The 288358-nt window shown below is 46.1% G+C and overlaps 3 protein-coding genes and 1 pseudogene across 23 annotated transcripts; 1 reads left to right on the top strand and 3 right to left on the bottom strand.

The window, feature by feature from the left end:
* Positions 1–30334: 30334 nt before the first annotated feature.
* On the bottom strand, positions 30335–52210 carry E2F6 (E2F transcription factor 6). 8 transcript variants are annotated; one of them, XM_087437141.1, is made up of 8 exons: positions 51854–52210; positions 43339–43393; positions 42604–42672; positions 39304–39520; positions 37176–37331; positions 35701–35815; positions 33127–33274; positions 30335–32347 (listed from the first exon to the last, which is right to left on the bottom strand). In XM_087437141.1, exons 1-8 carry the CDS (start codon positions 51959–51961, stop codon positions 32298–32300), a joined length of 918 nt encoding a protein of 305 aa, XP_087293267.1. In that variant the 5' UTR covers positions 51962–52210; the 3' UTR covers positions 30335–32297. The 8 variants fall into 8 exon arrangements, with proteins under 8 accessions (XP_087293267.1, XP_087293268.1, XP_087293271.1 ...); XM_087437142.1 differs by having other exon boundaries at positions 39304–39517; XM_087437145.1 differs by lacking the exon at positions 42604–42672 and adding an exon at positions 41929–42143 and having other exon boundaries at positions 51854–51884.
* A 13032-nt stretch (positions 52211–65242) lies between these two features.
* GREB1 (growth regulating estrogen receptor binding 1) lies at positions 65243–207987 on the top strand. Of its 14 annotated transcripts, none has more exons than XM_087437134.1 (34): positions 65243–65455; positions 112455–112559; positions 128663–128843; positions 133588–133707; positions 136068–136244; positions 146416–146598; positions 147782–147925; positions 149740–149868; positions 154253–154366; positions 154842–154985; positions 157434–157619; positions 159623–159973; positions 163331–163459; positions 164145–164273; positions 164905–165102; positions 165855–166035; positions 167490–167685; positions 169321–169457; positions 177334–177673; positions 178573–178688; positions 180622–180821; positions 182444–182533; positions 185539–186167; positions 188770–188872; positions 191443–191601; positions 192830–192972; positions 196721–196882; positions 198385–198589; positions 199016–199190; positions 200636–200857; positions 201828–201963; positions 204106–204306; positions 204722–204860; positions 206293–207987. In XM_087437134.1, the coding sequence occupies exons 3-34, from the start codon at positions 128687–128689 to the stop codon at positions 206454–206456; spliced, it is 5859 nt and encodes a 1952-aa protein (XP_087293260.1). In that variant the 5' UTR covers positions 65243–65455; positions 112455–112559; positions 128663–128686; the 3' UTR covers positions 206457–207987. The 14 variants fall into 14 exon arrangements, with proteins under 14 accessions (XP_087293260.1, XP_087293258.1, XP_087293259.1 ...); XM_087437133.1 differs by having other exon boundaries at positions 65244–65455; positions 128687–128843; XM_087437132.1 differs by lacking the exon at positions 112455–112559.
* A 7935-nt stretch (positions 207988–215922) lies between these two features.
* On the bottom strand, positions 215923–223364 carry NTSR2 (neurotensin receptor 2). Its single transcript, XM_004436501.3, has 4 exons — positions 222741–223364; positions 219156–219405; positions 217450–217540; positions 215923–216450 (listed from the first exon to the last, which is right to left on the bottom strand). Exons 1-4 carry the CDS (start codon positions 223362–223364, stop codon positions 216189–216191), a joined length of 1227 nt encoding a protein of 408 aa, XP_004436558.3. The 3' UTR covers positions 215923–216188.
* LOC147916029 (cyclin-dependent kinase 8 pseudogene) lies at positions 221807–222577 on the bottom strand (annotated as a pseudogene).
* Positions 223365–288358: the final 64994 nt, after the last annotated feature.

The raw sequence follows: 288358 nt of genomic DNA, 5'->3' as shown, positions 1-288358 counted from the left end.
ACCTCCGTCCTCACATGGCCCTCTCTGTCTCTCTGTGTCCTCTCCTCTTCTAAGGACACCAGTCATTGGATTTAGGGCCCGCCCTAAATCCAGGATAATTTCATCTCGAGATACTTAACTAATTACATCTGCAAAGACCCTATGTCCAAATAAGGTCACATTCGGAGGGTCCAGTTTGCATGAAATTTGGAGTGACATTGTTCAACCCACTACACTGACCAAAACCCAAAGCCAACTTACGCTCCATAGTTTATGCCAGGTAAACCATGAGTCCCTCCTGATGGCTGTGCTGGGGCCTTTGGTGGACATTGCTGGACTCTCAGTCCTCCTGTGAGCCCACCCAGCTGTGCCCCCTTAATAATTAGAATCATTTATTGAGAACTTACCATGTAAGAAATACTTTGCTAGAAGCTTCCTCTTCAAGTGCAGGCTCTCCTCTTGGCTTCTGACAGGACAAGGTTGCACCTGACAAGTACAAGTGAGGATAATAACAAGAACAAAGGAGGGACACGGTGGGGAGGCCTTAACCACACTGCATAGACTTGGCCCAGAGAAGCAAAGTAACTTGCTCAGAGGGAAAGGGACAGTGCTGGGATGCAAGGACACTGTCTCTAACTCCACACTTGTGTTTTTTTACCTCGCTCTTACTGCTTTCTTGTCTCAGAAGGACAAAAAGAAAAGAAAAAGATAGTCCAAAAGTTTAGTCAACTGCTTTGATGCTTGATGGCCAAGTTAAGGGAGAAAACAAGAAATTCACTGTGCAGTATATATGAAACCCTAAGCTCTACCTCTGAATTTACAATTTTTATTTTCAAATACCTTTAATGGCATAGTATGGGGGAGGAGTAAGCCGACAGGAGACTAATCTTGTGCTGTCAGGATACTTTGTTTTCAGGCTGAGCAGTGGCCCAACAGTGGTGGGGGCAAGCGAAAAGGAAAGTCTTTTAGGGCGGCATCATCCAATTTATAAGTATAAAAAAGTTAGTGACTCAACTTTTGACAGGGACCCAGGAGAGGGATTTGGATTGAGTTATTATAGATTATTCTCTGAATCCAACAGGCCAATGTGGTTTTATGGCCCAAAAGTCTAAACCAAATGGGACACGATTTCTTAGGGTTTTGGAAATAAACCAGAATATATTCTCCTTCTCTTGTGCAAAATCACAGTGCATTTGTGCCTGGCCTTCTGTGTGCATTTCTGGTGTTTTGATTTCAAGAAAACTACTGTAATTTGTCATTGGTTTCACTGATGGGGATAAGAGCTCCATATAAGTGAGTTTTCCAGGTCATTGAAGATTATCCAATTGAGAACTAAAACACTTGAACTTTGACTATTTGAGGAGGACCCTTTCCAAATGGCAGTACATACACATCTTTGTACCTTCTGAGACTAGGAAATGGAATGATGACTCAGGGTCACTAGTAGGAACATCACTTATCATACTGGATTGTACACGGTGAAGCTGCCAGAAGCAAGACAGCATAGTGCACAGTCTGGGCTTTTGAGTCAGGCTGGCCCAGCTTTGCATTCCAGCTGTGCCACCTACCAGCTGTGCGATCTTGTAGATGTGACCTGACCTCTCAGCCTCAGTTTCCTCACACGTAAAATGGAGAAAATAACTCTTACCTCCTGGGGTTGTGGTGAGGATTAAATGAGATTCTATATGTCCATAATATACATAGAGCTTTTCGTAGCATACTTGACACATCGAATGTGTTCCTATCATCATTATCAAAGATGCACATAGTCAGCCATTATTATCGCCCCTACGCTAACTACCCCCAGACTGTTATTTTCTTTGGAAGGTCACTGAGTCCATTGAGTTTTCTCTCTGTTTTGTGTTTTTTATGTTTTCTTTTTGAAGGCAGGTGGTGGTCTGATTACTTCCTTGCTGCCAGACCTCTTCCTGCTGGAGGTGCTTGTCACAAGTTGCCTTCCTCATATTTTCTCGTTCCATTCATTCATTTAACATCGATTGGTGACAGAATACAAAGTAGAAAATAAATGCCAAAAAAGAGCTCCAGATTTGGTGTTTTGAGAACTGAAGGTGAGGGGGATAGCATGAGTGGAACGTCTGGAAGAATCTCAGAGGTCCACAAGGCCATACCCTTCAAGACGCAGTTATGTAAACTTTGGTGCCTCGAACTCAGCAGATCAGAAATACTGAGTGTATCACATTCACAGCCAAAATGGCCTCTCCTCCTTCCACGCCTATTGCCTCTGCCGACAATCCAGCCAGGAACACTGCTGACAATCTAGAGGATGTTGGGAATCTACCCCCTTGCTTGCCTCCCATCTCCAATAACCCTAAAGAGATTCTTCTCTAGGATATCTCCTCTGCCCCTTTCTGTCTCCATTCCTCACCTTTGGTCAGGTTCCTTTGATCCCTTACATAAAACTTTGCTTGTGCCTTCTAGTGAATGCAATGCCACAGATGTCTTTAGGGAGGAGGAAGCACAAAGGTGGGACCACAGCATCAAAGCTGCAGAACAGGGAGAGAATGAGGTCGGGGAAAGGTTGATACACTTGGTGGTAAGAGGCCACTTTTTCTGGTTGTGATCCATCTTGGTGGTTTTTGTCCAAAGTGCAATTCCAATCAGCATCATACAGAAATGTCCACGTACACAACAACAGAGACTTGCCATTAGCGTGAGTGTCAGATCTGAAAAGACTGAATGATCCCCCAGCCCAGAACCTTTATGTTACAGATATGGAAATTGGGCCCAAAGGACTAAGTGTCTTACCCAAGTGAGTGACAGAGCAGAGCCCAGAAACTAGGGGTCCCCCAGCCCCTAGGTTCAGAGCCTAATGTTTTTTCCACTAAATCGGTGGTTGTCAGCCTGGATTCATATTAGAATCACTTGGAGAGGTTTTTAAAAAAATACCTATGTCTGGGCTTTCCCCCGGAGACCCTGATGTAACTGGCCTGGGATAGAGCTCAAATCTATTTCTCCCTCTGAACCTCAGTTGAGAACCGCTGGACAAGAGCCAGCTTCATTCCATTCCTAGTGGAGCCTTTTACCCCTCTCTGACTCAGGCCCTTAATACGAAGTAAAGAAAAGAATGACTACTGCAATTCCAATGAAAAGCATCGTGTCGTTAGCGAATCAGAACACATTTGAACCAAATGACATCAGAGAGAAATTAGTCCAGTGGTTTTTTAAAAATTTAGCTGTGGATCCCTTTCTCCAAAGGAATTCTTAAGAGGTGGCCCACTACTTAAAAGTTAAGGTTAGAGCTCATTGTGTTGCTATGGGCATGGCACTGGACTGGGCAGTGGGGGCAGCAGGAAGGGGCCAGAAAGCCCCCCGGGCACAGCGGCGAGTGGGGTGTGGGTTGGTGGAGCTCTTCAGCATCAGCACCTGAGTGTCCCTGCTCATCTGTCTGAGGAACAGGAGAGCCTCGGGGAGGAGGGCGACTGATTCAGTGGACCAGCGAAAGCACCTGTGAGGGGCCTGGGAATACGTTTCTTCCATTCTAAGATGTCAGAGTTGTAAAATGTACTGTTGATTTAATAACAGCTTTGTGGGAATAAAAGAACCACTATATGCTAATGTCCACAATTTAAGAAAAGTTAACAGAGAGTAGCATACATTTATCCGTACAGTTGATTACATGTCACTTTCTCTTTTAGTGTACAGTTAAAAAATTTTTTAAAGCACATTCCAACTCCAAATATTCTTATGAATTCCCTTCTGCCATTGGCAGGGATGCACAGCACCCGGGTAACATGTGACCTTCATAACCTTGGTCTCATGAGTACCTTCAGAATTGACCAGAATATTGGGATTATATATCTGTATTTCCTATTTAGTTAAACTCCTAGTTTCATTTTTTCTCCCCTCAACCAAATCACCTTTTACTGGAATCAAACCAGTTTTCTTGTCAATCAGTCAAGAGCTGTTGATAGACGGTTGTTCTGGAGCCCAAGGAAAAGTTACTTTTTAGTCAAGAACTGACTACACTAACCTTGCTTAACTCAAAAAAATCTAAGATATGTTCTGAGAGATTTAGTGATTTCAATTGCATTTTATTGTATTGGTGTGTGAGAGGCGGTCTTTGGCATATAAATAATTCTTTGTCTCAATGCTGTGGTACAGTATAACACTATGAAGACGTTTCAGATGAGAGATGGAGATCCACATTTAAGTTAAGATTCGGCAATGTGTGATGGCACCAATGCAAAGAACTCAGCTGCAGGGACGACAGGATGCACGACCACATCCTCTGAGGGACTAAACCTGCACGTGGGCAGGCGATGACCATCAGACCACTAGCAACTACCTGGACCAGCAGATATCCAAGGGATGTGTTTTAATTTTTGATGTTACTTGTAAGATGCATCCTCTTAGAGCTGTTAATTACGTAAGGAGAGATTAGGTAATCATGGAACTTGAAGAGGGGAGTCAAGGGAAGGAGCTTGGGTTCTCTGTGTTGTGGGCAGGTGGGGGCACAGAATCATTACAATTTACATATGTCCTTAGTTTGTAGCCACAGCTTGCTGGGATCCAAGGACATATCAGATACAGGGACGTATACGTGCAGTTGTGTAGCGGGAATGAGGGATGAACAATCTTTAAAAATGCATTTTTCTATGGACTGTGTTTTTGCTTTTAAGACCTTGAGCAGGAAGTTCAGGAATTCACAAAATTAAAAAGGAAATGATGAAGCCACACTGTGAAGCCTCAAAGACTCGCCTTTGCAGGAAGGCACAACCCCATCTCTCCCGAGCAAAAATCTCCTCCTGCCCTTTCACGTGGCGGGGAGAGAACACCGTCTCCCAGACCCAAGCCTGAACTCCAGACCAAGACGAACCGCCCCTCCCTTCTTTCTGGCTGTAATTGTGCCTGTTAGGGTAGAGGTGGGATGGGGGATGTGACATATTTCCACTTTCAAGGGTTGCCCTGAAGGATCGGAGTCTGAGAGTAAGCGAAGCCTTTACAATCCACAAAAAGGACCAGCTTAATGAAAGCGGGGCTGCTGTTTTGAAATTAGAAGCAAGATTTGAGAATTAATTCTGACCTAGCGATAGTGTCATAGATAAATTATTGATAGAATGATTTCCATTTTGTTTAGTAATTTTAGATCACTGAAAAGGAAGGTCACGTTGTTTTGCTCTCCAATTGCGTGAAGCAAAGTTCTGGAGTTCTCTCAATAAACCTGTGCGGGTTTCTGTGTGATGTTGAGAGCTGCGTTTTTGTGCTTTTCCAGGCAGAATTTCAATAGTGAGTTTCTTGGGCATTCTTAACCATTGTTTGGAGCCACCACCTTGCCATGTTTGTGGACAAGGTAGCAAGGAACATCCAAATCTATAGATGAAGAGGAAGTGGTCCCAGAGTTTGGATAAAATCCTGTGTTACGTGGGCTGCATGAACCCAATTTGACCACTCGACATTTGAGTCTAAAGAATCTTTCAATTTCTTGGATTCTGGCAGGAGTAAGAGAACATCTTGGATGTTTATAAAATTTGATGACCTTTTTAGTCTGTTCCACTTGAAGGAATAGTTCAATTTCTGGACCCCAGTTTTCTAAGACTTTCCACAATGGATGTGTGCCATCAGCTCCCCCTGCAGGTCTGAGTCTCTCCAGCCAGGGAATTCCTGGAGGTCCACCGTGAAAATGGATTCTGGAGAGACCCAATCGTGTCTCACAGATGGAACACTTCAACTGCTTAGAATTGATCCACCTTTCTGCGAGGAGCTGCATGTTCTGGGAAAGCACCTAGGTCTGAGCCTATAAGTACATAACGTGCCACAGGAGAATGCAGAGCCACCAGGAACTCCAGGGCTCGTTAGTGCGTTCCTTGCACAAAATACATTTTCTAATATTCTATTGTCTCTCTCCTTTGTGCACCATGGCCCTTTGGTTGATTCATTACAGACGAAATTGCCTCTGTGAGAATGATGTGCTAAGAAATGACATGTATGTCCGTGGTGTGTTAAGTCCTCAAGTTGTTTCTCAAAAAGCTTCAGATCATCCCAAATTTCATACACTAGTTTGCTGATTCATTCATTCATTCAATAAATATTGTGATAGACATTGTGATATGTGATTGATATGTGGTAGGTCTTGTTTTAGGCATCTGGATAAAGCAAGGACCAGGACAGAATAAGGTCCTATCCTCATGGAGCTTAAGTACCAGTGTGGAAGACACACTATAAACAAGTACATGAACAAATGTATAACATAATTTCATGTGGAGGTAGTTCTATAAAAAAAATAAAGCAGGATGAAGGATTGGAGTGACAAGGTCAGTTCAATCAGAAAGCCAGATAAAGTGAGATAACGATCATGCCAAGATGTGGGTAAAAAGCATTTCAGTAGAGCAAACAGCAAGTGCAAATGCCCTGGGCAAAAATGAACTTGGTGTGTTCCAGGAACAGCATGAAAGCCAATGTGACTAGAATAGAGAGAGTTAAGGAGACAGTAATAGAAGATGGGGTCCAAGAAGTAGGCAGGGTCCATTATGTAGGATCTTACCGAATATGGCAAGGAGTTTAGATTTCATTATGAGATGAGCAGCCACTGGAGCCCTTTGAGTAGTGGAGTGATGTAATCTGATTTATGGTCTTAAAACTTCACTCTGGCTACCGTGTGGAGAAAAGACTCAAAGAGATCAAGTGTGGAGCCAGAGAATCTAGTTGGTGTCTATTGTAGAAGCCCATGTGAGAGATGATGGTGGCTTGGTGGTAGTCATCGAGGTGGTAAGAAGTAGACAAATTCTGGATATATTTTGAGGGTAGAACCGTAGGACTTGCGGGTGAATTAGATGTGGGAAGTGAGAGAAAGAAAGAAATTAAGTAAGACTTCTGAATTTTTGGCCTGGGCAACTGGGCAATTAACTGAAATTGGGTAGACTGGGGAGGAACTAGTTCGAGTGGGTGGCCGAATCAGGAGTTCTGCTTGGACAGGTTGAGCTGAAGGAACTTCGTCACCCATCTGGAGATGTCAAGCAGGCAGCTGGATATGCGAGGCTGGAACACGTGCTCCATGCAGGAATGACTGCAGTAACTATTTATAAGAAGAGGAGCTCCGTGCTGTAAGATGTCATGACACCGGCTCAGGAGCCTGCTCCTCTCCTGGGTCTCGGTTTTCTCATTTGTAAGATGATGGGGTTGGCCGGTGTCTAAGGGTCTTTTCGGCTAGCAAGTATAAAATAGCACATTAGCATCTAAGTTCACGGGGCAGCAGGAGTGGGCTGGGCTTGCCGCAGTTGGGACAGAAAACCAAAAAGAGCTATAAGAACCACAGGGGCCTTGCAGCTTATCTTAGGAATCGGAATTGGAGATGAGTCTTTGCAAAGCACCCATAGCTGCCGCTGGTTTTGAAAATGAGGGTGTTGGGGAAGGAAACACTGCAGCAGCCACAGAAGAACTTGCTCAAAGCAAAGCAGCATCACGCTCGTATAAACAGGATCTGCAGGGAGGGGCAGAGAAGTACACTGCTGTCAGTGCCCCGTCCCTTTGTCACCATGACCAATAAATACGGACACCTCTGTCTGCTAGGAGCATCACAATTCAAGAAGGAAAACGTCCATAGAGGACTTTTTGTTTTGTTTTTTGCTTTACTTTTTTCCATAGTGTCCTAAATTGTCTAGATAAATTTTCAGCTTATTTCGTTTTTCTCTCGTTTTTCTGAAGCAGTCCTTAGTGGAAAGAGACAACTGTTTGTATTTTGTCTTGCAGCTTTACAAAGCGCTTTCACATCTCTTACCACACCGTTTGATCAGCAAAACAGCCCTGTAGGCTAGGAAGGTTATTATCTAATCCTGTTTTAGAGAAGAAGAAACTGAAGCTCAGAGAGGTTAAGTAACATGTTCAAGACCACACAGACAATATATGGATGAACTAATTTTTGAACTCAGGCTTGATGGATCCCTAATTCTTTCCTCTTGCCATTATTCCATTAGACTTTCCAAACTGAGAAGCTTGATAAAGATTACTTGGCCAAATTCTTGGACACTGCTATGGCACAATTGATTATTTCATGCTTTCCTTTTTAGATTGTAATGTAATTTAAATGACCTTGGTTTAGTTTTTCATGTTGCTTTATTAAGGCTTCCTTATATTGCTAAAGCAATGAGAACTATGACACACATCTGAAATAGTTTTTTGAAGTACTTCAAATAGAACCATTAGGCAGTGTCACAAATTTAGAACTAATGGGCTTTCTCTTCTAAAATGATATTCAGAAGAAGGGAAGGAAGATCACAGCAATATCACTATTAGAGGGAAGATTTAAATGAAAGTTGGTGCATTTCAGTGTGTTTGCGCTAGAGAGTGAGAGGGCCGGGTGATTCTGGTCCAGAGGAGCTTCACAATTTGTTGCTGTTACTATTTCTGCACAACAAATTATGCCCTAAATGAGATGAAAATAACCATTTAATTACTTTCACAGATCCTGTGGTCAGGCAGTGGGGTGATGGCTCTGGAACCTCATGAAGTCCAGGAAGATTTAATGGCTGGGGGTGACCCAGCAGCTGGGGCTGGAAGCCCTGGAGACATCCTCACTCACATGTCTGGTGGTGGATCTGGCTGTTGAATGGAGCTTCAGCTGAGGCTGTGGATTGGAGAATCCACGTGTGGCCTTTCCGTGTGGCTTAGGCTTTCTCACAGCATGGAGACGTCTCACACGGAGACTCAGGGCTCCAACCGTGAGTGTCCCAGAGCACAAGGAAGCAGCTGCATGGCCTTCTTAAATCAGCCTCGGAAGTCACGTGTCAGCACTGTTACACATTCTGTTGCTTATAAGCCAGTCACAAGGCTGCCTAGATTCAAGGGCAAGGGACACAGAAAAAGGGCAGCAAGGTCACATTGCAGGAGAACATGCAGGATGGAAGATATTGTTGCAGCCATCTTTGGAAAACATTATCTGCCATTCTAGTGAGGATATGTCACCTTTGGTTTCACCAACAATAGTGAAGGGACATGCTCATCAACCCAACACCATTAAAGTATGGTTGGGGATAAGGCTTACGGCCAGTTACAGCTGATTGGATTTGAATCAGATTTCCCAACCAACCCAAGAACTAATGTGTCTCACGTAACACAGATACCGGGTAAGTGGCAGATACTGGGCTAAGAGCCAAGGATACAACAGCATATCAAAAAGGTCTCTATCCTTGAGTGGAATGATATATTAAAAATTATGAAAGACAAAAACTTTCAGCCAAGAATACTCTATCCAGCAAAAATATCCTTCAGATAAGATGGAGAAATAAAAACTTTCCCAGATAAATAAAAGTTGAGGGAGTTGATTGCCACAAGACCCCTCACCCCCCAAGAAATGATGAAGAAGGCTCTCATACCTAAAAAAAAAGACAGGGTTTACAAAGCCTTGAGCAAGCAGATAAATAGGCAGACAAAATCAGAAAATTGCAGCTCTCTATCAGGACAGGTTAGCAAACACTTAATTATAACATTAAAGATAAAGGGAAGGAAAACATAAAAAATAATCTTGTCATTTTAACCACAAACTCACAACACAAAATGGAATAAGTTGTGACAACAATAACTTAGAAGGGCAAGAGGAGAGGGGTGGAAACTGCTTAGACTGAGGAAATAAGAGGATATCAGAAAATGGACTATCTCATCTACAAGATTTTTTATGCAAACCTCATGATAACCACTAAGCAAATAATCAGAACAGAGATACAAATTATAAATAAAGAGAAAAGGGAGAAAACCATCATAGAGAACTACCAAACTGAATTGGCAGTCTGAAATACATGGGACAAGACAAAGGAAATACAGAACAATGGGAAAACAAGAGATAAAATGGCAGCGTTAAGCCCTCATATATCAATAATCACTCTAAACGTAAAAGGATTGAATTCTCCAATCAAAAGACACAGAGTGGCAGGATGGATTAAAAAACAAGACCCAACGTTATGCTGCCTCTAGGAAACAAATCTCAGCTCTAAAGACAACCACAGGCTCAGAGTGAAGGGATGGAAGACAATACTCCAAGCTAATGGCAAACAAAAGAAAGCAAGGGGCTAGCCCCGTGGCTTAGTGGTTAAGTGCACGTGCTCTGCTACTGGTGGCCCAGGTTCGGATCCCAGGCACACACCGATGCACCGCTTCTCCGGCCATGCTGAGGCCGTGTCCCACATACAGCAACTAGAAAGATGTGCAACTATGACATGCAGCTATCTGCTGGGGCCTTGGGGAAAAAAGGAGGAGGATTGGCAATAGATGTTAGCTCAGAGCCGCTCTTCCTCAGCAAAAAGAGGAGGATTAGCATGGATTTTAGCTCAGGGCTGAGCTTCCTCACAAAAAAAAAAAAAAGAAAGAAAGCAGGTATTGCCATACTTATATCAGACAAAGTAGACTTCAAGATAAAAAAGGAAATGAGAGACAAAGGGGGCAGTATATAATGATAAAAGGGACACTCCACCAAGAGGACATAACACTTACAAATATATATGCACCCAACACAGGAGCACCAAAGTACATAAAGCAACTATTAACAAACTTAAAAGGAGATATTAACAGCAACACAATAATAGTAGGGGACCTCAACACCCCACTTACAACAATGGATAGATCATTCAGACAGAAAGTCAATAAGGAAATAGTGGACTTAAGTGAAAAACTAGACAAGATGGACTTAATAGATATATAGAGAACACTCCATCCAAACACAGCAGAATACACATCTCAAGTGCACATGGAACATTATCAAAGATAGATCATATGTTGGGAAACAAGGCAAGCCTCAATAAATTTAAGAAGAGTGAAATCATATCAAGCATCTTTTCTGACCATAATGCTATGAAACTAGAAATCAACTACCAAAAAAAAAGCTGGGAAAGTGACAAATATTTGAAGACTAAACAACATGCTATTCACAATCAATGGATCATTGAAGAAATTAAAGGAGAAATCAAAAAATATATGGAGACAAATGAAAATGAAAATACATCATACCAACTCATATGGGATGCAGCAAAAACAATACTAAGAGGGAAATAAATAGCAATACAGGCCCATCTTAACAAACAAGAAAAATCTCAAATAAGCAATCTTAAACTACACCTAACAGAACTGGAAAAAGAAGAAAAAACAAAGCCCAAAGTCAGCAGAAGGAGAGAAATAACAAATATTAAAGCAGAAATAGGGCCGGCCCCATGGCTTAGCGGTTAAGTGCGCGCGCTCCGCTGCTGGCGGCCCGGGTTCGGATCCCGGGCGCGCACCGACGCACCGCTTCTCCAGCTATGCTGAGGCCACGTCCCACATACAGCAACTAGAAGGATGTGCAGCTATGACATATAACTATCTACTGGGGCTTTGGGGGAAAAATAAATAAATAAATAAAAATTAAAAAAAAAAAAAAGCAGAAATAAGTGAAATTGAAACCAAAAAAAACAGTAGAAAGGATCAATGAAACTAAGAGCTGGTCTTTGAGAAGATAAACAAAATTGACAAACTCTTAGCCAGACTCACTAAGAAAAATAGAGACAAAGCACAAATAAATAAAATTAGATACGAAAGAGGAGAAATTACAACGGATACCACAAAGGATTATAAAAGAATACTATGAAAAACTATATGCTAACAAATTGGACACTCTAGAAGAAATGGATAAATTCTTAGACTCACACAACCTCCCAAAACTGAATCAAGAAGAAATAGAGAGGGCCGGCCCTGTGGCTTGGCGGTTAAGTGCGCGTGCTCCACTGCTGGCGGCCTGGGTTTGGATCCCAGGAGCGCGCCAATGCGCTGCTTCTCTGGCCATGCTGGGGCTGCGTCCCATGTGCAGCAGCTAGAGGGATGTGCAACTATGACATGCAACTATCTACTGGGGCTTTGGGGGAAAAATAAATAAATAAAATTATTAAAAAAAAAAAAAAGAAGAAGAAATAGAGAATCTGAATAGACCAATTGCAAGTAAAGAGATTGAAACAGTAATCAAAAACCTCCCCAAAAATAAAAGTCCAGGACCAGATGGCTTCTCTGGAGAATTCTACCAAACATTCAAAGAAGATTTAATATCTAGCCTTCTCAAACTATTCCAAAAAATTGAAGAAGACTGAACACTTTCTAACACATTTTATGAGGCCAACATCACCCTGATCCCAAAGCCAGATAAAGACAACACAAAGAAAGAAAATTACAGGCCAATATCAGTGATGAACATAAATGCAAAAATCCTCAACAAAATATTGGCAAATTGAATACAGCAATATATTAAAATGATCATACATCCTGATCAAGTGGGATTTATACCAGGGATGCAGGGATGATACAGCATCCACAAAACAGTCAATGTGATGCATCACATTAACAAAATGAGGAATAAAAACCACATGATCGTCTCAATATATGCAGAGAAAGCAGTTGACAAGACCCAACATTGATTTATGATAAAAACTCTCAATGAAATGGGTATAGAAGGAAGGTACCTCAACATGACAAAGGCCATATATGACAAACCCACAGCCGACATCATACTCAATGAGGAAAAACTGAAAGCCACCCTCCTGAGAACAGGAGCAAGACAAAGGTACTCACTCTCACCACTCCTATTCAACATAGTACTGGAGGTTTTGGCCAGAGCAATTAGGCAAGAAAAAGAAAAAAATGGTATCCAAATTGGCAATGAAGAAGTGAAACTCTCGCTGTTTGCAGACAACATGATTTTATATATAGAAAACCCTAAAGAATCCATCAGAAAACTATCAGAAATAATCAACAACTACAGCAAAGTTGCAGGGTGCAAAATCAACTTACAAAAATCAGCAGCATTTCTATACTCTAATAATGAACTAACAGAAAGAGAACTCAAGGATACATTCCCATTTACAACTGTGGCAAAAAGAATAAAATACCTAGGAATAAATTTAACCAAGGAAGTAAAAGACATATACAATGAAAACTATAAGACATTATTGAAAGAAATTGATGATGACATAAAGAAATGGAATGATATTCCATGCACATGGATTGGAAGAATAAACATAGTTAAAATATCCATACTACCTAAAGCAATCTACACATTCAGTGCAATCTCAATCAGAATCCCAAGGACATTCTTCATGGAACTAGAACAAAGAATCCTAAAATTCATATGGGGCAACAAAAGACCCAGAATAGCTAAAGCAAGACTGAGAAAAAAGAACAAAGCTGGAGGCATCACAATCCCTGACTTCAAAATATACTGCAAAGCTATAGCAATCAAAACTACATGGTACTGGTACAAAAACAGACACACAGATCGATGGAACAGAACTGAAAGTCCAGAAATAAAACCACACATCTATGGACAGCTAATCTTCAACAAAGGAGCTAAGAACATACAATGGAGAAAGGAATGTCTCTTCAATAAATGGTGTTGGGAAAACTGGACAGCCACATGCAAAAGAATGAAAGTAGACCATTATCTTTTGCCATACACAAAAATTAACTCAAAATGGATTAAAGACCTGAAGGTAAGACATGAAACCATAAAACTCCTAGAAGAAAGTATAGGCAGTACACTCTTTGACATCAGTCTTAGAGGGATCTTTTCCAATACCATGTCTACTGGGGCAAGAGAAACAGAAGAAAAAATAAACAAATGGGACTTCATCAGACTAAAGAGCTTCTGCAAGGCAAAGAAAACAGGGAACAAAATGAAAAGACAACCCATCAACTGGGAGAAAATATTTGCAAATCATGTATGCAACAAGGGATTAATCTCCAAAATATATAAAGAACTCACACAACTGAACAACAGAAAAACAAGCAACCTGATCAAAAAATGGGCAGAGGATCTGAACAGACATTTTCCAAAGAAGATATACAGATGGCCAACAGGCACATGAAAAGATGTTCAACATTACTAATCATCAAGGAAATGAAAATCAAAACTACACTGAGAGATCACCTTACACCAGTCAGAATGGCTATAATCAACAAGACAAAAAATAACAAATGCTGGAGAGGATGTGGAGAAAAGGGCACCCTCATACGCTGCTGGTGGGAATCCAAACTGGTGCAGCCGCTATGGAAAACAGCATGGGGATTTCTCAAAAAATTAAAAATAGAAATACCAGATGACCCAGCTATCCCTCTACTGGGTATTTATCCAGAAACTTGAAATCAATAATTCAAAGAGACTTATGCACCCTTGTGTTCACTGCAGCATTATCCACAATAGCCAAGATGTGGAAGCAACCTAGTGCCTATCAACTGATGAATGAGTAAGGAAGATGTGGTGTATATATATATACGATGGAATACTACTCAGCCGTAAAAAAGACAAAATTGTCCCATTTGCAACAACATAGATGGGCCTTGAGGGTATGATGTTAAGTGAAATAAGCCAGACAGAGAAAGACAAACACCGTATGATTTCACTGGTATGTGGAAGATAGACTAACACACGGACAGAGAGAACAGTTTGGTGGTTACCAGAAGGGAAGGGGGCTGGGGGGTGGGCATAAGGGGTAAAGGGGCACGTATATATGGTGACTGACAAATAATAATGCACAACTGAAATTTCACAATGTTATAAACTATTATGACCTCAATAAAATAAAAATTAAAAGAAAATCTCCTCAAGGGGCTCCTGGATCTTAAACTTTAGTGTACACGAAGCTAGTCAGGTAGAAGTTTAAAATACAGATTCCTGTCTTCCTTCTCCCCATCCTAATTCAGTTTGCCAGCTCCCATTGGAGCCAAGGAATCTGCATGGTAACAACCCCTTGGGTGGTTCTGGTACAACCGATCTGAGGAGGGCACTTTGAGACTCATTGGTCTAGCAGAACAAGTGGTTTCGTCCACAGAGTGAGCTCAGATGCTTTTAACAGATAATTAGCTTTCAGTTTGCTAGGCTCCCCTCCTTTGAGTCTTACTGTCTGTGGGAGGTTAGATTATTGTGCTGATTATTGATTTATGGCCTTTCGGCTTCAAAGTCACCCTTTTGGCCAGCTTGGTGAAAACACATCTGGGCCCTTTAAATGTTTTTTTCCTTGCCAGCAGGCACAATATTAAGCTTTGTCAGTAGAGGGTACCAGAGAGACATTGTAGGAGGAGAAAGCTTTTGCCTTCTGGTTCCAGAGTGCGTGCTGGGCAGGCTCCTGCGGCTTGCAGCTTCCCCAGTGTCCAACTCCTGCAGCACTGCAGCTTCTCCAAAGCCTGGCTCCTACAAGGCACAGTGGCCCGCAGCACCCAGTGGCCAGCAGCATTCCCTGGCGACCCCTCTTGGGCAGTTTTGTAGCAGAAAGCCGCCAGTGAGACACCTCCCCATGAACAGCTTTCCCTGTAGCCAAGAGGGTGATTTCTGGCAAGTTCCAGAGTGCAGATTTCCAGCAAGTTCCACAGATACAGCACCCCAATGACTTCTGTGCTATCCAGTGAGCCACGGCTGGCCCTGCCTCTCCATGACCTTGATCTCAGCCCTGAGGGTGGGTGGGGTCTCTACCTGGGACTCTATCTCAGTCCTAGGTGTAATGACTGCTCCTTATATCCACCATTCCTGTATTCTTTAGAGTTTTATTTAATTCTTTTTAGCCAATGCTTTGTTACTCCAATCTCCTGTTATCGTCAATAATTCTTTATAGTAAGCTTTGCCTTTTCAGATTACTATGTGGTTCCTCATTCAATTGTCCAACAGATATTCACTCCCTTTCCCTCAATCTCTTTGGGAGAAATATGTTTTCCCGCCCCACAGATGTTGAGCGTGGCCATGTATGGGAGCACTAGCCTACTTGCCCCATCTTAACCACGTGTTCTTCTGTCCCTGTTCAGGGCAGAATGCCAACCATCCGGTATTGTAACTGTTTGTCTCAAAGAACGTCACAATCTGAGGGAACACAGAGGCCTTCTACATGAGCTACTGGTCCTTGGAATGCTGGCCATACAAGGACAGTCCCTCTTGGCAAGCTCGTAGCATTTTGTCCCTCCGCCTATACGAGCAACCCAGTAGTAGGTGCAGGTGCACAACTCCGTCCAGTCGGCTGCTCCTGGATGTCCCCCATAAGTAAGACTCAACAAACCTTTATGTCCTGTACACTCCAGGTCTTTTCTTCAGTCTTTCCGAAAACTCTCCCATCCCGCTCATGCAACTGGGCTTGCGGCCGGACACCACGTGACTTGCTTTGGCCAATGGGACATGGGCAGAAGGGGCAGTATACCAGTTCCCAGCCTAGGCCTTGAGATATCACATTCTACTTGCCCCAGGTAGCCACCACCATTCCTCCAGCCTGGTCCCCCAAACAAGACTATCCAACCAATCCACCTGTGAGCTTTAGGATAAATTATTAACAGTTTAAGCCACTGAACTGGGGCGAGGGGTATAGGGGAATTGGTACATAATATTTGACCCACATACTATTTCAGGAGTAGCTGCTGCAAACAGAAGATTGGAGATGTGGCTGAGGGAAAAGGTAGATGGGCCTCCAGACTGAGGTGGGTCTCCATGAGACTGTTACCTGTCCTAGGGGTGGCCACCAGTACTGTGAACATTCCTGTACTAGAATCAATTTCTTTTCCTTCCTGACATCATAAAATGTTCAGCAAACTTTTCAACAAATAGTGCTAGACTAGCTGCAGTTCCACACACAAAAAAATGAATACAGATGCAAACCTTACACCTTTCACAAAAATTAACTCAAAACAGATCATAGACTTGAATATAAAATGCAAAACTATAAACCTTCTAGAAAATACATAGGAGAAAATCTAGATGACCTTGGGTACGTGATGACTTTTTAGATACGACACCAAAAGCATAACTCATGAAAGAGAAAATTGATAAATTGGACTTCATTGAAATGTAAAACTTCTGCTCTGCAAAAGACAATGTTGAGAGAATGAAAAGACAAGTCACAGACTGGGAGACTGTGATACACACTGACGACACCAAATGCTGGTGAGGATGTGGAGAAACAGGAACTCTCATTCATTGCTGGTGGGAATGCAGAATGGTCCAGCCACTTTGGAAGAGAGTTTGGCAGTTTCTTACAAAGCTAAATACAGGCTTAATGTGAAATCCAGTAATCATGCTCCTTGGTATTTACCCAAAGGAGTTGAAAACTTATGTCCACACAAAAACCTGCACATGAATGTTTATAGCAGTTTTATTCGTCATACCAAAACTTGGAAGCAACTAAGATGCCCTTCAATAGGTGAATGGTTACACAAATTGTAGTACATCTGTACAATGGAATATTATTCAGCAATAAAAAGAAATAAGCTATCAAGCCACGAAAAGATATGGAAGAAGCTTAAATGCAATATGAGCTTATATTGCTATGTTATAGAGGCCAGTCTGAAAAGGCTACATACTGTATGATTTCAAGTATATGCCATTCTGGAAAAGGCAAAACTATAGAGACAATAAAAAGATCAGTGTTTGCTGGGAGTGGGGGAGGGGGAGGATAGAGAAGGAGGGATGAAAATGTAGAGCACAGGGGGTTTTCAGGGTGATGAGACTATTCTGTATGATACTGTAATGATGGGTACAAGAATTATGCATTTGTCAAAACCCACAGAACTGTACAACACAAAGTGAATCCCAATGTAAACTTTGGACTCAAGTTAATAATAATGTACCAATATTGGTTCATTCATTGTAACAGATATACCACTAATGCAAGAAGTTGATAATAGGAGAACCTATGTGTGCAGGAGGAGAAGGGGAGATATGAGAACTTTTTATATTTTCTGTGTAAATTTTCTGTAAACCTAAAACTGCTCTAAAAAATAAAGTCTATTTTTTACAAAAGTCATTGAAAGTCAAAAAAAAGTTCAGCAATGATTTTAGAAATTTATGCCCCCACTATTCTGCCTAGTGTATTTGATTATTTCTTTTCATGTTTATAATGACACAAAGTGAAAATAATGGACATTTCACATTTTATCTAAAACATTTTGCAGTTCTATATGGAGGTATTTATATTTCACTTTATCAGAGTCAACACATCATATTTAAAATGTTGATGTAAAGAATGCTATCAATGTTTCCACTTTGCAAGTCGTGGTTTTATGTAGGGTATATTCCATAATCTTCAAGGGAAAGGGAGAGTCGGTGGAAAAATTAAATTCTCCCCTTCAGATCTGTCCACTATGTGTAGCGGTAACAGCAATTTCTAGAAGAGAGGTCTTGATACCACTGCCAAATTGTAGCTTAATAAACATATGCCAAATGAGCTATTTTCCATGGAGACGACTCATCCAGCTGGCGTCACCATGCATAGTGAGCTGCTAAAGATACCATGGCTCTCGGTGCTGACGTCAAGCGGATATAAGAACTCTACAGGGCTGATTGCTTGCTCTGAGTCCCGATTTGGAAACACGAGCTTGCCCACGTAAGAAGTTCCAACCACCTTGACAAATGAATCCTCAAATGCTCCTCGTGATCACCTGTTGAAAAAAGCTCAAGTGATTTTTCATTGTCTCAGACGGCCGTGGAAGGTTGCCCGTCAAGAAAAAAAATGGACAAAAATCAAGTGGAATATTTCCTAAGGCAGAGTAGAAAGAACAAAGTATAAAAAAGGACAAGAAGTTCCACTGCTGAAAAAAAAGAGACGGAGAGTTCTGATCAAGAAGCCACATTTTTAGGAAAGTGGGCTGTGCTGTTTTATTTTTAAAACGAGATGCCATGGATGACACACACAGCATGCATTCTGTGCACTAACCTCTCCCCTGGTTTCATTTTATTTTTTCTACCCTTGCTTGCCCTTTGCCCCAATTTCCTTAGCTCTTTTTCTAAAAAAAAACACTGTATTGCATATTTTCATAAAATGTTAGAAATATTATTTGATACATTGTGAAGTGTAAATAAGTAAAAAATGCCATATTTCAAAGCATTGATAACTTTCTGAATTTGCTGTGGCAGATAAAAATATCTTAAAATATCTGCTTAATTTTAAGCAGATCAAATTAAATTCCCTACTTAAATATAAAAATAAATATTCCAGATTTTGGAAATCGAGATCCAAACAGCGACCCCAGAACATATACATATATATATATATACACATGTGTAAATACATATATATATATTTGGTGAGACATATAATACAAACTTCTAACTACAGTTCCAGGGGTTCGCTGCCCAGCTAAAATAGCCTTATGAGTGAATTACAAAACCAAACTCAGAAACCAACCCTACTGGTCAAGAGAAGAAAGACTTGATCAGTGGTAGAAGAAATGGAACTAGGTAGTATGATTGTCGCCGTTTGACAGCTAATATTTGCCCCAACTTCTGAAGAGTTGTCCAAAAATTGACATTTTCTCATGGCTACAGCATGAGATGAAAGAATTCTAGAACTTCAAATCACATAGCCTAGCAAGGGGATCACCTTTTTTCCTAAAGGGAGTCTGGGACTGTGAATCATACTGTCTTGTGTCCAAATCCCAGCTCTCCTGTTGATCCTGTTGACCAGCTGTGTAGCCCTGGGCAGGCATGTCACTCACCCTCCCTCTGTAGCCTCAGCCTTCTCCTTTCTAAAGTAAGGATAAGGGCCCGCCCGGTGGCGCAACCGCCCGGTTCTGATCCTGGGCGCGCACCCATGCACCGCTTGTTAAGCCGTGCTGTTGAGGCGTCCCGTATAAAGTAGAGGAAGATGGGCAGGGATGTTAGCCCAGGGCCAGTCTTCCTCAGCAAAAAGAGGAGGATTGGCATCGGATGTTAGCTCAGGGCTGGTATTCCTCACCAAATAAATAAATAAATAAATAAATAAATAAATAAATAAATAAATAAAATGAGGATAATGATGCCTATCTGACAAAGGTAATGTGGAAATGAAACTATTTATATGTCTCTTACTCCAGTGACTGGCATGTGATAAGGACACAATAAAAGTAGTCATGGGGCCAGCCCGGTGGCTTTGTGGTTAAGGTCTAGTGCTCCGCTTTGGCCGCCCGGGGTTTGCAGGTTCGGATCCTGGGCGCCGACCTATGCACTGCTTATCAAGCCGTGCTGTGGAGGCGTCCCACGTATAAAATAGAGGGAGATGGACACAGCTTTTAGCTCAGGGCCAATCTTGCTCAGCAAAAAGAGGAGGACTGGTAACGGATGTTAGCTCAGGGCTAATCCTTTTTTACCAAAAAAAAAAAAAAAAAAAGTAGTCATTACTATGAGTAGATAATAATTATAACAGTAATAAAATGTAGTACAATTCATAAAAGCACCACAGATATAGGTGTAGCTGGACACTGTCCAAACGTGATTTAACGTTTACCTACAACCCAATTTTCCTTTTGCACCAAATTAAATCCAGCAGTGCAACTGAGAAGAATGATTCTTTGAAAGGCTTGAAAATGTATTTTCAAAGTTAAATATAAAATGAGAGTCTGCCTACAGACAGCCAAGTTGGCTTGTGATGACATTTTCTACTGCAGTTATCATCAGAGGATCTGAAAGAATTTTGCAAAGTACTGGACATGATGTTCAGGCTCTTCGGAAAGCTAAGTACTCAGCAATATATTGCCTCGTTATAAATAGCAAGTCACGTCATGATCTTTGCTCCCTCTCGCCAGATTATATGATTGAATAAGTAACCATGTGTTAAATGGAAACAAATTTTAAAAGGCTTTTAACTAAGCAACATTTTAATATTTCTTTTATCTGATTTTTTTCCACCACTAACACATTTTTGTTTATCCCAATGTTACCACCTAGGTCAACCAGAGGTTGTTTAAGGAATAGCCAATGTAAAAATATTTTACAAAACAGGAAATCAGTTTAAAGTATGGATTCTTGATATGGGCTGTGACACAATCCTGGGAAAAGACAAAAGATGTCATTACAGATAAGTGAAATTATTAACCATGGCTGTTTTATTTCCAGGAACAGGTGAAGTTCTGTTTTGCAAGGTTTTAATCTATGCTCTTTCCATCTCATAATACATAATGCTCATATAATTCCTTTTCCCCCTTTTTTATGAGGAAAAATGAGTAGAAATTTAGAAAAACAATGTCAGTTTAGCAAAACGGTCATGACCCACGAGTTTTGACAGATTTACTCAAAACTCGGACTCAACGCTGCTCATCAATCACACTTCAGTGAAACAGTGAGCTAGTGGCTGAGTTTATATTTCATTGACATGCATTCCATGTCTGTCAATATTATAAAATTAATTGCTAAAATCCCTTATTGATAACTCTGCTGCCAGACAAATGAGCTTAGCTACTTTAATAGCTTAACTTCTGCTTAGAATCATTGTAATTAATCTTTGATAATGAAACATTTCTTGATTAGATGCTTTAAATAATGAAACAGTTGGTAAAGCTTAGTTACAATGTCTTAACTTTTTGGGGGGGGAGAGCTATAATAAAAGTTTATGGCAGCATTGTTTAATAGAACTTTCTGTGTGACAGAAATGTTCTCCATCTGTGCTGACCAATGCGGAGCTGCTAGCCACGTGTGGCTATTGAGCACTTGAAATGTGGCTGGTGTGACTCAGGAATTAAATTTTACATTTTATTTAATTTTAAATTAATTACGATTGAGATTTAAATTGCCACTTATGGCTAGTGGCTACCATATTGGATGGTGAAGGTTGGTAGAGCAAGGTTTAAAGCCAAAAGAAAAGTTTGCTCCCACTACACACAAAGTTTTTTGTCCTGTCTGAATTGGAAATTCAGTCTCTATTACTGAAATTCATAACTTTGTGAGAAACAAGAGGCCTGCTGAGACCAAAGTACCCAAACGACGCTTAACTTGTCTTCATCTTAATGTGATTTACGGACACATCAGGCCAACCAAGAATGTATTCCTTTTCTGCTACAAAAGGAAAGGATCAACGCAGTATAATTCGTGTTGCTTTAACTCCCATGTCATTGGTAAGTTATTAGCCTAGGACGGCCTGAACATGATTACTAGGATGAGTATTTATGTGTTTCGGTGTCAGAGGTTCATTTCTTTGTAATTATTTTGAAAACTTGAAGTACGATTTCTCCTCACATTATTGAGAAAGGGACATTTTCCTCTTGAGAATTACACCGAGCCAACAGTCGCACCTTCCATTCTTAATGGAAAGTCTACTTTCTTCATGAAATTTCACCACTCCTTCCCACGTTTTCTGTCTATTCTCCATTCCAGGCATGGAAACAGTCTTTTGGGAAGGCCCACTTTGTGTCATTATCAAGATGACAATGCTATCAGCCCCAGGTAGAAGTTAGCAGTTGGAAATGAGCCCCACCCCCTCTTGCCCCTGTTGCTTTGCGCTCAGCCTGTTAGACCCGAACCACATCCACAAGACCATTGCTCCGCCTGCTCCACACCTCTGCCATCTTTCAACAGAGTGACTTGCAGTGAGATGAAGAGTGACAGTCTCAAATCCTCATTTGTCATTCCACGTATGAGCTCCCCATTTAGACATAAGAACGCATGCGTTCAGCTCACCTTCTTGGTGATAGGTCTAGGTCTGCTTTGAGTGGTTCTCCTTCCCCAGAAGGGGCGCATTTTTCTGTGGAGATTTCTAACGGCAGTCAACTGCAGACTTCACATCCCACTAGGTCTGCCAAGTCCTCCAGGTCTTGTGGATCAAGACAGCTGAACCAGTGGGCTCCCCTCGAGGGCTTTCCCTGCTCCTGAGACTGGAGGGCCCGTGTGCACACACTGTAAGCGGGGCTGAGAAAGCCCTGGGCATGTTCAGGAGCCTCCACACAGTGTAGCTGCTGCCACTGCCTGGCAGGAGAACAAGTGTAGCCACGGGAGGCTCAGCGCACAGAGTGAAGACATGCCCTCAGGGACAGAACAGTCACAGCAAGTGTACTAATTAACCACAAAACTGGCTCCAACCTATCCGCCTCTTGGGCATAATGTTATTATAAAATGGGCTTAGCAGAGCTGATGCAGACAAGGACAGCTCGTTAGGCTCTTCTGACACTTAGTCCTGAAGACAACAGCACCATGGCTACATTAGGAAATGAACAGCAGATCTGTTAACATTTCTCACTTTCTTAAGGGCAACTGAGAACCTGTGAAGCACGGTCTACTTCTCTGGGCGTTGGAGCTCATTGGGCTTCAGCTGGAGCTTTCTTTGCAACAACAATCTGTTCAAGGAAGGCCTGCATGCTATAGGTAGCTTGATTGTCACCTGGGCCAGCACACAGGTCAGTCAAGGCCCTTTAAAAGAAGCAATGTGCCCCTACCATGTAGGAGACCCTCTGATGGATTGACAAAGATTCAAAGTATAAACATCTACTCAATTACAGCCTCAGCTGAAACAGAATTCAACAGAATGAGAAACAGCTTCATTTCTATTACATTTTTTAACTTATCCAATGCTTATAAAGTGCTTACTATGTGCCAGGCCCTGTACATTAAAAATACTTTAAAAATAAGTATTTAAAAATATTAACTCTGGGGCCAGCCTGGTGGCATAGTGGTTAAGCTCACGCACTCTGCCTCAGTGGCCCAAGGTTCGCAGGTTCGAATCCCAGGCACAAAGCGATGTGCCGTTCATCAAGCCATGTTGTGGCAGCATCCCACATGCAAAGTGGAGGAAGATGGGCATGGATGTTATCTCAGAGCCGATCTTCCTCAGCAAAAAGAGAAGGATTGCCAACAGGTGTTAGCTCAGGGCCAATCTTCCTCACCAAAAAGAAAAAAAATTTAACTCGTTTAATCTTCATATAACAACTCAATGCCTTTGATTGTTTTTTTGGACACATCGTAGATATATCTTCTTTTTATCTTACCTTTCCAGTTCCTACAGATACTAGAGTCAGACCATGAACTCAAACTAAAACAAGCCACATGTGTGTTCCTAAGCAACGCCAAACCACTTTTTGAAATGTAATCAAAGTTTTTAAAAGCAAAACATCCTAGTCAATAACTTCGATATAATCCATACATTTTCTAAAATGGCTGAACCAGAAAATAAAAATAATCTTGTTTCGCTGTCCCTGGTTACTTCTCTCTTCAGGCCCCCACCATACTAGATGGGAGACAACTGACAGTTACCAACCAGACGTTTCTTTTAAGCCACGTACCACGTTCCTGCCTCACACTGAACTTGAATGAGTGATAAACCTGGGCTCAGAGAGGTTACGGAAAGGATTTACAGGTTTATGGTCATAAGTGGAGAATCCAGGATGCGAGCCCTATTCGTCCGCCCTTTTGACCTTACTAATTTGTCTTTGCATATTTAGCACTTACAGAATGTGCAACATATATTCATTTGTTGAATAAATGAAGGAATGAATGAACAGATTCCAATCTTCCCACCTGAATTCAACACTTTTTCACCAGATTACTCTGCACACATCTTTCCACAATGCAAATCTGACCATACCACTGACTGATAAATAACAGCAACGCTTTATCTTATGGGAATGGAGAGTCCTGGGAGCTCTATCACAATGTTTTTCAAACTGCAGCTTGTGACCGATTAGGTCTTTACACTGTTAAAAAAAAAAGTGAAATGGAATAATAGAAGAGTGTATCTCTAGGTAGTGAGGTAGGTACTGTTTCGAGAAATATGTGTGTGCACTGGACAACACTTAACGTGTCTTCCTCACTGTAGGTCGTAGTCAAAACTTTGAAAGCACTGCTTCTGCATACTGAGTCCCTCCCGGGCACTTGGACTTCTCTCGGCTTTTGCATATATTGCTTCCTCATCTGGAACATTCTTTCCCTTTCTCTGCCTGGGGATTTCTAGCTATCCTTCAAGTCCTACTTGAAATGCATTAGTCATTCCATTCTCACTCGTTTAATCCTCAGACCCGCCTCTGCTGGGCCCTGGGTCCTATTGTGTGGAGGTTGTCTGTGTTCCCTGGTCTCCTCTGGTGCTGTGGCTAAAGGCAGGAATATGCCTTTTATTTTTATTTATTTATTTTTGTCTTTCAAATGCCTGTAACACAGTTTGGTCTACAGAAAGCACTCTGAAATGTTCACTGTTTTATGGACCCCTGCCTGCAGTTAATCTTGACTGAAGCTAGATTTATTACTTAATATGTCTTATAATTTCCAATTATTGTCATAGTCAGCTTTTAAAAAGCAACATAATTCCTATATGACTAAAGCCTAAAAATGATGGGACGTTTGAAGACAACTCACATCCACTAAGTGTGATTCTTAGATGTGTTTTGAGGTGAAGACCACCTAGCACATCTGTGATCTCACATGCTCTTCGTTTTTCCCTGCCGCCAATATGGATGTGACCTTACTGAAATCAAGAATGCCAAGATCAAGCAGGTTTCAGAAGATCCATATACTTTTTAGTGTAAAGAAACCATGATGTATTGAAAAGAGGCTTATCAACCCCTGGGAGAACAAAGCAGAACAAAAGATTAGTAAAATTTAAACTTTTGGACTCAAAGGGAATTTCTCTCTTTATAAATAAATGCCTTCTGGGCAACAATGGGCGCTTAAAGGAAACAAGCCCCATACCACTTTGGTTAAATCTGAAAATAATTTTCCCCATCAATTTTACTTATGTTCTTTATTTTTCCATTACAACAGCTGCCTTTGAAGACACCTAGAATAAATTCTAGAAGAAATGTGCAAAGTAACTCAGTTACCAATCTGATGTCGAGTGGATGGTTTTCTTTTCTTTCCACCTACACGGCACCTATGCTTCATGACTGAAACGCTACAGAAATGCTGGGAGCGCTTCCCAGCCCTGATGCATAACCACCCCATTTACGAGCATAGTGGTTCTGTGCCAGAACACGTTCAGCTTAAAGACCGGTGGGTTTGATTCTTGGCCCCAAATTTCAGGGCAATGTAAACGGTTGAAGTTGCCACCTTTGTAGATACCACTCCCAGGTTTTAAAAAGACTGTCAGGTTTTACCTCGTCTCACCATAGTTTCAGGCTATAAATAGAAGGGAACTAGGTAAGCGCTTTCTCCTCAGCATGCACACTGACAAAAAGCACAGAGAGAATGTGAGGTAACCTTGGGGAGAAGGAGCCAGAAATCACTGCAGCAAATTCTTGTCCTAATCACAGTAAAGGAGAGCGAAGACAAGGGAGATGAGGGAGCTGAGAGCTCTCAGCGAGGCTGGTTTTATTTATGCAGTTAACCCATGTTACAGAACATACCATCAGAATGCAAATCTCTAAGAAAAAACTCATATCCTAGTCATCAGCTTCGATTTAGGGTCATCTTGGACTCAGGGATCCACTAAGGATCGTAGCCCATGGGGACTACAAAGGAATTTTACAATTAACCTACAGATGAGAAAACAGGGTAATTTATCTAAAATCATATCGAGCCAGGGGCAGAGCAGGGACTGCCACACCATGGGGCCACTATGGGACGGAAGGGGGTGCTAGGTGTTTATTTTCTCCCATATCCAAGCCCACCCTCCTGTTCTCTGCTCTGTCGCGCTGGCGCTGGGCTCTGCAATCTGCATTGCCTGTGCTCCGCCCAGCTGGTTGGGTTCTGGTGAAGAGGCAGTGGTAGGAGGATGGAAGGCAGGAGGGAAAGAGGAAACTTTCTCCCTTTTGCTAGCTCCTGTCTGTGTCCCTACAGCAACAGAGGACAGCGATGGCTCCAGTTTCCAGATTCTTTTGGTAGCCCCAACACCAGCCATGGTGTGTCCCCTCAGAAGTCCCAGCACTAGTGGCTATAACCCCCACACCAGTACGTCATACCCCAATCAGAGGTTTGAGCACCAGCCATTTGGTGGGTGTCTCCTTCCCTAGCAGAAGTCCAAGCCCTAGTGTGGCATCTCCCTCAGAGATGTGGGGCCCTCTCCTCTGAGCTCCTAGATTATGGTAACCCTACTGTATTCTAGGGGTGGTAGCTGTTTCCTAAATTATTAATATATATCTACTACCTCAATATCCCCTTTTTGCTACTTCAGCCTTCTCTTATTAACTCATCTCTGCTGTAATATCCACCATAGTTTTCTTACTGGACCCTGACTGACACAGTACCTGGTATCAAAAATGGGTTTGTCTGCCACACTTGGCACACATATTTCTCACTAAAACATCTAAGGTATTTGCTACTTCCTGCTCAACAGGTCCGATGTCATGGACCAATGAGATGTTCTGAGGGGCATCAAGACCATCAAGATCTCTGCAGACTAGATTACGGCAAGAACAGAAAAATTGACATAGCCGGGATGTTATGCTGATTTCTTAACAGCTGTAACTTCTTTTTTCCCAGGTATCCCATCTAGATTTTAATACGTAAAAATTAGTGTGAATTCACGTTGTCAACAAGAATGGGATCTGAAAATTTATTTTTAATGTCGTTATTCTCTAGCAGCATCTGCTTAATTGAAAGCAAGTGAAGAAATCTAAATAACTGTTAATTCTCCACTAGATGGCAATCATTACACAAATTTGTGTTAGACTCCCATTACACTAGTAACCAACAAAAATGGATTCACAGAGTCAATTTTATTGATCGTGAGCAACTGACAACAGTTGGGAGTGTGCCAGAGGTATTATGACACTGCTTTGGTGTGAGGCTGTTTTGACAGCATTGTTCTTTCACTCACTGACCTGTGGTGGAGACTGCTAGTTGTCCCCACACACGCCAGATAGGACAGGCTTGGTTATGTTGCAGTAACAAAATAACTCCAAATAAATCGCAATGATCTGACACATTTCGTGTTGCATGCAGATTGGCAGAGCTCTATCCCACAGTCTCGGGGATCCAGGCTGAGGCAAGCGCCAGTATCGTGTAGGTGCCTCATCCGGAATCTTGGCTTTCCTGGTGGGTGTGGCAGGGGAGAGCTACTGGAGAACTGCATGTGGTCTTTTCACCACGTCACTTCCTCTCCTAGCCAACTGGCTAGAACCAGTCACGTGGTCTCAGTAGGAGGTCTAGCCATCCCGTGTCCAGAGGGGAGGAGAACCCCAGATCTTGGCAAACACTAGGATTGTCTACTACACCCTATATCTATTCTTCTCTTCTTCGACAGCAATAGAACTCCTCCTGGTTGTTAGCTGGGCACATGGCAGTCCCTCCCCCTCCCTCAGTAAAGATTACCTTTCTAAATCTAAGTGGCTAAGTTGTGGCCAATGGCTGTAAGTTAGAGTGAGGTGCACATCTCGTAGGAAGTGTCCTTAAGGAGAGGAAGCACACCCTTCTCTTCCTCCTCCTGCCTCCTGGCTGGAATGTAGGCATGACGGCTGGGGCTCACTCTAGCAGCTCTCTTGGATTTTCAAGTGACCTTGGGAATGGAAGCCCATCATGAAGGAAGAACTACCTGGAAAGAGCCGTGGTCCCTGACCCACTGGAGAGCCATACCAACTCGAGACCATCTGCGGACTTCCTAATTGTGAGATGTACATTTATATCCTTTTAAAGTCACGGTTTTGGGTTTTTTCTGTTACTTGCAGCTGAATTTAATCCTTACTAATACAGTGCCCCAAGGTAAAGTCTGTTATTGCTTCTCTTCCCAGTAAGTAACATCTCTTTTCCCCTTCCATGTTCAGAATTCCTGATAGACATAGAAGTTTGACAGGGGTCAAAATCTCTCTACTACTATTAATAAAGCTGATTGGAGGCATGGCTTTAGACTGGTGGACAAAGGGACTTGTTAACACTTCACCCCTGAACCGGACAGATTATGTGCCTGTTACTGACATAACTTGGGTTCCTCAACCTCGACACTAACGACATTTGGACCCGATAATTCCGTTGGGTGGGGCTGTCCCATGCACCGCAGGATGTTTCCAGCATCCCTGGCCTCCACCCACTAGATGCCAGTAGCACTTCCAGTCGTGACAAACAAAAACGTCTCCAGACATTGCCGAATGTCCCCCAGTGGAGAACCACTGGCGTAAGTGAACAACTGCAGGGCCCCACCTTGGGCAGATCAAAATGCCTACTTCCACAGGCAGGAAAGCGGGGCCCAAAGAGAGGAAACCCAAAAGGGGCAGAGCCTTTAACGCTCAGTTCCTTTTTCCCAGCTCAGTATCAGGGAAACCACCTCTTTTCTTCTGAAGAGGTGATTGAGGGGGTAGGAGAGGCTGAGAGCATTACTGTGATCCAAGTTCCAACCTAATGCTAGCTGAGTTCTCCTGAAGTCTTCATTCCTTCTTAATTTTCACTCCTTTCTCCATCTTCTCTCAGCAGATCTCCTCTTCCTCCTCTGAGCCCCCACCTCCTGTCCCCTGAAGGCTAAAAGCCCCAACCTCGCCCCCTCCCCACCTGACTGCACCTGACAATGAGCCTAAGACCAACAAGCCTCCAGGTCTGTCCTCAGTGGTCAGAACTGTCAGAGCAAGTGCCAGCCAGCCGAAGGCACTGCCTTAATCCTCAGCACTGACACCTGGCATGGCCGGGCAGCTCGTGGGATGGGGGTAAGCCAACCGCTGGTAGAATTAGAGCCACTTTAGCAGATGAACTGCTTTTAATGACCTAGGTGGTTCTATTCTGATTTTCATTTTTAATTTTGGTAGATAATCAAGTGGCAGACTCCTGAGATTTTGAGACACAACTTCTCTAACCCTCATGTACACAAGAGCAATGCTGGTTCTGTCCTCAGCCCCTCAAGCCTCCAGTGACACCATCATTCACTTGTGTAACGTCGGGCATCCAACCAGACACCAGTCAAAACATGCGTCCCTGGCACCAAAACGGGTCAAAAGTGAGGGACAAAGGGGTCCTGTCTCGAGTTGAAAGCTTCCCTCTGGACGACAATGCACTCATAGAGCAAAGGTGCCCATCTTTTGCTGAGGTGAGGGGCAATTAGGCAGATGTGCTGTAACTTTTAACAAAATGCACAATCGTACAGAGTAGTCATTTTTTTTCCAGTGCAAATCCAGTTTGTTTGTTGATTTGTTTTTGAAAAGTCAAGGTTTTTGCTTTTAAATTCTTGGGAACTGGGGTGAATGTAGTCAAGGTCACTTATCAACCAGCAAAAATGTATTGAACGCTACATAAATATGGGAAACACAAACATGTGAGATATGGTCCCTGCATGCTGAGAGCATGTAATGCCAGTTGGGAAAATCTAACAGCAATTTAAGAAAATAAACGACGGCTATCAAGTGCTCCGTATGACTAGGCACAATGGCAGTCAAGTGGAAGGAGGAGTTTAAGCCAGGTCCAGAAGGGGCATGTAGTTTTGAAAACAGAGAACAAAATTCCAGGCAGGATGAGAGCAAAGGCATAGAGGCGGGAAAGTGTAATGTGTGTTTCAAGCACAGTAACTAGACCGATTTGGTTTGGGTCGAGGGCCTACAAGGCAAGTAACAAGACTGGAAAGCTGGGTTGGGGCCAGCCTAGGGCCTCATACAGTAGAGAGTCTGGACTTCAGCCTGAAGGAAATACAGAAACTCTCAAGGTTTCTGAAAGGGGTTAAGTGACGTGAAAGTAATTAGTAGCGTATGTTCAGGATGCAGTGGGAGGGGGAGCCTGGAAGCTAGTTCCCAGGACGCTTGCTTTAGCAGCTGTAAAAAGAAGAGACCAAACACCAGAAAATGGAGTGATGAGAGAGAAACATTCATTTATACAACACATCTACAGTTCACAAAGGACTTTCACTTACATGATCTCATTTTACCCTCAGAAGAGTTTGTAAAGTAGAACACTGATCACATTTCACAAGTAAGGAACTGCTCTCAGCACCGACGCCCTCACCTTTGCGATGCCATGCTTCCGTGGTTGGTTTTGGGGCACTATCTTCTTTAGTTGTTTTTTTCCCCTCTTCTCATTATTCCTTCTCAGGGAAGGCTTTTTCTTCTCTATTTCCCCTTAAATATATATAGATGTTCATGGGCCTCTCCTCTGCTCCTGCTATATCCTCTCATTAGATGACCTCATCCACTCTGATGGTTTTAGCTACCACATATAAACTGACATCTGCCAAATCTATTATGCAGAGCTCAGATCTCTCCACTGAGCACCGGAGCTACACATACACAACTCCTGCCTAAACTTGCACGTTCATGCAGCATGTCCAACACGAGGAGCACGGAGAGCAGTCCCAAGCCTACAGAAAGCAGCCAGCAGGGACTGTAGGAGGAAGGGGTCTGGTGTTCAGCAGAGGGACAGGACTAGCAAAAGCTGCTGGAGCTCAGAGGTATGTGAATCCTAAACACTCAGTGTTATTTTTCACTGTTTTGATTTTTGATTCCTATGTTAAATCTTTTTATACATGGTCTTAATTTCAAGTTGCTTCCAGTCTTTCTTTGAAAGCAAGAGGTTTAAAGTATAAATTTGAATGATGCTCGCAAGCCAAGTATTATTGGTCTAATTTCACAATTCACTCCTTCAGTCACTGATTGGTTCAAACATTTATCGAGCACTTTTTATGTGCCAGGCAAGCGGTGGGTATAACAATGATTAAGACAAAGTCCCTCAAGGAGCTCACAGTCTAATGGTAAACTACTGAGTCAACGGAGGCACAGAGTGGTAAACGACTTACCCAATGAGGTAGAAACAGCCAGGTACTTGGAAATGTGGGATTAGAGCTGGAGAGAGGGCAGGGTACAACTAACTCATCATAAGTAAACCCTTCTGATTAAGGAGCAAGGCTACATACAGAAACATATTACAAAGTCTGCTTGCAAAAAGGTTAAAATAGTTTCCAATTTTCACCATGATTCAATTCATGCCTTGCAATGAATTAAGCCATTACCTGATGGCATTTCTATACTTGCCCCTAGAGCCTTGGGGCATGCCACTAGTCTGCCGGGACACAATGACTCTGCAGGGAGCTTGAAATCCAATTTTAGCACTGGGAACCATATTGAAAGACTATAATTAAATCCATGAACTTTAAATGTATAGCACATTTATGATACTTCTACATGTAGAAGTTAGGAAAAAACTCTCCTCTAACCCTCATTCAGAGGATTCTAATAAGTTATAGATACCACAGAAATTAGAGAATTTGTCTGTTACTTTCCATATATACACTCTTTTGGCTGTACAAGGGTGAAAAGTTTCACTCAGACATATTTCATAAGTAATCTAAACATTATACAAATATATACAAAGACATCACATTTAGATGGGTGTGAGCACCCATCCAGTGTACAACAGCTAACTGCAGACGTGAACCCGTGTAAGGCAACTTCTTCTGTGATGATGACACATGATCCTTGAGGAAAGGGCAGAGTCCACGAAGAACTGTCCATTTCAGGCCTGACCACCTGTTTCAGTGATACTCTTTGTGATGAAGTTATTTCAGTAGGCAAGAGGTCTATTTCACTGACAAAAGCAGTGAATAATTATAAAAAGAGTTGTTTCTGAAAGCGGAAACCATAATTACCCAGTAATCTAAGTGGCGAACTACTCAAACATACAGCGGGCCATAACGCTGCTACTAACTGAGAAGGGAAAACTTCATGATGATTATTGCTGGGAATCAAATCTGATGCATAATTCACCCACATACGATGTTCCAAAGAAAACTCAACACACGAAGTCTCCAATGCTGTCAGTTGCTTACTTCAAGCAACTCTTCGCTTTGTGGTGGAGGATTTTCTTCTGAAAAATAACAAACATGAGAGAAATTCTCCTAAGTGAGGGATTGAAGGGCAGACAGGTAACAGAACACACAATTCAAGTGCTTAAAAAAAAAACTGGAAGATCCCTGGTCAAGAACAATATTCTTACGTTAATGGCATAAGGCTAATGTTTTCAGTCTCACGAGAACAAACTGGAACTCAAACATGTACCTGAAAGCACCTGTCAGAGAAGGCAGGTGGCACCACCATGGGACCAACGACAACCAAGTTTTCTCTGGTATCAAAACTACATGGAATTTAACCATACAATTGTTAGAAATAGCCTCAATTATAGTAAGAATTACCTTGTAATTTTTAAACTCATGTTATTGTGGCTAGGAAGAGTAAACATATCTGTAAGGCCATAATGTGCATTTATAAAACTATATATTTAAAATCACTAGAGGGCCGGCCCCGTGGCTTAGCAGTTAAGTGCGCGAGCTCCACTACTGGCAGCCTGGGTTTGGATCCCGGGCGCGCACTGACGCATCGCTTCTCTGGCCACGCTGAGGCCACGTCCCACATACAGCAACTAGAAGGATGTGCAACTATGACATACAACTGTCTACTGGGGCTTTGGGGGGAAAAATAAAGGAGGAGGATTGGCAATAGATGTTAGCTCAGAGCCGGTCTTCCTCAGCAAAAAGAGGAGAATTAGCATGGATGTTAGCTCAGGGCTGATCTTCCTCACAAAAAAAAGAAAAAAAGAAAAATCACTAGAATCTTAAATTTTGAGAATCACAAAATTGGTATGTTTACCTTTATCAGGGCGTTCTGGATGTTTGCCCTTAGAGGAAGAGGTCCCTACACCTTCAGACGTCTTACTACTTGAGTGATTCTGTTCCACTTCACATAGGTAAACATCAATAGGTCCTTTGGTGCTCCGTATGTGGACTGTGATAGAGTCCTAGCAAAACACACACAAAACAAGACAAATGAGAGAATTCATTCATTTTTTTTCCCCCACTTACTAGACTATAGAAGAGTCAACGCAAATTTCTGAAAATTTAAATTCAGGTAGTTTCCTATCATACATTTGAGAAAATCGTACTTGACTTAGTCACATTAAGCAGTGGCCAACAGCAACCAGACCACACAGTAATGGTTTCAGAGCCATAAAGTGAACACTTCAGGACTCAACAGCCCACCCTTCTCTACTCAAGGAGTTGACCCCTTCAAGGAATCTGTACTTGAATCAAATTGGTGTTTTGATAACAAAAAATCTAAAACACCCTGTCGTCTCAAATGATGAGGGTGTGTTTGGAGTTCCAGACCACTGAAGAGGTACTGCACTAACTGAAGGGACCACTCTTTCATCCACTTGAAAAAAAAAAAGAGGATGAAATGAAGATGAAATATAGCTCACGTAATTTAAAATATTAAAATCCAAAAGATTTCAGGAAACTGGGGGCTTCTACTGAGAATTATGCTAAATTCTTAGGGAACAGTTCCAGTTATAAATGAGTCCTCTGTTGTTTTGACTGGGAGTGGGCTCAACTGAAACATTACATCTATTTCCTTCCCTTTCATGCAGTCAAGGCCTGGGCTAAGCTTTGCAGACATCACCACTCCCCTCCTGCTCCCAGCTCACTGTGATCTCCTGACAGAGGAGTTCAGGGAGATGCAGCGTATCAGAGGGTCTCAAAACTGCATGTGTCATCCCTCCTAGAGCTTCCTGGTACCAGACGGGTAGGCTGGAGAACATCTATGCTCAGCTTCTAGACTGCCAGGTCAGGTCTGGTTTGAATGGTACACCTCGTACAAGTCAACAGACAGTTCTAAACAATAAAAGAAACTCATACGTCGCTCAGAACTGGCAGCCAGCTGAGGACTTCATATTTCATGAAATCGGGGGCTGGCAAACATCTTCTTTAAAGGGTGAGGTGGTAAATATTTTTGGCTCTGTGGGCCATACCATCCCTTCATAACTACACAACTCTGGCATTAGAGAGCAAAAACAGCCAGAGACAATATCTAAACAAATGGGCACGTGGCTGTGTCCCAATAAAATTATTTACAAAAAAATCAGCAGGCCGGATATGACCCGAAGGCCAGTCCATCCACCCAGCACTATCCACCCGGATATCTGTGGAGTCTGACTCCGCTGAACACAGCGAGCTCTCTCCAGTGCTCCCACTTAACTTCCCTATCGCTGGGAACGACTGCCCAGAGGGCCCATGTGCATCAGCTTTTAAATGGGACTCTGAGAGATGTGACGAGCATGATCAAAAGGATCAGCAAGATTTAGCAATTACAGTCTAAAGCAGCTCATAGCATAGGGAAAAAAACCAAAAACCTACCAGTCACTGCAGAATGGACTATCATGTCCCAAAGAAAGGAAGTCTGAAAGATTAGTTAATTATTTTTTAAAAAAAGAGTTCCAACATCTGTGAAATGACTCATATTAAATATAAATGTTACTTAGGAGACCTGGATATATCTAAATCCATATAAAACTAGGAAACATCACCAAGACGCCACAATTTGATTGTGACCGGAGTAAAAGAAAGCTGTTCCTTAATCGACTGATAGTACACTGTGAAGTGAAACATGGGCTCTCCCTGGGACGGGGGTCTGCTGGAGATAAAAGGAAAGGCGGGTGGTGAGAGTACTCTGCATTACGAGGGAGGTAAATCCCTCTAGCAGCGGTGAGGACATCCCCACGGGCACTGATGGGTCTATCAGGCTGTCAGAATTGATGCTCTGTCCCAAGAACAGCCACTTTTCTTGGTTCTGATTTCATCCTTACCAAGCAACCTTCTGACGACAATTATCTTTTAACACAAACTTCCCTGTAAGGGAAAGACTGTGGTAAGCAGATGGCAGCTGATAATATTTTCACTTACACAGCAATTTTACTTTTCATGTTAAATGTATAACTTAGTGTTGTAGCTTATTCATCAGTCTTTTATGAGTTTGGTTAGTCAGCCTAGAGCCTTGGCTGACACAGGTCTGCCCTCTGGAACTTTAAAACTGAGGCCACTTCTTGGTCATTCCTCTACAAGGCATTATAGTACCACGGTTTAGAACAAACTCGGAAGCCAAACTATCTGGGCTTGAATTCTGGTTCTGTCACTTACTGTGTGACCGTGAGAAAGTTAGTTAATCTCTCTGTGCTTCAGGTTCCTTTATCTTGAGAGGATAATAATCATGACTACTTCATTCACTGTGTTATCAAAACAAGTTCAAGTGCATACAGTACCTGAGCAGTACCAGGTATGCAGCTAACATGCAAGGAATGCTCATAAAGTTGCTGTGACTGCAATAAACTACAGCGTAAGCAGTTGGCCCACCTTCCTCTTTAAATCTTCTTAAAAATGCAGGGCTACCTACTTCTCTGGGAGCTGGAACATCCAATCTGGTTTCTGCTGGAGCTTTAACCGCAATAACAATTTGTTCATGGAAGGCTTGGATGCTATGAATATCTTGATATGTCACATATGCTAGTGTGAAAATCAGTCAAGGATCTCTAAGCAGCATGCTACTTATTTGGAAATAATTTATCTCTTATGATACATGAATGCAAGTGTCAGGCTTGAATATCTTTAAATTTTTATGGGATATAAACTCACAATTAAGGAAAGCAGTCTGTAAAAAAGAATTTCTTATATAATTCTTAGTATTTCACGAACAATTCTTAAGATTTTAGTGTTTTATAATATTTATAATTCAACTTAAAGAGTTGCTTTAAATTGTACCATTGTGATTATGATGACAATTTCTGGAGAAAAATATTAATAAACTGTGCATTCGTAACACAAACACAACTCATGAAGGTATTCAAATCTCCCCTCCCCCACCTCCACTCTCTATTCATTGCTAGATCTTACTATGAGAACCTTTGGGAAAAAATATTCAGAGTTTTGGTGAGAACCTCCTAAAATGCAAGGTAGAAAAAAATCTATAAAAAGTAGAAGCACCTTAGAGAATAAGTTCAGGACTATCACATACTCATGGGATTGCCTTCTCCAAAATTATTTTCCAACTCACTACCTGAATTTTTTTCATCTTGTTTTACTATTACCTGAAATTTTACCAATTATGTGATTTATTGGGTTGCCCCAGCTTTCTTTTTTACTCCGCAGACATTGTGATTGAATGTAGTAATGTCAGCATTTACTTTTTTTCTAACAACTGTACTATGGAAATAGGTAGCAGTTTTGACTGATATAGACTTTAAGTAAATTTTAAGCATGGAACAGCTCAGAACCAGTGACACCTCAAAAAGGTACAGCAAGGGGAACAGGTCTCTCCAGAAGACCCAGGAGAACATCAGGAGAAGTACCAAAGACAAGTCCCCCCGTCTGGTCCCAGACACTGAGCTTAAGAGCAGTACTGACATTCAGCTCTGTTAGGCTTTGTGGACTAGAATGGCAGTTTCAGTACCATTACAACAGCAATTCATTGTTTCAGAAATAAAGTTTAGTTAACAAATTAGGGAAAACACGAATTTCAAAAAAGCCAACAAACATTTTACCATCTTTATAGTATTCAGGCTACAAAAACAAACAAGAATGCTCCACTATTTTAATTGTAAATGCAAATGTTAACTTTGGTGCCTTCCTGCACTACTTAGGTCATGGTGCAGCATTTAATCTGAGCAAATGTCACACCAAGCAGCTAAAGGCAATGATGTGTTATCTGTGTATGTTTGAGCCTATACTAATAAATCTTTACTTCCTTTCACTTCTAAGGGTCTAATTTTGTATCTTAAATAAATTAATTAAATCCCCAAGCTGATCCTACTATTTAAAGTAACCTGCTTTGGAAGGAGAAATTTTTTAAAAAGGTACAGAGTTAAAGGATATCTTTCATTTTCTTTGTCATCTGTTAACTCGAACAATTGCTGAGCACAATCCTTAATTAACTCATCCAGAGCATCTTCCATCGCTGATAAGTCAGAAAGTTCCTCCTGTAGCTTCTTCTGTTGGGGCACTGCTCCAAAATTGCTAAGATCAGATCCTCTTTAAAAGAAAAGTATTAAAGAAAAAGACCATCATCAAAAGCATCTAGGAGATTACAGAATCACACAAGTTAGGTTACTGGACTTTCTCCAAGTGTTTACATAAGGTGTCTCCCACAGCGACAGATAAAAACTAGGTACTTCAACTTCACTCCTGCCCTCCCATCATTCTAGATACCCATTATTCTTCCTGCACATTAACTGGTTTCTGTCCCCATTTCTAGTCCCTTACACAGGAGCTTTAAAAAATATATCATAACTCTATAGAAATTAATAGTAGGAGGAAAAGCTAAATGAAGTTTAATGAGCTGAAGAGTCAATAATACCCAGTTTAAGCCCCAGCTCTACGATTTAACAGCATAACTTTTGACAAGTTATAATCTTTTAGTCCCTTAGTTTCTACATATGAAAAACAGAAAATTTGCTAAATGATAGTTCCTCTGCTAAATTCCTTAAGTGTGTATTTTTCTCTACTGTGCATATTCTATCTGGTTCTATCTGAATATAATGATTAATTTTTCTCAAAAGATACATTTTTTTTAGTTATCACTGTCTACCACAATATGATATAACCTGAGCAACAACCGATATTCATTTTTTTCCTTCACTCTTTATGGAAAATAAAGAGGGAAAAGGTTGTTATCACTTTATCTTTTGCTTGCTAGTTTTCAAACCTGATTCCAATTAGTGATTCAGAATGCAATCGGATATTAACCCCTAAAGTGTTGCTTCAAGTTATTTAGTAAACATGTTCAAATAATAACTCAGGGGCCGGCCCTATGGCTTAGCAGTTAAGTGTGCGCGTTCCACTACTGGCGGCCTGGGTTCAGATCCTGGGTGCGCACTGATGCACTGCTGGTCTGGCCATGCTGAGGCGGCATGCCACATACAGCAACTAGAAGGATGTGCAATTATGACATACAACTATCTACTGGGGCTTTGGGGAGAAAAAGGGTAGAAAGGAGGAGGATTGGCAATAGATGTTAGCTCAGGGCTGGTATTCCTCAGCAAAAAGAGGAGGATTGGCATGGATGTTAGCTCAGGGCTGATCTTCCTCAAAAAAATAATAATAATAATTCAATCTGCACTTCCATACTATTGAAGAAACAACCTCCTCTCTGAACTACTTTTCTCTCTGAACTACTTTTCTCTAATAACTAAGTTAATTACTTAAAGTCATTTTATGATCTTTGTTGGTAGATTTTTCATTTGCCTGAAAGGTCTCCATATTCTCACGTGCTGGAACTGTTTCTCACTGATCCAAAATACACACCTATGGTAAGTATAACAGCTTTCTTCTTATGTGCATGCACACACACCCCTGTATCTACATCATAACCTCCTTCCATGGATCCTAATCCTAATCACGTGTTAAGTCTTTAGCAATTGCCTTTTAGACAGTAAGTCTGATTTTTTCCCCAGTGAGGGCAGTTTCAGAGTGTGATCACAGCCTATCCGCATCACAATCACGTGGGGTCCTTGTTAAGCAAGTAGATTCCTGCCTTCTCCCAGAAAAACTGAATTACAACCTCTGGGCTCGAGGCCTCTAAGTGTTTACCACAGGACCATGCAAGAACCACTGTTCTACACCCTTACCTGATTTCCCCCCATATCAATAATCAATTGGAACTGAGGAAATACTTTTTAAAAAATCTCCTATACAATCAGATGTCCCCTTCTTATGATCTTGAAAAGTGAAATCTTAAAACTAATCATTATTCCATTTAACTTTTCCATAACGTTGGAATGATATTCTATGTCTACGGCTCTTATTTAGTCCTAAGTAGAAAAAAATATCTATGTACCTTGTGGGATAATGTAAAAATCTTTATAAAATCCTTTTCTAACAAGAAGTCACATCTTACTTTGTTTTATATTTTCAAAACACTACTAATATCTAGTTTATTTTAAGCATGGTATTGTCACTTAATGAGAAGGAAAAAAAAGCCATAAAAAGTTGGGAACCAACTCACATCCACCGAATATGGTTCTTGGACTTTTTCTCGACCAGGTCGATACCGTCTAAGACGTTGGTGATGTCGTACACTCGTCGTTTCCGTACTCCCAGTTTTGTTGCAACCTTGTTTAAGTCAAGAATACCCCCAGGAGCAGATCTGACAAGATCCATAAATTTTCGAGTTAAATAAACCAGTGATACATCAAAACGAGGTCTCTTCACTTTTAGAGCTTCTGGGAAACAAAACAAACACATTTGTAAAATTCTAAATAGCATTTTTTTCTCAACTCATGAAAAAAAATCATTTATTTCCTTCTGATCAGTAAGCACAGACATTAACAAATTCTACACACTGACCAAATCATAGCTCATTTTTATGAAACAGATTTCTCAAACTGGATAAAAATTCATTAGCCTATCCCAGGTAAACAAGGGCTTTAGACTTAGAGGAGTATATGAAATATGCGACCAATTTCCACCGAACATGTGAATTTTTAGAAGTTTACTGCATTTTATCAGACAAACGTGGTGAGTCTGCATTTGTATCCACACCACTCTCAGGAACAGGCTTAGAAATGATTTTTAAAATTAAATTTCTCTTTTAGTCTTCAAGTTAAGAAATTCTTTATAAAGCAAAAGCAAAGACTTGGCTTTTTTTTTTTTTTTTTCAAGGTTTCTATACATGTAGTGTAACCCTGTCTGATGAAGTTTTTGAAAGAGCTCAAATTAGTCATCTATTAGGACAATTATGACAGACCTTGAGGAAAAGTGGCATATCTATTTTTAAAAACATTCACTACCCTATATTAACTTAACAAATAAGCAAATGAAGGGGTAAAAAAATCGCTTTAATTCCCTTATTCACTCACCTACACTGATGATTTTGGTTTTTCATACACACTAACCCCTCCACACACATACACACACGTGTCAATATATACATATAGTTTCTAAAAACAAAATAGGAACATACTATTTTTAACATGCTATTTTTAACTCAACACTGTGAACATCCTGACTTGTCAACAAATGTATTTCTCCTAAGGATGTAATGTATAACACAATGACTATAGTTAACACTGCTGTATGACATATAGGAAAGTTGTTAAGAGCAGATCCTAAGAGTTCTCATCTCAAGTAGAAATTTTTTTTCTTTTCTTTTTATTGTATTTATATGAGATGATGTATGTTAACCAAACCTATTGTGGTAATCATTTCACGATATATGTAAATCAAACATGTATATAACATATGTATGTAACATAAATCAAACATATATGTAAATCATACTGTACACCTTACAGTGATGTTGTCTATTATTTCTCAATAAAACTGGAAAAAAATGTACTTCAACATTATTCTTAATGGCTGCATAATTTATTTAACTGCATGAAATATTTGCTAACTTATCCCAATACTGAAAATTCAGATTGTCTCCAACTTTCTGATCTTGCACAATACTTCAGTGAATCTCCTTGTAGCTAAACTTTTGTATGCATCTTTAAATGTTTCCTATAGATAAGTTCCAAGGTGTGGAATTGCCGAGTAAAAGGGTATTTCTAAGGAATTTTGATATGTACTGCTAAATCTGCTATCCGGTTGTGGATTCCATCCATTTATGCAGAGTATGAGGGCCTCATCAGATGCCTTGCCAGAACTGAGTATTATCATTCTTTTTCATCTTTCCCAATTTGATACTTAAAAAAAAGTTCTTATAGTTTGGTGTGCAGAGGAAACAACTGTACAAATAACTTAGCTGTCCTTCGGGTGTGGAGTATACAATTTCTCTTTTTCTTTATTTCCACAGCATACCACAGTTAGTAAGCTTCAAAAGAAATATTCAGCGGCCGGCTCGGTGGCGTAGTGGTTAAGTGTGTGCACTTCGCTGCTGGCGGCCCGGGGTTCGGATCCCGGGCGCGCACCGACACACTGCTTGTCAGGCCATGCTGTGGCGGCGTCCCATATAAAGTGGAGGAAGATGGGCACAGATGTTAGCTCAGGGCCAGTCTTCCTCAGCAAAAAGAGGAGGATTGGCATGGATGTTAGCTCAGGGCTGATCTTCCTCTCACACACACACTAAATAAATAAATAAAATAAAAAAAAAAAAGAAATATTCATCCTATCTTCAATCAGAAATGCCCTTATCCAGAACCTCTACAATGTCATATTCAGTTTAAAAACCACTGGTGGTTACTCCAAGAACAAAAGTACATATTTTATAACATAAACGTCTTCTCTGTAGAGACTACTCCTATACTTAAGATTAAACAGGGTTAAATAGGAATTAAATTTTTTTTTTTAATTGGAAGTAGAACGTCACAATTCTACAATAAACCTTGGAAGATTACAAATGAGAAATTCTAACTTTAAAAAGCATACATTTACTTATACTAAATTACTAACAAGACATGGTCTTATAAGCTCAGGATAAGTATATTCCTACCATGTTAGTCATTTTATAAAGAACATTTTATAATTGAACACCTCTAACATGACAGTTGCTGAAGGGATATAAATGTGACTGAAAAGGTCTTCAAACTGAAGGCATTCCAGAGTCTAGTGAGGAGCTCTACTACAGTATTTGAGATAAGAGCTAAGGGAGGTATTCAAAGTTACACGAGAGATGAAATAAAACCGTAACTGGAGTGGGAAGCGGGGAAGGCCTCGAATAGGAACGGCATACAGCAAGGCGAATAGGAAGGTGTTCTCCCACTCTAACGGAGAGCCAGGCGCTTCAGTGAGGCAGAGGACACACGTCGAAAGACAAAGCAGCATTTGAGAACGCGGTGTATTTAGGGAATCCACAGCTGGTATAGCTTTAGCAATCGGTGAGGGCAGAAGGGCTGGAAGAGGAGGCTGCAAAGTGAAGCAAGGAACACCTTTCTAGGACCTTGTCTGTCTATCCATCTCCACTGCCTTCTTTTAAGGTTATGAGACGGCTTTTAAATTTAACACAAATAAGTAAAACCAAATAAATGAGGAGTCAGGGTTTTCTCTAGATGTAATAGAGCACCACTGAAGAATTTTAGGTTGAGTGATATCATAACCCATTTCTGTATTAGAAAAACCCCACTGGCAGCAGAAGGAAAGCGGTAGGGTGTGGAAGAGCCTGGAAGTGAACAACCTACATAGGAGGCTGTCCCCCTACTTTAGTTTGGGGGAGTGGGAACCTCCCCGAGAAGCAGCAGTCTCACACAGCGGTTAAGACTGTGGCCTCAAGTCAGAGAGGCGTGGGGCGGAATCCTCACTGTGCAAGTTCCTTCACCTCTGTGGGCCTCAGTGTACTCGTGTATGAAATACGAATCATCATCCATACCTGTATCGTGAAGGGTTGCTGTGATTAATCCACACAAAGAGCTCAGCATGGGGCCAGGCACTGTACGAGCTCAATAAACATTAGACAACACTGTAAGTCGGTGGGTGGGACAGGCGAAGGAAACACTTCCAAGGTAAAACTGACCAAACTTGGGGACCAGCTGTGGGTGAGACTGTGGCCGGGGCCAACGAGCAATTAAGGGTTGACAGCAAGATTTATACATGGGCATCTATGCACTATCTATCCACTGAGATTAGGACCAAATTAAGGGTGGGGCAATCTATCATAACAACTTCCAGAAGGACAGGGAAGTGGAGCACTGAGATGCCATCTCCTTTGACTGACTGAACACTGACCCACAGCAGGGGTGGGAGGGAAGAGCAAAGGGAGTGAAAGGAAGCCAGGAGGGCAGGCTGCCCTCAGCTTGTCCCAAACCGCCTTCCGTCCCGCTGAGAGGAACAAGTACTGCTCTCACAGAACCCTGTGGGAATATCCCCAAACACAGACCGTTCTATTTTAAAAATGATGTTTCCAAAGCAGCAGAGAATAAACTGGCATTTGTGCACATTATTCAGCCCAGAACCTCAGTTTTCGCTGAAATTCCAAGCTTTACATTTCAGTGTACAAATAAAACATGTTAAGTTTTTCATCAACTCACATGCATTTAAAATAAATCATTTAAATCATATGAAGTTCAAACTACAAAACCTAAAACCTATTCGGGAATCAACTTACTTCTCATGGACACATATTGCACATTATCTTCTAAATTAATCCTTATTTTTGATGGCTGCAAAAAGAAGATACAGAAATTTAACTTAATAATTTAAAAACAACGATGTAAATGAACAGCATTTTACTGGATAATATAAAGGTTTTTTTTTTTTTACCCTGGGGTAATAATTTGGGTGTGACAAAGGCAGAGCTTCTTCCAAACTATATCTACTCTTTAACTGTAATCACATCTGACAATGTTCATAGATTTGAATTTCTAAAACTGCACGGTCTTCCACAAGTATGGAAGAAGCAGATAAAGAGAGAAAGGGGCAGAGGGAGAAAGGAATGGTGAGGGAGGGAGGAAATATGAATATGAGAATTTATTACTGAACAGACATTAATTTATTGACTACATCAGGTACTGAGGATAAAAAGGAATACAAAGATGATTAGGCACCAACCCTGACTCTGGAAAGCTCAGAAGAGGTATAAGATATGTCTGAATTAACAAATGCTCACCTCTTGCTATTCAAGTGTAAGTGGCTCCAAAACATTTGCTCACAAACTTTCACAGGCAGCCATGCACTCCCCAAACCTTTAGATACAGCCGTGTAAACAGAAACCCACATTAGCCACATGCTTAGAATGAAGTACAAAACTGGCTGCAGAGTATATCCAACAGGAGTACTATGGATGTACCCAGAGAGGGAAATCACAGACGGATTCACAGGGAAGGTGATCCCCAGCTGAGCCTTGAAGGACAAGCCAGATTTTGCCTAAATCTGTAGGAGCTTTGGGAGGGAGGGAGAGAAAAGATAGGATTCCTGGTGCAGGAAATGAAATGAACAAAGGTATGAAAATATAAATTGCATGGCCCCTTTTGAGAAACCATCTGTGTGGCCAGAGTGAAACTAACTTGATACTGAAGCTGGAAGGGCAGGCTAGCACCGTGTTCAACCTGGAGGACATGAAAGTCACACTAAGGAGTTTGGACTTCATGTTATAACCAGCGCAGAACCACCAGATTTCTAAACAAGAACATGACATACTCAAGCTCCTGATCTAGGAATATAAGGATGGTAGCAATGCGGCAAAGAGAGTGTGGCATGGGGAAGCCTGAAGGCAAGGGGAAAGCTAAGAAGCTCTTTGTTTATCTCTGTGTCACAAATTCTTGGCACAATGATTTCCGTTCATCTATGACAAGATGATACCATCTATTAGCAAGTCAACTTGATGTGGAATAATTCCACTGAAATAGAATTCTGCTGTAAAATTACTTTAGTTGTTAGAATTTAAAGGAAAATGAAGACCTGCTGGGGTGGCAAAACCAGAGTTGGGAATGCCTGCCTTGGGGGCAGGAACGAGGCCTGGCTAGCTCTCTTAAACAGTGCTGACAACAGTGACTTACAAACACGGCATCTAACAGCGAAGCACTGAAGGGCAATCCTACTCAAGTCAAACATCAGACGAATATGACAACTGTCATTGCTATTTTTACATTTAACCCTCCTGCTAATACAGTATGAGACAGTCTAACTATTGTAGCAAAATTCTTAAATTAATAAAATCTATCCTTATCACACTAATTTGAAACATACATAAACAAATATTCTAAATTGCTATATATACTAAGGTCTGTTTATGAGTTTTCTATTCCACCCATGATCTTTTACTTACGTATCTGTAGCATACTGCTTTAATTACTATAATGTTAGAATAAATTTTACTATCGTTAGTGCAGTCCTGAGAATGCATGCAGAAAGGGTTAACACAGCAGAGCTCTTAGGTGCCTTGCTGCAAAAAGGCTTCTGCTCTTAATTTAGAGTAGTAGGGCCCGTCCCACTTAATGGTTTCCACATAGGCTGCCTCACTGTCTGCTCTCCACCTACTCCAGAAGGGCACCTTTTCTACTCCATGCCCCCTCCCTCTTGTCTCCTCATCTAGACCATTGCATTCACAGGCTGGCACAGGAATAATATCTCAATTAGGCATAACAACGTGAGAAAGTATGACTTTCTTTTCCTCACACTCTTTGCTGTAAATGCAGTTGCACTACATATCGACTACATTGAGATCTGCGGGAAAACAGACTCCGACAGCATCTATTCATTGTTTTCGCCTTTGAATGTGAAAACACTCTCGCTTTACCTTGGAGAAATCGCAATAGTATCATGGCCTCTCAGGGACAGACATCTCAATATGCACAAATCCTACACGTCTGACAATTCTGGAGATTTCCAAAGTGCCCAGAGCAATGACACATTCATCTCCTTTATATTCAAAATAGTTCTGGCTTAAGACTGGGTTCAGGACTACCAATCATGTGACCAATTAGATGCTGGGAGATCCTGACCACTATGTAACACAGTGTAGTGATATAACTTTACTGCCCATTTTCCAAGCTATTGCAAAGATTAAATGAGAAATTTTGTAAGCAAGCACAGAAGACTACCCTTCTTCTTTTCCTTTTTGAAGCAGAACAGTGCCTGGCACATTCAGGCACCTGGTTAATATTTGTTACACTAACGAATGGAGGCTGAAATAGTACCTTGTCACAGATGACTTCAAAAGATAAATAACTTAGAACTACAAAACGACAAGTATTTACAGACACAAGGACACAGGGTAAAGACTCCCTCTCTGGTACACCATTAATAAGAATCACTGAAAGAATAAGAAGCCTCATTTTCTGTTTTTTAACACAACATCTATCATCTGGATAGATTCCGCCTGCCAATCCCAGCAAACCTTTCCAGCTACTCTAACTTTGGTGAACTGCACTCCACAGATAGGCTAGGAGCTTTTAGTGGCTTTAAAATCAGAATAAATGTTTCCTCACACAAAAGTTCCTGAACTATTAAAAAACATTGGCCTGAGTCATTTAGGTCCCTCAGATGACCGCAGTGCACCCTGCCCCTGGAGGGACACTGATGAGGCCCTTGTATAGAGGAGGAAACGGAGACAGGAGATGGAATGGAGAGGGGCTCCCACTCAGGAAGAGGAACAAGTGAGGCTCCTCCTAACAGGAGACTGATCATATGAGCTCCTTTCAGGGATAAACCCCCCCCCTTTTTTTGAGGAAGACTGGCCCTGAGCTAACATCTGTTGCCAATCTTCCTCTTTTTTTTTTCTTTTTTCTCCCCAAAGCCCCAGTATATAGTTGTATATCCTACTTGTAGGTCCTTCTAGTTCTTCTATGTGGGATGCCGCCTCAGCATGGTTTGATGAGCAGTGAGGAGGTCTGCCCCCAGGATCCTAGCTGGTGAACCCTGAGCTGCGGAAGCGGAACACGCGAACTTAACCACTACGCCACCAGGCCGGACCCCCATTTTCTTGTTCCCTTTAAATAATCTCAGCCTTCACAAAAGGTGCAGAAATAGTACTAAGAATTGCCACATACCCTTCACTCAAATCCCCCAAATGTTAATGTTTTACTACATTTGATTGATCAGTTTTTCTCTATACACACAAATGCAATTTTTTTCCTGAATCATTTGAAGTAAACTGCAGACCCCTACATAATTTAGTGTGTATCTCAAGTACATTCTCTTATACAACCACAGTATAATTACCAAAAAGTCTGTCCAAGACCAAGCAGTCTTGAAAAAGACTGTCAGTAGAAATCTGGACTTTGAGGACATTGCCAGTGAGGGTTCAAAAGGGAGGGAGGAACGTGTTAGAAACTGGAAGAAGGGGGATCTTCGTCATGCTAAGACAGAGCACTCGGCAACACTGGCAAGTGCGGTTATGTGGAAAGTAGAAGGTGTTAACGACTTGGGTGATCTAATGAAGATTTCCACTCACGTGTTGATGGTGGCACCTGGTTTCCTCTTGCAGCTCACAGTAAAACATAAGAGAAACTGAGGAAAGGACTTAATGGCTTTAAAAGTTCTAAGCCTCTCTAGAAGCTAAAAATTAAGAAATGACTTCTGAGAAAGACCAAATCAAAAGCACTGCCACAAGAACACAATCAACACGATCTAGAGATGAAGGTGAGGGTGTGACCATACAACTTTTGGTTAAGGTACCTCAGAGTACTATTCAGTCACACCAAAAGCCCTAGAAAGAGATTAAGGATGAGCCTCACGGATTCTCCCAATCTAATGACAGGGCCTCTAGGAAGCTTCTGGGCACTGTGTTTCAGCCATCAGCAGGAGCCCAAGGTAGAGAAGGGTTTATTTTGAAGAAATCTGTGGGCAGGACTCTTGTCTACTGAGTGAACCACAAGAGGTCCACACAGCTTTTGAGAGAATTATACCAGCAAAAACACTGCCAGCTTGGACTAAAAGGGACAGAGACAGTTCAACCTGAAAAGAGGCCACTGGATACCCAAAATTCTCCTGACAGGCAGCAGGCTGAAAAAATTACTCAGCGACAACTAGGTATTACCTTTCACGAAAAAGAGACTCAGACGGTGGAACCAAGAGCCCAGAGGGTAGAGCTGAGAGCGTAGAGAATTATTCTCAGGTCGGAGCCCTAATAAAGAAATTTCCAACATTTACCAGGCTGGATGTCAGAACTGGACCAGGTACTCCTCAGTGACTCCCATCTTCCTTTATGAACAGGAATGTCTAGTGCAGTTATCTTACGTCTGCACCACTAGTGTATGCTGTAAGCTGGGTGTGTGGGGGTCAGATAACCCGTCTTTTTACTTTCGCAGGCCTACAGATCTGGAGTAACTGTACTTGAGGAGCTGTACTTAAAGAACTACACCTGAGGAGCCTGGATTCTTTATTCTAAGAGTACAAAATCTGCTGAGGCTCAGATTAGGCCAATAGGTGCCTTTTCAAAGAGGTTCCTATGCAGGACACTTATTTTTTACCTTTTCAGCATCTTTATGATGGCAGTCCTCAGAGGAATGCTCTCTCAAATTTCTACGGAACTAACCTGCCCAGGTGCCAGCACAGATGCTGCTGCTTCTAGTTCTGGCAACCCACCACTGTGGGGGGCACTGTCCAAGTTCCTATTCCTTCAAGGCAGTCTCACTGAGAGGTTACTCTCAGATAATTTCCCCGAGGGGATGCCAAGGGAGAGTCTAGCTGCAGTCAAACCTCAAAAGACTGGACTACCTGGACTACCAGAAACTGGAAAGTTTCTTACCTAAGAAACTTTCCCTTCCAATCCTCGAACTGTTTGTGTCTTGGCTGGGAAATGAATGGAGAAGGCAGAGGCCTCCAAACTGAAAATCACCAAGGATGATCTCAGTGTACACGGCTTTCCAGGAACCAGCAGCAGATGGGCAAGTCAGCACATTACAAGTTATCTTACTACTGCTCCAACTGCCACATCTGAAGACTTATACTTTTAAATTTGAGCTCTCAAGGAGTAAGAAAAGAATAAAAGGTGAGTTCTAGGGACTAAAATCTTAAGCAATGCCTCTAAATTGGTTAAAAATTCTTCTACACAGAATCTTCTTTGTACCAACTGCCTATTTGGGGGAGTAATATCCCTTTAAGAGCTCTTTGGAAATACACCTTTCTCCAGGGTGAATGCATTCTCCTCACTCGTTCAAATTTTATTTTTAAATATGCAAAGTTCCACCTCCAACCAATACTATTTTCTCCCTTCTCAAAATTCCAGACAGTTTTCAAGCCATTTACCCAGAGAATATCACTCAGTCAGATACATAACTAATCTCTGCATAGCAATACACAGTTTATTAAAAACTTTCAGTTATTAGCCAATTAAAAAACACTGAGATAGGTGTCAAATCACCATTTTACAGGAAGGAAAATAAACACTCATACACTCAAACATTTACAGAGCACCTACTTCATTCATTCAATAACTATTTACCAAATCTTTTTGTGAGAGCCACCAAACGTGCTGTGGATTAAAAAATCAAATGAACAGAGTCACTGCACTCAGGGACTTAAGAGCCACACATTGCAAAGAGCAAGTAAGTAAGCACAGGGCGCTTTGGGAGCACAAAAGGAGTGCCTAACCCAGTCTTGACAGGCCAGAAGTCTCCAGACCACTGACCCATAAATCTAGACCTGAAGAACCATGGGAGGTAACAGGAAAAAGTGTGTTAAAAAAAAAAAAAAAAAAAAAAAAAGGCTCTTTTGATAGGGGGAGTGTGGATATGTAGGGGTACAAAAGAATAGGGAAATATGGAAAATTCAGCAACCATAAGCAGTTCAGGAAAGATAAACCCAGGGGCTGGATTATATTAAGAAGTTTCTACTCCATCCTGAGAGCACTGGGAACCATGATAGATTCTTTAAGCCAAATGACATGATCAGAAATATGCTTTAAAAAGACCATTATGGTTAGTTACTATGTGGAGAATATACAGAAAAGTTGGGGGCAAGGCCAGAAGCAGCAAAACTGGTTAGGAAGACATTGCAACAACGCAAAAGACAGATGATGTTTACAAGTGGCAAGTATTGGTGATTAATTTTAATCCGATTGGGAAGCGGGAGGGGGTCAGTTTGAAAAAAGGAAAAGGCAAGGATGATGCTTAGGATACTAGCTTGGGCAATATGGTGGGTGTGGTACCATTTATTAAGAAAGGTGACAGCAAAGTTGTTGCTTGCTTAGGCAAAACGAAAACGAACTCAATTTTGGATATACGAGTTTGAAATCTAAGTAGAGATGTCTGGCAGACAGCTGGAAAGCTCTGAGCTGGATTTACAGATTTGGGAATTATCATGACATGGTAACTGAACATACCACAGTGGATAAGAATATCTAAGACTTCAAGGGATGTGTGTATCTTCTGATATTAAATACAAAATTAAGTGTTTTTTCCATAGTGAGAATTCAGAGCTTTTATCAAATTCTCAAAGATTAACAACACCAATACAGATGGCACCAATATATGTAAAGGGTAACAGAAGTCATGAGAGTGGTGAACGGCATCCCACATGAAGAATGGGTAGAGGTTAGAAGAGACCCCAGGATGACATCAACAGGTAAGGAATGGAAAGAGTTTGCAAAAGAGCACAGGAGAGGCCAGACCAGTAGACGGCGCATCAAGAGTATGTGGTGTCAGAGAAGCCATTCAAGGGCAAGGGTTTCCAAAAAGAGTGAGCAGTCAATCATGTCAAAACTACAGAGATAAGGAGTGAAACATCTGCTAGAATGGACAAGGTTCTGGGGACCTTGGTTAGAACACTCTTACAGCTGTGCTGAGGGCAGAGGTCCCCTGGCAGTGGGTCATGGTCATAAGGAGAGGTGAGCAAGTGGACACAGTGAGTGCAAACAATTTTTTCAAAGGTTGGCTGTGAAGGGGTGGAGATAGAGATACAGTAGGAAGAGATACAGTAGACTGAAGGGCATCAGGAACTAAGGGAGAGATCTTTTAAGACGGGGATGGATTTAGGATGCAGTTTAAGTAGTCAAGAATTTATCATTTGGAGCCACACTAACTAAATCCAGGCTTTTCTGCATACTATCTAACCACAGGCAAGCCACTTAAGATCTCCAAGTCTATTCTGGCAACTGTCAAACAACAATCATCATCTCTTAGGACTGCAGCTGAGGAGTTAAATTAGATAAGGCTCAAACTATTTTTGAGCACTGAGTTCCCATGAAGACTGGCCATACTGACTTCGGTAAAAGTTTAGTTACTAGCTATGGGGGAAAAACCAGCAAAGAAGTTGAAAATATGGGGAGAAATGGAAAATGACGGCTTCATCAAGAGCCCTACAAGCCAAGGAGAATCTACTGCATCTGTCTAGAGCAAGAATAGGGGAAATTACCGGGCCGGCCCGGTGCCGTCGCGGTTAGATTCGCCGCTCAGCTTTGGCGGCCCCGGGTGCGCTGGTTCGGATCCTGAGCGCGGACCTACTCACCCCGCATCAAACCGTGCTGAGGCGGCATCCCATACAGAGCAACTAGAAGGACAACTATGATGTGCAACTATCTACTGGAGCTTTGGGGAGAAAAAAGGAAAAAAAAAAAAGGAGGAAGACTGGCAACAGATGTTAGCTCAGGGCCAATCTTCCTCCAAACAAAAAAAAAGAATTGGAGAAATTAACCTTTTGCAGAAGGGAGCCCACTCTCCCTTCCATATTCTCTGTCAGACAGGACTGAAGACAATCTGCTGAACCGGGAGCTGTGGGGCGGGAAACGCGAGGTGTGGACAAGGTTTTAAATGGCTGCAATCAAGTAGGAGAATAGGAGAGGAGGTCGCAGGGAAGAAGACACGATAGCTTGCAGAGACACACTGAGGGGCCAGGGGAAGTAGGAACACACGCTCTTCTAACGCAAAGCTGGGCAATTTTCTCCAGCAGGGCTCTGCAGCCCCGAGAGAAAAGCCAAGGAGGCTGACAGCACATTTGCGAACAGGTGTGGAAAGTAGGAGGCGAGAGTCGAGCGAACGGCCAGTCGGGCTCACAGCACAGGCTGGGCAGCGCGGGAGCCGGGAGCCCGAGGAGCAGCCAGGGGCCCGGCGCAGGGGGAGCTCACGACGCGGACGACGTCAGCGCGGCTGCCCCGCGGAGAAGAGGCGGCGGCCGGGCTCAGACGCACCCCGCGCCGCGCCAGGGCCCGGGCGCTCCGGACTCGGGCCGTCCCCGGGGCTTACCAGCAGGCCCTCCACGTTGATGGGGTCTCGGCAGCGGCGGCGCACCGTCTCCTCCGCCGGGTCCACGAGCAGGCTGGGCAGCTTCCGCGCCGGCCGCTGCTGACTCATGCTGCCCAGCCGGCCGCCCCGGCCCTCGCACCCTGCGCGCTCTCCCGCCTTCTCCCGCTCCGGTCGGGCGCCGCCCCCAACACGCCGGTTCCCAGGGGCCAAGCGCGAACGGGGCCCGTGGCCTGCTCAGAGGCGCCGCCTGGCCAGGCCGGCCCGCGGACGAACCCGCCACTGCCCCACGACCCCGGGAGCTCCAACACAGGCGGGAGAGGAGCAGGGTGACCCAGGGCCCTCAGGACGCCAGGCCCGCCATCTTCCCGCATGCGCAGTGCGCCGCCCCCAATGCGCATGCCTGCTGCTGCCGGGACGCTCCCACGCATTGGTGCTCTCCCGGCGGCCGGAGCCCAGGAAACCCCGGACGGCGGAATCCGCGGAGAGGATGGCGACCGAGAAGGAAGAGGTGGAGCAGGCATTCCTGCGGAAGGGAACGGCGCGAGAGAAAAGAGGCAGCCGGGAAAACGCCCTTGTCCCCTCGGGATTCGCTGCACTGATGACACTAATTACTGAAAGTTCTGAGTGCGCGTGGATGTTAACTTATTCTTGAACTCCCCCCGCACATCTCGGGCGCTCGCCCAGTGTTGATGCTTAGTAAATGTCCGTACCCAAACCGTTGTGGAATTGTTTTCTCCTATGCTGCTTTTTTTTTCTTCCTTTCTTTTTCGTTTGATAAATGAATTATTGATTACCTGCCATGTCAGATATTGTGGTGGGCACAGGAGATACTCATTTGAATTTGGCACAGACTCCATCTCAAATTCCAGTGGAAGAGACGGATGAATCGAACATTTTAAGCTGGAGCCAGAAGGTGTGTTTTCAAATCCTGGCTCCCTCTACTTATAAGTTACAAGACCTTAAGTAAGTTACTTAATCACTCTGTGCCTCAGTTTCCTCATCTGTTAGATAGGACTAATGACAATCCTTACCTCATAAGGTTGTTGTGAGGATTAAATGAATTAATGAATATAGATTACTTAGAACAGGGACCAGCTCATGTTTGGAATAAAAAAACAGAATGTGGTAAGTACAGGGTGGAGGGCAGCAACTGAGCCAGGTGGTTAGACTAGGGGCTTCTCCCCAGCTTGAGGTGGACCAGGGAAGGTTTCCGGAGGAAGTTGACTCCCTATTAGACTACATATAAACTTCTTGAGGTCAGAGCCTTTGTCTAATCTTTGTATCTCCGGCATCTAGCACAGTGCCTGGGGGTGAGAGCTCAGTAAATGTTTGTAAATGAATGACTTGAAATAAAGGATAACCTAGGGGAAGTCTCCAGAAGGCTGAATTTTGTTGCACAATGGAGAATTTCCCAAAGCGGTTAAAAGACATCTTTACCAACCGGAGTCCCTGAAGCTCTGGAGAGCAGAAATGGCTGTTTTTAATAAATAAGACATAGTCCAGCATTTGCTATAGGTTTGGCATTCTGCTAAATGATCTGCATACATTTTCTCATGTAAATCTTGTAACTGAAAGAAAGGTGTTTTTCTGCCTAATTTACAGATCAGGAAAATGAAGATTAGCAAGATTACAAAAATTATCTGAGGTCCTGAGGGGGCAGTGGGAGAGGCAGGATTTGACTCCACAGCTGATTAATTTGGTATGCTGATCCTTGAGAAGATTCTTGAAGGGTGACTAAGAGTTTCCTCAGCCAGAGATGGGGTGGAGTGAGTGAGAGTGGGCTGCGGGTCAGGGTGAGAGGCACTCTAGGCTCAAGACAGAGCATGAGCCAGCTGTGGAGAGTCAGGGCGATGACACAGCCTTCCAGACTGTTATAATACCTGTGACTTGGCTTTACCCTGAGACGTAATCATTTGCACATTTTTGGAGCGTGTGCCTGGCAGTAGAGTCGGTGATGAGGGGAAAACTAAATCCGATGGGGACCTTACCTTGTCCTCCAGCATCCCCCAGCCCGGTGGAGACACATAACCAGGCGCATAAGTACTAATTTAGAATGTGTATAACATGCTATGGGAGCACAGAGGAGGAAGAAAATAAATAACTGAATTTTGCATAAATCACAGGTGCTTTTTCCCATATCTCCCTGTGAGGTAGATATTTCTAGAATACAGATGAGGATACAGAGGCTCAGAGAGGCTCAAGGCCACCTGGGGACTCAAATGCAGGACTTCAGCCACCAAATCCTTTGCTTTGTCCTCCATGCTCTACAGTGGTACAGACACAGTTCCCAGCACAGAAAATCTAGTATTTCCCATTTCCCAGTCCTGTTTTTATGTGTGCCTCCTGGGGCAAAATGGCGCTAGGGCAGAATGAGGTATGGCTCTTGGGACTTGAAAATTAGGGCCGAAATATAGGCCAAGTGCACACGTGTGCCTGCGGAATGCAGAGAGGCCTTACCAGTCACAGGATGTTTTACCTTCCTCCTATGGTAAAATTTCCTCCCCAGAAGTCTGTGAGGAAATGACCATGTCCAATAGGACTTCCTGCAATAATGGAAACATTCTGTGCTGTCCAGTATGGTAGCCACTAGCCCCATGTGGCTGTTGAGCACTTGAAATGTGGCTAGTGAGTCTGAGGAACTGAATTTTAATTTAATTTAATATTAATTTAAATAGCTGTGTAACTAGTGGCTACCATATTGAATAGTGCAGGAGAAGAAACTAAAATTATGGATATCATCTGGTCCAGGGCTATTCCAAGGGTGGTCGGTGGCCCTCAGCATTGCTATCACCTGGGAGCTTGTTAGGAATGCAAATTTTCTGGCCCTACCCCAGACCCACAGAATCAGAAACTCCGAAGATTTGGGTATACTCCGCAAGGCACTGGTCTAATCCAAGCTCTTCTTTTACAGATAAGGAAACTGATCCCCACCCCACCCCCAAGGGCCTGATACTCCAGCTAAATTGAAGCCAAGTTAACTTTTCTAATGCAGTATTTCAGGACTGGGGATTTAGAACAATCCAATGGCACTGTGGTAACCTAATATTTCCTAGATGTTCCGACTTTCTACATATGCCTCGCCCTCCAGCGTGGCCCTTCTTAGATCTTAAACAACAGGAGGAGCAGTCAAATCGGAGGCCAGGAGAGTGGTGAGGAGGCTGTCATGGTCACTGAAAGGGCAGCTGATTATGGCCCGACTGTGCCGGTGTAGTGAAAATGGAGAGAAAAGGACAGACTCGGGAGATACAAGACAGCAGCAGAAGCAACAGAGCTCGGGGGTTGGTTAGGTTTGAGGGAAGGCTGGCACTGAAGATGGCAATTTGGGTACTTGAAGTCCAGGAACAGACAAGATTGTTCACTGAGCGTGAGTACGAGCGAAGTGGGGCAAGGCCAGGGGGCGGAACCGGAGAACAGCCCGCTGAAGGGGCCGGCAGAGGCTGTCTTAACCGTTTACAACAGGCATGATGTGTTCTGTTTTTAAACTAAACAATGACAACAAAGGGAATTAAGAGGGAGTAGCCAGGGAGACAGAAGGTGAATCTGGACTCTGAGTGCCTCAGAGATTAAAAGAAGGAAGGTTTTCTCTTTGCTTTTTTTTTTGTGTGTGAGGAAGATCGGCCCTGAGCTAACATCTGTTGCCAATCCTCCTCTTTTTTGCTGAGGAAGACTGGCCCTGGGCTAACATCCGTGCCCATCTTCCTCTACTTTATATGGTACACCGCCACAGCATGGCCTAACAAGCGGTGCATAGCTGCACGCCGGGGATCCGAACCCTGGGCCACGGAAGCGGAGTGTGCGCACTTAACCACTACACGACCGGGCCAGCCCCTCTTTCCTTCCTTCCTTCCTTCCTTCCTTCCTTCCTCCCTCCCTCCTTCCTTCCTCCTTCCTTCCTTCCTTCATCCTTTCTTCCTTCCTTCTTTTTCATCCTTCCTTCCTTCCTCCTTCCTTCCTTTCTTCCTTCCTCCTTCCTTCCTCCTTCTTTCCTCCTTCCTTCCTCCTTCCTTCCTTTCTTCCTTCCTCCTTCCTTCCTTCTTTCCTCCTTCCTTCCTCCTTCCTTCCTTTCTTCCTTCCTTCCTCCCTCCCTCCCTTCCTTCCTTCTTCTTTCTTCTCTCTCTCTTTCTTTCTTATTTCCTTCCTTCCTTTTTTTTTTTTGAAGATGGAAGAGACTTGTGTTTTTCAATGTTGATGAGGAGGTGCTCATAGAAAGGGAAAGGCTGAAGACGCAATAGAGAAAGGGGATGACCTGAGAATGCTGACAGGATGAGACACGGAGCACAAATGGAGGACGCACTTGGAGACCAGAGGAGGACACCACTTACGCAGTGGCAGGAGGACAGTATAGGGACAGAGGCAGGACAGCTTGTAAAGTGATTTTGGCAGGAAGTTGAGGGAGTTCATGCTCTGCAAAGCCAAGGTCATCCGCTGAGAGGAAGAGGAGGTGGTGGAACTGGAGATGTAGGCGACACAGCAGGCACTCCGTGAGTATTTACAGAAAGAGGAATTGATGGATGGATGGTAGGATGGGTGGATGGGTGGGGCACAATAGAGAAGACTGACTTGGAAAATATAATAGGATTGCGGGGTCACGCTGGAGATTACCTCTGTGGTCTGTGGCTATCTATCTCACAGTGTCTCCAACGTACACATCCTCCTGTGAGAGTTGGAGGAGGGAGAGGTGTGGTAAAAGATGGCAGAGGAGAAATGGTGGCTGCGAGGACTGTTCCTGTTAGTTTTCTGTATGTAGTAGTCTGGGTCATAGAACCTTAAGAGCAAGAAGAGGTCTTGGGCATGATTTAGTAAAATCTTCTCATTTTACAGGGGAGGGAACCAATAACAGAAAAGTTAAATGACCTGCCTACCGTCAAAAAGATGGTCTCTAGCAGAGCTGCAACTCAAACGCTGGTCTTCTACTTTCCAGATCAGTACACGTTTTAGGAAAGTGAGATGAGAAAGTGAGATGCCACGACAAATACTTGGCGGGAGAGGAGGATCAAAGAGATGGGAGGATGCTGAAAAGAGGAGAGGTGGCACGGAAGAAGGAGCAGACAAAGCTGCCCTGGAGCGAGCCCTGCATCAACACTTATTAGCCCTCACGGGCAAGTGTCCTAACCTTTAGACCCTCAGTTTCTATGTTTGTAAACTGAGGGTAAACACACCTGCAATTCTGTTATATTAGAGACAATGGACCCAAGTCCATCTTCAGTGGTAACACGAACTTCACGACTTCACAGCGGCTGTTTCTAATCAGGTCTCAAATCCTAATCCAGTACTAAAAATGGCTCTAAAATGGCATCAAATGGAACAAAGAGTGGTGCAGTTCACTCTTTGTTCTGAGGTTTTGTTCAGAACTTGACGAGCTTTACAGAGAGCTCCCAAGAAGATGCTAGCCCACAAAAGTTTTCATTGGTCCAGGCACATGGATTCAGTCTCCCCACGGAGCAACAGTATTTGCCTCCTGCTTCAGAAAGGAAACAAAAAAGCAAGCCCACCATCAAATACACCCACAAGGGCAGATCTCCATGAAAGCCTGTCAACAAAGAGCTATGGGAGAGAGGAGCTGTGGCTGCACGCTCCAGTGAACTCCATTGAGAAAGCCACAAAGAGAAGAGCAGTGGGCACCGAGGCTCGCCAGCTCTATCTCCAGAAGGGTTTCCAGCCCTTCTCTCCTTCTGATTCCCACTGCCCCACCACTGCCCTCCTCGCCACTGTTCCTGGACTCTTCTAACTGCTTCCTGATTCATTTCCCTGTCTCTCGTCTCTCCACCTACAAGGGACTCTACACTGTCACTGTCAAATTAAACCACTACATTTTTTTTGGTAACTGTTGACCTCACATTGCCAGAGAAATCTTTCTAAAGCACAGATCTGATCTCATCACTCCTCTGTTCAAAATGTGCCAGTGCTCTTTGTTCATATTGTGTTTGATGCTAGCACATTCCCCTGTACACTGCTCATTTGCCTTCCTGGCTGTCTCCCTCATTATGCTTTAGGAGGGCAGGAGCTGTGTCCTGGGCATTCAGGAGCCCCCACCACTTTATCGTGGGCCAGTCTTTGCATCGCTGTCTCTGGTGCAGTCACATTAATTTTCATTCATTTCCTCAAAAGCTTCCCCTCACTGCTGAGACTTCTCACGTGTTGTTTTCTTTGCCTAGAACATTATCCCTTTGATCCTTCCTCTAGCAAACGCCTCATCCTCATTTTAGACATTATCCTCTCAGAAAGCCTTCCCTGAACCCCCAGATGAAGCTAGCACCCCAGCCTCCTCCCCGTATGTTGTCTCATGAGCCCCACAACCTGGACTGATGCTCCCAATAACATTTCACTATTAATAGGTACATTACATTATACATAACCAAACAGCATTTAAAGTAATCAAGTCTTTACTATGCTGACTTTGAAACAAAATCTAAAGCAAAACACGACAATACAAAATCTGAAGAGTATATTTTGTCTTAAATCTTCTCAGCATGCCTTTCAGTGGATTTTGTTTTGACTCAGCACTATCAAATTATTGGTAAGTTTAGCAACTTCTATTTTTCCTCTTGCTTGAATTTTATGCTGAATGATCCTAATTTTCTTAGTATTTCCTAAATATTATAGGTTTAAATTAATTTTATTTTGGAGAAAGAATGCTATATAGTCAGCATTGAGAATTCTCAGAAATTTAATTCATAAGGAACACATTTCAGGAATATGTGCACTCAGGTTTTCATATTTTTGATAATTCGTCTTGCACAAACCTGCAGGGTTCAAAGTTAATTTGTTAAAGACTTTATCAAAGCAAAGTTTCATTAGTAATAATTCAGATGAATCTTTTGAGTTTTTCTTTTTCATTTTCTGTAGGTAGGGGTATGTATTCTAAAAATCCATTTGAATTAATTGTGTTGAAAGAAGAAATACAATCAGCAAACTTGAAATCTTTTGTTGGGTAGTTACATATCACTTACATAATGAAAAAGATATACTATAATACCTTCCCCTAAAAGAAAAGAAAGTTGCTAGATATTAGAGAATAATCACATTGGTTTCAGACTTATGAAACCAACAATTAAAAAATATCATTAGACCTTTGAGAAATTTTGGTCAAGGAAAATTAAAACAAACAAAAAAATTTTTAATTAATTTTTGGAAGAGGTACATTTATATGGCTCAAAATTCAGAAGGTAGGAAAGAGTCGACAGTGAAAAATCCCCCTCCCGCTCCTGTCTCTTGGCAGCAAAGCCCTCTCTTTGGAGGCTGCCCTTGTGGTGGTTTCTTATGATTCTGGCAGAGATGTTTTACGCACAAATATTCATCTATGTTATTCCCCCACCCCTGTTGCACACTAATAACCACACTATTTCTTGTTTTTTTTTAACCTAGCAAAATATCTTGCAGATTGTTCTCTAACAGTGCAATAGAAGTTTTTCTCCCTCTTTTTTATGTCTACACAGTATTGCGTGTATGTACCATGAATCACCCATGCTGTCCCCCGAGGCTGGACACTTAGGTTATTCCCAACATTTGCTACCATGAACAACACCAAATATAGAACAATCTTGTGCAGACTTCTTTTCACACAGGTTGAGTATGTTTAAAAGATAAGTGGCTAGGAGTGAATCACTGGGCCAGAGGTGCATTGGTGACTTTGATAGATACTGTCCTTCACAGAAGTTGAATCAATATATCTTCCCTCTAGCAAGAGCTAAGGATGTGAAAAATATGATAAAGCAAAAAAATTTTCACTTGGCCTGTAAGAAACAGCATTGTTTGCTCTGTATTAATACATTTCTTCAACAAAAGCATCCCTATTCTTCTGGATAGAAAGAAGCTACACATCAAGAGGTTACCAACTGCCAGGACAGTAATTTTTGTTTGCTGATGCTATCAAAGGCTTTCCAGTCATTTTGGCTAAAAGTCTGACATGTCAGTGAGATATACATATGAATTTTGGGACACACTACAATAATCCAGGTATGTTATACATGTTCATAATGTACATAGTGCGCATCACACTATTACATTCCTGGAGGAATAAACTCCCAAGAGGTATTCTTTACAGAAGAAGAGAATGGTGAGGTTAAGTGTGATAGGTATCGACATCTACAGTGATATTGTTTACATCCTTTGCATTGTCTTCAGTCGTGTGTAATTTTGTTCTATAAATACCATTAGAGATTAGGAAGATGGTCCTTAAATGTTGCTGCACAACTGGCAGAGTGATTTATTTCTGTACACATTATTGGAACAGAGCATATTCTCACTCAAATTTTTATATAATTTCACCTTTTCTGGTTGTGAAGGGCCAGAGTTAAACTGCTAGTGTGCGCCTACATTGCAACCAGATTTATAATGAAATTCCCATCAAAGTTGAACTATTACATTCTATTCCACTCGAGTTCTATATAAGCACAATTTAGTTTGCTAATGTCTTATTGATTGTTAAATGTGTTCTATTTAAATATTCACTTCCCATGCACCACCCCCATGAAATATATCAGTTGCACCAAATTTGTTTTGCCCTTCTGACTCTTTCTCTTGTTCATTTATCTGTCTAATATTTGATACCAACCAAGGCGACGCTAGCAGTGCAGTTACAAGGGAGTCTCATTTGCTGAAGTGTAGTGCCTTGCGTCTCCACCAGGTGGAGCAGCTTCACTTTAGGGAGTCTGGAATAGGACCTCTGAATTTTCAGTGGTCCGTGTCCCCGGTAAAATGGGTAAAATGGAGGCGAAGAGGAGTAGAGTGGGGTGCAGTCAGATTTGAGTCTAAGGTTTCAGATGAGGAACTGCCACATCTAGGTCTCAGCATTATTAATCAAGGTAGAGTTTAGTATCTCTGGTCTAAACCACATGCAGAAATAAGCCAAATCCTACTGTTACCAGTCGAAGTGTGTTCCCCATCCCTGCCCCTTCCAAATTCATATGTTGAAGTCCTGACCCCCAGTACCTCAAAATGTGACCTGATTGGAAGATGGGGTCTTTACAGAGGTCATCAAACTGAGATCATTAAAGTGGGCCCTAATTCAATATACCTGGTGTCCTTAAAAGAAAGGAAATTTGGACACAGATATGCATAGAGAGAAGATGATGTAAAGAGACAGGAAGAAGACGACCATCTACAAGTCAAGGAGAGAAGCCTGGAACAGATTCTCCCTCACAGGCCTCAGAAGGAACCAACCCTGCTGACAGCTTGACTTTGGGCTTCCAGCCTCCAGAAGTGTGAGATGATAAATTTCTGTTGTTTAAGCCAGCCAGTTTGTGGTATTTGTTATGGCAGCCCCAAGAACCTGACACACCTACCCATTCACATTTTGGGATAATCTAAGCAAGCTGAGTTTAAGCAATTACTATGCTAGAGAAACATTTTCTCCACAGAAAGCGATAGTTAACAACATAAACCAGGTTATGGTTTAGAGATATTTATTGTAAGAGAATAAACTTTACCCTTAAGCCATTTAGAAGCCCCCTTTACATAGAAACAAGTGGCATGATGATAACAAACGATTCTAAACTGCTTGACGTACACAAATGGGGGCTTCTAGAGGCTTCATCCTGTTCCACCCTGCAGCATTTTCACTGGGCACTTGTGATGACTGTGACCGCAAGAGGAAGCTGTGTGCCAAGGCAGGAAAGGAAGGAGAACATATATATATTTGTACGTGTGTGATGAGATAAGCAAATAGATATACATACTAAAATATGTGAGAGAATGATTTTGTATGTGGCTGCAGTGGTGTGAAAATATGTGTACATTAGAAATAAGAAGGTATGAGAAGAGTTGGGTCTGCATGGGTATAAGGAGAATGTATGCACCAAGGGGAGAAATGTTTGTGTGACAAGGCATGTGTGAGGGTGTGCGTGGTGTGTTGACAGAGAGGGAGAAAAAAATATTTGGTGTCTTTGGAAAGAAGCACATGCATGAGAGACATGGCTCATGTCTCTCATGTATGTATGTGAAAAAGATACACATACATACACGCACATCTCACATACATAACACTCGCATTTCACATACATACACTCTCATGTATGGATCTGGAAAAGAGCCATAAGTATGTTTGAAGCATGTGTGCTGGGATGTGTGAAGCACATGTGTGAAGCACATCCATAGACAAGGAAGGGGAAATGTGTGTGCGGAGATGCACATGTGTGAGGGAGAGAAGAATGTGCGCGTGTGTGTAGGTGTGTGAGGAGAAGCATATGTGTGTGATTCTTTAGGATAATGCTGGCAAAGAAACAAATGTGCCCAGCAGCCATGTCTAATTGCCTTCCTGATCCCCTGGCCTCTTGTAGGACCCTGGGCTCACTGAATGGGCTTGGAGATTGACAGCTCCTTTGTCGGTTTCAGCTTGGCCACCAAAGTTTTTTAGTTTGGTCTCATTCTTGTCAACTGCATTTTAAACCAGGTTGATTCCCCTCTCTTAAGAAAATATCTTGAAATTACTTTTTCAAGTTTGGTTCCACTTCAGTAAAGACATAGAAAACAAGTGGGTCAGGTTCAGTTCAGGAGAAGCAAATCTAGTCATTTGTGTTTGTGTGCTGGTGTTTAAATCAATGAACGAAGAGCAGAGAGATGATTCATTAAGCAGGAAAACAATACACAACTTTTTCGTTGAATCTTATTTCTGGTCTAATTAATTCCTAACTGGTAGGAGTCTATGCATTTCTAAACTTTATTATAGATTTTCAAAAATAGGATTAAATGGTTTCACCCAAGTCATTGTATTAACTAGCTAAGGTATAGGACAGCTTCCTAATTTTTCCCTAGCAGTAACATTATATTCACTTTGATTCTTCTGTTGAGCCAAATTATATTTTTGCCCTTATTAAAAGTGACTCTTTTATAATGTTGGGTTTCAAGGAAAGAAACTAAATTTTGGAATGACTTTCTTATACCAGCAGGTAGGCTAACTATGGCTCATGGGTCAAATCTGCTCAGCTGCTTGGTGTTTTGGTCTTTTTTTTTTTTTTTTAATGGTTCATGAGGTAAGATGGTTTTTACATTTTTTTTTTTAAAGATTTTATTTATTTTATTTTTTCCCCCCAAAGCCCCAGTACATAGTTGTATGTCATAGCTGCACATCCTTCTAGTTGCTGTATGTGGGACTCGGCCTCAGAATGGAGGGAGAAGTGGTGCCTCGATGCACACCCGGGATCCGAACCCAGGCCACCAGCATTGCAGCGCACGCACTTAACCACCAAGCCACAGGGCCAGCCCGGTTTTTACATTTTTAAGAGGTCTTATTTTAAATGGTTATAAAAGTAGTTACATAATAGAATAGCATTGATTTCGCCTCTTGGCCGGCAAAGCCTAAAATATTTACTTCTGGGCCTTTAAGAAAAAGTTTGCTGACCCCTGTTCTGCAGGATTTTATTTTCTTCATAAAATATAAGCTGTCAAAATATAAGGGGGAAAAAAAGTAAGGGCATTTCTTACCGTGATTATTGGTTGAGCAATTGCAGGAGCTAACTTAAACCATAGAGCAAACCTATTGGTTAATGTTAATTCAACATAGTTGTTCGGTGCATGTGTTTACAGGAGTGGTGGAAAAATGGGCTATACCCTAGAAACACAAAGGGAGTTTCACGAATGTTCATTGCAGTCATGTTTATAATCATGACAAACTGGATCAACTCAGATGTCCATCAACAGAAGAATGTCTGTATAAATTGCACCATAGTCACACAATTGGAATACTATTTCACAGTTAAAATGAACAAAGGAGAGCTATGTGTGTGATTAGATGAATCTTACAAGCATAGAATTGAGCAAAACAGCATAAAAGAAACTGACCAGGTTACAGAACGAAATGTACAGTATGATAACACACAGAAAGCTGTAAAACTGGTAAAAATGCTATACCATGTTCATGAACACATGCATATGTGGAAACAGTATAAAAACACGGGTGGGATGTTTCAGAAGAGGGGGTGGGGTGGGGAGAGGAGGGCTGTCCAGGGCCTTTAACTGCATTGTGACATTCATTTCTTACGGGAACATCTGATGCCAGCATGGCAAGATGTTAAGACTGGCTGGTCCTGGGGCACACAGGGCTCATGACGATACTTTCCCAGTTTGGCGTCTGTTTGAAATATTTCAAAATAAGAAAAAGAAAATGATGGCGCTGCCAATCATGGTTCAGGAGATCTGCAGAGTGTCACTCGAGCAACACCTTTACCGAGGGCCTGTTGCGTGCTGCACTTGCTGGGGGCTGTGCACTCCTCTCCTCATTTAAGGCCCAGCTCAGTGAACTTGACTGTCTCCCCGTCCTCAAGGGCACTGACTGTCAGGGCCAAGGCCTCACTGGGGGTCCTGGGGGTGAGTGGCAGTGAGGGTACAGGGCTGGTCGCCTGATTCTGGTTCTGCGCCTCGCAGGTTCCTGAAATGACAGGAGCCTGTCTTTCGCTTAAAAAAAGAGAGAAAGAAATCTTGAGTTTTATGCCTCCTGTCCCGTGCTCCTGGCTCCGGGCTACCCCTGCACCAGCCGCCAGTGAGGTCTGCAAAGACTTCTTTGAGGTTCGCTCCTTTGTTCCTTCCTTCATTCAGTCACTCATTCTTGTTACCGGGGCCAAGGAATTGGCCGGCTTCCAACCGCAGGTGCTCATCCTTCCAGAATCTTCCTCCTCCTCTGCTGGCCTCGGGCAGGCCCCTCACCGACCTCTACTGTTGGGCACCCGGGTGCTCCCAGCCGGTGCTGTCTGAGCCAGTGGGCTGCGGGGTGGGAGAAAGGCGTGGGGAGCCGGGTCCTGCGAGGCGCCCAGGACAGCGCCTCGGTCACCGGGCGACCGGGGTGGGGGTCCTGGACCGGGTGGTTGGGAGACCTGGGGTCTGCTCCTGCTGCCTCACAGACCTGCCGTGTCCCCTCTGGGCGCCTGGGTCCCAGGAGGCAAAATGACCTCTATTCTCCAACTTCTCTCCAGACTCCCTCCCCCGCTAAGGCCCCTGTGGCTGGAGGGGCTCCAGTGTGGCCCCGCGGGCAGGTTGGGGGTGTGTGTCCGAGGGCGGGACGGGGGCCGCTGCGGAGAGGAAGTCCTCGCGGGGAACCGAGAAGAAAGCCACCGTTCCCGAGCGCAGGCGGCGCACGTCGCCGAGTGCGGGGCACTCGGGTGGGGAGTCCGTTCCGCCTTCGGAATTTCATCAGGAGCGACCCGGGCAGGCGAGGGGCTGGCGGCGGAGCCGCAACCGGCCTGCCTGGGGCGCGGGGACCGGGCAGGGGTGAGGGCATTGCGTCCTCGGCCGAGACGAGGCGGGCCAGGGGAGAAGTGGGGCGCGAACCCGGACGGGAGGGCGCGGGGCTCGGCTGCGGCCCGCCTCGCCCCCGCGTCCGGGCGCCGCAGCGCCCTCCCCTGACCCTTCCCCAGCCCGGGTCCCGGGCGGCCGGGCCCACCGCCCGGCCCTCCTCCGCGGTCGGCCCGAAGACCCGGAGAGGTGGACTCCGGGGGGCGGCCGGTGTCAGGGGTCGAGTCCTCGCTCCGCAGATCCGGGCTTTGCCGCGCGCCCCCCGCCCAGCCGGAGCCCGGGAGCCGGGGGTGTGACCCGGCCCGAGGCTGGGCTGGCCCTCCGACGGCGGCGGGCGCACCGGAGCGGGCAGCGTCGGCGCGAGGACAAAGGGCCGAGGTAAGAGCGGCCCCGCGGACGGCCGCCGGGGGCGGAGGGCGCGGGGCTGCGCCGGGCGGGGCTCGGCTGGGCGGGCGGCCGGGCTCCGGAGCGGGGCCGGGGTGGGATCCGCCGGGAAGGGCAGCCGGAGGGAAGGGCGCGCGGGCGTACCGGGGCGCTTCCCCGGCTGGACGCGCGAAGGAGGTGTGGAAGTTTCCGGGTTCAGCCCCCAGGACGTGCGGGGACCTGGGTGCAGCTGCCTCGTGTGTGTGTGTGTGTGTGTGTGTGTGTGTGTGTGAGAGAGAGAGAGAGAGAGAGAGATCGCAGAGTTAGAGAGAGCGCGCGCGTGCTGAGCGCTTGGCGCAGCGCTTGGCACATGGTGAGCGCTCCATAGGTGAGAGCTATTAAAAATGACAATGACGGTAATAAGGACTAGTTTCACGGAGCATGTGCTTGCGTCGCTGTCTGTGTCTATGTATCTAGAAAAACTGGAGCCGGAGGTGGCAGCCACAGCTCCCAGCACTTGGGACAAGGGAGAAAACGGGGCTTCTTTCCAGAACGGCCCTGGGACCGTCTTTAAGGGGCCCCTATACTTGGAAAGACTGGTTCAGGGGAGGGGGGGGCTAAGTAGCTGGATCCCAGTTTTGGGTCTTAGGAACAAAGGCTGCTTCCCTGAAGTCCAAGAAGGCGTGTTTGTGTGTGTGTGTGTGTGTGTGTGTGTGTGTGTGTGTGTGTGTGGCTGGCCTCCAGGGCGCCAGGCCGGGGTGGAGGCCAGGACGACCCGCCATTCATGGAGAAGGATGCTGGGCCATTTTGCTGTCAACTCTCTCTTGATCCCTGGTCATGAAGACCAGCAGAAAAGAGGAACTACTTAATTTGTATACCGAAGCTTTTGTTTAATAAACTTTTGTTATAGACGTAAGTGTTATTTCAGGGCTCGAAAGTTTTTTTTTTAGTATCTCGTTAACAATAAATGTGTAAATTTAATTTGAATAGAAACTTTAATTTCCAGTGAGAGCATTTCTGCAATTAACACTGGGTGTTAGACATGGGGGGAGGTGGAGGTCTGCGTTGGCGGGGGTGGGGGGCTGGGGGGGTGGGGGGGTTAATGTCGCCTGGTTTGCAGCACTTTGTAGGAAAATGTTATTGGAAGTTTTAAAGGCCAATTAGAATCCCACCTCTAACTATCTTAGAATGTCTTAAATCTCTGGGCAGATCTGAAGAATTCTTGATAACCAATCCATTGCTTCCAGGGCGCTGTCTTTGGGCTTGCTCAGAAAAGTTTGTTTCTAGGAAACAAACACCAAATCTAAAATGTGAAACAATTAAGTGAAGCACAGGCAAGGAGATATTTCTACACGTCTTTTCATACTGAAATCTGGTTCGTTTTAAGTTTGCAACGTGGTCTGTGACATTTTCCATTTACCCACCGCAGTGGATGGGGTGGGTACTGCTGTTCATTCTGGAACAAGTTTTCTTTAAGGAGTAAGAAGTAAGCTCAGGTTGAAACTGAAATTCCATCCTGGCTTTTCTTGTTATTGCAGATGGTTTAAATGGTTTATTTGTGTTTTAAAATGTTTTTAGTTAGTGAAAACAGCCATTTGGACCAATACCTGTAATCTTTTACTGGGTGGGTAATTTGAAGCTACACTTTACATATATGTATTTTTGTCTTGTCATTTTTAATAGGAGAGTTTATAATCTTATAGAACCTGTCTGAAGGTTTCTATGCGTACTATGAAGTGGATCACTCTTTCATTTAGTAAGCAATTTACTGAACTCCTTCAGCATTGTAGATGTTCTTGCAAGTACTACCATTTTGCTTGCCATTAGAAACCCCCTTTCTTAGGAAAACTGTGTCCAGTTTGTGGATTCAGCATTTGACTTGTTTAGAGCTTCCAGGGTTTTCAGAGGCTAGTTCAAAGTAGAGCTAAAAAAAGGTTGAAAAATCAGAATAAGAGAGACTGTAACTTATAGAGAGAGGGCAGGCCCCCTGCCCAGGCATAGCCATCAGAATTGAGAGGGACCAGGACCTTTAAACAAAGGCTGTGGTATGGACACTTCATGTATTAAGTGCAACTCGCTTTTAATAATCTCACATTCCTGTGTCCAGCATGCTTCAGTGGTTCTGTTCTAGACCTGGAAAGGAAGCCTCTAGGGCTTTTGTGGGGGTGACTGACCATTAGGGCTTGCCGAGGGCAGCTCATGGAACGCCGGCCTGGCCGTTCCGGAGGGCCCGTGGACCTCTAATCCCTTCATAAAGATTCCAGACAGTTAATCTTCTCAGCTCATATACTGCTTAATGGGCACTCTTGGCTTTGGCTCAGTTTCTGGCTATACAGATAAATTGTAGTACTTTAAAGGTAATTGCACTTAAAAAAACAGGATGGGGAAGGCTAATGTAGAAGTAATATATATTTGTGACATAACAGTTTAAGAACATACGGAAGAGTTAAAAAAAAATCAGAAATCTATGATCCAGATGATTACTGTTAACACTTCGGTATATTTTTTCTGGTATTAAAACTAAATTGTATATGTTTCTAGCCATTGGTCAAAATTATATATTATATGATATGTATATATTATGTCATTTTGTATCTTTTTTCATATAAAAGTTATGTTATGAGTATTATCATTATTTCTTGGAAATTGTCATTTTAAATAATTTTATATTGTATTGTGTGGATAAATTGTAAATTAACTATTTCTCTAGCAGATTCTTACGTTTTTCATTTTACCTGTACTTTTGATGTTTTTTCCATTTTGATAAAACATCACTGATTGATAGTAATACCCACTTCTAAAATTTGACTGCTCTTAGAAAGTGGCAAAAAAAAGTTTAACTTCAGGATAGAAAGTGGAAAAGGATGCTGTCTTGCTTCACTCTTCTTAATCTCTTAGCTCACTCTCTTAATTGTCTCTTATGCCATTTATTAGTCTCTGTAACACAATAATTTGTCTTTTATTTACTCTCCCCCCCACCCCAATTATGGGCTTCTTCAGGACAGAAATTTGTGTCTTAATTTTGTCTGAATCCTTCTAGTGCCCAGCCAAGGCTTGGCATGTCAAAATATTCTGTTCAAAATATTCTTTTGGGAGGAGTATACTCAGGGGCTGTGTGGGAAACCTGAGTCCTCTCAGAGATGTGCAGTGATAAATCTTGGTCCAGCTGATTCCCATTACCTTTTCGATTATGGAAAACTTCAAACATCTGCCAAAGGGGAAAGATAGTATAATGAAATTCTTCGTGATCATCATCCAGCTTCACCAGTTATCAACATTTTGTCAATTTTGTTTCTTCTATCTCCTCCCTTCCCACACTGCAACCCTACTGGATTACTTTGAAGCAAATTCAAGACATTATAGCATATCATACCTCTGTGTTTTTTTTACGATGAGTTTACCTTAGAATCCAATGAGAAGGGCATGTCTTTGTGGGGCTCAGCGGAAGGAGGTGGGTTTGCCAGGAGGCTGTGTACCAGAAAGGCCCTGAGAGGGAACCTGCCTAACTTGTTCGGTTTTGACCTTGAGAGGCTTGGTTCTCCTCTCTGTTGCAGGGTCTCATCTGTCACCTGAGGAGCTTGGCCTCAGTAATCTATAAGCTTCCTTACAACTTGAACTTTGTTCAAGCTGAGGTCCGCCTTTTAGTCTAGTGTGGTAGTTCTCAAATTGTAGTCTCTGGACTAGCAGTTTTGGTATCATCGGGGAACTTGTACAAAATGCAGCTTCTCAGACCCCTACCTAGACCTACTCAAAAACCCTGGGGGTGGTGGCCAGCAATCTGCCATTTAACAAGCCCTCCCGGTGATTCCGCTGAGCAGCCAAGCTTGAGAAGCACTAATCTGTGATGGTAGCTGAGAGATCTGTAAGCATCTTAAAAAAACGAGAAACAAAAACCTGCTGGAAACTGTGCGTTTACCTGTCATCCAGCTCTGAAGGTCAATCCAATGTCAGACTTCTTCCCTTTGTGCAGAACGACATTAACTGTGGAGTAACTGGAATCTTTTGTGAATCAGGAACTCTGATTATAGTTGCATGCTCTTGACTCAAAAAGATTTGGGAAAGAAATTATTAGATGAAATCTTTCTGAACTGGGGTATATGTAGGCAATTTTCCTTAAAAAAAAGTTGAGAACCACTTCCTGTGACACACCATGTTTTGTAATTACGTACTTATTTGTTTGATGTCTCATCTCCCCCTCCTGAACTGTGAAGGATTAAGTCTCCTTTGCTACCCGTGTGCCCCAGCACCCAGCACAGTGCTGGTCCATAGTAGGTGCTCAGTAAATATTTGAGGAACCAATGAGCTTTTGTTCTTTAGGGAACTTAGAGAACTCAGAATAGAGAGCCAAGCCTAATACTGGTAGAAACAATTAGAGAACAATTAAGGGTTCTACTTTGAGGTCTTGACTCCGGATGTAGGAGAATTTGAGACAAAAGGTCATTTAGTTTTGTATTTGTCAAATAAAAGTATCTGTTATGCACTTGGAAATGTCTTAGACTCTGGGGAGAAGCGTGGAGGGCAATACAAGAGAAGAATAAAACTAGGTGCTCATGCATATAAGAGTATTTCACTGATTCACAACTACTTTTCATTCCACTGCTTTTAGATGCCAGAGTTAGCTGAATAATAATTATTATTATAGCCACTACTCCTTGGGCATCTACCATGTAAAAGTATTTTTATGCAAATCACATAAATATCTGTTCCCTGATATGAACTGATGAGTTTTGCATTTCTATATTTAACAAAATGAATTTAAAATCATTGAAATCTTCATTTGTAAAAATTTAAAACAGGCTTAGAAAGTTGTTTCCAAAATCTAAAAATCTGCAGTCTGTAAAGGTAACACATGTTTTAGCAACAAAATCTCATCATTTATTTAATGCATAAATATTTATTGAGTACATGCTATGTGCCGATACTAGTCTAAATGCTGGAGATACAGCAGTGAACCAAACAGATGATTCCCACTCTCATGGAGCTTTACGTTCCAGCAGTAAGACTGCCAGTGAACCTCTGTGCTATCAATGACTGTCATTATCCTTCCTTGTCTCCATAGAAAATATGGGAAAGGTTCTGTTATCCAAGATCACAATCTGGCCACATATAAGCTGTGGTATGTTGCAATCCATTGAGAGCAGGTGGACAAGTGTGGGTGCTCTGAGCTGTGGGATCCCCTGAGCTGTGGGATGACCACTGTTTCCTCATGATACCTCTCCTGCCATATATGACACGTGCACCCAAAGTAGGTACCAGGGTCAATCCATTACCAAGCGTTAATGTATTTATGATTTTTAAAGTAGGGGATATGTAATAATGAAGATCCAATATTGCCTTCTTGCATCCCCCATATTAGCTCTGGCTGTCATAACAAAATACTGTAGACTGTGTGGCTTAAAGAACAGAAACTTATTTCTCACAATTCTGGAGGCTGGAAGTCCAAGATCAAGGTTCTGACTGATATTGTTTCTGGTGAGAGCTCTCTCTGTCTTGCCAGATGGCCGCCCTCTTGCTGTGTCCTCACATGGCATTCCTCTTTGTGCACACTGGGAGAGAGAAAGTGGGAGAGCCCTCTGCTATCTCTCCTAATAAGGACACTAACTTTATCTGATCAGGGCCTCACCCTATTCTTAATTTATCCTTAACCTTAATTACCTCCTATAGGCTTTGTTTCCAAATACAGCCACACTGGGGGTTAGGGCTTCAACATATGAATTTTGCGGGGACACAAACCTTCAGTCCCTAACACACACCAAAGATTGCCCCCTGAGATGAGGACACTCAGTTTTGGAGGTGCAGTTAGAAGGTTGGTTTGCAAGAGCACACAAAGGCTCCCAGCACTGGTTTGGGGGGCTTCGAGGAAGAGTGGGACTCTTCTTCCCATAGCGGGTAAGGCTGGAGCACACACAGATGACACCTATGTTGTCGGTGATCTTTTTGTGCCTGCTGTGGAGACCGAGTGTGCACACACCCCTATGCCGGCCCGGGGCAGTGCACAACGAGGTTCTTACCTGTAGGTGTTTGTTGGTTGTTGGTGGATAGTTTTGGACTGGAAACATCACGTAAAAATTGCTAGGAAAGCATGTGCTTCTGGATTCGGGCGATCAGGTACATTCCCTGGCACCCTAATAAGATCTACCACCATTATTTATACATTTCTTAAATGAACTGGTTTATTTTGATGTTGAAGACACTCACACAGCCTACCCTTTAAAAGATGATTACGATTAATGTTCTGTTCTTCTGGCTTGATAAAAGATTCTCTTCGTTCCCTGTGGCTCTGCTTCATGCCAGACGTTCTTGTCTTCTGTTAGACCTGAATGCGGCTCAATTTAGTAGGAGACACATATCACAAGAGCCCATCTGGGCCTTGGATTTACGAGGGCCTCCTTGCTCTTTAGAATTCATCATCCCCATGTTTTAGATCGAGAAGCTATCACAAAACTTGTCAACTGCAAAACTGGGACCAGACCCTCAGACTAGATGTCCTAGGTGTGAGGGAGGATCCGTGCGGGCTTCTGTGTGTATCTTGGCATCCAGCATTCACTCTGAAGGTGTGTCTATACAGGTGGCCATCCTACTGCATTGCTTTCTCAGTTTTGCCACCCCAGGGTGATCCTGCAAGTCATGGGTTAGGAATAAAATGGAAGCCCAAAGGGAAAACCTGGGCACTGATTGTGCAGCCAATTCTGGCACCCCTAGTAAGATTAAAAAATTACATACTGTTTAATTACTCGAAAGCATTTAAATAACAGTAACAGGGTCCTGCAAAGTTATCTTCATTATGGGCTCCAGTGAGTTTGGTTGTGGTATTAAATTGTGCGAGTTTCACAAAGTTTTCATTTTAATACTGTACACTGGTTCAACCGTGACAGAAATATAACTTTGCAGTTACTTAGTTAGATCCGTGGAAGTAAACTGCAGTCACAGTAGATTTGCAAGTTGTCAGATTGAGTGGAACCCAGTGTTCCTTTTAGTGATTACAAGTGGGGCAGAATTGATGGGGACAAACAATTACGTAGCTGCTCTGGGCCAGGTTCTGCATTGGGTTGTACATATGTTATCTCATTCAGTCCTCACAATTCCCCTGTGAGGCATAGGTATTATCATTCCCATTTTGTATGTAGGGAAACCAAAGCCCAGAGAGGTTCAGTAACTTGTTCAAGGTCATATAGCAGTAAGATGCTGTAACAGGATTTGAACACACGTCTGTCTGACCACAAAGCTCTACAGCTCTGAAGCCAAATCTTGGCATCAAAAAAAGTCTATGTCCGGTCTATTAACTTTCCAAACTTTCATCTGTTTCAGGTTAATTTCTATGTGGACTTCTCATTTGTCTGCCATTCAATCTCCCCTTCTCTTGGCCCCTGAGCTGATCAGAGTAACAGCCATATCTCAGGATAAATGTTCTGCCTTTTTCCTTTCTATCCTCTCTCCCATTTCTTTCTGCATTTTCTCATAGACTATTATGGGAGATTATCCTAAAAATCCTTTGGCCTTCTCTTTTACTAAGATATGTTTGTCAGTTTTGCTTAGAGAATTAGGCATTCTGATTTCTGTAGCTCCAAGAGAGATTCTTTGCCTGACTATGTCCAGGATGCTAGTTTGACTTTACCTTTGTCTTCTAATCACAGCCCTTCTCCTGTTTATTCATGGCTGTTTACGGCATCTGTGAGAAGTGAGCAGAGGAGAGAGGTTCTTGGTTGAGCAGAAAGCCAGAACTACTGTAAGCTCACATCACTGCAGGTTAAATTTTCTTCTCCAAATTTTAGTTTGAGAGCAAATTCAGTCAGTTTGCTTGATCAATAAATCCATATTAAATACTTACTCTGTGCCAGATGTTGCGGTAGGTGTGGTGAGGGACACACACAGGGTATAAGCCGTGGACCCTGTCCTCAAGGGGTGGTTTATAAACTATAGAGATTTAAAGTATTGCTGCTATCCTTACTAATGGCTATAGACATGGTAAAAGTTTAGAAAAAGTAGAATTTTGGCTGGTATGTTTGGGGACTTAGGGGAAATGAATGTGACTGAGAGAAGAAATGAGCAGTTACTGACTTTATCCTAAGCTTAAGTACTTTACATACGCTGTCTCCCTTACTCCTTACTTGGTAGAGTATTGTACCCATTGTAAAGATGAGGAAATGGAGGTGCAGAAAAGCCAATGGACTCGCTCAAGTTTACATGGGCAGCAAGTGGTGGGGCACCCGTTTTTGTCTGAATGCAGTGTGGGAGTGGTGGCTGGACAGAGCTGGGCTGAGAAGATGGGCTCATGGGGATGGTCTGGTCTGAGGGTGCTCCCAGCACTGAAACCATTTTCCGTGACTTCTCGTCACACAGACTCATGAGACTTTGGGGTTGTAAGATATCTTCTGGATCCTCTAGTTTGGTCCACGGACCAGCTGTGTCAGCATTACCTAGGAAGTTGTTAGAAATGTAACTTCTTGGGTCCCTCTCAGACCTTATGAATCAGAATCCCTGATGAACTTGTGTGTTCAAAAGCCCTCCAAGCGAGTCTTATGTGTGCTAAAGGTTGAGAAGCACTGCTCTAGAAGCTGCTAGAGAACTGCCCTGGCAAGAAGTCAATGGAAAGATCTTTGATCTAGAAACTGGAGTCCATTCCTGACACAGCTGCTGACTTCTGGCTTCTTTAGTCTGCCTTGTCCTTATATGATGATAACCCTGAAGCTGGTTAAATGGGGGTGATCTGAGTGGCTAAGCTAATGGGAGTGTGGTTAAGAGCTGGTTGTCTGGAGTCATGCAGACCTGACTATATTTGGGCAAGCTACCTCATCTTTTCTAGGTCTGTTTCTTCCTCTGTAAAATGGGGACAGTGATAATATGGACCTCATAGGGTGGTGGCAAGAATTCAGTGTGTTACATATCAGGTGTTTAGGACTTTGCCTCCCACATAGAAAGAACCCCAAACTTCTTATTGTTACTATTATTGCATTATCACCCCCAACCTGTCTTTGAGCCTGGCCTTGGAGGTGCTTTCCAGAAGGGGTGTTCAGTTTACGCTGTCACTCACACCCCTTGCTTGGTTTCTGTGGTGATTACGCTGGGTCATTGACCTCTTGGGAAGAGGGTTCCCCCCTGTGACATAGACTGGTATGCATGGGGCTTTGGGCCTGTAACATCATCTGCTTGTCTCCACCTCTTTCTTTAGAGATGTTGCTCATAAGCTGTGTTCTTTGAGCATCGTAGCCGGGAAGCAGATTGGTGGTTTTGACAACTGGCTGCTGTCATTTACTAAGCTCCTACTTAGTGCCAGCATTTTACGTCATCCCTAAGCCTCGCCACAGCCTCAGAATGTAGGGACTAGGATACACATTCTACAGATGTGCAAACTGAGGCCCAGAGATTTCCCTGCCCGGCAGAACCATATGAAATTGCTGTTTTTGTAGATCAAAATGGTATAATATTGACAATTTCGTATGGTTTAATCCAATACTGTTATCATACTAAATAACTGTTTTTCACAAACTTAAAAAAAAAATGTTCCCAAGGAAATATTCTCATGTCTTCTAACCAAAGTAATACCCAAAAGGACACAGTAGAAAAATGGGCTCCTGCACTTTCCCAAGCACTGCACGATATAACTCACTCAACCTCACAACAGCCTGATGAGGGAGGTGAGTTTTACAGAGGGGGAAACCGAGGTACAGAGAAGTTAAGTAGCTTGTCCAAGGCCACATACCCAGGAAGTGGCAGATGTAGAATTTGGACACAGAAAGCAGTCTGGGCCCAGAGTCTGAGCTCTTAGCCTCGTGTGCATTAGCCTCTTGAGTCTCAGTTCGGATTAGGTGCTTTTTCTCAGGTAAGCGGGATTTGGGGTGTTGTGGAATCTGGATGAATGGGGAAAGGAAGGGCACTTGCCTCCCTGAGCACCTCCATGACCCTGTGCTAGGTGCCGTGTGCACCCTCTCAGCTAATTGCCACAGCAGCCCTGTGACTTACAGAGCGATGGCCCCATTTGACGCATGAGGGAAGCCTGACTCTGAGAGGTTATGGAAGTTACAGCCCTGGAAAGCAGCACGGCTGGATTTCAAGCCTCCATGGGTTTGACTGCAGAGCTCTGTCTATCCTCATCCTGGGTGCTTCTTCCCTTTCCTCTCACCCCTCCTACGGTGGAGTTGCTGCTCTGATTGTTTTCAGAATCCAGTTTCCTCCCAGAAATGCTCAATCTCCTGCTCTCAGTCTGTTGGGACCAGGCACTGGCCACTGTACGCTGCGCTCAACTCGCAGGGATGCAAATGCCTCTCAGATTGGGGCTGGGGTCACCAGTGGGGTCTTCTTTCAATGATTTGATCACCATGGAAGGGAACAAAAATGCTTTGTTGGATTTTAACTCCCTCAGTTTACATTTATTTGAGGTCATTTTTGTGGGTGAAAAGGAACAGGCTGAGACTTGGCCCTTGGATGCTCCCTTCTAATCCCCATTAATATTGTATAAAGCTTGCAAATTCCCCAAGAGATTTCTCACGTGGAGACAATGGTAAGGAACAGCAATGTATCTTCCGCAGCCCTCTCGCCACACTCGAATGTCCGATGAACAAAGCAAGCAGTCCGGGCAAGAGCATTCTCTACTGCTCGGGTAGCGTAGTGCGTAAGGCAAGTTGCTAGCAAGATGAGTATCTTTTAAAAAAGGCTAATCTGTATTATTTATTTTTAATTAGGATTTTAATTTTGAGATAATTGTAGATTCACATGCAGTTGTGAGAAATAATACAGAGCTCTCATGTACCCTCCACTCTGTTTCTCCCAATAGTAACATCTTGCAAAGCTATATACAGTATCACACAACGCTGATACATCAAGGTACAGAAGTGTGCCGTCACTACAAGGATCCCTCGTGTTGCTCTTTCAGAGCCACAGCTACCTCTGTCCTACCCCTGGCCTCCCCAGCCCGTGACCCCTTGCAATAACTGATTTGTTCTCTAGTTCTATAATTTTGTGGATTCAAGAATGTTAGATAAATAGAAATTATACGGTATGTGATCTCTTGAAATTGGCTTTTTTCTTTTTTAAGCATAATTCCCTGGAGATTCATCCAAGTTGTTTTTTTTAGTTTGTTTTTGGTGAGGAAGGTTGGCCCTGAGCTCACATCTGTGCCAATCTTCCTCTATTTTGTATGTGGGACGCCGCCAAAGCGTGGCTTGATGATCGGTGTGTAGGTGCATGCCCGGGATCCTGGCCCGTGAACCCTCGGCCACCGAAAGGGGAGCATGTGGACTTAACCACTACACCACCGGGTCGGCCCCATCATCCAAGTTGTTTTGAGTATCAATAGTTCATTCCTTTTTATTGTTGAGTAGTAGTCCAAGCTACGGATGTACCACAGTTTAACCATTAACCTGTCAAAGGATATCTGAGTTGTTTCTAGTTTTGGGCTGTTATGAATAAAGCTGGTATTAACATTTGTGTACAGGTTTTTGTGTAAATGTTAAGTTTTAATTTCTATGGGATAAATATCCAAGAGTGCGATTGCTGGGTCTTATGGTAGTTGCATGTTTAATTTTATAAAAAAGTGCAAAACAATTTTCCAGAGTAGCTGTACCACTTTACATTCCCATCATTAGTGTATCCAGTTTCTCTACATCCTCAACAGCATTTGGTGTTGTCACTATTTTTTATTTTAGCCATTTTGATGGGTGTGTAGTGATATCTTACTGTGGTTTTAATTTGTGTTTTTCTATTGGCTAATGATGCTGAACATTTTTTCATGGCTTATTTGCCATCTGTTTATTCTTTTTGGTAAAATATTTCTTCATGTCTTTTGCCCATTTTGTAATTGGATTTTTTTTTAATAGTTAAAGAATATTTTCGCTACTAGGCCTTTGTTGGATATGTGGTTTGCAAATATTTTCTTCCATTCTGTAGCTTGTCTTTTCATCTTCTTAACAGGGTTTTTTTGCAGAGCAAAACTTTTTAATTTTGATGAAGTCCAGTGTATCAACTTATACTTTTAAGGATTGTGCTTTTGGTGTCAAATCTAGAAATTCTTTGCCTAGCTGTAGATCAGAAGATTTTCAATTGTATTTTTTTTGTGAAGGTTTTATCTTTTATGTATAAAAGTCTGTGATCCATTTTGAGTTGATTTTTGTATAAAGTATAAAGGTTTAGGTCAAGGTTCATTTCTCTGCCTATGGCTATGCTATTGTTCCAGCACCATTTGTTGAAAAGGCTATCTGTCCTCCATTGAATTGCTTTTGTGTTGATTTCTTTTAAGATTTTAAGAATTGGTGCTTTTTATTATCAAGTCAATATTGGGCCACAAAAGTGCCTAAAGTTTACACTATAAATTTGAGGTGCTCATATAGATAATTCTAGGCTTCATGAGATCCATAAGGATGGTTCAGCTTAGGGACACTGTAGGACTTGATGGCAGTTGAGTGGGGTGTGAGCCAGGTGATTCTGGGTAGGTGGTGGGAGGCTGAGTTCCTGTGGAGTTTTGCTGCTGCTGGGCAGCTGGCAGCCTTTCTCTCCAGGGAGAGGTGGTGACACGGGGTGTCCTGGGTCAATCTGGGGCACACTGACCTGCGGGGTGGAGTTGACCTTGTGGTTGGCATGGGCATGACCGGATTAGGCTCCCACTGGTCTCCTCTGTCAGCTGCAGCCCTGCCTGATCTCTGACTTCAGCTGTCAGCTCCTTTGAGGTCATCTCCAGCAGCTGGCTGTTTAAAAATCTGTGTACAGAACACACAGAACTCCAGTGCAATTTTGGGAGTGTGGGTTTACATTTTTTAAATTATCGTTGTTATTTTAAACTTTTACTTTACACAAACATGTTTATAGGAGAAAAAATAGAAAGCATAGTTAAAATTTATCTGTAATCCCCATACCCTGAGATAATCCCTGTAAACACAAATTGATTAATTTTGGAATGAAGATTGTCTTTTTTATGAAAGCTCATTTCTTTCAAAAACTCCACTCTTACTCCAGCTGAGCCATGAAGACCCAAAGATCATTTGGAAAAAATAAAAAAAAGAAATTGTTCTCTCATTGGCTGAATCTGGAGAGAGGTTTTGACCCTGCTGACCACGCCACGAATGCAGCCTGTGTGTGAGTGCAGAGGTCAGCGTCGGCAAGGACAGCGGTACCAAAAGGTGGGAGCAGGAAGGCTGGCTGCAGCCAGGACTGCAAGAATCATCTTTTGTTTCCACTGCTCGGCTCTCTGGGGCGATGGCTGAGGACATCAAAGACATGGCTGAACACTGTTATCTGGCCCTGTCCTTTGCCCCGACTGTGTAAGGGGTCTCCCCACAGGGAACCCTGGAGAGCAGAGCCCCGAGCCTCCATCGTGCTGTTAATTCCAGGCAAGAGCTGATCAATAGTAATTGCATTAGCCATTTACATCAGTCTTTCTGTTTTTTCTGAGGAAAATTTATTTATGTACTTATTTGGTGAGAAGATTAGAAAGCATTTTCTTCACATTTCAAATGTTATATGTGTTAATTGTAGAAAACTTATAAAACACAGAAATATACAATACAACTATAATTCCTCCACCTAGAAAGAGCTATTGTTACTATTTGGGGAAATTCTTCTTGTCTTTTTTTTTTTTTTTTTTGTGAGGAAGATCAGCCCTGAGCTAATAACATCCATGCCAATACTCCTCCTTTTTTTCCCCCTTTTTTGCCCCAGTAGACAGTTGTATGTCATAGTTGCACATCTTTCTAGTTGCTGTATGTGGGACGCCACCTCAGCATGGCCAGACAAGCGGTGCGTCGGTGCGCGCCTGGGATCCGAACCTGGGCCGCCAGTAGTGGAGCGCGCGCGCTCAACCGCTAAGCCACGGGGCCGGCCCCCCTTCTTGTCTTTTTAATGTACATATATAATGTAAATTTTACAAAAAATGCTATCATACTGTGCATACAACTTCCCTGAGGGTGTGCTAGGATCCTTTAACCATGTCATTATGTAAATCTTCTACTACACAAATTTTGATATCTGCAGAGTATTCTATCATATATCCTGTTTACATAATTTCTTTACATTTTAGAATTGTTGCTTTAAAAAAATGAAAGTGGTATTGTTGCCTTTTCTGGTTAGTAAACAGTTCTTATTGTAGCAACTAAAACATTGTATATAAAATATATAAAAGTTGCTTATAGGAACTTTTCAAAAGTATCATTAAAGTAACAGATCGTTACTTTATTAGTTCAACGGTTCCAGCTGCTTAGAAAAGGGACCCCCCCCCCCCGGCCCCGCCCCAAGACTCAGTTGTGATGAGCTAATAGTGGGTACTTGACATCTTTACAGCAGAGAATGGATACTGGTCAGCCTTCTACCACACCGGGCACCTCTGTGGGAGAAAGTCTGTGTAAGGAGGACAGAAGATAGGTCCCTGGTGCATTTTCCTAGGCCAGCTTTTGGCTAAGAAACAAAGAAGCGAGAAAGCAGGGAGAGCACTGGCAGACTACAGTTTGATCTCAGTTTTAGCCTGAGAGGTAAGAAAATTTAACAGCTCATGAGATACCATCTCACTCCCCATTTTCAGCTGTGACATGACTTGGCTGTGATGCAGGGCAGAGGTTTCAGGTCCCATCTCAGAGTCTTAGATCACTCAGTGACAGGCTCTGTCTGACCACAGGGCACTATCATCGCGTGTTTACTTGTGCCTTCCTCCCCGTGCTTGCCTAGCTCCTTGAAGGCAGGAACCAGGGCTCCATCATCCAGCACCCATGGGACCCAAGCAGAGTGCCGCAGCCTCCTGGAACTGGCTAATGAACACATTCAATTTTTTCATGAAGGGACACTGTTTAATGCAGCAGTGTTCCCTATTGACTTTGCATTTATTCATTTTTTTCCTAAGCTCTTTTGAGTAAATTGCTGCAGTGGTGGTGGGGAGCTGAGAGGGAAAGGGATGTGACTGGGAGGAGGGCGTCTTCTTTCCATCATGGGATTCTTTCTATGATGGGATGTGAAGTATTGAGACGTGTTTCCTCTCTCTCTGAGTTATTTTGACCCAGTTCATTAAAGAGGGAGGGTATTTTTTTTTTTTTATTTTTATTTATTTATTTATTTTTTTTGTGAGGAAGTTTGGCCCCGAGCTAACATCTGCCAATCTTCCTCTTTTTGCTGAGGAAGACTGGCCATGGGCTAACATCCATGCCCATCTTCCTCCATTTTATATGGGACTCCACCACAGCATGGCTTGCCAAGTGGTGCGCCGGTGCGCGCCCAGGATCTGAACCGGCGAACCCCGGGCCACCGCAGCAGAGCGCGCGCACTTAACCACTTGCGCCACTGGGCTGGCCCATGGGAGGGTATTTTTAGATTCTATTTTGTATTATACTTTTTAGGAAGATAATTTTGAGATGTGCCCAACCAGCAACACATGTGAAGTGCCTATTTCCTGCCAGGTTTGCTCCATTTTATTTTCAGGACTCATACTCTTAGGATTCCCTTTTTATTAATGTTTGGGCTTAATTGATTTTTTACTTATCAGAGCCTGGACTTCCTTTTAAATTTACAGAACCAGTACAATTTGGGACCTTCCTCACTTCATCTATTTGCTCCTTTAATAGTTTATCCCAATAAAGGCAGTAATTACAAATACAATGAAAATATTTACTGACCACAAACATTGTACCAGGTCCGTCATCTGTATCTCCATCTACCTTGTGTATTATTTTATCGGTAGCACTTCTTACAGTGAGGCATGTAGGCTGAATGAGTACATAGTTTAATTATGATAACAAGCCCGTGAGGTAAGTTTTATGGTCTCCATTTCACAGCTGAGGAACAGAGGCTGTGAAAGCCTCAACGACAAGGTCATGCAGCTCGGAAGGGTGCAGCTGGGATTCAGCCTGAAGTCTGTCTGGCCTCAAGGCTGTGTTGGTGCCACTAGGCTGTCCAGCCTCCAGAGGGTCAAGCTCCGTGGCCAGTGCTGGAAAAGAAGGGGCCACAGCACTGCTGACTGTGAAAAGAAAAGATTTTCAGAGGTTTAAGAGACCTATGTGCTAGCTGTGTGGGCCTAAGAGATGCATTTCCGTGTCTTGGCCCCCCAGCTTGGATAGAGGTTTCACATGTGCCTTAGGTCAGAGATGACCCCCCAACTCAGACACCCTTGTGGTTTTAGTTTCTGGAAGATGTCATATATTCTTTTATTGATTTCCTCAGAAATTCTAGTGGCCAACTTTTGTGGGGGGGGGGGAACGTTAAAAAAAAAAAGAAAAGGGTCAGCCCTGATGGCCTAGCAGTTAAAGTTCTGTGCTCTCTGCTTCGGTGGCCCAGGTTTGGTTCCCGGGCACAGAACCACACCACTCGTCTGTCAGTAGCTGTGCTGTGTCGGTGGCTCACACAGAAGAGCTAGAAGAACTTACGACTGTACACAGCTATATACTGGGGCTTTGTGGAGGGAAAGGAAGAGGAAAAAAAAGGAGGAAGATTGGCAGAAGTTAGCTTAGGGCGAATCTTCCCCTGCAAACAAAAGCCCCAAAAACAGAATTTTCTTAAAAAAAAAAAAAAAAGATAGTGGTGTTTTGGGTCACTATGGGGAACGAGCTCCTGAAAACCAGTGGCAGGAGCTGCTTTCTATCCTCAGTAATTCCTGATGTGGTGGAAACAATGAGAGAATCACCAACAAGCCAGGAAATGACAGTGTAGCAGCACCCACCACTTATTATCCTAAAATTCTCTTTCAATCTTGATAGGCTTTAATAGAATGATATTTTCTTCCAATTAATTTTAATACAATATTATTTTTGTGATGATTAATCAAAAACATTTCCAAATCTCTGTGTTATATGTAATAAGTTTAGAGAAAGGTACACACATCAAGAATATGATCAATAATAGACCTAGCACCAGAATATTGATTTTGTCCTTGAGGAAATCCAATAATAACAAATCAATACATTATAACAAATGATGAAAGTGTTCAAAGTTACTTGTAAGCAAACATTGGAAAGAAAGCAATAGTAAGGCATGTTGTAATAGTTATTAAATTAGGGAAAATGATAGTATTTAGTGTTGGGAAACCTTCATGGTTGATGCAGGGGTGCAGAGAGACAGAACAATTTACTTATGGTTCTACAACGAAGAAGTGACAGGCTGGCATCAAAGCTATCAGTCACGTTTGCTTATTGCTACAATAAATATTTCTTAACATCTGTAGTGAGTCAGGCATCAGGCACAGACTGGTGAGCCAGCACATGTGGACACTGTGCACATGGGTGTTAGTTGAGTGATGCAGTTAGACTTTATCAGAGAATCCCTGAATGGACAAGGAGGGATATACTTGGATGGGAAGAAAATTCCAGGAGAGCAGAGAGCGAAGAAACCTGACCTAGACTGGAACTTGATCTGAAGATGAGTTGGAGGGAACTGCGAGGCTGTGGGGAGGGGGTTTGCCCTGACCCAGGAAGCAGTGCAAGAGCATCGGAGGGCTCAGCCCGTGTCACAAGTGGAGCGTGGCTGTCTGGAGGGCGGGAGTGTGCAGCCGGGTGGGCAGGTGGAGGCCTGCCAAGGCCAATCTTTTAGGGCTTATATAGATGAGAGAATGTAACCGCAGAGCAATGGGAAGCTGTTGCAAGGGTTTAGGAGGGTGGGGTGGGAGTGGGGTGCAGTGGTCAGGTCAGTGAGGCTGACCCCCGATTCTGTGCCTTTTCCAAGCTACCTCTGAGAACTTGATGCAATCTGCGAAGCTTTCTTCCAGGTCTTTGAATGCAAAAGCAGGTGGAGCTGAGGGGGCTGGGGGGCCCAGCCTCCAGTTTTCTAAGCTGACAGCCAGGTGTCCTTCCTAGATACCACCAGCTAAGATTTAGCCGTGTAGATTGGGAGTCAGTTGTGAGCTTTTTCAGGCAAAGCCATGATGGGATTTCCATCGTGACTTTCCTCTAACGCAAGACTTGTAGCTTTGCAAGAATTCGAGGCACCGAGGACCATTAATGGGGTGACCTCCCTCCTCTTGCTTACACACACCCTCCCCATTTGCAAGTCCAGCAGAGTCCTCTATCTTCTAAGAAACCTCCCCTACGTTTGCAGATGTTCGCTGATCTCTCTCTTCTCTTTTTGAAGCTTATTGTCCACACTACAGAATTTGGGGGAAAGACAGTATTAAGCATAACAACGTTGACACAGGCAAGTCCTAAGTCCTCGGTTAGGCAAGCCCTTCCTTGGAGTAGGAAGGGTTTCCCCTTCACTCCCCAACTCTGCACGCTTTTGTGACCCAAGCACCTGGCAGGCACTTGATGTGTTACATACACCTGGGGAGACGCCAAGGCCTGCTTCTTCCTTTGCTTTTCTCACTCCATCTTCTTTGATGAGTCAAGGAAGCATATCAGAGGGTCTGCATTTATAGATCCTGAAACTAAATTCGGATTTTCTGACTCTCCGTCCAGTTCGCCAGCGCCCAGTTGGGCAGCACAGAGAGCCCCTTCCTCCCTGTCTTCTCCCTTCCCTCTGTTGGTTGTGTGTGTGTGTTGGGGGGGCGGGGGCGGGGTAGGGGGACATCTAGCACCTGAAAGAGGACTGTCTGGGATTCCCTTCCGTGAGCAGAGGCGAGCGGAACAGGGGCTCCACGTCATTCACTCTCTCAATCCTGTTCCCAGGGTTACGGGGGCTTGGTCTTTGGGCACGGACGTCTTCTCCAGACTGTCAAGTGCGTGCATAATTAGAAGATATATGTCTGTGCCCTCATCTTTGGCTCATTTGGTAGATTATATTCATTTAATCCTGAAAGGGTCAACTGGGAGAGGCGTGTATGTCCACACAAGGGCCTTCCTTTTTCCGTAAGCCTGGGGTGGCTGTGGTGTGTTTAAAAATAAATAAAAATTTTCTCTTGTAGCCACAAATGTGTGCAATGTACACCATATACATGTGAGAAGATCTTTTCTGAAAATATAATATGAACTTATGTGCTGTGGATATTCTTATATATTTGATTCCTTATGTGGGCAGGGATGGGAATCAGGAGTTAGGCAGGATTTAGTCACTGATTTCCTTGGGCTTCTTTGGATGGGAATTTCCTCACCTGGGAAATGAGGGGGTGAGATTAGGTGACCTAGGTTCCTGCTCAGCAATGCCATTCTTTATGCCTGGCAGGAATATTTCTAGCCACGGCCAATCATCTGGTGCATTATTCTACCAGTCCTTGTTTGAGTGTGGATGGTGGCATCTCCTATCCTTGTGAAACATGGGAAGACAGACGGATATGTAAGCAGGTAGTTAACATACAGCCGAGCCAGGGGTGCTGTGTGTAGAAGGGTTCTCTGGGCACTGAGCGGTGGGCACGTGTTAATTGCCTAAGGGGAACCAGCCACACTTTGTCATCAGTAAGGCCAACGATGAGAGCCCCTCAGACCCATGAATCAAAGCTTCTCTTCCCGTGATTGATCTCCTTGGCAGGCCTTCCTGCACATCTTCCCCAGATCCAGTGGTGTTTTGTTAATTAGGTGATGAGAAACCTACTGTGGCAAATGGAGAACACCAGGGGTTGAGTTGATGTGTTTATCTTTTCATTAGGCCAGATGCCTTTGCAGTTGGTTAGGAATTAGAGGTGGGTTTCCCTGAAGTAGATGGAAATAATCATGTAGTCCTCCCTCTCGCTCCTTTGTTCATTTATCGAAAGTTCTTTATGCTTAAATGTTGTGATATGTGCTGGGGTGGGAGGGGTGGAAAAAGAACAAGGCCTGGGGCTTGCAGCGTGGTTGGTAGTAGAAGGGGGTAAAATGCCGTAAAGGTATTATGGAAATGCAAGGTGAGAAAGAAGCCTTCTGGGTAGCAATGTCACAGAGAGCGCCGTGGAGGAAGGGCCTCTGAGTTAATACTTTAAAGGGGTGTACTATTGGGACGTGTGAGGAGGAAAGGACATTCCCGATGGAGGGAGCTGAATTTGAAAGTCAAGATGTTTCTTCTAAAATTGCATATTCCCTGAGTATCTCCAGTTTAGCCTTATAGATAGGGTTGACGATGATGGATCCTCTGGGGTCCCGTTTTCCCATACACGTAGAGCGGTTGGACTGGGTGATTATCAAGATGTCATCTCAGGGCAGGAGTCTGTTCTCAGGTGAGCAGATTGAGACAGGGCAGGTAGAACAAGGAGGAGACCAGCCCTGTAGCTGCTGCTGCTGCAGCCACTTCCAGCTCCGGGGCGTTTGGTTCTCGATATGCGCCAGGCATAGCGCTAAGCATTTCACACTCCTTGTTCTGCTCCTAACAAAAAACTTGCCACAAGGCCTGTATCAGCCCTGTTTTACGGATGAGGCCATGGGAGCCTGGGGAGGTTAAGTAACTTGCTCAAGAACATCGAGTATGTGCAGCAGGTTCAAATCTAGGGCTCCTGACTCTATCCGTTCTGTAGGTGTGGAATCCCCCATTCCAGTAGTCCAGACACCCTGCCATGTGCTGCGGCAGAATGTGCTGGGGACATAACACTGATTTTCAGAACTTTCAGGATCAGATATTTGCCCACTTGAGCCATCTCCTTAAATTGCAAAGTACTTATGTCACTTTATATGTTTTGCATGAATCAATCAAACAGTATGCTGATTTTTTTTTTGTGAGGAGGACCAGCCCTGAGCTAACATCTGCCAATCCTCCTCTTTTTGGCGAGGAAGACTGGCCCTGGGCTAACATCCGTGCCCATCTTCCTCTGCTTTATATGGGATGCCGCCACAGCATAGCCTGACAAGGGGTGTGTCGGTGTGCGCCCGGGATCTGAACTGGCGAACCCCAGGCCGCCGCAGGGGAGTGCGCACACTTAACTGCTTGCGCCATCGGGCCGGCCCCCAGAATGGGCTTTTTGAGCGTGTTCTCCCGCTGTCCTTCACCCAGCACAGGGAAAGTTTGTTTCACATCCATCCTGACGTCTTTGGATTGCCACTCCTACTTTTGTTTGGGTAGCTGCCTGAACAAGAACACACACAAACCTTCCAGGAACAAACAGTCATTTTCCAGGACAGTATAGTCTAAATCCATATTTAGAATGAAAGAAAACAAAATAAAACAAAACATCCTTTTAAAGCCAACATAAACTATAGAGATTTGGCTTCAACCACGTTGAAGACGATTCTTTTCTAGATCCACACTGCTTCAAATCATTGTTTGCCAGGATAGAATCTCCACTTACCATTGTGTACCCAACATGTCCTTTGAGGCTGTCTTCTGGAATACAGAGACTCTGCCCGAAAGATGAATCCAAACTTTTTCCCTTTACTGTTGGTTTGCCAGAAATTACCATTTCCCCCCAAGTCCAAAGGTTCTGGGGCCAAATCTGCTTTTTCTCCTGTAATATCTTTTATTTTAAACATAAACAAAAGGGGATATTATAATGAGCCCCCATGAATGCATTCCTCTTCTTAAAAAATTTTGTTTTATCTATAACCCCCCCTCCCCCAACAAACAGTTTTCTTGTCCCTACTGGATTATTTTAAAGCAAATCCCAGATATATCTTTCATCCAAAAATACTTGTGTGTGTATATCTAAAGGTATTCTCTTTCTGAGAAACCATCATCACACCTAAATAAAAAATTAGCAGTAATTCTTATTTTCCCAGATATCCAGTTGTGTTCAGTTCCCCCTGATGTTTCATTAATGTGTTTTTGCAGTTGGTTGGTTTGTTGCAATCAGGATCCAAACAAGGTTCATATATTAGATTTTTTGATAAGTTTCTTAGGGCTCTTTTGATCTATAACAGTTTTTCTTTTTTTTTTTTCTTGCCATTTATTTGTTGAAAACACCAGATCATTGGTCTCTTGCAATTCCCTACTTTCTGGATGTTGCTGATTGCCTCACGGGTCTGTCATTGAAGATGTGCCTCTGTCCCTGTATATTCAGTACATTGGTAGTTTGATGTTGAGGCTTGATCAGATTCAGGTTCAATGTTTGGCCAGAGATGTCCAAGTGCCGATGTGTCCCTTACATCACCTCACACTGGGAGGCGCATTGTGTCTGGTTGTTCCCCTTCATGATGCTCCCATCGGCCAGTGGGTTCAGGGATTGTCAACCTGATCTATCCATTTAAAAATTCCCCGTCAGCCTTTTGGCATTGGATTTAGCCACAACTGAGAGTCAGTGCCAAGATCCCTGATTTCATTAGAGGTTGCAGAGTAATATCCTAATTTATCATTCCTTCTTGATTTATTTGCTGGAATTCTTTAATAAAGGACTTTTCATCATCAACTATTTGGGTCCCCCAAAATACAGTTCATACAGGAAAGGCTCTTTAATTTATCCACCAGTTTTCAGAAAAATGAGTTGGTTCCATAGCATCCTCCAAAGCCAACCAATGAGTGGGTTTTTTTTAGTATTGTTATGAGCATACGGATTTTTAACATATTTAGTGTGCTTAATCCAATGAAGTAATTATTCTTCTTGGTGCTCAAATTGCCCGCCTCTGGCCAGTGACAGCCCTTCATGTCGGCTCCTGCAGGCCCAGCTCTGCAAGGCCTGGGTGCAGGGTGGGGCTCACCTCCTCCCTGCAGCCTCTTTGAGAACAAAGCTTTTCCCTGGTGAATGGCCTTGGGGAGCCAGGCTTGGACGAAAGGACAGCAGAAGCTCACTCTCTCCACTGTCCGTCAAACATCTTTCTAGGGGTTGTAGCTTTTTTGGTGTTACACCATCATCCCCATCTGAGCTGAGGCTCAGAGAAGTTAAGTTTTCCCCAAGACGACAAAGCCAGTGAAGGCAGAACTAGGAATCCAACCCAGGCGCGTTGGGTCTACATCCCTGAAAATCATCAGTGAGAGACTAAGAACAGGCCAAGGATGGCATTCCAGGTAGAGGGAAAAGCTTGGGCAAAGGCATGGAGGTGAGATAGGCGTGTGAACTTGGGCAAGGTTGGCTAGAACCAGGGCAAATTAGGGGTGGAGTGGAGAAGGCGAGAGGTCCTACCTAGATCTTGGAGAACCTGGATGCCTCCCTGACGAGAAATCAGAAACGAAATCTGAAGGTGACTCAGATCGGGAGGAGAGGCCGCTGAAGGTTTTACTCGGGTGAGCAACACTTGCTTCTGGGTGCTACCTCTGTCACTAGTACTCTCCACCATGTGCTTCCTCCTCCTCATCCATTGACTCATCTGCTCCCTTCCACCCCGAGACTCCGAGCTTCTTGGGAACAGGGACCATTCTTAATTAAACAGTGGGCCCACGTCTGGCCCTAAACGCGCTCTTCATAGATGCGAGTTTCTTAACAAGTATTCTCAACTATAAGCTGGGGTAGTAACAAATGGCCCCATCTCTTAGGGTTGTGGTGGGGATTAAATGAGATAATACACCCCCGATACGTGGCCAGCGCCTGGTCCATGGTGAGGATCTCCGTAGACATGGCCGCTGTTACGGTCAGTGAGAATTGCCCCTGCCCATCACTTTACCATTTGTGTTCCTAGAAAAAAAAAATCTTGGTTCGGTCTCACTTGCTCTCTGTTACCTGCTGATTTCTAGCCTGCAGCTGGTGGAATTTCCATGGCACAAGGCAATGGAGTTGTATTCGGAAACAGTGCCAGAAACGCAAAGGCTTTTTTTTTTAATTGAAGTGAAATTTTATATAATATAAAATTAACCATTTTAAGGTGAAAAATTTAGTAGCATTTGGTACATTCACAGTTCTGTGCCACTGCCACCTCCAGCAAAGCTGCCATTAAATTCTTCTATTTTCATTAAAGAAAGTTTTGGGAGGGAGGGGCACAAGTACTAAATTTCTATGAATTGGAATTAAATTTTTGTATTTTTTATATTTGTGCTGCCCACTTTTTTTCTCCCTAAGGTGCCTCACAACACTCTGCTTTGCAACCCCTGTGCCCCATAACCTTCCGGCCACGTTAGGAGGCCTTTAGGCCACGTGCCCTGCCCCCAGGCGCTGCACTGACCTCTGGCTCCTGTGGAAGCGCTCATTTCTTAGAACCGTCATTTAATTTAGTAGAACTCGAAGAAAGAAATGATAAATTTTATGGGGCTGAAGTAGTGGAAGAAGCAACTCTTCTCCTATAAATAAAAATGAATCCACTCAACAAATATTTATTGAGTGCTTACTGTGTACTCTGCCCTGGGTATTTAGTAATGCACTGAGCAGTTGTGACTCCTGCCAGGATTTTCTCGGCAACATCAGGGCGAGGGGTGATTTTTGTGCTTCTTAAGCCTCTAGAGCTAAGATAATCTGGAGCTCCTAGGGCTGAGGCGTGTAGGGGAGCACCCTGCTCGGGTGGAAGGTGCCGTGAGCTTGGAGGCGGGAGCCTGGATTGGGATGTCTGCTCCCTCAGCTCTCACAGGAACAAGGTCCTCAGCCCCAGAGCCTCTTTCCCCACGTGACAGAGGCGCGCAGGCCTCGTGTCTCACAAGGCTGTCCGCAGGCTCATAACAACAAAGCTGTGCCCGGCACATGGTGGGTGCTCAGTGACCCCACGCTGGATCTGAGGGTCCTCGCAAGAAAAAAATGAAAGAACTGCCTCTTCCCAACAACTCAAGAGTCACAGCTCAGCTAGTTTTATGTTTTACTTAAGTGAATATGATTTAAGATTTCTAGACAAAGATAATCAGGTCAAAATGACCCTCCTTCAGTTGCTGGAGCAGCTTCAGCAAAGGAACCCAGGAGCTGTGGAAAGTTATGGATTCTTTCATCACCTCGTCTGCCTGGGAATGGAGAATTTGATAAAGTCAGAGCTTCTCTGTTCTTGAGCTGAAATGACAAGTTTAAAAACAATAGGCTTAGGGCTGGCCCGGTGGCTTAGTGGTTAAGTGCGCACGCTCCGCTACTGGCAGCCTGGGTTCGGATCCCAGGCGCGCACCGACGCACCGCTTCTCCGGCCATGCTGAGGCCGTGTCCCACATACAGCAACTAGAAGGATGTGCAGCTATGACAAAACTGTCTGCTGGGGCTTTGGGGGTAAAAAAAGAGGAGGATTGGCAATAGATGTTAGCTCAGAGCCCGTCTTCCTCAGCAAAAAGAGGAGGATTAGCACGGATGTTAGCTCAGGGCTGATCTTCCTCACAAAAACAAACAAACAAAAAAATAACAATAGGCTTAATTGAATCTGATTGTTTTCCTGTTTGTGATTCATAAACAGGACTGTGTAAGTGGGCAGGGCATGGTTCCAGAAAACTCTGCAGATTAATCAAAATCTTTTTCTTTTCCCAAGGAAGGATATTTTTTTCACCTGTCCTGGGAGTCTCTTAGGGGTCCACGGCTCATCTCCCTGCCAGAGAGGGGAGAACGTCTTTAACTTGGTCTCAGTGTGGGAAGAATAAGGGCCTCTATTTCATCCTTGAGGGATTTCAATCTGAGAATTGAAGGGTGAGCTTCTCAGGGAAGGGAGTTTTAAGCAGCTTGGGACCATTAATTTGTCCAGGAGCAACATTCAAGATCCTTGCCTCATATTGGACTCTCTGAGTCTCTGGCATAGTACTGGGCTCCTAGGGAACCTGTTAGTCATCCTTCAAGGCCCACTTCCTTCAGGAAGCCTTCCCTGATCTCCTTAGCTGGTAGAATTTTCTCCCTTTTCTGAACACCTGTAGCCCTGGGTTGGAGGTTTATTCTGACTCACCAGAAACTTAAATTAACAGGAACATCCCATTTCCTGACCATTCTAGTTAATTGAGGGTTCTCAGTCTTGCGTGAAAACAATAAACAGTGGCTTCCTTGTGATAATTCACACTTATTTAGTATCAGTGTTTACGAAGTGCTTTCCCAGCCCTGGCTTTTCTTGTTACTGAGAGTGACATGTTGACTGGGCCTCCTGGCTGCACTCACATGGGCTGTAGTGGGAGTGGTGGCAGCAGCATAATTTGTGGTTTCATCCACCTAACGTTTTCTGAATAATAGCCTGTGCCAGGTACTGTGCTGGGCTCAGGGGCTGTGGAGCTGGGCAGGTCCTGGTATCTGCCCTTAGGAGCTCACATACTAGAGAGGAGAAGGTGAATCTCCTTCCCACTCCAACAGAATAGGAGCTGGATCTGCGTGGAATGGGTGGGGTCGGGTGGAGGAAGGAATATTTTTGATTGGGAGCCTGGGCCAGATGGTATAGAGTTGAATCTATGCAACCAAAGAGAATGGGAAATGAATGGGGCCTCCAAATCCCAGGTCGTAGACCATAAGCGATGAACATTGAGGCCAGATGTATGTGTCAGATACTGTGCTAGGCTTATTTACATACAGTTCTCAGTCCTTTAAACAATCCTGTCGTGTAGGTATTACCATGTTACCTATTTTACATATGGGGAAACTGAGGCTTAGAGAAAATGTTTTTTTCCCACGTTAGCCACTGCATTGTTGAACTTGGAATTCACCCGCTGGAGACTTTGACTCCAAATCCTACACCTGTCCCACTACACCCCTTTGCTAACATCCACCACTGTACCACCTTCGTATTTCTGTTATCACGTGTTAGTGTTGTGTCTTCAGATGCATGTGCTATTTAACTGCTTTTTGGGGGAGGGGATTGGCCCACAGCAATGCTTGTCAAGGATTGGGGGTGGGTATTGATTGCAGAAGGCTCATTAGAGGGAAAGAAAGAGAATTAACTCTTTGGAGGTTTCAGCTGGGCCAAAGGAATGCCACTAAAGGTTTGGGAAATCATATGCTGAATCCAGTGACCAAGAGACTCTTGTGCATCTTTCATGACTCAATTGTACAACTTCTCTTTATGTTGAGACCATTGCTCCCTTCCCTTTGTTATAGCTCTTATCATGTATTGATTTTGTAACATGGCATTTTGCCCTATTAGATTGTGAGTTCCTCTGAGGTTGAGAGCAGGTGCCATCCATTTCTGTATCCCCAGAGCCTAGCACTGTGCTTGGCACATAGTAGGTACTTAAGAGCGGTTTGTTGAATCCATCCATCTGTCTGCCCAACCATTATCCACCCATCCATCCATCCATCCATCCATCCATCCAATCTTTCATCCACTTATTCATCCATCCATTCACCCATCCACCCTCCCACACATCCATCCATTCATCCACCCACCCATCCATCCATCTACCCTTTTATCCACTTATCCATCCATCCATTCACCCACCCGTCCACACATCAATCCATCTGCCCATCTGCTCACTCACTCAATCCTTCATTAGGTGTTCTCTGAACAGTACAGTGTACCTGGTGTTATGGCCAGTGCTGAGGTAGCATAGATTGAGTCAGATACAGACCATGCTCTCAAAGAGCTCGGAGTCTGGAGGTAATGAGAGGACAATGTGGTAAGTAGAAAAAAATGACTGAATGAAGACATTATTATCCCCAAGCCTGGGACTCTCCAAGAAGATATTAGGTTGTTTCTTTATCTTAAATGATGTAGATATGAATGAGGCAACCTCTAATTCTGTCCCGTTTCCCTTGTATCTCGGCCTCTCTGAGATTTCCGCTGGCACCATCTGGCTCCTTCCTCTGCTGGAAGCCCTTTGAGACAGAAGGCTCTCCATAGGAGCCTGTGTGAGGAGGGGAGGGCAGCAGGCGCTGACCTGGCGGCTTCAAGGTGGCCACATCACCGTCCCCTCCTGTGTCTCCCTGAGAGGAATGCTGCCTAAAAGGACAGAGCAGTTGTTCTCTGGGCAGAGTGATCATTCATCAGGCCTTCCTCTGGGACAGGAGGTGACAGCACATTTATCTGAGAGCAGAGGCTAAATATCCTCTGACGTTATTCTGGATACGGCCTGCTGGCGTTTTGTGAAACCCTTCAGACTCCTGAGGGGCAGTAAATTCATTCACCTTCTCCAGCCTTTGTGATGGAGAGGCCCATGTGGAGATGCTTAGGGAGGCCAATTTAGCATGAAGGCAGTCCATTGGCACGCTTTGGAACACAATCCCAAAGAAACCTCATTAGAGCTCAGTGCTCTATTATTTTCAAACTGTCTTGGCAAATCTGTAATCTAGGTATTTAAAGTGGAAATGTGGAGATGGTCTATCTTTCAGGGCGTAGTGGATTTCATGTGAGTGACAAGAAAAAGCGCTGTCTCTCCCACTTGGTGTCTCAGATTTGGACGTCCCATTGCCTGCTGGTGGTCCTCCAAACACATCACGCCCAGAATGAACTCATCATCTTCTCTCTGTTCCAGCTTCTCCTGAATGCTTTGACTCCATCCACTTAAAGGTGGGCATCTTCCCTTGCCTCCACAACCGGGTGATCACCAAGTGCTGCCGATTTCCCAGTAATCCTCTGTGTGTGTGTTTTGGGGTGAGGGGGTGGATCTCTTCTCTGCTTTCTCTCCCTGTGACTGCTCTGGTGCAGGTCTTCGGCTTCTCCTCCCTGGACTGTTGCAGTGGGCTCCTGGCGGGTCTCCAAGGCGGGTCACATTCCCACCACTGCCTTCCAAAGCACAAGTCTAGTCGCATCACTCATGGGCTTCGCCCCGCTGTGCTTTCCCGTTGGGGCTCTGGGGCTGACAAGGCACTCTCCTCTTCGCCTTCCTCAAGTCCCAGCTGCAGGAGATGGAGGAGTCAGATGGAGACCAGAGTCTCACCTTCGTGTCTGCTAAGGATGTGTGGGGAAGGTGTGAGGGCCAAATGACCTGGCTAACTCTCCCTGCCCCCCCAACCCAGACTAGACCTTGCCGGGAGTGGGGTCCATCTAAAGGAAAGTTTCACGTTGATGTTCCCTAGGAAGCTGCCTCACACAAGGAGGGAAAAGGCACAAAGTTGTCAGTGCTATTAGGCTTTTCCTGGATTAGTTCTGCCTACCGGGGGAAAGAGCAGTGGCTGCCATCACCTGTATAGTGTGGTGAGGGCCACGAGGCTGGGAGCATTGCTTTTAGGAGCCGTTCCACCTAGGAACTCCAGTCACAGAGCTCAGGGCTTTTCCTAACATCACCTGTTGGGTCAAAGCTCCTGAACACGGGGCTTTCACAATCTGGCCCTGCTTATTTTTCCAGCTTCCTTCTCTGCTGGTGTGTCTGGAAGGGTCTCTGGTGTGTGCAGTGGTCCACGGTTCCCTGGATGTAGAGCAGGGGTTCGTGTCCTGGAGCCCCCCACCCCCATGGCCAGGCTTTCCTCTCCTCCTCCCTGCTCCCCTGGCCCACCCCGCCCTCCTTCCCGCAGCACCAGTCTGTTCCGTGCTCTCCCTCTGCCTGAATGTGCTGCTCCTGCCTTGTGTTGTCTGGCTCCCCCCTCCCTAACCCAGGCACCAGCTCTTTGAAACTGCCTGTGTGACTCCTCCCTCCCGGCTGCGTCGGTGGCTTTCCTTAGTGTTATTCACCATTGTACTGCTTTTACTGCGTCTTCCGCTAAGGTTGGAGTTCTTCAAGTGCAGATGATATGCCTAATACAGTGCCTGGCACATGGAAGGCTCCAGGCACATTTGTTGAATGAATGGATCACATATCTGTTAGGGTCCAAATTGAAAAAAAGAAATGGACTTGATTGGAAGGTGGATGGAGGTTAGCCATTATGAACAAGTTCTTCGATATGAAGCATGTGAGCCAGAAAGATTATGAAAGAAGACCTTCCAAAGACATGCTTGCTGATCAGAGGTCAGGGGCCGTGCAGGGGAAGTGTCAAGATGCTAGAGCTCAGCCTTCCAGACTTTGCTAACTCTTGGTGCTGTCCCTTTTCTATCAATTCCAAGAGTACCTAGTCTATTCCTCCCACTTTATCGGTAAACTAGTTACTGTCTGGCCTTGACCCCCAAATATGTCGATCTTATCTCCTTGCTATGTTGTGAGTGTATGGTGACTACCCCAGTGCAGTGGCTGGTACCTTTCCCTCCCTGGGCAGAGCTGACCCTGTTGCAGAGCATGGCCCGTGTAGTGTCTTGATAGGTGTTTGTGTATCCCTGTAACACTGAAGCCTGGGCTACCTCAGTCCCTGGAGGCCACCACACTTTCACAAAGCCATCGATGGCAGCTTGGTGGGTGCCCACTCTGCATGACTGTGCTGAGACGAATTTTCCACAGTCTTTGCTGTTCTAAGCTGTTTTTCACCCGCCATGGAAATGGACTGATGAATTACATGTGGTCTTGATTCCTCAGGGCTTGCCAATTGGCTGGCAAGACAACTGTAGTGCTCAGTGGAGATACCTGTGAAAGTGGTGAGAGACCAGGTGTTTTCATTTTGCCTCATTTGATGTCAAAGAACAGAGACCCCCTGAAGTCAGCAGGGTGAAGAATTTTGCTGTGAGGGACGTGAGAGGGACCACATTCTTCAGGATGGCAGCTGCCATGGGGCTGGGCCACACCCAGGCTGAGACTAAGAGCATGTCTGGATTGAAGGCTGCTCTGGGTCCTTGGTGTAGGAGCTTGGGGGACTTTGTCCTGTGCTCTGTCACCAGTGTGACTTGGCAGCAAACGACGTGCCTGCTTCTTCCTGTTCTGCTCCCCTCTGCATCTCTTGGATTCAAACTTACAACAGAGGGATTTGGCCCACATACTCCATTTAAGTCATTCCATGCAAGTTCTTCCTCCTCACTCTGCAGGGGGTGCAGAGTCTCTTGTTTGAAAGGGGAACTCCTATAACAAAGAACAGGGCAAGGAACCCCCTTTTCTGTGGGGAGCTTGGTCAGTAAAATCTGAAAAGTCTTGGCAAAGATGAGGTTTAAGGTTAGGTAAGTGCTGTGGACTGAATATTCACGTTCCCCACTAGTTCACGTGCTGAAACCTAACCCCCAGTCCGGTGGTATTGGGAGGTGGGCCTTCGGGAAGTGCTTAGGTCGTGAGGGTGGAGCCCTCAGGAATGGCATTAGTGCCCTTATAAAGGAGACCCCAGAGAGCTCCTTCACCCCTTCCACCAGATGGTGAGAAGATGGCTGTCTGCAGCCTGGGAGAGGGCTCTCGCCAGAACACAGCCATGCTGGCACCCTGATCTTGGACTTCCAGCTTCTAGAACTGAGAGAAATGGATTTGCTGTTTAGAAGCCACCCAGTCTATGGTATTTTGTTATAGGAGCCTGAACAGGCTAAGACAGTCATTGTATTAGTTTCCTTGGGCTGCCATAACAGGATACCACAAACTGAGTAGCTTAAACTACAGAAAGGTATTGTCTCATGTTCTGGAGGCTGGAAGTCCAAGAACAAGGTGGCGACAGGGCCGTGCTCCCTCTAAGGCTCTAGGGAAGGATCTGTCCCAGGCCCCTCTCCTAGCTTCTGGTAGTTCTTGGTTTGTGACAGCATAACTTCAGTTTTCACATGGTGTTCTCCCTGTGTGCATGTCTGTGTCCAAATTTCCCCCTTTTATAAGAACACCAGTCAGATTAGGGCCCCACCCGACTCCAGTATGACCTCATCTTAACTAATTATACATGCAACAACAGTATTTCCAAATAAGACCACATTCTGAGTTAGGAGTTCAATATATGAATTTTGGGGGTGCACAATTCAACCCGTAAAGGTTACCTTCTGGACTTGAAAGGTGCTTAAGACTTTGACAGGTGGTGATATAGAAGGGTGTTCTTGGGGGGGGTGGGATGGCAGGGACAAAAGCATAGAGGTGGGGGGGCTTCTTCAGGGAAGGCTGGTGGGCTTATTCTGTTTCTCCCAAAGTGGTAAACCACCTTATATTTGTCGTTCATGTCACCCTGCTGAGAAGCTTGTTCCTGGGACAAACTTGGGCACTTTAATTACATATATTACCTCAGATCATGGGACTTCACCCTGCCTCCCCAGCTGGACCTAAGGACCTCTCCAAATGACTTTCTCAGCTTTTCACATCTAGGTGGCCCAAAGAGGATTGGAAATGTGGTAACTGGATGAGCCATTCATTGACAGGAGACGCTTGGCTTCACCTTGGGTTTTGTGTTGACTCCGCAGTTCTGAGTGGACTGTCTCTCAAACTGAGAGGATATGATCAAATGCCCATTTTTCTGGGGGCAGATTTTTTAGGAGTGATGTCAGTGTAGTTGGGAGAACTCACCTGAATGGATAGTGAGGAGGTCAGTGGAGCTCTTCACTCGTTGTGAGTTGTGGACAGACACGGTGAGCCCCCGCCCGCCCCACACCCTCAGAGGGGACAGCAGGTGGCTCTGGGAGTGGCCTTCCCCTGCCTGGCGTGTTGTCTTCCCAGCCTCCTCGGCTCCTGTGGCCACAGTTTCCCCCTTTCCTCCCAGCGCCCCGGGTCTGTCACACTGCAGTCACTTTGCCCTGGCTTGGTGAGTGGATACTCATCTTTCAGCCCATTCACTGGCGCTGCCTCATGGCGACTTTCCTTGTGTGCTGGGCTTGCTCGGGGCTCAGACACACCTGGGTTCTGGTGTCACTTGGGGGGCCTTGGTACATTTCTGACCCTTGGTTCCTCACCTGTAAGATAATCCCCACTGTAGCACTTTGCTCGGGTGGTGAGGCAGAGCGGAGATGATATACTGAAGTCCTGTCCTGCAGTTGCTCAATAAATGTGCTCTCTGGTTCCTCTGTCACCCCCCGGCAGGGGTCACTCTGCCCTCCTGGGGGCCTCAGGCTACTGTCACATGCATCTCTGAGGCAACATGTGCTTTTACAGCACATGTGCTAGTCCATTTTTAAGTTTGTTCTTTCTCCAAGAAATTATCCTATAAAAAAAATCCTCTATATTAACAATTTTTTCTGGCATAAGTTATGACCAACTTTGTTCAGTGGGTGACTTTTCCAACATTTCTTTATTGTGTTTGCAGATATTTTCCCATTTGCTTCTTGTTTTGGAAATCCCCAGAGTGTCATGCTTCCCTGAAACTCTTATAAAATGTCTGTTGTAGCATTTTGTTGGAAACTTTCAGGCATTTGGAAAATATGCTATTTTAAATTACTGTTCCTTGACGTTCCTGTTTTGTGAGTTGTTTCCATAAACCGATGGTCGAGCAGGTATGCCAAAGTATAGAGGCAATTAATCCTTTGGTTCTTCTGTCATTTCCTGTGTGGTCCTGTGTGACCAGCCTCGGTTTCTTTACCTGTAAAAAAGGTGATAATGATAGCAACCTGGCCCACTCAGTTATTGGAGGCTGAAGTCAAGTGCTTCATGTTTATTCACCCAGTATAAGTTGGCTTCCTGCCTCTATGGTCATTGTTCAAAGGGATCTGCCCGCGTACTCATCTTCTTTTATATGTTAGTCAGACTCTAGCGCAGGCATATAATCCTCTCATTTTAATGTGCTAATGTAATTCTTGTTTCTGTTACATTTAACAACTGGTAGTGAAACATTTAGAAGTAATTAAAAGGTGCTGGTAACTTCACAAGACCCAGAAAAGTTTTCCTAGGAGTAGTTGGGCTTTTTTTCCTCGCCTGTGGGCCTTTCACTAGGTAAGGTGATGTAGTGTTCTTCCTTCAAGAGCAAAGGAAGAAAGGAATTAGCGACTCGAGCAAAATAGTGCATGCATGTTTAATTGCTGGCAATAGCTCTCTTTTATCGCCTGCAGTCAGGGGTGGACAACCTGCTGAGAAGACTGGGGGCCCCTTTCCAGATAGCTGTCTAATGTCAAGGTCACGAGGAGCACCGGAACCTGTCTGGGTGGGAATTTACAGCTTCACAATCATTGAAAGTTGAAAATGAACACATTAAAAAAATTTAGTATGGGAGAAAGTCATGCTCATTTAAAGGTAAATTTGTCCCAGAAATGTGACTATGTTTTCTTTTCTTTTCAGTAGGAGAAATTCGTTGTTCTTTCTCTCTGGGGCTTCTCATTTGTGTCCCAGACACTGAGTTGAGAGTTTCAGGATCCAGGCTCAGGGCGTCATACAAGATGAGGTTTTGTCTGTGCTCCTGGGATGCGCTGCTGCCCTTGGGGAGGGGTTGGGGGTGTTAATTAATGCAGATCATCATCCCGTCCTGGCTCTGGATGTCTGTGGCAGGTGTCCTTTATTTAGCTACAGCTAAAACCTGCGAAAACAACTCAGACTTGGATGACATTTTGGTGGCAGTTTGAATAGGACTTGGGCAACTCATTCAGATCTAATAAGTGAGTAGAGTGAAATGGAAAAGAAAAGTTATGCATAAAATATAAACGTGATTTTTTTAAATGAAAAATACCCTAACAAGTCTTATCTTTTTTGTTGAAAGACCTCTTACAGAGAGTTTTGACCAAAAGGCAACGTTATTTGTTTTCACTTTTAATCAGACTAGTGCTGTAATAAAACTTGGCATAGTGTGGATAGATATAGTACCTACATTGTTGGTAATAAGGGCTACTTAGATGTTACCATTGGTTGGCTCATTGGAGGGAGGTGTTTTGAATATGACAGTGGCCATCTTTGAAGGTCTTCATTGGGTCTCTGTGAAGTTAGCAAGCCCCACCAACTGTCCTGTGTTTGCTCGTGTGTCCCCCTCTCACATTTTGTTATAATTACTGGTTTAATCCTTTAGCCCCTCCCCCACAAGACTGATGTTCTGTGAGAACATGAACTGTATTTATCTTGCTCACCATTTAAAAAATTAAATGGGAGTGGCCCACTGGCATAGTGATTAAGTGTGCACCCAGGGCTCTCGGGTTTGGATCCCGGGCATGGACCTACACACGCTCGTCAAGCCATGCTGTGGTGGCATCCTATACACAAAACAGAGGAAGATGGGCAGAGATGTTAGCTCAGGGCTAACCTTCCTCAGCAAAAAGAGGAAGATTGGCAATGGATGTTAGCTCAGGGCCGATCTTCCTCACTCCCCCCCCCCAAAAAAAATTAAATGATTAAGTACTTATTATGTGCCAAGTCCTGTTTTAAGCTTTTTATAAATTAAACTCGTCATTTTCACAACAACTCTTTGAGATAGAGTATTAGTTTCCTATTGCTGTCGTCACAAATTACTGCAAAGTTAGTGTTATTTTAACAACACAGATTTATTATCTTATAGTTCTGGAGGTCAGAAATTCGGTTTGGTCTCAGTGGGCTAAAATCAACATGTCAACAGGGCTGTGTTCCTTTCTAGCTGCTCAAGGAGGAATCTGCTTCCTTGCTCATTTGGGTTGTTGGCATAATTCAGTTGTAGGCTGTCAGCTGAGGGCTATTCCAAATTTCTAGAGGCTGTCCACATTTCCCAGCTCCGGACTCCCTTCCTCCATCTTCAAAGCCAGCAATAACCTGCCACGTCCCTCTTACAGTCTCTTTTCTCTTCCTTCCCCTCCTCCTTTTCTTCTTGTCTCATCTCACTCTCTGGCTACAGAGAGATTCTTCTCCTTTAAGGACTCATGTTATTAGATTGAGATAATCCAGGATAATCTCCCAATCTTAAAGTCTGTAACCTTAATCATAGCTGCAAAGTCCCTTTTGCCATGGAAAGTAGCATTCCCAAATTCCAGGGATTAGGCCATGGACATCTATGGGGGGCCATTATTCTGCCTGCCATAGGTAGGGACTATTATTATCTTCATTTTACAGATGAGGAAACTGAGATACAGAGAGATTAAGTAACTTTTTCAAGGTCACCCAGTTAGCAGGTGGGGGAAAATCTGGGTTTCAAATGCAGGCTATTTGGCTCTAGTGCATGTACTGTATTCTTAAGCTTTCAGCTGTGTCATCTCCACTGTCTTCTCAGCAGTCGAGCTGAGTCCTGGGCACATAGTGGCGATTTACCCACTGAAGGATGAATTCATGCTGCACTCTTCTTAGAACAGAAGTGATTGATATTCAAGGTGAAGACAAATTTGGAATATGTGAGTCCCTAAAATTCTAAAGGATAAAACAGTTCGTGTCCTGTGCATCTGTCTTTGCAAATTTACCTTGATTTGAAAAGCTCCCTTGCCATAAACTCAAATATTTCACTTCTGCTCATCTCATGTCCCTTAACCCCAGGCAGGTTTCTCTTTCAAATATTGAGGGCTAAAAAACAACATTAGCTACAAAAGCCTCTACTTTAATTGTTATCTTGAAATTCATTCATGTTCAAAATTAATGTTAACATGTAAGTAGGTTTACTTGCAAATTTACTTGAAAATCTTATAAAATGCAGATAACACGTACCATTTCTTATTTGCTACTTGGCGCCGTATGTAGAAGTTTTCTATGCTGCTTTATTTTGAAAACAAGTTGCTGTTTGGTGTTGGGATGCCATAGTGGGTGCTCCACAAAAATGTGTTGATTCGAACCTCCACACAAATGTAGGCTTCTGGAGTGTGTGTCTTTTTTTTTTTTTTTTGTGAGGAAGATCAGCCCTGAGCTAACATCCATGCTAATCCTCCTCTTTGTGCTGAGGGAGACCTGCTCTGAGCTAACATCTATTGCCAATCCTCCTCCTTTTTTTTTCTTTTCCCCCAAAGCCCCAGCAGATAGTTGTACGTCATAGTTGCACATCCTTCCAGTTGCTGTATGTGTGACACGGCCTCAGCATGGCCTGACAAGCGGTGCGTCGGTGCGCGCCCGGGATCCGAACCCAGGCCGCCAGTGGGGGAGCGCGCGCACTTAACCGCCAAGCCACGGGGCCGGCCCCTGGAATGTGTGTCTTTCCTTGGACACAGTAAATAGGCATCCTGTGCTTGACTGGGAGATCTGCAGAAGTCTTACCATCCTTGGGCTGTAAGGGACATCCGTTTGGAGAGATGTCTGGTGTCGTGGGCAAAAGTCCCAAAGTTGCGATTGAAACTCAAACCAGAAAGACAGGAGGACCTAGAAATAGTCCTGGTGTTTTCAGTCTCTCTGGTCAGTCTCCTCCCTGTTTCCTATTCCAGATGACCCACAGGGAGCATGAGCTCTCAGACTAGTCACAGGAGGCCTGAACTGCTTCTTTGCCCCCAGTGGACCATGCTAAGCAGCCTGTGCAGCTCACGGTTTTGGGGTCTCTGTCAACTGGCATTGTCTTTCCCAGCTAGATTGGTTCAACAGGCCTGGCACAGAATGGAGGCTCTCTGAGTACATACTTGCAAGTCTTCTCATGGGCTTCATACAGGCTCAGCCCAAGAACTCTTTATTCATAGAAAAGGGATAACCATTTAGTGCATCCAAGGAAACACCCCCCACAGACCAATAACATTGCGTTTACATTTGCCAGTGGAAATTTGTACTCTTGATAAATGCCCAAATAGGAATCTCACCCTTTTTTTCTACTCCCTCTCAGTAGAAGGTGTTAGTTACAGAAGACACTTTGGACATTATTGATAAGGCCTGATGAAGACCCACAAAAGGAAAGAGTTTATTGCAGGATCTGTAGGGGGTGGGCTGCTCCAAGCCAGGCCAAGCCAGGACTAGAGGCCAGTTGCACAGCTCAACAACTTGAGCAGCATCCGCTAGAGATCACAGCCAGGAGGCCTGGTGGCAGGACAGGCAGAAGGGAAGGTTCTGACTTGTGGACAAAGCCAAGGTCAGAGTGTGGACAGTCAGAGCTCTCTGTGGGAGGTGGGTGTGATCTGAAGCTCTGGTCTGGCTCAGTAGCCAGAGGTCTGGGTTGAGCAGAACAGAGGCTGAGTCTTGCCCCTCTCCTCAGTTTCCAGTATCCAGAAGATTAAGCTGGACAAGAGGAAAGGCAGAGAGTCACAGGCCGTAGCATGATAGATTTATGTTCTTCTCTGCCTATTACTAGTTGTGTGTTCTTGAGCAAGACACTCTGTCTCTCGGGCCCTCTGGTTTCCTCTCCTGTTGATCTCATAGGACTGCATGAGGATGAAACGAAGTGATGTGTAAAATGCCCGGCAGAAGTATCCTCTAGGGGCAGTTCATGTGCCAGCCTTGCCAGGTGGATAATCAACACTTAAAATAGCCACCTCTGCAGGATTGTAAAATAGCACTTTGATAGTTTTGCATTTGCCTTGCAGTACCATGTCGTGTCTGAACATCCTCTTCTCCCAGAAGGTCAGCATGACCTTGTTGTCTGGGACAGATTTGGCCTTGGTCTGTTTTGGTCTTGTCATTACTTTTCATACTGTGCTTTCCAAAACACATCACTCGTCTTCTCATCACTGGCTGAACGGACGCTGGACTCTGTGCAGCCCGTGGCAGACAGCTCTGTCCATCCCCTTCTCATTCCTGATTAATGGATCCCTGATTTTGTTCAAGATAGCAAAGTGCCCAGCTAAAAACTCAATTTCCCAGGCTCCTTAGGAGCATAGGTGGCCACGAGACCCAGTTCTGGCCAGTGTTTTATAAGCAGAAATCTATTGGGTGGGACTTCTGGGAAAAAAATGGTTTTCCTGGTAAAGAGGCCATGCTCCTTTTATCCTTCTCCTTTTTCCCTTCCTCCAGTCTGGAATGTGGACTACAGTTGCCACCTTCCAAAGCAGAAGGGGCTTTGGTCTTGGATGTCATTGTCAAGCTGCCACCCTGGCTCTGGACGGCCTCCCTGCAGGCTTCTTGTTACATGGGAAGAATGAGCCCCTGTTGGGTGGAGCCGCTGTTGTTGGGTTTCTGTAACATGCAACCAAATATGACTGTAAGTATGTGAGGTGCTTCCCTGAGCTCACGTGATGTGACTCTACCAATTTAAACATGTTTAATGTGACTTTTTTTTTTTTTGTGATGAAGATCAGCCCTGAGCTAACATCCATGCCACTCCTCCTCTTTTTGCTGAGGAAGACTGGCCCTGGGCTAACATCTATTGCCCATCTTCCTCCACTTTATGTGAGATGCCGCCACAGCATGGCCTGACAAGCTGTGCGTAGGTGTGCACTCGGGATCCGAACCCGGGCCGCCAGCAGCGGAGCGCGAACACTTAACCGCTACGCCACGGGGCTGGCCCCTAATGTGGCATTTTTTTTAAGGTGTTTTGGACACATCCTCTTTCTTGTGCCTATTTCCTTCCAGAATGACGTACTCTGTAGGTTTACTTGGGCCTCTTTCATTAGGCATTTGACCAAGACCCAGGAGGCTGTGTTCATACAGAAATTTTGCCTCTAGTGGTGAGGGGGAGGCACCTGCTGGGGGGTACAGTTACCTCTTCTCAGGCCAGGACTGCTGATCCAGGGACAGACCAGCCCCTTAGGACGTGCCGTGAGATGGAGGCCCGGCACTCAGTCACGTTTCCTAGACTTGGTTCTGAACCACTCCCCTGGATTCTTCCCGCTCCTGACTCCATCTTGCTGTGTGTCTTCCCTTCTGCCTCACTTCTCGGCATCCTTTCTTTTACTGTCCTTTGAGCTCCTCCTGACCGATCTTGTTTGTAAAGCTTCACACTGCATGGGGTTAAGTGCCCTTCTGAGTTTAGCCTGCCCTGGACCCAGGGGCTGCTCCTGCGTGGTGGGTGGTGCTTCTAAAGGCTTGTCTCAGTGCTGCATTGAGGGGTCAGACACTTGGTAGGGTTTTATCGAAGGCTCACTTTTATAAATGCCAGGTTAGTTTGTTCCAGCGAGAAAAAGATCCATAGAGGGCTTGAGTTCATGTGGATTGATTACTAATATAACTCTAGTTCTATGAATGGTCTTAAATGTTGTCCTTCACTCTTCTTCATCTTTGCCACTTTTTTTCTTTCTTTACATCATGTGGCATTTTATGAGACCACATGGCTCTAAGCTTTTTTCCTTCATGTCCCAAGTTCCCTTAATATAGGAGAATAAGAGAAGGAGCATAATGTAGTGGAAAGATCGTGAGTTTTGGATTTCAGTAAACCTGCATACCATCTTGGCTTTACTTACCAGCTATTCGATCCTGGTTACTTAATGTCAGTGAGCCTTAGTTTTCTCATTAGTAAGATAAGAATTTTAGAGAAGACTAAATAGGATGCTATATGTTAAATACTAATTGCAGTCTTATTCTCTGCAGCTACCCATTCCTTCCTCCATTTTCTTGTTCTCAGGAGGCAACAACTTTCAATCCTTTTAACTTATTCTTTTGGTAATTATCTTGACATTTCTAAAGAACATATTTTGCTACTTCTTGATGTTTGAATTTTAGGTAATATTTATTAACTTACTAATATGGAAATTAAGGATTTTTCTCTCTTTCACACATGCCGCATTCTCCCCATACAGATACACAGATACATTCTGGCCTGCGTCCTTCCAATATAGTTATTTATGGTTTTTCATAGCTCACTTCAATGTATATATCACTATGGCCATGTAAACACTTAGACAGCTGAGCCAGGTATATCCCACTATTCGTTTTCTATAAAACTATGGTTTTCCTTTTTCTTGCATAGCTTTCTGTTTTCCCTGAGGTTAGTAATTGCCTATTTTTTGTATGCACTTTTCCTTATTTATCTGGTGGTCAGCACAAGATAGGGAAGTAATAAGTGCTAGTAGGCATATTATCAGAAAGGGAGAAGCATGGCAGTTCTTCAGGGGAAAGGACTTTTCCACACGGCATTAAATTCTCAAAGTAATCTCTATTGTGAGACCTCATATAAATGATATTGTGACACAGTGGACGTAATTTGTTAGAAATGCCAAAGCCAGTTCCAAATGGCTGTTTTCCATCATGGTGTTGGAAAAAAGCCAAGGTTGTAATAATACAGTGCAACTCTGGGAAGATGACTCCATGAGGGACCAAGCTAATGGGGTTAACAATGTCTTGTGGTGAAACTGGATCCAGGAGTAAACCGGGGCACCTGGTGGCTTGGGTGGGCAGCATGTCTCCTGGACTGTCTTTTCTGCTGATCAGCCTCTGTAAATAGCAGGCCTGCACTCAATCATTCAATCAGGAAGTACTAATGGAGACAGCCCGGCATGGGGTGAGCTCTGGAGTCTGTAATCACCAAAACAGATGTGGTCTTTGCCCTCATGGAGTTCAAGGTCTTGGGGGAAGACAGACATTGGAGTGTGAATTGTTGGTGTGATGAATGTTGTGAAGGGAAAAGGCAGGATGGTCTGGGAGGGTGTTTCACCTGATTCTAATTTTACAAATAGTTTAACAAAGTCTGCCACGTTGATTGTTTTGCTGGTACAGATTCCCAAAATGTTTTAGGACCTATTGATATCCTGAAATCCCTTAATTTCTCTCTCCTTTAACTTTTTAGAAGGCTGTTCTTTCTGCATTGACACTCAAACAGCTGTTGAGTAGAGTAAACCCACAAGATCTCAGAACCATCTTTCTCAGGTTGTAAAATCAAAGTCTGTCAAATATGAAACTTGCTCAGGGAAACAGTGCACCAAGGAATAGGCTGGACACCCCTGTTCCTGGCTCTCCACACTGGGAAAAGGCCCTGACTTCACATGTTTGCTGCTGTGTCTGAGGAACAGGTCACAACAACCCGGGGGTCATGGTTCTGGTGGAACAGAAGAATGTTGACTTTTCAAGGATGGAGACCTTTCTATCACTTTACATCTATTCAAAATTCTCTCTTACATCAAAGTTTATTAGTCACAGAAATATTTCAGATCTCTCCATAAAAGGTATGAATTTGTAAAGTGCAAGTACTCTAGTTGAAAGTAGCAGAATTATTTACTTGGATTAAATGTTCTAGTCCTTGTCTTTAAAATGATGTAACAGTTTCTTATTATAAGGCAGAGGGTTGGACTGGGTGATAGTTGTGAGTCCTCTTTGAGCTGTAAAACCTATGGTTATAGAATGTTTTATAAAGCCCTTTGCCAAGCTATCTTCTCTCTATAAGCATTAAGTGGTACCAAGTCCATATTTCCTGGGAGAAATCCTTAATACCAGTACTCTTATGAAGTGATGTACATTTGTCAAATTTCAATTTTTTCTTTGCCAGCTATAGATATTTGTTCTAAAAGAATGACCAGACAACTTTTTTAGATTGGAAGTCGTTTAGTAATTAAATTGGATGAAGAATTAATTAGCCCTTGGCAATTTTTTCAACTGGTGTGGGCAATTCTTAACATTATTCATATGTAACTTTGGTCACTAGAAACGTAGAATTGTATTGCAGTATAGTTATTACCTTCAAAAAAAATAATCAAAAGACTAATTATTTTTATTTTCTCCTAGTTTATGTGTTTATTTCTCACAATGACTTTGAAAATTCCCCTTTGCCAGGATTCAGAGGATCTTCCTCATTTGAAAATAATGGGAAGAAATTCTAAAAATGTTGAAAGTAATGAAATTGCTAAATCTCTGTTAAACCTGTGAAGATGGAGGAGTTCCCCTCACCCCCATCCGGGGAAAACCCCTATAAAACAGTAAAAAGAGAACTCAGAATATATTTAGGACAGGGACTAAAACTATCAGGTAAAAGTGAGATATTAATGTCCACAGAAGCTTCTTTTGGGTTTGGTAAGATAAACTGAAAAAATAGTTCAGGAATTTAGAAAGGGACAAGAGAGAAATAGATAGGAATAAACATGAAAAAATGCTCAATTTCACTAGTGAAGAGAGAAATGCAAATGAAAACTGCAGTGAGATACCGTTTCACCGCCACTAGATTAGCAAAAACTTACAAGTCTGACAATGTCAAGGGTGGGTGAGGATGTGGAACAGCGGGCACTTATTCACCTAAACGGGTACAACCTTTTTGCTCTAGGGGGCACTGTTTAGGTAGCCTTACAATGTGAATGGTGCCCCCTGGAGTCGTGTGGCAGCCTTGAGAGCTGGGTATGTAACAGGAGACATGTCCAATAATGTTTATACTAGTGTTATTTGTAATAACACACAAACAAAAACTAGCGATAACTCAGATAGCCATCAACTATAGAGTGGAAAAATCGGTTGTGGTGTATTCATACAATAAAGTGCTGTACAGCAGTGGAAGTGACTCACAGATACGGGCAACCTCATGGATGAATCTCAGGAGTGTTGTACTGAGCAAAAAGGCAAGTCTAGAGAAATCATACAGTGTGAGTCCATTCATATAGAGTTTAAAAAATGTAGAAGTGAGAGCCGGCCCGGTGGTGTAGTGGTTTAAGTTCACGCACTCCACCTCGGCGGCCCGGGGTTCGTGGGTTTGGATGCTGGGAGTGAACCTATGCACCGCTCATCAAGCCATGCTGTGGTGGCATCCCACATACAAAATAGAGGAAGATAGGCATGGATGTTAGCTCAGGGCCAATCTTCCTCACCAAAAAAAAAAAAAAAAAGTAAAAGCGGACAATGTGTTGCTTAGATTGAAACTTAAATTAAAATTAAGTTAAATTAGTTTGTCAGAAGTGCTAAATTTCAGGCTCTGGCCCAGACCTACTGAAACAGAATTTGCATTTTAACAAGACCCCCAGGTGATTTGTATGCACACTAAAGTTGATCTTTTCCAAGTAGGAAAAAAAAAATTTAGTTAAATCTACATAAATTTTAGGTTTAAATTAAGTTAAATCTAAATTAAGAATTTTGCTAAAATTATAAAGAAAAGCGAGAGAATGATAAACATAAAATTCAGGATACCAGTTACCTGGGGGTGGGGACAGGTGAGGAGCACACAAGGGGATGTCAGGGATGATGTGAGGTTCTTTTTCTTAAACCAGACGTGGGCACATGGCTATTCATTGTACCATGAGTCTTTATAACATAAATATCTTCCAAATGTTCTTTTGTATCTGCTCAAATTTAGTAAGCACAATTCAAAAAGAGAAAGGGGTTAGAGTGAAGGTTAGACCAATGTGGGCAAGTTGCCTGGAAAGATGGGGAATTTGGTGTTTGTGGAGGGGAGGCCATTGCAAGTCTCTCTTGGGTCAGAGAAGCTCTGACAAGTCCACCCATCCTAGCCCATAACTCTGTCAGCCCCTGAAGTCAGTCCATTTCCAGGGGGAAGGAGCACATGGGTGGTGGCCTGGTGTTAAGGGGGCAGGCAGCTAGCTGTCCCTGGCTGCCTCCCAGCTTCCAAATGGTGACTCAGGCCTTGAACTGGAGGACTGCCCTGGGGATATTTGCTCCCCATTCAGCCCCCAGTAGGGCTCGCAGTTTACCCTGGGAGTGTTGTTGCCTGAAATACGAAAGTGGCTATTGAGCTAGAGCTGTAGGCCTGGAAGCTAATTCTGCAGAGGTGAAGTGACTGCCCTCTGGGGAGTGGCAGAGCCAGGTCAGTGTGACTCCAGCACTCAGGTGCTTTCATCTGTTCCATATCCCGCTGCCTCGAAATGGACTCCAGTTCAGTGGAATGTCATGATTGTAATTTCCCCCCCAAAAGTCCTTTATACAAATTGCACATGACCATTTGTAAAAAATGTAGAAAATACAGAAAATTAGGAAGGAAAAATTTGTCCATAATTCCATTTCCCCAAACATCCACTGTTAACTTGTCAGTATATTTCCTTCCAGTCTTTTTTCTCTGCATTTAAAAAATTACAATTATCTTAGGTGCTAAGGCTGTGAGTGATATAACTTTCTATCCTTATGTATGCTTTCTCTTATGATTTCCTGTTTTTTTGTCATTTAAATATGTCATATTAAATATGCAGAAACTATCTTGCTAATGAGTCAACATTAGTAAGAATAAAGTGGAAAATGTTCATTTATTTCTGGAGAGTTGAGCAAAGATCAGATATTTTGGGTCATTAATTCTTTTTTTTTCTTACTACTTGAAAATTAACCAGCCTATAGGAGCACTTCATCAGTAAACACTCTCCTGGTACTTATTTTGTACTAGGTGCTGGGGAAACAGATGGACAAGATAGGTTTCTAGGGGCACCAGTCTGTGAGGGGGGGTTTCCATGAAAATTATCCTTGTGTCTAGTAAATTAAAAGACTGAGCGTTAATGGCTTCCATGATTGGGGTTTGCTTCTGAAAGGCAGAGCTGATAACATCCTTACTCTGAACACAAACCACAAAGTAGTTATCTTTTCTTAAGCCTTTAGTTTTCATTTTAAGGTTCACCACAAACTTTAGCAGTGAAAAAAAAGTGCAGTCACTGGGTCATTCTGACCTAGAACCAACCAAAACACTTCTAATTGCTGCAGCAGACAATGATGAATCATTCCTAAGCCAGCTTGCTGCCTCTCAGTCAGATGCCTGCGTAATCAGACTCATTGTTTCATCGCCAGTGAAACATTGGCTCGAGCGTGTTTGGGGCTGTAGGAGAGAGGTTTGCAGATCTTCCCAGTGTGGTATCTATCTGCTCATCTGCACTAGTGCAGCCAAAAGGGCTCTTCGGGTTGTCGGGGTTTAAGTTCTGTCATGGTAGGGCTGTGGCTTCTTCATATTCATCGGGATGATACCGATAAACACTACCCTTTTTTGAGCACCTGCCATGTGCCAGGCAGTGTAAAAGGTGCTTTATGTTCCTGGTGTCATAACAACCTTATGATACAGATATTATTATCCTCATTTTGCTGAGAAAACCGAGGCTCAGAAGTTGTCACTCATACACCCCACATATACCAGGCATCCAGCAAATGCTGAGTGAATGAATGATGGCACCACCAGGCTAATGAAGGGAAGGCAAAAGGAGAGAACCTGGCCATATGGGCCCAAAGAGTTGGTCCCAAAAGTTGAGAGGCTTTGTATCGCCCAGTTACTCATTTTGGCAATTTTTAATTTAATTTCCAAATTCTATGTGATGGGGGAGGGGCAGGGATTTCCACGTAGGCAAATAACACCAGACGTGGATGCAGTATATGTTTGTGACCAGCAAAGAGATCGGCCTGACTGGTCCTCAAAAAATGATAAATGGAAAAACATTTGTTAAGTGCCAGCCGCTGTGCTCAATACTACATTATCTTATTTAATCCTCACAAAACCCCTTTGAAGTAAGCCTTGTTATCTCTGTTTATGGCGGACGAAACTAAGAGCTCGGAGTTCCAGAGCCTGCCCAAGGTCACGCTGCTGATAGGAGGGTGAGGGTCCAGGATGGGAACCCAGGCACTAGCTCCCCAGTTTCCCTGAAGCTTGGCTGCTTTCCCCTAAACAAAAGCCAAGAGTGGAGATTTCATTATTTATGCTTGAATTTTATTTTGTATTTGATGGAGGGGCAAAAAAAGTAAGATATACAGATTTCTTTAATGCTAACAAGACCTAACAACAGACGCCACCCCAGGAAGAGATCCCAGCGCAGTCAGTGCGGGGAGAAGGCCAAGTGGGAGACGGAAGTTTTGGGGTAGCCAGAAATAATGCGCTAGGGGGTGACTGGTGTGCAGTTCAGTGGTGGTGACCAGACTTTCCAAACCAGAATCAGCACGCCATGCCCTTTGTTTTATTTTATTTTGTTTTTCAAAGATCAGAGGAACTCCTGAAAATGTAGTTTGCATGCAGAAATACAGTCATACAGTCAGTTCTGCTATAATGTGACATGTGTGTTCCTAAAAAAAGACTGTCATGCAAAATTGCACAATAAAAACCATAGGGTTCATGGGGAAAATGGGGTTGGGGCACAGCACTCAAACCCTTCATCAATGACACTTTGAAAAAAAAGATATAAACCTAATAAAAGGGGCCGGCCCGGTGGCATAGTAGTTAAGTTCACGTGCTTCGCTTCCACGGCCCGGGGTTCTTGGGTTGGGATCCTGGGCGCACACCGGCACACCGCATGTCAAGTCATGCTGTGGCGGCGTCCCATATAAAGTAGAGGAAGATGGGCATGGATGTTAGCCCAGGGCCAGTCTTTCTCAGAAAAAAGAGGAGGATTGGCAGATGTTAGCTCAGGGCTAATCTCCCTCACAAAAAAACCCAAAACAATAACAACAACAAAAAACCTAATAAAAAAGGGAAGCAAACAGCAGTTTTATGTATGCTAAATATTAAAGAAATACATAAATACTGCAATAAATATGGAACTTTACCTTGAAGTACAAGATAAAAAGAAGTTTTGCATGTGGAAGTGGGCTTCGGAAGGGTTGTAACTTGTGAGTTATTGTGAAGTAGAGGAAGGAAGGAGATGTGGAATCATACGGAAAGTTCTAACACCAGATATGGATGGGTGTGGCTCGTAACAGACGCGGTGATCGGTGATCAGAGGTAGCTGGTAGATGCGTGTGTGCGTGTGTGCGTGTGTGCGTGTGCGGGTGTGTGTTTTGTGGGTGTCGAAGCTGCTCAGTTTACCTGGGCATCATTTTTCTGCATTCTTGGTGTTTCTTGCAGGGGAAATCACTCCTAAGCACACACAAAATTCATCAGGTGTTTCAGTTGTCCTGTAACACATCTATCGGTTGGCACAAATGTGTAGTTTAAAAAGGGTTGTAGCAGACTGACTGTGTATGGGAACACCATAACAGAATGTCTAAATCTCTTACATATCAGAATGTGAGTGGCTTTCCTACCCACAGCCTGTCCACGCAACTCTCTAGTTTAGTTGTGGGTCCCTGCAATATATGTTGAAACCTAACCCCCAAGGTGATGGTATTAGGAGGCGGGGCCCGGGGGGTGATTAGGTCATGAGGGTGGAGCCCTCGGGCATAGCATTAGTGCCCTTAGGAAAGAGACCCCAGAGAGCTCCCTTGCCCCTTCCGCCAGGTGCAGACACAGCGAGAAGACTCGGGCTGTGAACCAGGAAGCAGGGCCTCAGCAGACAGCGATGCTGACAGCACCTTGATCTCGGACTTCTCAGCCTCCAGAACTGTGAGACTAAGTATTTGTTGTTGAAGCCACCAGTCTCTGGTATTTCTGTTACAGCAGTCTGAATGGACTAAGACAGTCCCTCAGCTCTAAAACCAGAGGATGGACTAGGTCACCTCCCAGGGCTCCTCTGTGATTTTGAGTCTCTCAATGAATGGGCTGGGAGACCAAGTGGGGCCCTCCACTCTCTCTGAGGATAATAATTAGAGTTGTTTTTAAAACGTGCTTTATGTTTCGCTGGCTTTTCTCTGGTTGCCTTAGTGTCTTTTCTTCTCCTGGGTGTTCTTTTCATGCTTCAGTCCTTCTTCAGTGCCGGGTGACCCTTGGAGTTTCACGTGGGTCTAAGAATGAGAGAGAAGGTCAACTAGGAGCGTTCTGTCCACAGGTGGAGGTTGTGGACCAACACGTATTGCTTTTTGGGTGCTTAGGACAGCATCAGCTGATATTCTGGAGGCCTCTGGATGCCAGACTGTATCTATATTAGTGGCCCTAGTTGATTCAGTTTAATCTATTCCGTGTGTTTGCCTGGGGTGAATGCCTGAGTCCTGGTATTCTGCGTGTGGCTGTGGGCTGGGATCTGGAGGGGCCAAGTGCTCTGTATGCAGTAGTTAAAAGAAGTCGCCTATTTTCAGTGCTGCTTCTCCCTCCCCCTAACACAGGCCAGAGTCCCAAGTCTCTGGGTGTCTGTAGGGCCAATCGGCTTCCTCTAGGTGTGCACCATATTGCAGCACCCTTCACCTGCATCAGTCATAAGTTCTCCCTCTAGTCTGTCTTCTGGAAATTTGTTAAATCTAAACAAAGATAGAAGTGCTTAGGTCTGTTTAGGGAGGTCAGGGCCACCACACAATAGAAGAAATGCTTGAACTGGGTTTTGAAGGATGAGTAGGAGTTCATATCACAAATAAGGGGTAAGGGCTTTCTAGGCAGAAGGAACACGGTGTACAAAGAACCGGAGGTGTGATAGGCTGTGGAGTGAGCGGAAACTCTGAGCAGTCAGCATTCGGCAGCCGTGGCAGTACCAACCCCTCACAGCTTACACAAGTTAAGCAGATCTAAAGTGATATGAAAACCCTCAGGGAGACATTTTGTAAAAGCCAAGGCCTGTTTATTTGTTAGTGGTGGTTATCGTGGTCTTCAGAACACTTTGTTGGACAGGTAAGGACTTTTCTGCTTTTTGAAGCTTATCACTTCTAGCCTTGTGGTCAGAAAGAAAAATACAGCCAACACATCACAGTCTCCAGTGCTAGTGTTGGCTGCTGGTATGGTGACTATGTCTCTGCCTGTCCTGTTTAATGTGGATGGGATTTGGCCAGGGAGAGAAGAGCATTCGACATCCAATAGAAGACAGGGACTTCTGGCAAGGAGATATGTTGGCACTGAGCATAGATTTGCAGATCTCCATTCTCAAGGAAGACTCACACCAGAAGCACCCCGCAGAGCTGACATTGCTGTGAGCCCTCTCCTCTTCGGGCACCTCTGTGTTATTTCCACATCAAAAGCCTATTTTGACAGTAATGGGAAGGCGTAGTCAGTTCAAAGGTATTATAATTCAGACGTAATGAAGGCAAATTCTTCTCTGCGAATTTTCTCCTCTTGATGATGACAACTTATGTCAATTTAAAAAGTTAGCAAATTAAAGAAAAGACTAAAGAAGCATAAAAAAATCTTGAATTCTTTCACTTACAGGCAACCACTGTAGACATTTTTTTTCAATCTCTTAAGCATTTAGTTTGTTTACAAGTTGAAAGCTTAGTACTGATAATAATTGCTACTATTATTATGGCCTATATAGTAAATATTATATATATACCATTCACTGTTCTAAGCACACTATGTATATTCATAGAATCCACACAACAACCCCCCAAGACAGGTACTTTTATCCCTTTTTCAGATTGGGGAAACTGAGGCACATTAAGGTTAAGTAAGTTGCTCAACGTCTAACATCCAGTAAGTCAGGATTCAAACCCAAGCCTGGGCCCATAGCCCATCCTCTTAAAAACTCTGCTGCTTTCTCTGTCTATATATATTATATATCTATGTAAATAACATCATGCATATTATATTACATAGATGTTTGTATGTATTTCTCTCTATATATTTCTATAACAACTTAAAATCTTTTTCTTGCTGAATTTTATATCTTAAGTACATCTGTGTCATTTAAAAACTCTTCATGCACATAGCCTTCGTGCATGTGGATATGGGAGACTGCATTAAGCATTCCTTTCCTGTTGGGCATTTCCGTAGTGTCCAGTTTCCCCCATTACAGACAGTGCTTGAATAGCAGAAGGCGGTAGGCGCTCCATGTGTGGTCACCTCCTCTGCAGTCCCCATGGGTCCTCCTCAGACCTGATTTGCTTCCCCAGGAGTGAAGCCATGGCGCCAGGGTTTGCTTCCACTCCCGGAGCCTTGCTCAAGCAGAACCACCAGGGGGCGCTGCCCTGCCCTTGCTGCTAAGGTGTGGAGACAGATGGGGTCTCCTCCTGTCCTTTCTGGGGAGATATCGCTCAGCTGGGGAAGGGACAGGGCTGTGATGTGGGGCTCTTCCTTCCACCCTGCAGCACCTGGTGCCTAGAAACAGCTGAGAACTCTGACAACTGGGGTGCCAACAGGAATAATCCAGCTCTTGGCCCTTGTCACAAAAGGTAGATGACATGCACATCCCTGGGTCCTATCCAAGTCATCTTTGCAGGCAAATGAAAGACCCTGACAAGGAGATAAAAATCAAAGTAAAAGGTATTTAGCACAAATGAAATGGGCTGCCATTATTTCTTTTCTTTCCTTTTTCAATTAGGTTTTGAGCAGGATTCCTGGATTTGCAAGAGTCGGTTGCAGCAGGCATGTGTAGGAAGCTCTGGGCCAGAGCTGGTGTTTCCTTGATTTCCACAGTGGTGGAAGTGATTTAAAGAAAAGGAGTTTTAAGAACATGCGCCTGTGACTCCCGGGGAGTTTTCCTCGTTGGGGTGTGAGCCTTGGTGTTCTCAGGGGAGGTTATTATCAGGGGCACGTGCTTCCCGTGGTCAACGCTGCACCTGTGGTCCTCCCGCGGCAACCCCGGCTGCCCGTTTCCTGTGGCAGAGCTGGTGCTCTTCCCTGACCTTTCATTCTCTGTGCAAGAATACATGGTTCCACTCCAAGTACAAAACTTTCATGTTTAAAAAGGCTTGGTTTAACTGCTGGTGGTTTGACGGACAGATTGGTATGTACCTGCGTGGAGAGCACTCTGACCCAGCAAAACACTTCAGTGCTAAGAAGACGGAAAACCGTGGCATTTGCCATCTGACCCAGCAGCGGCCCGGGGCAGATGGAGCTCGACTTGGAAGGTCTGCTGCTGACTTTTTTCCCTGGTTGTTGTTGTAGCCCCGGGAGCAGACACTGGCTTTGAAACCTTTCCCCTGGCTGGCTTGGCTGCCTCTGCTTCCCTGGGCAGGGGCCAGGGGCCGGAGTGTCAGGCTGACCCAGCACTCGGCACGGTTCTCAGTAGCATTCAGGGCTCCCCACGCGATCAAAGCCACAGCGGCGGAGGCGGGAGTGTCTGCAAGCGTTCCCACTCGCTGGGTTCAGCCTGCTCTTGGCTGGATGGTTTATGGGCTGCCTGAAATGACCAGCTTTTTGTAAGGTATGGTGCATTTGACTCTGAGAGCGGAGCTTTTGGGGTGGGAGAGGTTTCGCTGGCTTCTTGCTTATTATCAAGATGACATTGGCCTGTGTTAAGCAGGATAATAATGTCGAGGCATTTGCTTTTAGTAAGGTGCGAGGGAGCAATAAGCCGAGTGCATCCACTTAATGAATTAGCTTCGTTATCTTTGTCTTTTTTTGAAAGGGTATCTGAAGGGGTTGTACATGATTAGTTTTGCAGAAGGTGGCCACGAAAGCAGCAGGGAGGATAGTTATAAGTGATGTGCTAAGGACATGTCAACGCTTTTTGGATCCTGCCTGGTTGGTTCTAGGGAGAAGTTTTTCAGTAGTTACTTCTTCCCTGAAAATCTTCCCTGGCTTTATTCTGAAGGTGCTTCCCTCCCATTCAGTCCTCGCTGCAGCTGGAGGGGACGTGGCTGCTTGCTTTGTAGCATTCGAGGAGCTTAAGCGCTCTCAGAGGAAGCGCTGTTGACATTCTGTGAACAGATGTCTGGGCAGCGGCGCTGTCGTGCGGCGGCCGTGGGCAGGACAGCCTCAGTTGGAGAGAAGTGGATTAGACAGAAGTCAAGCCCTCAGCTCGGCTTTTCTTCCTTAAACAACACCTGTGGAGTTTATGAGTTCCTCCAGGGAAAATCAGAGAAATCTACATTAGAATGCCATTTCCTGCCCGGAGGACTGTCAAAGAGTTTACAGGAGACCATTCTGCCCTCTGACTGTGTTTATGGCCATATCGTATATTCAGCTGCCTATTCCTACACTAGTGGAGTGCCACCATTCCGCTCTTCTCATGGAGGGCCCCATCACGCTGCTGGCAATTATGGAATGAGGTTGCAGACGCAGTCTTGAGAGGGCTTTGCTTTTGTTTGTTTTGTTTTTTGAAACTTTGGACTCACCAGAAATAAGTCACCATACTTGTGTGTTGGCTGAAGGATTCTTAAATTTTGCTGTAGGGAGGTTGGAGGAGGAAGCAACAGGGGTTCGTGGCAGCTTAGATGTGAGCTGGAGTCTGGGGTAAGACTTTGGGTGGGGCTGTGTCCCCGTTGCCTGCCGGGGCAGTGTCCGTTACCTTCCTGTGAGGCCCTGAAGGATCAGCAGGGATTCTAGAGGGAGGCTCGGGTTGGAGGATCTGAGGAATACAGGTGTGTTTTGGACGCGATTCCGAATGGAGGCAGATGGCGAAATGGAAAGAGGCCTGGCAGGCAGCCTTGGAGAGTTTCTTTCTCCTGGACTTGAACTCCAGCCTTCGGCTCCAGAGCACAGCCTCTTTCTTCTCTGCCACGGTCACTTCTCCAGGCGAGGGTGAGAGGAGGACAAAGGCGAGGGGGCACCAGACCAAGTGAGGCTTTGCACAGAGCGGGCTCCGCAGATGTTTGGGAGGGAAGCAACGGCAAGTGGGGGCATGGTTGGAGGATCTAAACGCCACACGCTGACTCCTTGAACGCACAGCTGCCCCTGTTTTCTGCATTGTGAGGACAATACCACCCACTTCCTCCTCTTTCTAAAGCCTGAAATCATCCAGACTCCCTTCTCTCCTTCATCCTCCAGAAAGCCAGTCTGTCTCTGTGCCCTCTTCGAGTCACAATATACTGCAATATTCTTCTGTAGGCCTTCCTTAGGAGCCTAGGTAATCTCTCTCAAGTACAATCTAACCAGGCCTGTTTAAAGTCCTTTCTTGGCTCCACAGGGCTAATTCTAAACACGTTAGGAGGGCTTAGTTTGAACTGGCCCCTCGCCACCCTCCTACCCAGCTCCCACGCGTACACCTTATGCTCCAGGAGCCTCTGGAAGGACCTGTGTCCCCCAGTCACACAATGGGTGTCACCCCTGGGTCAAGCCTGGGAGTATTGTCCACCTGCCCGGAATACCCCTCCTTCTTTTCACCTGGCAGACCTGTACTCATCCTTCCAGATTCAGCTCTTCCAGGAGGCCCTCTGAAGTTGGCCTGAGACAGAACCTTCCACTGCCTTCTCTGTTTCCTTTGAAGCTACCTTCTTGCTGATAACCCTGCCAAGGAACCATCACCCTGTGGTTTGTACTGCGTCGTTTCCCTGCACTTTCTACCTACCTGTGAGTTTCTTAGCTCAGGGCTCTGTCTATTTCACTTTCCCCCTTAGCTCCAAGTGGGAATGAAATATTTCTTCCATGTATCCAAATTAGCTTATTTAAGTATTTAACTTTGTTTAAAGCAAAACCATGACTCTGGAGGGGGAAAGTTCTTTGTTTTTCCTGGAGGCATAGAACAAGTTAGAAGTTGTCAATTTGTGGCTTAGGATAGACCCAGCTGTCTGAACTTGGTCCTGAGACCCTGCAGGCCTCCAGCTGTGTCTCTTCCTCGAGCCTGGGGTGGCCTGGGTGGAGGTTGAGCCTGGGAGAATTAGCAGAGTCCATGGCCATTCCCTTGCCAGATCCCCTCTCCAACAGAAACCGTTCTGGGCTCCGTGGGGAATGGAGAGAGGAGTGAGCTTGGTTGCTGTGTCCAGCAGTTCAAAGCCCAGAGGAGCTTTGGGGGAAAAACCTGGAGCCCATGGAGATGCGAGCAAAGTACTGGGGGGGGGGGGGGTAGGCAGAAGAGGCAGTGATGAATTTGGGCTTCAGTGGAAGCTGAAGGAAGCACAGGCGCACACGGGCCCGTGGAGCAGCAGTGTGTTCACGAGGAAAGAGCAGAAGTGACGGCTTGTGCTTTGATGCTCATAGGAAGGGCTCCCCTGACCCTGCTTGGAAGGGAAAACAATAAGGTGAGTGCAGGTAATAGCTGGGGCAGGGGGGCACCAGCTAATAAGCTTTCTGGAACTGTGACAGCGAGGGCATCCTGGGGGCCTAAATTGAAACCTTGGATTTGTTTATTGGGGACGCCTGGGGCTTTAAGTTCCGCATATGAATGCTTTCAGACGTGACCGTGCTCCAACCCTGTACAGTCCTCGCCATAACCTCAAACAGGTGGTCTCTCTCTTTCCTTCTCTCTCCCTTTAGGAGTTATCTTCTAGGGGCCTGCAGCGTCCCGGGTACCATGGGAAATAAAGAGGTGACTAGGATATTTCCTGCTGTCAAGGAGCTTCAAGTTTCGAGAGGAAGGGGGATAAGAGACGTGGAAATGATGTCTGCTTGGATAGCACATTTCAGTTGGGGTGCTCCTAAAGGAAGCCAGTTTATTCCCACTGCAGTACAATGAATGCAGTTAAGTCAGGATCTCTGGTTAGCATCTAGAAATTAGAATTATGAGCAGTTAATTCCAATTGTAGAGAGGAAACTGGAATTTGTTAACATCTATATGCCAACTGCCCTACATATGTTAGTTCATTTAGCCCTCACTACAACTCTGGAAGGTGCTTCTTGTCCTCATTTTACAAATAAGGAAATGGAGGTCCAGCGAGGTTAGGCAACTTACTCAAGGTCACATAGCTTGAAAGAAACATAGCCATGAATTAAGCCCCTGGTGGTCCTTTTCCAAAGTATATGCTTTTTACTACCGTAGCAGGCAGATTATGAATGCTTTGCAAGGCCCAGTTTTGAAAAATTGTTTGAAGTTGGTAAAGTCCAACTTTACTGAGAGGTTTATTATCTTATAACTTGAAGGGACCTGCAAGGCCCTCTCGTAGAGTCCTAATAGCTTTGATCTGACTGGATACCCGGACTGGGAACTGAAGAGCTTGTTCTCAGCATGTTGTGGGCCTCAGTCTCATACACAGAGGGACCCGCCAGCAGTGTGTGCCCCTGCATGTTTCGAGGAAACGGGGTGTTGGTGACCACGAATCAGCTGAGATCTCTGCGGGGAGGGGGAAGGGCTGGATCTGATGAATGAGCAGCAGGGGGTTGATGGCTTTATTTTTACGAGCAAAATGACAAGTGTGCAGCACCTGGGGTACACAGAGCTGGGTGTCACCTGAGGAAGTAAGTTCCAGCCCATTCGGGGAGCTCAGTAACTGTTGTTGACAGCTCGGGGCCCTGGGCTCAGGCAGGGGTGCCCCGGGACTGTCTGATAAAAGGCAAAATGAGGGTGCTCAGAAAGGAACAGGAAGAGGACTGTGGGCCAGAGTTGAGCTGGACACACACTTGCAGGTTGCCCAGCGAGTGTCCGTGAGCCTTTTAGGGTAAATGGATTTGCTGCCTCTTAGGGAAACCTTTTGATATTCTGTTCTTTGAAAAAGAAAGAAAGAAAAGGGAAAAAGTCACTGCAGGGAGAGGCCAGAGCTAGAATGTTTTTCTTTGAATGGGCTAGAGTCCGGCATCTGCTGCTTTAATCCCCCGGGGAAGAGCCAGTCGGGCTGACGGAGAGGCGGACGCCATCCAGGCCCTGGGCCGCCGCCTGTGTGTTTGTTTTGCTGCCTCTGGAAGCCGAGGGAGCCTGCCCGCCCTCTTCCCTCAGGCAGGCCCATCTTCAGGCAGATGCAGAATGCCCTTGGTTTTCTTTGTCTGACTAGACCTGTTTCTTTTGAAATGGGGCTTTTCACTTACTGAGGCTTTATTTTCTTGTATGGCAGCCCCCCTTTTGGTAAAGCACCATTAAGAAAGAACCCAAGGCAATCCTTTTCTAACCAAAAGTTTTAGCATGGCTGGACAAGTGAACATCACTAAAAAAAGAAAAAAACCCAACAACTTTAAAAAACGCTCCCTTTTCTGAAGTCACCGGCTTCATTGAAAGTAAGGATTCACATTTTCGGACATTCTAAAATTGTCCCAAATGTGTGACCTTGGACCAGTCACTTAATCTCACCCTGTCTCAGTTTCCTAATGTGTCAGATGAGAACCACGCTACGTGTGTTTTAGGGCTGTGATGGAGAAGAAATAAAATGACAAATAGAGACCTGAGAAGCATCTGCACCAAGTGGCCCTAATAAATGGGAGCTATGATTTTGACTTTTACTTAAAATGGTCTTGGGCTTTACGCTGCTCAAGGAAATAGTAAAGTCAGTAAATGCTTTCAGATCCCAGACTCAGTCTCTTTGTCTGCAGAATGAAGATAATACTTCTGTCACATTTGAACAGATGTTGGTTTTCTTATTCTTCCATTTGAACTCATATTCTTCTCTCTCTATATAAAATATAGTTTTTTGATTTATAAATTGCATACATGGACTGAAGTATATAATATATATTATTTACATTATAAAACATACTGAAAAATAAAATGATTAGCTAAAATAGATAGAAGTTTTGATGTTTTCTTTTTTGTGTTCCCTTTGGATAGCATGCTGTAATATACAAGTACTCTAATAGGGGCTTTATAAGGTCTGTCGTGTGGTTCTGAGAGTCTAGGTAGGACCTTCTCCGTGAATAATTGCAGGATTTTGTGGGCTCCCAATGATGAGAACGCTTAGCCAGGAGGAAGTCTGGTTTCAGATGTGTGTGCGTGCTTAGTCTCGTGAGGCTGACTTCCTAGCACGGTCCTTTAGGAGTCTGGAGGAATGCCATAGCTTTCTGTGAAATTGAGAAATGTCTTGTCACTGCTAGAAAAGGCACTCGAAGGTAATGGTAATATAGATTTATTACCCTTCAACCGAGGATGTCTGAGATTCTGTATTCTGCCGTTTAAACTTCTTAACACTACTTTTCATGGAAGAGATTCTTTGGAGATGGGCTTTCAGTTCCAGACCAGGCACTACCTGTGTGTCATTAGACAGGTCTCCCAACCTCTCTGAGCCTTAGTTTCTTATCTGTAAAATAGGGATAAAAGTAGGGATAGAAATAATTACCAGATAGGATTGTTGCTAGGATCAAATTAGATACTGCTTGTGGAAATGCTGAGCAGGTGGTCTTCCTTTGCTATTAGTCTGTGGTCCACCATGATCTTCAGTGGCCATTCTACTGAGATTCTGTATGATGTCTGTTGTTCATTTTTATGCCTGCATTTCATTTATTTTTTAAATGTGACCTTCAGTTTTTAATAAATGTAAATATGAACATTGTCTAAAGAGTCATTATATTATTATAATATGTATATGCTAATACATATATTAGAATTCAGGGTAAGAAATCATTTTCCCTCAGAATTTTGAGGCTATTTCCTTGTTTCCCAGTATCACAGTTGAGAAATCCACAGTATTCTGATTATTTTAATCTTTGGAATATGCCCTGTGTTTTTCTTTCTGGAAGCTCTTGGGATCTTCCCTTTATTCCTGGTATTCTAAAATTTCATGCTGATGCGACTTGATGCTGATGTATCCTTTTTCACTTATTGTGCTGGGCACTTGATGGGTCCTTTAAATCCAGAAATATATGTCCTTCAATTCTGGAAAATTTTCTAGATTATTTCTTTGGGAATATCATTCTCTTCTTTTCCTTTCTTCTCTTTTTGTGGAACTCCTATTGGACCTCATGGATTGATCCTCTAATTTTCTTATTTTTCCTGTCCTTTGTGTCTTTATCTTCAACTCTGTCTTCCAGCCCTTCTACTAAAGTTTAAATTTCTATTATCATTTAAACAGTTTATAAGAGTTCATTCTTGTTTTCTGAATGTCTGCATTTTCTTTTTTAAAGACTTTATTTTATTAGAGCAATTTTAGGGTCACAGCAAAATTGAGAGGAAGGCACAGAATCACCGTGTGCCTCCTGCCCCCCCCCCCCCACTTTCCTATTCACCTTTTACAGCATCCTGTTCTTGTTTTGTGGATACGTATTCCTCTGAGGATATTGATTGAGGTGGATATTTTCCTTTGCACCTTTTGTTTGCTCCCTTTTATCTGTTTCTTTCTTTTGGTCTCAATCTTTTATGTTAAAGGAGTTTCTCAAAAGCCTTTGTGAGGCTGACGATCTTTGGGTGTCTGCTTGTTGTTGAGAGTCAGGCACAGAAAATTGCTTTATGTACCAATACAGCTATTGATGGTGGGCTTCACAGGAGGTGATTAGACGTGGATCTGTGACAGTGGGGGTACCCCCAGTTGTCAATATCCACCCATCCTCAAGCCTGAGTGTCAGCATTTGGGGGGAACCAAATAGGGAGAAGGAATGTGAAGTGGGGGCTTCATCCACTGTGGATAGACTTTGAGGCAATTCCTGTTTTCAGTCCTGTGTCTCACACCTGTTGTCAGCTGTGTCCAGAGTCCAGATTCTCTGTGGTTTATTTTTTCCTGAGTAAACCTTCAGGCTTCAGCAGAGATGAGAAGGCAGGCTGCTGGGGGTGGGGCAGAGGAAGGAGGAGGAAGCCCCCCACCCCTGATCTTCAACCCCCCTTTTCACGGTGTTGCCTCCAATTCCTAAGCCTTTTCTGGCTTCTGTTGTGAGTTTGAACTGGTTGGCTTCTCAGGACTCCTCTCCCTATTGCAGGACTGGACTTTAGTTCTTACTCTTTCAAAGTCTATCGCCACTTCTCCTTCCACTTTGCATCTTCTAAGTTTTGTTGGCATATCTTGTCTGCTGTTACTTTCTCTCCTCTCTCTCTGTCTTTGTGTTTTTATACCTATGTATTCCTCACTGTCCTCTTGGTGTGGTTTTGGAGGGAGTGGAGATGATGTTGTGTATTCCATCTGTCCCCTTTCACTGGAAGCCTCCTCGCCTTCCTTTGTCCCTGTTTGTAATAATCCTTGATCTTCCTTGAAGTTTCTGCCCTGCACTTATTCTAATGAACTGCATCTCAACCTAAAGATTACTTCTTTTTCTAACTGAGTCCTCTAAATGACACAGCTTGACTTACGGGTGCCATGGGAAGAGAATGGCTTAGGCTGCATGTCTCAGTCCTCAGGAGCATGCTGAGATAGCTCACCTTTGTGACTCCAGACTCACCCGGGGTCAGTCTGCTTCATCTGGTCAGGTCATAGGTGCTTCTGGGGTCAGATGGACCAGTGGAAGTTAAGTCCTGGTTCTGGGATGTGAGCTGACATAGAGCTATATTTGAGGTTGACTTGGTGAAATAGACCCACATCTGATTACCTCCTGTGAGGCCCACCAGCCATCCAACTGCACCCCCAGGTACAGAGTTTTCAAGCAACTTTTTGGACTTTTCTTTTAAAAACAAGCAGATATCCAAGGGTCCGGTTGAAAGAGCATCCACCAGGCCTCCTGCCTCCAGGTCTTCCCTCCAAGTTTATCCCAAACATCCCTGTCTGATTGACTTGCCTAAGACATCACCTTTATCATCATAAATCCCTTGTTCTGAAGCTTCAGGGACTGTCTATTGCCTACCGAAACAATGTCTAATTTGTACCCTCAGTTTTGTTTTTATTCTGTCATGGTGCCATCTTGTAAACCATTTACTACTCATCAAATGAGCTTATTTCCTTTTTCTATAGCATGTCTGTATTCATGCAGCTTTCATGCCTTTGTGCTTTCTTTCTCAAATGCTATTCCCAACTTTTTTGCCAAAAATATCCTACTCGTCTTATTTGGCCCACTTTGAATACCAGCCCCTTTGGCTGCCCAAGTTCTCACTGATTCCCTCCAGCCCCCCTTATGTTGCAGCTCTTATGGACCATAGAACTGTTGGTCACTTGTCATTTATGATCTGGAATTCTTATCTTTTCATGTGAATGTTCAGATTTAGCTAGAAATTCATGATCATGCACTGACTATGAGGTGCTGTGCTAGGCACTTTCACACACTCTGTCTCTTTTACTGTCCGTAATGACCAGTCAGTCCTTCAAAGTGCCCATTTTACAGATGAGAATACCAAGGCCCAGTAAGTCACACCTGCTGTTTCCAGTCTACTACAGCCAGGGTTATGCACTAAGGTGAAGGCTGTGGTTGTCGTCTCTGCTGTGATGGGCACTGCTTTGAATTCTGTGGTTGGAGAGTATCATGCACTAGCATTGAGACGACCTGGGCCAGGCCTTGGAATGCAGGCAGAGGAATGTGACGTGTCAGGGCGTGGAAGAAATCCCTGCAGCTGGCAGACTTGAAATCTCGCAGTCTCTTGCAGCAGGAGTCTGGCAAAGAGACAGTGCCTAGGGAGTGAGTGGTTGGAGCCACGCAGGGCGGGACCAGCCCAGGAGGCCTTTCACAGGGGTTGCCTTCATCCCAGGAGGCGTTTGGGAGGATCTGGGCTTTTGTGTTTGACCCTGAGCCAGGCTCTCCTCTCTCTGGCTCTTTAGTTCCGTGTCTGACAAGTGTGGGATTCTAACATAGCAGAGAGCTCCAGCTGGGCGTCCACCTCAGCCTGCTCTGCCCTCTGATCCCAAACCCTCCTCAGCTGGCAGGTGGTCTTGTCTGTAAGAGCACTGCTGTGTTAGTGGGGAGTTCCCACACCATTCGATTGTGGTCCAATGAGAATAACAGAACGGGCCACGACATTTCCATACGATTCTCAGTGCTCCCTCCCTATCCTTATTTACTTATGATGGTTTCAAATGCATCATTAGATAGAGAGTGGGGCACATTTTCTCTCTCACTATTTGCTTATAGACATTAAAGCTTTGATGTTTGCTTAGAGTTATGAAATGTCCATTTTTTTGAATGTGAAAACTTTTCTATGCCATTGTCTCTTTTGTATTTCTTCTCTCCCTGCGTCCTTCCCCCTCTCCCTCCACCTCCTTCCTCCCTCATCTCCAGTCTTATTTCTTTTCTTTCAATAAGTGTTCCTTCAGGTTACTTATCATCTCCGAGACTTGGATTTGTCATCTTTAAAATGGGGTTCATAACATCCTTCCCCTGGCTACCAAGTGTGTTAAGCAAGGGAGCATGCCCAGTGCCTCGCACGCAGTAGCTGGACAGTGAATGTTGGTTTTCTTTCTTCCTCGTCATTGCTCCATCCATGTTAGCCATTGATCTGCCTTAACCAGAGGAGTCTTCCTCTGGCTCAGGGTGCCAACCAGCTGTCAGGTGAGCTGAGCAGGACCTTGGGAAGGTAGGGTCTGGATGCCCTGATCACTTTCTTTCACTTCCAAACATGATTCTGCAGGGGCTCCATGTAAAAATGGGCCGGACTTAAAGCTTCTTTCTGTGTTTGTGAAGCTCTTCAGACAAAGATCTATAGAAATAGGAGGCATTCGTGATGTTATTAATTGGCGGCAGCTTTAAACGGACCACCCTGAATGGAAAATAATGCAAGCGTCCCCAGAGGTGGCCGGTAACCCGTCATTCATGCATTGAAGTATGCAGAAGGTTGAGGAAAGAGGCAGAGGAGAGGGCCTGGAGCCCCTCTGATGCGGGCTGCTGGGGGCTTCCGCAGCTGACCTCTCTCTTTCAGGAGCACTTTCTTTTTGTTGCGCTAATTCCTGAAGCTATCCTCCCAACAGCTCATTTCCCCGGGCTGTAAGCAGAGGCTGGCCAAGGGGCCCTGTGGTCAGGAATTATTGCTACAAGCAGGAAGTGTTTAATGGTGTCCATTTACTTTTAGTTGGAAGAGGAACGGCCGGACCTTCCTTACAATAGAGGCAGAAAATCAACGTGACTACGCGGCCCATTTTACCTTTAGGAGGGAAACCTGAGCTCCTTAGGGCACCAGCGTCCCATCTTGAAATTGCTCTGCCACTGACAGAACAAGGACAAGGGGAATTTCTTACATATGTCTTAAGTCAAAGTGATGTGTGAGGTCGTGCTGGCATGTGAAGCTGGTCTCACACTCTTGTGGCTGGGTGTGCGTGCCTGTGATGGAGCAGGAGACCACTGTCCTGTGGTCACGTCGGCGGTGGCATCTTGTGCTGTTTTTTAAGTCAAATGTTACTTTGAAAATTAACAGTATAGTAGACAGGAAATATACAGGATATAGAAGAATTGAATATCTCCTTTCATCTCTTGAAGAGAGTTTATACATCTCTTTTCTCATATCGATAGTGTATTTGTGAAAATCCTTCAAGTACCTGTCAAAAAGAAACCCTTAACAAATTTAAAAAGTAGAGTTTCTAAAGGCCACAGTCGTGATTATAATCCAATACAAATTAGAAATAAATAGTATAAGGCTAACCCCCCTTCCTGCCCGAATCTTGACTATTTAGAAATTAAACATACGCTCCTGGATAATTGTTGGATCCAAGAGGGGATCCGAAGGGAGATCATAAACTGTCTAAAAAGAGATGGAAAGGAGAACACTTTACACTAAAGCTACATGCCATAGCAAAGAAATACCCAAGGGAAAATGTATAGCCATAAATGTCTTCATTATTAAAGAAGTAAGATGGAAAATAAAAATGAATTTGGTAAAAGTACAACAAATTAAACCAAAAGGAAATAGAAAGAGGGAAATACAGACAAAAAGCTAAATTTAATGAAATAGAAAATAAACAGAAACATTAGGAAGGGATGTAAATTTAAATGCCAGTTCTTGGGAAGGACTAAGTGTAGAGATTTAACCATATATATAACCTGAGAGAAAAGTCTGAGCAAACCTCTGCCCCTTCACTCAATGGAATATGATACAGCCATTAAAATTGTTTTAAAAGCATTTGTAAGAGGATTGGGTGAAATGCTTATGTCAAGTGAAAAAAGCAGAATCAAAAATTATATTATAGAATGATGATAACTATGTGGATGCCATCTCCCATCTCCCTCCTAAACCCAAGTTCTAAACAGAATTAAGCCTGGAAAGAATATTCCAAAATATCACAGTGGGATGAAGTACCAACACAGGCTACAACACAGAGGAACCCTGAAAACGTGGGCTAACGGAAAGACCCCATACTGTGTGATTCCATTAATATGAAATTTCCAGAGTAGGCAAATCTACAGAGACAGAAAGTAAATTAGCAGTTGCCTAGGGCTAGAGGATTGAGGGGTTGGGGAGTAACAGCTGACAAGTATGAGGTTTCTTTTTGGGGTGATGAAAATATTCTAAAATCAATTATGTGATAGTTGCACAACACTGTGAATATACTAAAAACCACTGAATTGTATTAAGTCAGTGAATGGTGTGGTATGTGAAGGGTATCTTCATCAAGTTGCTACCAAAAAAACAAATCACAGTGGTTATCTTGGGGGGTAGAAATATTGGTGATTTTCCTCTTGTTTTTCTACTCTTTTTTGTAATTTCCAGATTTCCAGATGTAATTCTGTGTTACTTGTATAATGGAAACATAACAAACTGGAAAACACTTTAAAGAAGGAATGTTAATAATTGGCCTTTTAGCAGAAAAGGCAGTGATGGGAAATCTGCTAGCCTACCTTCTGAGAAGGTGAGGGGGGCCGAGTCCTGTAATCCTGACACATTGTCATCTGCCGTCACATACATAAAGTGGCGCAGGACTATTCTGCAAGTCAAGGAAAATAATGCATCATTTATCTGGGGTCTCTCACGGGCAGGATCACATCTCAGGGATGTGAAAGAGGGGTCTGTGAGACCTGGGGATGACTAAGAGCCAATTTCTAGTAACATATTCTAAGCAGTGTCAGCCTCTGCTATCTGAGTGCTGAATTAGAGAAAGCTGTTACTTATATAACTTCCTGTAATTGCCCAGCAGTAGCTGCAGCTGAGAGCCGCCCTCGCCTCTTGGCGAGCAGGGGACACACAGCCCTTCCATCCTTGCAGTGGTTTTACCTTCTACCTTTGGGCTTCGTGCTCAGGTCAGTCTTTTTCATTGAAACTGACATGCCATTTTAAACAGAAGACTCCACCGTCTCTTTTGAAGATGGGAAACTCGTACGCTGGACAGCTGAAGACGACCCGGTTCGAAGAGGTCTTGCACAACTCCATCGAGGCCTCCCTGCGGTCCAGCAGCCTGGTGCCGAGGCCCGTCTTCTCCCAGTTGTACCTGGAGGCTGAGCAGCAGCTTTCTGCTCTAGAAGGTAGGAGACGCGTTTGCGCATTTCTTGTATTGGTGCCGTTCATGTTAGCAACAGAACGTGAAACCCTTTCCTCTTCTGTTCTGCTAGAAAAGAGTGTGTCTAGCAGAAAAGAATTGTTAGAAAAAGAAGGTTGCACATACATTCTTACTTGGCTAAAACTAAAATAAGTTTCATCCATAAAGTTGCAAGGAATAAAATTATCCATTGGATTAATAGGAGAAAGGAAGAGGGCCGAGTTAGACTATTCTGAATTGGTTGTTACGCTTATTGAAAAGTTTGACGTTTTCACTTGGATAAACATTTTTTTCTCTTTGTCCCAGGATGCGTGGCCATATCTTTGCAAAGTAGTCTAGGTAGTTTCTCTTTGTGATAGTGGATACAAGAGCCCTCTAGAAACTTTTAAAAACCACCAACAAACCCTTATCAATTTAATGTGTGCCAAGAATAAATAAGTAAATTGTCTTCGGGCATGGGGATAACTTTAAAGTGTACTTAATTATCCAGAGAATAAAATGGTTGCATTTTTCAATCTTGAGTGTGTATTTTTTATAGCCATGTGTTTTCCTGTTAAAAGTAGTATCACAGCAATCTGTAGTGAGCGATGGTTACTCTTATGGAAGTTCTTTTGGTCAGTTTATGGCTTTCACTTGAAGTTACCTGCAGACTTCACTTAGCTATTGAAGTGAAAGAGGCTGTGATTTAAAACAAATCAACTAAGAAAGCACGCAGTATGCCAGGTCCTGTGTTGGGGTGTCGTGATCTCCGTGAGTGTGTGTCAGTGTGAATGTGTGCACGTGTGTGTTGGGTGGGTGTGGGGATGGTGGGCTGGGGAAGGTTGCACAGAAGGAAAAATGAGGCGCGAGGTGCTGGTGTGATATCTGCGAGTTCCTCATTCTAGCGGGGAGGTATTCCTGTGTCACTCTTTAAAATGCCCTTACAGAATTAACCTTGCAAATCGCAACAGCTGAGGACCTAAAAGAACTGGATCTGGGTCTAAGAGAAACCAGATTGTGGTCAAAACTATGAATTAGGAAAACCAAGAATTTTCTGGCATTCACGTAGACAGGACTGACATTTTATGGCATAAGAAGCACTACCGTGACATTGTGGGGAGATGAGAAATAACTGGAGAATATGTCACAGACTTTTGTGAAATATATATTAAATGGTCATCCTTCTAACAGCACTGAAAGACTTGGTTGGTCGTAAGTTAACGATAGTCATAAGGATAAATAATTTAGTACATTGGAATGGCACCTTGAAATCTACAAAGTGCTTTCACCTCCATCAGCTCAAGTAATTGAATGCAATGATTTGGGAAGATGGAAGATTGGTTTGCTTGGAGTTTTGAAGGATACTCATCTAGAGAGAGAAAGGAGAAGCCCCTTGGAGGCTCCCAGTCAGCTTTTCTTTCTAAGATCTCCGTAGACTACCTTTCCCGGCCTCTCATTGGGAGGCTGCCTCCCGAATATTCTGATTTCTCAGGATGCCCTCACCTGCTGATAGGTCATGGGGCGTGTGGAGCTTTCCAGGGACAGCTTCCTGCCTCCCGTGTTGAGTGCTGAAGGTTCCCTGCCAGCTGTTGGCCGTCGTGTTCAGCCCTCCTGTTGGTATGAAAACCAGAGCAGGCCCTCTCTGTCATTTTCCCATTTGTCCAAACAGAATAAGGTAGTCCTCTGAGATTTCCTTTTTTGAGTTCGGGGAAGAAGGATGAGTGGGTTGGTGAGAAGGGAGCGACTCTCTTCGATTTGCTAAATGTCACCATAAACTGAGCACTCAGCTCATGCCCCTGGTTTCTGTGTCATAAACCTTGGTGCAGACGCTGTGTACAGGCCACATCTTGTTTTGTCTGTCTGTCTCTCTGTCAGGGTCTCTTATCTTATTGCTGTCCTTCCTCAGATAATAACATGAAAGATGATTTTTATGACCAGGGAGCTGGTACACTAAACACCCTCGGTCTGTTAACATTCTCTGTGTCTGTCAGGGTGATTCAGCAGGGCCTTATTCCTTTGTCCTCTGAATTAGGGGTCTTACCTCCTCCTCCTAGGGGAAAAACCTTTTACGTGTTGTTTATTTTTTTAAAGAAAGACCAATCAAACAAAACAAATACCGCCCCAGCATTTTGGGATAAATATTTATTAATTAAATAAGATGCAGGTAAATTCCTGTGATCCCACCCACTCAGAATGTCCTACAGTTTCTTCTCATGGAAAGAAAACAAAATGTAATATAAACATTAAAATGAGTGGCCTCATACTCATGGAGTGAGGTGTTGCAGTAGGATCTCTGGATTCCTGGGTTTTAGTATCAAGGTCCTGAGCTCCCAATCCAGTTGGTGTGTCTAATGCCATTTTAGAGCTCTCATCCTGCCCGGAGACTGTGGTAAACAGTCTGGTTTAGTCTGCTGCTGGTTAGGAAGTCTCCTCACACTTGTGGCTGGCTGGTCCCATCAAAGGCCCTGGAATGTCTGATGTAGACCTTTGACCTTTAATCCTGCTTTTTTAGTGACTGGATTTTGAGCTCTTTTTTTTGACTTGCTGAGGCTTAAGACCGTCCTCTTTCATTCTTTCTGAGGGTCTGAATTCCTGTTCTTTTCGGCTTAGCAGAATAATGTGCACACATTCCTGTGTGTGCCCTCAGAGCTCCAAAGGTGCCGACTTTCTCTCTAGTTGTCGGTGTCTCTGCCCTCCCCTATGAGCCTCTGGAGGACTGGCTCAGAGACTAGTCTTGATTTTGCAGCAGAGCCTTCTATGCCACTCACTCCATAGGTGGCCAGGGACAGTCTGAGCCCCCATGGGGACCTGTGCTGCACTGCTGGCACCTGGGGTCTGGGTGTGACTCCATACCTTCTGCTAACACTGCTCCGGGCCTGCAGTGGAAGGCAGGAAGGAAGCCTCTGAAGGTGGCTCTGGAGTTTTATCTCCCCCACCCCCCACCCTGTGTTCTTCCTGGGTAATCTTTTTACAGTCTTCCCACCACCTCTTCGTCCTCTAGACCCAGAAGGATGGAAACCCCGGGAATTCTTGCTTGAGTTCTTACTGTGACCTTCCCAAAGTCACGGGCCCAGGCTGGTTTGGAATATTTAGTCTCCTGTCCTCTGAGCACCTTTAAAATGGTGGCCACTGTGAGGGTATGTTCCCAGTACCCTGTACTGATTAAATCACATCTGTAATATTCTGTGCAACCCTGAGGGCCATACTTCCCCACACAGACTGTCACGGCTCAAAGTGACCTTATATAACCAGCTCATTTTAAAGATGCGGGATCTGACACGCAGAAAGGTTAAGTAACTTTCCTGGGGCCACACTAACAGTGGCAGACCCAAGTCCTACAACCTGAGTTCCCTGAGTCCCAGTCCCATCTCTTTCCACTGCACGTGATTTCATCACTAACCTAAAACCACTCAACCCCCTGGATGGAGGGAGGGAGGGTGTGAGAGCCGAGAAAGATGAGACTACGAGAAATGGTGAGAAGCTTCTCTCTAGGAGAGAAGCCAGCACGAACAGAGGAGACAGAAACAAAAGAAGAAGAAACAGCTGTCTCCTGGCCTAATGTGTTTAAGGATGCTCGTAATGACCCTGTTCCATGAAGAAATCTGTATGCTATTTATAAAATGACATTTAAAGATAAGACAACTGGAGAAAGATTTTTACCAAAAATGTCTGTTAAAAGAAGTTAGGACTATATTTCAACAGCCTTGAAAATTCTTTTATAGGAAATCCTCCCTTTCTCTGGCAGTGCTAGTTAATAAGTTATCGCTGTGCGTGCTCAGTTCCGTCAGACAGATGTGTCTTGTGCACCACCTCTGTATGAGGCGTTGTGCTGGGTGCCTGGATTACAGAGATGAGTAAGGGCAGAGGCCCCGCTCTCCAGGAGCTGAGCGTCTGTGGTTCATGACAAGAAGCTCCTTTTACTGCTGTGACAAAGCTCACGAGCATGGAGTGGTGGGATTTCCGTGGCCAGTTCCTGGCCCTCCTGGCCAGTTCCACATTTGCCATTACTCCTAAAATACTATTTCACTTAAAAAAAAGTTTCTTAAAGTCATAACAGGCCTGGCCCTGTTCTAGAACATTCTGGAATGCTTTTTGAGTGTGTGTGTCTATGAGACAAATTTGGTTGTGTTTGTATTTCTAGTAATGTACACATGCATATAAATAATAATGTATAGTTTAACAGCTCTCTTAGACCATGTAAAGGCAGTTCACACTGTATTTTGTGTTCTAAATTGAGCAGTGCAGTTGGTGGTGAGAACATCAGATTGGGCATCAGATGCAACTGGGAACGTGCTGGCTATGCTGCTTAGTGGCTGGTTGAAGAGCTGTGGGCCAATCAGGTCTCTCTGAGCCTGTTTCCTTATCTGTAACATGGTCTACCTATATATTACACCATGGTCCCTCCCACACAAATATTTTTGGAGTGCCCACTATGTACAAGCTTTGTGCTTGGTCCTTATCAACAATTATACATGTACAGTTATACATGTGCTGCACCCTCGTGCTTGTGCAGACACGTGCCGCTATGTGGATGGGAAGAGAAGTGGACCTGAATCTGAAGTCCCGAGGCCAGGCTTGGAGCCTGAGTCTGTGACGTTGGGAAAGGCACAACCTGAGAGTTTCCCTCTGGGAAAGAATGGTGACGATGCCAGACTTACGGTGTGTTCGTGAGGACTGATTAGTGATTAAAAAGCTGAGACTTGCTGAGTACTTACTTCTGTCTTACTCATCACTCCCCTTCCCACTTCTAGGTGGTAGCCGAGTGGACAATGAGGAAGAGGAAGAAGAGGGAGAGGGGGCCCTGGAACAGAACTGTCCCCCAAATCCCTACCAGATGCACCCTCCGCCCGAAGGATGCTGCACCACTGATGGTGAGGCTGCCTGCTGGGCAGTGCCCCTGCTGCCCAGAGTCTGTGGCTGTGAGCTGCAGGGATCCCCACGCCCGTCCTGGGCCCCTGAGGTGTGAGCTGTGCCGGTGGCCCCCAGCAGGTAGTGGCACGTGTGCCCTCTGGTACCAGGAACAGTGGCTGCATCACGCCAAGGGGCTGTCGGGCCCTTGGTTGTCTGAAAACTAGAATGTGTTTTCTCAACTCAGATCTGCTTGCACTGCGTGTTTAACTCAGAATTGATTAGTAGGAATAATCTGTCACACTCTTGGTACTTGTCTGTTGAAAAGGCAGCTGTCCGTTATCTCAGGAACCTTGTGAAATCAGTAATGTTATTCCCACTTGCTGTTGAGGACCCGAGGCTTGGAGATGCCGGCTGGGGTGGCCCCTTAGTCAAGAGACGCGAGCTTGTGCTCTGGGCTCAGAGAGACTTGGAGTGAATTCCTGCTCTGCCACTCGCTAGCCAGCCTCTCTGAGAGGGAGTAAGGTCACGTGTCCTGTCACCATGCCAGCTGAGAGGTGTCACTAGCTAGTTATTTAGTCAGTTAATTAAAATAATTATTGAGCCCCCGCTCTGGAAATATGGAGATAAAAGGTACAAGAGTTCCCAGGTTAATGGAGCTATATAGGTAAGCAGACGCTGCACACGATGTGGACACTGCACATGATGTGGAAAGTGCTAGAAGGGTGGGGAACCAAAACAATGGTTCCTACTACAGGTAGAGAGCTTGGGGAAGGCTTTCTGGAGGAGGTAGTCCTTTGTCTGGGTTTTGGAGGATTAGCAGGACTTAGCCAGGAGACTGAGAGGGTTGGGGGAAGCTGGGACATTCCACACAGAGGAACAGCATGTGCAAAGGCTTAGAGGGGTGAGACTATAGGCATCTGGGGAACTGCTAGCAGTTTATTTAGGTCAGGGCCTGAGGTGTGCCTCGGCAGGGCTTGGAGAAGTGATCAGGCAGTAGTGGAGGCCCCGTGGGCCCTGCGTGGGGGCTTGGTCCTGACCCTGTGCAGGATGGCCGGCAGGGGAGGGAATCAGCCCTCACTGGGAGAGGGAAACCAAAACAACGGCTCTTCATGAGGTAGGACCTCTAGTTTCCACGTGTTAAAAGGCCACCTAATTAAAAGAACAGTACACTCTCCAGTAGTCATTACAGTAATTCTCAAAGAATTTCCAAATAAATGCAGTGAACACTCTCCCCACGGCCTATTTCCCTCCAGCTCTTCAGAAGGAGGGGGCCCAGGTTATAGAAGACCTGCTGGTTGCTGACCCTGGCCTCTGGGAATTTGCCTTAACTTCCCCACAACGATAAAGGGGAACCGCCCCAAGCCTGAGACTCAGGCCCAACTCCATCCTGGACGCCTCTCAGTAGCTTTGAGCAACTGACTTAACCTCTCTGAGCCTTGATTTCCATATCTTCACAGAAATACTTCCCATCAGCGGTCACATGAGAGCTTTGCAGAGCTTGTCCTGGCCCGGTGCTGGCACACGGTGGGCACTGGCATTGGCCTGTCAGCCTTTCCACTGCACAGGCTTCCCCTCCCCCCAGGGGTGGGTGGGAGACCTGGAGACAGTGCCTTGTCAATGGTAAAGCAGGTGCGTGCAGGAGGAGAGTCCTTAAAGTACTGTAGTTTTGCAGGGAAAGCCGGGGGAGTTCACGGTAACCCTCATCGTCTCAGTCGGTAACTAAAGACGGAGGCAGCGCGGGGGATGGAGCTGAATGTGCCGTCATCGAGACGGACTCTGGAAGGGGCCCATCCAAATAAATCTCAGCTCTTTCCCTCTTCTTCCTTTTTTCCAGATATTTTTGGACACTTGTTTTTTGAATAGGAAATATATTTAAATACTCTCAAATACAAAAGGTTCAAAAGGGCATAGGGTGAAAGTGTCCCTATGCTGAAGCGTCTCCTCTGTGTCCTGGTCACCCAGGCCCTCCCCAGAGGCAGGCAGTGAGTGTACCAGGTTCCCACCCCTTATTCCTGACATTAGCTCATTCCTCATACACATAAAATGTAGGGTGTAAAAAATGTCAAATCACTTGCAATTTCTTACTGATTTATCTCGTATGCATTTTAATTTACCACCATTTATCTGCGGTTTTTTCCTATTAAGCTTCTTCTGTACCTTAATGTGTATTATATGGTGACATTGATAGTCCTAAAAACAACATGTGGTAAGGGTTGTGAATAACTACGGTTATAATTTTTTCTCTCAGAATTAATTTTAAAGTCAACCACATCAGGAGGTAAGGGTTGGTCCTGACAAGATGCAGAATGTTCTCGTCCCCTTGCCCACGTTCTGTGGAAGCCCTTTGGCAGCGTGTGTGAGCCCTGTCTATTCCTCCTAGGGTTCTGCCAGGCGGGGAAGGACCTGCGTCTTGTCTCCATTTCCAGCGAGCCCATCGATGTCCCTGCAGGCTTTCTGCTCGTCGGGGCCAAGTCCCCCAGCCTGCCGGACCATCTCCTGGTGTGTGCTGTGGACAAAAGGTTCTTGCCGGATGATAATGGACACAATGCTCTTCTTGGTAAGTTCCTCCTTTGCCCTTCTCTACTGCTCCATCTGTATGTGGTGTGGGGACAAGGGAGGCCTTTGATGGTGGGGAAGGGGGGCACCTTTGGGGCCTCTACATCAGCGTGTCACACTGCCCTGTTTATGTCTCTCAGTAGACTATTTCTTTGTGGAATGAAATGCAAAGGAGATTTATTTTAAAATGTGACTACCTTCCTGTAGAAAGCTCATCATTTAGTATTAATTTTTTTGTACATGTCTTCATCAAGCCTTTCCTAAGTGCCTACCTGTGTCAGGAATGGGATACAAACCCTGTCTTAGACCCTTCCAGAAGCCATCAGACATGAGACAGAAGGAGAATAAGGCTGAGTGTGTGTTCCTGCCTCCAGAACATTCATACCCTGATAACTGCTGGGTACCCTCCATCCATTCTCTCCCTTGGTTTACCTCTCACCTCTCAAGAGGTGCTCATTATTATCCTGGTTTTATAGGTGGGCTTGGACCTGTTAATGGACTTTCCCAAGGGCACGCGAGTACAGGAGCAGAGCCGGGATTCAAACTCAGGTCCTCCTGGCTCCAGATTCTGCCCTAACTCCCGTACCGCATGGTCCTGTATCCTGGTCAAGGTCAGCATGGGGGCAGCCTCGGCTTGATCTGTCAAACCACTGCTGGCCCCTGAAGGCCCGGACTTCAGGGCAGAGTTGAGGCCAAGCCTTACCAAGCCCGGCTCCCGTTCGTTCAGACATTTATTGAGCTCTTACTGTGTGCCAGGCCATTTGCTCATCATACTCCCCCCTGAGTGGAGCAAGATCCGTGGAGCCCAGAGAGCTGGGTTCCAGTCCTGTGTCTGACCACAGGTCGCTGTGGGGCGCCTGGGCCTCAGTCTCCTCAGCCACAAAGTGGGGAGGTGATTTCCACCCGTGCTCCCGGCCTGCAGCAGTCCAGCCCCTTCACCTGGCCTGGTGTCTCCTTTGGAGGAGAACTGGGCAGGCAGAAGGGTTGGTAACCATCTGTCTATTTCAGGCATAACATCAGGAACAGTCTTCATTGTAGACGCGAGTTTGAATGTGAGAGTTTATGGGAAAAACTTCTAGGTTAAAAAACCCCCCACAGTTTCTTCTGCACTTTCCATGTGTACCAACCTTTGAACCTCCAGTTTTATGCTTGATACGCCCCCAAAGCTGAGTAGGTGAATGCACTTCAGTGGATATTTGAGCACCTTTTCTCTCTGAGGCACTGTGCGCAGGACGGAAGGGTGGAGAAAGGGAGGGAGCGAGAATTGACCCAGAGAAGAAAAAGAAAATGTTCCTGCCATGAGGGCAGGGGGTCCACCGCCTGTGTAAACTCTGAAACAAGGCAGATGAATGCTGACTGGGGGATGGACTCAACTCTGGGACAATGACCAGGGACAGAGAAAGTTCTAGCCAAGTCTGTCTTTAGGCAGGTCCCCCGATGGGCTTATTGAAAACAAGATAATCCTAGAAAATTCACTCCACCGGAGAAGCTCCCGGAGTCCTTCCATCTCAGATTTAATTTGCTTATCAGGGCCGCTCAGGATGGAACCTGGTGGAAGATGGCCTGGTGACGTGGTTAGCGTTTGATCTGGTGGTGGCCGGGGTTTGCCTGAGTCCCACCACTTTGTGACCGTAAAGGAATTGCGAGGGTAGTAAATCAAGGAGGTTCTGTGTCTTGAAATGTGGAGACAGGAATCTTCCAGTTTATTCACCACCAGCCCCATAACGGCTTCGGCTCCTCAGGTGGCGAGTGCAGAGGAAGTGGTGTCTTTGTTAATTGCTCGCCAAAAAGCCCTCAGAGGTGGGTAGCAGGGCCGGCTGGCAATAACTGATGCTTTCTTCTTTCAGAATAACTTGATGCTCTCAGCTTGCACACTTAACACTGTTTAGGTTTCCTGCAATTAACTCTGATGGCTGCACAGGACAAGTGGCCCTGCAGCCCTCTGGGGGCCGGGCCTGGGCGCTTTTTAGTGACCTATAAAACGGAAGCTGTGAGGGGGCCGGCCCCGTGGCTTAGCGGTTAAGTGCGTGCTCTCCGCTGCCGGCGGCCCGGGTTCGGATCCCGGGTGCGCACCGAGGCACCACTCCTCCAGCCATGCTGAGGCCGCATCCCACATACAGCAACTAGAAGGATGTGCAGCTATGACAGACAACTATGTACTGGGGCTTTGGGGGAAAAATAAATAAATAAAATCTTTAAAAAAAAAAAAAAAAAAAAAAAACGGAAGCTGTGGAATATCTTGGGGGGAGGCAGCAGCTTTACGTGCACCCCCATAGTTTATCATGAAGGGCATCTTGTTTAGTGCCTTTCCATCAATCAGACTGAGAAAGCTGGAAGATTCAACTCTAGGTGTGTGTTTCAGTTTTATGATGGTGCTTCGTCTAAATTGGCTGATAGCTAAGACGTAAGAGAAGAAAACATTTAGCTGGGATGTTCATTTCTCAGATGGGAGTAAATGAGTCCTGTGATCATTCAGCAGGCACATAATTACACATTTATTGAATGTAGCATCCCCACTGAAGGTCACCTTAAGCTCGGCCTAGGGTCCCAAAGCCAACTGGTCCTCTCCTGGGAGCTCAGCATCTGGTGGGAGAACACAGGCCAACAGACTCTGGTCAGAGATCCACAGCGAACGACCGCAGAAATAAAGGTTAGGCTCCATCTCCGTGCCGCATGCTACAGCCGAGGGTTAAAGAGCTGTGGGGATGCTGAAGGGGGCACCATCTCCCGGTGATGGGACAGGTGTCTCGGAGGATGTGGCGTTGAGTTGGGCCCTGAAAAAGGAGTGGAATTTTGCCAGTTGGAGAACAGCAACAGCAGCAGCAACTGAACACTAACAGCAGCTAGTTCATCCAGCACTTATCATGTGCCAGAAACTGTTCTCATTAAGTTAACTGATGAGGTGGGTACACCATCTAGCATTTATGTATGAAGAAACAAAGGCACAGAGAGGTTAACTGACTTGCTCAGGGTCACCCAGCTAGTACGTGGCAGGTCCTGAATTTGAACCCAGATGCAACCATGTGCATGAAGGAGCTTGGCATGCTGGAGGAATGGAGGAGCTGGACTCGGGGCCCAGGCTGGAGCAGAGGCTGCGGGGAGGGGTCAGTTGGGTCCCGCTTGGAAAAGTCGGTGGTACCCAGGAAGCCATTTCCGAACTATGGAAGCAGAGAGGAGAGTAGAATAGTGTAATGTATCCATCCTTCGTCTTTAACTGTTACACACACGGGCAGCCTTGTTTCATTTAGAGCCCTTCCCTCTTCTCTACCTCCCCAATTATTATTATTTTTTTGATGTTTTAATGGTTTTTAACATTGTGAAATTTTGGGTTGTGCATTTTTGTTTGTCCATCACCATATATATGACTCCCTTCACCCCTTGTGCCCACCCACCACCTGCCACCCCCACTGCCCCTGGTAACCACAGTACAGTTTTCTCTGTCCATGTGTTGGTTTATATTCCACATATGAGTGAGATCATACAGTGTTTGTCTTTCTCTTTCTGGCTTATTTCACTTAACATAATACGTTTCAGGCCCATCCATGTTGTTGCAAATGGGACGATTTTGTCTTTTTTTATGGCTGAGTAGTATTCCATTGTATATATATACCACATTTTCTTAATCCAGTCGTCAGTCGAGGGACACTTAGGTTGCTTCCACTTCTTGGCTATGGTGAATAATACTGCAATGAACATAGGGGTGCATAAACCTCTTTGGATTGTTGATTTCAGGTTTGTTGGATAGATTCCCAGTAATGGGATGGCTGGGTCATAGGGCATCTTTATTTTTAAGTCTTTGAGGAATCTCCATACCATTTTCCATAGAGGCTGCACCAGTTTGCATTCCCACCAGCTGTGTATGAGGGTTCCTGTTTCTCCACATCCTCTCCAACACTTGTTTTTTGTCTTGGTGATTATAGCCATTCTAATGGGCGTGAGGTGGTATCTTCGTGTTGTTTTGATTTGCATTTCCCTGATGATTAGTGATGTTGAACACCTTTCATGTGCCTATTGGCCATCTGTATATCTTCTTTGGAGAAGTGTCTGTTCATTTCCTCTGCCCATTTTTTGATCGAGTTGTTTGTTTTTTTGTTGTTCAGTTGTGTGAGTTCTTTATATATTATGGAGATCAACCCCTTGTCAGATGTATGTTTTGCAAATATTCTCTCCCAGCTGGTGGGTTCCTCCCCAATTATTTTTAAGCAAATCCCAGACATCATGTCATTTCATCTGTAAATATTTCAGTGTGTATCTCTAAAAGATAAGAGCTTTTTCTTGGAAACCCCAAACCATTATCATATATAGAAAATTTAACAATAATTCCTTAATATTATCAAATATCCAATGTGTTCACGTTTTTCTTATAATTTTTTTTAGAGTTGGTTTTTTGAATCAAGATCCACATGAGATTCTCCCAAAGCATTTGGTTGATATGTCTCTAAGTCTCTCTTAATTTATATGCGCTTCCTTCCTAGTTTTTCCCTTACAGCTATATTTTGAAGAAACATTGGAAGTGTTCAAATAACGTGACTACCACATTTTAATTTATGTTTTAGAAAGATCTCTTGGAGGTCACGTGAATAATTGATTTTTATTGAAAGGGAGAAACTGAGGCAGGGGAAGCAGTTAGGAGCAGGTTATTACGGTGTCCTGGTGGTTACACGTTTCAAACCTCCTAACGTTCTGTCAACCACCCTCGAGTTTGTCCCGTCTCCCCACACCCATCTCCCCTGGCATTTCTGTCTCTTCTGGACTCCTGATACGGCTCCTGTGCTCTCCCTGGGGAGGGCCTCTGTGCTGTGTGCTCATCCCGGTCACTCTTCCCCAGCACACGTAGAAACACAGCAGACAGCAGAGCCTCGGAGTCCTCGGAAGCCCCTTCAGAGACACAGATAGATCATTTCCACACTTGAGTCAGAATTTGGCCAAAATATCAAGGCGGGGGGGCTATGGGCATATTTTTTTCCTCATTTGTTGTTAGGCTACATTTACCTCCACAAATAGGATTATGATGGGACTAACAGGAATCCAAAAATTGAAAAAGAAAAAATTTGCCCAAATCCCACCACCCACAATGAACATCCTATTTAATTTGGCCATTTTCTTTTCCATTCACTCCATGTGGGCTTGAAAACGGTTGTTTCAGCTTGTGTTCACAGCGGAGATGTGATGCTAGACTCTGTTTTTCTCACTTACTGTGCTTTGGTGATCCCGTTTTTATCCCGAGTCACCGCTCATTTCCAGGGACCAGGAGGGTGGCCGTTGAGCTTACCTGGTGTCGCACATGCCGCCTGTGCTGGCTCCTTCCTTGAAAGGAGCACAGAGGCGCCTCTCGAGGTCTGACTTCTTCAAGGGCCAATTTAAGTCCTGCCTCGCCAGGAGGTCCTCGCGGAATTGCCGTCCTGACCGTCTCCTGACCGTCTCCTGTCCTTCTCCCCATTCTTCCTCTGCATGATGTGCCAGAAAGCAAGTGCCAGCCTCGCAGAGAGGTGCGTCCTCTCTCGGAGCTTCAGGCTGGGAAAGGGGGAGTGACTTATGCCCCACCCGCTGCTGTTCGGAGAGTTAAGCGAGCCCCTATGTGAAGCTCCTTACAAACTCTAAGATGCTGCCCCAATTTGAGGAACTGCTGTTATTACTGCCAGTACTTCTGGTTAATACTTATCACTGCCTCAATATGGAGTTAATTATTCATGTTGGTCCCTTCCTCCTAACAGTCAGGGACCATGTACTTCTATCTGTGTCTTCCTCAGAGCCCCTGGGTTAATTCCTAGCAAGTGTTCTTTGAGAGCTCAAAACATATTTGTGCTCAACAATATTTGTCAGATTTGCATTTTGCATGTTAGGTTGACAGCTTAGCCCTGGAGCAGCGGCCTGGACCCAGCCTCCCTGAGCATTAGGTGTATAGTGGGAGGGAGGCACCCACACCCCCAGGAAGGCACGAGGTGGGGGTAGGTGGGCCTGGAGGACTGGTTTATGACCACTTGTGTCTGGAGTGGTGGTATCAGTGAGGCCTCCTTGGACTTGTGGTCCAAGAAGGAAAGATCAGGCACTGGTGGGCACCCACAGCCATGCTAAGGGTTGGGGGGGACCCCCCTCTCTGCAAAGGGAGGAGCCCTAGTGATAAACCTGGGCTTCTTCCAACCAGCCATAAGCCATGTGCTCAGAGACCACCTGCTACATCGGAAGGAGGCACTGTGCATGCTTCAAAGAAGAATCGTATAACTTTGGTTCTGGAAGGAAGCCTGGGACCCATTTAGTCCTCTCCTTCCCTTTCTTGGTTGGGAAACTAAAACCTGGAGAGACTGAGCCACTTCCCCCAATCTCACGGCACTGTGAGGGGCTATGCAGGGTCAGCCTTGAGTCTCCTGACCCCCTGCACTCTCCTTTCTAATACAGCATCCCTGTCTGAGGGAGAGGAAGGAGAAGTGACACTTACTGACCACCTGCTGTGCGCTAGACATGTAGTGGGCCCTTTACCCTCCTAGTGCGCCTTCAAGACGGATTTTTGTGGGGAGACGGCATAGCGGGGAGGTTCAATCCCAACTCCGCTGCTTCCTACCCTCTGCACAAGGGCCAGTTACTTCCCTCTGTGCCTCATCTGTAAACTGCGGCTCCTACGCATTGTTTTACGGGTCTTCACGAGGGCTAAATGAGGATGGTTGTAATGTAAAGTGCTTGGCACCGTGCCTGGCACGTGGTCAGTGTGTAGTAAATGCTCACAGTTGTCATCTTGTTTACAGATGAGGAAGGCGGAGCTCAGAGATGTTGATTAACCTGCCCAAAGTCATATAACTAGCATGGCAGGATTTGAACCCACGTTCCTCTGATTCCCAAGTCTGCGCGTGCTCCACTGTAGTCCAGGGGGATGGAGAGAGGGACAGGAGCTTTCCTTCCAGCAGAGGGGAGAGCCTGGCTCGGTGGCCGGCACGTATAGGCACGCACCCATTCAGGAGGTGCTTGTCAAGCAAATGCTCCCGACTGCAGCTGAAGCAGCTCAGCTGGACCTGCGGGGAGATCGCCTAGTGCAGCTGTGTGTGGTCATGAGCGTCACTTTAGGGAACGTTCCCCGTGGTGTGGTACGCTGAGGGAGTGATTTCTCTCAACTCGGGATATTTGTGCCTGGCAGGAATTTGAGGATTCAGGCCGTATCCCATGTTTCAAGGCCTGTTTTCTGAAGAGGTTGTTACAGACTCCCAAGTCCTAAGGTAGATTTCCGAAGAGAATGGCTTGTTTTGTTCTTCCTTGTGAAAAATTTTATTGCCTTTCAGACAATTTCTTGAAAAATTAGAATTACCTCATATGTTCAGCTGGGGTGGTGTAAAGCATTTCCCCTGTGTCCTGGGGCCGGTTGGTAAGCGGCCTGTGGTTTTCTTGGTCCCCCCCGCCCCCCGCCATGGCCCTGGATCACCTCTCAGAAGAGCAGCTGGTTCTCCTGGCCAGAAAGCTTTTGCCAAAGCAGGTGAGAAGTTTGCTTGCTGGCTCCCTAGACACCTGACCAGGAAGAGCCAGGGTTTCCACTTTAATTTCCGAACCACAGGAGCAGCTCTTTGTGGTTGGTGGTTCCCATCCCTGCTCCTGGAGTGGAGCCCTGGCTCCATAGCCCCCATTTCTTGTGCACTGAAGGCCTGTGATCTGTGTGGCTGTGGCTCAGTGGCAGCACTGGCCTTGGCAAAGGCTCTGAGTGTCCTTGGTCTTGCAGTTCTGTTTCTTGTTCATCCATCTTTTCAACACTCAGAGCCACAATCCCCTCCAGGGAGCTCAGAAGGTTTCTCAGGGCCTTATTCTTAGACGGCAGTTGAGCTGTGTTTATCTCAAGGTTCCCAGGTTGGAATAAATACAAACCTTAGGTTATTACTTCAGAGTCTAAGCAGAAATCTCACTTTCTTTTTTTTTTTCTCCCCCAAAGCCCCAGTAGATAGTTGCATGTCATAGTTGCACATCCTTCTAGTTGCTGTATGTGGGACGCGGCCTCAGCATGGCTGGAGAAGCGGTGTGTCGGTGCGCGCCCGGGATCCGAACCCGGGCCGCCAGCAGCGGAGCGCGTGCACTCAACCGCCAAGCCGCGGGGCCGGCCCCAGAAATCTCACTTTCATAGTTACCTTGTTTCCTCTCCTTCTTCCCTCCTGATATTTATTGACAGTCTACCACGTGCCAGGTACTAGTCTGTGCACATACACGGCCGCATCTCACACCTACACACAATCACACCGTGATCCAGGTCCTTTGGAAGCATGGGGATAGTTATGGGAAAAAAATTACATGAATTTCAACAACTTTAACACTAAGGAAGAAGTTACAAGGACCCTCCGAGCAATGTAAGGAGCTGTAGGGGTTTGGAGAACAGGGAGACCCGGCCCTTCGGGTCAAGGAAGGTTCTGAAGGTGCACGTGTTTGGGCTGGGCATTGAGTGATGGGCAGGAAGCATGCAGGTGGGGCATAAGTGAGGAAGAGTATGAGTCTGGGGGCAGGCGGGTAGTGGGAGTGGGCAGGGGGAGTCCAGTTGGGAATTGGGCGTAGCGGAATGAGGAGCTGGAGATGAGGGTGAGGGGGTTGGGGGCAGCCTTGAATGCCGTGCTTGTGGGTCTAGACGTCATTCTCATGCTAGAATTGAAGGCATCACTTTCTGTATCTACTTTGGACTATTAGCCTCTCCGTTTCTCAGGTTTCCCAAAGGAAGGTTTTGCTGTCCTGATTGACTGGTTGTTGTGTCGGTTACACTGAGGGACCCGTCTGGATGACAGAGAAAGGCAAGAGCATCCCTGGTTCTCTGTACCTGTTAGTTCCCTTCCTGTGCCTTTAGAAACAAGTACATATAGAGCACAGTGTTGGACATTTTTCTGGTCCCTTATCTGTTTGCTCTGGTGCAGAGGGGATAGGGTTCTGGAAGGTTAAACCAACCTGTACCTGTCTTGTGGCTACACCATAAGATTTGTCCTTATTTCTGAAGTCTTTGAAGGAGTATTAAATTTGCTTAAAATAAAATAAATCAGAGAATCCAGTGGGTTTCTTCAATGTAAATGCCTCATTTCTCTGTGGAGATGTTTTGAACCTTCAGTAACTGATATTATTTTGAACACTAGCCAGAGGCCACAGAAATCCTCTGTTTAAAAGCAGAGCTTACCCACAGAACTGCATGGGCCTCATGGCCTGAATCAAAATGACCTTTGTAAACTTGTCAGCCCAAGATTATGATAAAATAAATTAGTCTCAGCTTCAGGGTCTCCCTTACCAAAGGACCTTGTACTATAGAAACCAGTCATACCAGTGGGCAGAGCAAGGTCTTAAGGAAGACCTTGAGAATAGTGAGTTTAAACAAGAACGGTCATCAGATAGAACAGCCAAATCATTGCATTTCTCTTATATTAGCTGACAGTTCTAATGAGTACAGTTTGAATAGACATTACAGTTCATAAAGGACTTTTCACACATATTCTCTGGATTTTAATAGTTCACAGGAGGTGGTTTTGTCATTGCCACTGCATAGACAGCCTTCCCAGAGCCTCACAGCTGATGGGAACCTCTGTCAACAACCAGAAAGGCCTGTTCTGGCCTCGGGCAGCAGGACACAGACACCGAGTTAGCCTCATTCTGGCGAAGTGTCTCCACTCCACTGGCTACTAAACCCACAGAATTCACTTGCCACTATCCTGGCTGTGCATTATGGAGCTCTCTCAATTCCTTTTCAGCAACTCATGGGATTGACTGACTTGATTCCAGGATGGAATTTTGGACTCTCAGGAGGTCTCCCAATGTATCCAGTCTCAGTGATCTAATTGCTTTGAGATTCTATAACTGGCCAGCACCAATCACAGGAAATAGGGGCATACCAAATTATTGCAGGTACTTGATCAGTGTAGACTGTTGAATGGGACGGTTCTCGTCCTTTAAAGTTTGCTCTATGTATAGGCTTTAAAATATGCCCCTAAGCAAGTTCAATCTTCCAGGCTTGCCTGGGCCCATCTCTATGACCAAGTCTTCTTGTTTCTTCTTCTGTTGGAGTCAAGGCCGTCCTGATCCCTGGGCCAGCATAAGATGGTGGGCACGTTTGCCCTGCGGAATTCTCTGGTTGGTGGTACAGGACACGAATGGTCAGAGTTTTGATGAATTGTGTATTATTTGAAGAAGACTTGGGAGGTAAGTTGGAGACTTTCATGGTCTGTTTCCTCCTCCAGGTTTCTCTGGGAATTGTGTTGGCTGTGGAAAGAAGGGCTTCTGTTACTTCACGGAATTCTCCAATCACATAAATCTTAAGTTGACCACTCAGCCCAAGAAGCAGAAACACTTGAAGTATTATCTGGTCCGCAACGCACAGGGGGCTCTAACCAAAGGACCTCTCATTTGTTGGAAAGGCTCAGGTGAGCGGTTCAGTCTGAAGCAGGTGGGGTATGTGAAGGGGGTGTGTGTGTGAAGGGGGTGGGGTGTGTGAAGGGGGTGGGGTGTGTGAAAGGGGTATGTGTGTGAAGGGTGGGGTGTGTGTGAGGGGTGGGGTGTATGAAGGGTGTGTGTGTGAAGGGGTGGGGTGTGTGAAGGGTGGGGTGTGTGAAGGGGGTGTGTGTGTGAAGGGGTGGGGTGTGTGAAAGGGGTATGTGTGTGAAGGGGGTGGGGTGTGTGAGGGGTGTGGGGTGTGTGGGGGGGTGTGTTTGTGAAGAGGGGTGGGGGACATGAAGAGGGTGGGGTGTGTGAGGGGGTGGAGGATGGGAGGAGAGTGGGGTGGGAAGAGGGTTGGGGGTTGGATGCCAGAGGCCCAGCCTCAAGTCCTCACTGGGATACACCTCACTTGACCAGTTGTGAAGGGACGTGTCCTAGAAGGGTTCTCAGCGAGATGACGAGGAGAGCCAGCCTCTTGTCCCTCAGTTATCTGTGTTGGTTCACTTCTGGTCACCTGGCGTCTCCCAGCCAGCTTCTGAGTAGAAGGAAAGGGCTTCAGGAGGGGCTGGCTCCAGCAGTCCTCCTACCCCCTCCCATTGCTCTTTTCCTTCCTCTCTCACTTTCTGACATCATTCAGTAAATATTTCTTGAGCTCCTACTACGTGCCAGTCATCTTCTATGTCTGGGAGGCAGTGGTTCCTCCCCTTGTGGCACCAGTGAAGGGTCTTTGACCACTTGCTGTGACCAAGCACCTCCCAGGTTAGATACGCCACTGGGAGTTAATCTTCCCGACAGGGTGACTTAAGGGATAGAGGAAGGCATTGGCCATTCCTTTACCTTTGAGAAGTGCTCTGTTCTTTCCGTGGACTTTAAGGGCAGTGATTGGATGACTCATTTGTATCATCTGTTTCTCTTTTTTCCTCAAATTCTCAATATTGCTCCCACTCCTGACAATCACACGGCTCCCCCTGCCCTTGGCGTGGAGCGCTGGGGGTAGTTGTACCCCCTCCTCACCCGGCTACACTGAAGCAAAGAGTAGGATGGTCTTGGCATTGTTACAGCTAGCTACGTGTCTGGCTCTCCTGTAGGACAAATTCCAGTCCAGGAGCTCATTTCGTAACTGTTGGGGAGTAGTGAACTGGTTTTCACCCAGGCATCTTGCCCCCTTAGAGTTCAGAAGCCGGCAGACCCCCGCCAGTACTTGTTCCAGTTCTCTCTTCCCGCCATTGGAGAGCTCCGGGCCTCTGGCGACCTTCTCCAGCGAGCCCATTCCTGGAACGAACCCGAGCGTCCCGATGGGAGCCCAGCAGGCAGGTGAGGCGATGGAGAAGCACCAAGGAGCTCCGTCCACAGGCCTGGTGTGCCACCAGCACGGCTGCTTGATTCTGCACCACACGTTCTGCAAGATAAATCAGGGGCATGCTCTGTATGTTCTCTTTTTCTACAATGCCTTACATTTCATCTTGAGTTTGTAATAGTTTCCAACACAGAATGCTGTTTTTAATTTGGAAAGAGGTTCTGCATCCCTGTTTGCTATGTAACCTGGTCCCCTTGTTGTTGGGATGGTGTCTTGGGGTCCCTCTGCACCCCCCAGTTCATAGGATAGAGCTTGCTCTGTAACGGGCACTAAGTCAGTGCTGGAACTGAATTCCCAGAAGGGCCAGCTAAGACTAGAGAGCACCATTTATCCTGTGCTCAGTGTGCCCCAACTCGATGTATATCTCATGGAATCCTGACAGCCACCCTGTGAGCAGGCTTTAGTTTCCCATTGCGCTGACTGGGAAGTCGAGGCTCATAGTTGGTTGGCTAGGATCTCATGGGCAGTGGGAGGGAGGTGCCAAGATTTGACAGCAGGTATTTCTGGTTCACATGTTTGGTTTGTTGCTTTTCTGAATAGACCCGATAAGCCTGATAGCTGTTATCTCAGGAGAGAGCAGCTTTCTCAAGGACTCTGGAAGGTTGGTTGTTTCCATTCCTCCTGCCCAGAGGGTCTGTAGAGGGGGCCTGAGAGGGGAGCCAGGGCCCTTACCCACCCCACGCCAGCTCATCACATCGATAATGAGAGGTTGTGCCTGGGTTGGGAACATGCTCTCCTCCAGAGGCACTGAGCCTCCCCTTCCATGTGGTATCTGCTGTTGTCCTCACTGTGCCCAGGCTCCCTGGGACCTCTGCCACCATGGCGACTGGAGAGTCCGTGATTTTCACCATCAGTGTACCTGGGTGTAAGTTCCAGCCCTGCCTCCTTCTAGCTGAGCGATTTGGGGCAACTCATTTCAACTCTTTGAATCTCTGTTTCTTCATCTGTAAAGTTGGAGAACATTTTTTCTGTCTTAATTTGCAGGGTGGTTATAAGAATTAAGATTTGGTAATAGCAAATACTTAGTGGATACTGCCTGTCAGGCACTGTTCTCTGCACTTGACCTGTTAACGCATGTCAGCCTCACAGTGGCTTCCTCATTACCCCCTTTTGTGGATGAGAAAGTTGAAGCATTGGGAGGTTAAGTAAGTTAAGTGAGGTTACACAGCCATTCAGCAGCAGAGCTGGGATTCAGACACAAGCCCTCAGGCTTCAGAACCACGCTCTTAACCTCCTCCCATGCTGCCTCACCCAACTGTTGTGCTACTCCCAACTCTGGAGGGCCTTCCGGACCGTTCTGGCTGATGTGGGCGACTTGAGCAGTGCAGTGAGCCTCAGGAGAGCAGAACCCACAGTTGCCCCAGAATTATCCTCAGAGCGGGGGAGCCCCAGGCCCTGTGAGCAGCCTGGACCCAGGCGATTGCACACCTGACAGCTTTCCTGAGCGTGTGCGAGGGTGAGAGGGAAGGTGGAACGGTTGCGGGGCGCTCCTGGAATTCAGGGAGCCCCACTGCCACTCGGGTCCCTCTGGTCCGTCTTCACCCAGGGGGCGCTCGCTGAAGTGGGAGAGTGTGTGTGTGTGTGTGTGTGTGTGTGTGTGTGTGTGTTTTCTCAGTGGAGCAGAATCACTCTGTCAGGAGTTCTGACCTCCCGACATTACTTGTCAGTGAAACGCTGGGTTGTAAAGATGGAAGATAAGTAATTTCCTGCTTGCCGGGTTCACAGAGCACCCTGTGAACTGACCTTGCTCTCTCTCTCTCCTTGTTTTCAGGACCGGCCTCCGATCACCCCTCACTGACCGCTGCCGTGGGTCCAGCTGTTTTCAATGGCAGAGATTCCGCAAAGCACCCACAGCTGGTGAAGAACAACCTCTCGGCCGTGCCGCGGCCCTCGGCGTTAGGTGGCCTGCCTCTCCGGGGGTCTTTTCTCTGGGCTGAGGTGTTGGGGGGGACGTGGGAGCTACCATGCAGGAGCCACCAAGCCTCCTGGGGTCACAGTGGCTTGGAATGCGAGTCAGGCCAGGTCAGCAGGTGCCTCCTGAGTCGGCGGGGCTGTGCCCAGGCCCTGGTGCTGGGTGGGGGTTGTGGCTTCGGCCACACGTGTGTCTGCTGAGAAGCTGTAGGAACCTGTTGTGAGGCAGGTGACCTGTCTCATTGTGGGCCATGCATCAGGAGGGCTATAGAGTTCTGGAGAAATAGGGGGCAATGTGGTGTCATGGGAAGAATGTGGGTTCCAGAATCAGATAACTATGAATCCAAAACCCAACTCTGCCCCTTATTAGTCGATGGATCTTGGACAAGTCTTCTGGCTAAATGTTCCCTCATCTGGAAATAAGAAGTCTGCTCTGAGGGCTGTTGAGAGGATCAGATGAGGTGCTGTATGGAAATTCAGGGCACACCTGGCAGCCCACTAAGGAGCACCATTATTGCCACCCACATCAGCATCATCATTGAGCTGGTCTCTTCAGGGAGGGCTTCCTGGTGAAGGTGACAACTGAGCTGCAGCTTACAGTTGGGGAAACATTAATTAGAGATGATATGGGAAGAAGAGGGATGAGGAGGTGAGGATCCAAAAGAGAAAGAGATGTGTGAAGGGGTTAAGCAGACCGCCTGCTAGAGAGGAGGTTGAGGGTTGAGGAAGAGTTGGAGAGGCAGGGCAGCCGGGCCCAGCTCTCTGACTCTCAGTTCAGTGCTCTCCTCTCCATGCTCACCCAGGGCCATTTAAGAAGCTGGTCTTCTCTCTCTCCTTCCTCCTTCATGCACACAGCCAAACGGAATTTTAGGATCCAAAACTATCAGACTGGCAGAGCCTTAGCAACTGTCTGGTCAAACACTGTTTTGTGGAGGAGGAAAGTGAGGCCCAGAGAGGCCGCCCAGGCCTAGAGTCCAGGCTTCCCTGCTTCCATTACACGGCCAGTGGAGGATGACTTCCCTGGTGGAAATCTTGTGAACTCTGCCTCTTAGTTGGAGGAACAATGTATTTTCTGAATTGAATCTGAGACTTCCCAGTCCTCACTGGCATGTCCATTCTGGAGTCTGAGGTCAAGCCTTTGTCACTCCCCCAGCGTGAGGAACCCCAGACAGGTGCCCTCTTTTCTTCCTATGACTGTTTTCTTCTCGGCTAGGTGCCAAATTTTGGGGTGGCCTTGTGTCTGAGGAGCTGGGCCTCTGGGGATGGTGATGGGAGGCCTGTGCTGTTGATGCCTCCCTTCCCTGCTCTGAGGTCTGTGCAGTCCAGCCTTGACCCCAAACAGGAGGGAATGAGGGCCTCCGTTGGCCTGTGAAGTTGGCTCTAGGAAGCCAGGCTGGGGAGCCCCCTTCTGTGGTGGATGAACACATTTCCCTTGGAGGGGTGTGGGAAATAGCTCCCAGTTCCTGAGCATGGCACTTAAGCCCTCTGGAATATGACCCCAAGAAACCCGTTGAACCTCACTCATTCCATGCTGTTTCTGTTCAAGAATTCCTTGCTCTGGCTGCACTAGACAGTTCAGTGCCCTCCTCCTCCTGTCTCCACACCCTGGTCATTCATCTGTGCTCTTGAAGAGCTTTCCCCACTCACCTGCTGAACCTGCTTTGCTCAGGTGTCACCTCCTCCCTGCGACCCCCACGTGTCAGAGCCTCTGTTCCACGGCCATTTGTGTCTGTTGGGTGGTGAAGTTCCTGAGAGCAGGTTGGTTGTCATATGATTCCCTGAGCCTTGGCACCCGGCTGCCACGGAGCCCGCCACAGAGGGGCTCATCAGACACTGGCTGAATAGAGCTGCATTAAGAGCACAGCTGAAGAGTCTGAGGTCCTGCGCCTGCCTTCCTTCGCTGGGGAGAGCTGAAATCAATTTTAAGAAACCGATCTGAAACTACAAGGAGTGTTTCATGAGGGCTGAGGACCCTAGCTCAGTGGTTCTCAATGGAAAAGTGCTGCCCCTGCTTGGGGGCTGGAGAGGGTGGTGGTAGAGAATGTGCAGGATCCTTTTTTGGTTTTCCCCACTTTGGTGGGGGGTGGGGGCGGTCACAGCACTAAGCATCCTGCAATGAGTGGGCTACATAATGAAGAACTGTCTCACTCAAAACGCCAAATAGTGGCCCCCCCCCAGACACTGTAAGAAGTAGTTGGTCCACATTGGTACCACAGGGGCAGCTCTTGGCATCATTTTGGGAGGTTCATGAGCTTAGAGGCCACTTAGGGGCAGTTAGGGTTAGCTTCCCAAAGGGAGAAAGTATCTGTAGATCTTCCATCCTTAGCGCCAAGGCCCAGTCTGCCTTTTGGTGGTTTCATATGGATTTTAGAGGAGCTGGTGTCTTCGTCTTTGTGGGAGCTCTTTCACTGGCACATGGGGACAGACTGTTAGCGAACCAAGTGGGCTTGCCCTGATGAGTTAAATAAGACTCTACACCAGTGGAAGTTGTCTCACAAAGTAAAGTGTATTTGCAGCAAATAGGAGGCCATGAGGAATCATTTCCAAAGTCATGGCCTCCCCGAACAAAGGGAAGCAGGAACTTTTATTTGGTTGGGGAATGAATATTCAAAAGGGAGAGGCGGGTATTCGCTTGCACAGGCTCAGTTGGAGAACATGCTTCCATATAATAAGGCCTAAGCTCCTCCTGGAGAGATCTTTGCATTAAAAATAAGGCAAAGGTCATGAGCATAGCTCTTGTGGTGAGGCTTGGTCAGTTTCAGGATGGTTGGTGTTTACATCTCCTTAACATACAAAGGGAAAAGAAACAACTTCAGCTAATTGCTTCCAAACCCACCTTTGGGTTTCTCAAGGTACCCAGTTGTGACAAGATGTGGTCTGAACAGAACAAGGATAACAGTAGCTGCCTCAGAGGTTGTGAGAGGGTCGAAAGAGCCCACCTGTTTGAAAGCTCTTAGTAAACGTAGTATTTTGTTTTTAACTCTTTATTCACTTTAATTTTCAATCAGTCTAAAGAAGAGGTGAAAATAATTTTGGATTCCTTTTAAGAGCCTCCAAAGCACATAATTCTCAAACTGCAGCACTGAGTGAGCATAGCCAGGGGTGCTTGTGAACCTTTGTGTTCGTTACTCTCATCTCCAGAGATCTGATTTTGTAGGTCGAGGTGGGGCCCAGGAGTGGACACTTTTGACAAGTCCCTGCTGGTTCTGTCCAGTTCCTTCTGAGGACAAACTTAGAGAAATGTTGCTCTAAACGGTGGTTCTTAACCCTGATTGTGCCCTGGAATCATCAGGGAGCTCGGGGGTCATCAGGATGCCTGGGCCCCACCCCGATGCTGGGGTTCTAGTGTACTTGGGATGGGGTTACATCCAGGCATAGAGAATTATAAGTTTCCCAGATGAGTTTAATGTGCAGTCACCGTTGAACATGTAGCTCTAAGTGTAGGGGGAGTTTTGTGTCAGATTGGTCAAAAAAATATGGTAACCAATTCTTGGTATTTTGAATAATCCACAAACATAGCATGAGTCATGCACATGCTGTTATCTAGAGTGGGCGGGGATGACTCATCAACAGCAGTGGGTACCAGCTTCTGTTCTCTTGATGTTTTTTGTCTGAAATGAGCTTTCAGGGCTAGGAGGGGGAGAGGAGCACGGGTGGATCAGTACTGCCCCCAAGTGGTGAAACTGTGGTGAAACTTGTCTACAGAAACACATATTAATATATTGGAATCTGTAGATGGAGATGATCATGGTGATGATGTGGGTTTTGGTGGCTACCATTTATTGGACTCAAACTCTGTGCTTTACATATGTTCTCTTTAGTCTCAATTAAACCAACTTTCAGAGTAGGTTTTATTTTCCCATTTTAAAGATGAAGGAGTTGGGGGCTGGTTCGGGGGTGTAGTGGTTAAGTGCGCGCGCTCCACTGCGGCGGCCCAAGGGTTAGCAGGTTCGGATCCTGGGTGCGCACCGACGCACTGCCTGTCAAGCCATGCTGTGGCGGCGTCCCATATATAAAGTAGAGGAGGATGAGCATGGATGTTAGCCCAGGGCCAGTCTTCCTCGGCAAATAGAGGATGATTGGCATGGATGTTAGCTCAGGGCCAGTGTTCCTCACAAAATAATAAAAAAAAAAAGATGAAGGAGCGACGGCTCAGAGACAGCTCAGATTCTTGCACAACTTTAGAATGAAACATTTCCGAAGATTGACAGGATATTTCCTTATGCCTAGACACTTTGCTAGATGCTAAAAGCCATTGTAAAACTGTGATTTTAAAAATATATATAGCAACTAAGTATACTCCAAGTCAGAAGAATGTTTTATTGAAGCTCATCCCTAGTGACAGCCTAATTTATACTCTGAATGTTGTCTAGGTATCTTATCAAACTCCGGGCCCCCCAAAAAACGCCACAAAGGGTGGTCTCCAGAATCTCCATCAGCTACAGACAGTAGCTACCCCCAGGGTGGTGGGAACAGAGCTAAGTATGGTAAGTGCCAACAGCTTTGCCAAAAATCCAACACTCAGGTGCTAGTGGTGGTGGTGTGTGTGCGTGTGTGTGTGTGTGTGCGTGTCATTTGTGTGTATTGGTGAGGAAGTTCTAGGGAGCCAACTTTGGGATAACAAAAGGATCTCTTTCTCTTATGTTAGACTTGCTTAACAAAGCCCAGGATCCCTGTACAGTAGGGAGTTCCCTGGTCCTAAAGGAATTTAAAAAGGGGCTTGCCTGTCACTTGGCAGGGATATAGAAGAGGAGGAGACTGGGTTGTTTGGTGGGGAAAGTTGGACTGAGTGTCCTTGAAGATGCTTTCGACCTCAGGAGTCTGTGATTCCAAGACTTGGGTGCTCCCGTAAGGGGGGTAAGGGTCAAGTTGTAGCAGATTTGTTGGCTGGCCTGAGGTCAGGTCTGCTGGAGATGGATGCCCAGTCTCACGTGTCTTCCTAATGCTTTGGCATGTTCCTAGAGAGTGCAGGCGTGTCCTGCATGCCCCAGGTTGGCTTGGTGGGACCAGCTTCAGTCACCCTTCCCGTTGTGGCCTCTGGAGAACCAGTGTCCGTTCCTGACAACTTGCTGAAAATATGCAAGGCCAAGCCAGTGATATTTAAAGGCAAGTATAGCAAGAGGTGGAGGGAGGGGAGCCTAAAAGAATGCTCTAGAAACAGGCAACACTGCGACCTCATCCCAGTCTGGCTCCAAGCATGTCCTCCTGATAAAACTCTAAAACCTTTCTCAGGGCAGTGAAAGAACTAAGCAGACCATTCTCTGGTGTAGCCCCTGATCAGATGCCAAGAATTATAGAGCTCGTCACGGTTTTCCACAACAAGCCCAAGTGAGATAATTCCGTTGCATGACGTCCATTCGCTTGTTCATTTTCTTTCTTGCATTCACTCACCACCCTCACTGAGCTCCTGGCACGGTAACAGGCCCACTGCTCAGCACCAAGGATTGGAGATGGGTCATCAGCCCCTTGCCGATTTATCAGACCAGGAACCCTGGTCTAGGGGGTTGTCCTGTTGTCACCCTATGCCCCTAGTATTTTGTGACTATGAAATCTGACTTTGGTTGGGCAAAGATAGCCCTGGTCACCAGGTAGAAGCTTAAAACAAAATTAGATTTGATCCGTTTTGTGACGGTAGGCTAACATATGCTATGTGGACATAGATTTTTGACTCAACTAAAGAAATCCCTTTCTTATGATGCGGGAGATCTTGAAATGTGAGGATTTGGCAGGACTTATTTGATGATGGTGCTCACTGGTATATAGCAACAAGCACACATGTGCACCTTCAGGTCTTTCTTAAATAAGTTAGTACTGTGTTTGGTATCATATTTGTAGGAATAGAGTAGAGAAGGTGGCAGGAAAGTGGAGAGGTATCTTACTGTTAATTAAGAAATAAGAGAGGGCACTCTTTTCTTTTTCCTAAAAAAACCAAAAATGGACAGGGTATTCAGGAAGAAGGGGGACAATTTGGGTTTTGAACTGGGCATGAAGTGGGGCCAATAATACCATTGGGCTCTATTGGCCAACTAAGATGAAGGTCAGCATTCGGTCACGTGGCCTGTATTCTCAGCATGGCCTCATGTGTCTGTGGTCGGCCCTGAGAACATAGTGATGAGAACACTGAGCCAGGCAGCAGGGGGAGGGCCGCACTTGCGCCTGCTCTGAGCCAGAAGCCTCAGAGTAGTCGGGCAGTGGCTGGCAGACCTGCGTCGAACAGCTAACATCTCACATAGGGACCATCCTCTCGGTTCCTCAAGTTCACTACGCTTCCTGCCACGGCCCCTCCGTGTAAGCCAGTCCCCTCTTTGTAACATGCATGCTTCCCTCGCACCTTCCCCCACTACCATATGCCCAAACTCCACCAGTGCTTTGAGACCTGGACCAGTGCCTTCTCCTTCAAGCCTCCTTAGTTTCCGTTTCATCTGGGCCCCGTTGCGGCTTCTCTGTGCCTCTCTTATGGCAACTATCACATCCTTCCTTTCACAGTAATTCTTCGTGTTGCCTCTTATAAACTATAATGTTCGTCAGTAGTGCTGCCCAAATTGTGGTCCCTGGTCCAGCCGAACCAGCATTGCCTGGGAGCTTAGTAGAAGTGTGAATTCCCAGGCCCATCCCAGAATCAGAATCAGGCCCCATTCTTGAATCAGAAGCTCTGTGGTGGGGCCCAGCAATCTGTGATTTAGAAAGCCTTTCAGGGGGCCCTCATGCACCCTCAGGTTTGAGAAGCAGTGTCCTCGAGGACATGAACTGTGTCTCAGTCCCCAGATTTCCCCCAGAGCCGAGCACGAGGCCTGCACGTAGTACACAGCAGGCATTCAGTAAGTGTGTGTTTGGTGCATAAATGGAGACCTTCTGAGTACAGGGTGCCACACACACATTGACCACATTTGATCATCTCAGCAACCCCGAGAGGACCCCATTTCACAAATGTGGACACTGAGGCTTAGAGCAGCTAAGCTTCTTGCTTAGGGTCATGTAGTTAATGAATGTGGAGGAGATTTGAACCTGGCCTGGGCTCTTCCACTTCTGAGAGTGGTCATCAGAATTAATCTTGTAATGTGTGCTAAAGCATTTGTCGAGTTCTATCAGTATTTGGAGTCTCTGGTCTGTACAGTGATTTATTTTCCTAACTTAGCTCGCCAGAGAGTCCTGGGAGGATGCGAGGCAGAATTCAACATGGTGGAGTCGGGGAGGCGTGGACTGGCAGACAGTCCTGGCAAAGGTCTAGAAGCTGTTGCCCCCACGAGGTGTCCTAGAGCCTGTGCCGAAGGAGCAGCCCAGGCAATGGCTGTTCAGCTTTGGGCAGATCTCTCGGGGACTTAGCTTGCTCCCCTGGAAGATAAGGGATTGGACTACATGAACAAGAAATGTCATGGCCCCCGTCAGTTGTCAGAGAAGGTGCACCGGATCAGCAAAGGCTGGAAGTCTGAGATTTCCCTGAGAAGGGGCACTTGAGTAACCCAGGGGCAGCTCGCCTGCAGAGATCCACTCGTGGGGGGGCCACCCGTGTGCCCAAGGCCAGTTGCCAAGTAGATGCTGTCTCTTCTTCCATAGGCCACGGGAACTTCCCTTACCTCTGTGGGAACCTGAATGACGTGGTCGTGAGCCCTCTCCTGTACACGTGCTACCAGAACTCCCAGTCCATCTCGAGAGCATATGAACAATACGGGGCCTCCACCATACAGCCCATCTCAGAGGAGATGCAGCTCCTGTTGACTGTCTACTATCTCGTCCAGCTGGGTGAGCCTCCCTCCCGCTTGGGGAACCACTGGTAGAATAATCGCTAAATATGTGAGCCTTGATCATCGACTGACACTTAAGCCCTTGCAGACCGCCTCTGGCTGGTGGATGAATGAAGTGAAATACAGGGAACATGCCTCCCTTGCCCTGGGCACCACTCTTGCCCCTATTCTCCACTATGAGTCCAATCGTATCCTGTCTCTGCTCAGAGCACTCTGGTGGTTTCCCATCACACTCGCAATCCACACTCATTCCAGGGCCCAAGTGACCGGCGCTGCCTCCCGCTCCCTTCTTCTCACTCTGCTCCAGCCCCACTGTCCCTCCCAGGCACATCAGTCTTGGTCCTACCTGGGCCTCTTGTGCTTGCTGATCCGTCCCTGAGAAGTGCTCTTGCCCAGGACATTTGTGGGACATGCTCCCTCATGTCATCCGAGTTTCAGTTCACGTTACCTCCTCAGAGAGGCCTCATCATCATCATATCTAAGACAGCATTCCCCCTCCCCAGGCCCCTGTGGCTCTCTATCCTATTCCCTTTTATCTTTTCCTTCAGAGCACTACCACTCCCAGAAATTATATTCTCTGCTTATTGGTTTATTTTCAGTCCATCTCTCCCAGTTAGGATGTAAGCTCCGTGAGATCAGAAACGTTGATCTAGGTCACTTCTGTGTGTTCAACAGCACCTGCAGCATAAAGTTGACACTCAGCCAGTATGTGTTGAAGGAATGGATAAATGTCGATACAGAAGCCAGTGAAACAAAGCGTTTTAGGCAGAGGGACTAGTCAACAGAGTCAACTGGCCAAGAGTTGAGTGAAGACTGACTATTGACCACTGGGTTTGGGCATATGGAAGTGATTGGCAACCTTGATGAGTGGTGTACACGGAGTGTGGGTTAGAGAGGGTAGAGATGAGGAAACAAGTATGGTGAATGTAGACAACTCTCCCAAAGAGCTCTGCTGGGTGGTGGTGGCTATGGAAGGGTACGTGGGCTCCGGGGAAAGATTTTAAAGATGGAGGTAGAACAGCTAATCTAATCAAACTTTGGCACAGCCCAATGAATGGGTAGTATGATCCCCATTTTTTCAGGTCAGAAAACTTGATCATAAGATAGCTCAAGGCTCCACAGCTGGTGCAGGGTAGAGCTGGATGGGAACATTTCTAAATTGAAGTGTGGTGTTCTTTCCTCCAGCTCACCCAAATATAAAATTTGGACATATAAACCAGAAAATACCTGTAGGAAACAAATGTTGAAAGTATTCGATCTTACTAGTCATCAAAGAGATGGAAATTAACAAATAAAACAAGTAAAGTTTTTCTCAAATTCTTGATAACAACCCCTGTGATGGTAACAACCCCAGTGATGGTATCCAGTGGAGCTAACGATGCAGTAAAACCTGTATTATGCGCCATTGATGTCGTGATAAGTTGGTACATTTAGACCATCTGGAAACAGTCTGATGATATGTATTAGTTGGCTCTGTAAGGCCACTTTTGAGAATTTAGGCTAAGTTACAGTCTATATATAAAGATGTGTATTGCAGAAGTATTTATAATTTGGAAACAATACAAGGATCAACAACGGAGATGTTGCTGAGTAAATGGTGGTGTCTCCACACGAGGGAGATCCTGTGCCCATTAGCAGCGCTATTTATGAAGACCATAAACAGCATGGAACCCTGATGATGGTGTGATGGTGAGGAACGTAGAGGAGCCTGGAAGTCTTAGGCCCACATCCTTACAGCTATTTAAAACCTGCACGTGAAAAAAAAGACTGAGAAATAACAAAAATAGCGGTTCTGTTAGGATGCTGAGTTTATGGCCGCTTTTATAGCCTCCCTATATTTCCCAGCTGTCTGTAACACGATTTAGCAATAATAGTTTAGACTGTGTTATTGTTAAATCAGCTGGACGCATTTCCCCAGAATTGCCCCACTGTGTTTGTGTGAGCCGCAGTGTGCGCGTGGGGCAGGCGCTGAAGCCTCTCCCCGCGCCTTGTCGTTGCCAGCGGCGGACCAGGTGCCCCTGATGGAGGATCTGGAGCAGATCTTCCTGCGCTCGTGGCGCGAGTCGCACCTGACGGAGATCCGCCAGTACCAGCAGGCGCCGCCGCAGCCCTGCCCGCCCGCGCCCGGCGCCGTGGCGCCCGTCACGTCGGCGCAGCTGCCCTGGCTGGCCGGCCTGGCCGCCAGCTCCTGCAACGACAGCGTGCACATCATCGAGTGCACCTACTCCCTGGCCGAGGGCCTCTCCGAGATGTTCCGGCTGCTCATCGAGGGCAAGCTCGCCAAGACCAACTACGTGGTGATCATCTGCGCCTGCCGCAACGCCGCCATCGACTCCTGCATCGCCGTCACCGGTGAGGCCGGCGCGCGCCGCCGCGGTGGTGGCACAGCCGCCGTGTGGACTGCCCACTCGCCCTCCTTCGCGCTTCCGCCCTTTGTGCCACTCGTGGCCCGGGTTTGCAGCCGGGGTTGGTTAGTGACTGCGGTTAGTGCTCATGCCCTGGATGGTGTGCAGTTAAGATTCCCTTCCTCCTGTAAACGAAGGTGGGCAGCTCCCATTTCTCCCCTAGAGAGAAGGGGCAGCTCTGGGGTTCGCGTAGACCCGGGGGGGAAACCTGGCTCCCCCATGCGCCCGGAGATGGGCCTGGTCTCTTAATGCCTCTGGGCTTCAGTTTCTTCACCTGTCTAGTGGAGATAAAAAAACAATGACTTTGTTGTGTTGTGTGGGTTAATGAGCCAATTAACGAATTAATTATAAAAATACTCATTGAAGACCTGCTATGTGCAGCCACTGTTCCAGGGGCTGGGGATCTGGGAGTGAAGTCCTTGCTTTCCTGGAGTGTGCATTCTGGTGGGGGAGGCAGACACCAAACACAGCACAGAAGGTGGCAGACAGAAGGGCAGAGGGATGGAGCATTGCAGTTAGGGGGCTGGCTTCCAGGGGGCATCAGGAGAACCTTTCTAATGAGGTGACATTAGAGCAGGGACCTGAGAGAAACCAGGAAGCAAAGGATACCGACATTGCGGGTGGCTGCAGGGCTCTCCAAGACTGTGTGGCAGTATGCTGTGCTTGGCGTGGTGAAGGGACAAGGGATGGCCAGGGCAGAGGGCAGGACTGGGATTGTGTAGGGCCCTGAAGGCCCTGTCAGAACTTTGAGTTTTTCCCTATGCGAGTTGGGAAACCACGTCAGAAGGTTTTGACCAGAGAAGGATGTGGTCTGACTTTTGTTTTAGAAGGATTGCCCCACTTGTGTGTGGAGAACAGACTAGGGGAGAGGAGCAGAACTAGGGAGGAGGCTGCTGCCTGCATCCAGGCGTGGCTGGGTCTTGGCCTAGGCTGGTGAAGGCAGAAAGAAGTGGCCTGATTCTGGCATATTTTGAAGTTGGTGCCTTCAGGGTTGGCTGATGGGTCCTGTGTGGAGTGTGGGAGGAATCGAGGACTCCAGGACCACTCTGAGGATTTTGGCCTGTGTAGCTGGAATAATGCAGTTACCATTTATGGAGACAGAAAGAACTACAGAAGTGTTTTGTTTTGTTTTGTTAAAATTTTAAAATTGTTTGTATGTGGAGGGAAAAGGTGACAGTGGAGATCATGATGGAATCAAGAGTTCTCTCTGACCAGCTTGGCCTAGGTTTCAGGTATCTCGGTGGCCATGATGGGGAGTCAATTGGATATAAAAATCTGAAGTTCAGGGCAGAGATTGGGTCTAAAGATGAAGGGAGTAGTCAGCATTTTAGGGGGTTGAAAGCCAAGAGATGATGCTATGACCCATCCAGTGAGTGTGGAATGAAGGAAGAGTTCTTTCTGAGGATTAGACCCGCAGCGGGGGAGGAAGCGGTAAAGGAGACCCGAGAAGAACAGATTGAGGGAGAAGTGTTTGAGAAGCTGAGGGGAGGATGCATTTCCAGAAGGAAGAGGGAATGAATAGATCAGATGCTCCTGTTTGATCAAGTAAGTTGAGGCCTGAGAATTGACTCCTTACTCTCTCAACGGGACGGTCGTCTGTGACACTGACAGAGCAGTCTTGGTGGGGTGGTGGGTTTGAAAGTGTCATTGGGTTGGGCTCAAGAGAGAATGAGTGAAGTAACGAATATAGACAACTCTTTTGAGAAGTTTTGCCTCAAAAGGAATAGGGAAATGAGATAATAATTGGAGAGCAAGTAGGATCAGGTTTTTTTTGTTGTTTTAAGTTGGGAAATGGAAGAGTATGTTTGATACTGGGAATGATGCGATAGAGAGGGAGATATAGACGATGCAGGCAAGAGGAGGCAGTGGTTAGAGGAAATGTCCATGAGCAGGAGAGAGGGGATGGTCCACGGTGTGCAGGTGGATGTGTTGGCCCTGAATAGGCGTACAGTGGTTTTGAACGTGTGGGAGACAAGTCAGCGTGGTGGGAGTCCTTTCTCCAGCCACGTCCAGCAGCTTGAGTACAGGTGTGGAGCAGGAAGAGGGTTTGGCTAGTGAGAGTGGAGCAAGGCTGTTGAGGATGGATGCTAGGGAGTGACCACTGATGGACGTGGAGTCCCAGTGAAGGGAGGAGGGGCATGAAGACAGGAAGAGAAAGAAGGCAGGGAATGTTCAGAAGGCTCCATAGATTTGAGAAGAGTGGGGATATTCTTTGAGTTGGGTGTCAGAGATGATCAGAGAGTGGGATTCTGGAAGTAGAGGTTATAAAAGGGGCATAGTTACCCCTAATGACAAAGATCAGGGCACGCCTGTGGTTGCAGGTGGATGACAGGAAGTAGAGGACAGCTCCTTGGAAGAGCTCGGAGGTACTGAGCAACTGTTATGTGCCAGGTCGCTCCTTTGTGCATATTAACCTGTTATCCTGCACCATGACCTCATGAATTCATTCTGTCGGAGCAATGTGAATGCCTAATTTCCAACTTCATCTTGTTAGTTAAAAAGAACACAAGAAAATTCTTAAGTCTAGCGTTTTCTTGGTTAAAGAGTCAGGGATACAAATAGAGATTTCTCAATTTAGGACTATTAATGAAAATTTTAAAACATCTTTCTTAACACTTTTGCCTAGTACTCATAGATCTTTATGGGTCAACTTGTAAATTTCAGAGAATTTTTGGTTAATCAGTACACTCATTTTTTGGCCTGTTTAAAAAAATGACACCACAGGTATTAAATACTTTAAACCTGAAATTTTCATATTGTTTATGTAAAAAATGCGTATTGTTACTATGACGTATCCCAGTTATCTTTTAGCATTCTTTGATCCTAAACTCATTCTATGTTTTTGTAAATTCTCTATGTTGATTTGAGTAGTACTTTCAGTAATAAACCTGGAGCCCTTGCTGCGTGTCAGGCATTGGGCTAAACATTTTATAAACATTGCCTTGTTTTATCCTCAGAATAGTCCTATTAAGTCGATACTGCTGTTAGCCACATATTCCAGACGAGGAAACTGGTCTGGAGGGTTAAGTAACTCGTCCCAGGTTACACAGCTAGTAAGTGGGGAGGGAGTCAGGTTCCAAAGCCGATCCTCTGGGTTTTCCCTCTTATTGTCCTAACTATTAAACTGGGCCAGGATAGTATATGCCATTTCTCCGTTTAACCAACATGAACACCTGCTCTTAGCCAGGCGTGGTGCCTGGCATGGGGGATGGAGAGATGGAGAGATATAGGTACAGACTGTCATTCAGGAGCTCATGTGCTGATTCTAAGCAGAGGGGCCCAGTGAAAGTTGTTTGTTTTCCAGGAAAATACCAAGCCCGGATTCTTTCCGAGAGCCTTCTCACCCCAGCGGAGTACCAGAAGGAAGTCGATTATGAGCTGGTTACGGGGAAAGTGGACTCCTTGGGGGCTTTTTTTAGCACCCTCTGTCCAGGTAGGCTTGTAGTGAGACAGATGCAAACTCATAAATGGATAAGACAGAAATAAACAAAGATGCCAAGTGGGAAGTCATCTCAGGGCCCATCCCCTCTGTGACCTGCTGAGGCTGGCCTTGTTTTAGATGTGCAGGGCAGCCCCTCCATTCTGTGCATTAGCATTTATGGCCCTTTCTGGCGTGGTCTCTGGCTGGCTGTCTTCCTGCGGTAGCTGTGGGTTCTCCTAGGTGGGAGCTTTGGGCTTCTGTCCCACCACTGCTCCCCACCTCCCCTTCTGAATTGCTTGAAGCTTCTTGCTAGAACAGTGTGTTCTCTGTGCCTCGTTCTGTGTGTTCTATGCCGTGAGCGCCCTTCTCTGCCTGGCTACTCACCCCTCAAGACTCACCCTGTTTCCTCCCAGAAACCTTCGCTGGCCCTTCTTTCTCCAGGATGGGCTCCGAACCCTTCCTTCTGTTCTTTAGCATCTCCTTCTTCCTTCTCTCCTCACACCTACTGTGTCATAGTGTAATTTTCTTTAGCATCTCTGCCTTCCTTGCTAGGCTGTGAAGTCGGGACCGTGTCTTCTTAATCTCCGTTACCCCAGGCCCAGGACAGTGCCTGATCCATAGTAGGTGTTCCGTAGATGTTTGCTGAATTTTGCTGAGATGGAAAACCCATTTCTGTTATTCTCTCTGTTTTGGGCAGAGGGCGACATTGACATTTTGCTGGACAAATTTCATCAGGAAAATCAAGGCCACATTTCTTCCTCACTTACTGCCTCCTCTGTCACCAAATCAGCATCCCTGGATGTCAGCGGGGTACCAGTGTGCACAAGTGAGTGATGAGAGGAAGTTGGTGTCCAGGGTCTGGGCTGATGAGGCGGCGTCCAGGGGCCTCCAGGAACTATGAGAAAGCAATGTTAGAGGCAGTTGCAGAGGGCAGGGTGTCTCCCTAGCATGCAAGTAGACCTAAGATCTAATTTTAATTTTAGTCCTTAATTATAAAGACCATTTTGCCCTGAAATGTCCATGTATTCTTTTTCCTGAGATGGTACATTTCTGGGTGTTGACTTCCAGCTTATCAATGCATTGTTGAAATATTTTATTCATACTAAGTTCCTGAAAATCTGTGACAGTCTCCTTCTCTTCCAGAGAACTTACAGCATCTTCTAAAGTCCAATCTCAGCGTCAGCTTCCCTGGGATGCTGTCCTTGTCCCCTCCAGGTAGAGTAGGTCACTGCCTCTGTGCTCCCTGATCGCTGTTCATCCTTTTATTTTTAAATTAGGAAAGGTGTGAAATGATGCGTAGCCCAGAGCAAGCGCTCGAAAAATGTTAGTGTATTCCCTGTTTCCCTTGTTGCTTTGTGCACTAGACAGGGGCCTACTCTTTGACTCCCTAGCAGAGGTCCAGGGCAGTGGCCATCTGTTCTCGGGTGCACCTCACCTTTTGTGGGCTCTGGTTCCAGGTTACAATCTGGAGCCCCACTGCATCCGGCCCTTCCAGCTGGCCGTGGCCCAGAAGCTCCTCTCCCATGTGTGTTCAATTGCGGATTCCAGTACCCAAAATCTGGACTTAGGATCCTTTGAGAAGGTGGACTTTCTGATTTGTATTCCACCCTCAGAAGTGACCTACCAGCAGACTCTGTTCCACGTCTGGCATTCAGGTATGGGGCCTTTTGGGGGCAAGCTGTGATGTCTGCATGGAGAAGCTTTGATCCACTTAAGTTCTGATCTGGATTTGAACACCAGTGTTTGCTTCTAAAGTAGATAGGACAAGTGTTATTACTCCCATTTTATAGATCGTGAAGCTGATGCTCAGAGATAGCAACTTACCTGAGATTTTATAATTGGTTAAGGGTGGAACCGTGACTTGAATTTTCACTCTGTCCCGCTCAGGTCAATGATCTATGTGTTGATATTCTGCTTCAACTTAATGTATTTCCTCTGCGCTTTCAAGGGGATTAAATGTGAAATACACGGAGAGCCAATGTCTTAACTCAAAGGAGTCAGTCTAGAGTCGTATAACCGAAGGCCCCATGGCATTTAGGCTGGGAGATGATTTTGCTGGTGGGGGGATCTTTGCCATTCCCTTCAGTCACACCATGCCTGAGATCAGCTGCTTCATGAAGCCAGCTTTGCAGTGCCTTCTGGGTGGGGTGCTGTGTACACCTCTGGGTGGGCTGTTCCGCCAAGCTGTGGAGCAGGCCTGCCTCTGGGCCCAGCTCCTGCACAGACAGGTGCACGGTAGTCGTTTGCATTGGAGCCTGCCTGCATGACACACTGGTGTCTCATGCGTCCCTCTGGCCCCTGGGCCTGGCACAGTGCCTGCTGTAGAGATGCTCACAGGTGTCTGCTGAGTGAATAGAAAATGCATGACGACGTTTGGAGTTACTGATGTGTTTTTACTGTCTTGCAGGGGTTTTACTGGAGCTTGGCTTGGAAAAGGAGCACATGACCAAGCAGAGGGTTGAACAGTATGTTTTGAAACTAGATGCGGAGGCGCAGACAAAATTTAAGTCCTTTCTACAAAACTCCTTTCAGAATCCACACACGCTCTTTGTCCTAATCCACGACCATGCCCACTGGGATCTTCTGAGGTTAGAGTGACTTTGGCATATGGCAGGGTTGACATTTTCCTTCTTTGAATTAATATATGTATATGGATGATTCTTGGGACTGAGGGTCGAAGTCTTAAAAAGATGAATGTTGTTGGGGGCTTGGCATCTGTAAGCAAATGCCATGGAGGTATTTCAGAGCCTTAGAGCTGGAAGTTACCTTAGGGATCATCTAGTGCAACCTCTGAAAGTCACCATTATGGAAACTAGAGAAGGGAAGCATCTTGCTCAACATCGCGGGGCTGGGTGGGGGTGGGAGGATGTTAGTGGCAGAGCCAGCCTAGGACTAAAGACCCCTGAATTGCAGCCTGATGCTCTTTTTCTGTACCCTACTCAGCAGCAAGGCACACCCTGGTGCTGGGAAGGGATCCTGACGGGTGGCTTGGCCCAGGCCCCTTCCTGATGGAGGCCCCATCGCCTCCAGTGCCAGGGCTCCCAGCTGGTGCCCGCCTGCTTCAGGGTGATTTTACTCAATTCAAATGAACGTAAATCTAGATGAGTTTCAGAGGGCGTCAGGCTTGGAGTCTGGCAGGATTCCTGGTTGTTTCCCAGGATCGGTCATCTCCATGAGACTGGCTTGTGGTTGTGTGTTTGGACACTGCCACTGACGTGGATGAGGAGGCGAGGAATATCAAGGGTCAGCTCTCAGAGGAAGGCTTTGCTTTAGCACAGATTCAGAAGCTTAGGGCTGGCCGGAGCCTCACAGAACACCTGGATAAAGAGTTTACAATCTGAGGTCCATGTATGGGCTTGGGGGAATTTGAACATCCTGAATTATATAAAAAGCTATATTGTGAATATTCATTTTGGGAGTAGGTTTCTTGGAATGGCTACCTGCCACCCAAAAGGTGAAGCACTGATTTTTTTATATTCCTCTAGATTTATAGAAGAGAACTCCTGAGGCCATTGTCCCACAGAGAAAGACTGAGCTGTGCTTGTCTCTTAGACCCCTGTCCAAAATGCTTGCCATTTCCAGTCCTATATTTTAAAATTTAGTGTAGAATTTACCATTCCGTATCCTCTTTGGATCATTTCAAGGTCAGCAGAACTTTAGGGGAAAAAATTTAAGGAGGCAGGTACACAATCAGATTGTGCCAAAGGAGAAAAGGGGATTCTGTGGACACTCCTGGGTGAGAATCACTGTCTAGAGGGGTAGGTGGATTGGGTATGTTGCGAGCAATCCTCTATAAATGCTGTTCCCCCAGCCAAATTTTTAATAAAGTAATGGAGAGAGTCTGACAGAAGAGTCTGACCGGGGCCTAAGTGCAATCATTTCTTTATTTTTTATTTTCCTAGTCATGGGCAGAGCCATAAGCTTCAATTATTGGTGGAGTTGGGAGCAAGTTATAAATTTATTCAACTGCTTGATCCTTGGTAAATTACAGAACCGCACTGGTCATTCCACTTACTGTTTCTTCTCCCTGTTTCTCCCTCAGTAGCGCTGTTCATAATCTCTACGCCCAAAGTGACCCGTCTGTGGGATTGGTGGACAGATTGCTCAATTGCAGGGAGGTGAAGGAGGCCGCCAATATCGTGACCCTCCACGTGACTTCCTTCCCTTATGCGCTGCAGACACAACACACCCTCATCAGCCCTTACAATGAGATCCACTGGCCTGCCTCCTACAGTAACGTGAGTGCCACTGGGCTGCTGGGCCTGGGGTAGCAATGACCCTTGAGTTGGGAGCAATTCCGTTTAGCAAAAATCTTGACTGACTGCCATAGTAGAGGGTCAAGCGGGTTCTAGCTCCCTGGCTCGCTGATTCAACTCTGGGTTAGATTTAAACCCTTCTTGGTCTTTAGAAACCTTCCCGAAATACATCAGTTGGCTTTCCCGTCTTAGAACATGTAACGTTTTGTCTGGAAGCCTTAGAAATGTTCCTGTTTTTCCTATAAGGTTCAAAATCTCCTTCCTTAAACTGAACACACATCCGCAAAACCTGGTGAGTTTTATTTCGGTTTGTCACCTGCCATTTTGTCATCAAAATAGGAGACCACAACAATTCTGGTAATTTGAGAATTCTGGGTAGTTGGATTCTGGCTAATTACACAAATAATAGGTAAACGTCAAATGCTGGACGTCTTTGGAGTGTCTCAGAGTCGTCTGAGGAACTTTTAAAGATACTGATGCTTTAGTATCAGCATAAAGATAGTATCAGCTATCTTTATATGCTTTAGTATCAGCTGTAAAGATACAGCTGAACTGGCTGCAGTTCAGTGGATTCTGAATCAGTGGTAGTAATAGCCGTCGCTTGTGTAGTGCTTACTGTGAGCCAGGTAGGCACTGTTCTAAGTGCTTTGTCATATGAACTCAGGTAAGATGCAGGTGCTAGGATGATTTCTGATTTACAAATGGGAAAAACAAGGTGTGGGGGGGGCGTTGAGCCACTTGCCTGAGGCCATGAAACTAGACAGTGATGGAGCCGGGATATGACCCAGGCCGGCCGCTCCCTGGCCCTCGCGCTTAACCCCTGTGCCATTTGAGGGTAAAATTCTTGCCTTTGGGGGCTTGCCCCGTGGCATAGCGGCTGAGTTAACGTGCTCCGCTTTGGTGGCCCAGGGTTCGCAGGTTTGGATCCCGGGCGTGGACCTCTGCATAGCTTGTCAAGCCATGGTGTGGCAGGCATCCCATATATACAGTAGAGGAAGGTGGGCACGGATGTTAGCCCAGGGCCAATCTTCCTCAGCAAAAAGAGGAGGATTGGCAATGGATGTTAGCTCAGGGCTAATCTTCCTCACCAAAAAAAAAAAAAAAAAAAATCATGCCTTTGCATTGTTAACAGCCTCCAAATTTTGCTACGCTCTGAAGTTTGACAAGCTCTGATGTTAGTTTGGGGGGAATTTTATGTCAATGTGAGTAAAATTGATTAAGTAAATGTATTTTTTCTGTTGACTTTAATAACAACTAAATGCAAGGTGGTTGATGTGCCTCTTCCTAAGAACAGCTGAAAATTGTTGGAAAGAAGCAATTTTAACAAAGTTTTATGTTATAAAAAGATAAGGCTGATTTTTCTTCTTGGCGAAGATACTAGGGTCCCTGCGAGGACCTGGCGATCCCCTGGTGGGGATGCATCATCCTTCAAGTACGGAGTGCTCTGTGCTCTGGATCTGCAGAGGAAAGAATGTTATAAAATGTCATCCAAGGGACTGCAGAGTCAGCACCGTTTAGATCAGGGTGCCCGTCCAGGCTGTCTGCACGCCTAGCAGGTGAACCTCTCAGTCCCCACAAATGCAACGTTTGAGTGACCGAGGCTCTTCTCTGTTTCAGGGGGTGGACTTATATCCTGAGAATAAGAAGTACTTCGGGCTGTCAGAGTTCATTGAGTCCACCCTTTCAGGACACAGCCTCCCCTTGCTCAGATACGACAGCTCCTTTGAGGCCATGGTCACCGCGTTGGGAAAAAGGTACATGTCTCTCTTCGAAGTTATTAAAAACGCTCAGTAGTCAAGTGTGAGTTGAGGCGCACGTGGCCAGGGAATTCCAGGGTGGGATCCACCTCCCTCCCTTCCTGGGTGACTCAGTCCCTCCGCTAAAGGGACTCTATTTCTCATCTTGCGTTTTGTGTTAGTGATATCTCTGTCATGGCTGCTGCTCCAGAAAATTTTAGAGATGAAAATGGGCAGAAATATGCTGGAATATGGGATTGTGTGTTTGAGAATCAAAGGAGGGCAACAAAATAAGAGGTAAGATACCAAAACGCTTAAGGAAGCGCTAGGGACAATCACAGTTGGCTTCACTTTTTATGTCCTCTGCGTATCATCTATCGAGTGCTAATTTTGTGCCATTCAGTGTTCCAAGAGCCTTACTTTCATGATCTTATTTAGTTCTCCTGATAGCTTGCTGAGCAAAGAAGCCCTCCCAGATTTTACACTGAGGCCATGAGAACTGGCCTCTGCTCTCGGCCCAGCTCCCCCATGTCTCCTTGTGCAGCTAACACATTGAGTGCTTAGTGAGCTGTAGACACTGAGCTCAGTCCTCTATGTTTATTGCCTAAAGATAATCCTCCCAGTGGCACAGTGGGATAGGAGATACTGTTATCTCCATTTGACGGAGGAAGAAACTGAGACTTGGGTAAAGTAACTTGCCCAAGGTCACGTGGGGGTTTATAGTGAAGCCAGATCAAATCCTATCATTTGACTCCAAAGCAGCATAACCACTAAGCCATATAGAGCAAGATCTCACAGCTAGTAGAAGGCCAACCAGACCATGGGACCATATGTCCTGGCTCTACCCTGTATTAGTTTTAACCTTAGGCAAATCACTGAACCTGTCTGAACTTCTGTACCCTCACCTGTAGATCAAATCTGCTCTCCTAGTGGCTTCTTATGAGAGTTTCATGAAATGATGAACCTGGGCAGAGTCAGGAACAGTTGCATGCTGAGAAGGCTCCAAAATCATGTCCCTGGGTTTGAGTCCTGGGTCTGTACTCATCAGCTGTAAGACATGAGGAAAGTTTCTCAATTCTCTTTGGGAATAATAAGCCCTACCTCCTAGGACTGTTATGCGGACTAAGTGGATTAATACATGTAAAGCATTAAAAACAGTGCCTGGCAGACATTACATGCTCCTGTTTGCTGCTGCCATCACCATCACCAGCATCACCACCGTCACTGTCACCATCATCACTGTCACCATCACATCCTCACAGTTACCACCACCATCACACCATCCTCCTCCTTTCTCCCCCTCTGCTAAACTGGAAGTATTGCACAGAGAGTAAAATTTACATTTCACTGAGCGAGAAGAGAATATCAAATTCTGGAATATTGAGGTATGGAGAATTGTAAAAACTCCTAGGAACCACTTAGCCAACCACCTCATTTATAATTGTGGGAACTGAGGCCCAGAGAGGGGAAGTGGTTTGCCAAGGGTCACAGAACCTATTTGTAGCAACCTAGCCTATAACCAGGTTTGATGTTCTTTCCACCATGCCATACTGCCTTTCCCAGGAATCACCTGTTTGGAAAACTCTCTTGAAATAGGTGACTTGAACAGTAGGAGATAAAGGTAAGAACACAGAGGTTACTGCCTCTTGCCACCACGTGCACAGCTAGACTGTTGGTTCACTGTGTGTCGCAGACACACTCCAGCATACGGCTGGGAAATCTGTTCATGGGACCACAAATCTGACACAGACCTACTGGGACTAAAAACATTCAGACATTTAACAACTCCCATTTTTATTCCAGTACGTTTTCTGTGGAGTTTCCTTCCTGTGGGGCCAACCACAAAGGCTTAGAGACGGGCGCATTTTTATGCCTGACTCGTGGGTGCTGTTTAGAGCTAGGCACTAGTTCCTGCCTCCCATGTGCTTGTCTTTTTTTTTTTTTTTTTAAACAACAGCTTTAATGAGGAATAAGGACATACAGTAAGCTGCACATATTTAAAGTGTTCCATTTGATGAGTTTCAATGTATGTAAACACTGGCAAAACCTTCACTACAATTAAGATAATGAACAAAAGTTTCCTCCTGCCCCTTTCTAGTTATTCCTTCCTATCCCTCTCTCACTATTGATCAGTTTGCATTTTCTCAAGTTTTATATAAATGAAATTATATACTATGCACTCCTTTTTATTTGGCTTCTTTCACTCAGCATAATTATACTGAGGTTCATCCATGTTGTTGCATGTATCAATAGTTCATTCCTTTTTCGTGCTGCATAGTATTCTACAATAGAATACTACTGAATGGCTATAGGAGTTTGTTTATTTACTGGTTAATGGATATTTAGGTTATTTTTCGGTTTTGACTGTTACAAATAAAGCTGCTATGAAAATATGAAAATAGCAGCTTTACATGTACTTTATTCTTAATGCTTTACAGGTACTTCTAAGTCTACACGTACAAGGCTTTGTGTAGACTATGCTTTCATTTCTCTTTGGTAAATACCTAGTAATGGATTGGCTGGGTTATGTGGTAGGTATGTGTTTAAATTTTTAACAATCCACCAAGTTGTTTTCTAAGGTAGTTGCATCATTTTATATTCTCACCAGCAATGTATGAGAATTTCAGTTGCTCCACATCCTCATCAGCACTTACTGTGGTCAGTCTTTTTAATTTTAGCCATTCTAAAACAGATATGAAGTGGTATCTCATAGTTTTAATTTGCATTGCTCCAATGGCTAATGATGTTGAGCATCTTTTTTTTTTTTTGTGAGGAAGATCGGCCCTGAGCTAACATCTGCCAATCCTCCTCTTTTCGCTGAGGAAGACTGGCCCTGGGCTAACATCCATGCCCATCTTCCTCCGCTTTATATGGGATGCCACCACAGCATGGCTTGACAAGTGGTGCGTCGGTGCACGCCTGGGATCCGAACCGGCGAACCCCGGGCCGCCGCAGCAGAGTGCACGCACTTAACCACTTGTGCTGCCGGGCAAGCCCCCATGTTGAGCGTCTTTTCATCTGTCTATCTACCATTTGCATATCATCTTTGATGAAGTGTCTCTTGATGAATTGACCCCTTTATCATTATGAAATGACCTAAAGAATATTATTCTTCTAAAATCTACTTTGTCTGATATTAATATAGCTACTCCAACTTCCTTTTGACTAGTGTTAGCATAGTTTATAATTTTCCATCCTTTTAACCTATTTGTGTCTTTATATTTAAAGTTGGTTTCTTGTAGGCAGCTTATAGTTGGATCTTGCTTTTTTATGTGATCTGACAATGTCTGCCTTTTAATTGAGGTGTTTAGACCATTTACATTTAATATGGTTATAGATATGGTTGGGTTTAAAACTGCCATCTTCTAATTTGTTTTCTATTTGTCCCTTCTGTTTCCTTTTTCTGCCTTCTTTTGGATTAATTGAGCTTTTTTATGATGTCATTCTCTCTCTCTCTCTCTGCTTATTAGCTATAATTCTTTGTTATTTTGGTGGTTGCTTTAGAGTTTATAGTATATATCTTTAACTTATGACAATCTACTTTCAAGATATATAATACCACTTCATGTATAATATAAGATTCTTACAGTTGTATATTTCCATTTCTCCTCTCCCAGACTTTGTGCTTTTGTTGTCACACATTTTACTGATATATGTTATAAACTCTGCAATAAATTACTCTTGCTTTTGACAATCATCTTTTAAAGATGTTTAAATAAAAATAATTTTTTAAAAACACATTTTATATTTACACATGTAGTTACTATTTCCAGTGCTCTTCATTCCTTTGTGTAGATTCAGATTTCCATCTTGTATCATTTTCGTTCTGTCTGAAGAACTTCTTTCAACATTTCTTGTATGAAAGGTCTGCTGGTGATTAATTCTTTCAGCTTTTGTGTATCTGAGAAAAGTCTGTTTTGCTTCAATTTTGAGAGAGATTTTCTCTGAGTGTATAAAATTGAGGTTGACTTTTTTCCCTTCAATAAATTAACGATGTTGCTCTACTGTCTTCTGACTTGCATTGTTTCAAACAAGAAATCGACAGTAATCCTCATCTTTGTTTCTATATAATGTGCTCTCCTCCCACCTCTCCCCCCACCAACTGCTTTAAAGAATTTTTAATTTATCACTGATTTTCCGCAATTTGATTAAGACAAGCCTTGATGTAGTTTTCTTCATGTTTCTTCTACTTGAGTTAGAGTTTTCATCAAATAGGAAAAAATTTAAGTCATTATTTCTTCAAAGATTTTTTTCTACATTCATCTCTCCCCTTTCAGAATAGTCCAATTACACATGTATTAGCCTGCTTGAAGTTGTTCCATAGTGTTCTATGGATGCTCTAGATGCTCTATTCATTATTTTTGTTTCCCTGTTTCATTTTAGATAATTTCTATTGCTATGTTTTCAAGTTTACCAATCTTTTGTTTCTGCAGTGTCTAATCTGCTATCAGTCTCATCCAGTTTATTTATTTATTTTTATTTTTTGCAAAAGCAAAGCAGTTTTATATGACAAAGTTCCTAAGAGAAGAAGAAAGGCAGTTTCAAGTAGCACATGCATAAATATACATACACGTTAATGAATTGATAGTAAATAGTTACTTGTGTTTATTTATTAATCAGAAGTCTTCATTGCAGGTGACAGAAACCAAACTTGAACTACCTTAGGAAAAGGAGAGAAATGTATTTATCATGAAATAAAAGGACAGGTTGAATAAATAAACCATAAAACGTTAGAGATGCAGCTGGTTTCAGGAACAACTTGAGTTAGGTATTAAACACTGCCAAGACTGTTGTTTTGTCTTTAGTATCTCTCTCTGTGGGCTTTATTGTATCTCACCGCACACAGGCTTCTTCCATGTGCTTAAAACATCACCCCTGGGTGCTACTGAACTTCATAAGCTCCAGCTTCTAGAAGAGGATTGATTCTTTTTCATAATTTGAAAAAATCTCAAGGAAAGGCTGATGGCCCATCCTGGGTCAGGTACCCATCCTTGAACTTATCTGTTGTAGCTGGCAGGCATGGCTGAGTACCAAGATGGTAGCTCCCATGAGAATTCAGGGTCTAGTTTATTTTCTATCTCACACATTGTAGTTTTCACCGCTATAATTTGATTTGAGTCTTTTTTATATCTCCACTTAACATGCTCGATCTTTCCTCTAGCTTCTTAAACATGTGAAATATACTTACAATAATTGTTTTAATGTTCTTGTCTACTGATTCTGTCATCTGTGTCATTTCTGGGTCAATTTCTATTGATTGATTTCTTCTTCCCCCCTTATTATGGATTGTATTTTCCTGATTCTTTACATATCTGGTAATTTTTGAGAGGATGCCAGACATTGTGAATTTTACCTTGTTGGGTGCTGGCGAAGTCTTTTTTTGTGTGTGTGTGAGGAAGATTAGCCCTGAGATGACATCCAGTGCCAATCCTCCTCTTTTTGCTGAGGAAAATTGGCCCTGGGCTAACACCTGTGCCCATCTTCTTCTTCTTTATATGGGACCCTGCCACAGCATGGCTTGACAAGTGGTGCGTCAATGCTCGCCTTGGATCTGAACCTGCAAACCCTGGGCCACTGCAGCAGAGTGCACACACTTAACCACTACACCGCTGGGCCAACTCCTGGATGAGTCTTTTTAAACTTTGTTGTGGGACACAGTTAAGTTCTTAGAAATAGTTTAATCCTTTCAGGTTTTGCTTTTAACCTTTGTTAGGCAGGACCAGAGCAGTTTTCAGACTATGGCTTACTTTGCCCACCACTGAGTCAGAGCCCTCTCTAAGTAAGTACTCTGTAACGTTCCATGAACTCTGATGTCTTCCGTGTGGTGATGGGAACAGGAACTATTCCAAGCCCTATATGAGCTTGAGGCATTGTTTCCTCTAATCCTTTGGATGGTTTTTCTCGTGTCGTTGGGTAGTTTCCTCATGTATATGCACTGTTCACTCCTCAGCTGAAGACTTGGGGGACCCCCTGTAGCTCTCCTGAGTTCTCTATCTGTACAGCTCTCTCCTCTTTGGTTCTTTTCCCTGGGAACTCTAGCTGGACTGCAATGCCTTTCCTCAACTCAGGGAGACGACTGGGGCTTTGCCTGTGTTCCCCCTTCTTGAACACATCCAGAAACTCTTTCCAGGCAGAAGCTGAAGGCTCACCTAATTTGTTTCTCATTTCTAAGGACCACTGTCTTTCTTTTTTTTTTTTTTTTTTTTTTAAAGATTTTATTTATTTTATTTTTTCCCCCCAAAGCCCCAGTGGATAGTTGTATGTCGTAGCTGCACATCCTTCTAGTTGCTGTATGCGGGACTCGGCCTCAGGATGAACGGAGAAGTGGTGCCTCGATGCGCGCCCCACCAAGCCACAGGGCCGGCCCAGGACCACTGTCTTTCATTGCCTAATGCTCAAGGTCTTGAAACACTATTGTTTCATATATTCATCCAGCTTTTCAGTTGTTTCAGGTAGAAGGATAAATCTGGTCCCTGTTACTCCATCTTGGCCAGAAGCAGACGTCTCTGCTTGTCCTTCAAACAGAGCTGAGTGCAGGCACCTCCCACGACGTCAAAGATGAGGAGAAGAGCGTTCTCCTCCCTAAGTCATACCCTGTCCTTCTTACCTTGCTCCAGGTGAAAAGGGCCCACCACCGCTGGGGCAGTGTGTAGGGGAGGGGAGACAAGTATCTTCCACACTGCTCTCTTTCTTTCTTCCTGGGCACTATTTGGCCAGTGCGCCAGTGGCAGGGCAGAGTAGTTGTTGGGCTGCTGAGTCCCCTTTGTGCCAGAGTCTGTGGACCAGTTATGCCTTCCTGACAGCATTGGTAATAGCAAGTTTGCCAAGCCAACTCTGCAGTTTATAGAACCCATAAAGGAGTTGAAGTGCTGAGAGAAAGAATGAAGAAAAGGAGAATAATGGGCAGGAGGAGACATCAGAGATGCTGTTAGAAGGCGAGCTGGCTGCTCTGATAGAACTCGCAGGGTGGCTTGGCCATGGTAGGATTCCTACCTTTGTAGGTCAAGAAACTGCTTTATCTTTGCTCCAGAAAGCCACTGAGTCAATGGACTCATTCCAGCTAAATAAACTCACAAGAGCATCACATATAGACTGCATGTCAGTGTGTCTATTCCCGCTGAGAAACACAGTGACCTACAGTGCCTTGGGTTTTTCCGGTGGGGTCTGTTTCTGACCCGTGGGTTGGAGCTGCTCCGGGAGTGCATATGGTCATGGGAGGGGCCGCTATCTTTGTGTAGGGACACATAGGGTAACCACAGTTTCTGAAGCAAAAATTGGGATTCTTAGTTTGACTGGATGTGTTCTGATTTCTAATTCATCTGTCAAATTGTCACCTTTCATTACATTTCTGTTAATTCACTGTAACTGAAATGAATACAGGGGTGTGCCTTTAGGATGGTCCCCCCAAATCTGGGGTGTGTGGTAGCTGTATTTACATACTGATTGCTGGTGGTTCTCCTATTTCTAGTGGGAACCTGAGGCAAATAACCTGAGTCAAGGAACTATAAATGAAGCTGATGATAGACTCAACAAGCATTATTTTATTCATTCTTCTGTTCATTCACTGAAAAAGTATTTATTGAGCAGCTACTATGTGCCAGGTGCTGGGAGACAGAGAAACAGCAGCAACAACAAACCTATGCATTTGTTTCCTAGGTGGAAATGACAAAGCAGTTACGATTTGACTTCTAAGGAAAGCTTCTATTTCAGGTTCCAAACAACCTGCTTCAAAAGGAAACACACTTGTTTGGAATCTGGGAGTTGCCTGCGCCCTAAGTGGGGGCTGTCTTGGGTCACTTGTGTGCCGTGGGAGGAACGGCCTTCCTCTCCCGGAGCGCTGTGGGCGTCCCCGGGGTCGCGGCCCGGGGTCACGGCCGGTCTCTGTTTGTTGCAGGTTCCCCCGCCTGCACAGCGCGGTGATCAGGACCTTTGTTCTCGTGCAGCACTACGCGGCCGCCATGATGGCCGTGAGCGGCCTCTCGCAGATGAAGAACTACACGTCGGTGGAGACACTGGAGATCACCCAGAACCTCATCAACTCCCCGAAGCAGTGCCCCTGCGGCCACGGGCTCATGGTCTTGCTGCGGGTGCCCTGCTCGCCGCTGGCGGCCGTGGCCTACGAGCGGCTGGCCCACGTGCGGGCGCGCCTGGCCCTGGAGGAGCACTTTGAGATCATCCTGGGCAACCCCAGCTCCGGCATCTCCGTCGGGAAGCACTTCGTGAAGCAGCTCAAGGTGGGCACTGTGGTCAGGGGCAGGAGGGGTGATGGACGTCTGGGAGAGTGGTGGGGCACGGGCACCAAGGCGATGCGGGGGGCACGGAATGGCGACAGACTGCTTAACGTTGCCGTCTGTTGTGGCCTGGCCACACCTGGCCACCCCTCCAGTGCCTCTCTTGGTGTGTCCCTCCCTGCACCTTGCAGTCCAGCAGTACCAAATTCTGTAAACACCGCCTCCTCATGGCTCCCCCAAAACACACTCTCTTGCAATTTCAAACTTCTGGGCCACAGCATGCTTTTCTTTCTTCCGAGGGGTGCCTTTCTCCTCCTCCTTGGTTTAGCTAATGCCCATCAGCCTGCAGAACTCATCTCAGCGTCTTTTCCTCTTTCAGGAAGCCGCCTCTCCCCCACACCTGGGGCCCTTGACTGTCATCTGGCTCCTCCCCTAGGTGGTGGAGGCTGGGGACCATCCCCACAGATCTCGACCCCCCCACCAAACTAGCACAGTGCCCGGCCAGTAGTAGCTTCTCACTAAACCTACAAATGATGGAAAATGCAAAAGAGTTAGGGCAAGAATTTTGAAAGAATAATTGGGTAGGAACTGTGAATGAAAGACACCAGCACAGCGATTGAGAGAACATAGTAAAAAACGTTAGAAACAACTGAGGATGTATACCTCCTCCCACAGAATCAGCCAGTTAGCACGTGTTTCTTGAACAGCTAATACGTGCCAGGCAGTGTTCTGTGTGGCTGGGTATACAGTGATGCTTATTCGCAGGATAAAGAGCTTTCCTTTTTATCAAAGGATGAAATACAAGGACTTTTAATCAGAGGTAGACATCAGGTTTCCCTTAGAGCTGGGCTGGTTGGGAAGTAAGGGGTCTGACGGCTTTATTTCTCTTTAATTATCTGCAGATGTGGCAGAAGATTGAGGATGCTGAGTGGAGACCTCAGACTTACTTGGAGCTGGAGGGCCTGCCTTGCATCCTAATCTTCAGTGGGATGGACCCGCATGGGGAATCCTTACCAAGGTGAGTGGAGGGGCCTGTGCTCCTGGGGTCTTTGGGGAGCCAGAGGCAGGGGTTGCCAGGCCCGGCTTCCACTGCCCAACTCTAGGTGGAGCATCCACATTCATGAGCATCATAGATTTGTATATTTATTAGGACAGTTTTCCAGCAGAAGGCAGTGAAATGTGTCTGAAGCCTTCGCTGCTTTTCCTAATTCTCAGGCACCATTTGGGCTCGTGAGGGTGGGGTGGGGGCTCCCCCAGCGGGTTGCCAGGCTCTGTGGGTGGAGACCCTGCAGCTGGAGTTAGGGTTTAATGCCTCCCTCAGTTTCTCCCCATTGGGCATCATTGCGTGTGTTAGGGATGCAGTTCCCTGTCGGAAGGTATCGGATCGTCTCGGGGTGGCATGGGGTGGGGGGAGGTCAGAACTTCATTTCCCACTGGTATCTAGGCTGCTGCCATGGCTGGTCCCTGCTGGTTTAGGAGGTGTTCTGGGAAGGGGAGAGGTGACCGATGCCGCTCGGGAAGAACCAATTCTTCCAACACACAGAGCAGACTGTCTCAAACGCCGTGTGCCCCTGGAGCCATCACAGCTGTGCAGAAGTCAACTGCAAGCCCACTTGGTGTCTCCCGGGGTCTCCAGGCCGACACACAGACAGGCAGACACTCGGGACAGAAGATCACTGGGCCTCCAGTAAGGCAGTTGCTTGAACTGGTAGTGACAGGTTGGCTTTTAAAGGTTTACTTAATACCCATGGAGAAGAGCGGGCAGCCGTGCTGTGGGCCTTTGCACGTCTTTCCTTGTGTAACAAGAGAGTAAGAGCTGACGTTATTGAGTTCCTGTTATGTGCTGGCCACTCTACCAGATTCTTTTTATGTGCTTTTTCTCATTTTACTCTCTCCATAACCCTGGGGGAAAGCTATTATTTCAGTAGTCCCATATGACTGGTGAAGAAACTGAGACTTACAGAGATTAAGCCAGTGTGGTGGACAGTGGACTCCAGGGCTGCCTGACTCAAAGCCTGGCTTCCTTCCACGGGCCACACCACACTTACGTGAGGCCACTGCACGTGTCTTCTCTCTCCTTGGTTGTTGCTATTTCTCATGGATTAATTCTTCCATTCCTCAACTATTTAAGGGCTGACAACGTCTTAATCTTTTTTAAATCTGAGCAGGCATTTACTGAGTGCCTTCTTTGTATTAGCACCGTGCTAGACTTTTAATACAGCATTTGCTGCTTGCAACAGTAGTATTACTATCCTGTTTTATAGATGAGCCAATGAAAGCTCATTCATCTGAGATCACATGAGCAGTAAGTTGCAGAGCCCAACTGGATCCCACATCTGCCTCTCTGCACGCCCTTTGCTGTTCCCACTACACACCCCGAGTCCTGCATTGGCCTGCTTTCTAGGCTCACTCCTCTGCTTAGTTCATTAGTTGTTGGTGCCTGTCTTCCCAGACAGACTCTCGTTTCCAATGTGACGATGACTTGATCGCCATGCTATCCCTAGCATCTAGCACAGCCCCAGGCACATTTTAAATGTTAACTGGAATAATCAAATGTCCACTTATTACATGTAATCCTCACAGTGTATTTAGATGTTATTAATATTCATTCCCATCTTTCAGACAAAAAACTTGTGAGCCTTTGAGAAGTTGCACAGCTTGTGGAAGGCTCTGTCACTAGGAAGTGGCAGAGCTGGGGTTCAAGCCTCATTTTCATCTGAGCTGACAGTCAGTGCTCTTTTGATTGCAGGCAGCACGGCCAAATACACAGCAGGGGCCCTGAGAGACTTACAGTGAGGCTGACTTTGTTGCTAAGGGCTCACAGTCCATTTGCTCAAGTCCTGGGTCCTAAGGAGGAGGGCAGGGTGTTTCCTGAACACCGTTTCCCTCAGTGCCGAGAGTGGTGCCTCCTTGACACCACTCGACAGGTACCTGCTTCTGTTTCCTCCTAGGTCTTTGAGGTACTGTGACCTGCGCCTGATAAACTCATCCTGCTTGGTGAGGACAGCCCTGGAGCAGGAGCTGGGCCTGGCCGCTTACTTTGTGAGCAACGAGGCTCCCTTGGAGAAGGGGGCTCGGCACGAGGCCTTGGAGAGCGATGGAGAAAAACTGAGCAGCACAGACAACGAGGATGAGGAGCTGGTGACAGACGGTGAGGGTGGGCAGCCCCGCGCCTCTGTTCCTGCCCTCTTCTAGACAGCTGCTCCCGTTTGCGTGGCCTGGGGCCTATCTGCTGGGCAGTAGCTCCGGATGAGAGCTGTCTAGATACGTCTTTGGAGGAAATGGCAAATCCCTTGTTGAATTTAGATTTTGCTTTTTTTTTTTTTGGTGAGGAAGATTGGCCCTGAGCTAACATCTGTTGCCAGTCCTCTCTTTTTGCTGAGGAAGATTGGCCCTGGGCTAACATCTGTGCCCATCTTCCTCTACTGTATATATGGGATGCTGCCACAGCATGGCTTGATGAGCAGTGCATAGGTCCGTGCCCAGGACCCAAACCTGTGAACCCCGGGCCGCCGAAGTGGAGCACACGAACTTAACCACTAAGACACTGGGCTGGCCTCCCAGGTTTTGCTTTTTTCCCTTTCTTTTGGTGGTGTGAGAAAATAGAAATCCTGATAGGTGCTTCCTAGCTCTAGATTTCTTAAAAAATAGGAAGAAAAATCGAGATTTCTCAGGGTTCAAGTTCATGCTTTGTTTAAATTGTTGGTGGAATTACCATATAGCTGTTATAAGATTCACTCGCTTATTTCCTTTATGTAAGTCAACTTAACAATATGTGCCACTGAGATTTATGAAAACAGACCAATTTCATTTGTAGACGAGAAAATCTGATACCATATTTTTAATAGGACACATAAATCAGAGCAGTGCAAGGCATTTGGCTGTAGTCAACAGGACAGTGAGAGAAAATAAAAAGCTGTTAATATACAAATGCAAAGCATTTGTGGGGTGTGGTGTAGTGGAAAGAGAGAGAGATTGTAGGGTCAGAAGACCAGGACTCCTCCTCCTCCTCCATCCGCTAGCTGTGACTTTGGACAGGTCGTGTCCCCTCTCCCAGCCTCAGTTTGCTCCTCTGTAAAATGGGGACTGCAAGACCTGCCGGACAGACTTCCCTGGTGCTGAGCAGCCTTTCACAGACGTGAATGTGACCCTGATATTAAATTGCCTCAACCTCCCTGTTCCCCGTGGGACGACTCCAGATTCCTGGTGTTTCCCGACCCACCTCTTCAGGTTCACCATTCGCTCCTCTTAACTCTCCCGCCCCTGGCCCGTGCCCCGTGCTCTTGGCCACACTTACCTTGTAGCGGTTGCCTGGCTGTGCTCTGCTCTTGTCACCTCTGGGCCACACAGGTGCTCCCTGCCCTTTGAGTTGTGTCTCCTGGGTTTCACCTGGAAACCCCTGTGTCCCTTCAGGACTCAGGTCGGGGTGGCCTCTTCCAGGAAGTTCCCCTGCTCCTGCCTCCCTGTGCTGGGTGAGAGCCTGGCCCTCGGGCTCCCAGGGCCCTCGCTCTTTGCCCCCCTTACACCATCTTGTGGCCGTGACTCCCGGGCGGGAGCCCCCGCTGAACCGTGAGCGCCTCGCTGGCCTGGCCTCGTCTCCCTCCTCCTGTCTCCTCAGTGCGCCGTCAGCGGTGGGCGCCTGGAAGGTGGCAGCTGCGTGGGTGGCTGGATGAGGACAGAGGAGAGGTGTGAACGCACTTTGTAAACTGAAGTGCTGGGCGAAGGTACGGGGCGATGACTACGGGTGTCTTCAGTGTGTGTATTTTGAAACAGGCTCCACCTTGGAGAAGAGGAGCCCCGTGAAGAGGGAAAGATCCTGCTCTCACGATTCAGCGTCTTCCTCTCTCTCCTCTAAAGCCTCCAGTAAGTCTCCACACGGGAAGGGTCCTACGGTTGGACCTTTTTGAGATTTCAGAGACTGAAAAGAGATCCTTTATTTTCACCTAGAACTAGAAAGAGAAGGAAATCTTTCAAGAACTGGACTTTCTACAGAGCAAACGTTTTTCTTGGTTGGGGTCTGGGGATGTGAGGAGTTCGGGCAGGGCCTCGAGGTTCAGTGGCTCCGGCCCTGGGAGAAGATGGAGGACTCTGCCCCCTGCTGTGGCCTGTGCTGGGCGGTGTCAGAGGGTCGTGGCCTCAGTGCTCTCCGGGCAGCTCTTGGTTTGGGGAATCACTGCTCCCTCGGGAGGAGAGGAGCTGGGGTGAGCTGTTCTTGAGTCTGAGGGCAGAGACAAGTAGACACAGAAGACCCCACTGGGGAGAAGCACCGAAGGCAGCAAGTGTTCACTGACCCCTGGACCCAGACCGCACTTTGGTGGAAGGAGTGGGGAATGTGGATAAAATGCCCCGAGTCTCCGCCCTTGGGGATGCCTTTGTCTCCGAGAGCCTGCAGGACCCACACACACGAAACAATATCGCCTCTCTTCCCGCCGCGAACATTTAGTGAGAACCTACTAATACGTGAATCAGGGCATTGAAAGAGATATGATATGGACCTGCTCTCCAGGAATTCGTGGTTCCTCAGAGACCGTGTTATATTGTAATAGGGATTGCTCTGTTTTTTCTGGATGTGTATTCACGTGAAGTGCTATGGTCACCTGTGTGTGAAGAAGTCATTGATTTTGTCTCAGGTGGGGGCAGATTTAGGGGTAGAGTGTGGTCACTGCTGGTCTCAGAGAGCAGCTGACCTTTGACCGGGCCTTGAAGGAGAAGGTATTCCAGAGAGGAAACTTTACGGGTGGGGCAGGGTCAGGGCGAGAAAGTGTGTGTGGTGCTGGGGTGCAGTGAGTGGTCCCACGGGCTACAGCTCAGGGTGCAGGTGGGGGCCTGGCTGTGGTCAAGGCGTGGCTGCTGGGTTGTGTGGTCTGGTGGGGAGAGGGTGGCACGGATGTCAGCACAGCAGGGGATTTGGCCCGGGGGCATCTTTGGCCTTGTCACCTCATGCAGCCTGTGGATAACAGTGAGCCAGGTGGGTGGGGTCTCCCTCCCAGGTGTGCGCAGAGGGAGTCAGAAGAGGCCTCCTTAACATCGACTGGAGCTCTGTGACAGGCAGATCTGATTCATAGGCTGGGGTAAGTCAGAAAAACCCAGTGCTGCAGCCTCTGGTATCCTTGGTATCCTTAGTCTGCCCCAACCAACATAGGGAGCCTGGACCACCAGGGAGGAGCTGACCAGTGGGTGAATGAATCCATGCCATTCAGAATAGAGAGGTGTGGTGCTTTGTTCTTCTTCGATCCTGGCCTGACAGCTTTCTAGAAGGTTCTGGGGACATGTTGGTCTGTGCCGTGTCTTCAGGTGGAGTAGAATGTCTAGGCTGTTAGCCAGGCTCTCTCTTCCTTCTGGAATTCTCCAGTCAGGTGAGGTGATTTTTTTCTCCAGTCAGGTGAGGTGAGGATTTTTCAGAGGGTCCTGAGATCTTAGGGGTCTCTGATGAGATGCTTCTCGTGGCCTTGGGTACAACCCCCACATTTCAGGGATGAGGACACAGAGGCCCAGGGAGGTGAGACTTGGCCACGGCCACACGAGTCAGAATGAGGACCCAGGCGGGGCTGGGTCCCATCTTTATAGACCGACAATCCCCCTGGATTCACCTGGGACAAACCAACTGAGGCCTGGGGGTGGATGGAGAGATGCCAGTGTGGGTCTCTGTCCTCAGGGTCCTGCCAGGCTGCCCTCACACCTAGGCAAGTGGGTGAAGACATCGGGGTTCCCTCGGTCTGCTTTTGGGACCTCATGCCTCTTTCGTGTCCTTGTGCCCATCTGTCCCCCTTCCCCCCGGGCCAGGTGCCTGGGTCCCTCACAGCCTCCCCATCCCTGGTCTTCAGCTCCTCCATTGACCCTGAGCCGATCACTTCAGGTGCCTTGTCCGAGGGAGAGGCGTTTCAGCAGGAGTCAGGCCTCCAGCAGGGGGGACAGGCCAGCGCTGTGTTTCCTCCCTCCACGAGCATCTGTAACCGAGCGCTAGATGCAGGCTGCAGGGTTGAGGAGGACAGCTCTTGCTGGTGGATCCGGAGAGAGGTGGCCTGAGCCGTGTGGTGAGGGAGGTACCGGCTGAATCAAGAGCCCCAGGGTGGCAGGAAGCCTCTCCGAGGAGGGTGGAGAAGGGATACCAGGCCTGCCTGGGAAATGGCCTCCTTCAGTCTGTCCTCTCTTGGTACCGTCTCCTGGGAAACGGCAGAGCTAAGATAGAGATGCAGTGTCCTGTCTGCCCTGCTTTCTGCGGAACCTGAGGTCTGTAGGGTTGCTGTGAGGTGACATGCAGGCACTGGGCATATGTGGTTGGAATGATTTAAAAGACAGGGCCAGGGTGCTGCTTCTGTGTGTCCAGGTGACCCACATTCACCTTGGCTCTCAACACGGTCCACATGGGGGCGGGGGCAAAAGAAACTCCGTATTTGGGTAGCTGCTGTGCATGCTGCCTTTCCCATCTTGAATTCTCACAAAAACTAAGTAATCATAGCATGAGATTAAAGCCTGTTGTGTCCTGTGAGTTTTGCTGCCAGTTTAAACTTGAAGCTCCCCCCCTACCCCGGAGTGTAAGTTGAGCCCTGAAGGTGAGGGGTTTGTAGCTGGAACAGACTAGGGCAGGGGTTGCAAAGCAGAGGCCTTTGAGGGCTTCCCTGTGCAGGATGTTGGGATGGGTGAGGGATGATGTCATCCCATGTGGGTGGTGCTGGCTCTCTCCCCGCAGCCTATCTTGGCTTTGTTAGAGGACCAAAGAGTTGATATTTAACCAGAGGTAGAACATTGTTAATGAGAATTCCCAGGAATTTTCAAGGAAAGGTCGTCTGTGCTGCAGCAACAGGAGCGGCCGGCAGGTTTTGCAGCTGGTCATTCCTGGGCGTGACTGACAGTTCCTCTCTCCCCAGGCTCAGCGCTCTGTGGCGAGTCCTCCGCGCAGCCTGGAGGCCCCTCGCAGGGGGAGCGGGCCAGATCGCCGCAGCCCTGTGGCCCTTCAGAGGAGAGCAGGGCCCCTGGTGAGAGACAGAGGCTCCGAGCGAATCGGGGTCCACCCTCGGCCATCAGCAGGCACAGCCCCGGGCTGGCCCCCCAGCCTGACTGCAGCCTCAAGACCAGCCAGAGGAGCATCCAGGTGTCTGTCACCTCGTTGTCCTCCCAGCTCTCCTCCTCGGGCTCGTCCTCCTCGTGCACGGTGCCCGCCGCCAGCACGCTCGTCCTGCAGGCCCCCCAGTGCTCCATGACGAAGGCCTGCCAGCAGCCGCCCATTGTCTTCCTGCCCAAGCTGGTGTATGACATGGTCACGTCCACCGACAGCAGCGGCCTGCCCAAGGCTGCCTCGCTCCTGCCCTCCCACTCAGTCATGTGGGCCAGCTCCTTTCGCCCTCTGCTCAGCAAGACAATGACATCCACAGAGCAGTCGCTGTACTACCGGCAGTGGACGGTGCCCCGGCCCAGCCACATGGACTACGGCAACCGTGCCGAGGGCCGTGTGGACAGCTTCCACCCGCGCAGGCTGCTGCTCAGCGGGCCCCCTCAGGTGGGTGCTGCCCTGTTGGGGCCTGGACTCTGTGGGGTTCTTGTGTTTATGCCCAGAGGTCAGGTTTGGGGCTGACAGCATCCCCTTATTCACGTCTTGCTATTCCCACGGTGGATTCTCTGATGGCCCTACAGTGGGTGGGTGGATGGAGGTCGAGAACCGCCTGCTGCCCACGGCTGGGTGACTTCTGTCCTCCGACTTGAGTTTCCTCCTTTGCGTGTTGTGAGGGTGGAGAGCTTGTCTGTGGGTGCTTCCCACTCCTTCAGGCTACAATTCTGCATTTCCCACGTTATTTCATTTGGTCCTCGTGGCCAGTCTGCGTGGTTTGCTCACACTCTAATGGTTAGAAACAACCCCCGGTTTGCACTGGAACATTTGGTGACACATAATGGGGAGGCAGGAGGCTGTTTCCCCATCCCAGCTCTCCCCCAGCTCATTGTGTTTCCCTGACAACGAAAGACCATTTCACCTGTCAAAATGGCAGACGTCTGCAAGGCGTGAATGTCAAGTGTCGTGAGCATGTGAGCAAGACTGTAAGTTGGTGTCGGGTCTTGGGAGGGGCTTTGCCAGAACAGTGCAGAGGTGGGAGGTGGGCCCTGGCCTGGACTGCCAGGGGTCAAATTCTGACTCAAACCAAGTCACCAGATGCCCTGGGCAGGTTCCAGCCTCAGTGTCCTCATCTGAGACTAAGGAAAATAATAGTACCGATGTCATAGAAATGGGATTATTAAAGGAGAGATTAATTGCAGGGCACCTAGAATATAGCCTGACACATAGAAAGCACGTGATAAATGTTATTGTCAACATCTTCTCAATTCCATCACTGTCACAATTCAAGACATGCTGCCTTCTGACTCAGCATGTTCATTTCCTTTCCAGGAATCTATCCCAAGAAATAGAAACCCACAAAATATGAATAAGAATGCTTATTTTAGTATTGTCTATAATAGTAAAAAAACAAACTGTAAACAACTTAAATTCCATTGGTCAAGGTTGGTTGAATAAATTTGGGCACAACTGTATCACAAAATTCAGCCATAGAAATTGTGAGATAGATCTCTATACTAACACTGAAATTTCTCCAAGATACTTGTGTTAAAAAATTGAATTGCAGAATATTATATACATAGCATAATATCACTTAGGAAAAAAAGACACACATAGTGATGTGTATGTGTCTGTGTGTGTGAAAATATCTAAAAAAATCCCTGACAGGATTGCCACTAGTTACTGGGGAGGGAATGGGATTTGTGAACATTCTTCTTCCTTGTCAATTTGTATTTCTTGAGCTTTTAAATGAGTATATATTACCTTTTGTAATTTAAAAGAGGGAATCCCAGTTTCTCCATACCCTCACATTACTGGATGTTATCAATCTTGAAGACGTTTGCCTATTTGATAGAGGAAAAATAGTATATTATGGTTCTTTTAGTAAGGTTAACTATAGTCTTATTTATTTATTTATTCATTGGTCATTGGTACTTCTTTTACAGTGATTTTCTGGTTTGTTTCTCTTGTTTTTCCTTTAGGCCATTTGACTTCTTCCTGTTACTTTGTAAAAGGAGCTCTTTAGAGATTATGGATTTTAATCCCTTGTCTATTATATGTATTGCAAATATTTTCTCTGAAGCTTCCCCAGTTGTATTTCATATTTTCTTTTTTAAAGTTAGTTATTTCTGTTCATCAGCATTTGTTGAATACTTATTGTGAACCAGGTATTGAGCTAAGAACTTGGAAAGCACATTCCTAGAGTAACAGGTGGGAGGGGAGGGTTCTAGGTTAGCTCCCGGGGGCTCATTTAACCAATTGTGACCTAAATGAGCTACGACCAGTAGTATGCTAGCCTGGTGCAGGATGAGGAGCAGGGGTCTCTATGATGCAAGAAGGAAGAAGAGAAAATCGTTTTATTTCTTTTCCTGGGCTTAGGTGGAGAGAAAGGAGATGATGACTTTTTACGTCTTGCACAATGAATTTTGTTACTTTACTATAGACGTATTGGTTAATACAAGAACAGTGATTTGCAAGTATGCAAGACTCTCTTAAGACATTATGTTTTATATTAGCAGTCGTTTTTTTGAAGCAAACTTTCTTCAGCTTGTGATAAAGTCCTATTTCCAACAGCTTAAAAAATGTGGCCAGTTAAAACTGGAGATTTATAAGCTGGCAAGTCCGCTGCTCGTGGGAGTCCGTCTGCCCGCCTGCCGTGCTCCTTTTTTTTTTTATAATTTTATTTATTTATTCTTTTCCCACCAAAGCCCCAGTAGATAGTTGTATGTCATAGCTGCACATCCTTCTAGTTGCTGTATGTGGGACGCAGCCCCAGCACGGCCGGAGAAGCGGTGCGTCAGTACGCACCTGGGATCCGAACCCGGGCCGCCAGCAGCGGAGCGCACACACTCAACTGCTAAGCCACGGGGCCAGCCCTGCCATGCTTCTTTGGGCTACGTTTCCCCTCGAATGTCTTTGCACCCACCGGGCTCTCATTTTAATTAGGTGACATCTTTAGAAGAGATAGATGCCGTGAGGCTCGTCGGGCTCCGGCCAGCACCTATACGGAGACAGGGTGCACTGACTGCTGGCTCTGATTTTGATGTCCTTACAGATCGGGAAGACAGGCGCCTACCTGCAGTTCCTCAGTATTTTGTCCAGAATGCTCATTCGGCTGACAGAAGTGGATGTTTACGATGAAGAAGAGATCAATATCAGTGAGTTATCCATTGGTGATACTTGGGTTTAGAAGCCTCATTAATCAGTTTCTCAAGTGACTTTAATTGTGTCTTCTACTTTCTGATGGAATTCTCAGATGGAAGATCAGACTCATCCCAAGGGCTGTGTAGAGTGCACTTATCTTTCCCTTGTAGTCATTTTGCTCAATATCAGAACAGTGCCTGGAGGCCTTTGTGGGGATAAAATTACTGTCCTAAAAATAACTGCTGTTTACTGAGTAACTTTCACATGTCAGGCCTGTGCTCGATACTTGACAGAAATTACCACATTCAGTTTTCTACACAACACCGTGAGATAGTGCTCCATTTTCCTGGGAAATAACGTGCTCAGGAGCCCTGCTGGGAGGTGGCAGAGCTAGAACTAAACTAGATTTGATCACTGCCTCCAGAAAGTGGAGTTCTCCATCAAGGGAGGTTCCCCACTCCGGTGACTGAGCGCATAGGTCAGTATCCTGGGGCATAATGGAAGTAAGTTTGTGATATGTGGGAAACAGCCTTTTCCCCTTATTCACGGAACAGAATTTACCTGATTAAGGTAAGAGTCTCTTAGAGCAGCTGATTAATGCTAATTGTAAAGCTCTTCCTCCATTTCCTCTTCATAGGCCCCTCCAGTGGCTCATAAACTTGGTCTGTTGCTTTGGGAATGAAAATTCGTTTAAAGAGTCCTTTCTGTGTTGTAGAGAAAGGGCACCAGTCAGCTGTACTGGCTTCTAGCAGCGCTTCTTTTTATTCATTTTTATTGTATATATTTAAGATGTACAACTTGATGATGTGAAATACGTATCTGTTGTGAAATCACCACCACAATCAAGCTAATTAACATATCCATCTCCTCACATAGTTCCCATGTTCACTGCAGCATTATTCACGATAGCCAAGATATGCAAACAACCAATTGTTGTCCATTGATGGATTAATGTCCATCGGCAGATGAACGGATAAAGAAAATGTGGTGTATACATACAACGGAATATTATTCAGCCTTAGATAAGAGAGAAATCCTGCTATTTGCAGATACAGCACTTCTTTAGATGCTCTTGATTGTGTTTGAATTTCGACTTGGAGAAGGTTTGGAACAAGAAAGCCCATCTAGCCGTTGGTCTTTCGTTTAAGGAGAAAGGAAAGAGGCTCTTCATGCCAGCTCTGAGTTTCCCACGGTTTCCCCACAGTTTGGACTATAGTTCAGATGCAAAGCAACAGGCCTATTGAGTTTTTGTCTCCTCACTTTCTTGGATACACAGATGGTCCCCGAATTACGATGGTTCAACCTGTGATTTTTCAATTTACGATGGTGCGAAAGTGATATGCATTCATTAGAAACCGTACTTCAAATTTTGAATTGTGATCTATTCCTGAGCTAGTGCTATGCTGTATGATCCTCTCATGATGCTGGGCATTGGCCGTGATTCACAAGTGTGAAAAACCAATCAGTTACAACCATTCTGCACCCAGACAACCATTCTGTTTTACACTTTCAGTACAATATTCAGTAAATTACACGAGATAGTCAACAGTTTATTATAAAATAGGCTTTGTGTTTGATGATTTTGCCCAACTGTAGGCTAATGTAAGTGTCATCAGCACGTTTAAGGTAGGCTGGGCTAAGCTATGATTTTCGGTAGGTTAGGTGTATTAAATGCATCTTTGTCTTATGACTTTCGACTTACGATGGCTTTATCAGGGCGTAAGCCCATTATAAGTAAAGAAGATCTGTACCAAAGATCAAGGCAGGATTTGAACGCAGTTTCTTAAACTTCAAAGCCCATTTTCTCCAATGCTCTCTTACTGCCTTGGGTGTCTCTCCCTCTTCTATCCTTTCTTCTCCTTCTTATGGACATGTACTCTGCCCATGTATACAATATAGTAGGATAGGTAGATACAGATACAATGATATATATCTCAATATCATACATATATATAAAATCGACATGTTACATAATTTGAATTGGAACAGCTAGATTTTTTTTTACTTTTTGGCCAGCAAGCATTTAGCGAGCGCCATACACTACACCAATTATAACGTAAGGTGATACATGGCAAATGTAAAAATGTGTTGTGGGCCATGAGTGGTGTTGGCATTCAGAGGGGAGGAACCAATGGGCCTGAGCCTTAGAAGAGACCTTCTAGAGGTGCAGTATAGGAGGCAGGCCATATCAGCTGGGTAGCATTTACATATAGGAGCAAGAAAGACACCTACGTTAGGTTCCACTGGTGGTGGGAGCCAGTGTGGTATATTTGGGGGATGGTGTTGGAGAGAAGCACAGAGGTCAGGATGTTGGGAAGAGTTGTAGTGCAAGAGTCAGAGAAACAAACCCATTCTATAGGAAGCATAAGGCTGTTCCTCTGGATAGAGATAGATCTGTCTTGCCTCATTAGAACAATCCTGAAGATGGGATATGTGCCAGGAGCCTTTGAGATACAGTGGAGTTCCTGCAGAAACCCATAGACTCGGTAACAATTCCACTCCAAGCTTCATCCTTGTGCACATTTCAAATAAATCATTCTCACTCCTATTTTGTCACATATCTGTGTTTCTACCAATCTTGTAGACTTCAGAGAAGAATCAGATTGGCATTACGTCCAGCTCAGTGACCCCTGGCCAGACCTGGAGCTGTTCAAGAAGTTGCCTTTTGACTACATTATTCACGACCCCAAGTATGAGGATGCTAGTCTGATTTGTTCACACCATCAGAGCATAAAGAGTGAAGGTCAGATTTTAAATCTCTTGCTTCGCCTTCTTCCAGAGTGCATGGGAATAGCCTCCTAAAGGGATGAGCTGAATTTTGTTAGTGATGAGCTGAATTATCTGGTGGTGGTGAGTTAACCGGCAGTGCCTCCTAGAGAACTGAGGTGGCCACCTCAGTGGACAAGGAAGGGCTCTTTACAGAACCCATGAGGAAGACTGGCTGCTCAAGAGGTGCTGATGACGATGGGGACACTCTTGGTGGTTTGTCGTGGTCAGAATATTCTGAAGGTTCTGGTTAATAGAGAATAAAACACATGTATGTTTATTTATCAATTTGAATTGTAACGAAATACACATGTTTCCCTCCCTGTCCTCAGGCTCTTGTTTTCTCCTTCTTCAAGGACCACTGACTTTCATAGTATTATGACCCTGCAGGGTTTCAGGGTCACCATCAGCAAACATTGAGTGTTAGTGGCCGGTGTGATTGTAAACACTGACTAGGAAAGTTTGGTGAATACAATGTGAGAGGAAAATACTCACCAGAATCCATTTCAAACCAATAATTTTATCTTCATTGCTCTCAGAATAGATCACCTTCACTGCAGGGTCCTTCACACAGACCAGTCTCTAATGAAGGTCAAGTGTTCAAAGCTTTGTTTTTTTTAAGGAAGATTGGCCCTGTGCTAACATCTGTTGCCAATCTTCTTCTTTTTCTTTTCTCTCCAAAGCCCCAGTATGTAGTTGTATATCCTAGTTGTTGATCCTTCTAGTTCTTCTATGTGGGGTGCCACCTCACCATGGCTTGGTAAGCAGTGAGTAGGTCTGCATTCAGGATCCGAACCGGTGAAGCCCGGGCCACTGAAGTGGAACGCGTGAACTTTACCGCTATGCCACCTGGCCAGCCCCAAGTGTTCAAATCTTAATCCTGCTAAGTCATTTGAAAAAATGGGGGCAACTCATCTGCTTACAGTATTTGCATATTAAGTTGGCAATCGATTTACATTGTCACATGGCAAGTCCTTGAATACGTGTTTATAAAACATTTGTAGGCCCACGAATGAGACACCAGGTGAACAGTCTGTTTATCCCGCTGAGACTGTCGTTTCTGACCAGCTGAGTCCCCTCAGGGCCCAGACAGACAAGAGGCCGTCCTAGTCAACCACCTAGGATAGCGTTTCAGTTTGAGTAGACAGGGGAGAGGATATTTGTTCTGCCTCCTGCTGCTCCTTAATGCTGGGGATTTCGTGCAGACAGAGGGATGTCCCGGAAGCCGGAGGACCTCTATGTGCGGCGTCACACAGCGCGGATGAGGCTGTCCAAGTATGCGGCGTATAACACGTACCACCACTGTGAGCAGTGCCACCAGTACATGGGCTTCCACCCCCGCTACCAGGTAGGACACTGGGGCCCACGTCTCAAGGGGCACTTCAGGCAGCTCTCTGCCACGTGTTTCACCTTGGCTAACGCCGTTATTTTCATGTTCTGTGTTGTCATTTGGAGAGGGAGATGGAAAGTTCTGGAAGCCCTTGCTTCCTGGTCTACTTGCATCCTCGGTTTCCTTCAATAATCTGTGAAATTAGTGCTGACACTACAGAAGAGTGATTCTCCTGGTGTTACACATAAATTAGTGGCGAAGTTAACTGACTTTCGATGTCTTACTTTACATCCTAGCAATTTCAAAAGTTAGCTCATGGGGCCGGCCCGGTGGCGCAAGCGGTTAAGTGCGCGTGCTCCACTGCGGCGGCCCAGGGTTCGCCGGTTCGGATCCCGGGCTCGCACCGACACACTGCTTGGCAAGCCATGCTGTGGCGGCGTCCCATATAAAGTGGAGGAAGATGGGCAGATGTTAGCCCAGGGCCAGTCTTCCTCGGCAAAAAAAGAGGAGGATTGGCAGATGTTAGCACAGGGCTGATCTACACACACACACACACACACACACACACACACACACACACACACACACACACACAAAGTTAGCTCAGTGCAGCAGGCGTGTACTGAGTGCTCATTATGTACCAGACACAGACACAGAGATGAATAAGGTTGTCCGAGCGCTCAAGACTGTACTTACTGAGCACCCACTATGTGCCAGGCAGTGTGCTAGGCCCTTCTTAAGTCTCAGTATTTCCCAATTTTATTACATGATAGAAGATGACATTTGCCTTGGAGGCTGGTAAATGGATAAGCTACTGACCCAGGGCTCTGGCTGTCCCAGGCTCTGGCTGGTCACCTGAAGGGGTCTGTGTTCAAGCCACAGGGTACACTGGTTAGGAAAGTGTCCTGTCTAGTTTCTTATGTGATTCTCACTAAAACTCCACAAGGCAGCAGCATTATCCCCATTTTATAAATGAAGATCTATCATGGGCAGGAAGCAGAAGAGAAGATTTTGGAGAATCAATAGGAGTTTGCCAGGGGGCCAAGGCAGATAGAAGGAGAGGGAACAGCATGTGCAAAGGAGGGGAGACATGGGGTCTCTGGGGGAATTAGAAGTGATTTTAGTTGGCTCTTGCTGGAGCGTAAAGTGCAAGGGGTCGGTAGTCCCAGCAGAGGGAGCTGGAAAGGTGAGGCAGAGACCAGACCACAACAGGCCTCGATGCCATGGGGACAAATGTGGGCTTTTTCAGCAAGAACTCGAAGGAGGGGCCTGAGGTGGCTAAAGCGGCATTTTGGATAGTCTCTTCATAGCCACGTGGAGGTTTACAGAGGGCCTGTGAGGCTGATTATTTAGAAACAGATAGAGGGTAGGATTTTATACTGAGTGTTTCTTTTCATTTCAGACCCAAGCAAGGGAGCGGGGAGGAGGGAGCAGCTGGAGCTGGTGGGAGCCAGTCAGACGCCTGCACCGCAGACAGGCATGCAGGCTGGCTCATGCCCTTGGCTGCTTCCAGAAGGGCCCGAGGCGGCAAGAGCCCTGGCTTGCTCTCTCCGTCCCTTTTGCAGAGGGAGCAGCAAACCGTGGCTTTAATTTTCCCAAGTCTGTCTGGCCTTGAGCTTAGCTGCCAATGAAGCAGCACCTGTTTTCTTTTAGTACTAATTTTTTTTTCAGTAGGCAATTTTACTGTAGACAAAATTAGAAAATACATATGAGCAATTTCTTAAAGGATTAAAAATAATCGATAATCCCATTTGCTCCAGACAAACTCTTCTAACACTTTTTTCCCTTGGAGGTGAAGTTTTTCTTTCAAGGCGGAGAAAAATATAAGTGAAAACGTTTTGATTTTGAAATTTAAATAACTGAAGAGACTCGAGGGTTTTAGTCACTAGTCACTTCAGTAAGCGTCAACAGTGAATTAATAGAAGAACAGAGCATGCGAGAGGGAGGAGAGCGATCCTGCGTTCTGGACCATCGCACCCGGTCTATGTTCAGGGGTGCTTGGGTCGGGGGTCACAGCTGAAGGCGACTTGCAGCGAAGCCAAGTGAGGCGCGCTAAGGGGTGAACACTAGCTCCCGCTGGCATTCCCGTGCCCCATGCCTCTGCTCATTCCGCTCTCTTCCCTCATCTCTCAAGGCTCCTGGACATCTTTTTCTTTTTTTTGAAAGATTCACCTTGAGTTAACATCTGTTGCTGATCTTCCTCTATTTTGTATGTGGGTCACCACCACAGCATGGCTGACAAATGGTGTAGGTCTGTGCCTGGGATCTGAACCCATGAACCCGGGCCACTGAAGCAGAGTGTGTGGAACTTAACTGCTACGCCATGGGGCCTGGCCCAAGTCTCCCGGATATTTTTTTATGAAATTTCCTCAGTTGCATCCCTCTTTGTTCCTTCCCCAGGTCAAAATCTATATCTCTCATCTCTGCTCCCAAGGGGCTTTGTGGTTCCAGTAGAGAAAGAGTAGGATTTTAAAGCCAGTATGTCCTGGCCTGCGTCCGCCCTCTCCAGTCTTTGGTGATTCCCGGGCAGGCTTAGCCAGACTAGCTGCGAGTCTGCAGGAGGAGCTGTCGGCTGGAAGGGTGAGGGGTTAGGGAAGGCTGTTCTGTGGATGCTGAGCTGAGGTCTGAAGGAGGCATAAACATGGCTGGGAAAAGCTGGCTGGGAGGTCACACCGGAGAGCAGCATGGGCACAGGTGGGGGAGGTCACACCAGCGAGCAGTGTGGGTGCAGAGTGGGGAGGTCACACCAGAGAGCAGCATGGGCACAGAAGGGGGAGGTCACACCGAGAGCAGTGTGGGCACAGATGGGGGGAGGTCACACCGAGAACGGTGTGGATGCAGATCGGGGGAGGTCACACCAAAAGCAGCGTGGATGCAGATGCAGGAGTGAGGGAGGCTGGAGTCCATGGCTCTTTAGACAAAGTGACTAGGGGTGAGGCTAGTCTTCAGGATGAGATTGAGCCCATGACCTCTGAATGTCTGTTTTTGCATCCATAAAATGGGGATGGTGACAGTACCTGCTTAATAGGATTGTTAATTACAATGCAAAGGGGATGGAAGAGGGCCTGGACATAGTAAGTGTGATCGAAGTGTACAAGTGTACGGAATTACAGTTATTGTTTTAATACACTGTTACACATAAGCCTGTGATGGAAAAATACACTTAGAATTAAAAATGAAATCTAGGGGCCAGCCCCGTGGCCTAGTGGTTAAGTTCGGTGTGCTCTGCTTTGGTGGGCTGGGTTCAGTTCCCAGGCGCAGACCTACACCACTCCGCAGCGGCCGTGCTGTGGTGGCAACCCACATACCAAAAAATAGAGGAAGGTTGGCACAGATGTTAGCTCAGGGCGAATCTTCCTCAGCAAAAAGAGGATGGTTGGCAATGGATGTTAGCTCAGGGCAAATCTTCCTTAGCAAAAAAAAAAAAAAAAAAAACCCAGATCTGTAGTGTGACTGCTTTAGTTGGTAACTCAGCATGCTTCTGGGTCAAATCTAGAGTCCAGAAGGGGTTGGCACCTGAATGGCATCACTGGGTGAAGATGGGAGAATTAAAGATGGGAGAAGATTCTAGCTGAGTGGATATGGCCTCCAGTAGCAAGACCTGGGTGTCCATACTTGGTACTGGTGTCAACCTGGGCTTTCTCGTGCTGTGGGGCAGAGGTGGTAATAACCTCTGTGTACTCATGGCCACGATGGGCCTGGGTTCTTCTGGGAAGTAACGCTGGACTCTGATGACAAGCTCTGTCCTTTCCCCCTCGCACCTCAGCTCTATGAGTCCACTCTGCACGCCTTTGCCTTCTCTTACTCCATGCTAGGAGAGGAAATCCAGCTCCACTTCATCATCCCCAAGTCCAAGGAGCACCACTTCGTCTTCAGCCAACCTGGAGGCCAGCTGGAGAGCATGCGGCTGCCCCTCGTCACAGACAAGGTACTGGCTTTGCGTCCCAGTGGGTCAAATCAACATGACTGCACGTGACCACTGGGCTGGAGACCTAGAGACTGTTGTCACCTGATGAGTCGAGGGCATGGGGGGCAGGATGGAGAGACTGACGGGGTGATTGAACCTGGAGGAGGCTGGGGAGCACATGGGCCACCCAGTCACGTTTGAGCCTTGCTCTACCCTTTACTAGTTGTGTTATTGGAACCTGTCACTCAGTATCTCTAAGCCTCACTTTCCTCATCTGTAGACTTGGGCAGTAATAACTCTTGGAAAAGCTTGTTGTGAGAATTATTTGGAATAACTGGTATAAGGCACCAGCACAGTGCCTGGAAGATAACCAGAGCTGACTAGATGTTCTTCCCTTCCACTGTCTTGTCTTTCATGCTCTGTTAGGGGTCTTTTAAACAGCCTGAGGTAAGAATAGCATGGTGACTCCCTCAGGGCCTGTTACCCAACTTCACTGTTACTAACTCACAGCCCATCTTGTCTATGCCTCTCTCCTCTTTGCATTCCCGTGTTATTGGGAATCAAATCCCAGACATTGTATCATTCCACCCATAAAGATTGCAGTGTTTATCTCTAAAGGATGCATTTCCTCTCTTTTGAAGAGATTCTTCCTACTAATCCATCACCTCTGTGACCGTTCTTACAGAGTTGCTCCTCGTGGGGCGCTTCGTTTGACAGTTGCAGCCTGACCACCTCAGGCAACTTGCTGCCCTTGAACCATCCCAGTCCCTGTGAACCTTGTGTAGAAGCTGCTTTTCCTTCTCTGGAGGGTCACACGTCGTAGAGTTGAGCCTAGCCTTTCAGACCCAGCAGTCTGTTATCAAGCAGTGAAAACATCTGTAAAGCACCAGTGAGGCCTTTCTGTAAGGTGTCTCCTGCCCCGTTCTCTGGGGTCCGAGTGTAGCAGTGATGGAGGATTTGTTCATTGCTCCACTTTCCTTCCCAGCCAGTTCCAATCAGAGCTGGTACTGAGTACCAGCTGCCTGCACAGCTTTGTGGCAGGTGCTTTGAGGAATTCAGAGGGAGAAAAAGACCTAGCTTGGCCAGAGGAACTTATTGTTGAGAAAAGAGTGGAAGAAAACAGTTATTTATATAAAAGATTGACAGCCTGAGCGTATAAATAGCTAGGCTGTGTGGGTAAGTGATTGGGGGATGTAAGTTATACAGGAACAACATGTACTCAGATCACTCAGTGGGCCACCCCTCTCTGCTCCATGTGGTCTCTCTGCCTCCAGCAGACTTGCCCAGGCTTGTTCCTGGGAGGTTCGGAGAGGGTGCAGAATGTGTCAGTCCTCTTGAGGCCGGGCTCAGAGCTGGCACACTGTCATTTTCGACAAGGCTAAGCCAGACTCAAGGAGTGTGGAAATAGACTCCATCAATGAGATGGTGCAAAAGATGCTGCTGCAAAGTCACATTTCAAAGGGAGGAGAGTAATTGTGACCACATTTACAAACACATTCCCTCATTATTCCTATACTTTCCAGAGTCATGAATGTATAAAAAGTCCAACGTTCACTCCAACAACTGGCCGTCACGAACACGGACTCTTTAACCTGTACCACGCGATGGATGGTGCCAGCCATTTGCATGTGCTGGTCGTCAAGGAGTATGAAATGGCCATTTATAAGAAATACTGGCCCAACCACATCATGCTGGTGCTCCCGAGTATCTTCAACAGCGCTGGAGTCGGTAGGTAGTCTTCAACATGCCCTGCTCGGTGAAGTCTCTGTGAATGGAGACTTGAGACATTGTTCTAGGGATGAAAGTGTTAAACATTTTACATGAAGCTTTTTGACTTTTCAAGCTATTTTGATTTGTTGGAATATTCTTTTTTCTTTGATGTTTGGTTATTGATTGAATTCATGTTCTCAATTGTTAGAAAAGCAAGAACAAGCAGACAAATGTGTGTGCAAATTGGAGGAGTATTTTCCCCCCTGGAATTTCCTCTCCTGAGGCAACAGCCAGTAGTGATTGGATGAGGGACGCAGATTGGGACGTCGGGAGTGGCTGGCTTGGTGTGGGGCCTCGACGCGCAGTTCCAGTTCTCACTGGGGTTTTGTCTGTGTGGGTGTCTGTAGGACAGACCTGAGTCAGGGGTGGTTTTGCCCGTTTCAGGCGCCGCCCATTTCCTGATCAAGGAACTGTCCTACCACAACCTGGAGCTCGAGCGGAACCGGCAGGAGGAGCTTGGCATCAGGCCGCAGGACATCTGGCCTTTCATCGTGATTTCCGACGACTCCTGCGTGATGTGGAACGTGGTGGACGTCGACGGTGGCGGCGAGAGGAGCAGGTGAGGTACCTGCACCTGACGAGTAGGACACGTGCGCGGCTCTCTTTTCAGTGGGGAGTTCCCGTCCACCCTCTGGGGACCACAGGATGCCGTGTGTTAGGAGACGTGGCGGGTGGCGAACAGAGCCCCCCACGTGCAGACGCACGTTCCAAGCTTTGCTTTGAGTTTTAAATTTTTAAAAAATTTTATCGAAGTTAAATATATACAGAAAATCACACGATATATATTCAGTATAAAATATATACAAAAAGGAAAGTGTAATACATATACAGAAATTTTCACAAACTGAACGCATCCCTGTAACCAACTCCCGTCTGAAGAAACAGAACCTCACTGGCGCCCCAGAAGCCCCCTCCTGGTGCCCTCCAGTCCCTTCTGCCCGCCCAGCCTAACTCCAGACACCTAGCTGTGTTTGTGTTTTCTGTGTGACGTTAGGGAGTGTCACATCTGAGTGTTTCAACTTGGGGCTGCCTGATGACTTCCGGTTATTTTTGGCTTGTTTGTTTGAGAGACAACGTTAGGTTAGTTCACCTCTTTTGTGTTAGTGATATCCTAATGAAACAATTACCATTATTCACTGTTCTTCTAGAAAAAAGTGTTTTCTGTATGACAGAGCTGCACACGGCTTATGGGAACAGGGATCTGCTTTGCTTTGAGTATTCTCAGTGTTGCTTTTCCGAGGGCAGGAGCTTGGCTGACGGCCGAGATGGGAGAGCACTGAGCTTTTCATTCGGCCTTTCTGAATTTCATTCTGAAGTAGAAGTTGAAGTCCTGGAGTGTCAGAGCGGCCGGGGCCTTAGAGAGCTTAGGTTAAGCCCCTCAGTTGGGGAAAAGAAAGCTGAGGTCCAGAAAAGTGAGCAACTTGCCTGAGCCCTCGCAGACAGAACTCTCATCGGCCGACTCCCTGCCCTGGAGTCGCTCCCTTCGCCCGCCCTCCCGTGGCATCAGGTGTCCCTCACCGTCTTCACAGACTCAGACGCGTCAGTTGGGGGTGGAGGTGTTTACATGCTCCCTCCTTCCTTCCCCACTCTCTCACTAGGAATTCACAGCGGAAAGGCTCACTCTTGCCCCACCATTTTACCTTCAGATCTGTAAACCGGAAATGCAGGGTGGTTTGGCATGATGGAAGGAATGTGGGTTTTGGGGACACACAGCACTGTTCAAATCCGAGCCCTGTTGAGTGACACTGGGCAAGTTATTCGGAGCCACTTTTTCCTCATCTGTAAAATGGGGGTGATAATGCCCATGTCATAGGATTGCTGCGAGGATAAGTGATAATAAATTTGAAGTGCTTAGCACGCGTCTGGGTTGCGATGGATTCCATCTGCACCAGCCCCGCCCAGCATGTAAGGTTCAGTTGGAAAGCCAGCGTCCTGGCTGGGCCAGTCCAGAGGGCCTTGCTGTTGTTTGCCTGTCAACCTAGGATGTCACTCTCCGTCTTAAAGCAGGGAATTTTCCTGGTCGGAAAGAAACGTCTCTTTGAAGCACATCATGCAGCACATTGAGGCATCCCCCAACATCACCCACTACGCCCTGATCGGCATGCGGAAGTGGTCCAGCAAGACCGGGAGCCGGGAGGTGCGAGAGCCCTTCTCCCGATGCCACGTGCACGACTTCGTTGTCCTGAATGTGGACCTGACCCAGAACGTGCAGTACAACCAGAACCGGTGAGCTCCCGCCCCTCCACGGCCCTCGGCACAGCCCACGGTCCCAGAGCCCCCACGAGCGGCAGCCTTGGGCCTGGAGGGTGGTCGCTCCTCCTTTCCCTGCAAACCCGAGGAAACCAGAGGCTTCCTGCCCCTAGCACTGGCCGGGCCATGCTTTCAGCCCTCACATTGTTTTGTGTTTTTGTTGTATAATTTTTTGGAGAGGAGATGTGCATAAGATCATTCAACTTCCTTTGTCAATTCACATGATACTGTCTTTAGTGAGTTACACTCTGCTACCTGTTTATGTATTTCTCTTGCTTTTTTGGCTCCCTCTCCAAACACATGGCTTTTTAGGAGCTTTAGCACTTAAGAAAACTATCAGGTAATTTCCATATGTCACTCTCGATGGATCTAGCCACAGAAATACTCAAATCTCAAGAAGAACCCAATCGCTAATGTTTATCGAGCATCTCTATGTGCCAGGCAGTGGACACACAGCCCAAGATGGTGTACACAGGAGTGTTGACTTTGGAGCCAGACGGACCTGCTGGGAATCTGGGATCTGCCACTTTTCAGCTTGCGGTTTAGCCCAGTGACTTGCCGTCTCTGAGCCTTGTTTTCCTCAGCTGTAAAAAGTGGCTAATGTTTTTACCCTGGGAGGTTTGTTGTTTTCTTTTTAACAAATAGATGAAACGGTGTGTGTCAGGTCCCTCACACGGTACCTGGCTGGTAGCATATGGTCAACAAGTGGCCGTCCTTCTGCAGTTTAAGCCTCAGGTGTACCCTCCCTTTCCTGGTGCAGACACATCACGGTTTGTCCTGTTTTCCTTGTTCATTCTGGCTTCTCTGCCTCCCTAGAGGAAGGTTGTTAAGGCAGGAACGAGCCTCCTCCACCTTCCTAGCCCCCAGTGCAGGGGTGCATACTCCAGATGTCCGGGTGGGTGAGCTGCCTCCAGGCCCATCTGCCCCCTCCTCTGGTCCTGAGCAGGTTCACGTGTGACGATGTGGACTTCAACCTGCGGGTGCACAGCGCCGGCCTCCTGCTGTGCCGGTTCAACCGCTTCAGCGTGATGAAGAAGCAGATCGCGGTGGGCGGGCACAGGTCCTTCCACATCACATCCAAGGTGAGTGCGGCCATATGCCGGATAGGCGTGTGCCCACTGGGTCTGCTGCCCGCACTGCCGTGGTGTGAAAACTGAGGGTGGGAGCTGGCGAGGAGGCCACATGGTTACCTTCGAGTCAGTGGGGTGGGCTTGACCGCTGGCTAGTGGTAGTCAAGGTTTTCAGTTGAGTCTGCTCAGTGCATATCCACCGCCAACCCTCCTGTGCGCTCCTGCCCGCCCGCCCTCTCCCTGATGGCTCCCGTGCATGTCTCCATCACGGCACTCGGTGCTCTCTGGTTTGGTTTCTCTGCTGGACAGAGCTCCTGGGGGCAGGTGTGGTGTCACCTGGACAGCGCCTAGCCGGCTAACTGTCTGAACGGCACTGATGCCCTAGCTTGATAGCTGTGCTGTCTGTCCACAAGCCGGCCTCTGGGTGGGGAGAGACAAGATCCGATTGTGTGGGTGCTGGCTGGGCAGGTTGGGAGAATTTTAGACATGAAGTCACAGCAAGCCCTCAGAGTTCTGTCTTCCAGGAGCCGTGTGGGGCTGGCCTATCCCCGCCTGAAGGTCTCTGAGCCGTGGGCCAGAGCCAGTCTCTGCTTTTCACCTCCTGTGTCCCCCAAATCTTGTGCTGATGACATCAGCTAGTTCTAATGCCAGCTGCCTCTTCCAGCCTCTGTCCCTCCTGGTGTCCACGAGCTCCTTATGTGGTTACCGTCCCTGAGCTGGGTCAGGTCTGAGTTCAGACCCAGTGCAGCCCCTACCTGCCCTTTCTCGCCAGCAGGGAGTGAAGCCTTCTCTAGGAGTGAAAGTCCATCCTCGTTTCTTTTGCAAAGTAGCAAAATACACAAATAAGAGGTCTGTCCTTCCAGAAAAACTTGGGGATCATTTAGTTAAGTCCTCTTGCCCCCTACCATTGAGATTTCTTTTTGAAATCGTATTAGATTTGTAGTTTAATTTGGGAAGAATTGCCATCTTTACCATATTAAGTCTTTCTACCGAAGAGCCTGATGTGCTTTTAAAACTAATTTTTCTTTTATTTCCCTCAGTATCATTTTTTAACTTTTAGGTATTTTATCTTTATTCCTATTGTGAGCATAGTCTTATTTTTCCAGTAAGTTTAATCGTATATTGATTATATATAAGACAGGTAGTAATGTTTTATAGTCTTTCATCTGAATGAAATAACTTGTTTTCCTTTATTGATTCATTTAGTATGTACTGAGCACCCAGTCCTTCACTCGGGAGTCTAGAGCCTGGCCGCTGAGGCCGACGTTCAGCAAATAAGTAGTGAAGTGCCGTTGTGATAAGCACGACAAGGGTGACGTGTGTGTCACAGGAGGACCTAACCTTGCTGAGGGTGGGGGTGGGAGTCTGTGTGAGTGTCCCTGAGGAAGTGACGTTAAAGCAGACACCTTAAGGATGAGAAAGAGCCACCTATCCAGGCACAGGGAAGAATCTGGGCGAAGGTGCCGAGGGGGTAGGAGCAAGGAGGTCAGTGTAGAAGAAGCATAAAGGGTGGGGGAGAGTAGCAGAGATGAGCTGGAGAAGTAGACAGGGCCTTGTTAGCCATGCGAATGTTCTAGACTTTTCTGTAGGAGTAACGAGAAACCATTGAAGGGTGCCCAGCAGGGGATTTGATTCGTTTTATTTATGTTGACGGTCTCTCTGGCTGCAGCATGGAAACTATGTTGGCCACGTAGTAAGAGACTGTGGGCTCAGATAGCCAGGCAGTCGAGAGGAAGGGCAGTGGGGGTGGTGGGACGTAGATACGATCTGGGGCTCAGGGGGAGGCTGACCATTCCCAGAGGTTTGCATCCCTGGATTTGGGGAAGAGTTCCCAAGGTCTCTTGGCTCTCTTGCTTTTTTCTAGGCCAGACAGCCAATTTTCTGCATGGAATGATCAACGTCTACAATTCTTAGTGATCACATTGGTCAGTTTTCACATGTCCCGCTTTGGTAAAACGTAATTTTCTTAACAGAGAATTTTATTGTCTCAACTCATATCATCTCAGCTCACATCAACTCATTTATGTGTTCTCAACTCGCTGCACTACCCTGCGACAGGGCACTCACCCTGGGTTCCCACGCAGCCGGGAAGCCTTGGGTAGGACTCCCCTGCTTAGGGTGGCTGGAGAGGCTGACGCCATTCTTCCCCTGCAGGTGGCTGACAACCCTGTGGCCATCGTGCCAGCCCAGTACATCTGCGCCCCCGACAGCAAGCACACGTTCCTTGCAGCCCCTGCACAGCTCCTGCTCGAGAAGTTCCTCCAGCACCACAGCCACCGCTTCTTCCCGCTCTCCCTGAAGAACCACGGCCACCCCGTGCTCTCAGTCGACTGCTACCTTAACCTGGGCTCTCAGGTAACGTTCAGAATCCATAAATCCGAGAAGTTCCTAACAGATGCGCTAGAATCCAGGACCTGGCATTGAAACTACTCATCTGCTTCATCTCAGGTCTTCACCCCACTTTACAGCTGATAAAATAAAGGCTAAGAGAGCTATGTGGTTTGCCTCAATGTAATAAGTTAGGAATCAAACCCAGTTCTGATGCCAAGAGATTTCTGATTCTCAAGTGAATTAATGAATAGACAAATTGGGATAAATCTCTTGGAATTGATTTTTAGGATATAGATTTGGAGACAACATTAAATATTGTTTCTGGCTCCCAAAACCTTGAGCTTGACCGAGCAGTATTTGTCAGATGCAAAGCCCTAGCATAACGTTGTTGAGTCTTGCATGGAAAACGATGTTTTCCCTTGGATTCCTTCTTTTTCAGATTTCCGTGTGTTATGTGAGTTCCAGACCCCACTCTTTAAACATCAGCTGCTCAGACTTCCTGTTCAGTGGCCTCCTGCTGTACCTCTGTGACTCGTTTGTGGGAGCTGGCTTTTTGAAAAAGTTTCATTTTCTGAAAGGTAACGTACCATACTCTTACGTTGGACCTTGACTTGACTCAAATGCCTGTCGTCACCTGGCCCCTCTGAGGAGGTGGCTTCTGGTCCTCGTCCTTATTTGCCAGTGGGTAAACTGAGAGGGAACGTGACTGCCCCAACCAGCAGGAAAGTACAAGAGGACTGGGATGGGATCCCAGGGTGGCTTTCTCTCCCCTATAGCTCTCGGGGTAGAGACGAGACACATCCCCTTTCTTTTAGGTGAATAGCAGATATTGCCAACTTTTTTGTTCCTTTTCAGTCCTTTTTTTTTTTTTTTTTGCTTTTTGGTGAGGAAGATTGGCCCTGAGCTAATATCTATTGCCAATCCTTCTCTTTTTGCTGAGGAAGATTAGCTCTGAGCTAACATCTGTGCCCATCTTCCTCTATTTTGTATGTGGGATGCTGCCACAGCATGGCTTGATAAGCGGTGCATAGGTCTGTACCTGGGATTCAAACCTGCAAACCCTGGGCTACCAGAGTGGAGCACGTGAACTTTACCACTACGCCACTGGGCTGGCCCCCCAGTCCAGATTCTTAACCTCGGCACACAGATGCCCCAGACATTTCTTCCCTCTTGTCCTGGGGTGCTACATGCTCCCTTCCTCTTATTCTAATCTTCTCCTTCTGTAGCTGTTTCCATGCTAGCATGGTGCAGAGTGACAAACATTCATTGTATATGACTTAAAAAAATTTGTTTCCAGTCCAGCTGGGATCCCTAACCGGTCTTCACTTTCTCTGTTTGGTCTTCACTCTGGCCGCCCTCCCTAGCAGGTGTTTAGTAAGCAGCAACACTCTGTAAGGCCTTGGGAAATAGTAGGAGGTTTCCACAACAGTCTCTGCCCTCGGGAAACATTTCTTGGAAGGGGAGGGAGGACACTTAGGTAGGAAGGTAGGTTGGTAGATAGACCAATAGAATGAATGAATGAACAACCGTGAATGAGGTATTGATGGACACTAGGAGTCGAGAGGAGGGAGAGTTCATGTGACTGGGCAGACGGGGAGAGGTGGGAGCTGCATCGGGCCTGGATGGGTGGGAGGCTTGGATGGGGGAAGAAGGTGGGCGTAGGCTGTGAGGTGGGGTTGGGTGGGGTGGTTCGCACCAAGGCTGGAGCTCTGAATGCTTGGTTTGTGATCCGACCAGTCTCTCCCTCCAGTTCTCCTCCTCTGTTCACTTGATTGGCAACATTTCTCCTGCCTCCATGTTGTCTCACCTGCCAGACTTGCCAAATAATGTTTGCTCTCTCTATCTTGCTAAGATTATGAGGCATTCCAAAGCAAACGAGGTCACTTGGACATCTGTCTTCCCTTCCAAGCAGCATTGTATTTCATTATTTACAAGTAGAATCCAGGCAGTAGCTTTCATTTGGATAAGGTCACCTGTTTTCTTCACACGCCTCTGCCGTTGTCCACGCAGGTGCCACCTTGTGCGTGATCTGTCAGGACCGGAACTCACTCCGCCAGACGGTTGTCCGTCTTGAGCTGGAAGATGAGTGGCAGTTCCGACTGCGTGACGAATTCCAGACCGCCAATGCAAAGGAAGACCGACCGCTCTTTTTCCTGACTGGACGACACATCTGAGGGAGACACCAGCAGGTTTGCTGGAAGAGTGGAGCACTCAGAACCTCGTCCTGTTGAGGCTAAAGGAATTCCTAGAACCCCACAGGGTGTTTGAACTGGAATGGGCCCCAGAGACTGACTGTTGTGCAGCCCCCTTATGGTACGTGCCAGGGAGCCAAGGCCCAGAGATGGATAGAGATTTATGGAGAGCAAAGAGGATGAGTAGGTGGTGAACAGGAACACAGACTCAAGCCTGGGTGCTGGGCCAGGCCACGTTGCCCTGGGCTTTGTGGAAGTCCATTTTATGAAGAACAAAGTTTTGCCTACTGTCATGGCATCCATATGCTTCCGTGGACAAACTTGACTTTTCTCTTAGTTCTAAAGGGTCATTCTTGGCTTATCTTATAGAGGTGCCAGTGTTTCAGGCGATGGATATGAGTCAGCTGTGTAGGTTTCCCTATAACCTGCTACAAAGCAATATTACAAAAGAACATTTTAACTGTAAAGGCTGGAGATAAGAAAAAACTGAGTGAGTCATTTAATAAGAGTTATGAATTGTTTACAAGTTTGCTCTTTTAGAAGCTAGCCCAAAGGCATCAACTTTAATAAAGTAAAACAAATTGTTTTACTTCAGAGCAAAAACTATTCTCTTAAAACAGTATAGGATAATGCCCTCCCTCTTAGGGTAAAAGTGGAAAGAAACTTTCTTTAAAACTAAAAGGGTTTCAGGAAGGTAATTAGGGTTTCAGAGGTTGACCTTAAGAAACAGAATTTGCCTTACAAAGGAAAGAGGACCAAATTGCTTACTTGAAACAAATATGAAAACAACCAAAGTGATATATAAAATAGTTAATGAGAACTAGACTTCTGACTATAATTTATTGAAGCTCAGTTTTCAGTTCCTTAAATAGCTTGTTTTCTCTTGTGAATGACTGGTCCCTGACTGGAGAGGAAGGGGGACAGATGAGAGAATACAGCAGGGGTGTTCCATGATGCCCACACTTACCCTTGCCTGCCAGGATGTTTTTTAAACGAGCATTTTAGAGCGCCACCTACAGGCCAGGCATTGGGCTGGGTGTCGCACAGTTAGATCTTGCTTAATCCTTCCACAGCCTGTGTGGGTGCAGCGATTCTCCTATTGCAAAGATGAGAAGGTCGAGATGCAGAGAGTGCAGCTCCCCAAGCTCACATGGCTGGAAACAGCAGAACCACAAGTCAAACTCCTGGATTCTGGACTCCAGGGTCTGTCTTCCCCCCACCCCACACTGCTTCTGGAGGGGCCCATAACCCAAGGAGAAGTTTAATGATACTCACAAATTGATCATCAGAAAGCGTTCTCATACATCCACCTTAGACATTTATAAGCACTCTAATGGATAACAATCCAAGAAGAAATTATTGTAAAAGATGATGCCAAAGAGTTAATGTCAATGTTTTCTTCCCTAAGAAAAAAAGTCCATGAGTATAAAAGATTAGATCCATGTTTATAAAATGATTGCTTTGTATATGTCATTATTCCTATTTTGGAATAAAAACTTATTTTCTTTAGTTATTTCTGTCTTGTAAATAGTGGCTTCTGTGCTGTTCTTCCCATTTTATTAGTTAATTTAAACTTGAAAAAAAACCAATATTCTTGTTTGTTCCAGCCTTATAAATAAAACTTCTAATGCATTTATTGTTTCTTTGGTGGGAATTAATTGCATTGTTTTGAGAGGAAGTAGTGTGGCCAGTGATCTCCAGGGGCTGCCAGCTTAAAATCTCATGGCATGACAGAAAAGACAGTTTTGGAAAGGAAATAAGAGTAAATCCGTAAGAGTAGGGGTATATTAACATGTGGAGGAATCCCTGAAAGAGAAAAGGCAGGCAGAATTGGAAATGGAGGAAACAATAGCTCCAAGTGTGCAGAGAAGCCTGCCACATAGGACGATGGTGTTAGGGGCGCTTTGAGCTTCCGAGTGGCTGAAGCAGATGGCAGGGGGCCTGGGCATTTGTCAGGGGGATTGGCAGGGGGTAGTTGGAGCAGCTAGGCTGTTTGATTCCTCCCAGCCCTTCCTGCCACCCTCCCCATTCTCCGCCAACCTGGGCTCAGCAGCTGGCCGTGGCCAAGGCTGCAGCAGAGAGCGTGGAACCCAAGCAGGAAGAGGGCATGGGGGCCGGACCTCTGTGAAGAGGAGCTGCTGGCACTCCCCTCTCCATGGATTGTCCTGTCCCCCACAGTCGCTTGGACAGTTTATGGTAAACAGAATAAGCAAGCAAACAGGAGCTCCCTAGTACAGAAATAAATACACAACTAAAACTGATAAAAAAATATTAGGAGACATTATATAGTGAAAGATGATAAGCTCAATAAAGAGTTGATAAAGCAAACAGAATCCTATAAAACAAGGGTGATAAAACCAGAAAAAAATGAGATTATATTATATCCAGAACAAAAGGATCAATTACGGATCTGGGAAATGAAAACCTCAATGGGCAGATGAAATAGCCAGACAGAAAGCGGGAAGGTGCAGCTGAGGAAGTGTCTAAGAAGGGAGCAAAAGGAGCGTTTGTGGTCTGTGCTAACCCTTTACTTCCCTCGCGCACTGAGTGTCAGCCACCTGGCCCTCCTGGCCCTCCTTGGCCACTGCCAGGCAAGCACCCACCTCAGGCCTGTTGTTTCCTCTGCCCGGAATGCTCTTCCCCCTCACATCCGCTTGGATCTGTCCCTCACTTCTGCTGGGCCCTTAATACTCAAAGGCCACCTCCTCAATGAGGCCTTCGCTGATTGAGTACCTACTAATATAGAACACATTTTATTTGTTTACTTTTTCTTTTTTTTTCGGTCTATTCCCAGGAAAGTAGGAATTTTGTAAGACACATTCATTGCCGTGTTCCCAGAGCCTTGACTGTGCCGGCAAGAGGTAGGTGCTCGTTGAGTGAATGAATGACTCTCTTCTATCTTAGGTGATCCCTACATGGGAGCTGGAGGTGGGAGTGGTCAGCGATGGAGGAACTGAGAGAACAGGGAGTGAAGTGGGGCTAGAGTCCTTGACTTAACGGGGCAGGAGTGATTAACTGTTAGTGGAAAAGGAACATTTAAATATGTGTGTTAAAAAACATTGAGAGTAACTGCTAGAAGAAAAGAAACAGGATGTCTAACAGCTAAAATAGTAAAGGGAAAAGCAGCACCGACAAAATCAGTGTATCTGATATGAGAACAGGCTGGGGAGGGGAGAAAGGAGAGCTTGGTGAATAAGACAAGTAGATGGCAGGAACACATCCAAACACGTCCATAATTCAAGTCAACATAAATGGATTGAATTCACCTAATAACAGATTGAGACTCTCAGATTGGGTTAAGAAACTACTCAGAATAAGATGTAATGTTTAAAAAATAGGCAAGGAAATATTTTAAGTTCAAGTTCAAAGTTATACTCAAAGGAGTGATGATCACAAAACTTTGTAGACATGCCAACACTGCTATGAAATATATAAAGCAAGGGCTGTTAGAAATACAAGAAGAATGGGTAAATTGCATGATTATAAATGGAGACTAATACATCTCTTTCAGAAATAAAGACCACCAACAGAAATGAGAGTCGACTGACACAGTAACATGTTTGATCTAGAGTAATTAACCTTCAAAGAAGAAAGAATTCTTGGGTAACAAAAATTCCAGAAAATGTTCTGGAACCAGATAGTAGTGATGGTCACATAACATGGTGAATGTGCTACATGTCACCAATAGTAAATTTTATTTGTATTTTACCACAATAAACTAAAAACCATTCCAGAGCATTGGAAAATATGGAAACTTGAACTTCTGCAAGGCTGGTAATCAGTCACCCCAAAACCAGATAATAATAATAAATACACACACAAAAACTGTGGTTCTTTTTTCCTGAATACTTCAGCAAGTTAACTCTTGCAATAAAAGAGGAGAAATTATGGTACAAGAGCAACGTTTACCTGGATGGCTGAGTTCTCACGGCAGGAGGGGGCGTAGAATTTGAAACTGAGAGACTTGGGTTCCCACCTGATCCCTTTGCCAAGTCACCCAGCTCCCTGGAGACCGTGTTAGCTGTGAAATGAGTGTGGTAAATAGCAAACATTTTTGAGCACCTACTATGTGCCAGGCATTTTACTGGATGACTAATTGTCCATTATTTCATCTCACCAACACAATAACACTCTGAAGCAGATATCATTGGGACCATCTTACAGAAGGAGAAATTAGGGCTCACAGAGGTTAAATGACTTGTTTAAGATCACACAGCTATCAAGTGACAATAAATCTAGATTCATGCCTGTGGGTAGTGGGATAGTTCTCTAACATCACAGCTGCCTCCTGTCTGGAGTAATTTACTTCCACCAGGTGCCATGTATTAGAAGGCACTGTTGGCTCCTAAGGTTCTGTGCACAGAGTACTGATCCAAGATTTTCTCGTTGGGAGAGATGTTGGGTTGCCTGTGGGAGGTGGTGCTGGAGGTGGTGCTGGATGCGAGAAGATACCAAATATACTACATTATGTATCATTCAGAGTCTAGGTAGTCCCAGCATCAAGGTTTAGAAATCAGTTTTAATAAAGAAGTTTGCATGAAACCTCCCAGGTCTGGTTTCAGATTCTCCAAACAGTTCTTTTTTAAGGGAAGACCATGGACCAAGGGCACGTTCAATGTCCATGGCTCTCATTTCTTTTTCAGTCTACTGCTTAGGCAGACTTCCCAGCTCAGAAGGAATTAGCATTTTTGTTAACAAAACCTTTGGAAAGGCCAGTGCAGAGTTTTAAAGCCCTTCATGTCTAGAGAAGAAACACGAATTCTCTGGCTGCATTTGTCATTCGCCGAATACACTGTCCCAGTTTCCCTTGCTTTTCTTTCTAAAACTCTGGTGAGCACTATTTTTTCTCTCTTAGGATCTCTGGCCACTCCAACTCCGGTTCTTGCTCTAAAAAGAGTCTTTCCTAGGGTGGCAATCCACTTTACTAAGAAGGGTGAGTGTGGGTGGTGGTATGGGTTGAATTGTGTCCCCTAAAAAGATATGTTGAAGTCCTAACCCCCAGTACTTCAGAATGTGACGTTATTTGGAAATAGGGTTGTTGCTGATGTAATTAGTTGAGATGAGATCATGTTGGAGTAAAGTGAGCCCCTAGTCCAGTATGACTGTTGTCCTTATAAGAAGAGGAGAGAGACAGAGAGAGAACGTCATGTGACCATGGAGACAGAGATTGGAGTGATGCATCTACAGGCCAAGGAACACCAAGGATTGCTGGGAACCCCCAGAGGCTGGAAGAGGCCAGGAAGGCTTCTCCCTAGAGCCTGTGGAGAACATGGCCCTGCTGACACCTTCATTTCAAACTTGTAGCTTCCAGAACTGGGAGAGAAGAAACTTTTGTTGTTTTACGCCGCCCACTTTGTGGTGCTTTGTTACAGCAGCCCGAGGAAACGGATACAGGTGGTCAATGCATTCTTTATCTTGCAAAGTTTCATGGAAGCTTGCTAGGATTCTGGCACTGAGGAAGTCACGGCTGTAAGACTAAGACTGACAAAAGAAAACTGTTGGGGTCTCTTGATCTTGGCCAAGCAAGCAAACAAATAGACCAGCCAACCACACAAATAGATACGGCTTAATTTTTTCAAACACAGAATTATAAAGATAATCTGCTTTCAGGAGCCAAGAGCTTCCCTTTATATTAATGACAGCCACTACTTACTGAGCTCTTCGGGGCGCTCGGTACTATACTTTTTCAAGCATTTTTTCACATTTATGATGTCATTTAGTCTTAAAACCCAGAGGATAGTTATTAGAATGTCTGTTTCACAAATGTGAACAAGAGGCCCAAACAGGTGAAGGAACCTGCTTGTCATACAGAATAAGTGACAGAGGCAGGATCCATGCCCAGGCCTGTCTGACCCCAGACTCCGGGCTCTTTAGCTGATCCCAGTGCCGCCACCTGGGATGACAGCAAGGGGCACCTAATTTCTATTTGAAATTTGTTATTTAGATATTATACAAGTAATATTATATCAACAAATTAGAAAAAAAAGGTTTCACAGTCCTTCTTTTACCAGACATCTCCGAGTGTCTGCTGCATGCCGGGCACCACTATGCTCAGACCCTGGGATGAGGGTGACAGAAACCACCCCTATTCGTAGGTCACTCACACCTCCTTAGAAAACTCACCATTCACTTCTAAGTGCTTCATTCTAGACCTTTTCTCTGTATCGGAATGATTTGTTCATAATATCATAATATAATTTTGTATTCTGGGTTTTTTTCAGTTAATAGTGTAACCACAATATGTTTATGCTCACTATTCTAAGTCTTGTTGTTTTTTTTTTTTTATAATTTTATTTATTTATTTATTTTTTCCCCCAAAGCCCCAGTAGATAGTTGTATGTCATAGCTGCACATCCTTCTAGTTGCTGTATGTGGGACGCGGCCTCAGCATGGCGGGAGAAGCGGTGCGTAGGTGCGCGCCTGGGATCCGAACCCCGGCTGCCAGCAGCGGAGCGCAAGCACTTAACGGCCAAGCCACAGGGCCGGCCCTAAGTCTTATTATTTGTTTATGGGGGCCTAACAAATAGGATTTGTTTGAGTGGATGATCATGATTCACTCATTTCCTTAATGTTGAGCCTCTAGTTTCTGATCCTCTTTTGCCGTCAAACTCTTGGGACGCAGCAGGACGCAGCGGTGAGCACCCAGCCCCCAAGGCCCGGGTTACCCAGTGGTGGGGGAAGAACCTTTCCGAGCTTCTCTTTGCTTCTGTTTCCCCACATGTGAAATGGCGATGGTAACGATAGTACTTCCAGTCGGGGCTGTGAGGGTTGGGCATTGTAAGCAATTTCCATCCTTTGTCCGGGGCTTGCTCATAAAGGCCCATGGAGAGTGCGGCAGTAAACCCGTGTGCTCCCAGAGAGGTTTGTCTTCCTGGCAAATGGCCTTAAAATAAAATTCCAGGAGTTGAAATACAGGGTCTAAATTTTTGAACATTTCTGTAGCTTTCAAAATTTATTGCCAATTTCCATTCCAAGAGAGTTATCCAGTTTTCTCTTCCTCCCATGTGTGAGCACAGTGATCACACCCGATTTCTGGCAGCAATATTTGTTCTTGTCATTGACATTTTTTTAAATTATATTGTTATTGAGGTAACTGATTTATAACATTGTATAAATTTCAGGTGCACATCATTGTATTTTGACTTTTGTATAGACTACATCGTTTTCACCACCAAAAATCTAGTTTTTATCCAACACCAAGCACCTGTGCCCCTTTTCCCCTTTCTCCCTCTTCTCCCTTCCCCCCTGGTAACCAGCAATCTGTTCTCTGTATCTGTGTGTTTGTCTTTTGTTTATCTTCCACATATGAGTGAAATCATACAGTATTTGTCTTTCTCTTTCTGACTTATTTCATTTAGCATAATACCCTCAAGGTCCATCCATGTTGTTGCAAATAGCAAGATTTCATCTTTTACGGCTGAGTGGTATTCCATCGTGTATATATACCACATCTTCACATGCACCTTCATGTTCATTGCAGCATAATTCACAGTAGCCAAGACTTAGAAATACCCTAAGTGCTCATCAACATTTTTTAATTAATGTATTAGCCATAAAATGTTAGCATCATTATTGTTTTAATCATCATTTCTTTAGGAATTATCGAGGCTGAACCTGTTTCCTCCCGTTTGCTTCTTAGCCTTTGAGGTCTTTTTTTTTTTTTTTTAATAATTTTATTTATTTATTTTTCCCCCAAAGCCCCAGTAGATAGTTGTATGTCATAGTTGCACATCCTTCTAGTTGCTGTATGTGGGACGCGGCCTCAGCATGGCTGGAGAAGTGGTGCTTCGGTGGGCGCCTGGGATCCGAACCCGGGCCGCCAGCAGCGGAGCGCGCGCTCTTAACCGCTAAGCCACGGGGCCGGCCAACCTTTGAGGTCTTGCTGTTTGGTTAATGATTTGCATGAAATCTTTGGATAATATGTAAAGTGACTCCTTATCTCTCATGTTTTCTTAAGTTGTTTTTCTTTAAATTTTGGTTCTATTGTTCTTTGCTATGCTTTGGTAACATGTAGCTGAGAGAGTGGGCCTCATTCATAGGGCCTTCTATAAGGGGCACCTTACCAGGTTTGACCTGGTTTGAGGTCTAGGATGATGATGATAACAATAATGACACTAGAATTTATTGAGCATTTACTGTATGCCAGGCACTATGATAGGGACTTTTCATTCTTCATCTCATTTAATCATCGTAACCTTATTATTAGGAACTACAGATCCACAATGTCTTATCTGAAACCCTTGGGGCTAGATGTATTTTTCCATTCAGTTTTTTGACCTTTGGAAAAGTAACATGGTACATATACCACATTTCCTGTAACAACTTAAAGAGGGTGTTATGGGCTTCCCGCCACATTCATATGTTAAAGCCCTAACCCCAAGCGTGGCTGTATCTGGTGAACCCGGGCTGCGTGCCTAGGCTGGGCCTTCCTCCTCCTGGCTGCATTTCTCATCTTCCTTTGCCCATTCTAGCTTCTCATCTCAAAGAGGGTACCTGTCCAGGTGTGTGTGCCTGTGCTATGTGTGGTATGTGTGTGATGTGTGTACATGTGATGTGTGTGTGGTGTGTATGCAGTGTGTGTACATGTGATGTGTGAGCATGTGATGTGATTGTGTGGACGCATGTGTGTGCACTGACGTGTGTTCATGCGACGTGTGAGCACGTGATGTGTGTGCGGAGGTGCTAGTTACAGGGGGGTGGTGACAGTGGATCAGGTGGACAGTGTTCAGGGAAGCATCAACACAGTTAAGCAGAAAGAGCCTTTTCTTGGTTCTTCTGTTCTGCTCCCCACTTTTCTCTTCCTACCCCCTCACAGACCTGTGGTTTCAATTCCTCTGGACACTCACAGGAAAAATCACCATTTCTATCTTGGCTCAGGCCTCCCAAACCTTCAGGAGCAAGGCGGGCCATACCAAGTGGGACATGGCCCCGTGCAGACAATAGAGAGAACCGAGGCCCGCAGTGGAACGGAGAGAGCCTGCCCTGACAAGAAGAACAGAAATTCAGCTCTCTAACCCTGTGCTGGCCAGAGCAGCTCTGCGGGCCCCGCATCCTCTGCCGCAGGTAGCACATGGCCGCTTCCAGGTCGGTGACACATCCGTCATCCCACGGGCTGCCCTGGCTGCCTCTTGTCAGGCAGTCACGCAGGCCAGAGGCCAGGAGAGGGAGGCTAGTGACCCCTGGCTTTCCAGAACCTACAGAATGATTCTATTGGTGTGAATGGCTGCTCCCCTACAGGGAGAAGATGCGGAATTTTGCTATAGCTCATGTGATAAAACAGTGCAATCAGAGTCTGGAGCACGGTCATTTGTTGTTTGTGGAAATTCATAGGACATCTGGGCCCACAACCCATGGGCATAAAACTACAGAAGAATGGGGTGGACTTCCAGGACAGCAGAAAAACAGCAATAGTAATAATGGTAACAATCACAACCAGAAGAATGCCAGCGAAAATGTACTATTTATTATGCACCAGGCCCTGTGCTAAGCACTTTAATCTTCAGACAACACTGAGAGGTGGGTACTATTCATCCCCATTGTACAGATGAGGAGACTGAGGCTAAGTGGTGTAGGTGGCCTGTCTGCAGGTACACGGCTGGTGAGCGGCAGAGCTGGGGGTTCGTGAGTCCGCCTGACTGCGCAGCTTGAATCTTAGTGATGAGATTGCCTGTCTGAACGCTAGGTGACTGGGCAGCCGGTCACTGTTTGCTCGGTTCACTCTTCTATTTCATTCGGGTTGGGGTTTCTGGGGGAGCCCCGGAGCCGGACACTGTATCCATTACGGTGGGGCTCTGGGGCTTCTGCGGGGAACGGCTCCATGGGGTGGTGCTCTCGACACAGGGAGCCGAGGGCTTCCAGGAAGAGTTTTCTGAAGGAGGAGGACATGACGTTGTACAGGACAGGGGTCACTGCTGAGCTGATGTAGAAAAGCGTGTTGGTCACCATGTAGAAGTAGTGATAGAAATCGTAGAGCACGCTGGAAGAGAACCCAGAAGGCGTAGTTAGAGGACCCGTCACCTCCTCACGCATCCTCCCCTTTCTGCTGGCGAACCCCTCTCTCCTCCACAGGGCTAGGTGAGGAAGGCCTGTTTCTGCATCAGGAGGCACAATGTGAATTCAATAAATGTTCCAGCAACACCAGTTGCCCTTGGCTGATGCTCTCCACCTAGCCTCTGTGACTCCCTCTTCCCGGGGGGCAGTTCCCAGTCACTTGCACAGTGAAATGCACGTGTGCTGACTGACAGGGGCCGTCGTCCAGCCCACTGCAACACTGGGAGCCTCATGCTGCTGGGTGTGGTCAAGGAGATGTGGCTTCACTAAGAGGAGAAAGTCCTTCCGAGAAGCCTTGCCCCTTGTCGCAGAGATTCTCTGCAGTGGGAAGGGCTATGCCTGTGCACATGTATGCAAAGGTGTGTATAAGGGACACCCGAGAATGAGGCATCTGTTGACACAGCTATTTCCTTGGAGGCTACACGGATCTCTCTTCTCATGGATGTTTGACTTCCACTGACAATGAGGGGCATAGTGACTTCCAAAAGCAAGATAGTGGATTCTCTCCTCCAACTGTGTCATAAGAAGGGTCTGCACGCTCTGATCTCTGTCTAAGGAGCCTTTGGTAGCTCGTGGAATCACAGCTCTGAGTCTTCCTCCCTCTCTCCTTGTAATAACACGGCTTTCGCCCCCTGCACCCCCCACCCCCAGCCTGTAGGCTGCTTTCCATCCTGTAGTCAGGATCCCCATAGCCCTGACTACCATGTACATGGCCTTCCCAGTTCAGAGAGGTCTCTAGATAATGCTCTGTTCTCCACTCCCAGATGGGAGATTTTGAGATAACAGACTGGGCAGGACCAACTAGAATGGAGGCCAGAGTTCCAGAGGACCCAGCAACTGGGGGTCCCTCTGGAGTGCAAAGGAGACCCCAGGCCCAGCCCAGCAGCCCCCTTGCTGTGTTCCAGGGCTCTTCCAGCACACTTACTCGGTCCATTTGTCATCAGCAACATAGCAGTACATGAGCCTGCGGGCATGGTATGGCAGCCAGCAGACGACATACACAGCCACAATGGCTCCTGTAGAACAATTGGGAAGAGACAGACAGCGACAGACAGAGAGCAAACAGGTTCTCAGTTATGCCACCGTGGGGGAGGATGATGCCCGACGTGACAACAGCATTTCCCTGGGACTTGTTCCTGGAGTCCAGGAGTTGGAAGGGAACTTAGAGGTTACCTGATACATTCCTATCTAGATCTGTCCCCAAACCCAGTGTTACCCTGTCCTCTGGGTGAATGTCTGCTTTAACCCTAACTGGAAAATGACATGCTTCTAAAACCTTCTATAACATCTATGACCTCCTTCTGACCACTAGAATATACTCCCAACTCAGGGCTAGATATTCCCATCTGGTTGTCTAACTGCATAGACAACAGAACTTAAATGTCCTTCTGCCTTATAAAGCCTTTATTAAAAAAAAGCCTATCCCTTTTTCTGATTGATTGATGGTGCCACCATCCATCTAGCACTCAGGTCATAAACCAGAGAATCTTATTTTCCCATTACCTCCTAGATCCAATTTATTAAAAATCTCCTCCTTAGCATCTCTCCTCTCGGTTCCTCCCTCCTCACCTCCACTGCCCCTGTATCTCCTTCCACTGGACTGTGACAGCAGCCTCCTAATGGACCCCTTTGTCCCTAACCTTCTATCCACTCCCTCCCTTCCTCCTACTCCTGCCCTGACTGGCAAACCCATTCTCTGTGGCCCCTGGGCCAGCAGCATCAACATCAACTGGGAGCTGGTTAGAAATGCCGAATCTCGGGCCCACCCTAGACCTGCCGAATGAATCAGAATCTCTGAGTTGGGCCCAATGGTCTGTGTTTCACAACTCTCCACACCATTCTTACATACACGGAACTTTGAGAAGCACTGTACAGCCCATCCTCCAAAGACTGCCAACCACAGTGTATCTCCAGAGCAAATCTCCCCATCCTTCCTGGGCGGGGACACTTTCAGTGATTGCCTGTTGTCTGTGGAAGGAAGTCCAGGCACCTTCATGTGCCGCCTCTGTTACCTGTCACATCACATCACACTTAGCTCTTCCATTTCCGTCCTATGCACAAGACCGTGGCGTTGACGAGAGCAGAGACCCCGACTCTTACTCGCTCCTCCCGGACCTTAGCAGGTGCCTGGATTACAGCGGTGCTGGGGGAGACCTCTGTTTTCCTGCGCCTTTAAGAATTTCCCTTACAAGGCCAAGTTTGCACAGATACTTACAAAAACAAACCGATCAATGTTGTATGAGGGAAAGTGAAGAGTTGGTGGGGAACTGGATTTGGGGGACCAGCCGGTCTGAGTCCACAATTCCCCGTCTGCAGGTCCTTAGTTATAACTGCTCCCTGTATTCACCCATACACCCAGACTCCCTGAACAGTAGCCAGTATCTGCTTGTCTGTGTGTACCACTCCGGGAGCGGGTAGGATTTCGTGTACAGAATCCCCGTTCTTTCCCTCAGTGATACCACTGAACCTTATGGAAGCCTGTTGGTGGTTACGCAACTTCCCCGGGGTGTGGAGAAAAATGAGGCCTAGAGAGAGGCAGTAACTTGCTCAAGGTCACTTGACCAGGGATTGGTGGAGGCTGCCCTGGAGCCCGGACCCTTCCTCTCAGGGCTGTGATACCAAGCACTTAACTGAGAACCTGGATGCTGTGCTGGAGGCCACGGATCCGGCAGGCGTCCTTGTGTCGCACCAGGCTGGCCTGGCCCCCCAGGGAGAGTGCCTTCCTCTCCTGACTCACTAGCTCCGCGAGGCTGGGGGCGGGGCTGCCTGGGGCAGAAGTGGATGGCACCTGGGAGCAGAGGGCCACCAGGTGGCTCACGGTGACCCCGTTCAGGAAAGCAGTTAATGCCAAGGGGAGCACGAAGGACACCAGCACGTTCACCTGTAAGGTAATCCAAGGGTTATGGACGTGACACTCTGGTCATCAGGCTGTGCCCAAGGGCCCAGGAACCTGCAGCAGCAGGAGAGGGGGCGATAGCAGGGTTACAAGATAAAGTTGAGAAAATTCTCAGAAAGTAGGGAGAGAGCAATGAAAATAGAAGAGAAACAATTAAAAAATTGAGGATTGGTTTAGGACACTCAGCGTCTAAATGATAGCAGTTCTAGAAAGAAAAAGAATAGACAAAACAGAGGGGAGGAAATTATTTAAAAAAAGAAAACACATTCAAAGAAGATTTTCTCAAAATTCAGGAGTATGAGCTTCTAGACTGAAAGGCTGCCTGGGGGCCCTGAATGATGGATGAAAATAAACCCACATCAAGGCATGTTCTTATGACTCTTAGTGCCCTGGGGATGAAGAGAAGATCTTCAAAGCTTCCAAAGAGATGACACAGGGCGCACACAAAGCATGGAGACTAGACTGGCATTAGACTCCTTCAAAGCAACAGTGGAAACTAGAAATAATGGAGTGGTGCTTTAGAGCTTGTGAGGGAAACGGTTTCCATCCTAGAATTTTATGCCCAGTCATAGTATGACAGATGTGAGGATAAAATGAAACATTTTCAGACATGCAAATCTCAATTTTTTACCTTCTATAGACCTTTCCTCAGGTCACAAGAGGTTACAAGAGCATATATTCCATCAAAATAAAGTTATAAGCCAATAAAGAAGGAGACTTTGGATCCAAAAATAGGGTCTCCAACAGAGGAAGAGAGTGATGGAATAGAGTTCTCAAGATGCCAGCTGTGCATCCAGTTAGGCTGGAGTAGAAGACAGGGCTCCAGTGGTGACTGAAAAATAGATGAGGACACTGGTAGATTATCTGATGGGTCTGAACATACTGAAATGGTATTTATACTTCTAATAGAGAAGGAGAAAATGAGTTAGAAATAGACACAGAGGACACTAAGCAAATGAACAAAAAGACTATTCATTATTAACTGCAAGGAAAACAAAAGTAATATTGGAAAGGAAATACAATAAAAACATATAACATCTGTGCAGAATGTTGACATTGTCACTATAGTATAAACACTGAACATAAATCTAATGAATAACGTGATATAATTATACTGGAAGGACGGTGAGACGAAGTGTGTGTGAACATGGAGTGTGAGTGTAAGAGAGCAAAATGCTCATTTTCTACAGTTAGAAGACAGTAGATAAAATTTAAGACTGAGAAATAAAGCAGACGTGTTCTTGAGAAGTATGTAGGCATGTAGGCAAAGAGTAGCAAGAGTTGAGAATGGAGGGTAGTTGCCTCTAGACTAGAGAATATAAATCAGAGTGTGGAGGAGAGGGGAAGGGACAGCTGTTTTACAGTACAAGCCTTGTATTATTGTTATTTGATATTTTTTGACTTATGAAAAACAAGTTTATATACCTTGTTCTTTAAATGTTTAATTTTTAAAATTCAAAATATATGTGTTACAGGGTTTTTTCCTCCTCAGGTCCTTCCCTTTGCAAGCATTTTAAAAAACTGAACATTTTAATAGCACTTTAAAATCAGTACAAAATATCTGAATTGGGTGCTGCACCTTTTTAAGGAGTTATCATTCATGCTTTTTACATCTTAGTGCATGCTCCCGAATCAACAACACCGAGAGAAAAAATAAAACACCGTACACGACAATCATTTTAGTTTGTTGCAGAACCAAACAGATTTTTACCAATGACAACATACTTACGACTTTTAACTTTAAATTATAACTTTAATACCAGAAATTGAAAGTAAAAATATATTCATAAGTTAGTAATTAATCTTTGGAGTTTTAAAATCTTTCTGGAAAAACTATACAGCTCTGTTACTTTCAAAAACTATGAGCAATTTTCTTGGTCAAAAAACACTGATTAATATGGACAATGAGCCAACTCAATGATAAGACATGAAGAAAAAGGTCACCAAAATAACCCTAATTTGAGTCTGGTTATTTTGTTGTCTTAACATAGACTGTATGTCTCAAGTTAAACATTTTTTAATGTCCTATTTGTTGAGTAATGCTGTTACACTGAAAGAATTCACCACATATGACGTCAAAGGCTTGCCCCTGGCACATTTCACAGCTCTCATGGCACTGGTCAGTCTGCACCACGTAAAGTCAACTACACGAGTGGCATATTCACAACACATACCCTGCTTGACACTTTTTCCCCCGAAACCTAACTCCCAAATAGGTGCAGCCTGGAAGCCACTACCCCAGTCTGTGAGAAGTGGTGTGACTTGACTACTAGGCATTCTGAGCACGTGGTTGCCAGTCCACTGCCAAGGCCACACAGGGCACAGCGGGGAGCTGCACGGTCAGGCAGGAGCAGCAGTGCACTGACTACCCCACTGGATAATTCTGCTACAACTCAGAACCCGCGGGAGGCCGCTGGGAGGTAGACGGGTGTCCCATGCTGCTCTGTGCTGTGATGTGCTTGGGCCAGCATTGGGGCAGGCAGCATGCAGACTGGACCACTGACGTCTGAGGTCATGATCAGTCCACCTGACGTAACGGTTGGAGGAGCAGCTCTCACTGTCTTCAGTGGGGCCCCTGCGTCCGACTGCCGTCTGGAGTCCCTGCCTGACAAGCTCCATTAGTCTGGTTACTGCTCTGCTGCTGGTGGGCTTGGGGTTTTCATTTTTTTATTTATTTTTATTTTTAGGGAGTCTCCTTTATCCAGGTCCAGATTAGGGTAAGGAATTTGACAACCTGCAAAAATGTCTGATATAGAAAGTGGATTTTGAAAAATTAGGGTTCCTGTCTAGCCAGTTCTGAGAAATTCTCTTTATAGGGACCATGCTAAGCAACTTCTGAAGCAAGCGGAATGTTTTCTTATCGGGTTTAACTTTACATTTTCCCGTATTCTTGTTAAGGCTGCAGTTGGTATATATATTTCTTCGGAAATCCTTCATTAATGTTAAATGTTTAGGCCTAGCTATTATATCTGCACAAAACCCCATTACACTGCTTGTTCTGTCTAGCTTGTCATGGGACTAAAGATGGCAAGTTTTGATGATAATAAAAAAGCAGAAGCCTGGGGTGGGTCATGAAATCTATATTTTTACAGGCTCCCCAGATAGAGCCCATACCAGTGACGTTTGGACACCAGTCCTGCCAGAGTGGGAAGCACATAGACTGTCAAAGTTAATTTTGAATTGAAATCTGGACTTCTCTTAATGCTTCCCCAAGGCTCTCCCAAGTCCTCTGTAAAATGGGGCGATGAGACCCAACTTTCTGGGTGGTATCGAGTATTAGAGGTGAAAACCCTGCCAGTTAGGGCCCCCCTCTCTCGTACCTGGATGAAGACCTGGAGTGTGGAGTGGCTCACCAGCACGGTGCACACGCGCGAGGCGGGCTCCGGCTCCCCTCCCGCCGTCTCCAGCTCGTGCTTCTGCCCCATGATGATTGCCATGGGCAGGGCGAGGCCGAGCGAGGAGGCCCAGAGGAGCGACAGCAGGCGGCGGGTCCTGCGCGGCGTCAGCAGCCGGCGGGCGCGCAGGGGCTGGCACACGGCCAGGCAGCGCTCGGCGCTCAGGCTGGCCACGCTGAGCACCGTGGCGTAGGTGCCCAGCTCGCGCACGAAGTAGTAAGCGCGGCAGCCCAGGTCGCCGAAGACCCAGGGGTAGTGGAACCACACGAAGTTGTAGAGCTCCATGGGCACGCTGACCAGCAGCAGCAGCAGGGCGGAGAGCGCCAGGCTGAGCACGTGGTAGCGCAGGCGCCCCGGAGGCCCGGCCCGCGCCTTCAGCACCACGTGCACGGACAGCGCATTGCCGGCCGTACCCAGCGCGAAGATGAGCGCGTAGAGCGCGGTGAACAGCACCTTGGCCCAGAGGCGCGTGTCCACGCCCAGCCGGGCGTCCAGGCTCAGCGCTGGGCCGGGGCTGGGCCTCGGGGGCCGTGGGCTGCTGGTCTCCATCCCGCTCCCGCTGCTGCGCTCCCTCCCTCTCACAACCCGGAGACCGGGCGAGCTGCCCAGTTGGCGAGCGCCTCCTCCTCTCTGGGAACCTCCAGGACGGGGAGGACACGCCCCGGAAGGGTGCCCCTGAGCAAACGCAACTGCGAGTGTGGGCCTTTCGGCCGTGTTCACATTCCTCGGTTCATTTCGGTGCTGGGTGTAAAGTAGGTTCCTTTGGGACTCAATAGATATGATTTGGGCTGGGTGCCACCACGTACTAGCTGTGTGACCTTGGGCAAGTTTTTTAACCTCTCTAAACTCATTTCTGCATTTTAAAAATATTGTCTACATTGCAGAGTGTCTGTGAAGAATAAGTGAAGGAGTCTGTGTGGAAGTTCTGGACCTGTGTACCATGAGCCTGGGCCTATGTGCTGTGCTATGTGTGTATGTGCAGTTCCAGAGATAACTGGTCAAGAATTTGGCAGCATTTCAACATTTTTCAGCTGTTATTCTTCTTGCTAAAGGGCTGATTCAATGCTGCACTAATATCCTCCAGGGACTCCTCTGTCCCTGACAGATGCATCTGTATGGTATCATGCTTCCCCAGTCCTTTGAGGATGTCATTCTCGTGGAGCAGGGGGAGGAAGTGAAAAGAAATGTGTTCAGCATGTTTTAAAACCTTTCATTGGAGTCCTTCCTAAACCCTTGTAAGCGCCAGAACTTCAGAGCCAAAAGGCCCTTGAAGAGTCCTTACCTCACCCTTAAAGCCCCTGGTGTTTGCTGGGGCAGAACCAGGTCTCCTGACCTTCCGTCTTCAGCAAAGTTGTGATGGCCCAGTGAGAGTTTAATCTTCCATCTGCATATATAACCACACAGTCACATCACGGCTAGGGCTTCAACACATGGATTTTGGGGGGACACAATTCCGTCCATAACAAAGATTCCATACATATGAGTTTTAGACAAATTTTGTTTGAAGCAGATAACCAGTATTAATACATTTTTAACATTTTACTGAGTTTCATGTAGCTCAATAAGGCCTGTAGGACCTGGGAAAAGGCAAGTTCCTGCTTCTCTTGGAAGAATTCTCCAAGTCCTTAGTCTCCCAAGGGCTTGGCTGGGATAGTGGACAGGACGTGGGGTGGAGATAGAGGAGGTGAGGACAGGCCTTGGCTCTAGCTGTGTGTCTCAGGCAAGCCATCAGTCTCTCTTAGCCTCAGTTACTCATCTGACAAGGAGGGGTGATAATACTTCAAGCTGTTTTCCTTACCTCTTTAGGTTAGAGCTCTGAGCAGATAGGAATCATCCAAATTGAAGTCCCCAGGCTGTCACTTCAGGGAGTTAAAACTTTAACTCCTACACGGGAGGGAAGCTCAAAGAAAAAGGGGACAGTCTCTGGTTTTTCATTTGTGATGCCATATGGGGTGGGTCTATTTCCAGCAAGGAGTGTCAAAGATATGAAAGAGGTATAGTTGTCTTTTTAGGACGGCTCAAGGCAAGCATCCTCTGTCCCTTGGAAAGAGGAGAGTTTCTTTGTTCTCTTCTGTGGATGGGCCTCTCCAGCCAGGTCAGAGGAGGACTGCAAAATGTGGTTAATGCAGAAGTGAGGAAGATTCAGCACCACTGACTCACCCAGTGGGTCCCCCTTACAGATGTGTGCAGAGGGCTCCATATTTCTGTCTTCATCCAGGGGACTGGAGCAGACTAACTGACTTGCTCCCTGGTTGTAAATCTCATTCATGGTCACCCTAACCTGAAACTCTTTCTAGAGAGTGTATCCATGTATGGATGCCTGGGCCTAGAGCTTGCTTTTCCAGTACCCAAGAGAACCTAATTTTTGCCTCTGAATAAAGACAAAACCTCGCTTGTGTTAGGACTGGTTTCGGCCTGTATTGGGAGACTCTGATCCTTGATATCCTCCACTCTCTATGGTAGAATCAAAACCTTAGCTTTCCTGTTTAACCACAGACCAGGCAAAATTACTCCATCTCCAGTTGTGCAGCGAGTGACTCAGAGCCGTTCAGAGCTGGAGGGCTCCACCAGGTGTGGGCAGTTGGGGAAGAACAGCAGTTCTGAATCCAGAGACACCAGAGAGAGAGGGATGCTCTGTGTTGGGCTGTCTGGGCAGTAATGTTGAGTGTTGACAAGGCTTCTGGGCCAGGCCAGGGGGTCTCTGAGGCCAGGACTCTCTGTTTGCTTTTTGTGCCCTGGTTCCTGGCCTTCTTGCCTGTTGCATGCAAAATTCCGTCAGAAGGGCTTCTGCTATGGACTGATGTGTGTCCCCCAAAATTCACATGTGTTGAAGCCCTAACCTTCAGTGTGACTGTATTTGGAGTAAGGAAGTAGTTAACGTTGAATGAGGTCGTAAGAGTGGGTCCCTGATAGTTAGGATTGGTGTCCTTATAAGAGGAGACACCAGACAGCCCCACCCCTACTCCCGCTTTCTCTGCCATGTGAGGACACAGCGAGGAGGCCATCTGCAAACCAGGCAGAGAGCTTGCACCAGGAGCCGAATTGGCTGGCACTTTAATCTTGGACTTCCAGTCTCCAGAACTGAGAGAAAATGAATTTCTGTTGTGTAAGCCTCCTGGTCTATGGTATTTTGTTATAGCTGTCAAGCTGACTAAGACAGCTTCCAATCCCTCTGCAGCTTTTGGTCCTGAGGCCAGCAAATGACCTGGAGAGATTAGTTGCTACTTGAACATTAAAAAAGAAGGCAGTTAATTCCCTGTTCCCCTCACTCCAGGACTGAGTCATAGTAGGATTTTCTGACTCAGAGGAATAGAATTTACCTTCATGGGAACAACAGAGTCATTGTGTGTGTGTGTGTGAGAGAGAGAGACACAGAAACACACACACACACACAGACAGAGGGAGATCTTCCCTTCATTTTGCCTTTCTAGATCCACTCTTCACTCTTCCCCACTCTGCTGTGAGCTCTTTGGCCTCCAGTTGTGTTCAGCCAGTGGTGGAGGATGAGAAAGTGGAACGAGAGAGAGTTCCAAGTACTTATTCCTCTGACTTCCTCCCTGCTGTATCGCCACGACTGGCCCACACCTTGACACCTTCAACCAAACGTCCTGCACGGTGACCCTCTCCTCCAGCTACTCTCTCAGTGTATTAGTCTTCTGTGACTGCTGTAACAAGTTACCACAAACTTAGTGGTTTAAAACAGTGCAAATTAATTATCTTACAGTTCAGTAGGTCAGAGGTCCAACACAGGTCTCACTAGGCTAAAATCAAGGTGTTGGCGGGGTACATTCCTTCTGGAAGTCCTAGTGGAGAATCTGTTCCCTTGCTTTTCCAGTTTCCAGAGGGCACCAGCATTCCTTGTCTCATGGTCCCCTCCCCCATATTCAAAAAGTCAGGCTGAATCCCTCTCACACTGCAGTCTCTCTGCTTCCCTTCTACCTCCCTCTTCCTCTGTTCAAGACTCTGATTGTATCAGGCCCATCTGATAGACACGGCGAGGTCAGAGGCTGCAGTGAAAGGGAGTGATGTCAGGCGTGCTCCAAGCTCTGCAGTGGTGGAAGAAGAGGGTCTGGGGTAACAGTTCAGGTTATTGTCAGGAGATAATCCAGGACCATCTCCCTATTTTAAGGGCAGCTGACTCGCAGCCTCAGTTTCCCTTTGTCATGTAGTGTGGCAGAAGATGTAATGAAGCCTGCCTCACGTAGCATAGTCACAGGTTGTGGGGATCGGGATGTGGACACCTTTGGGGGCTGGTATCCTGCCTCCCACACCCGGGCTCGGGCCCCTGCTCCCTCTCCACTCCCCTCAACCCACGGGGGCCTCGGCGCCTCCTCTTGCTGGCCCGGTTGCCTCGCCACCCCCTGCTGGTCCTCCTCAACCCTGCCTGTGTCCTTGTAAATGGTCCCTTTATTAGGCTTCCTCAAGGACCCAGCCTGAGTGTCCCGTCTGTTTTCTCTTTGGACCTTGACAGATCTAGTGTGTGTGCATGGTGAAGGACTATTATCCAAAATATACACAGAACTCTTAAACCTCAACAATAAGAAAACCAACAACTGGATTAAAAAATGGACCAAAGGCCTAAACAGATACCTCACTAAAGAAGATATACAGATGGCAAATAAACCTATGAAAAGATGCTCCACATCATATGTCATCAGGGAAATGCAAATTAAAACGACCATGAGATACCACTACACACCCATCAGAATGGCCAAAATCCAGAACACTGACCCCCAAATGTTGTCGAGGATGTGGGGCAATAGACATCTCATTCATCACTGGTGCAATACAAAATGGTACAGCCACTTTGGAAGACAGTTTGGTGGTTTCTTACAAAACTAAACATACTCTTACCATATGATCCAGTAATCATGCTCCCTGGTATTAACACAAAGGAATTGACAACTATGTCCACACAAAAACACAGATGTTTGTAGCAGCTTTATTCATAATTGCCAAAACTTGGAAGCAACCAAGATGTCCTTCAGTAGGTGAATGGATAAACCAATTGTGAATGGACCATGGAATATCATTCAGCACTAAAAAGAAATGAGCTATCAAGCTATGAAAAGAAGTGGAGGGAGGGAGAGGTGACTAGGTGGAGCAGGGAGGATTTTTAGGGCAGTGAAACTACTCTGTATGGTACTACAGTGGTGGATACGTGGCATTATACATTTCTCAAAACAACAGCATGTACAACACCAGGAGTGACTCCTAATGTAAATGGTGGACTTATGGGTGATAATGATGCGTCAGTGTAGGTTCATTAGTTGTAACAAATGTATTAACCTGGTGCCAGATGTTGGTAATGGGGAAGGTTGTGCACGTGGGGGACAGAGAGTATATGAGAACTCTCTGTACTTTCAGATCAATTTTGCTGTGAACCTAAACTGTTCTAACAAAAGTTAACATTATTAATTAAAAAAAAAAAAAAAAACCTGGGGCCGATGTGGTGGCATAGTGGTTAAGTTTGTGCGCTCCGCTTCGGCATCCCAGGGTTCGCAGGTTTGGATCCCAGGCGTGGACCTCCACACCGCTTATCAAGCCATGCTGTGGCAGTGTCCCATATAAAGTAGAGGAAGATGGGCATGGATGTTAGCCCAGGGCCAATCTTCCTCAGAAAAAAAAAAAAAACAAAAAACCAACTCTGATGTGACTTTTTCCCATGCTGTGTCCTCCCCACTGTGTGACGACCTATTGGAGCTAAAGATGACCAAGGCTGGGACGCTGTCCAGAGGGGTCCCGCCAGCAGCTGGGATGATCAGACGTGAACTCATGGTGACCCGCCCTCCCCTGGCACACTCTTAAGTATTGAACACGGGGAGTGGATGGTGAGAACTCTCTCTCGGTGCCACCTCTTCCTGGCCAGGGGAGCCTTTCTGAGCCTGTCTCCTCTTCTGCAAAATAGCACCTACCCTTGAGAATGAGAGATGATATGTGTGAGAAAAGCACCGGGCACATGGAGGAGCTCAGAAATGTCCGTCCCCACCTCATCCTTTCCCTCCCAGGTCAAAGGATGCGAAAGCCATGGAGAGATCAGGGAAGGCTCCCTGGAGGAAAGAGGTTTGACCTGGGTCTAGAATGTGGACGAATTTGAAAAGGAAGAGAAGAGGAGGAAGGCATTCCAGGCAGGGGTCAGCGTGAGCTAGGGGAAAATGGGAAATGGGAGAATCCAATTCTCCTATTGTGGGGTTCACAGGTGACTCCCAGACTCTGGACCTGGCAGCCCGGGACAGAGGGGCGTCCTGTGGATTCTGCAGCGCCGGGGCATACAGGGGACATATTTCAGGGGAAATTCAGCTTGGTCCTGGCCACAGTCCCTTGGCGCAGTGACGGAGTCCTCAGGAGCTCTATTGTAGGAAACGTCTGCAGCTGACATAAGTCCAAAATAAAAGAGAGGCTTAGTTTCTTCGTCTGTAAAATGGAGCTATTAATGCCCACCTCAAAGTTATTTTGAGGATTAATAGTTGCTGCCACTTTTTGAGGGTCTAATACATGCCAGGCGTGGTGTCAAGGACTCTCTGTGCATGGCCTCGAGTATCCCCACAACAGCCCTGTGAGAGAGAGGCTCTATTTTTATCCCTGTGTTTCCCAGATAAGGAAACGAAGGCTCTTAGAAGCTGAGTGAATTGTCCTGAGTCAGAATAGCTTCCATGGGGTAGAGTCGGACTGAGAGCCCAGGTCTGTGTGACTCAGATGGTGAGATTAACCATCAGGCAGAGCTTCCGGGAGCCCCATCAACGCTCATGTACCCATTTCTAGATGCACCAGTCAAACCAGCGCTGGTCTCAGAGCCCAACATAGCCACAGGACACATGTCAGCCCGATCGCCCTGTCTCCAACACCTGCTGCCAACAGGGTGTGACACCTGCCTGGGCTCAGAGCCCTGAGGACCACACCCCCTGCTTGTTCACACTGGAGGCTCCATGGGGACTGCACCTTCCTAATCGATACAGTGACACATTCGGACCTGCTCCTGCCTGTGCGGTACTGTGCTTCTATCAGATCTCTGGCTAAATCCTGAACATGACCAGGTACAATTACTCACCATCTTATCACTCGTTGGTCAGGAGGTTCTTAAAATATCTTGACAGGATGAATTAAAAATAGTAAGAATGGTGGTGACCCAGCTCAGTGGAAGTGTCTTAAAGGGTTGTTAATTTCTCTGTTACACTTAAGCACATTTCTGGGCATTCAGACTGTGGGAGCTATTCCGTGGTGGGGAGGGGGGGCACCCAGCTCTGAGGCTGTGCACAGGGCTCCCTCCCTGGCACTCTCTGTGCTCCTCCAGGGTGAGGAAGGCAGGGGCATCGGTGTGGCCAGGATCGTGATGACCTGGGATCGAGTTTCTCTCTGCCCCTTGCCAGGTGCAGCACCTGGGGAGCCGCTGCCCCCCGAACCTGTAACGGGAGGGTAATCATACCCATTGCGTTAGATCAGACACGCCAGGCGCCTTCCTGTATTCTTCCGCTTCACTCCACTGCAACTCCAGATGGTTCTTGGTCAGGGCCCCCTTTGGAGGGAAGGAGGAAGAGGAGTGAAGACAGTGAAAGTGGCAAAGGCCTGGCTGGGGAGGAGTTGGAGAACCAGAGAGGGCCTTCACGGAGCCCGTGGAGTGGGGCTGAAGGACGGGTCTCGGCGCACAGGTTGCAAACTACCGAACTGAAGCCCCTGCAGGCACTCTTGAAGCATGCCCTCCACCCCTCCGCCCTCCACCCTCGGCCTCGCCCAGAAACCGCACTAGTTATGTACCCTCCCTCCCACCCTGCTGCAGGTTCTCCCTAAAACCTGGGGTCATCTGAGCCCAGGCCCATCACCACGAATCCAAGACCCTGGCAGGATCAGAATCAGATGGCGAGCATCATTTTTGAAGTCAACCTGGCCCTGCTTTGCCACTTCCTGCTTTGTGACCCAAATCTCCTATTTTCCTCGGGTAACCTTATAGGGTTGCTGTGCAAATTATACACCAGAATACAGCTTAAATGCTTAGCTTCCTGGTGTGTGGGAAGTTTTCTAAATCGGCGAGCTGTTGTGATGGCTGATGCTCTGAGCATGATGGGGGTGACGATAGCCCACTGGGGGACAGAGGCCCACTGATCCCAGCTTTCCTGACTCCCTGAGGGAGGCCGAGGCAACTCAGAGGAACGGGGCCTTGAGGAACAGAGAGAAAGGATTGCCTGTAGCTTTTGTGGGAACCAGTGGTAGACTGGGAAGTGAGTGGATTAGTGCCTGCACAGCCTTTTGCTGGATTCCCTGCACCCAGCACAGGAGGTGGTCTCTCCCTCAACACCTCCTCTCATCAATTCCCCCTAGATCCCTATTCTATCCTTTAGAGCTGTGTGGCCTTGGGGACATTAGTCAATCTCTGAGTCTTACACATAGTACCTTAGAGAGGTGATGGAGAGAGAGTAAATACAAATTCTGTCACATGCCCTCACCCAATCCCCCTTTCACCAAGTTTGTAGAAACTGGCATCTACTGGAATCTCTGCATCCTTCAGGAAACAGAAAGTGTCTCTGTGTTGTTAGCCAGTCCCCAGGTGAGAGAGGATTTGCAATTTAACACTCTGCTCTTTTCCTGAGCCTTGTGACTTGGCCGGGCTCCTGGGGTGTAAAAGGAGACCGCCTGCCCGGGGCTCAGTGTGGCAGCCCAGCCTCCCAGCTCCTGAGCCGGTGAAATTAGCCGCTGCGGGACATTACTCTGCCGGCACAGGGCGAGGAGAAGGCCAGCGTCCCTCCGCCCCGCCATGGAGGAGCAGGACCGCACCTGTGGCTCCACCTGGGAGCCCCCACAGGACAAGAGCCGCCCGGATTCACCTTGGTCATGGGTAAGGGCCACACGTGGCTGTCTGCAAACTGCCACCCCCAGGGGAGGAGTGCTGATGGGACCTGCGGGATCATTTGTGCCCAGAGTGTCGTGTATTCACATTTCGTGTATTCACGTTTCTCCAGATGAGGATTGGAACCAGCTCCTGTTAGGGAGGCTGCATTTATAGAAGGGGTCTTAGAATTTATTCAAGAATTAAAGGCTTTTTTCTTTGCCCTGGATGGAAAATAGTGATTGCTTTGATCCTCAAGATGGGGACGCAGGGTTTTGAGGGCTTCCTGCTCCAGTGCACCACGCTGGGACCTCGCGTTGGCTTCCGTGTTTGTGTGCCGGCCGGAGGGCAGGCTCTGAGTGTGGAAGTGGCTTGTCCAAAGCTGTCATTTAACTAGCGTGTCTCAGAGAGTGTGACGTGTGTGCTGTCGGGCTCCACTGACTCCAAAGCCACTGGCTGTACCACCCTGCCTTTTTTTAGATATCATCCTAGATGTCTGGGCTTTCGTTCAAATGTAGTTATTTTCACTTAAAACCCCAAAGCAGGAGTAGAAGGTGTTCAGATAGCCCTAAGTGGAAGTGGGTACGGAGAGTAGGGCCTGGTTAGAATTCGAGCCTTGCTGTTTGTTCAAAGACTGGGGGTTTGGCTGCAGTGGGGAAAATGCGTTAACACTGCCGCAAATTGTGTCAGGGCCAGCCGGTGACACTCCGCCTCCGACCCTCAGTTGCAGAAGGCTGGGTTGGCACCAGAGGGTTCCCCATGCCTGAGAGCAGACAGCGCCTGGGGCTTTCTGTGTCTTTAGGAATTAGAGTGCGGGGTGTGGCATGCCTGAGGCAGACAGAGCCTCTGGCACTGGTTCCCGCAGTGCCTGTCGCCTGTCACTTGAGTCACATTCATCCTCAGGGCGGCTCTACTCCCTTCAAGGCAGGAGGCCCTGCTGGGGGCTTGCTGTTGGTGTTCACGCTGAAATGCAGGTGGGGCACGGAGGGAGAAAGGGGACTGGGGTTCTGCTCCCGCCTCTGCCACCATTTGCTGCTTGGCCCTTTGGGCAAAGATTTCGTGAGTTGACGGATGCTTGCAGAAGAGTGACCTCGGGCTGACCGATGACCCTCCCTCCATCAGCTGAGGACAGAAGGGGGCCTACCCCCTGGAGCACTGTACAGATCAACACCACCCACGCTTTGATAAAACAGACCAGTTTTGTGGTTAGTTGGGGATTCAGATGGCTGTGTCTTGTTTCCATTCCTGGAATTTCTCTCTTAAATGGAGCAGCCTGTGCTGACTGAGAAGCCCACCTGCTCCTCCCGCGTGGGCCGTGCTGCACTCTCATAAGGCCCCACGTTCACTGCAGTGACCATCGTCTCTGCAGCCTCGATACGCGGGTCTTATTATCATGGGTTCTCTTGTACAACCCAGGCAGACACTGTCATTCCCATTTGACAGCTGAGGAAGCTGAGGCTATGAAGTGTGAAGCAGCTCGGGGGGCTGATGGGAGATGGAGACAGAAGGCCGGGTCTCCTGGTGCCAGCACAGCCCTTGTTCCATCGTCCTGGGTGCCTACAGATGCGTGACCCGAGGAAGCTCTGACAATATCTGTTTTCTGCTTCTATTTTTTGATTATTACTTATTTTTCCTGATGATGACAGTATGTTCGTTATAGAAGATATAGACTATACAGCAAAGTGTAAATAAGACAATAAAATGCCAATCATCCCACCGCTCGGGGGCGTGGCAACTTTGTAAACAGACACCGAGCTTCATCTCCTCGAAGGCTTATTATAATTAAAACACAGGAAGGATTTCAAATCCCCTTCTTGTCCCTTTTAATTCCTTAACTCTTCCAATGCCCGCACCGCCCTGGATGCTGGATCCTCCACGGCCCCTGTGCTGTCCCACCGTGGCCTGGATACCCCACGTGTGGTGCCTGTGACTTTCTTCCCTGGGGGAGGCAGGCCTCCATGGTAGAAGACGGGGGCAGTTACTGGACTCTGGAGTGGCGGTGCTGGCCCCTGCAGGGTGTCCACCCCCAGGCTCAGCGTCTGAAGGGGCTCAGGAACTTGGGCTTGGTTCAGGCTTGTGCCCGTGTCTGGAAGAATCTGACCTGCTGTGTTAGAGGGTGGCTGCAGAGCTAGGATCCTGGGAGCCCAACAGGCAGCTCCTGTGGGAGAGCTGGCCTCCTGCTGCTGCAGGGGGCTGAGTACCGGACTAGCCCCCGGAGGACAGAGGAAGGCCGGTCCCAGAGGAGGACTTCCGCAAAGCAGAACAGGAACACAGGGGCCGGCCCGGTGGCTCAAGCGGTTAAGTGCACGCGTTCTGCTGCGGCGGCCCGGGGTTCGCTGGTTCGGATCCCGGGCGCGCACCGACGCACTGCTTGGCAAGCCATGCTGTGGCGGCGTCCCATATAAAGTGGAGGAAGATGGGCACAGATGTTAGCCCAGGGCCGTCTTCCTCAGCGAAAAAAGAGGAGGACTGGCGGATGTTAGCACAGGGCTGATCTCCTCACAAAAAAAAAAAAGAAAGAACAGGAACACAAAGCAGGAAATTGAGGCAGATGCCCAGATGGTCTGACTGCAAGGCAGGAAAGCTTAGGAGGAGGCTGCGAGAGAGCTGGCTAAGCAGGACAGAGAGCCGGGAGCTGCAGCCGCCGTGGCCAGGAGCCCGGGGCTGGGCTGGCTGCTTCTCGGAAAGGTAAAAGTGGCTCAGATATCATGGGGTGCTTTCATTCCTGGGGCTGAGAAAGGGCAGCTGGCAGCGCTGTGAGCCCTCAGAGGCACCTGTTAAGTTGGCACCATCTACCTGTAGCATTGGCCGCGACCATCCCCAGAGACTGGGGGCCCTGAGTGCGTGCAGAGCCCCGTGGGGCACAGAGAGCTGGGTGAGACCTGGTCCCGGCCGCAGGAGGCCAAGGCAGAATGTGAGTGGGTAGGCCTGCACCCAGCCAGCTGCCAAGTTCACGGGGGCACAGATGAGGAGGAATTCCAACTGGCAGGGCCAGGGAAGGCATCTCTGAGAAGCTGGTGTTGGAGCCAGGCCTTGGAGAAGAGTAGGATTTCAATAAACAGAGCACACGGAGGTGGAGCCTTCTAGGCCGAGGGCTCAGCCTGAGAGGAGGCTGGGCTGTGAGAAGACAGGGCGTTCCCCTCAAGCTAGGTCTGCAGGTTTTGTTCCTCTAGCCATTTGGGATTTTGTTACTCCTTAGCTAGGGCGTGCATGGCGACACTCATCTTGGTCAGGCACCCGGCCTGTGAAAGAAAGCAAGCAGTCAGGGGCCAATAGGTGGGACCCAGCGAGAAGCCGGGGCAGTGGGGTGGGGTGGGGTGGGGAGACAGGAGCTGTGGCGCCTGGGCTCAAGCCGCAATCTTGCCACTTAGAAGTTTTGTTTTCCTGGAGCTTTAGTTTGCTCATCTGTAAAATGCGCTTACAATACCCAATAATATAATACTCACAGGTACTTGGTAAATATTAATAATAGCACTATTATTAATAATAGCACTAAACCTGAAAAAAGATAGCCTGTTGTTACTGATAGCAGTTAAATGTCAGGGTGAAGAGAAATCAGATTGTTTACACTTGGACCCTTGGTCTTAGTGAACTCTAAGGAGGAAACGCACAAATCCAGACCCCTGTGTCCCAGTATGGAGGAGAGTTCTGAGTGTGGTTTTCCTCTGGATGTTTTAGCTCGGCATTCAAGGCCACTCAAAGGCTGGCCTTACCTTGCTTCTCTCAGCTCTGTTTTCTCCTGTGGTGACCCTGTGCCACCCAGCCCAGTGCCTGTCTTCAGAGGCGCTGAGCCATTGTCTTAGCCGGGTCTCCAGGGAGGTGACCATCAGGACCCCAGACCCAACCTGCCACCTCCAGCCCCTGTAGACTTGGAGGCTGGAATTTGGGCCCCAACTGCCCAGAGCGTATGTTTGCCACCTGGACGCCTTTGTCAACGCTGACCAGAGGCCTGGACAGAGGCCGGCAATTCCTTCTCTTTCTCAGCTGATCACAGTCCTACCCATTCTTCGAGGCCCAGTTCAAATGCCAAATTCTGTGGCAGAAAGCAGGAGAGGACAGGCTGGACTAGGTGTGCTTCATCTGGTGAGGTCCGGACCCTGAGAGCTGCACATCTGGAGCCAGGAGCCATTGGATGAGGCAGCTCAGGAAGTGGCAGGTGGGCTTGGAGCTGAACCGGAGGGATGGGAACAGGCGGCTGTGAAGGAAGAAAGAAAACAAGAGGTCTGGACCCTCTTTCAATTTGGAGAGTCACAGGTGCACACTTCCTTGCCCCTGACCCTCGCCTCCCGGGCTCTGCAGAGGAGAGAAGATGGGGGCAGGGGCGCCCCTACAGGTGCGCCCTGGCCTGACCCGCTGCCTCGCCCTCCACCCCCACGGAGCTGCTCTCGGCCTCTCTGGGCCTCTGGTTCGTCATCTTTGCAATTGGGGCTGGCAAACCAGCTTTGCTGGCTTATTGTGAGGGTCAGTGAGGTGAGGTTTATAGAGTCTTCTTATTTTCTCTTAGCAGCTGCACGCATGCAGTAGGAGCTGTGGGAAAAGTGCAAATCACTGAAAATTCAATGTGAACTGTTAAGTTTGTGAACCACAGGCTGGTGTCACGCGGGCTCTTGCTGTCCGAGTGGCGGCCCTGGATCCGAGCCGGCTTCTGGAACTGGAACCCCCACATTTTTCTGGGGCCAAGAGTGATTCTGACCTAAGCAGGCGTGTCTGCAGTAGCCAGGGCCCGCCAGGGGGACGTGGACCTCCTGTCTTGTTTTTTTCCAGGAAGAACCATCGTGACGTGGAGCTGGAGGGTTGGGGGGTGACGGTTGGGGATGGGTGGGTCTTGATGCCAAAGTTTTCACTGATGCGCAGTGAAAGAAGAGAACAGGACGGTGCCGTGTAGTGTATACGTTGATGTGAGTCCGCCCACTTGACTTTCTTGGGCAAGATTATTATTTATCCTGAGAGAATGTCCTTCCTATTTTCAGGAGGTTAAAGTATCTTTCTTTTACGAAAGGATCGTAACAGTAGACGGCACTTTCCTTTCTCCCTCCCTCCCTCCCTTCCTTCCTGATACTTCATGATAGAAAATTGACAACCCTATATCCATCACCACCCATGCTCCCAAACAAAAATAATGAACGATTATTGTCTTCATTCATTTATTCATTCTAGTAATAAATATTCATTAGGCTTCTACTACGTGGCAGGCATCCTTCTAGGCACTGGAGATGGAGCGGTGAATAAAACAGATGAACATGCCTGGCCCCTGGAGCTCACATTCTCGGGCAGGAGACTAGAACAAGCAGATAAATGAGTAAAACATGAGCCAGATGGAGAGGGGATGATGGAGATAAATAAAGCAGGGGAGGGTGACAGGGGGTACAAGATGCGAGGTGACGCAGCTTTACATGGAGAGTTCAGGGCAGTTCTGGCTGAGAAGGTGACATTTGAGCAAAGACTTGAAGCCGGTGAGGGAGAGGGCGGAGGGCTCAGGAGGTGTCCAGGCCCTGAGGTTGAAGCCTCTTGGCAGCTGTCAGGAACAGCCAAGAGGCCAGTGCGGCTGGAGTGGAGAGAACAGGGGGTGATCCTGTCAGAGAGCGAGGGAGGGGTGGGGCTGGCCGAGCATCGTAAGGGCCTTGGCCTTGACTCTGGGTGAGACGGGAAGTCGTGGGGGCATTTGGAGCGTGCGTATTATGGGGACCAGTCTCCTGGGCCCTAGGCTGGCAGGGCAGAAGCAGTAGGACCAGTTGGGAGGCCGTTGCAATAATCCCAGTGGGAGGTGATGGTGGTTTGGACCAGGCTGGTTGCAGTGGAGGGGGTGAGATGCTTCTGGAGATGTTCTGAAGGTGGAGCTGACAGGATGCGATGACGAGTTGGATGCGAGGAGTGGGAAGAGAGGAGTCAGGGTGCAGCCTGAGCAGCTGGGACGATGGAGTTGTCTGGGGGCGGGGGGAGCAGGGGCTCAGTTTGGACAAGTTACCCTTGAGACGCGTGTTGAGAAGGCGGTTGGCTACTTGAGGCTGGCATCCAGGGACGAGGTCTAGGCTAGAAATGTAACTGCAGTTCCTGAAATACAGAATATAAGAACTCCAGACCTGGTGCAAGCCCTCATTTTGCAGATGGGGAGACTGAGCCCCCAGAGGGCACGAGGCATGTTTTCTAGTCATGTCTATAGAACTAAGACTAAAATTCTAGTTTCCTGACCTTCCATGCAGGAAATGTACCCAAATTCAAATACCACTTTGAACTTCTTTTTGCATCTGGGTTTGGAATATACTCGGTCTTGTTTCTCTTTCCAGATGTTTCCCTCTGTTTCCCTTCTCTCACCCCTCTCATTCCTTCAGCTTTCTCCCCGTCTGCTTATCCAACCTCATTTCTTCTTTCGTGGTTTTCACTCACCTGGGGGAGGGCTTGCTCCCTCAGTGGTCGACTGATCCTTCGGGGCCTGGCTTTTGCCTTGCAACCCCAGCAGGGAGTGAGGCCTCCATTCTCAACCACCAACTTCCTTTTGGAACTTGGCACATGCTAACTTTTATATAATTATTCCAAGGCTGGCCCCTGGCACACAGCAAATGCTTGGCATTTGTTGAAGGGACAGATGAATGAATGGGATGGAGAGGTGAGCACACCCAGGTCTTTACCATTTGATGTGGGCTTTGGCCTAGTCTGGTCTTCATTTATGTGCTGGGGCTCCCCTGACCCCAGTCCTAGCACTTACCGTGTGATCACCCCCAGCACCACCCAGTATGGGTGGGCTGTACCTGGGGAGGGAGGAACCCCGTGTGGGTGGGCCTGGGAGCAATCTGGAGATGGCTCTGTAGTTAGGCCCAAGTGGAAATGGGAGACGAAGGCTAGACTGTTAGGATGGACAGGCTCTGGGAAAGAGGAAGGCTGGTATGAAAGGTTGGTGCTCAGGGTCTGACCTGTGTGAGTTATTCCAGAATGCCTGAGGCTGGTCTATATTGGCCACTGGACAGGTGCTGTGTGGTGCGTTTTGTGGGTGAGCTGGTCTGACTTAAAGGCACAGGATTGGGGTGATGGCCATAGCCTGGGCGCCATGAGCAGAGCATACGTCCACCAGAAAGAGCACAGCCATCCCATGCGAATGACCTAGAGGATGCCTGAGCCTGAGGCTCCAATGGGGTCAGATGCTGTCCTTCTGTTATTGTCTCCCCCCTGGGTGCGAGGGCACATAAATCCACTCCTCTCAGGGTGCGTGGCTGGAATGTGTGTCTGTGGTGACAAATCGGTGGTTCTTCTATCAAACACAGAGAGCCCTGTGACCCATCTTCCCCGTTCGCTCCAGCTGCCAGAGGGCAGAGCTACGTTTAGTGCTCAGATGCAGGATTATCCTAAGTCTAGATTTCAGGAATAATTCTCTCCGTTCCCTCCCATCATCCCAAATCCTGCTCCATTTCATGGCTTTTGATCTGTTTTTAAACAGTTCTATTACTTGATCTTTTTCTTTCTAAGCTGCTTGAGATCCTTTTCGGATTTGATAAAGGACATAAGTAAATAATAACCAAAGTTTTGAATAAAATTACCTAATGTCTTTTTTTTTTTTTTTTAAAGATTTTATTTATTTTCCCCTCAAAGCCCCAGTAGATAGCTGTATGTCATAGCTGCACATCCTTCTAGTTGCTGTACGTGGGACTTGGCCCCAGCATGGCCGGAGAAGCAGTGCATCGATGCGCACCCGGGATCCGAACCCGGGCCGCCAGCAACGGAGCGCACGCACTCAACCGCTAAGCCATTGGGCCGGCCCCTAATGTCTTTTTATTTAAGCAGAACTGACAAGAAAGCAGGGCATTGTTGGATGTTACGGGAACATGACTGCTGACCTTCCTGGTCGGTGGTCTGTAGCAGGGACTCAAGGATGTGACATCTCCTACAGCAGGGACAGCAAGGGCAGAGGATGTGACATCCCCTACAGCAGGGACAGCAAGGGCAGAGGATGTGACATCCCCTACAGCAGGGACAGCAAGGGCAGAGGATGTGACGTCTCCTACAGCAGGAAAAGCAAGGCGGGACAGGAGGGGCTTGCCTCTGTACTTTTGAGGAGTTCATTGTTACCAGGATGAAGAGAATGAGACCCTAGAGGGAGAATGGTATTCAGTAGGAGAGGAACACAGAGAGTTTGAAGAGTCCGGAGGTCTGGGTTCTAGGCTTGTGGTGTGACTTGGAGCAGGCCTGCTGTAACTTGGAGCAATGACGCCTGTCCCATAAGGCTGTCTGCGGATTACACGAGACTCTTCATGTGCAACTGCAGGCGCCGGGCGCCCACTCCAAGGCAGCTAAGCTCACGATTATTCATGAGGGAGGCAGCATCTGAGACAAGCCTTATCAGGTGATTTTGTAAAATGAGGGCATGGCAGGGCTGCTGCGTCGGGTTCTGTAGTTTGTGGTCTGCACAGGGAGCTGGCTCAGCAGCTACTGGGGGTTGAAATCCAACCTACGCTCTGCTCGCAAGCCTGCTGGGCTCTGGGACTGAGGCTGGCTGAGACGGGCGGGAGGCGGGGACACCTTTTTGAAATCTGTTCTTCCAGAGGGGTTCTTTGTGTGGCCTCTGCACAGGGGGGCTCTGTGTGCCAGCTGCGGCCCAGGTTGTGGCCTGACTGTGGTTTTTAGCTCCTGCACTCCCTGACATGGAGCCCTCGTTAACAGTGAAAATATATGCAGAGCCCTCCCTATAAATGAAGTAAAAATAGGGCAACTTGCGAAGGTGCAAGGAAGGCGAGCGTGGTGCCCTCCCTTCTCAAGCTCCCTTTCCCTTCTCACATCAACCACCTCCTCGCCAACCCCCACCCACCCCATCTCCACAGTCACCCCAGGGATCCCTGGAGGAGGTAACCTCCTGTTGGATGTCCAACTCAACCACTGTGGAATCGCAGGCTGGAATTCTTTTTGGAGCAACGTGGAGCAACAGTCTCCAGACCTCAGATTGGTGGTCCAAGCCTTTCTGTATGGCTGTGCGGGGAGGCCTGTTTCCACGCCCTGTTACATGCTTCAGGTGCTGCTTCTTCCTCACCTACCCCATGAAGTCAGCCCTTCCTAGGGAGCATCTACCTGCCGCCATTTGGGCCATGGTGCCCTGGCCCAGAAGTCTCCTCTAGGGGGCGCAGTCACACCGGGACCCAGGACAGGACACACATGGGCAGGAATCATGTCCCCTCTGCCCCATGCAAGCTGGGGGCAAAAGAAAACTGAATTAATACATAAAACATTTTCAGCCCACAATAAGAGAGTATTGTTGAAATTCCTGCGTGAATTCTCTTTATCCAAAGACAAAGTGATTTGAACCTCAAAGCCGTTCAAAATAATGGAAAAGAGGACCTGGCTGGTTGTTGTCTTCCCTGTTTTGACCTAGGCAGAGACTGAGTTTATTAATAGCCATTTGGTAGACACTTCGCAGCTAATGGTGGCGCCAGATGGGATCAGGTTTCTGGGTTTCATCCAATTAGAAATACCCAGTGGGTGAGAGGTCACCAGGTGGACAGAGAAAGAACAGTGAATCTCACCTGCTGGACGTTGAGCAGCCGCCTTCTAGAATAGTATTTTGCAAACCTATGAATTATTCCCAATTTATGGATAATTTAAAGTGCATTCAAAATGATAAGTGTCCAGGTTTATTATTGTTGTTCACTGAGTGCTTTCTATATGCTAGGCGCCCTGTGAGGCATTTTCCCTTTTTGTCTTATCGGTCCTCCTAAGAACCGTGGGAGTGGATTGTTAGCCTCAGTTTACACACAGAGGAGCCTAGAGAGATTACTTATCGGGCCTGAAGTCTCACGACCAGCAGTGAAACCATAGTTCCAGAGGGGCCTCCTGCTTCTACAGACCTGCTCTCTCCACTGGAAATGCAGCCTTCCTGTTTTTCTCTGGAGAGCATCTGCAGGCATGAATTCTAACTGTCGTGGGGGCCAGGGCCAGCTCTCCCAGCCTGCAGGGTTCTGCTTGGCCCTGATGCTTAGGGTTAGAGATTTGATTCTCCATCAGGGACCATCTCTCTGGAATGATGATCATTTTCCAACTGATCTTGGTCCTCGATGCCTCCTGTTAGGGTGATGGTGGGGTGGGGTGGGAGTAGCAGGAGAGACACTATCCTCCATGGGTCCCATCCTTGGAAACTTCTTGGATGGAATAAGACTTAGTGATATATGGGATGCTCAGATGTTAGGCTGTGAGGGGCCTTACTGGCTGGTCATTTCATCCCGCCTTGCACTCAAAGCTGGCGTAGTGGGAGTCCTGTAGTCACCCTAAGTCCTGGACATCAGCATCACTTACAGAGTTTCCAGATAATACAGAATCTGAATCTATGCGGTTGCCCCCAGGCGTCTCTGTTTTCTTTGAAGCTCCACTGGTGATTCACGCTCAGGGCTGAAAACATGCTAATCACACTGAGCTCTCAAGTTTTCCCCAAAAGACCCCCTCACACCTTTGCCCCTTGTAAACAGTGTTCCCTCCCCGCCTCTTTGTCCAGTGAGCTATTACTTGTCCTTCAAGGCCCAATGCCCAGGTCACTTTCTTTTCTTTTTTCTTTTTTTTTTGGTGAGGAAGATCAGCCCTGAGCTAACATCCGTGCTAATCCTCCTCTTTTTGCTGAGGAAGACTGGCCCTGGGCTAACATCCATTGCCAATCCTCCTCCTTTTTTTCCCCAAAGCCCCAGTAGATAGTTGTATGTCATAGTTGCACATCCTTCTAGTTGCTGTATGTGGGACGTGGCCTCAGCGTGGCCGGAGAAGCAGTGTGTCGGTGCGCGCCCGGGATCCGAACCTGGGCCGCCGGTAGCGGAGCGTGCGCACTTAACCGCTAAGCCACGGGGCCGGCCCCCAGGTCACTTTCTTTGTGGACCTTCTCTTCCATCTTTGGAGACGAAATGACCTCCCCCCTCTTCTGGCTCCTACTGTGGTCTGTATCCATCCGTCTAAGCTCTCACCTCACTGTATTAGTTCTGCACCATTTGTTTTCCTTCCTAGATTGTGAACACCTTGAGGACAAAAACTGCACCATGTGTGTCTTCGGTTTCCTAGCACCCAACAGGATCTGGGTGAGAGAAGAGGCTCGGGAAATGGGAGCGGGAGGTTGAGTAGCTTTAACTGACCTTATACGTGAGCTCGTTAGGAAACAAAACGTACCTTTGTAATGTCAATGCATGATCCTAGCTGGACGCTCTGATGCTATGCAGAATCAGTCTAATATATCAATTACTATATATATTTATGTAATAAACATATACAATTATTATATTTTAATATAATATGTTAAAATATGTATGTATATATATTATATATGTGTATTTGTGTGTATATATGTATAAAATTTTTTTTAGGTGACATGTGCTTCCAAGATATGCAGACAGCATTCATGACCCTAAGTCTTTCCTTCTCCAGGCTAAATATGCCCAGTTCCTTCCACTAGCTCTTTGTCATGAGACATTTCTGGTTCTCTCCACTTGCATTCTTTGGGAAGACTCTAGTTTGTCAGTGTTCTTTTTAAAGTCTTGTGTGACCTGTGCAGTGTGCAATGGTCTCTGGTCTTCCTTGTTCTGGATCTCCCATTTCTCTTACAGTTTTCTAAGATCAAAGCATTCTGAGTGAACTGAAATTATACAGTTGACTTTTTGAGTCTTAGTATATCCATCTTAAATGTCATTTCACAGTTTTAGACTGTCAAAGTCCTTTGTTTCTTTAATTCTGTTATCCAACACGACGATTTTGTTACATTGGAAAATCTCACTTACTTGCTTTCCTTTCCTGATTTCTATTGAATTGATGATAGAAAAAATATATTTTTCCCATCCCATTTTCTGTTTTTCCTCAGCAGATTCCATGACTATAGACTGAATTTCTATTCTTCTATAGAATAGGAGTGGTTCTCCTTAATTTTTAAACATACTCATTTAACTTATTGTCTAATGCCATTTAAAATTATTTACTATTTCTATACTCCCGGCAAACATCGCCTAGACCTTAGCTCACTTCAACAACCATTGAATGCCCTCCCATCTTGTTACTCTTGTCTAGCATTTTAGTTTTTGTTTAAAAGAAAACCTAAAAACTTTAGTTATCATTTTTCAGTAAAAAATTTAATAATTAAAATTTCCAGCCGCTTGTATCCATATGTGTACTTACTGCTGTTTCTTGTCTCCCACACCTGCCCTCGGGGTTCACTTTTCTTTTTGCTGGTGGACATCCTTTGATAGTTCTTTGGGGAGGGTCTATGGGAGATAAAATCCTTTTGTTTTTGTATATTTGAAGCTGTCTTTCTTTTGCACTTTCTTTTTCTTGAGTGGTAGTTTAGGTGAGCATAAAATTCTAGGTTGATTGTTGTTCTCCCTCAGTGTTTAAAAAATATTAGCCTTCTGTTAGACTTTTAAATTTTATCCTTTGCCTTGTATGTTCTAGTGTTTCACTACAACGTGTGTAGATTTGTTTTTATTTGCCCTTAATGCCCTACTTTCACTCATCGCTCATGTCTTTCATGAATTTTAGAAGAACTTCACACATCTCTTCAAAAGCTTCTCCTCTGTGATTTCCTTAATTCTCTTCTCTGCAACACTTAGTAGACACACATTTCAGCCCCTCACTGTGTCCTCCATGTCTCCTAGATGCTCTTTTATTTCTTTCTTTATCTCTTTGACTTGCTGCACTGGTTGAATTCTTCCTTACTATATTCCACTTGATTAATTCTCTCTTATAATGGTTCATGGTAGATATTATCCACTATATTGATATTTTTATTCTAATTTCACTGACTATATTTTTCATTTCCAAGACTTCTAATTGGTTCTTGCCCCTAGCTACTGGCTATTGTTTAATTTTTATATCTTTCTGTTTCATAATTTCTCTTTTTAGAGAACGTTATTCCTTAATCTATATCTTTAAGCATCCTAGTTATACTTATGTAGAATCATTGTCAAGCTGTTCAATGAAATGACTTTGGTGTGAACCCATATTCCAGATTTTTACTATTATTATTTTGCTGTCTTTCTTAGCATTATATTTCTTCATAAATGTAAGAAGTTTTGCTTTCAGGCTCATTTTGAGTGAATTATTTTATATGTTGCTTTTCCCCTCCTCTAATACCCCCACCCCCCCTCCTTTGTTCTCCAACATTAAGGCTGAATGATTGAGAGACACACTCCAGCCTCGTCTCCTCCCTGGCCCCTGGGCACAGTCCAGAGCCAGGCCTTGCAACAGCATGCAGAGCTCCTCTCTTGTAGTGACATTGGGGACGTTTGAGACACAGACTAAGAGAGCTACTCGGTTTGATCCCCGTCTGAAAGGTTGTGTCATTGTCCTCCCGCTGCCCTCTGCAGCCTTAGCCCTAAGCAGTAGGGCTGCAGAAATTTTTAAGTTTCTTCCTCCAGCAGTGGGAACCCCTTCTCAGAACAGGCTTCAGTGTGGAGCCTGGTTCCTGGGCCCTGTCGCGTGTGTCTCTATGCAGGTGTGGACCACACGCTCTGCTTCTGGAGCAGAGCCTCGGAGACCTGTGGCTTCACATTTCTAATCTGTCTTTGGTTCATAAAGACATTTACCTCGTTTTTGAGCTTGTTATGTCATTTTGTTTTATCCTTTTAGATACTGTGGGTTTGGAACAGAGCGGGTGATTCAAAGTACAAATTCACTACACCATCTTGACCGTAAGCCTCAAACACGCATTCTAGCCCAATGCAGTATTGATAAAATGCTTAAGAAGGAAAGGGCAAGAATAGAGCCAGGGGCATGACATTTGAGGCCTCCGTCCAAGCTGATGTCCACATTCCTCAGGAATGTTAGTTTAACTAGCTCTATTTATTACAATATTACTGAACCCAAGTTATCCAACCTATACTTTTGGGCGTCATGAAAGATTTTATCAAATGCCTTGTTGAAACCATTACATACACTTGGGTGTGTGTGTGTGTGTGTGTGAGGTATGCCCCTGATCTGCCAATCTAACTATTCTGTGAAAAAGGACAGCGTTCTCTTTGCCAGAGTTGTTCCCTGTGAATTCTGGTGGCTGCCACTCTCTTACAGGTTGTCAATGTCCCTGGTTTTCCAACACTGAGAATGACTCACTTGGGGGCATGCAGGGTGAGGTCCACATGGTGCACACGCCCTAAATGGGGACATTGCCTCACCGTGTGGCCTAAGGAAACACTGGCATAATCAAAGCACAACGTCATCAGCTCATACTCCACCCAGGATTTGGAATATTTTCACTTCCTGTGAAAATGCCACCAGAATGTTTGGTTTCTTCTCCTTGCTTTGGCTCTGGCATTTATTTACTGGCTGTGTAGCTTAAGTAAGTAACTCTGCCCTCATCTGTAAAATGGGCTGCTGTGAGGGTTAAACCACGTGATGCAGTGCTTCCCAGATACCAAAATCACCTGGCGGCTTTGACCAGTTCCTGGGTTCTGCCGCTAGAGACTTTGATTCAGCAGGTTGGCTCCAGGCCTGAAAATACGTAATGTTAGTCAATTCGCCAGGTGACTCTGATAAGCAACCAGGTTTAGATCTGGAGTCGTAATGTTTGTATAGTGTTTAGCAAATAGTGCTTGCACCATAGCAAATGCTCTACAGAGACCTGCACCTCCTTCCCTTCTCACGCATTTCCATCTCTCCCTTCCACCAAGGCGCACGGTCCTCAGGTGTGGCCCACTCTGTGTCCCAGAGGAAAACCACAGGATACTACTTATTTAAGTGGCTCTTCTCCAGATGTTTTCCTTTGAAGAAAGGGCAATGGTTAACTCAAAGTATTCATTTAAATCCACCACCATTTCTTGGGTCTATACTCTGTACCCCATGGTAAGCCCCATGATGCAGAGATAAATAGGATTCTGGCCCAGCCCCTGAGATCTTAGGATTATATTGCAGACTGAGAAATTGAAGGCATCAAGACCAGCTAAAGTAGGGGAGAAATCTTATTTTGGGTCAGATGCCAGCCTTTCTTATACACTTCAAATCACACCCCTGAGGCTTTCTTGGGACTTGGGTCCAGTTGTGAATGGAAGGAAGCTTCGAGGTCATTGTTACAGACAAGATGGATATGGAAGGTTGAGGTAGAGAGTCAGAGGAATAGAAAAGGCAGAGAGCGCTCATCCTCAGGGTCTCAGGAAGGCCAGGTGGGACCCTCATCTTCTGAAAGGGCTGTGCACCAGAATCACCTGAACAACTTGTTTAAAAGGAAAAAGGGCTTCAGAATCCCAGATCCCATCCCTACGGAATCAAATTTCTGGCATCGAGCTTTGGGCATGTTTAACAAGTTGCCATGTGACTCTGATGTGCAGCCAGGTTTGGGAAGCACTGATCTAGAGATTCTAGAATGACCTAAATATTATCCAGGCACTCTGCTGAATGATCTGGTCAGCAGGTTGAGCTGGTCTGAATCTAGAGCCCTGTGCTACTGAAAGTCTGGTCTGCAGACCAGCAGCAGCATCAGCATCACCTGGGAGCTGATCAGAAAGGCAGACTCTCAGCCCTCACTCCAGACCTACGAAATCAGAATCTGCATTCATAACAAGAGTCCCCCTGGCTGACTCACAGACACATCAAAGGGTGAGAGGTCACCGAGAATAGTGCTTCTTGTTTACATCAGAACACATCCCTGGAATGGGAGCTCCCCGAGGCTAGGATTGTGTTTGATCCTCAGCACTTCGCTGAACCTCAGTTTCCTCATCTTTAATGGGGATGACATTACTCTTTGCTATATCTCCTTCACAAGGTTGTTAAGGGAACTAAAGTCCAAGGCCCATTGATATTAGATTGAGAATTCTTTGTGGCAAGGGCCACATATCTTTAAAATTTTTGCAATGCCTAATGCCTAGCATTGAATGAATGTCGTTTTGGCACACAAAATTATAGAGTCCTTAAAATGGAAAAGGCTTTGTAGGTTGTATAGAACAAGCCACCCAGTGAACAGATGACGAAATTACAGTGAGGTTAAGAGACATTTCTAGGGTCAGACACTTTGTTATCGTCACACAAGCTTCGTGCGAGGATTCAGAGGGAGCGCGTTGCAACAGCTCCCATTCTCTGTGAAGTCCTCCTTCCTTTGGCCCTTCAGAGCTGAGCTCAGCTCCCCGTCTTCGTGAGGGTCCTCCAACCCCTCTGACCACAACCATATCTGTGACCTCTCAGCTTCTGACCACTGAATGTCTGTATCACTTGTCCACCAATGAATCCTGGACTGGCTTCCTCGTATGTTCCATCCTGCTTGTATGTCGTTCTGGAGGCTGCAGTGTCGTCTCACTGGACGTATCAAGCTCTTGGGGGACAGGACCATGGTTCTTTGCATTCCCCATCTGCTTCCCAGCCCAACACTTAGCACAGGATGAACACATAATAGGCATGGCTAATTTGAGTATCTGTTCATTTTTTTAAGTCAGCGCTGAACACAGTGATACTCTCTGATCACCCATGGGCAAGCCAGGACTGTAAGCAAAGCCGGGTACTTCCAGGTCGAGGAGTCACCCAAAGCATGACTGACATGGATTTAAGAGAGAACCAAAAGAATGGGATTGGAGAAAACAAGCACAGATGACCCTTTAGAGGAGTTTGCTGGAAAGGGAGAGAGAAATGGGCAGTGTCTGGCAGGGGAATCAGGTCAAGAGAAGGTCTGCAATACACAACAAATGAAACAAAGTGAGAGTGTGTTGCCTCGTTGACTGGGTGATCCAGCAGAGATGGGAGAATTGGTGATGCGTTAAATGAGGCCACCTGTGGTCAGCCAACACTGAGCTTCGCTCTGTCCCTCGCACTGGGGAGGCAGGGTTGCTAAGTCAGGACTGAATTCCTAAGTCGTGACACACAGTCTCCAGCAGGCTGAGGGCTTTCAGGCCAAAGCAGGCGGAAGCAGAACCAGAGCCCAACTTCCAGCTTCTCCCACGGCACCACTAGCCCAGAGTGGCCCGCGGGTACTTCTTGCCCCTGCACCCGGCCCCAGGCCCCGGGAGCTGCTGCTCTGAGTGCTGACAACCTCGTGCACCTGTCCCTGCAATGGGCTGTCGTGCCTCTTTCAGCCTTGAGAATCCCAATTCACCTTCACAGCTGAGCTCAGATGCCTCCCCCGTGAGGCCCTCCTTGTGCTCCTGCCCCGCCCAAGGCCCTGTGCATCCCTGCGGCCAGCCTCTTGGCTACTTCTGGAAAGAACTGCACATTCCAGAAGCCTCACCCGGCTCATGTGTTTGCAGTAGCCCCGAGCTCTGTCTGCCCTCCAGGCTGGAGCAGCAGCAGCTCCTAGTGGCCTGTGGCCTGATGCAGGGGGGCAGGAAGGAGCACCCTCCAGCCACCCCAGGCAACCAGGAGGCTGGCCTTGGCTCCTGCTTCTCTCTGCTGTGGGCAGGAAGCCCGCAGCCCGCCCGAGTCTGGGTATCACAACTTAGGAATTCAGCCCACCTCCCCAGCACCAGGAAGCTCAGTGTTCGCTGAACCTCAGCGACCTGCTGGCTCCTTCCTTGCCTGCCATTGGTAGTGACAAGGCCTGGCCCAGGGACAGGGAAAGGCCACCGTCCATGGGTGAGTGGAGCAGAGAAGGGCTTGGTTGGCTGCCTTGGTGGCTGAAAACTTGACTCACACTAATCAGCCTGTGAGCCACCTTCCTGTGGGCACGGGCAGAGCCTAGGCACCAAGCCAAGATCCCTTCCCATCTTCCCATCCCGCCAGGCCTGGAACAAGCCCCGCCCCCAGGTCACGCAGCAACCCTCAGTGGGGAGGAGAGAGCATGCCCAGCTTGTCACGCTCCCCATAGCTCTGGGTGATTCCCCAACCCGGAAGTGCCCAGCTTTGCTTTCAGGCGTGGCCGGGGCATGGCCGGGGCGTGGGCGGGCCAGTGGTGGTCAGAGAGTGTCACTGTGTTCAGCGCTGACTGTGTTGTCCTTTCCTCCGAAGCAATAGATGGTCCTCCCCTCCCGTGCCCCTCCGCACAGGTCCCGATTCCTCAGGGATGTGGATGTCTGTCATCTCGGCCAGCTCAGCCAGTGCGGCATGGAGTCGAGCCTGGAGGAGTGAGGCACATCGTGTCCTGATTCCTCCGCTGCCCGCTCTCCAACCTGGCTGGGGCCCAGCTTCACTGCGGTGTCTCAGGAGGCCAGATGCTTTCGTGGAAGGGACTGGATGTACCCCAGGTCAAGAGGCTTTCTCCAAGTTCTTTGTTTAAAAGTCCTCCCCAGAATCAATGCTGCTGTGACTGGCTCCCACATCACCCACCTCTTATGAGAAACTCAAGAACAATAACACGTGGATCTAATGTCTTCAGAGGCAGCAATTTCTTCACGTTCTTGATTGTTGTTTCTACAGAGAAACTCACCCACTTTTGAGCTGATGGATCAGGGCCTGATTTTTAAAAGCTGGGCTTTTACATTGCCCGATGCTGTACATGCAAACCTGGGAACATCAGCAGAATTTCTTTCTCCCGCGTTTATGACGTGCACGGTGCTCTTTGGCAGGACACTGCTGGCTCTTTTCTTTTTTTTTTTAAACCAGAATAAACCAAACTTTGTTTATTAGGATGCTTCTCATTTGGAATCTGTGATATTCTGGACAAGGTCAAGGCTTTGCACAGTTTGTGAATAGAAGTTTTGTCATGAAACTTGAGTGCAAATTCTGTAATAAGCTGCCACTTTTGGAGCGTCAGATGTGTGCCTGAGGCCATTACTCAGGCCCATCACCCAAGTTCATAGCTTCCAGCATAAGTCGTGCCTCCTTTAAATCCCTCTCATCCATAAACGATCCTCAGGCGCTTTAGAACTCTCCTTTACATGCAAAATATCGTGTTATTAATATCTCTTTTTTCAAATACATCCTCATTTCTAGGGATCACTTTCTGGGTGAGGCCAAGTCATTATATGTGGTTGGAAAGAATAAAGTGTGCTATTCTACCAAGTTCTACTTGGCACAAATTAATGAGGTTTGACTTAATGGGCCATATGGTTTCCAAACTTTTTGGGAAGTCCTGCTGGGGTTGGACCACACCTCAGGCTCAACCACCTCCGTGACTTAAGGGGTCTGGAGTCCCTGGAGGTGTTCAGGGGAAAGACGACTGAGTAGGGAGGAAACAGAGACCAAACTTCCACACCACTCCCTGATGCTCGCATTGGGTCAAGAGTGCCTTTCCTTCTCCTCAAGGCTTGGGCTCCTGTAAAATGCAAAGCCCCTCAAGTAACACTCTAATATGTTGAGAAAATTTAAATACTAAAAATACGGTCTTTATACTGGCTGACCACACCTGCAGTTATGTCGTTCACTCATTCTTTCATTCACACGTTCATCATTCAACAAATGGTCACCAAGTGGCCACAGTGTGCTAGGCTCTAAAGAACAAGAAGAAGGCGGCTGGCGGCTTCTCTTGGGAAGCTCCTAGTCTAGTGGGGACAGATTGTCAAGGCAACAAACAAGTGCTAGCGCTAAGATATGAACAAGGAGCTATGGAAACGCTGATATGGAAATGATTGATTGCACCTACAGGAGCTGGGCTAGATGTCACTAGGTGATGGTGGATGAGTAGGCCGTGGCCAGCTGGACAAACGAAGGCAGCGTGGTTTAAGGTGGAAAGAGCACAGTAGCCTCGGGAAAATTACTCAACCTTTCTGAAACTCAACTTCTCCAATAAAAACCAAGATGGTAATACCCACAATGTGTAGAAAAGGATGACGGGAACTGACTATGGAAAGCGCCTGGCACAATACCTGGCACAGAGCAGGTGTGCATTATTATTCCACAATGAGGAAGCTGTGTATGTGGCCATCAGTCTGCCTTGGTGCACAGGTTGAAGTCCCTCTAAATGCAGCCTCTAAGGGTCACCATCTGTCTGGTGTGACTCGGGTGCTGGAGGCACTGTGTCCATAGTTCATAGTCACCTGCAGTTCAAGAATTCACTGTTGCCCAAGAGTAGCCCCAAGATTATGCCCAAGTGCAGAAACAGCTCTTCATCCCAGAGCACCTTTAGGCTTGACCAACCTCGGTCAGGTGGCATACTGCCCATGGAGGCATCTCCCATCCAGGTGGGCTGCATATCAAGGATGCCCAGAAACCCAGCCTCCGTGGCCCTCACAGCCTCCCTCGTCCTGACCTCTGTCCCATTGTGTGCTCCCTGTCTATCCTGGCTGCTGCCACCCCTTCCTTCCCTCCTCATGGGCTGTTGCAACATCCTCAGCACCTCCCCTACCCTCTGAAGGCATATGGCAGAGAGTGAAGAACAAAGGCTTTGCGGTTGGACAGACCTGGGTTCAGGCGCAACTTGGCCACCTCCACGGCGTGTGACCTTGGGCAGGTCATATACGCTGCTCTGAGCCGCAGCTTCTTCATCTAAGTTGATGCTGATTCAACTACTTCACAGGGAGATAGTGAGGCTTAAAGAAGACACACATATAGATGCCCAGTCCAGCACTCAGCATGGTTGGTGCTCACTCAGTCGTGGCTATGGTTAGCCCTTCCCAGAGCCACTCCCTACACCTGGGCTTCAGGCCCACGCATCTGTAACTATGGCTTGCATCACATTGTCACTCTCCTGGACAAAATGCCTCGGTGGCACCCTAATTCTTTCCATCTCAGTCCTCAACGTCTCTTCCTGAATTGCACAGCCCTCTCTCTTCCTTAGCTCTGCTCTCCACACTTACTCTGTATTCTTGTCTCTTCCCTGGCTTACAACAATGCCAAGATTATCCGTGTCTCCTTGAAGGATGTGCCTTTGCCTCCGCTTGCCATAGCCTCCCTTGTTGGCCTGGTGAACTACTTCGTCTTTGGTACCCAGCTCCTCTGGGATGTTTTCCCTGACCCTCCCTCATCTTTCCCGAGGAGATCTTTCTCCCTCTGGGCCACGCTGGCACTTTGTTCATGCCTCCATGATAACACACCTCAGGTTGGATTATAGAGACTCATTTCTGCACCTGTTTTTCACGCCAGACTACGAACAACTCAGGTGATTGTGTCTTAGTCATCTTTGTAATTGCCCCAGTGATGAACTCAGCACTTATGCAGAGCATGGCACATAGAAGATGCTCAGTCAATGTGTGACCAAACTTGACTCATCAAGTCCTTGCTGGTCTCTCTGCTCTGAACTCAACAACACTCAAGTTTGTCCACAGCACCCGGCCCAGGTGCACACACAATGGACTCTCCATATGAATGAGTAATTGCACCATTCTGTGCTATTTAGTTATATCTTGTAATAGTAGTAGTAATAATAATAATAATACATGGCATTTATTGAATGCATAATATGTACCAGCTTCTGTGCTAAGTACTTTAAATTCATTCTCATTTAATCCTCATAATAACAATATATTATCATCTTCATTTTACAGATGAAAAATTTGAAGCACAGAAAAGTTAAATGACTAGATCAAGATCACACAGATAATTTGTGATGGGTTTAGGATTTGAGCTCAAGCCTGTCAGATTCTAGAGTCTATATCTTAGTCAGCCTTTATAAAGCTACTTGTGTTACTTATTGTTGTAACTGTGTCTTTTCTGGTTGGTTGGGTGTCTCTTTGGTTTGGTCAGTGGCTGTACTAAAACTGTTCCTTAAGTATTTTGCACAATCCCCCCTGGTAGATCAGTGTCTTGATTTTATCATGATCATCTCTGCTAAGTTTCATCTTCTGGTCTTGTGGCTCCAGGATGCCAGGTGCTTTAAGGGTACCCAAGATTTGTTTTATTCAGTATGATAAGACACACATATGTGGAAATTATTGTCATGAAGGAAGAAGAATTCTCACAGATCCCTAGAAACAGGAGGCATGGCCCTCCATGCAGGACCACATGAGGAAGCACCAGGGTTGGTCAGGAGACGGAGGGGGGGAAAACGTGCGTAAGAGCCTTTATTGTGGTTTCCAGAGGGAAGGAGTGGAAGGGTAAGCAGGCTTAGGATTGGCAAATTTGAACAGTTCCATGAGGCTCTGGGGCATTGGGCTGTCCCCAGTTGCCTGAGGTGATTAGGCCCTGGGGTGATTAGGGCAGGTGGGTGGTGGCTGAGTGGGAGAGCCTGATCAAGACGATGGTTGAGTTATGGGCTGTGGTTGGTTGGTTTGCATGTAGAAGGCATGCTCATAAACGTCATCAGGCCCTGGCATCTGAAGAAGAAACCAATTTTGGAGAGCTGGATTTCAACTGGGTCACTAGTAAGAGGTTTTTATTCTTCAGAAAATAAGTAAATAAATAAAGATTGCTGCTTTTTCTTTTGAATCACAAGAACAGGTGTTTGGTGGCACAGAAATGACATTGATTTCTCTCCTTAGCTTGCCCTGGGAGGGCAGTCTCTCCAGGGTCAGCAAGGCCCTAAATGTTAAAGCATCGAAATACAGAAAATAAAAAGACACAGTTAATACACTAAGGAACGTGGATGCTCGAGAAAGACAAACTGTGGCTAACGTGGCATGGCCTAGGAAGGAAGGACATCTTCGTCTGTGCCCAGGGATCTCTCTGCAATAGGAAATGCATGAGGAGCGTGCCAGAATGTTAGCAGAGCAGTGTGGCTCAACCTCCCTTACTCTGGCCTCAGTTCAGTCTCTGTCTCTCATCGCCATAGCGCAAACATCCACTCCTGTTTTGCTGTTCATTTTTACCGCCCTCCTTTCCTCTCAGCCCTCACCTGGCTCCTTCCCCATTCAGACCTAAATTTCTTGAAACTGCTACCTTGTCTTGCCGAGGGGCATAGGCAGAGATGGGAAGTGTGGATGACTGACCCTCAGGGCTGGATACACACCTGTTATTTCTGCCGCAGAATTTCCCCCAAATGAGTTACCTGATACACAAATACCATCATTAGCTCAGTGAAAAAGGGATTTCAAGATGCTGTGGTTTTCGGAAATGCTACATTCTATATTCTCTCTTGGAGACTGACAGCATACGGTGACATAATGAGGGGACTGAGAAGCTGTGCAGGAAAAAATCTTTCTCTCTGTTTTGTCTAATGTTTCCAAATTTATCTGACCCACCATGGAGCTGGTTTTGCATAACACTTATTAGTGTCCCGTGAGAAATCCTCGGGAACTGCTGCCCTGCTTGGGGAGGACTGGTGTGGGCAATAGCTTGGCTCTGAGCTGCCCACTCATGGGGTTGGAGTGACCGATCTTAAAGGCGTGGAGGCCAGGGCTTCAGGGTGCACAAGGAGCTGGTGTACTGCCCCGAGAACCCTGGGGTCTACTCTTGGCCTGATCTGCCCTGGAGCCTTCGTTGTGCTCCTGGCATTGCCCAGGACACTGTGCCAGGCCCTGCTGCTCTCTGCATTCCTGGCTCCTGGCATAGTGCCTGGCAGACTGTGGGTGCTCAGTGATGGCCTGAGTTAGATGAATTCCCCATTAGAATCCTCTGATTAGAGGCTATGTCCTTGTCTTCCAATCAAACCTTATCCTCGTATAGACACATACGCATGTGCCTACGTTTATGGTCTGCGTGGGTTCTTTTCATAAATAGACAAGGAAGCACATAAGCACTGGGATTGGATTTCACATGCGAGAGTCAGCCTCGTCATTGTGCCATAAATACACGCAGACACACAGAAAGTAAAAAGACACATATCAAACACACGGAAGCACAAACTCTAGATACAAGCAAACACAGAGACACACTTGCAAAACAGACACACTCTCTCTCCACCAGGAATCAGACGCCATGTTATACATAAACACACAAAGAAATACAATCCAGAGCCCCTCCCTCCCCAACACACATGCTCTGCTCCGGCTATTTATTCCTCCCACACAAACTGCTTCAAAATTTGCTGGCTTAGCACAACTATTTTATTATATCTCATGATTTCATGGGTCAGAATTTAGCTGGGTGATTCTTCAGCTCCTCATATGTTACTGAGATGACTCAGTGGAATCTGACTGGTGGATGGACTGGTCTGGAAGGACCATGATGGCTTTTCTCATGTGTCTGGTGACTTGGTGGGGGTGGCTAGAAGGCTGGGCTGAGCTGGGACTGTTGACAGGCGTGCCTACACAGGGCCTCTCAGACACAGCATCTCAGGGTAGTCTAACCTCTTAAGTGGCAGCTGGCATCTCCCAGAAAGAGCATTGTGAGTGGTGGAGGGGGTCGCCAGAAGTTGAAGAACTTCTGTCTCAGGAGTTGAAGAACTTGTCCCACATGTTGTTGAGTAAGCAAGTCACCTGAGCTAGCTCACACTTAAGGGGAGGGTGATCAGACTCTGTCAGTGGGAGCAGCAGCAAAGAATTTGAGGCCACCTCTAATCTAATACATACATATGCGTGTGCACATGCACACACAAAGCCTACATATCCCACATGAGGCTTCAGCCTTCCCTATTAAGCACACCACTGGGGTGGGTGTGATGGCATGGCTTAGAGGTCAGTCAAACCTGGGCCAAACTCCAGCTCACCCACCCCCACTTGCTGGCTGTGGACCTTGGCCACATCCCTCGACCTTCTCAGCTCCAGTGTCCTCATCTGGATATTGAGAAAATGTTACTTTTGTTCTTCCACCCAACAAGTATTATTGACTATTTACCATGTGCTGGACACTGCTGGGGGTACAATGATGAGAACAACAGGCACCGTCCCTTACGGAGGAAGCTGTCACTAACTGAGTAGTTATGCAAACAGATATAACTGCAAACTGTGTTAAGTGCTATGAAGGAGGAATAAGGGTGCTGTGAAAGGGTACAATTGTAATGTGATCAAGTCGAGGAGGCTAGGGGCAGCTTCTCTGAGGAGGTGACTTGGCTGTGGTCTGGGAAATGAGTAGTAGCAGCCAGCTGAAATGTGTCTCGGGCAGAGGGAATAGCATGTGCAAAGGGCCGTGGCTGGATGGAGTTAGTGGAATAGGAGAGGCTGAGAGGCCAGTGTGACTGGGTCAGAGAGATGAAAGGGAGCAAGTGGGAGATTAGACTGGACAGGTGGGTGGGAACTTTGTTCACCAAGTTAAGATAGGGTTTAAAAACTTGTATACATTTTATATATTTACTTGAATGGTTTAAATCACGGGGGTGACATGACCAGATTGTGTTTCAAAAAGATGACTTTGGCTGCAGCATAGGGAACAAACTGCAAGATGGCGAAAGGAGATGTGGGTGATACCATTAGGAGGCTGTGCCAGGCAGAATAGTGCCCCCCCAAAGATGTCCATGTCCTAATCCTTAGAACCTATGAATATGTTAATTACATGGCGAAAAAGAAATAAGGTTGCAGATGGAATTAAGGTTACTCATCACTGACCTTAAAATAGGGTGATTATCCTGGATTATCCAGTGGGCCCAATATAATCCCATGAGCTCAGAGAGTGGATCAGAGAGATGGGACATCAGAAGCACTCAAACCACCCTTGCTAGCTTTGGAGATGGAGGAAGTATTATTCACCTCATTTTGTAATTGAAGAAAAGGAATTTCTAAGACATGAAGTGACCTACCCAAGACCAAGCATTCTTAAGTATTATGACCAGGGCTTAGATCCAATTCTCTTGACTACAGATTCTCTACGCTGTTATAGAGAACCCCTGAGGGGACCCAGGTTAGATCCTGACTGGGTCTAATTCCAGCCCCATCTACAGTGTCATCATCTTCACTCCATCTCCTCTCCAACCAGAGCAAACTCTCCCGTATCCTCTTCCCTTGTTTCAGATTGTATTGACAGAGGGTGTTGGGGTACGGAAGAAGGAGATCTTGTCATTGGAATCATGATGTAGGAGGGCGTGTGCATTTAGACTTACAGAATTTCGGAGATAAAAAGCCCTTAGGAATCATCTAGTGTAATTCCATTCTTTGACAGATGGAAGCACTGAGACCCAGAGAAGGGAAGTACCTTGGCCAAGCATCCCCTCCCCGCCCCACAAGTGAGTAACAGAGTCAGAACTAAAGCCTGAATTGCATGACCCCCAGACCAATGCTCCTTCCATTGCATCCTGGACAGTTCCCATGTGGCCCTGGAAACTTCAGTTGGAGTCTAGATGAATTTTCCCATAGAAGTGGGCTGTATAAAGGGACCACAGTGCCATTAGTCCCACGGCACAGTGTTTGTTCCACTGTGCAATGGCTTCCTCTGCCTTTCCTCCCCTAGAAAAGTGAACTCATTTTGATAGCACTGTTTCAATGTGAAAATGCTACTCTCTATTAGAAAATAAGTTCACAAATGAACTTTAGAATGCCCCATTTGTAAACTGGGAACAGCCTGGACCATCGCTGTGGCCTTCAGACATGATAATGTGGAAGCCTTTCTCTCTGAAGTCTCCCTCTTTTTCCTTCTGTGTTTGTGGGAGTTTTGGTGTCCAGAAGTTTCTCATCAGTGAAACTGCAGCAAGAGCTTTGGAGTCACACAAACCTGAATTTGAATTTGGACTTAGACCCTATATACGTGACCCCCGGCAAATCATGAGCAGAGGTGAAATAGCGAGCAAGGCCCCGTGAGGAACATAAGAGACTGTGACTGGGACCTTGATCCTCATGAGGCTGCAACTGAGATTCAATCCAGCCTCACTGAGCATCTGCCATGTACCTGTCACCTTCAAGTATATCTCTCATGTACTCCCCAGCAGCCTGATGTAGGTAGTGTCATGTAGGCTCTTTAGAAGAGGAAACTGAAGCTCAGAGAGGGTGAGTCAATTGTTCAGTGTTATTCTTCTTCTTAGTGGCAGAGGCCCTACCAGGACTAGTCTTTGTGGTTCTATTTCAAGTGCTCTCTACCCTGTAATGATCAGTCAAGGGAGCAAAGCAAAACAACACAACACAAAAGGAAAAGACGGTAGGAAAGTGTCCATCTATCTTCTCTCTAGTCATCTATCTGTGTTTACTATGTCCATTCTCCAAGCATTTTCCATTTTTTCTTTATCTGTCTATCTAGTAATCTATCAATCATCTATGTATCCTTTACTATATATACCCATGGACAAAAGATGGTTCAAAACATAGGATTTCGGTTGTAGTCAGCTTGGGCTGCTGTAACAAAAATACCATTTACTGGGTGGCTTAAACAACAGAAATTTATTTCTTATAGTTCTGGAGACTGAAAGTCCAAGGTCTGGGCGCCGGCATGGGAAGGTTATGGTGGGAGCCCTCTCTGACTCGTAGATGGCTGCCTTCTTGCTATATCGTCGGGTGGCAGAGAAACAGCTCATCTCTCTCATGTCTCTTCTTATAAGGGCCCTAATCACCTTCATGAGGGCTCCACCCTTATGGCCTTGTTACCTCCCAAAGGCCCACCTCCAAATACTGTCACACTGGGGACTAGGGCTTCAACACATGAGTTTGGGTGGGATATAAACATTCAGTCCATAGTAGTTGCATACGTTTAAGTTAAGTGAGGAATAAAAGGAAAAAAGAAGGAGATACAGAGAGTAGAGCCAAGAACGAGGCTAACACAAACATGCATTTCATAGAGTTCGACTCATTTACAAGGAGTGGAACAGAAATGTGGCTCTGCCGCCAACACCTATAGAAGGATCTGAGCAATTATACACTTCAGGGTTACATCAGGTGAAAGCAAACCAGTTGTTCAGAAGAGGCTCACCTATTCCCTACACTGAGTCTTCCACCACATGATCATTATCCACGAGTAGAAAGTAACATTTGTGCAGTGCATTATTGTTTTACACACTGTTATCTCTTGATTCTTACATCAGCTCTTTGAGATAACTATTTTATTGTTCTCCTCTCTTTACAGACGAGAAGGTTGAGGCTTAGAAAGGTTAAATTCCTTGTTAAAGGTCACACAGCCTTTAGTGGGAGAGCTGGGGTTCAAACCCAAGTTCATTTTTGGATTCCACCATGACTGCTTGGTGCCCAGAGTCGTCCAAAGGCTGGGCTTCAATTTTTGTGTTAGAATTTTGAATGACAACAGGGAAATAGCTCTGGGATATAATGAGATTATTTTATTCTTAGCTTTCAGAGGAATTATTGTTGAAATACACAGGTTTGCCATTTTTGATGTTCTTGTGTTTATATTTAATCTCTGAAATCAAACTAAACTCTTGGGGGATCTGAGTCATTGCTCCCATGGCAATAAAAAGTGGCATTTGATTTGAAACTTCATTTTTAAATGGGGCCAAATCCAAGCATTGTGAATTTAAACTGCTGCCAGCCTTCTAGCCTACCTCGTCAGCGTGAAATCAGTGCAACCATTGTACCCCACTAGTGCTGGCGGGTGTGGGACTGTGTTTGTGCCCTGTGAGGAATTTGAGTTGGATGGTCCAGAACATTTATGTTCAAGTTGCATGATTTTTTGCAGCATGCTGTAATATTCCACAGGAGCTGCAATGGAAGTGGTAACTGGATTCCAGGAAGTGTTTCAAATGCGTTGTTCACTTGAACCAGGACTGAATTAATTGCCATATTAAGCAATTTACAGATGAAGAAACCACTTGCCTGGCCCTACTTTCCCAAGAAGGATCCAGACTTGGGTAGAATCTCTCAACTCATATCTGCCTCCTTTCCCAGGTTCTGTCTTACAGGAAAATCTATGCTTTTTATTCCAGATGTGGTTCCAGGATAAGAGAAGAGCCCTCTCTAAATTTATCCTTCCAGTTTTCCTCATTGAGTTAATGATACAATCATCTACCTAGCATCCAGGCCAGAAACTTCGGTGATTCTCAAAACCTCCCTCTTCACCCACCTGACCAGGTCCCTCACCAACCCAGGGGATTCTAGCACCAGGATGTGCTCACGCCCACCCCTTCTTCTTCATCCCGATGGTTAGCACCTTTGTTCACATCCTGGCCATCCTTTGCTGGAATCGCCTTTAAATCTGCTTCTCTGCATCCAATACAGATGTCAGAGTGATCCTTGTACAACCCCGATCTGATCATCCTACTCCTCTGTAGCTCCCCATGCATACAGCGAAGGTTCTCAAACTGGGTTCTCTGAGGCCCCGGGGTTCTGTAGCCAAGACTGGGGACTCCAGGTCTCTTCCCTGATTTGACCATAGCAGTTCCCCTTCTGTCTGTTTACACAGGCGCTCCTGCAACAGATTTTGTTTGAGGATGGCATTTAAAAAAAAAAAGTGTAAACTTTTTTTCCTTCTACCTATGTCTCCTGACCGTGGACACATCCCAGGGCCCCTTCATGCCCACTTACACCTGTGGCTACTATTCTCCAGTCATGGGGCACTCCTTGCTGTTCGCCAAATATGTGCATGATGCCTTGTTTCTTTGAATATGCTCTCTTCTCTGCTTGGAACACCTTCCTCCCTCCTCTCTTCTCTGAGAGCTCCACTTACCCTCAGAAGCAGCTCAGACATCACCTTCTGTGGATGGCATGGAACCTTCCCTGTTCCCTGCCCGTGGATTGTTAGCTCCCTCCTGTGCTCCCACGGGACCCTGGGCACATCTTGGTGGTAGCCCGGGCCACAACAGACTTTTCTATACATCTTCCTGCCCGCCCCCACTAGATTACGAGTGACCATGGACAAGATTTACATTTTACTCATCTCTGCGTACATGGCCCCCAAGAGAAACGCAATAAATCATGATGTAAAGAAACACCGTTAACTGTCAGCCAATCAACAACATGGGATGGGAAAGTTAATGTGTTAGATGGGTAGCAGGCAGGGTGACAGGGCAAGGGGGTGACCACACAAGGGAAATAGGAGTAAGGGGCTTCGAGGGCTGCTGATTCTGGGCTGCTTTAGTTGAACTCAGAACATATAAGTTTTTGAGTATAACTTAAGCATAATTTGAGAACTGTGAAAACTCAACACGTCCCTTAGACGGGCTGGGCCACACCAGTGTGGTGCAGCCCTGTGGGACCTCTACCTGGGGCACCTGTAGGAGACGCGGATGGTGCAGATCCTACTTGCTGGGATACTGCCACACCCGCAGTCCTGATAGCTCACACCTGTACGAGGCTTTGCCTTTCACCTGAATGGACTCTGTTGACACTCACAACACACCCGTCAGCTCCAGGGTTATTGTTACTCCCGTTTTACAAATAAGAAAACAAGCTCTGCGCAGTCACATAGCTAGGAAACAGTAGAGGCTGCACTTGAAGGCAGGTCTTCTGACTCCAAATCCCGTCATTTTTCCACATTGCCTTGTCTCTTGAAGTTTCACCGATGGGTCACATGTGCTTTGGGAAGGGTGAGATGATGGAGAAGGAGTGAAGGAGTGGGAGAGAGAGCCTTACGACCTCATAATGCACCCTGTGTAACCGCGACCTCACACTCCGATGGAACGTGCTCAAAGAAAACACATCACATCCTTCTTCTTCTTCTTCATTTCTTCTTTTAGCGAGATATAATTCACATACTATAAAATCCACCATGTTAAAGTGTACAGTTCAGTGGTTTTTAGTATATTCACAAAGTTGTGCAATTATTACCACTATGTAACGCCAGAATCTTTCCGTTAATTAATTTCTAATGTTTTTGTTTTTCAGATTCCGATGATGAGAGACCCTGGATGGATTCGAAACGTATGGTCTTCAAACATTAATGTGAGTGAAGTTTCTGTGAATGTCCGAATTATACTTTTACCTTTCAAGACGAGAGAAAATAATCGTTGATACACTGGTTTATTGCCATGGGTATATGCAGTCTCCAAACCAGGACTCTGCTATTCACCTGCTGCTTTCAGAGTTGGCCTGTAGCACTTTCTGAAGGTTTGATAAGCCCTGATGGAGCTAAGGACGTTTTGGCTAGTTTCTAATCTCTCCTCCCTGCGATCCATCCTCCCCCAGGCATTGACATGATTTTGTCACCTCCCTGATTAAAAAGCATTCAATGGCTCTCTAGTGCCAACAGGAAAAGGCTGACATCAGTGGTCACGCCATTCGTTGCTCTTGGACCATCCTTACCATGGGTGCGGTCACATGTCGCTAATAAAAGCCCTTGAGGGGCAGCTGTGCTTGCTCAAGCTCCTCAAGGCCTTTTGCAGATTCTGCCTCTTCCTCCCGCACCATTGGTTCCTTTGTCCCCCTGCCTCAGTCTCATTGCCCGGTGCCTGGTCCCCACACCTTAGCCAGGCCCTTCAGGTTGTCTCCGGGACTGTACTTAGTGCTTCGCTCTCTGCTTTGCCCATGGGCGCTGTCTTTCTGAATCTCCCTAGACCCTGTGTTCAGCAGCCTGAGGGCTAGCATGTCCCCCACCCATCATGCCCATTCGAGCTTCTAGACTCTCTTCCTAGATCTCTGAGCCTCCATTGTTTGGGAGGGATATTTTGCTGAAGCCCCCTGAGTGGTGGTCCCCACCTGCATCTCCAGTTCTTTTCTCCTAGTGCCCTCACCTTGCCCTGGAGCTAAACTTTAGGCTGCAGCAACATCATACAACTTGCTGTACCCCATAGATCTTAAACCTGAGATCCTTTCCTGTGGAGAATAGACTTGAGGCAATAAGTTTGGAGGTGAGGAGCCTCAAGGAAAGGCTTTTGGAACTGTCCAGGGAAGAAGTGATAAAGCCTGGACACTTATTTCTCCCTCTGTGGCCTGTCCTAAGCCTTGGAGATATAGAAGAAAAGGAACACTTAGTCTCCACTCTCAAAGAGCTCAGTCTGGAGAGGGACTCTGGAACCCAGTGTGGACCAAGAGGATTTGCAGAGGACTCAGGAGGCCTACGCAGTGCCATTCCTTGAGATGAGTCCAGAGGATCCAGTTAAATTAATTGAAGAAGGCTGCTGAGGCAGGCCTGGTCCTTGGGAATCTGTGAGAAGCAGAGGTTCTATTTCCAAGGGGATTGGCAGGGATGGGGCCCAATCAGAGGCCAGGAATCCTGGCCAGTGGGCAGTTAGTGGCAGTTGAGCCCGGAATGAGGGGAGCCGTCCTCTGTGGAGGAGAGAAGGGGCAGGACATCCTGGTGAGTGAGCCCTGCCTCCTGTGGGTGGGAGGGAACCCTGAGGCTGCTTCCCATGGCCAGTCCCCTGTTCTGTAGGCCTCTGGCCCAGTGGAATCATATATAAGAGACGCAGGCAGGGAAAAGCAATCAACTGGGCCCTTCCCAGAGCTCATCTAGTAACAAGACAGGGAGCAGTGGACAGGAGATGTGAAGTAGGAAGTTTCTGCTTCAGGGGTGAAATTACAGAAAATCGTTACCATCTAAGCAGGGGAACTGGATTAGGAGTCCAAAGTCCTGGTCACAGCTCTGCCACGTAGAGTATGTGTGACATTGAGCAAGTTAGCTAAGTTCTCCGAGCTTCAGTTCCTCGTGTGTACATTGGGAGTTCATTCATTTGTAAACATAAAGTGCTTGCTGTTTATAACAAGGCATCGTAGAAGAGAAGTGGGGTTTGTAATTCCGCTTGTGTGGGGTGGAGGGTTTAGAAGCAATTCAGAAAAATGCTTCCAAGAGAAAGTGAGTCTTACGCAGAGTCTTGAAAGAGGCATAAGTTAGCCAGGCATGGAGGTAAGAAACAGCATGGTGTATCTGGGGCACCGGAGCCTGTGAGGCAAGAGCAGAGCAGTGGGAGATGAAAATGGAGGAGGAGGAGGAAGCGGGATGCTGATGACCAGGGGGCCTCATCTGCTTTTTAAGGACCTTGGACTTTGTCCTATAGGTAATAGAAGGGGTGGCATTAAAGGGCCTTACGCAAGTGAAGCCACATCACATCTACAGCCCTGTCAGAGGGTAGTCATGGGGTTGGCCTGGAGGCAGGGAGACCAGTTAGGAGTTCATTGTTGGCCTGGTTGAGTTTGCAGTGCTTGTGGACCATCCAAATGGAGTGCCCAGTAGGTAGTTGGATGTACGGTCCAGAGCTGAGAGGCAAGGTCTGAACTGGAAATACTGAACTGCGGTCAACAGTAGAACAGTACCACCAAAGTCTTCAAAGGGGGCAAGATCACCCAGGGAGGACATCCAGAATGAGGAGGTGGGCGAGGGCATATGGGTGGATTTCCAATCAAAATCTCTTCTATCATAGCATTTGGTAATTTTTATGTCATTATCCTTAGAAGGTAGGTTCATAAATTCCAAAAATGCTTGGTGATGAGAAAACCAAAAATGAAAGGGAAGTACAAGAATGCAGAAAGTAAGACTCAACATCTCTCTCTGTCTCTGTGTCTGTCTCTCTCCTAGTTACTTTGCAAACTCTCCCAACTCTCCTAGTTACTAGGCACAGGAGATACACTGTTGAGTGCGTCATGGATGGTCTTTTCTTTCAAGCATTCACCAACCGGTAGAGGAGATAGAGTATGAACAAAGACACAGTGACAACGCTTTGTGAAATGTGCCATACTGGAGTTACATGTAGGCTCATTAGTACAGAGAAGCCAGTGATTAATTCTTCCTGGACCTGAGAAATGTGTGAGGAAAGGCTTCTCTAGGAGGTTTAGCTTTAGGTTTGAGGAATCTGGCTGTGGAATGCAGAAATCTAAAGAAATCCACACTCACCAGCACACCTCCTGCCTCCATCCTTGCACACACGCAGAGACTCATTCAAAGCAAAAGGCCTTGAATTCTGGAGGGACAGTTGAGCAACTAAATGTTCACCAGAACTGCTTAACCCATCTTGCTCAGGCCAGGGAACGTTGTGGCACACTTTGTTACGCTAAGCCAGCACCTCTTCCCTGCTGTGTTCATAATGAGCATCCTGTCCTTGAAAACTCCCCCCTCTTGGCCACCCTGTGCTTTGATTGCAACATTTCTAACAGGAGCAACAATTCTCAGAATTCTAGATTATCCTGGCCCAGTTACTTGAAAAATAATTTGCTCATTTCTTTTATTTCTTGTTGTCCTTAGGTTTGAAAAAGGACGGGATTTAAGATGTACTCTTCTTGGAGGGAGCACATTTGGTGGGGGAGAGGAAGTCACTTTGTCTAGATTTAAATTTATTTTTGAAAAATTTTATCAAAGTGCTTCATGTGCCTGGTTTCTATAAAATCAGCTAGGAAATACTGGCTCACAACTAAAGCCACGGTTTCCTATTCCTACCCCCAGTCTATTTACGTATTTCCTTTGCACATTATCCTATGGATTTACACTCTGATAAAGGAGAATCTAGCTGATTCTCACAGAGCATCATATGCAAATGAATTCTCTTTTCTTATAGTCTGCCATTTGTGTATAATCTCACCCTGCTGTAGTTTGTTCTGTATTCAGACTCTGCCTTTCTCGTGTATGGAGTTTTTCTTGGAGGGAGGTGGGTTTTTCCTGGAAGTTATATTTGCCTTTCTTTTTCCCTGTTAGGAGGAAAAATATATGCTACCCATTCGCGGCCTGTCTCTCACCTCCCACCCTCCATACAATGTCTTTAAGCTTTTACTTTAGTCTATTACTTGGAAACTATCACATTCATTATTCTTAAGCTCATTAACTCGTTTTACTTGGGATCTACTTTTATTTGGATGGCCATGATTTTCATATACCTCTTTGGATTTCTTATTTATTTAGCAAATCTTAAATGACACTTACCACGTGACAGGTTCTTTTCTAACAGCGCTACAAAATTAGCCATTTAATTCCTCACAACAACCCTATAAGTTGATGCTATGATCCCCATTTGAGAGATGACAAACTGAGCACAGAGAGTTTGAGCTGTTCGCTCAAGGTCACACTGCTGGTAAATGACAGGATTAGGATTCGAACCCATACCTTCTGGCTCCAGAGACTTTGTTTCTAAGCACTATAGTATGCTGCCTTTATGAGAAATTTCTCTCATTCAGCGGTTTCTAATTCTTTTCATTTATTCCTTGCATTTGGTACCTTTATCATGTTCTCTAGTCTTTCCAAACTCCCAGAAATCTGGGTAGGTGCCCTTTTTTCCTACGACATCTCTCCAGGAGACCCCTTTCCCTCTTGCTCTAGTTCTCTAGCAGAGCTGTCATCTTGGAGGCCCTCTCCAGCCTGCTTTTTTATTTTTTTAACTGTTAAAAACATGTAGGGTCCGGCCTGGTGGCACAAGTGGTTAAGTGCGCGAGCTCCGCTGAGGCGGCCCGGGGTTAGCCGGTTCGGATCCCGGGCGCACACTGACGCACCACCCCATATAAAGTGGAGGAAGATGGGCACGGATGTTAGCCCAGGGCCAGTCTTCCTCAGCAAAAAAAAGAGGAGGATTGGCAGATGTTAGCACAGGGCTGATCTTCCTCACAAAATAAAAAAACAAACAAACAAAACAACAAAAGCGTGTTTACTTTTTAGCAGGCACAATTTTATAAAATGTCAAATTGACCCATGGAGCCAGAATCTTCTTCTGGATGGGGAGACCCACTGTTACCCAGATTCTTGTCTTCTTCTTTCTTAGTTTACTCCTTAAAAATTAGCAAAAACTGGAGTACATTTTCAAGTCACTTCCCAGAAAAGGGAGAGAGAAGATATGTTTTTGAATCCCTGCATGTCTGAATCTCTTTTTTAGTTTGGCTTCACATTTGATAGTTTGGTTGGAATTAGAATTTGGGGTTGATATTAATTTTTCACAGAATTTCGACCACATTGCTCCATTGTCTTCTAATAACCAATGTTGCCTACAGGCCAGTCTGACTTGGTTCTTTTCTGGGTGACATATTATTATTATTTTTTTCTATCTGCAAGCTTTTAGGGTCTTCTATTAATCCTCTGTTTCCTGCAACTTCACAGTGATGTGCCTAGCAGTGGGTCATTTCTCATTCATTCTGCTCAGAACTTGGTCTCTTGGAGGTGGTATATTTGTAATCTAGTAGACATCAGCAGATGAGATAGTTCAACAAATTAAAGGAAATGGAAAACAGAGTGGTCACTAGGGACCTGTGGAGTTCTCCTGTTTCTTCTGTCTCCTATTGCCCAACTTTTTGGTCTATGATTGGGTAGATTTCATTAATTTCATCTTCTATTTTTGTCAATCAAATTTTTAGTTTTAAAAATTCTTTTTTGGGGGCCGGCCTGGTGGCGTAGTGGTTAAGTTCACGTGCTCTGCTTTGGTGGCCCAGGGTTCACAGATTCATATCCCGGGCGAGGACCTATGTACCACATATCAAGCCATGCTGTGGAGGCATCCCATATACAAAATAGAGGAAGACTGGCACAGATGTGAGGTCAGGGCTAATCTTCTTCACCAAAAAAAAAAAAATCTTTTTTGTTCTCTAATTATTTCTCTTTCACAGCATTACCCTGTTTGTTTTTGAACGGATTATCTTCCCAAACCTCTCTGAGATTCTGATTTGGGGATTTCTTCCTATTAGTTTACCTTCTGTTCTTTTCATTATTTTTATTTCTTCTGGAGTTAAGTTTCCCTCTGTCTGTCATTCTTTCTCTTTCATGCTGCAGGGTTTCCTCAGATGGCTGGTGATTCATGTTGTCTGTTTTTATTTAGCAGGGTGGAGTAGGAAGCCTGCTGGAGGTCGCTCTCGAGTAAACAGTCAGGGAGCTGGCTCTGACCTGGGGGAGCCGTGTAGCTCTGGCGGCAGCTTCTGTTCGAGGTTCTCCCGGGCTGCAGCGCCTTTGCAGGTACTCCAGGGTATAGCTTGCTCCGTGTTATTTCTTTAGTCAATCCTTCCCTTTGCTTTTGTCTTCCAAATTTGATTAAATATCTTTTGTGTGTGTGTGTGTAAGATCAGCCCTGTGCTAACATCTGCCAATCTTCCTCTTTTTTTGCTGAGGAAGACTGGCCCTGGGCTAACATCCGTGCCCATCTTCCTCCACTTTATATGGGACGCTGCCACAGCATGGCCTGCCAAGCGGTGCGTCAGTGCACGCCCGGGATCCGAACCGGCGAACCCCGGGCTGCCGCAGCAGAGTGCGCGCACTTAACCGCTTGCGCCACCGGGCCAGCCCCTAAATATCTTTTCTACTGCAGATGCCCCTCCTGTTCACTTCATTGTTGTGAGTTTTTAACTTCTGAAGTTTCTTTGAAATTTAACGTGATATCTGGAAGTAAAGGGAAAATAAATGCGTGTTGTCTGTTCAGCCCGCCCTAGGACTTCCTTCCTTGTCTAGCATTGTTCATGGAGCTGTTCTGCAGGTGTCCGATGACATGTACCGTGTTCCTATCTAGAAATGCTCTGTGGTGTCTCTTCTAGCCAATTGCTTTTTTTAGCATGAATCATTATAACCCCACTCTGCAACGCTTGTCTAGCACAGATTAGTGACAGGCACTGGCACAATCAGATACGACAATGAGGTATTTGATTCGAATCTTACAGAGAATGGTCATTTTCTGTCCAGTGAATTCCTAGGTTTTATAGAGATATCCCAAGGCCCCTTTCTCATTTGTGAATAGAAACATTGTATTAATGTCTCTTGTTAGCGCATATTCCCTCTCCCTTTTACCAATCCCTTCTCCCACCCCAGTGGGCAGATTGTTCTGAAATACTTGTCCTTGCTTCCTCTTGCTGGAGACACTGGATATCTATTAGATCTTGAGCTCTTTGAGGACAGAGGCATCTCTTGATCGTTTACCCCTCACTGTACCTTGCACATAGTAAGCACCCAGAAATGGCTGGTTGCATAAATGAGTGCGTTCTCTGGGACTTCCTGCCTGCTTCATTCATGATAAGGGCACTAGTATTTTTTTTTTTCTTTTTTTTTTTTGCTTGAGGAAGATTTGCCCTGAGCTAACATCTGTGCCAATCTTCCCCTATTTTGTATATGGATTGCTGCCACAGCACGGCCGCCAATGAGTCGTGTAGGTCCACGCCTGGGAACTAAACCCATGCTGCCAAAGTGGAGCATGCCAAACTTAACCACCAGGCCATGGGGCTGGCCCGGCAGTGGTATTTTTAACACCAGTATATGCCTAGTTAGTTTCTTTTTATTAGGAAGAGAATATTTTTATTATTTTTATTATGATGAATATATTTTTGCAACTAGGCTTTTGACCCATGATATGGTGTTTAAGCATTCATTTGAAAATAATTACTGAATACCTACTAAGTGCCAGGCACTGTGCTAGATACTTAAACAGAAAAGGTCTTTTCCTTCCTCCAGAGTCTGCCTGCTGGGGAGAGGTTTTACAATAATTGTACACACAAATGGAACATTTTAAATATAATAAATACTTTGAATAAAATATATACAGTGAGAGTGTCTAACAGGGAGAATTGACATAGTTGAGGAGGTTAGTGATGCTTGAATTAAGATTAAAGAATGGGTAGCGGTTAACCAGGTGAAGAGAGGAGAGGAGTCCGCGTAGAGGGAACAGCATGTCCCTGTGGTAGAAGCGAACAGGGCAAGCACACAGAAATGAAAGTGATCCAGCGCAGCGTGAGCTTAGACTGCGTGGAGAAATAGTGAAACCGGGGCAGTGGTGGCACCTGACATGTAGTCAGATGTTTGATGCTGGGGAAGTGGGTGTGTATGTCTGTCAGAGAGATGCTCCGTCATTCTGAGGCTCTCTGGCTGATCCATCTGTGTCTGGGTCTCCTGAGGACACTGTGGCTGAGTTGAGCATTGTCTGAGCTAGATCGGACTCTGGTGGATTCAGCATTACAAAGCAGGATGTGATAGAAGAGAATTCAAACTGAGTAGTGTTGGGACAGGGATAAATCCTTGTCTGCCCATCCCTCGCTCGCTCCTTGCCTCCAACTCTCCCTCCCATTTGAAATTCAAGAAACTCCCAACTGATTCCTTATCTTAAGTATGCTATACTTTGCTCAGAATTTCCTCTAATTAGGTTAGTGATCCCCAAACCTTCACTTAGACATCCTCAGGGGAGGAGAGGGGAGAGGAGAAAGTATTGGGTGGGATGTTATCTATTTTTAAATTAAAGTGAACTTACATTAATTCCTTCTTCTGAAACTATCTCAACATCCTTTGAAATGATTAGAGATGCCCAGGGGTGTCATGGGGCCAGGATTGACAGTTACCATTCTGTGGGTATGTTTTGGGCAGGCAGCGGGCAGGGGTGATGATGCAAGATGGTCTATACCCATGAAGTCACACCACAGACATGCAGTGATGGGTCAGAACTGATGACCCTCTATTCCCCACTTCCTCACTTTCCACTGTGGAGACGGAGGGCTTGAGGTGACATGTGCAGGGTCTCATAAGTGACAGAGCAGTGACCAGAACTCAGGTCTCCACTCCCTATCCAGGACACCCCAGATTCCAGAAAGACCTGTGGGATTTTTTACTGGACCTATATCCCCACTGTTTTGGGAGGAAAAAACACAGAGTTTTGCTGAGGTCTAGGTCAAATTTAGTGTGGTGATTTGGGACAGCAACTTTTGCCCTGGGAAGTTGGGTTACTTTACAGATAGAGCCTGAGGTCTGGCCCAGGGGCAGATCTGAAACTCAGACGTATCTTTCGGAACAAGCTTCCTCACAGAATCCCTTCAGACAGAGTTCTCTTGTCCCTTCTCTCCTCTTGGGACAGCAGCCTCGGTCTCCTTCTCTGTTCACAAACACCCAACATGGCGCTTCCCTAGGACTTGGTCATCCTCTGAGCAGGGGGTGGGGAGAGCAGCTAATTCAATCCAGGGACAGCAGAATCGGAGGGCAGCTTTCCAAGCCTGACCTGCCCATCTCTACACGACCACCGTTCCTCTGTGGGTTACTCCGGTGGTGCACAGCGAGGCTGAACCCAGAATTCTCAAGTTGGTTTTGTGAAAGATATAGCAGTTCACTGTGGAAGACAGAGAGAAAGGAGAGAGCTAATCCATTGAGTTACGGCTGGGAGGAGCATTAACGAATCTAATTCAATTTGCTGTCTCATGTCCAGAACCTTCCATAGCCCCTTTCCAACTGGAGGTCCAGCTGGGAGCTCCCAGGCTCCAGACACAGCCCAGATCATCTCTGCACAGGCCTGACCTGTTTCCTTAGGTCCTTTTTATAGTGACCACAAATCCAGCTAGTTTTTTCCTTCAGACCCTTTAGAATCTACAGACGGATGTAATCTTGTCCTTGTGTGTCAGCCCTTGATATTAGGCCACCATTTCTCCCTCTCCCACTCCCCACACTGGATCTTCTTTTGCAGGTTGAATAACTTCGGTTATTACACTCAGAGCATGCTCTGGCCTCCCCTTTCCTGCTGGTTCCTTCCCTTCCGAACAGGTGTGTCGCTATCCTTATGGCTCTTAAGTATGGTGGCCGGCAGTGAATGCAGTTTTGTGTGGTCTGACCTGCAGAGAAGACCAGGAAAAATTACATGCTTCATTTCAGGCTAACAGACATATATCTGTGCAGCCCAATACCACAGGGTTGGGAAAACGCAAAGCTACAGGATCTTATTCTGCTGAGGCTGGCAGGGGCGTCACAGAAGCTGGAATCTTGTGGCCCATTGAACATGCTGGTCTCAGTAACACCCCCTCTGGTCTAGTAGAATATTGTACTCTGATGTGCACTTTCGAAGATGAGAATCGCAATTCAAGAAGCAAAAGAATATTTTTTTTAGCCCCCAAATTTTGATAAGGAAGGGTTGACAAGATCTGAAGAAACTATAGAAGAACCTAGTATTTAGTCTTTATCTATGACTTCGGTATTTCAAAGAGTTCCTATATAGCTTAAATTTCTTGGAATTGATGCTTTTTCCCCAATAATGTCTATTACAGGAATTTCTTAATAGTACACTTAGTAGATAATGCATGCTTTGTAGAAAATACATTGGGAATTTCCTCCCTCAAGGTTTTATCAATTTCTTGGAGTGCAGCTTTGTGAAAAGGTAATTCTGGTTACCTTGTTGTGAATTTAGAAATCAGCAAAGCAAAACCCGATTTCATGAAAGGATTTGGTTGTGCTATGCTCCAAGCTTTCTTTCGGCTCCGGTGTTGACCAGGCCTGTTCTGAATCCAGTGCTGGTCTCGACCAGCTCCACGCAGCAGCCTTACTTAGTCCTCGCTCATCTCTTCTCCTCTCTCTCCCCTCCTCTGAACACCACCAAATGCTGACATCATAACTCCAGTGGGGTCATCACAATCGTGCCACCCAACAATGAACTTTTCCTGGAGGCTTCGCAGAGAGCAAATGCAAGGACAATGGAGAAGGAGAGAAAATGGGAGGGGAGGTGGGCTGAGGGGCAAGACCGGGAGGAAAGAGAGAGAAAGGCAAGACTGGAGGGGAGCCAGCCATGCTTATGCTAACAACAGCCAAGAAGTGCTGGCCGAGCCTGCTGAGAAAGCTAGGAGAAAGAGGAAAATCAAGCAGGAGGCCAAGGCTCCCATAAGCAGGGACCTCCATCTGAAGTTAACAGAAATTCCATGGGATCCTGCCAATATGCCCTCCAAATGGGAAAGACAAGGCTTTTTCCCCGGCAGCTAAGGTAAACGGCAGGGGGTGGGTGGAGCGCCTTGAGGTTTCAAGCTTCCCCATGTGCTGGCTTCTCAGGCACAGAACTCACTGAAGAGTGGAATTAGCGATGGAAATCTGGGGACACCAAAGACATAACAAGGCTCTTGGGGTTTCAATTCTACCTTCTGTTAATTGGTTTGCTCTGGGCTTTTGTGCAGGTCTCTTCATCTATTCAGTGTAATAGATTGCCTTCTCATGGAGTTCTCTGAGAATGATAAACCATGGTCTATATTTATAAAATTCCAATTTATAAAAATGACTTTTCCCAATATTTTATCCTATTAACATGGGAAATGCAAAGAAAATGCCATTTAGATGTGTGTACCGGCATGTGATATTGAGTGTATTTTCAGGGAGTTTTCCAAGTTGGCTCCTAATAGGAATCTCCAGAGTCTAATTCCCATTCGAAGGATGAGAGGCAGTAGGGACAGGACTTGGACCCCAGGGGCCCACAGCACCTTTGTGAAGTGGGTGAAATTTGCCTTTGGCTTCTCCACCCCCTCGAGGCTCCCTCCCCCTTCCCCTCGTATATTCCACAGAGCTGAGGAATCTGTAATACGAAGAGCAATTAGTCATGCAATAGCAATCAGCAGTCTAATATTTACAGGAAGTGCAATTTCATTGGGATTTTAAGATAGTGGGTTTTTTCTTTGCTTTTTTTTGTTTTGGAGCTAGGAAAGGTTGGTTGTCAGAGCCTTCTCAAAGCAGCCAGCCTATGTAGACAGACACCCACCTTGGCCCCAGGCAGGGAAACATACAAGAAGTCCCCGAATCACTTTTTCTCCCTGTATCTCTTACCCTTCTTTAATGGATGATGTGGAAACAAATGAAGGATCAGTTTTCCTACATCCAAGCAGGACGTAAATGTGGGGGAAGTGACAAGTGCTCTCATTTCACAGGGCAGGCTCAGGACTTAGCACCTACAGAGGTGCTGGCTACATCCCACTTTGAGCCTATGTGGTGATGGGTGGTGGTACTGCTGGAGCTATCCATTTTCACCGACTTAAAAACTGATAAATTTGGAAATGTGTTGCCCCATCACCAATTTTCCATGGCAATCAGTTCCTGATCATTGCTTGACTCTCTCTATAACCGGATATCTGGACCATCACAGAAGCCATCTAGTCAGTTGTCTTCTGCTGCCCAGCCTTCCCACCATCCTGTATGGCCTGTCTACCATGGCCAGATCCATTTTCATAAAATGGTGGTTTCATAGTATCTCACTCCCTGCTTATAAGCTTTTAGTGGTTTTTGAGAGCTGTCAGGATAAAGTACCAACTCCTTAGGCTGCCATTTGAGGCCATGATGTGTTGGTCTCAGTCTGCTTTCCCATATTAACCACTCAACAAACCCATAAGGAAATTTTCTCTTTGTGAAAAGAGAAATTGACCTGCACAGTGAATCCTGAACAGCTTTTGGACTTTCCCACTGCCAAACATTTGATAAACTTGTTGATCTACCTTTACCCCTCCCCCCACAAAATCTCTTCTCTATTCATTTCTACTGGTTGTCATACAATGATCCTTCAAGGTCTGGATCACACCCCATCTGCTTAAGTAAAGCCTGTAGCCTCTTTTTCCACCCAGAACTCTCCAGCTCCTTCTCCCAAACTCCTTGGGCCTTTGGGCTAATTCTAAGCTGCAGAATTTATTCAAATGTCACCAGTCTTTCTACTAATTACTTTTTCTGTTCCAGCATCTAATCTAGGATCATCAAAAGCATTGAGTTGTCCTGTCTCCTTAGTCTTCTCCAGTCTGTGGCCGTTCCTCAGTCCCTCCTTGTCTTTCACAATCTTGACACTTTTGAAGAGTACTAATCGGTTACTTTGTTAGAAGGTTCCTCAATTTGAGTTTGTCTGATGTTTTTTCATGATTAGATTGAAGTTGTTATATTACTGGGAAGAGGGCTACAGAGCTGATGTGCCTTCCCAGTGCATCCTATCAGGGGGCGCCTGGTGTCGCTGTGCATCTCTGGAGATGTTAACCTTGATCACCTGGTTAAGGTGGTGTCTGCCGGGATTTTCCGCTGTAATTTCCCGATGTAATTACTAACTATTTTGAAACCATGGAAATACTGTTTCTGCTCTTACCTTTGCTCCTAACTTTAGCTTCCATTGGTGTGTCCCGCCCACAGCAATTATCACTGTGGCATTTGAATGGTGATTTTCTATTTTTGTCATTCTTTCTACGTTTATTAATTGGAATTCTTCTTTAAGGAAGAGTTTTGTCTTCACAATTCATGTCTTTATTCAGTTATTGTTTCTATCAGTATGGATTGATACGACTTTGTCAGACAAGTTCCAACTTTGGCTGTTGGGAGGTCTTGCAGGTTGGCTCCTGTGCTCTTTCAACATGTTTGCCCATCTTTTTTCTTTCTCCCTTTTTGTCTCTTTGTTCATTTGTTTGTTCTTTCCTTCCTTCCTCCCTTCCTTCCTTCTTTTCTTTCTTTTTGGCATTTCCTTACTTTCTGGTACTACAAGATCCTCCACCTTGAACTGGTATTTTCTCCGCTCTGGCCCTGGAATCAACCAGTTCTCCCATGAAACCTAGGTTTTTTTTTTTTACAATGGTATTTAGAAACCAAGACCTGGGTGCTTGTGTGCTCATTGCTACTGGAGTGTCACAGCTTCTAGTCCCTCTCAGTGGAGAGAGATAAAAATATATGTATGTATAGTAACCCATGCATAGACATGCATCTACATTCATCTATCTGTCATCTATCTATCTATCTATCTATCTATCCATCTATCTATCATCTATCTATCTATCTATCTATCTATCTATCTATCTATCTATCCATCTATCCATCTATCTATCATCTATCTATCCATCCATCCATCAAATAACAAACCTGAGTTCATATCTGACTCCAATTCAGACCACAAGGTACATTCTAGCCATCTCCCCACGTACTTATTTGTAGCTTCTTTCTCCAACAGCAAGAACCCTGCTCCTATCATCTACAATTTATTTACTTATATTTTCAACCCTAGTACCCCAATAAAACAGTTTCAAAATTGCTACCTATGCCCCTGTGAGAAACAAATTTATCAACTGGAGTACAGTGTTTGTGTCCAGTTCTTTTAGTCTTTAGCTTAATAGTATCCAGTTGAAACACTTTTTGCCAAAATTAGGTCAGTTCCTTTCTTCTCCATCCTCTACATTGTGGTTATGTGATCCATTTGTAATACATTTAGAGTCATGTGTCACCATCTGCATTCCATCTTTACTTCTACATCCTCTTTGATTTTTAAAATTTACATATAGTAATATTGTATTGTACAGTTCTATGAGTTTTGACCAATGAATATAGTCACGTACCCACCATCACATTTCCTTGTCTTGACATTTAAGGTGGTTTTCTTTTAGACAGTATATAGCTAGGTCTTGCTCTTTTATCCAATCTGACAATCTTATCTTTTAGCTCATATATTTAATGTGATTGTTGATGTGGCTGGATTTAAATCCACCATCTTACTGGTTGTTTTCTATTTGTGTCATTTGTTCTTTTTTTCTCTTTTTCTGCCTTCACTTATGTTAATTGAAAATTTTTTATGATTCCATTTTATCTCCCTATTGAGTTACTTACATCTCTTAAAATTTTTAATGATTTCCCGAATGCTTACGATAAACATCCTTAATTAGAATTTACCTTAATAGGATAGCACTTTGTGTGTAGGGTAAGGACCTCACAACAGTATATTTCCAAGTCTTTCCTCCCATCCTTTGTGCTTTTACTTTTACATATGCTATTAACACACAAGGTGTTGCTATTATTTTTGCTTTAGACCAATGGCTGATAAACTATGGCACATGGGCTATATCTGGTTCACCACCTGTTTTTAAAAATAAATTTTTATTGAACTAAGTCATGTCCATTTGTTTCCATATTGTCCATAACTGCTTTTGTGCTATAATGCCAGAGCTTAGATGCAATGAAGACTGTGTGACTCACAAAGTCTACAATATTCACTCTCTTTCTCTCTTGTATGGTTTCTGATGAAAAGTCTGCTATAATTCTTACCTTGTGCCTCTATATAATTTGTCTTTTTTTTGGCTGCCTTCGAGACTTTCTCTTTGCTTTTATTTTCAGAAGTTCAAATATGGTATGCTTGTGTGCATGCACGTGTGTGTGAATATTTATACTGCTTGGTTGCTTGGTGTTCTTTGAGATTCTTAGATCTGTGGTTTGGCGTCTGTCGCTAATTTTGGAAAATTCTAGGCCATTATTTCTTTAAATATTTCTTCTGCTCTGCTCTCTCACTCTCTTCTCCTTCTGGGATTCCATTACACATATGTTCAACCATTTCATATGGACCCACAGCTCTTAGGTGTCCTGTTCTTTTCTTTTTTTCCTTCCTCTTTTTTCTCTTTGTGTTTCAGTTGGGGTAATTCCTAGTTACCTTACTTCGGCTTCACTGATTCTTGCCTCACTGTTGAGTCTACTGATGACCCACTAAAGAGATTCTTCATCTTTGATACTGTATTTTTCATTTCTACCATTTTCAATTGATTTTTATAGTTTCCATCCCTCCAATGAAATTACTCATCTGATCTTGCATATTGTATACCTTATGCATTAGAGACTTTACCTACTAATCATAGTTTTTAAAAAATGCATGTCAGATGGTTCCAACATCTGTGTCATGTCTGAGTCTGGTTCTTATTATTGCTGTCTCTTGGAAGTGTGTTGGGTTTTTATCTTGCCTTTTCATTTACCTCATAATTTTTTCTTGAAAGCTGGACATCTTGATAGAAATGTAGAAACTTACACAAATTGTTTTCATCTCTAGAAATGGACATGCTTTTCCTCCTGGTAGGCCTTTAGTGTAGGGGTTTGATTTAACCTAGGTAGAAGCGGGGTTTGAGGTTCGTTGTTGCTGTGGTTACCCTCTGTGCACCAAACTCTTCAAATTTCTGTGGGAACACCTTGTGTTTTAGGGTGGAGGCGGGTTTGTCAGAGAAACATCTGCTTGACTGTCAACTTGAGACTTTCCCTTTGCACTCTACCTCAGAGGGGGTCCCTTTGCATGTGATCTTTCCTCCCGTTGCTGTTCTTGGTACCCTGTTGTTGTTCTGGTTAGCTTGATGGTGTGGTGAGGGGGAGGTAGAAATTCTCTGTTGTTTTGACTAAGCCTCAGTGGAGGCAGGCTCTCTGTCCTTGGTTGTCAGAGGTCTGACTTTCTCAGTTTTCCTCTCCCTGAGCAGCAGATCTAAAAACAACCATAATTTTTAGGTAGTAATGAGTGTATATGATATTTTGCAATATCTGCAACAACTTCAATGTGGCACGAAAATCTCTGTGATTTTTTATTGGTGTTGGTGTTAGTCACAGCTACTGTCAATACAATTGTGTTTTGTTGCCTACATTCATAATTGAAGGAAATCCTACTAAATTTGAGTTAGAAGTTAGTGAATTTAAGAGACAATTTTTTCCACATTAAGTTCATGGATTTGTGCTTTTTATCTATGGATCCTTTGGACTTCTAACTAGCACTGTTTGAGAGAGAAAGCACAGGATGAGGGATGGAAGATAGCAATAATAACTTGACCTGTGACCAGAATCAGGCTTGTAGAACTTCTCTCTTGAGTTAACCTTAACCACCCCACACTGCAAGCTTCCCTGTCTTGGCTCACTGACCCGAGGGGCAGGAAAGGCCTACATCCTGAGGACAGCAGGGCCGGTGTTGGGGATATGTCATAAAAAACAAAATCTCCTCTCAACCCAGAAAACCTCTCCACAAAGGGAGAAGAGAAAGAAAACAGTTGGATTGTTGAATAAGCATTAAACCAGAATGTGATGCGCATCACAGGCAATCTGCTAGGTGATTACACAGATGGAAAGAAATCTCACCCCTTTATACAGCCAGGCTGATACAACCCATTACATACATGTTCTCAAGTTAAACAACAACTAGTCCTCAAGAAAGAGGACTTGACGATGCTATTTGTCACACACAATTCATCCTAGTTCACCTGGTAATGCGGTGGTCATCTGTGTTGGCTTATTGCCTTTATCTAAAAAAAAAAAGGGACTTCTAGTAGTACATTATGACAGGAGCTAGTTTGGCACCTTGGAGTGAGGCACGGCACCTGTGAAGTTAGGTACCTACCCTCCCAAGGAAACTGGGAGATGAGGGTGCTGTCTTTCTTGATGTTTACATTTCAGAGAGATGACTCCCAGGTCTATGAAACATTTTTGAGTTATACAGTGCCCAAAAGCTTATTTAGTTTTTAAAACAATATATATATATGTGTATATATATATATTTGAGGAAGATTGGCCCTACGTTAACATCTGTTGCCAATCTTCCTCTTTTTCTTTTTTCTCCCCAAAGCCCCAGTACATAGTTGTGTATCACAGTTGTAGAGTTGTAGCTCTTCTATATGGGATGCCGCCTCAGCGTGGCTTGATGAGTGATGAGTAGATCTGCACCCTGAATCCGAACCTATAAACCCCAGGCCGCCAAAGTGGAATGCGCAAACTTAACCGCTGTGCCACCGGGCCGGCCCCTAGCTTTTAAAAATGTTTACTTACATCTCAAACGGGCAGACAAAGAATTTATAATGATAAGTGTTGTACAGTGGATGCTCTAAGAAAAGGGAGGGAAGGCAATCTCTTTCCCTTATTGCACCAGGGAAGACTGAATTTTTCTCGATTTGTATTGACCCTCCCCTCAGAAAGGAGTAGTTGAGCTACAGCTGTATAGTTCCTTTTGTAAGACCAAAGGGACGAGAGAGAGGCTGGAAGGTTACTGAGACTGTTCCCGTGGACGCCAAAAGAGGGGGATGCTTCTGCTCTATCATCTTTGATGCTCCTTGTAGGTGCATGTCATTCTACTTACATGTGAGATTAAAGTTCTGCTTTGGGTTAAAGGAAAATTTAATATAGCTTTCCTAAGTACAAAGGAACATGAGCTTTAATCCAGGAATTGACTTTAATTCTCCTAAGCGGTTAGTTCCTTCCTGTGCTAATTCTTCACTGTGGAAGAGAGAAGAAGGATACAAATTTATTTTTGCATTCAAACCAGGGAGGGACCTCACATTCTGAGCCACACGGCACTGACAGCTCATCATTCTCCTTGATCATACCTTTCCATGTGCTGTTCCTTCAGCCCGAAACACCTCCTCCCACACACACTTCATCTGTCAAGAGTGTTCCCCTTCTCGAAGGCCCAAACCTGATACTGCATTCATTCATCAGGCTCCTAAGTGTTCATAGTAGGTAATAATAATAATAATAATAATAGTAATTACCGTTGTTATTATTATAGGACTCACCAGAGTGGAGCATGCATATTGTGCCAGACATTGTAATAAGTGCTTTAGATCATTTATTCCTCCAAACAACCCTGTGAAACAGATATTTTCACCCCAGTTTAGTAGAAAAAGAAACTGAGGGTCAGAGAGGTCAAATATTCCTGCGCCTAGATGACATAACTAACAAGAGGTGAAGCTGGGATCAAAGCCCAGCTTGGAACGCCCCCCCCCAGCCCCTCCCATCAGGTGAATCCTGTCTTCTGTGCCCTTCCATAACACCTTGCTCCTCGTTCTCTTACAGCACTTACTTGTATCAAGTCTGTTGATATTCGACAGACTTAAGGAGGCCTTGAAGGAAGGTGCCATGGCTGGCTCATGGCTCTATCTGCTACAATGTTGAGCACTGTGTCTGGGGTATATTAGGTGAAGGAAAAGGGGATGTGAGCAGACAGGGGAAGCACTGGACCAGGGATGGAAAAGTGACCCAAAGACAGCCATTCCTAGGATGTCAGTGACTTGTCTAAGACTCGTGTACTGTAGGTTGAGAAGATGACCTGGGTCAGTAGCATTTGTCTTCTGAAATTTTGGTGTTAGAGGAACTGACGTGGAAGGTCGTGTGAAGGGGAGAGGTACATGATAAGCTATGTGTGGCCAGACTGATGATGGAGGAGAACCTGTGAGGGAGCAGAGGAAGCAGGCTGGGAGAGAGCAAGGACGCAGCACTAACCAAGTGGAAGGAGAGTGAGTGAGAGAGAAAGCCGCCATAGTCCAATGCTCCTTTCTGGAATCTGTGGCTCCTTTCACTATATCATGCTCCATTCACACACACACACACACACTCACTCACTTTACTTGAGCTGGCTTATATGGGTTCCATCATATGGACATTTAGAAGAAATATAAATCATATGTTGACGCTTGCCATGGGGGGCCGGGAGAGGAGAGCGGGGGCTTTGAGAGAGAGAATGGCAGCTGGCCACAGTACAGGATGAAGGGAGGTGGACTCAGAACACTGGTTCTTAAACGTGGCTCTACATTGGAGTCTCATGGGGAGTTTTGGACCTGGACTGATGCCTGGGTCCAACCCTCATGATTGTGGTTAATTGACGTGGACATTGAGAGTTTTAACAGTTTCCCAGGTGATTCTAATATGTGACAAGTTTTCATGGGAAACACTGCTTTCGAGTGTTAGGGGTTGGTGAGAATGATTTCATTTATTCCGAGAACAAGAGATGATGACATCAATGACTTGAAGTCCTCAGTGTGTGGCGTTACTTTCCTCAACCAACTCCAGGGTCTAGGTCAACAGTGAAAGAGGCTGTATTTAGGCAACAAGCAGATGCCAATGTGGATGGCTCTAGGCAAGCAGCATTTCAATTCTGCATGTTAACAGATGTTACAATTTGTTGGCAAACAATTCTTTTCTGCTTTCCTAATGGTTTGTTTAGAGCTGACAAGGGATTACATCACTTGGCATCACAGATTTTATCTTAATTGGGTGCAGAGGTCTATCAGCTGAAAAGTCTAGTAGGTAAATGGTTACCCTGGGGTGGCCCAGAGCTCACAGCACTTAACAGGTTGCATAGCACCCTCTTTACAGGAACCCAATTTTATTCTGGAGCCAACTTCCCTCACTGAGGTCAGAGGCTGGACCACTATGCTTAGCTTTGGTTTCTGGTGGGGCTGCACCTTTGTGACCTCATCCAGGCCCAATTACCTCCCCATCTCCAAATGCCACCACACTGGGAATTAGGGCTTCAACATATAAATTTGGGGGGGACATAAACATTTAGTCCATAGTATTTCTCAGTTGAATCCTAAACGTGTTTTCTTCTTGGGTAAACTCATCTAGTATACACTAATATGGCCTTGCCAATGATTAAAATATTAGAAATTTAGAAATACTAGTCAGTAGTCACTGTCCCAGGTTCCCTAAGTGGCCTCACTCCTGCCACCTCATCTGTCCTATTCCCTTCCCCTCCCAGCCTGCTCCATAACCCAGCAGACCCTGCTCTGCTGTGCCTAGTGTCTCTTCTGATTGGCAAATGCTCATGCTATACTAAACAGTGTGACTGTCAGTCCTGGGACTGCAAAGAGGAGACGCTGTTCACTGTGAGGCTGGGGACGAGCTGGGGAGAAGGATGAATCCTCTAAAGCTAGTCACAGACATCCTGATAGGAAGTATCCACCAAGAGACATAACTTCCAAGGTGTGCGGGCTGGTTCATAGAGACCTGGGTCCTGCAGGCCTGGAAGTGGACCAGGAAGATGGAACCAGGTAATAGTCCCAGCAAAAATCTCTCTTGTCCTAGTCTGGCTCATTAGGAATCTTCTCCATTTGGCCAGAGGAGAAAGAGTGTCCCGCCCCTCTTGATCATAGGGGACACAGGCTGGATCCCGTGCTGGGCAGGTACAGGGCTGGCTGTGCCCCCCCCCCCTTACCCCATCAGAGGCCAGCCAGGGCCTCCCTTCAGCCCCTGCACACATAGACTGCTCTGCACCGTTGTTCCCTCTCCAGCCTTCTGCTCCTCCACACCTGATCTAGATTAGCCCAGACCTGTGCCTGCCCAGGCCGCCGAGTTCAGTTGAATCCTATTCCTTGGGGGGTTCAGCAGATCAAATCCTGCAGCAGTGTTCAACCCTTCAGTTCTTAGTGGCGCTGAGCAGGGTGACAGTTTTTACGTGTATTTGTGCGATTGGCCGTGATTACTGCCCCTGACTGTACACTCACTGAGGACAGGCACCATGTCTGGTTTGCTCCGCAGTGGAGCCCCCAGTGCTCCACACAGCACCTGGCACAGGGTGGACACTCAACAAACAAGTGTTGAATGAAGGCTCGGGTGAGCGGGCGATGGTGGTGGCTGCTCTCCCAGTGAGACAGTGTCGTCCCACTGGGCACTGTTACAGCGCAGGCCACGGAGGGGAGCCACACGTCTCTGCCCTGAGCCTGGGGGTTTCCTTGCTTCCCTGCTGCACTGGTGCACGTGGGTCCTATGAATCTTTGACTCTGCTCATTGTTTGGCCGAGGGAGGTACATGATGTTAACTAATGTATCTGTTAGGGTGAATTGGGGTGGTGGGGCCTCCAAGATCCAGCTGTGGCCAACTGCCAGCTCTCCCCTTTATCTCCCTGTGACTTCCTTTGCCCCTTGGATGCCTCGCCCTAATCTGCGATCTTCACCCTAATTTGGGGGTGCGCCCTCTGTGCTTTGGTTCCAGACATTTGCTCTCCCTATTTTACCCTCCCTCCTCCTCCTCTCCCTGCAGAACCTGCGGCCTCTCATATCCACCTCTTCCTCAATGAAACGCGCTTTGGTCACCCATGGGCACCCGGGGGACCCGCTCCATCTCTGGTGGATTTCCAGTGTCGACACAAATAATTGATAATCAATCTATAAATCAAAATTGGGCTGAGTTTATTAGGAGCCAACTCCAAGCACCATACAGCCTGGGAAAGTACCTTCAGGAAGGAAGGATGCACTCCAAAGAAGAGAGTGTACAGAGTGGTTATATACCGTCTTGGAACAAAGAGCATACATCACATATGATAGGAAAGTCCCTTTTACAATAGTCATGAGATTGCTTTGCTGGCACAGCAGGTCAGTGGTCACAAGGTGAGCACAGCTGTTCGGTAATTAACCCTCAGTTCCCAGGAAGAGATGCTTACCTTTAAAGAAATGCCAACATGGCGGGAAGCTACATGCCCTTAAGGGCATCATTCTTGTCTTTGGGACATTGTAGATGTTTAAAGCATGTGTCCAATGCTTCCTCAACAGGCCATGTTAGGCCTTTTGGAAAAACAAGGTCAGGCCGAATTAGTTTTAAACCAAATGGCTTCCTCGTATCCTCCAGTATATCCTATTGCTTGTCATTTATTCCTCCCCAGGCTGCTCTGTCCCCTGCCCTCCGAGGGGGTGAGACAGCTCCAGGTGGTCCCTGGCTCCCACCTGATTCCTGAGGCCCCGTGCAGGGGAGTGCCCATTCTGAAGTCACCTCATCTGGGGCCCCCAGCCAAGGACTGGCTTTGGATCCCGAGGAGATCCCCTCCCTACCTGGGACCTCAAAGTCATTGGTGCCAGAGTTATAGCGCAGCCCTCCGGGGGAATAATTCATTGTGCTTGCTTTGGTATCCTTTCTTCCCCAGGCATTTACAGAGGTAACCACTGATGCCACTGCCCAGAGCTGTCAGGAGACAGTCAATTGCACACTACCTACAATGTTTCATGGGGTTCCTGTGAAGAGGGGTGTTCACCCCTCCTGTCTCCCTCCCCCTTGCAGAGCCCTTTCAGTTGTGTAGGTAGTTAATCTGGAAAACTTCAGAATTCCCAGGGTAATAGAGCTAATGTCACTGGCTAAAAGGGGGCAGGTTTGCAGCTAGAATAGAGTGGCTTATATCGCTCTTGTCACTTTTATATGCAGAGAAAAGTTCCGACAATTGAGGAGTTGTAATTGTTTAGCCTTACGCGTCCTCAGCAATGGGGTCCCTCCTAGGAGGGAGGCCGGCATCCCAGAGCTGCGTGAGCTGGGCTCTCTCTCTCCCTGTATCACAGGTGGGCTGAGCCCTGAACAAATCCTTCTGGGAATTGCCACTCCTTCATGTATGGGGTTCTAGAATTTAAAAATCATTCAAGTCAGCAGCCGTGCCACGTATTTTACGTGATGACCTTTTCCACCCTCAAAGTAGATCTGTGTGTTGAGCATCTTGTCCCCATTTTCCAGGTTGCGAAACTGGGTCTTTAGAATTGAGGATGCTTGCATTGCTTTGCCCTGGCGTCACTCACCCCCTCCTTCCTCCTCCAGCCAGCTGGAGCAAGTTTACTCATCCTTGTGGTTCCTTCTTCTCTTCCGAGTTGAGCTGAAAGCAGCAGGTCCTGGGATTGGCCAAGGGGATCACCTCAGCTCTCCCGGCTGAGTCACAGCTGGGTCACCAGCCTGGTCGCTGACGACACAGCAAGGGCCCTCCCAGGGGGACTCCAGACAGGGCAGGATCAGAAGTGACAGGGCTTTGGCGAATGCAATTCAGCTTACAGTGAAATGTGATCTAGTGAGTGGTTTCTCCTCATGGCTTGTTTGAAAAAAATCCCACGTCTGGCCCTGTTTAGATGTTGTGGCAGTAATGGGGACAGCTTTCCTGAGGTGGCAGGCTAAGCTGGGCAGCCATCAGACCTCACTTGCTCAGAGTCTATCCAGACCTTGCTAACAGATGGAGACTTGGGACGAACCCAACCCCACTCTGCCTCCAAGTTCATCATTTGTAAAATGAGTGATTTGGACTTGATTTTTGTACGTTTTTAGACTTCCAGTCTCCAAATTTTAATAATTCAAGATTCATTTTAAAGAAAGACTTCACAGGGCCACCCGGTGGCGTAGCGGTTAAGTGCACACATTCCGCTTTGGCGGCAAGGGGTTTTGGAGTTCGCATCCCTGGTGCGGACTTACGCACCGCTCATCTAGCCGTGCTGTGGTGACGTCCCATATAAAGTAGAGGAAGATGGGTATGAATGTTAGCCCAGGGCTAATCTTCCTCACAAAAAAAAAAAAAAAAGACTTCACTTAAGCCGCCTGAAGCTGGACTTTGCTTCCAGAAAGCCTTTCCGTGTAGGGCAGACTTACTTCTCCACCCCAAGGCCAGGCACTCCCTGGAAGGAGGGGAGGGGAGGGCGGTGGGGAGCACAAGACTGCTTCCTTCTAGGGCCCTGCAATTTGCCAGCAGCGGTGATGCACTCTACACTCGGCTCTCTGAGAGACGCCTGGGGAGGAATCTCACCTGTAAATGATAATCCTGTGTGTAGTCCCCTCCTCTGAAATGCCAGCATGGGAGGGGGTGCCTGCTTTCCTGGGGACAGGGGCTGCCTAGATGGGAGTTACCCCAAGACCAGCTAGAGGGCATCACACATGTCCAGCTGGACAGGGCACAGCTCCCCAGGCAGAAGCCCCCAAACTTGTACCTAGAGCCAGCCGACTTCTCCAATGAGCACCAGATGCCTTCCCGACACCTCCTCTGGGGTGGCTGAAAAGCATCTCAAACTCAGAGAGGTCAAAACTGGACTCCTGAATTTCCTTCCCAGTCTGCGTCTCCCCTCTTCCTCTGCGTCTCAGTAAAGAGCACAGCCGTCCTTCAGTTGTTCAAGCTCCCAATGGAGATCTCACCCTTGATTCTCCTTTCTCTCCTCATGCGCCACCAAACAGCCAGTCCACGGGTTTTACCTCCAAAATATATCCGCACTCTTTCCACTTCTCAGGACCACCCCTACCCCCCATCAGTCTGAGCCACTGGCATCTCCCCTGGTTTCCTGCAGCAGCAGCCTGTCTGCTCGCTTCCACTCCTGCCCCCACAGTCCATTTTCCATATAGCAGAGAAGTGATTTTTAAAAATGTAAATTAGATTGTATAATTCCCACGTTTCAAACCCTTCTTGGAATATCTAAACTCCCTGCCTTGACCTACAAGGCCCTGAAGGTTTGGTCCCTGCTATCCCTTCAGCCACCCACAGAGGGCTGCCTCAGGACATTTACACTGGCTGTTTCTGCTCTCTAGAGCTCAGCCTCCTCCTCCTATCTTGGTAGGACTCAAGTGTTTGTTGTCTTTTAGGATTTCGGTTCAAATGTGACCACCTCTGATCATCTGCTCTAAATCATTTCACCATCAGAGATTATTTTGTTCATAATTTGTCCCTTGCCTTGTTTCCCTGCTGGAGAAGGGAAGTTCCAAGGGGGCAGGGACTTGTCTCTTGTTCAGAGCTACATTCCCTGGTGTCTGGAACAGAGCCTGACGAGTATCTGCTTATTGAATGAATGAAGCAGGAGTGCTGGTCATTCGGATAAAGGATAAAGGTGGACCGATGTTGAGAAGCTAAGTGTGAACTGCAATATGGCCAACACAGCTGCCACGTTATGGCTGAAGAAAGGAAGGCTGGCGGTCAGAAAGGTTAATGGACGTGCCCAAGTCCCACTGCTCGGGAAGAGTAATAGGGAGGTGACACACACATCTATGGACAGCTAATCTTTGACAAAGGAGCCAAGAACATACAATGGAGAAAAGAAAGTCTCTTCAACAAATGGTGTTGGGAAAACTGGATAGCCACATGCAAAAAAATGAAAGTAGACCCTTACCTTACACCATACACAAAAATTAACTCCAAATGGATTAAAGACTTGAATGTAAGACCTGAAACTGTGAAACTTCTAGAAGAAAACATAGGCAGTACACTCTTCGACATCGGTCTTAGCAACATATTTTCAAGCACCATGTCTGACCGGGCAAGAGAAACAACTGAAAAAATAAACAAATGGGACTACATCAAACGGAAAAGCTTCTGCACAGCAAAGGAAACCATCAACAAAACGAAAAGACAACCTAACAATTGGGAGAAGATATTTGCAAACCATACATCTGATAAGGGCTTAATCTCCAAAATATATAAAGAACTCATGCATCTCAACAACAAAAAAACTAACAGCCCAATTAAAAAATGGGCAAAAGACCTGAACAGACATTTCTCCAAAGAAGATATACAGATGGCCAACAGACACATGAAAAGATGTTCAAAATCATTAACTATCAGGGAAATGCAAATCAAAACTACCATGAGATATCACCTCACGCCCGTCAGAATGGCTATAATTAACAAGACAGGAAACAACAAGTGTTGGAGAGGCTGTGGAGAGAAGGGAACTCTCATACACTGCTGGTGGGAGTGCAAACTGGTGCAGCCACTATGGAAAACAGTATGGAGATTCCTCAAAAAATCAAGGATAGAACTACCATATGATCCAGCTATTCCACTGCTGGGTATTTATCCAAAGAACTTGAAAACGCCAATGCATAAAGATAATGCACCCCTGTGTTCCTTGCAGCGTTATTCACAATAGCCAAGACTTGGAAGCAACCTAAGTGCCCATCAAGGGACGAATGGATAAAGAAGTTGTGGTATATATACACAATGGAATACTACTCAGCCATAAGAAACGATGAAATCCAGCCATTTGTGACAACATGGATGGACGTTGAGGGTATAATGCAAAGTGAAAAAGTCAGAGGGAGAAGGTCAGATACCGCGTGATTTCCTTCATTAAGTAGTAGATAATAACAACAATAAACAAGCACATAGAGACAGAGATTGGATTGGTGGTTACCAGAGGGGAAGGGGGGAGGGAGGAGGGTGAAAGGGATAATTTGGCACATGTGTGTGGTGATGGGTTGTAATTAGTATTTGGGTGGTGAACATGATGTAATCTATGCAGAAATAGAAGTATAATGATGTACACCTGAAATTTATACAACGCTATAAACCAATGTTACTGCAATAAAGAAAAAATTAAAAACAGGAGGGAGGTGAAAGCAGCCAGGCGGGGGTGGGGGGGGGTGGGGGGTGGGGGGGGGGTGGGGGGGGTGTTCCCACGCGCTGCCCCGAGTCTGATTTGCATGCCCACTGCTT

Source organism: Ceratotherium simum, chromosome 11, assembly GCF_057802395.1.
Source record: "Ceratotherium simum simum isolate JZ-2026a chromosome 11, ASM5780239v1, whole genome shotgun sequence".
In the NCBI taxonomy this organism is placed as follows: Eukaryota; Metazoa; Chordata; class Mammalia; order Perissodactyla; family Rhinocerotidae; genus Ceratotherium; species Ceratotherium simum.
Note: the sequence above shows the minus strand (reverse complement) of the source record. Positions and strands in the feature narration are given on the sequence as shown.

Excerpts from the sequence above, each read along its gene's own strand:
- E2F6 (XM_087437141.1), bottom strand. The coding sequence starts at position 51,961 with ATGAGTCAGCAGCGGCCGGCGCGGAAGCTGCCCAGCCTGCTCGTGGAC. Across the intron at positions 43,394-51,853 it reads TCAACGTGGAGGGCCTGCTG|CCATCAAAAATAAGGATTAA; the intron begins GTAAGCCCCGGG and ends TTCTTTTTGCAG. Across the intron at positions 42,673-43,338 it reads GCAATATGTGTCCATGAGAA|CTCGTACAGTGCCTGGCCCC; the intron begins GTAAGTTGATTC and ends ATGTTTATTGAG.
- GREB1 (XM_087437131.1), top strand. The coding sequence starts at position 118,883 with ATGCTCATAGGAAGGGCTCCCCTGACCCTGCTTGGAAGGGAAAACAAT. Across the intron at positions 182,534-185,538 it reads TCTCTCCTCTAAAGCCTCCA|GCTCAGCGCTCTGTGGCGAG; the intron begins GTAAGTCTCCAC and ends CTCTCTCCCCAG. Across the intron at positions 188,873-191,442 it reads TGAAGAAGAGATCAATATCA|ACTTCAGAGAAGAATCAGAT; the intron begins GTGAGTTATCCA and ends CCAATCTTGTAG.
- NTSR2 (XM_004436501.3), bottom strand. The coding sequence starts at position 223,364 with ATGGAGACCAGCAGCCCACGGCCCCCGAGGCCCAGCCCCGGCCCAGCG. Across the intron at positions 219,406-222,740 it reads CACTCCAGGTCTTCATCCAG|GTGAACGTGCTGGTGTCCTT; the intron begins GTACGAGAGAGG and ends ATTACCTTACAG. Across the intron at positions 217,541-219,155 it reads GCACAGCATCCAGGTTCTCA|GAGCCATTGTGGCTGTGTAT; the intron begins GTTAAGTGCTTG and ends ATTGTTCTACAG.